This window comes from Canis lupus, chromosome 2 (genome assembly GCF_048164855.1).
Source record: "Canis lupus baileyi chromosome 2, mCanLup2.hap1, whole genome shotgun sequence".
NCBI lineage: Eukaryota > Metazoa > Chordata > Mammalia > Carnivora > Canidae > Canis > Canis lupus.
Window position 1 is genome coordinate 9,689,444 of NC_132839.1, and position 288,358 is coordinate 9,977,801.

Here is a 288,358-nt window from a genome sequence, read left to right on the forward strand (position 1 = left end):
CTCATGAATAAATAAATAAAATCTTTAAAGTAAAACCTACCAGAATTGTTTAGTGTTCATAATCATAATTGCCTTCTCATGGGTATTTTTTGTATGTCAAGTTAATTGAGTATTAAAACATTTAATAAGAAGAAAATAAAAATTGGACAAAGGATATGAAGGCTAAAAGTCAGCATTTTTAGGTACATGTTCAGCGATTTTTCACAAATGTCCATAATCATATAATCACTGCCAAAAACAAGATAAGTAGTACTTTAATCTCTCCAAAAGATTTATTAATGCTCATTTACATTTAGTCCTTTTAACCCTCTCCCAGCCCTGGCAACTACTGATCCCATTTCTGTTCCTGTAGTTTTTCTTTTTCAGGAATGTCATATGAAAGCAAGCCTACTGTATGTAGCATTTTGTGCCTGGGAACTCTCACTCAGCTTCTTTCACTTTTGAGATTCATCTATGTGGTTGTATGTATGGGCACTTCATTCCTTCCTTCCAGACGCTATTCCATCGTACAGGTATATCACAGCTAATTCAGCCATTCTCCAATTGCTGGGTTTTCTTCAGTTTTGGTAAATGTAAATAAAGCTGCTGTGAACATTTATACACTGACCTTGGTGCGGGCATATGTTTTCATTTATCTTGGATAAATGGAAAGATGTGAGCTGCTGGATAGTAACGTAAAGAACTCTCACAGCTTAACACTACCACAACCAACGAGGGACCCAATAAACATTGGGTAAAAGATTTGTGAATGGACACTTCAGTGAAGAAATTATGAACCAGTAAAATAAGCACATTAGAAAGTGCTCAACATGTCAGTCATCAAGGAAAGGCAAATTGAAGCTACAGTGAGATACCACTGTACAGCCACTAGAGTGGCTAAAATAGTGTCTAGGGCCTGATAATACAAAACAACTAACTGAACTTTAATATTTTATCGGAGGGGATGCAAAATGGTATAGTTACTTTGGAAAAGCGTTTTGGCACTTTCTTATAAAATTAAACATAAATTCTCCCAATTTTCCTACAACCAGTTTAAGTAAATGGCTCCACCTAGTGTATACGTAGAGAAAAACACTTATAAAATCGACATTTAATTTGGAAGAATTACAGCATGACAATTTTTGCCCAATTTTTTATTTAGACATTCTTATTATTTTTTTCATTCTTATTATTTTGAATCTGATTTCTGTGTGGTAGTTTGTGAAATCAAGGGAAGGAAATTCTGAAAAAAATTTAATATATAAAATAAAATTTTTTGGCATACTATTTTCTTCTTTAAAAAATACCACAAGTACATTTTTTATTGTGTAAAATACACATAACATGAAATTTACCATTTTAACTCTTTGTAAGTGTACAGTTCAGCTGCATTAAGTACATTCACACTGTTGTAAAGCCATCACCACTATCCGTCTCCAGAACTCTTCTTCATTCCACACTGAAACCCATACAAATTAAACATGAACTCCCCACCTCCTCCTCTCCCCAACTCCTGGTTACCTCTATTCTAATTTCTACTTCTATACATTTGAAAAGTGATATTTTATTCTTTTTCCAGATTTATTGAGATATTGACATATAACATTGGGTAAGTTTAAGGTGTATTGATTTGATGCACTTTTATATTGTGAAATGATGATCATATTAGTATTAGCTAACACCTCCATCATGTCTATAGTTAGTACTTCTCTTTTGGGGCCACACACTATTAAAAGAAGAAAGGGGGGAAGTGCTATATAATCTTGTATAAATTCCAGACACTGTATAATAAAAAAAACCTTGTTTTCTCGAAGATAAAATGATAAGTTGGAATAGAATAGTGAGAAAGCAAGGACATCCTAGGCTTCTAAATAAAAACTTTTGTTTTCATTTTGTATATTAGTAGTAGTATGAATATGTAAAATGAATATATGGGGAGATGGTTATGTAGGGCTCTGATTTTACTAGTTTGTTTATTTATCCTTCAAATTTTAATTCAGCATTTAACATGTGCCAGACCAATATGAAGCCCAACAGATGCAAATATGAATATGAAGCATAGTTCTATCTTCTAGGAGTTCACATATATTCTGGGAATGACAGGAACTGTACATAAAAATAAAAATAACAAAAAGCATGAAAGAAGAAATTGTACAAACAGCAGTACATTTGTAGCTACATTGGTCCTCAAAAATTAACTACCTGATAAAAATTTATTTACATAAAATCTGTGTTTCATCTCAACTGTGTAATTACAGGAGAGCCCTGTGTAAATTTAGAAGAGGGATAAAGTTTCCATATGCACATTATAATAAAGATTCTTAAATTATCTTGAAAACTCAGTATTTTCAATTAACTTTGTAGAACAAGTTTGAATACAAACATTTGCTACAGCATGCAAGGTGCTACATACTTTTAGTACTTATAAGAAGTTGAATGGAATTTGAGAGTAAAAGAATATGCTTTTAAAAATTATTTTAAAAAAGGTTTTAAGTTATTCTTAACTAGCAATGTTAAGAACGAGAGAGACGTTTATTTCAAGGTACTTCTTTAATTCATTTAACATAAAGCTCTCTGATTCAGTGAACAGAATATTTTCTTAAATGGACACATACACTCAATTATGCATATAAGGCAGAAACATTTGGGTAGTAGCAGATATCAGGGAGTTTGGTCCTTTAGGAGCATATCATTGTTTTTCTTCTATGTGCTAGGAAAATTACATTTTAGAAGACATCTTTGAAGAATAAAAGCATTTGTAATTCTATACACCAGAAGATTTAAAAAATATTCAATGGGTTTCATAAATTGAGTTAAAAACTTTGTAAGAGGGATACACACAAAATTCCCACATTTAAATACTGGATTTGAGAGAGAAGAACATTAATATAAGTCCTTGGAAAGCTGTTCTTGGGTCTGGACCTGTTCTTATCAGTGACCAGCTGTTCTGTTGTTTTTCTAAGGCTTGCTGCAACCAGGAACTGGTTTTATGCCTAATTTAGAATAGTCATGACAAATGGTTGGAAAGCTTTAGGTTTCTCATATCGCCTAGCAGCGTGGGTCCCCAAAGAGCAGTGCGGGCCAAGATCATGATGTCATTCCCACTGTGGCCATGAGTAGTATTCAAAGGCTAAATTGTTTCTCACCTTGTTTAAAATATCTCGTTTAATCTATTGAGTATATTGCCTATGCTTAATTTTGCAGAACTATATCAAATATCTAGAGCATATTAAGAAACTTAACTTTAATTAATTTTTGGAATATTTTTTTCTACAGCATGTCAGTTTACGTAAAAACTACTTAGCACAGTTTTGGTTCAACTCGTAATATAGCTAAATATAAAAATGCAATTTTCAGCTTTTAGAGAATAATTTCTATGACCTATTAACAGAAGAAACTTTCCATTAAGCATACATTAGGCATGGTTAGCACAAAGTATAGGAGATTTAGCCATAAGCCTTTACCCTATTTTTTAAATAAGTTTGAGTCCATTTAGTAGTAAAAATTCTGTATAAAAACAAATGGCTTCTAATAGGCTATAGACCCATGGTTCCTATGTGGCTACTTTGGTAATCTCTGTTCTTAGGAACTGTGGCTTGGTCCCATCTATATCCTATTTCAGCTCTTCTAATGGAAAGGAGTTTGTAGCCATGTGAATTTGTGTTTTACAAATTTCTTCACCCAGAGGAACTCGGTGTACATTTCATTACGACACCCTTACAACATTCTGATAACGTAAGAGGCAAAACTTGCTTTCTACAGCTTAAACATGAAGAAACTGATGTATGTTGAAGTTAAGTGGTTTAACGAAAGTCATTCAGAGGTTCAGGTCTGACTCTTACTTCCACCTCCTTTAACTTAAACCACATTCTTGACACAAAGCAGGATCATAGCAATCCCTGTTTTGCTTCCTTAGCTCCAGAGTTTCTGATTATTTAAATTCTTCAAATCAATATGCAAATAAATGTGACACTGTTGAAGAGATTGAGTTTTCTGCACATGTTTTATAGGGCAGTGTTTTGGAGGTAATCAGCATGTTCCTAAAGTTTTATGTTTAAATTTATCTTGCTAAATATGACTTTTCCTTTTATTGACATCTGCTTGGTCATCAGAATCATCATCTGCTTTTTCCTGCTGGTGACAGAGGAAGGGCATCAGCTTCAATGGGTTGAGTAGGATCGTTTTTATCTAAAGAAAACGTCTTAATTGCACAGATTTGTGTAATAGGGGCAGAAACCGATAAAGAAGTTCTTGGACAATTGATAAACACTTTGTGGTGGAAGCAAATAACCTAAACTCTGATATCTGAGAGAGATTGGAATTTCTCTGAATTGATGGGAAGAAAATGGCTCAGCTGTTATGATCCAGTTAGGGTTCTCCAGAAGAGGGCACTATGTTTCAAAGGTAGAACGAAAGATAAAAGGAACCCAGAACCAGACAAAGTCATTTCTCTAACCTTTCATGACTGAAGCTTTTTTTTTTTTTTTTTTTTTTTTGAGGAAAGATAGGAAATTAACACAAAGCTATAAACTATACAGCTATAATTTACTTCAAATTTATTAGAGAAATATATGGTAAAATTTAAGATGTTAAGGTTTCTTGCTATAAATACCTTTTTCTTATTTTCAAAAGTCACCAATGAAAGTGCTAAAAACATTTAAATAGTCTAAACCAGGCAGGCTAGACAATAAGGCTGTGCAGCACTGTCTCAAGCACTAGCCTAGCGTGAGCTCATTGTGAACAGAATCATCTCCTGAGTGATTCCTATTAGGCCTGACGTATACATACTCATTTTAAAGGGGCTCCTGGTCTCCTTACTGAAAGTGCCCTGTAATAATTTCTCTCTCATTCTTAATGACTTGATAATAATGAAAAACTAAGTGATTGCTATTTTGAAACTATTTGGATATTATAAGTATGACACTGTAATTAAATATGGTCTATCATATTGCAGGACTTAAAATACGTTTTGATGTTTTTATTCCTCACTAATATTTGGAATGGGTCATGTTACTGGCCAGGCACTGTTTGATGAAATATGAAGTCTCTGTGCTGATACTGAACAAGGGTTTATGGGGACCCACCCATTTTAGCCATTGTCCTAGGAGCATGGGTGAAGTGCTTGGATTATAAAGCAGTTCAAACAACAACTTGGTACATATAGTTTTAATTTGATCATTTTAAACCAAAATAGTTCAGCCAAACAAGCAATTAGTTCAACCTTAAAATGGAGAAATCTCTCTTTTAAAAGCAAATTAACTGTTTGGCCAACTGGAGAGACAGGTTATTTTCAAGAAAGTAGCTAAACTGTGTCTTGTAGGTGGGCACAATCTCAGTTGTTAAAACTCTGATTCTCATTCATTCAACTGAATCAGATATATAGTCACAGACAGTTGTTTTTTTTCTTTTCCTTTACATTATGTCTATCACCTATTTCTTTTTTCTTCAAGGGTTGTGCATTTTAGTTTTCCAGTGGCCTAGCAACTATCATCTGTACAAAGAATGCAGGTTCTAAGTGGTGAGTGCCATCCTAAAAAATACAGTGACAAGTGGAAGATAAGAAAATCCTATATCATAACTTCAGGAACATCTAGGTGAAAATCTCCAGGCTGAATTTGAATTTAAGGGTGTATTGAACGTATACATTTGTAGTGGTTTTATTTTTGCTTTCTCTTGGGATATTCTAGGCCGTCTTCTCTGTTTTTTTCCTAGTTGGTGATCCAGGATTGTTACTTCAGTTAGGCCAAACTGAATATGTCGAGTTCAGAAGGCTTCATCTGTGTATCTGACTTCAACGTCCTACAAGTCTTCTTAGTCCCTGTTCCATAGACTTGGGCTTTGAAAAAACAAAACGGTAAAATGTAAACAGAAATAGCCTCATCCAAAGGTATCCCCTTGAGGCACAATTTGCAGTGTAATGAAAATTACGAAATGCAAGGGACTTGGTAAAAATCTCCTCTTATTCTCTGCTCAGTCCTCGAGAGGAACATTAACCATCCCATAAATTTACTTTGCTTGCATCAGCATTCCTGTGGCAGGTTAAAGAAGAGCTACGTTAATATTGAAGTTTCATGATTTTCCCAAATAATTTGTCACAAGGTACAACATTACTTGGTTTAGGGCATAATATGGAGACTCTAAAATAACGCATCCTGGCCATTCAGTAAACATTCTTAATGATCTTGTTTTGAAAAGAAGAGCTGGGTAGCCCCTGTTGGCCTGTTGTTTTCCTTGCCCAGGAGATACAGCCCGGCAGACTCAGTGCAGTTAATCAGGAGTTTTGCTTAGCCCTTTGTCCTTTCTTCTGGGAGATCATTCACACGCCATCTCTCCACAGTGCTTGCCCATGTAGCAATGCATACCAACTATAACCAGGTAGGGAGGTTTAAGTGTGTCAAATCTGGCTGTGAACATTTGTACCCACCAGAGGGCCCAAGAGGGGCAACCAGCCAGCAACTCTCTTTTCATCCTTCCTCAGATTGGGCTTTAGGGAGCTTAAATCCTCCCCTGCCAATGACCCAGACCCACTGGTTCCTGCCACGTCTTCCCTGCTTGGTATACTATATTTCTGCCCAGCCTGGTTTAAGGGTTCCATGGAGATGAAGGGACCCAGATAAAGGACTGGAAGTGATGCTTGGAAGGAGACAAGCAGCAGAAGAAAGTTTTTCAATAGTCCTGCATTTGTTCCGCATCGTGAGGATCTGGGTACAAAAACATAGATAAAAATCTAACAATGGAGAAGTTGTGACAGAGGATTCAGAATAACAAAAACAAATAGTAAGATGGTAACTGGTTACTTTATTCAGAAGAAAATAAATTTCGTCCACACTAGGGATGAAATTAAGAGCAATAACAAACTAGTTAAACATTAAGGATAATATATATATTTTTTTCTTTAAAATTTGCAATAGTTTGGATGTAAAGCTTTTCCAACATAGTTACCCCACAATGTTAGTAGCACATGAATTTTAAAAATACTCAAATATAAAAAGGAGTGGGATTTACAAAGGAAGCTCACATGTAATTAAGGACTGCGCTGGAGAACTGGAATCCATACTGTGTTTAAAGGATTCAAAGCTATGTTAGTCATGAATCATGAAGTTGTAAGTGTTAAAAGCACACGTCAAACTAGTTAAAGAAAACAACAAGATTCGTTGGCACACATTCCTGGGATTGAAGAGAGATGGTTCAGATATAAGAAATTAAAATAATCAGAATGCTTTTTGTCTCCATTCTTGTTTCTACTTGTGCGTAGGTTTTATTGTAGAAATAGATTTTTTTTTTTTTTCTCTTATGGCCGGGAAGAAGATTGCTGCTAGCTCAAACTTAACATCCAGCCAGATAGACTCTCAGTGGGGAAAGTCTTAATATCTCTAGATGAGTGCCAAATTCTTAACACTCCTGCTCGAGTCTTATGAAACACCCTGGGCCCGCCTCGGTTATGTGGCCACTCTGAAGTAAGGAAGAGTGCTGTGGAACAGTCCAAACCAGAACACATGGGCAAAAACTTTGTGCTGTTACCACGGAAGGGAGAAGAAATACTAAGCAGGCAAACCAAAAAATTCCCTATCACAGTGATATTTTTATTTTTATTTTTTTCATAGTGATATTTTTAATTTTAATTTTTAATTTTTAATATTTAATTTAATTAAATATTTTTAATTGGGTGTGATGGAAAAGATAATTTATGAACATGGTTTGGTTTAGTTTTTGGTTTTGTTTTTGTAATTAAGTGAGGCCACTTTACTGGCAAAATACCATAGAAAATATATTTTATAATTACAGGTAAAATGGAAAGAGGGTGTAGCCTACTTGTTAATGATCTTCGTGTTCAATCTTCTTTATAAATTGTTGAGTAGTTGGCATGCCTGGGTGGCTCATTCGGTTTCGTCTGACTCTTGATTTTGGCTCAGGTCATGATCTCAGGGTTGTGTTAGGGCTCCCTGGGAGTGGAGCCTGCTTAATTAAGATTCTTTCTCTCTCCCTCCTCTCCTCCTTGCTTCCTTACTCACCTGCATTCTCTCTCTCTCAAAACAAAACAAAACAAATTTTGAGTAGTTAAAAAATAAAAACTATTTGAATGTGACTACACTTGCAACTCTTAAAGACAAATGGCATTGAAGGAAAAGTATGGCAATTTCAATTAACTGACTCAAGTGGCAGCAATATGTATATGTAAATAAAGTTTTCATAACAGAAGCTTATTGATTCTGATTTGTGGTTACAGCACACTGATGTTCAACATCCAAAATGATAGGGCTGTCCCGATAACGGTCAGGGTACATAAAATGAAGGTAAGTCCTCGGAGCAGCTGCTCTCCTTTAAAATTTGCATCTACTTAATAATTATTATTAAAAACAGATTTTGAAACCTGTGCTTCTATCTGTATATAGAGAGATTTGACATATCTTCGAGGTATATATTTTCTAACCCTTAATTATGTAATATTTAAGAAAAAGTTGATTAAGTCTTTACAGAGAAGATTTTTAATTTAATTTAATTTAATTTTTTATTTTACAGAGAAGGTTTTATACCTAGGTCATAGACAACAGGTAATATTACCGGTTCACATATTTGTTATTCTCAGTAGCTGTTACCAATCTTCAGCTGTTGAAAAAGGTGATTTCTAGAAGTGTCTATCTAGAAGTTAACAATTTTAACAAATTCAGGGCCAACTTTGCACCAAGTTTGTTGATATTAAAAGACATACACATTAGTGAACTGGAGGGAAATACATATTAAGATTCACCAGAGATTTTAAAAAAATAATAGTTAAAAAATACAACTTATTTTGAAAGTCTAGGAAGAAGAATATTCTTCCTCCTTGGGATAGCTAATTCTTTTTTTTTTTTTTTAATTTTTATTTATTTATGATAGAGAGAGAGAGAGAGAGGCAGAGACACAGGCTCCATGCACCGGGAGCCCGATGTGGGATTCGATCCCAGGTCTCCAGGATCGCGCCCTGGGCCAAAGGCAGGCGCCAAACCGCTGCGCCACCCAGGGATCCCCAGGATGGCTAATTCTAATTTAAAAACTAATTTGTGAATTAAGAGAAAAAGTTCAGTATAGTTACTACCTGTCACCATACAAAATTATTACAGACCTTGTACAGTGTATAGAATTGTTGAATCACTGCGTTGTACACCTGAGACTAACATAACATTATATGTCAATGTATACTTCAATTTAAAAAAGAGAAAGTGACAGAAAGGAAAGCTTGCTTTCTTTTTATTCTCCTTAGTCCATGAAAAAAAAATTAAGTGAAAACTGACAGCTGCATAGCCTCATATTTTGTTTCTCTTTTGATGTAGAATTTCACATTTATAATAAATAATATTTCTATTAAAGTATATATATTTCCTAATGAAGAAACTCTTCAGAATATATAAATGGACTTTTGTAGTCACATGAACCTCTAATTATTTTATTTTGGTGATGCTGCTAGATCCATCTAACTTTAATATATTTCTCATGATTAATCTATTGAACCAGAAATTATTTTTTGCCCCAATAACTTCATGAGATCTTATCAAATTACTCTGGTTCTTTTGTAGCTACAAAAAAAGGAAAATAAAAATTTTTAGGAAGGATATTCCATATACTTTTCAATAATACTGACAATGTAGCTTCCTAAAAACTATTTAAAGATAATATAAAATGTATATTTAGATTGTCTATTAACTCCCTGAAATAAGTCTGTTTAATAAATGATCAGGTTACATGAATATTGTATTCATTTAACAAATATTTATTGGGCACCAATTTTGTGGTAAGTCCTATTGATGCCCTGGGATCACAGTCATAGTCATGAGCATCTGTTGTGTGGATCTTAGGTTTCCAGATGACAGGTAAATGAATAAATGAGATACTTTCAAATGATGATAAATGCTGTATAGACAATAAAGTTGAGTAATGGGATAGTGTGTGCTCACGTTTGAACCTCAGATCCTTGGTTTAGGAAATGAGACTACTTTAGATTAGTCAGGAAAGGCCTTTCTGAAGCATTAATACCATCAGGAATCACTTAATTTACTCTTTCATCAATGTTTTGGAAAGTACAACGTCTATATCCAAAGGGGAGATCAGAAATGTAATTAAAGATTTACCATTGAAAAATCATCAGGCCTCGACTAGATGGTTATAAGGCTCTGATCTGTTTATAGTGAAAATGACCCTGCTGACAGCTAGTTTGTGATAGTGGAACTGAGAATTGAAACAGAAACCACAACTTCTCGAAGGATACTGCATCATGCCTTGCAAAACAGATAAGTTTGCTTCTGAGTGAAACTATGAGGTCTGTTATGGATATAACACCAGTTTGTTCAGACCCATTACATTTAAGGGTAAGACCACAGGCAATCTGATCCAATAGCAACTCCTCAGGAATTCTCTAAAGAAGAACCACTGACTACTCTAGTAATTCCCTAGTTTATGAATTGACCAATCTTGCCTACACCATCCTATTTCTAATGCCAGTCTCCCAAACTTTGCAAAATTCTTTCCCAGCTTCCTACTTTTGATAGACCCATTTCCCTAAGGTATGCAGTCTTGCAGGTCATTAGTGAAGCACCTACTTGTGCTGAATGCAGGTGTATTCTAGGTGATTTTTGACTGCTGGGAATTGACAAAAGGTAATTCCTATACTATTTTAAACTATTCCAGATCATTTACCACCTTCCTTTAGAAAGCAGAAATTCAATAGGTGGATAGCAGTTAGAATATCTAAAAAGAACTTCCTTCTGTTAACCAGCTCCCGGAAGAAATTAGAAAGGATATATTTTTTCATTTCAGCTTTCTGAAACAATATACAAGTACACATGATAGCAGAAATGCTGAATTGTCATCATGTATTTGAAATGTTCCAAGGTTCTGAAGCAATGTCATTAAAACTTGAGTATACCATGAATATCTTCTGTCATAGGGCTATTGGTTACCAGGTTAACAACTCTTGGATTCAATGAATGTGCATTAGATAATTACAAAGATGTGGAATTTCAACTTTTAGAACATATCTCTTGGCTTTGAGAAACCCAGGTGTTTGGAGCTAACGAGCTCTGCTGTAGCATGACCCTTGTATTTAGGAGACTCATCCCTAGTATCCAATTTATTCTGAGGAAAACCAGCTGACTCCTTTAGTTGGCATTGTAAATTGGAAGAGTGCTCGTTTGGTGAGCAGAGCAATGTCGCAAGCAATTCCATCTCGTGTAAGTAAAGCAGTGCACGTCTCTGTGAAGCCCCTCTGGGACCAAGGCCAAGTAACCAGCAGGTGTGTTGCACAGAGCAGCAAAAAGGGCAGGAGCTCTGCAGAGTGCATAGCTCCTCGCATCTACTTGGAGAGTAAAGCTGAGTCAACCAGAATGTTATTTTCCTTAGGGAAAGCCAACCTATACAAAGGTAAGTGGAATGTAACAGGCTTTAGGACGATGCTTCTCAACGTTGGCTGCACAGTGCACACATCTGGAAGCTTCAAAAAAATTCCTGATGCCCACGGGCACCTGAGTGGCTCTTCCATTAAGCCTCCAACTCTTGATTTTGCTCTGGTAGTGACCTCGGGGTGGTGAGATCCAGTCTTGTGTCAGGCTCTGTGCTGAGCGTGGAGTCTGCTAAAGATTCTCTCTCTCTCCTCTGCCCCTCTCCCCCCACCCTCTGCTCACACACACACACACACACACACACACACACACACACATGTTCTCTCTCTTTCAAAAAAAAAAAATTCCCAATGCCCCAATCACACTCCACACCAATTAAATCGCAGTCTCCAAGGATGAGACCCAGGCATTTATTAAAGTTCCCCAGAGAATTACAGTATGTGGTCACAGCTGAGAACCACTCTTTAGGAATAAACTGACTTCAGTGCAGTAGGATGTCACTTAGAAAAACAATAGAATATTTCAGAATGGGTAAAACATACCAATAGAACCTCCCCTTTTCCACCCTACCCACCCACCCCCTGCCCCGCAACAAACAGGCAAGCAGCTTCTTACAGCTTTGTGTTAAAAAGGGTATTTCTGGGTGGTGGTGCTAAAGGGTATAGGAACACATTTGAAACCATCCTATTAGTCAACATCACGCTCAATGCCCTACCAGTCAGTTCTACATTTGCCCCTTTTCTCTACCAGACATAATTAATTTCGAGCTTGAAATTTTGTGAACTTTCTAACATATGAAACATCTGTATTGATTAAGCATGTTGAGTAATCAGTATTTATCCATTTTAAATTTTTTCCTTTTTGAGTATAATTGACACACTATGTTACATTAGCTTCAAGTGTACAACTTAGTGACTTGGCCGTTCATACACCGTGCTGTGTTCACCACGAGGGTAGCTGCCCTCTGTCTTGTTAAATTGCTATTCTGATATCATTGACTGCATTCTTTATAGGCTGTACCATTTACTTCTGTGACTTATTCAGTCCAGAACTGGAAGACTGCTTCCTCTTCTATTTCCCTTTCTCCTATTTTGCCAAACCTCCCACCACCCTCCCCTCTGGCAACCATCAGTTTGTTCTCTGTATTTATACCTTTAGTGCTGCTTTTTTGTTTATTCATTCTTTTTCTTTTTGATTCCACTTATGAGTGAAATATAGGGTATTTGTCTTTCTCAGTCCGACTTATTTTGCTTAGTATAATCCTCTCTAGGTCCATCTATGTGTCTCAAATGGCATGATCCCATCCTTTTTTATGGCTGCATAATATTCCATTGCATGTGTGTACATGTATGTGTGTGTATCACATTTTCCTTATCCATTCACTTATAGGTTGGCACTTAGGTTGCCCACATCTTGGCTGTTGTAAAGAATTCTACAATAAACATAGGGGTGTATATACCTTCTCAAATTAGTGTTTTCTTTTTCTTTGGGTAAATACCCAGTAGTGAAATTACTGGATTTTACGGTATTTCTAGTTCTTTTTTTTTTTTTTTAGGAAACTTGATACTATTTATACAGTGGCTGTACCAGTTTACATTCCTACCAACGGGTTTCACTTGTTAATCAGTATCTATGAAAGAACAGAATTTCTAATTAATTTGACAGGATTTTCAGCTTGTATTATTAGAATGCTCTTCTAGTGGTTATCACTGGGTTATTTTTCGTTGGAAGTTGTGTTAAGTCTTTAACCAACTGGTAATTTAGTGATATTTATAAGTATCCGCTTGGTTAGTAGTTTGGGTTTTTGTGTTAGATCTGCTTGAATTCTGGTTAGCTGTGCGTTCTTTGTAAATTAAGTACATCTCTTGCCTCCTTTTCTCTATATCTGCAAAAGTGGGATATGTATGTCTAATGCACGGAGTATAGAGTTAAATGACAAAGCACATGAAAAGTGCTTTGCAAAGTGCCTGACAAATAATAAGTACAAGTGATAGCCATTGTTATTCAATTTTAGTAATACTATGCACATTGCTAGAATCAGGAGTAACAAAAGGCTCTCATTTCTGTATATCAAGGAGAGGATTGAATATTTATTACATACTTTGAACAATGAGAATATATCAAACTTTGGGCCAAGAGTCTTATATAGATTTCTCATTTCATCTTGCGTGAAGTAGATCTTATCATCCCAGCTTTATAAATGGAACCCTCATGACAGGGAGATTAACAGCACATCCTAATTTTATGCCAGTGAGCACTTTTATTGATAGTTTAGCAGCAACCACCTTAATAATGAATCCCCACAAACTCTTGCCTTCATAAGAATTTAAACAATAGGAGATAGTAGTGCATCATGTGGAATATTTCATATGGTTCTCCTTGTGATTTTTTAATGTTAGAGCCTAAGATAAGGGAAGTCCAGCAAATGTGGGAATATTTCCATGAGCAGCAGTAAGGCTCTCTCCTTATTCAGAAAGCAGAGGAGAAAGTGACGTGGAGATGTTCAGAATGGTGGCCCCCAAACCTACGAGAGACCTGAGGGAAGGACCACTGTGCTGGCCAGAATGACCCCATCACAGACACAATTTGATTTCTAACTTTGGTCAAACTTTTTCCTAAGAAAAGTAATCCGAATGGACCAACTGGATCTTAAATGAGCAAAGAGAAACAATCGTCCCTTTGTACTTTGGCTCCATTTCTCTCTGCTTTGTCGACTTCGGAGGAGATGCATCACAAGCAGGCCTATTTTAATTAATAGGAGCTGGGAGCCTGAACACGTGCAAGGGAGGCACTTACGTGAGTGTAGAGGTGTTGAGAATATTTTGTTTGATCTAATTATGCTTTGAGGCCCTACTTGTCTGCTAGTATTCTCTGTAAAAATAAGATAAATCATTAATAAGGAAGCCCGGTGGAGATGGAGTTTTGCCTAAGAGGCTCATGATTGTAATATTCATCACTATCCCATCCACCCTGAGTAAGAATATCCAGATGGCGAAATCCATTCTCCTGTGACCAGAACTGTGAGTCCTTTCTGCCAAGTCTGTCTTTCTTTGTTTTATGTACTACACCTAAAATAATAAGGCTCATTTTTTATATTATTATTAGTGCCTGGTATTAGTGTTCTTAATTTGGTTGAAATTTGATCTATAATTCCTCAGTTAATCCATATCTTAATTTGACATCTCCTAAAAAAGCAGAGTCTGAGGAAAGGGTTTGTGTGTCCGTGGTTGTTTGGGAGGCAGAATGATAGCAGTGAGGGTGACACCAAACAGGGAGGCAGGGAAGGCTGAGACAAAGCTGAGTTACTGAGATGGCCATTGGCTGAGGTCCCAAGGGCTCCATCCTTCCCAGGAAGTGTAGACTATCCCAGCACTGTCTACCTGAGGGTGCACAGGACAAAGCCTTTGCCCTTTGCTCTCATACTGCACTGATGGAGGGTAATTGGGGGTTAACTACTCCCCAGTTGCACTTGGGTGTGTGCTGATCCTGCAGGACTCTAAGGGCACAGAATTGGAAGGCTCTGGGGGGGGGGGGGGTGTTGCTTGAGGCAAGGTGTTGTCAACATGAGTGAGTCAAATAAATCCTTAACTGATCACCAGAGCCATGGCTGGAATTAGTGGTGAGGCCTGAAGAAAACGAGAGAAGGCATCTGGGTTAGGCAAACAACACTTTTTTTTTTTTTTTTTTTTTGGCAAACAACATTTTTATGACAGTTCAAACTGGATTTGAATCTGGACTCCTAACTTGCTCTGTGAGTCATTTTGGAACCATTCTTTATCATTGTTATGTCTCAGTTTACTCATTGTGAAATGGAAATAGTTCTGTGTGTGTGTCAGAGCAACGGAGCTGCTTATTAGCACCGCTAAAATTGCCTGGAAGATTCTAAGTCACGTAGAAGAGCTGGTTTGCAATCGCATCACGTAGCTTTAAAAAAGCTGATCAAAATTATTTCTGTTGAACCATACAGCAGTCATTGCTTTGACTACGGGTGAGGATTGTATTTATTTCATAAGGACCTTGAGACACAGTGAGATTATATGATTTGACTAAAGTCTCTTACCTAGTAAGTGACAATGCTGGTTTTCTGCCTCTTTAAGTGTTTAGTTTTGTGTTGCTTTTTAAAAAGTTTTTAGTAAATATTAAAACTGCTAAATTGGCCTATAATTTGCCAATTATAATTTACTTACAAATACAATTTATAGCTCAAGGCTTAACTACAGTGGACTAATATCTGTTTACTTACTGAACTTGGTGAGTAGCTCCTTCCCTGTCCAGTGTTGAGAATAGGGCAGGGCCTTGCCAAGTGATTTTCCCATGCCAGAGTTCACTATGGAAGGACCAGTGTAATTACTTCCACTGACTTTTGGATCTTAATTGAGTTAACGATTCCTATAGTCTGCCTTAAATTAAGTTCTTAGGAAGCAATTTAGTTGTTAAATGATTCAGATTAAGTACGCAAATTTAGATGTTAATTTTTGGACTACCTCAGTAACAAAAAAGTATACAAAACAGGTAATAATTGAAAGAGAAACAGAGATATATAAACTTCATTAATCTAAAATTCACCATTCAACAGGAATGTTAGTGAATATATTAATTTTATGAAGACTATTCTTTGTATTCATTTAAAAAGTGCTTTGCAGTTCTATACCACAGCTTAACAAGTAGCATCATCTTCTTTTTAAACATTTTGTTTATTATATGCCCAGCCCTGCTCTAAGAATCTTATGTATACTAACTTGTTTAATCTTTATAATAGCCTTCTGAAAAAGGAATGATTATTATTTGTTTGTTTTGAGAGAGAGAGAGACAGAGAGAGAGACAGAGAGAGAGACAGAGAGAGAATTTCAAGCAGACTTCCCACTGAGTTCAGAGCCTGACATGGGGCTTGATCTCACAACCCTGAGGTCATGACCTGAGCTGAAATCAAGAGTCAGATGCTTAACTTACTGAGACACCCAGGTGCCCTGAGATAGGAACAATTATTATACCCATTTTATGAAAGAGGAAACCGAGGTACAAAGAGGTTAATTGACTTGGTGAGGGTCACATAGCTAGTAAGTGGCAAAACTTTGTGGTAGGGCTTTAAAATCTTTACCCTTAATCACCTTGCCTTAGGTGAATTCTGAAAGAAAAATATCAGAGTTCCTATTGAGTTTACTAAGCACAGGTGATTCCAATTAGGGATGGGCTTTTCTTTGTTGGATTCTCCCAAGACTCCTTTAAGTAAGTGTATATAGTAGAACTTTTTATTGATATGTTTAATAAGATACATGAAATGGGCTACTACAGATAAAATATTCTGAGATGCCTGTTTTATTTTATCTATTCAGTTGTCCTGATAAAAATTTTCATATTTTAGATCATCTATATTGTCTTTGGGTTGCTAGGGTCAGAAGTTCGATTAAATTGTTTTTTTGCTAGGGTCAGAAGTTTGATTAATTTTTTTTTAAAAAAGATTTATTTATTTATGTATGAGAGACACACAGAGAAAGAGAGTGTTGCAGAAACATAGGCAGAGGGAGAAGCAGGCTCCATGCAGGGAGCCCAACGTGGGACTCGATCCTGGGTCTCCAGGATCAGGCCCTGGGCTTAAGGCGGCGCTAAACCTGCTGAGCCACCAGGGCTGCCCAGATTAAATTGGTTTAACAAAAAGTAAGTTTATTGGCAAATATAACTGATAATCCGAATGATTGGTGCTGGTTTAGGACTTGATTCTATGCTGGACATTTTTTTTTTCTCCATCTCTTGTCTCTGCTCTTCTCTATTTTTCCCTTCAGGCAGGCTTTCTATATGTGGTGTCAATGTTGACCTTGGAGACAGCAGAGTTGTATAATTGGAAGGAGAGCTCCTATCATCCAGGGTTCATATTAATTGCCAGAAAAGAACTAAGTGCTCTGCTTGGGTCGAGTGTCTGCTCCTGGAATAATCATTAATTCCAGAGGACTGTGGTGCTTGCTTGACCAACCTGGGTTGGTTGGGATTTACACGTGGTTGGAATCACATCAAGTGGGTGACCATGCAATTCCCCCAAGAAACAGAGGATTCAGCTGCCAGAGGAGGAAAAGCAATGTGTGTCCCTCATAAGTCACAGTTGTTTGAAATTCCAAAATCTTCAGGTACTTTCAGGTATTTCATGACAATGGTAACTGCAATAGATATTGCTGGACCCTATTTTCTTATTTTTCCAGAAAGCAAGATAGTGAAGAGGAACAGTAGTTAACCTGTTCATTATCATCTTCATTAAAGGAGCAAAATAAAAACATGTTTTTTTGGTTATTTATGATGAGTCTTAATTTGTTTCAGGTGATCAATATAAGTAAGCTGTTTAAAGTTAAAATAGTATAATATAACCTTATTGCAACATATATTATACTGTATATAAAACATGCCTAAAGATAAGTGAGCTCACCCCTTCTCCATGCTTATTTTTTTTTTCACTCTTTCTTTAGACTCACTTTTATTCTAGCCAGGAAAATGTATTGAATTTCCCCAAATGTGCTCTCATTTTATATATTGGCATGCATTTATGTGCTGTTCTCTTACTGCAGTGTCAGTCCTTATCTGCCAAACATACTCTTGATTCTAAGGAAATCTACTCCGTCTGCAGTCCTTAGAGCCTTGCATTGACCTAACTCCTTATTCCCACCCCACTGCTCCAGCAATAGCTTTTTAGACTAGGGAATATGCATGTCTCAATTAATACAGCAACCTCTCTATGAGAGAGGTAGTATTGTTATTCTTAAATTACATTTGAGGAAACCAAGGCACTGAAACATTTCAGAGTTGGATCATGATGGAGTCAAGATTAGTGTCCAAACGCATATTTTTAATCACTCTATTTTCTCTCACTCAGGATGCTTATTGAGCGAATGGATTAATGGTTATTGAAAACTAGCCCTAATACTATGCCACAACTGACTAGAAAAAATGAGTTAAAATTTAAAAAAATAAGAAAAACAAAACTGTTATTAGATTCACTGAAAAAGAAACAGAGAAGCCAATCCTTCCACATTGTGTGAACGCAATGTTGATTGATCAGAGCTTTTAGAATAATGTGAGGTATTTTTGTGGAGCAAGATTTGTTTCTTGGAGAAAAATTCGATCTATTAGAATCAAAGCATTTGATTTAACATACAAGTGCAGACACATGTGCACACACACAACCACTTTTCTAGGATGACCTGTAAATTCAGTATATGCATTTAATATTTAATTTTTTCCTTGAGGCAAGAGTCAAGCTTATGTAACATACATGCATTTATTTTTTTCTTTCACAAAATGTCACTTCATATGTGTCCTTTGACATGTCAGGGCAAAGGCTTCTGATAGTGCTGCTGAATCAGTAACTGCTTTGATTGGAAATTCAGCCGTGTTTAGTGAGGTGTGATATATAGCTAACTACTGACAACTGGCCACGTGTACTTTTGCCTAAATAGCCCTAACTTTGAAGGCAACCACTTTGAATGTATTGGATAATGATAAGATGGGGAGGGGAAATAAAGAAGAGTTGATGGAACCATGCAAAGCCAAACCAAACCTACAATGCCAAACAATTCTTAAGAGCAATCCAATGGTCTCTGCAGGAGCAGAATTTGTTTCTGAAAATTAATAGGTTTTAGACTCCAAATAGCAAAGTAGTCTCACTATATTCCATATCCAGGAGAACCTTCTCGGATACCCATGTAACAAGTATCTTTATAGAATGTCAAATTTAATCTCCTCATTTAAAAGGTCATTATTCATTCCAATTTATTGGTCTCTCCCAAGATAATACTAAATGTTTCTATTTTTATCTGAACTCTGCCAATTACCTGATGAATCTTTGTCCCTTCAATTCCATTATTCACTACCAAGCACTTCATCGCCTGTCCTTTATTCTTTAGGCAAATCACTATTTTTGACTTTCCATATTATATATTTGGGGATCAATTGCAAATAAATAGTCATGGAAAAATAATTTTACCTTTGTCTTGGGTACTTTTTTCACCATCTTCATAAAATACTTAACATCAGGTCTTCAGAATCATGTTTCTAAATCCTTAACACGTTAAAACTCCTCAACATTTACGCCCTCTTCAGTTTGTTCACTTTACATAAGATACAGAGTAATGAGAAAGACTCATGAATAATTGTCTCCTAACCCTCGCGACTCTTTTCTCCAATGAATCCCTTATTATTTTGACTAGTTCACCCCACGGAAAAATAAACTGGTGCTGGCTGTCTGCAGTGTACTCACATATTCCTATTTCAGTGGCCTTTCACTCCTTTCTCTATAATGACACGGGTTTGTCTAGGAGACTACAGCTACAGATGATAATTAAAAGGATCCTATTGAGGGCTGAATTTTACACCCTCAAAATTTATATGTTCAAGTCCTGACCCTTGGCGCCTCAGAATGTAACCTTAGAGGGAATAGAGTCATTGTGCATGTAATTAGTTTAGATAAGTTCATACTGAAGTAGTGTGGCCGCTAATCTATGATTGGAGCCCTTTTAAAAATGGGAGATTTAGACACAGATATGCACACAGAACAATGCCATGTGAAAGTGAAGGCAGAGATAGGGTTGAGGCTTCTGGTACAATTCAGAAAAGGCCATAGATTGTCAGCAAACCATCAGAAGCTAGGAGAGACTGGTAGCATCGATTCTTTCCCACAACCTTCAGAAGGGATCAAGTCTGCTGACAAACTTCTAGTGTTAGATTTCTAGTCTTCAGCACTGTGAGACAATAAATCTCTGTTGCTTAAGCCATCCAGTTTGTGGCACTTTGTTACAACAGCCCTAGAAAATTAACACAGACTTGGAAGACCTGATCCTAATGCACGCAGACATTGATGGGAATCTTAAAGTCCTCCAACTTGAGCTCATATCAACCCTCCAAAATTACAATATTACCATTTGACAAATTCCCCAAACTCAACAGAGCCTGTATCTAGAAGCCAATGGTCAGAAAGATCACTAATGTCAAGTGGTATTTTTAGTGCTAGGTTTTAGAGCTGAAGCAACTCTTCAGACCTGAACTGTTAATATTATTGATAGGCCTTTCCTACACTCCCAACCAAGTTTCCTTTGAGGGAAGAAATCGTCACAATTCTGTTCACCACCTACCTTTCCTGGTTTATATTTACAGGACTCCTCCTAAACCTTGCCTTAATCACACCATTACTCCTGTCTTCATGGTGAGAGATGTAGGCCTGGTTCTGGTGATCTGCCCATGTGTAGGAATGTGAGTAGTAGAGGACTGGCAAGGTGGGAGAGTAGAATTGCCTTTTTTCCCCTCACAAAAGAACAATGCTAAACAACAACAACAACAACAACAACGAACAATGCTTACCTACACATGGGTTCATGTGTAGCTTATGCGTTCAACTGAAATAACTTGAACAAGAAGTACTCTGCCCGGGGATAATAACTCCTTATGAATTCCAACTTTTTGTGTTATGTACTGCATGAGGGATTTTGCCTACGAATTTCTAGTTGACCCTAATAATGACCATTGTTTTCATCAATTACCAAACACCTACAGTGTGTTTGGGCTGTAGTAGGTTTTAATACCCATAATTTTAATTTTTACCTTGTACCGAATTAGGCATTAATCTCCATATTTTACAAATAAAGAAATGGAAGTTCAGAGATGTTAAATATTTATATTGTCAGGGCAGGAATTTTTACTGACAAGATTAATGCTGTAACAAGCTAGGACAAAGGTATAAATATAAAAAGACAAAAAAGAAATTCAATGAATAGAAGTTTCTATTTACATTGTCTGTAGACAAAGAGACTTATTGCCCTTTTGGACACATCAATGACCAACAGTACCTCAAATCTTAAAGTAACACAATAATGCGCCTAATTCTTTCTTCATGTAAATCACTAAACTTTTTTTTTTTTTTTTTTTTTTTAAGATTTTATTTACTTGAGAGAGTGTGTGAGCAAGCAGATGCAGGTGCAGGGGAGGGGCAGAGGAAGACACAGACTCCCTGCAGAGCAGGGAGCCTGAGGCAGGACTGGATCCTGAGACTCTAGGATCATGACCTGAGCCAAAGGTAGACACCTAACTGCTTAACTGACTGAACCACCCAGGCACCCCTTAACTCACTAAACTTTTAACATTTCCCCACTTCCCGCTCAAAATGTTTCTGTCTCTTTCCCACCTACCGGTACTCTCTCCCTCCCTTTGTCCAGGCATGGCCATGGCCTGAAATGCCAAGAAGACAGGCTGATTGTACCAGCAATACCTCCCTCTTTGTGGCTCATACCACCATGACTGTACATTTTTTCCCCATTATTTTGGACAAGTGGGTCTTTACTGCAACTCTGAGAACTGATTTCTAGCAAAATTTTGCAATACCCCTTTGAATTACTATGACATGCAATAGACGGTGGTTAAACCTGCTGTCCTCAAGACTGTAGAAAATGGCGTTTCCTGAAGGTTAATATTATTTGTAGTAAGAAGATTTCCCCAGAGGTGCTGTTTCACTGTGGAATACCCTAGATTTATGGCATGGTTTCAGGCAAGGTTCTGGTTTCTTTCTCTCAACACCCTCTTAAAAATTCATGAATCAAAACACAGATTCAGAAATTAATGGAAGCATGAACCGAAAGAGCACAATTCCAAAAGCCAAAAGCCAGCTTGTCTTTTACTATAAAATAGACAAAAAAATACTCTCAGTGGAAACTTAGTTTAGTTTAACTACTCAAATATTCTAAGGATTATTGACACTTTTAATGGATTCTTTCTGAAGTAGTTAATAAAAACTTCTGTTGCAAGATTAAGAAAAAGCAATAAATTAGAGCTGATGAAGTGTAAGTAAAGTGGTCATTCCTTATTTGAGGGAAATTCTCCAGTGCCAAATAAAGTGACTATCTAAAACAGGGTTGTCAGTGTTGAGATGATGAGTGACACTAACGAGTTAAATTATGTTTTTCTGCAAGTCTGGTAATTTCTCATTCTTTACTTTCAACAGAATTGAAGGAGGACTTAATTAAGTTTTCAGCTGATCGATCATTAGAAATAATTAAGGATGATGAGAGGATTGATTCTGCATCCCTATCTACCTCTATATGTGAACAAGTTCTTTAGCTTGTTATGTGTACCTGGTCAACATTTAAAAATTATTTTAATGTATTTATATATTTATTTTGTACATATATATATTTATATGATATAGATGTATATTTGTTTTGTTTTGTTTTTGTATTGGGGATGGTAGGTATCAAGTTGCTTTAGGATCCAGTCTCAGAAGGTAGCAGGCTTCACTCTGGATGTAGTCCAAAGCCCACTCACATTCAAGGGGGAAGATACATAGATCCCACCTCTCGGTGAAGAGCTGCCAATGACACATTGTGATAGAGTTTGTTGGGTGGTATGTATTATTGCAACCATCTTTGAAAAATATAAAATACTACATATTGTGAGAAGGGAAAATCCTACAATTTTAAATTTACAAGCAGTTTTTTTTTTTGTTGTTGTTGTTTCTATAAATGGGGAAGATTTGAGATCAGCTATTTCTTTTGTTTTAGGGGAGAAATCTAAACAGTTTAGTAGGGCTTTTCCTATGGTAAGCCAATATTCCATCCTGAAATGAAGGAATATAGTATAGTGAGGAGGGAAATTACTCTGCATTATAAATAAAGGTTTTTCCTACTAAGAAATGGAGCCACATCTCTGAAGTTTGTTCCCTTTCAAAATGAAAAACTCTCCATTTTAACTTCTTATGGAGTCCTTGGGGGAGTCCTGGTCCTGAATTCTGAGCAGGACAGTCATGCTGAAGGAGACTCATATGAGTAGGAGCTAAATATAATATGGCAGGATGCTGGGAACTAAGGGTAGAGAAGTTCACAGGCAGTTATGTTGGAATAGTTTGGTGGGGATTCTTGGAACGGTTATTTGTAATGTCTAGTTTTGAGAATTTTTTGTTGTTTTGTTTTACTAACTCTGTCTTCTAATACGCTGAAGACTACAGTAGAATTTTGGTTTATATTATCTTTTTTTTTTTTTTTTTTTTTTTTTTTTTTTTTTTTGTGGAATTGGGAATGGGCTTTTGTGAGGATATGTGAGGATAACCAACTTGTCCTGGTTTGCCCAGAATTTTCTGGTTCTACTCCTGAGGTTCCCATATTTCAGGAAATCTTTCAGACCCAGGAGAATCTGGATGATTGGTCACTGTAGCTGGAATCAACATTGGAGGTTAACTTGTTGGGAGAGAAGTGTGACAGCTTGGGGAAAGCTGGCTTCAGGTCAGTCAGTGGCAACCTTCGTAAGAGATGGGCCATACTCGAATCAGAGGTCAGTTCAGGTTTCAAGCAAATGTTCAGAAGAGGTATCCAAATCTTTGAAATAGGCAAAAGAGATTACTGGGCTTCACTTCAGTGTCATGGTAGGTACTGAAGTTCACAGAAATATTATCTAATTCTCTAGAGGTGAGTACTTTGGCTTGACTTGTTATTTTAAGAATGATAATGATAACTCATGTCTCTATAAAGGTTGTTATTAACTTGTAGAAGCTGATATGCATAATTATTTTCTGATAGCAGTACAAATGAATTTTGTTCAAGAGATGAAATGATTTCTGTCTGATAGAAAGAGATGAACCCCAGGGGTTGCAGTTTTAGTGCCCTGCAGAATATTAACAAGTTTTATATTTTAATTACTATTCTTATTCTACTCTCCTACCTTTAAGCCACTATAAACACTTTGATTTTTTGCAATTCGTTTTTTGAACCAGTGTCACCATCTTGCTGGTTCCCTTATTAATGAGATAACTAAATATTTGATACTGCTAACTTCATTTGGGTGAGCAATATTTTCAACATTTTCACTTTATATTTCATCATAAAAATCATACTTTGACAGTAGAGATTTGTAGAATGTGCTAAGAAATATCCCAAAAAATTCTTGGAAGGAGAGAACCTCCAAGTAAAAAAGTCTGGGTTTCCCACATCCTCTCTCTCAATCCCAGGGCTGAGGAGACAATGAACATGAGATTATAGATAAGAGATCAGTTGTTCCTAGAGTGAGGAGACCTTCCTGTCTCCCCATCCTCCCTGCCAGCCCCCTCAGGACTTCATCTTTCTCCCCACCTACAAGTCTCCCCTCTTAGAGACTTCTATTAGTGATGCTATGGTGCTATCTAGGTAGGGCAGGTCTTCAGAGCACTCAAACCAAAGCAACCGTAAGTCAACACTTTCTCTTACTAATATAGACCTCTTCTTAAAGCTCAATTATATCACATAACATAGTGCTCCTAAAAGAGTCTGCGTCACTTCCCTCTGTCTTGCCAAAGACGCTTTCCTAGGAAGGAGTTGGAGATGGAATCAGAATCAGAATCGAACTATATGTACACATATATATGTATTTTGTATATATTGTCAGGGTCCTAAGAGGAAAACAAAACCAGAGACCACTGTACATGGTTTTACAAAAAGAAGTTAATACCAGGAATTGGTAATAGATAATGGAAAGATTGAAAAACCAAGTAGGGAACAGTGAGGCCCTCCAGAAATTAGCAAGAGCAAGAAACTGCTCCACCATTCCTGCTGGATGGACACAGAAAGAGAAGGCAGTGTTCCTGAAGCTCACTGGCTGGTGTTGAATGGCAGGAAATGGATCCATGTGGAAGATGGATCTGTTGGTAGAGAAGCTGCCATGACAAAAAGAGGGAGAGAAACACCCTGATTTCTTCCACCTTTCCACCTTCCCACTGGCCAATCTAACAGGGAGCTGTTGCTTACAAAGCCTGGGAACTGCAGCCTGCAGGGCCAGCCCCTTTGAGAGGAGAAAAGAACAGCAGAAGAGTGAAGGAGGATAAGAGGTGCACCAAATATACATGCATTATTTAGTGGGACCCACAGTAGATCAATAAATGTTAAATTCCCACTTCTTCCAGTTTTCAATTTCATTGGTCATTTAGATTCTTTATCTGATTACTAGAGATGTAAAGAAAGGTAGGCTTTTCCACCCACAGATTGATTTATTTGAGAGAGAGTGTGCATGCTTGCGCGCTTGCACATACAATTGAACACCTGCAAGTGGGTGCCCATATGTGGGGAGGGGCAGAGGGAGAGCATCTCTAGCAAATTGCTCTTTGGAGACCAACTAGGGCTGGATCTCACAACCCAGGAGATCATGACCTGAGCCAAAACCAAGAGTAGGACGCTTAACCGCCTGAGCCACCCAAGCACTCCACAAAGTGCTTTTATAATATGCCCCAGGACCTGAATTACGTAGAAACATCTATGAATACAAACAGGTGTCCTGCTCTGAGTTTCTTGAAACTACCCCACTTTGAAGAAAATCAACTTGGTCAAGCTAAGTAAGCAGTCACTCCCTCAGCCCCTGTATTTACTTCGATACCTTTTTAGTATCTCTCTCTTTTGCCTGACCCTCCAACACGTTCATTCTCCATTTATTTTATTTATTTATTTATTTATTCGTTCTCCATTTATGATACATCCCCAAGTCCCACAAAGCACCCCCCCCCCCGGACCTTTCACTGTTTATTTTACTTCTAATTCAATTGTCCTTTTCACGTATCCATATGCAAAAATACTGGGGTCCATGGTGATACTAATTAAACCCCCTTTGTGCCTTTGAGTTCTGAAAACATTTAAGGTGAGGAGTAAAATATCGGCTGTACTGCTGGCAAGGCTAGATGGAAGAGCACAGCTGGCGCTTGGAGCTGAAATAATACATTTCCTCCCACTGAATCAGACTTACCACGTTGTCATAGGTAAAGAGCACAGATAACTTGTGGGCCTGGGGTCCACATGCTCGATCCTGACCACTTTCACCAATTTGATAAATCAATCCCTCCTGGGGATGAGGTAGATGGGGTGACCAGAAAGAGTCCCCAGTGTGCCTTTCTGGGTAACATAGGAGAAGGCCTCTTGCCTTGCAGAAATGAGAGAAGTAGATGTCCCTCTCCGTCAAATTACTACCTACATAAAATGTCAGTCAATCTGCTAAAACTGTCTATGGGCCAGTTTAACCACCCCCTCCTGGTTCCCGATTTGTGTGTAATCAATCCCAGCCTCAAAAGCTTGGAAATCAGGCATTCCTGATGCCTAGTTAAGAAAATTTTACCATCTGATTTAAAGTTTAACATTTTTCCTTAAAACTTCTGTGTTGGGGGGGATCCCTCGGCTAATAGTTGCCCATGGTTTAACATCATCAATACTATTCTGCTTAGCTAACTCTAATTACGAACGAATCCATAGCTGTACTAGGCAGCGATAGCAGAAGTAGAACTGCTGTAATTAGTACTGATCACACAAATAGGGTGGCTCAGCGGTTTAGTGCCTGACATTAGCTCAGGGCATGATCCTGGAGTCCCAGGATCTAGTTCCACATCAGGCTCCCTGCATGGAGCTGCTTCTCCCTCTGCCTGTGTCTCTGCCTCTCTGTCTCTGTCTCTCATGAATAAAAAAAGAAAAAAAAAACACACAAAAAAAAACCCTTCTGTGTTGGAACTTGTTTTATAAATATATTATGCACTGCTGTGAAAGTAAGCACAACATAAACCAAAGCACAAACAAAAACTACTGCACACCGAATATAGTAACTCCAACTCTCACAGAGTCCTGGAAACATAAATAATTCTGTAGCTGATAACCGAGAATATTTTCCTGAAGGAAAATGTAAGTACCAAATGTAACAGCCTGTGAACTCTATTTTATTTATTTTATTTTTTATTTTTTATTTTTTTAATTTATTTTTTATTGGTGTTCAATTTACTAACATACAGAATAACCCCCAGTGCCCGTCACCCATTCACTCCCACCCCCCGCCCTCCTCCCCTTCCACCACCCCTAGTTCGTTTCCCAGAGTTAGCAGTCTTTACGTTCTGTCTCCCTTTCTGATACTTCCCACACATTTCTTCTCCCTTCCCTTATATTCCCTTTCACTATTATTTATATTCCCCAAATGAATGAGAACATATAATGTTTGTCCTTCTCCGACTGACTTACTTCACTCAGCATACTCAAAGACAACCTACAGAATGGGAGAAGATATTTGCAAATGACATATCAGATAAAGGGCTAGTTTCCAAGATCTATAAAGAACTTATTAAACTCAACACCAAAGAAACAAACAATCCAATCATGAAATGGGCAAAAGACATGAACAGAAATCTCACAGAGGAAGACATAGATATGGCCAACATGCATATGAGAAGATGCTCTGCATCACTTGCCATCAGGGAAATACAAATCAAAACCACACTGTGAACTCTATTTTAAAATGTCTAAATCCATTTCTTTTAGATTTAATAGAAAAATGAAAGGATACCCCCACTAGATGGCGGCAAATTAAATCTTTTAAAACCACCGGTTTTAAGGAGCTGATCATTAAGTTGGCAGACGGGAACTGGGAACTGGGAATTTAGGCAGAAACCATGACTTGCAAAATACACTAGCAAATCATAAAAACTATCAAGCAAATTGTGATTATAGACTATCTACATTGGCCTCCTACAGTCAAGCTCTTTCAATATCAATTCCTTTGGACGCATAGATAATGTCCTAAGATCACACCACAGACAAACTAATTCCCTCCAGTCTGACGAGTTCTGAAAATGCAATCATCGACTGTGACAGACACTCACCTAATTTACAAATTCTGACCAGTCTTGTGACTAATCTAGCATCCAACCCTTTCCGTACCTTTCCTTTCCTGCCTCCTTCCTTCGCTATTCAGTCTTGCTAGAGGGGTTAGATGCACAAAGGTGTGAGGTTTGTAGAGGTGTTCCTGGTTGTGTTGATTATGAGCTTTAATACAACAATGATACATGCTATTTTCAAACTTGTTAAGGGATAATCTTTAAAATACCCCTCATATTAAAATAGATTTATGTTACGGGCCGCCTGGGTGGCTCAGTCAGTTAAACATCCAACTCTCGGATCTCAGCTCAGGTCTTGATCTCAGGGTTGCGAGTTCAAGCTCTGTGTTGGGCCTCCATGCCTAGCATGGAGCCTACTTAACAAGTAAAATAGATGTGTTTTAGGTAGCAGAAATTGAGTCTTATCCACATAGCAGAAGCAAAGCACCAAATATCCTTCCAAAGACTTTCTCCTTGACCAAACTTTAGACAGATTCCCCTGAGCCTTCTTTTCAACTAGTCTAAACCAGTCTTATCAAAGAATCCTGCTAAGACATCATCTTCCTACCCTTGATATCAGATCACCCTCCATATCTGATCAAGTTCTCTGTCCCCATCTTTGATATAGAAGTCCTTGGCTTGCTTTTAGCAAGAGTCCTGTTAGCAAGAATCCCGTCATGCTTTAAGTCTCTTTCCTCTTAATTATTTTCTATCTACTGACCCCTGCAGTCTGCTCTTTAGCTGTAAATTCCCACTTGCTTTGCTGTATTTGGAGTTGAGCACAATTTCTCACCGTTATTGCAAAGCCTTTTTTTTTTTAAATCAAGATCTTCTTATTCGAGAGATAGAGAGACAGAGACAGAGAAAGAGAGCATGAGTGGGAGGGGAAGAGAGAGAGGGATAATCCCAAGCAGAACCCTCTCCAAGTGTGGAGCCCATTACAGAGCTCGACATTACGACCTGAGCCAAAACCAGGAGTCGAATGCCCAACCAACTGTGCCACCCAGGCATCCTGCCAAGTCTTCCTTTATGTTTTAACAAGTGTCAGAATCACTTCTCTTTAATAATTTGTTTGTTTTTTTAATGTTTTATTTGTTTTTAAAACTTTAACGTGTAATCTAGCAATCATTCTGAATGATTTTAAATCTGGGGTTACTTACAAAGTGCATTATCTCCGACATGAATTCATTTCCAAAGATCTTCACCATCTATCTTCTCATTCAGCTGCTTCTTACTTCATTGATTGACCTCCTAAATAATCTTCTACTGTCTCCAACTTCAATCCTCTCAGCCATTTGCACACTGAATTCCTAGGCTTCATTAGCTAATGAGTAAAAATTACTTTATGTTTATTTCAACATCACACATTCTAAATCGTAGAACTCAGCTCTCCCAGATACTTCTGAGTGCCCCCTCTTTCTACAAAGATGTCAGTCAGGAAGTCGTTCCTGGATGACAACTTCTTCTTTCTTCTTTCTCCTCTACCTCCTTTCTTCTCAGCTCATTCCCTTTCTGAGTCATTTATTGTTGGAAAGTTGCCTCAGGAAGCCTAAAAACTCTTTGTTACTGCTTTTAAATTTATCTCTAAGTGTTTTCAGCCTCATGTCTAATGTACTTCATAGTAAACATTGATTTTGGATGTTATATTTCTTACAAACCATCACTTATTCAAGTTTATTAAGGATGCTCTCAAGTGTTGTCCTCTCACTGTGGCCTTTGGTGAGGTCATACACTGATATATTTTGCCCTCAAGTGCTACCCATTGCTTGAGGGTCTGACTTATAGAGGGCTATGCATAGTAGGTACTTTTTAATATACAGTTTATAATTGTAACAATTTGATAAATAATCATCATTGTTTAAGTATCTACTATATACCAGGAGCCATGCTAGATACTTTTAGCATATTGCTTCTAACCCTCACAATTCTCTTACAAATGAGTTAACTATTATTTTCATTTTACAAATGAAGAGTTAAGGGTAAGAATGTTTTAAAAAATTCTCCAACATGACATAGTAACTAAGCAGAAGATCTGGGTCTAAAGTCTAGGTTTAATTCTCCATTTATAATGCTTCCTTCATGCCCCCATGTTTGTTTTCCTCTGAGTTTAAAAATCACTCAGCATTTCATTTATCTAGCAGTTAGACTTTTAACCTCAGAAACTGGAGGCTCACGGGAAGCCAAAAAATAAATAGATAAAATAAAGTAAAATATTTGTAATCGTTGAGAGAACTACTACTTTCGGTACCCATATACTTAATATTTTTAGCAATCGATTGCAGTCCCTTTCAGCCTACCGCCTGTAGATCTTATAGTTAGTGCAGAATATGTAATAAGTTTGTGTAATTATGGGAAGCAACATTAGAAACTGTCACTACATTCAATCAGAGAGGAATCTAGAATCATTCACCAGGGCAACTAAGCAAACCAGAGCCATTTACTAAAGGGAAGTTCTACATTCCTTAATATAGGATTCACTTCTGAAAAGTCTTCTGTATTTATTAATAGGAAAGTCACCCCTGTATTCAGCTACGTTATAGTAATTTGTACCATCATGGTTTTTTTTTTTTTTTGCTTTATTGACTCACTTGCCAGAAAGAGTTCAATGAAATACCCTCAATAGGTTACTTTAGTGATTTGTTCTTTCTACATATATGTTTAGAGGTTTTAGCTGAAATAGATATTATATGGAGGATATTTCACAGTATCTCATAAACATTCATTGCTTAATTAAAACTCATCTCTTGAAATATCTTAAGCCCTTGAATTGGTTAATTTCTCAGGGACTGCTTTAGTTGGTAGATATATTTCACTGCCCATATTGAAATTTTATGTGACAGTCACTTGTTAACTTCCAGAAACCATGCAAAATTATTTTTTTGTTTACAAATTTGTTTGCAAATTCAAAGACAGTTTTTCCTACACTTGGTATTTCCAAAATTGGGATGTGTCTTATAACTTTGTTTACATTTTCTTTTTTTTTTAATTTATTTTTTATTGGTGTTCAATTTACTAACATACAGAATAACCCCCAGTGCCCGTCACCCATTCACTCCCACCCCCTGCCCTCCTCCCCTTCTACCACCCCTAGTTCGTTTCCCAGAGTTAGCAGTCTTTACGTTCTGTCTCCCTTTCTGATATTTCCCACCCATTTCTTCTCCCTTCCCTTATTTTCCCTTTCACTATTATTTATATTCCCCAAATGAATGAGAACATATAATGTTTGTCCTTCTCCGACTGACTTACTTCACTCAGCATACTCAAAGACAACCTACAGAATGGGAGAAGATATTTGCAAATGACATATCAGATAAAGGGCTAGTTTCCAAGATCTATAAAGAACTTATTAAACTCAACACCAAAGAAACAAACAATCCAATCATGAAATGGGCAAAAGACATGAACAGAAATCTCACAGAGGAAGACATAGATATGGCCAACATGCATATGAGAAGATGCTCTGCATCACTTGCCATCAGGGAAATACAAATCAAAACCACACTGTGAACTCTATTTTAAAATGTCTAAATCCATTTCTTTTAGATTTAATAGAAAAATGAAAGGATACCCCCACTAGATGGCGGCAAATTAAATCTTTTAAAACCACCGGTTTTAAGGAGCTGATCATTAAGTTGGCAGACGGGAACTGGGAACTGGGAATTTAGGCAGAAACCATGACTTGCAAAATACACTAGCAAATCATAAAAACTATCAAGCAAATTGTGATTATAGACTATCTACATTGGCCTCCTACAGTCAAGCTCTTTCAATATCAATTCCTTTGGACGCATAGATAATGTCCTAAGATCACACCACAGACAAACTAATTCCCTCCAGTCTGACGAGTTCTGAAAATGCAATCATCGACTGTGACAGACACTCACCTAATTTACAAATTCTGACCAGTCTTGTGACTAATCTAGCATCCAACCCTTTCCGTACCTTTCCTTTCCTGCCTCCTTCCTTCGCTATTCAGTCTTGCTAGAGGGGTTAGATGCACAAAGGTGTGAGGTTTGTAGAGGTGTTCCTGGTTGTGTTGATTATGAGCTTTAATACAACAATGATACATGCTATTTTCAAACTTGTTAAGGGATAATCTTTAAAATACCCCTCATATTAAAATAGATTTATGTTACGGGCCGCCTGGGTGGCTCAGTCAGTTAAACATCCAACTCTCGGATCTCAGCTCAGGTCTTGATCTCAGGGTTGCGAGTTCAAGCTCTGTGTTGGGCCTCCATGCCTAGCATGGAGCCTACTTAACAAGTAAAATAGATGTGTTTTAGGTAGCAGAAATTGAGTCTTATCCACATAGCAGAAGCAAAGCACCAAATATCCTTCCAAAGACTTTCTCCTTGACCAAACTTTAGACAGATTCCCCTGAGCCTTCTTTTCAACTAGTCTAAACCAGTCTTATCAAAGAATCCTGCTAAGACATCATCTTCCTACCCTTGATATCAGATCACCCTCCATATCTGATCAAGTTCTCTGTCCCCATCTTTGATATAGAAGTCCTTGGCTTGCTTTTAGCAAGAGTCCTGTTAGCAAGAATCCCGTCATGCTTTAAGTCTCTTTCCTCTTAATTATTTTCTATCTACTGACCCCTGCAGTCTGCTCTTTAGCTGTAAATTCCCACTTGCTTTGCTGTATTTGGAGTTGAGCACAATTTCTCACCGTTATTGCAAAGCCTTTTTTTTTTTAAATCAAGATCTTCTTATTCGAGAGATAGAGAGACAGAGACAGAGAAAGAGAGCATGAGTGGGAGGGGAAGAGAGAGAGGGATAATCCCAAGCAGAACCCTCTCCAAGTGTGGAGCCCATTACAGAGCTCGACATTACGACCTGAGCCAAAACCAGGAGTCGAATGCCCAACCAACTGTGCCACCCAGGCATCCTGCCAAGTCTTCCTTTATGTTTTAACAAGTGTCAGAATCACTTCTCTTTAATAATTTGTTTGTTTTTTTAATGTTTTATTTGTTTTTAAAACTTTAACGTGTAATCTAGCAATCATTCTGAATGATTTTAAATCTGGGGTTACTTACAAAGTGCATTATCTCCGACATGAATTCATTTCCAAAGATCTTCACCATCTATCTTCTCATTCAGCTGCTTCTTACTTCATTGATTGACCTCCTAAATAATCTTCTACTGTCTCCAACTTCAATCCTCTCAGCCATTTGCACACTGAATTCCTAGGCTTCATTAGCTAATGAGTAAAAATTACTTTATGTTTATTTCAACATCACACATTCTAAATCGTAGAACTCAGCTCTCCCAGATACTTCTGAGTGCCCCCTCTTTCTACAAAGATGTCAGTCAGGAAGTCGTTCCTGGATGACAACTTCTTCTTTCTTCTTTCTCCTCTACCTCCTTTCTTCTCAGCTCATTCCCTTTCTGAGTCATTTATTGTTGGAAAGTTGCCTCAGGAAGCCTAAAAACTCTTTGTTACTGCTTTTAAATTTATCTCTAAGTGTTTTCAGCCTCATGTCTAATGTACTTCATAGTAAACATTGATTTTGGATGTTATATTTCTTACAAACCATCACTTATTCAAGTTTATTAAGGATGCTCTCAAGTGTTGTCCTCTCACTGTGGCCTTTGGTGAGGTCATACACTGATATATTTTGCCCTCAAGTGCTACCCATTGCTTGAGGGTCTGACTTATAGAGGGCTATGCATAGTAGGTACTTTTTAATATACAGTTTATAATTGTAACAATTTGATAAATAATCATCATTGTTTAAGTATCTACTATATACCAGGAGCCATGCTAGATACTTTTAGCATATTGCTTCTAACCCTCACAATTCTCTTACAAATGAGTTAACTATTATTTTCATTTTACAAATGAAGAGTTAAGGGTAAGAATGTTTTAAAAAATTCTCCAACATGACATAGTAACTAAGCAGAAGATCTGGGTCTAAAGTCTAGGTTTAATTCTCCATTTATAATGCTTCCTTCATGCCCCCATGTTTGTTTTCCTCTGAGTTTAAAAATCACTCAGCATTTCATTTATCTAGCAGTTAGACTTTTAACCTCAGAAACTGGAGGCTCACGGGAAGCCAAAAAATAAATAGATAAAATAAAGTAAAATATTTGTAATCGTTGAGAGAACTACTACTTTCGGTACCCATATACTTAATATTTTTAGCAATCGATTGCAGTCCCTTTCAGCCTACCGCCTGTAGATCTTATAGTTAGTGCAGAATATGTAATAAGTTTGTGTAATTATGGGAAGCAACATTAGAAACTGTCACTACATTCAATCAGAGAGGAATCTAGAATCATTCACCAGGGCAACTAAGCAAACCAGAGCCATTTACTAAAGGGAAGTTCTACATTCCTTAATATAGGATTCACTTCTGAAAAGTCTTCTGTATTTATTAATAGGAAAGTCACCCCTGTATTCAGCTACGTTATAGTAATTTGTACCATCATGGTTTTTTTTTTTTTTTTGCTTTATTGACTCACTTGCCAGAAAGAGTTCAATGAAATACCCTCAATAGGTTACTTTAGTGATTTGTTCTTTCTACATATATGTTTAGAGGTTTTAGCTGAAATAGATATTATATGGAGGATATTTCACAGTATCTCATAAACATTCATTGCTTAATTAAAACTCATCTCTTGAAATATCTTAAGCCCTTGAATTGGTTAATTTCTCAGGGACTGCTTTAGTTGGTAGATATATTTCACTGCCCATATTGAAATTTTATGTGACAGTCACTTGTTAACTTCCAGAAACCATGCAAAATTATTTTTTTGTTTACAAATTTGTTTGCAAATTCAAAGACAGTTTTTCCTACACTTGGTATTTCCAAAATTGGGATGTGTCTTATAACTTTGTTTACATTTTCTTTTTTTTTTAATTTATTTTTTATTGGTGTTCAATTTACTAACATACAGAATAACCCCCAGTGCCCGTCACCCATTCACTCCCACCCCCTGCCCTCCTCCCCTTCTACCACCCCTAGTTCGTTTCCCAGAGTTAGCAGTCTTTACGTTCTGTCTCCCTTTCTGATATTTCCCACCCATTTCTTCTCCCTTCCCTTATTTTCCCTTTCACTATTATTTATATTCCCCAAATGAATGAGAACATATAATGTTTGTCCTTCTCCGACTGACTTACTTCACTCAGCATACTCAAAGACAACCTACAGAATGGGAGAAGATATTTGCAAATGACATATCAGATAAAGGGCTAGTTTCCAAGATCTATAAAGAACTTATTAAACTCAACACCAAAGAAACAAACAATCCAATCATGAAATGGGCAAAAGACATGAACAGAAATCTCACAGAGGAAGACATAGATATGGCCAACATGCATATGAGAAGATGCTCTGCATCACTTGCCATCAGGGAAATACAAATCAAAACCACACTGTGAACTCTATTTTAAAATGTCTAAATCCATTTCTTTTAGATTTAATAGAAAAATGAAAGGATACCCCCACTAGATGGCGGCAAATTAAATCTTTTAAAACCACCGGTTTTAAGGAGCTGATCATTAAGTTGGCAGACGGGAACTGGGAACTGGGAATTTAGGCAGAAACCATGACTTGCAAAATACACTAGCAAATCATAAAAACTATCAAGCAAATTGTGATTATAGACTATCTACATTGGCCTCCTACAGTCAAGCTCTTTCAATATCAATTCCTTTGGACGCATAGATAATGTCCTAAGATCACACCACAGACAAACTAATTCCCTCCAGTCTGACGAGTTCTGAAAATGCAATCATCGACTGTGACAGACACTCACCTAATTTACAAATTCTGACCAGTCTTGTGACTAATCTAGCATCCAACCCTTTCCGTACCTTTCCTTTCCTGCCTCCTTCCTTCGCTATTCAGTCTTGCTAGAGGGGTTAGATGCACAAAGGTGTGAGGTTTGTAGAGGTGTTCCTGGTTGTGTTGATTATGAGCTTTAATACAACAATGATACATGCTATTTTCAAACTTGTTAAGGGATAATCTTTAAAATACCCCTCATATTAAAATAGATTTATGTTACGGGCCGCCTGGGTGGCTCAGTCAGTTAAACATCCAACTCTCGGATCTCAGCTCAGGTCTTGATCTCAGGGTTGCGAGTTCAAGCTCTGTGTTGGGCCTCCATGCCTAGCATGGAGCCTACTTAACAAGTAAAATAGATGTGTTTTAGGTAGCAGAAATTGAGTCTTATCCACATAGCAGAAGCAAAGCACCAAATATCCTTCCAAAGACTTTCTCCTTGACCAAACTTTAGACAGATTCCCCTGAGCCTTCTTTTCAACTAGTCTAAACCAGTCTTATCAAAGAATCCTGCTAAGACATCATCTTCCTACCCTTGATATCAGATCACCCTCCATATCTGATCAAGTTCTCTGTCCCCATCTTTGATATAGAAGTCCTTGGCTTGCTTTTAGCAAGAGTCCTGTTAGCAAGAATCCCGTCATGCTTTAAGTCTCTTTCCTCTTAATTATTTTCTATCTACTGACCCCTGCAGTCTGCTCTTTAGCTGTAAATTCCCACTTGCTTTGCTGTATTTGGAGTTGAGCACAATTTCTCACCGTTATTGCAAAGCCTTTTTTTTTTAAATCAAGATCTTCTTATTCGAGAGATAGAGAGACAGAGACAGAGAAAGAGAGCATGAGTGGGAGGGGAAGAGAGAGAGGGATAATCCCAAGCAGAACCCTCTCCAAGTGTGGAGCCCATTACAGAGCTCGACATTACGACCTGAGCCAAAACCAGGAGTCGAATGCCCAACCAACTGTGCCACCCAGGCATCCTGCCAAGTCTTCCTTTATGTTTTAACAAGTGTCAGAATCACTTCTCTTTAATAATTTGTTTGTTTTTTTAATGTTTTATTTGTTTTTAAAACTTTAACGTGTAATCTAGCAATCATTCTGAATGATTTTAAATCTGGGGTTACTTACAAAGTGCATTATCTCCGACATGAATTCATTTCCAAAGATCTTCACCATCTATCTTCTCATTCAGCTGCTTCTTACTTCATTGATTGACCTCCTAAATAATCTTCTACTGTCTCCAACTTCAATCCTCTCAGCCATTTGCACACTGAATTCCTAGGCTTCATTAGCTAATGAGTAAAAATTACTTTATGTTTATTTCAACATCACACATTCTAAATTGTAGAACTCAGCTCTCCCAGATACTTCTGAGTGCCCCCTCTTTCTACAAAGATGTCAGTCAGGAAGTCGTTCCTGGATGACAACTTCTTCTTTCTTCTTTCTCCTCTACCTCCTTTCTTCTCAGCTCATTCCCTTTCTGAGTCATTTATTGTTGGAAAGTTGCCTCAGGAAGCCTAAAAACTCTTTGTTACTGCTTTTAAATTTATCTCTAAGTGTTTTCAGCCTCATGTCTAATGTACTTCATAGTAAACATTGATTTTGGATGTTATATTTCTTACAAACCATCACTTATTCAAGTTTATTAAGGATGCTCTCAAGTGTTGTCCTCTCACTGTGGCCTTTGGTGAGGTCATACACTGATATATTTTGCCCTCAAGTGCTACCCATTGCTTGAGGGTCTGACTTATAGAGGGCTATGCATAGTAGGTACTTTTTAATATACAGTTTATAATTGTAACAATTTGATAAATAATCATCATTGTTTAAGTATCTACTATATACCAGGAGCCATGCTAGATACTTTTAGCATATTGCTTCTAACCCTCACAATTCTCTTACAAATGAGTTAACTATTATTTTCATTTTACAAATGAAGAGTTAAGGGTAAGAATGTTTTAAAAAATTCTCCAACATGACATAGTAACTAAGCAGAAGATCTGGGTCTAAAGTCTAGGTTTAATTCTCCATTTATAATGCTTCCTTCATGCCCCCATGTTTGTTTTCCTCTGAGTTTAAAAATCACTCAGCATTTCATTTATCTAGCAGTTAGACTTTTAACCTCAGAAACTGGAGGCTCACGGGAAGCCAAAAAATAAATAGATAAAATAAAGTAAAATATTTGTAATCGTTGAGAGAACTACTACTTTCGGTACCCATATACTTAATATTTTTAGCAATCGATTGCAGTCCCTTTCAGCCTACCGCCTGTAGATCTTATAGTTAGTGCAGAATATGTAATAAGTTTGTGTAATTATGGGAAGCAACATTAGAAACTGTCACTACATTCAATCAGAGAGGAATCTAGAATCATTCACCAGGGCAACTAAGCAAACCAGAGCCATTTACTAAAGGGAAGTTCTACATTCCTTAATATAGGATTCACTTCTGAAAAGTCTTCTGTATTTATTAATAGGAAAGTCACCCCTGTATTCAGCTACGTTATAGTAATTTGTACCATCATGGTTTTTTTTTTTTTTTTGCTTTATTGACTCACTTGCCAGAAAGAGTTCAATGAAATACCCTCAATAGGTTACTTTAGTGATTTGTTCTTTCTACATATATGTTTAGAGGTTTTAGCTGAAATAGATATTATATGGAGGATATTTCACAGTATCTCATAAACATTCATTGCTTAATTAAAACTCATCTCTTGAAATATCTTAAGCCCTTGAATTGGTTAATTTCTCAGGGACTGCTTTAGTTGGTAGATATATTTCACTGCCCATATTGAAATTTTATGTGACAGTCACTTGTTAACTTCCAGAAACCATGCAAAATTATTTTTTTGTTTACAAATTTGTTTGCAAATTCAAAGACAGTTTTTCCTACACTTGGTATTTCCAAAATTGGGATGTGTCTTATAACTTTGTTTACATTTTCTTTTTTTTTTAATTTATTTTTTATTGGTGTTCAATTTACTAACATACAGAATAACCCCCAGTGCCCGTCACCCATTCACTCCCACCCCCTGCCCTCCTCCCCTTCTACCACCCCTAGTTCGTTTCCCAGAGTTAGCAGTCTTTACGTTCTGTCTCCCTTTCTGATATTTCCCACACATTTCTTCTCCCTTCCCTTATATTCCCTTTCACTATTATTTATATTCCCCAAATGAATGAGAACATATAATGTTTGTCCTTCTCCGACTGACTTACTTCACTTAGCATAATACCCTCCAGTTCCATCCACGTTGAAGCAAATGGTGGTCTACATTTTCTATGAAAAGTTTTACATCTGACTTTCAGAAAAATACTCTACATGTGAAGATGTCCGTTTCAGTATTGTCAAAGCAAAAATTAGAAATAATCCATACTATCAATATGGGAGTGGCTAACTTGTAGTAAATCTATACAATGGGATTCTGTGCAAACATTGCACCATCATATAAATATAGCCACCATGGATTGTTTGGTGTGATGTTTACTAAGGTTAAATGTACAAGGCGAACAACGATCTGTTATTTCTTCTTAAATACTTAGGCTACAATCCTTGTAGCTGGATGGCAGTGCCCTCTATATACAATAAAAACCTTGTGATGAGACATTTCTCCACTCAAATAAATGCTGTTATTAAAAAAAGACAGAATGAAAAAAAAAAAAAAAAAAAAAAAAAAAAAAAAAAAAAAGACAGAATGAAATCATTTAGCTAGCTTTAAAATAATTGCTATTAATTCTGTGATTTAAACAAATTTTAGCCCCCACATAACTTATATGCTTAACTTCTACGAACTGAAAACGATCCTCTATGATCACATTCTCCATTGTGGTAGCCCCTGGCCGTATATGGCTATTGAGCATTTGCCATGTGGCCAGTCCAAACTGAGATGTCTTGTAAGTATGAAATACAAACTAAATACTAAAGATTTAGCGGAAATAAAAGAATAGAAAATATTCCATCAATAATTGATGATTTCAAAAATATTAATTACAGGGATCCCTGGGTGGCGCAGCGGTTTGGCGCCTGCCTTTGGCCCAGGGCGCGATCCTGGAGACCCGGGATCGAATCCCACGTCGGGCTCCCGGTGCATGGAGCCTGCTTCTCCCTCTGCCTGTGTCTCTGCCTCTCTCTCTCTCTCTCTCTATGTGACTATCATAAATAAATAAAATAAAAAAAAATTAAAAAAATATTAATTATTTGTTGAAATGCTAATATCTAGGACATATTAGGTTAAAAAATATTACTCAATTCAATTTTGCCTGTCTCTTTTTATTTTTTATTTTTTTGTGGTCGGGACTAGAAATTATATATGTGCTGACATTTTATTTCTATTGTATAGTACTCTTCTGTTGCTTTGGTCTCTTAAAGACTCAAAAACTTCAAGGGCCTCATTTCTGGCTGAAACTAAAACGAAATTAGTAAGGCACCACTTAGTATTTCATTTTCACACTCCTTTGGACTTTAAAAATTTTGGGATCAAAACAACCACCATAAAAAAGCCAAATGGCCATGGGCAGAACTGCTTCTAGAACCTTGTCTTTCTATTAGCTTGCAATTATGTTAGTAAACATCACTACAGGTGTGGCTGCCCTGACCTTCCAGCGCATGCTCTCTGTTAAAGTGAAAAGGACATATCTTTTTAGGACTGTCATCTGATGCTTCCAGTAGTGATTTCCAGACTTACTTTCTTAAAGGGCCAAATCATATTTTTCTCGATGGGTATTTTAAATGCTATTGAAAATATGGCTACACATTCACACAGTTGTTTCTTGCACAGAGGATTCCTCAACTAACCCTGGCAACAAGTTAAAGGTCAATGGGTCTGATGCCGTTTATCAGTTCGGGGTGGTTCCCTTGTTTCCTAAATTTCTTGTGATTTGTATCATGAAAGGGTGATGAGTATTTTCAAATGCTTTTTCTGCATCTATTAAAATGAGCAGATCGATTTTCCTTTTGTTAATCTGGTGAATTGCATTAAATGATCTTCAAATGTTAAACCAACCTTGTATTCCTGGAATAAATTCCACTTGATCATGGAATATACTTCTTTTTATATGTTGTTGGATTTGATTTGCTAACATTTTGAGGATTTCTTTTCTTTTTTTTTTTTTTTTTTTTTACAATTCCTGACATCTTTTTGAAAGACATTTTGATGGACAAAGAGTTCTTGGTCGGAGACTTTTATACTTTAAAGATATAGTTTTATTATATTCTGGACTGCATAGTTTCTCATAGTATAATTCACTTTTATTTATTTATTTATTTATTTATTTATTTATTTATTTATAGATTTTATTTATTTATTCATGAGAAATACAGAGAGAGAGGCAGAGATACAGGCAGAGGGAGAAGCAGGCTCCTTGCAGGGAGCCCGATGTGGGACTCGATCCCGAGACCCCAGGATCATGGCCCGAGCCGAAGGCAGATGCTCAACCGCTGAGCCATCCAGGCACCCCTGATTTATTTTTTAAAGTATTTTTAGTGTAATTTACTTTAAAAATTTGTTTTTCCATAAATTATATTTCTTTTTTCTCTCATTTCCTTCAAACTTCTCTAATAGGGCTTGATTTTTAGCAACTTGACTGGGATATGTTTAAGTGTATTTTTCTTTGTATTTATCTTGCTTGGCATTTTCTGAGATTGTTGCTTATGTGTTTCTACATTTTTCATTAGTTTTGTAAAATTTGTGACCCTTCTATCTTCAAATAATTCTTCTACCTCATTGTCTCTCTCCGGTACCTCAGTTATACATGTGTCAGACCACTCAATGCTAATGTTCAGATGTTGTATATGAAAATATATTTCATACCAATGTATTTATACCTGGGATTGATGATTCTTCTATCTGACTGTTAGGGTAGATGTGTCAGTGTCAATAGGAATAGAGATGGATTTGGATATTGTTTTTGCTCTATTTCTCTTTAGTGCACCACAGGCTTAAAATTCTTCTAATGGGGATTGAAACTTCCTTATGCTTTGTCTGAAACCTTGAGAGTCTTTTGTCAGTGTAACTACTCCACTCTCAGCTTTCAGCAGGTCTAGTATGCCTGTAACTACAGAGGGGGTCTCTCTCTGCTCTCTTGAACCACTTATATTGGTGTGGTGCCATTGACTTTGTATTCATGCAAAGCTCAAAATGGAAACAGAGGAGAGGTTCTCCTGGACAGCCCTAGCCTTACTTAGGCCCTGAGGATCTGAGCCTCAATGGTTGGACTTTGCCTTGTTTTGGTGGCAAGTCTTGGAAAGATGCTGCTCCTGCCCCTCTCGCTTTGTCAGATGATTTGTATTTCTACCCTTCCCTCTGGTGGTAGCCAACCTTCAGGTGGGCCACAGAACAGAATGTTTTCCCACCTCTTAATGATACATGGCTTTTGTTCTGTTCATCTTGCTTTGCAGTGATTAGGGGGCAGGAGAGTTTCCTGCCTCAATGCCAGGGAAGAACTACTTTGGCTTTGCTTGTTCAAAGGCCCAGGAACATAACACTTTGGAGTAGGAAGGTAAGCAAGGATCCCTGCTTCTCTCTCAGCATCAGTTTATCATCACCCAATGTGTTCCTCGTTAAGGAGGGTTCTCTTGCTCTGTCAAATGGCAGAGATCTGATACGTGGGTATGGATTCCCCTTGTCTCTGAGGTTCCTAGGATTTCTAAACTATTATGCTAGCCCTCACTTGTCCTTTAAGAATTAATATTTCAAATGTTTTCTTTTAATCTTATTTTATTGTTGCTATCTCTTCCTTCTGTGTTCAACAAAAGATGAAAGAGTCTGTGTCCTATCCTTCTTCCTAGGAGTTTGGAAGCAATTCACCTGGCTGCTTTGCAAATGTAGCTCTCCAATGGGCTTAAAAAGTGATTCTTTTTTATATTATCCAGGTTTTCTTTTTTTTTTTTTTTTTTTTGGTTATAGTTGTTAGAGCCAGGTAACATTCTGTTTGGCTTTCTATATTCTGAGTAGAAGCAAAAGTCTTAGAATAATTTCTTTTGAATAGACCCATATTTTTCCCTTTGCTCTCATGTAGTGCCCAGTTGGGTACCATGGCACAAGAATCAGAGTCCTTCTACTTTCCTTCCTCCTAGGCATCCTATTTCATTTATGCTTATTAATGTCATGAAGCCCTGTGAATGGGTATCCTAGTTGAGTATGATGAATATGGAAAAACTAGGGCATTTTTTCTATTTACGTAGTGACCATATATTTGGCAAACTAGGTCTCTTAATAGAGGCAAATGACTTTTCCACTCCCTGATGGGCATATAGTAAGGCAAGCTAAAGGCTCAGGTTGAAGGTGGAGTCTGTGATATCCTTCTCCCCAGCTCTTCTCAGTGGTTTTTCTCCTGGTCTACCAGGCCTAGCACTTGCTGGCTGCACAAAATTTTGTTGAAGATCTGGATTGTTTGTGGAAACACAATGTCTCATCCACTGGAAGGAAGATAGTTTCATTTCTCCTGTAAAAACATCTAGCCTGTATATAGGGCCTGAATAACTTATATTTCTGTCTGAGAAAAAAAAGCCGAAAGGAAGGTGAGTTTTTACCATAAAAATATACACATTTCATGTTCTCTTATTGTTCTCCTAAATTCTTTATGTTCAGTAAACTTTTTTTGTACCTGAGAAAGTAAATCACACCCTAGGTCCCATCCCCCTCTTTAGAGAGAAAAAGAATAATCCTTTCTATTTTTGGTCTAGGATAGTTTCTCTGATAATAATTTCTTTTTGGGAAACACTTCACATAAGAGCATTCATTGGGATATTGGTTTTACCATCTTTTTGTTTGATTTTTCTCCAAATATGGCAGAAATGTCTTCTTTTCATGTCTCTGATTTCTCCCGGGTCCTTCAGCAATTTTCGGGTTGTTTACAGTGAGATCATCCAGGTCAAAAAAAAAAATTAGGATAAGTGTGGGGAAACTGGGGGACAGTTCCACTGTCGCCTCGCTGCACAGTTGTCTTTCGTTGCGTCCTAGCAAAAACTATTAAATCTAGCATCTTCTGACTTCCATTAGGGTTACTCCAGCTAGAATCCAGTAGTATTAGCTTCCCTCCCTCCCCACCCCCACTCCTCTTCCCCACGTGGAAGCAGAGAAGGAAGCAGCCTTGGAAGTTCTCTTTGGGCAACTGTCAACCTTGCAGGGACGTTTGCTTTCTGCTCAAGGAGAAAGGCTCGCTCTGGAGGCTTGGGCCTCTGGTGGCCACCGGTTGGCTGACGTCCGGGCCTGCTGGCTCTTCGGTGGAGCGGGGGGAGCGGGAGGCCCCTGGGAGCAGCAGGGCCCACCTCCCTCGGCCGCCGCCCCCGTGTGACCCCAGCCCCCCACCATGCAGGACGCCCTAGCAGAAGTGGAGCCCGAGGTGGCGCCGGCCCAGCTTGCTGAGAATGCTCAGGGCGAGGAGGACAGGAAGGACCAGAAGCGAGTCTGGCGTATAAGGACAGTTCCCACTAGCCTGATCAAGTTCCATGCTTTCCAAAAAGGGAGAGGTCAGCCTGAGGCCAATCTGAAGAAGAATCGAGAACGGAATGAAAGTTTGGAGGGACGCTGCGGCTTGGGTTGCATGGTTATTCCCTGCTGCCAGCGTTTAAACAACATCTATTGTTTCATGATTTTCTACTGCCTCCTGGTCACCTCTCAAGGTGAGCCTGAGTGGGAGTGGCTGTCATTCTGGTGAGGGCAGCCCTCAGGGACCCTTGGGGTTGCTACCTGGTGGAGGAGGAGGCCAGGAGAGGGATGAGGCCTGAGTGGAGGACTCCTTGGGGTGCCCCAGCTTGAAGCAGCTGTACTCTCACGTTCTCAAGGTTCTCAAGGTCTACCTGGAATCAAAACAGATTAAAAATGGGCCATTACCTCGGGTTTGTGCACCTGTCATCGCTTCACTTCAGCAGGTGCCTGAGGGAGCCAGTCCACCCTAGGGAGTGTGAGGCCATAGATGGGCTTGGCCTCCAGAGAGCAGCCGGAGGGAGGGTGGTGTTGAGTCATTTAACATTGTTTGGTCACCAACCCTGGGAAGTTCAAGGTTAAATTATTCGGGGGATTAAAATAAAATTGAATATGGTGTCTGTGACCACCCATTTGTTTCTACTTCTGCTCACAAATTGGAGACATGCTGGCCAAGCTGCTCCCCGCCTGGATTTGGCATCCTTGTGTATGAGTTGAGGAGGTGAAGTGGAACCTCAAACAACCCATGTTAGAGACGTCAAACTGGAAGGTGTTTATCCTTGTCCACACAGTTAAACAAAGATTGTGAATTTGAATGCCTTTAGAGAGGGTATTCATTCTTTACTTGGCCACAGCCCTTACCACTCCCATTACACGTAGAATCCTTTACTATGCTGTTTACACTGATGGTATTGAAGTTTGCCAAGCATGATCTGGTTTTGCTCTAAAATGTTATTTCTAAATAAGTACAAAAAAAAAAAAAAGGCTGTATGTGATAAGAACCATATGAGAAGAATGCATAAATAATGATCAGTTTATCTTGATTTTAAAGAGGAACTTTCTTGGGGAAGGGGCATCTTAATTATACCCTAATTAATAGGGTACAATTGTAATAGCTGGAATGTAGATAAGGAGTATTTACTGTAAAAGGAAATGAATGAATGAATGAATGAATGAATGTTTGGATAAAAAACCACTCAGTTACAGGAAAGCCTTGTTTCAGAATGGTGAGTGATGACTTTGGCTTGGATGATGGTTTCACCTAAGCACCAAAAAGAGTAATTATATCTGTTTTGTTCATCGTGTCTCTCCAATTACAGTGACTAAGACACTCAATTAAGTATGTATTGAATGCATAAGTGAATACAAAAGAAGGAAAAGACAAATTTTCAGCATATTATGAAGGTCTATAAATAAATACCAGTCCGAAAATTTTGAGAGGATACTAAAAGGTGTTCACCTCACTAATGTACTGGGTGATGAGTAAGGTGCTTTACAGGTATTATCTCACTAAATATAATCCCTTCACTAGGTTGGTAATGAGGAGCCATTGAAGGTTTTTGAAGAAGTGGTTTGCAGTGAATGTTTTTAGCTCCACTACTTATTAACGGACTTCATATAGATCATTAGCTCAGTTTGGGTATGACGTTGAGCCTTCTATTCATAAAAACAATATATCTCTTCATGTATACTTATCCTATCCGTTGATCTATTTATTATTTATTGTTACTTTTTAAACAATTTTGAAGTAATTTCAAACATACAGAAAGGGTGCAAAGGTGATACAAAGAATACAGGTGGCCCCTCACCCGCATCCTCCAGTTGTCTGCATTTTACCACATTTGTTCCTTCACCATAATACGTACAGACTTTTTCAGACATGGTGCCCATTGCTGCTAAAGATTCCAGGGTGTGTTCTCCCAAAGTGAGGACACTTTTCTCACTAACCACTTTTCAGACAGGAATATCAGTGCAACACTACCATCAAATTAGGAATTGGTGGCCCCACTCAGATACTGCCAGCTGCCTCACTATTATCTCATTTTCCTTTCTGGTCCCAAGTTCTATCCAGGAACACACATTGGATTTAGCTGTAATATTTTAGACTTTAATCTGTAGCAGTTCCTCGCTTTCCCCCCTGTTTCTTATGCCCATGCAAATCTTAAGGTATATGGGTCTTTCATTCTGTATGTTGAATTTCAACCTGGGTATAGTTTGATGTGTCCTTATGACCAGACTCGGGGCATGCCTGCCTGATTGCATCCAGACTATAATGAAATTGGTGTCGGGCATAATGCCAGAAGATATAGCCATAAAGGTGGGATTTTAGGATTGGTTTTATTATGCCTTTAGTCTTGAGGTTCTGAGCCGTTTGGGCCGTGGGAGAGATGGGTAGTCATTTTTGGCATGTAGTAGCATTGTAACGAATCAAGCTACCACTTGTGTTTGATTGCGATGAGGTACAGGTGGAAACATGTATCTTAGAAGCCCAATTGGCTCTACCCTTTACCTTCTGGTAGTGGTAATGACTGTAAGTAAGGGTGCTGGTGATGGATGGAATCTTTTGAATGTTCTTATGAGGAGAAAATGACAAATTCAGTTCTGCTAACTCTCAGCTCAAGTCTGAGAATGCTGGAGCCCCCCTCACAGCCCTAAAAGAAGTTCTCATTTCTTTTAACCATAGAGCTTATATTTTTGGAAATCAAACACAAATTTAAGCGTATGGGTTGATGAGTTATAATGGCATTTGAATGCACAATCTAGTCAAGTTTGTCTTGCATCTTGTCTTCTGTTAAGTATCCAAAAAGAGTTATTAATTTTTTTTTAGTCCATTAAGTTTGTTGTGTATTAGGCCAGGGTGGTGACTTCTGAGCTCCTTACATGTAGAACTGGAACAGTATATAAGTGTTTGTGTGGACACATATTTTCATTTAGAGAAGTGATTTTTATACCCAGGAGTGGAATTGCTGGGTCCTATGGTGACTATGATTCACTTTTTAAGTATGTAAATTTTTCATATATGTGTTTTATTAGTGTGAGGAAGTTGCCTTCCATTTCTACTGAGTATTTTTATTAAGAAAATGTGGTGGGTTTTGTTAATTGCTTTTTTGTTGTTGTTGTTGTTTTGGCATTCCTTTATTGTATTAATATAATGAATTACATTGATTTGTTTTCATATTTTGGTATGAAATTAAGAAGCCCCATGGCTTTTGCACTTTTAAATTTGGTGAAACATTCAAAATAATTGTAAACAGAGGCAACTTATTTGAAGAGTTTTGTCTTTCAACAAGGTACTTGTCAAAAATTCTCTGAGAGTATTTTGGCAGAAATATTTCAATACAAAAAAACTTATTTAGTAGTGTTTCCTTAAGCTTACTAGATATTTATAAACCCCTAGAGAGTGATTTCTCAATTAAAATGTGACCTACAGTGAAGAGTCATTTGGGGCTTCACATTTATTAACTATATAATTGGAGATCCGTACCACTTCCTCATTCTGGCTGAATGATTAACTAGAAGGATATGGGACTCAGGAAGATGTTATACTCATGGCTATGACTTATTACAACAAAAGGATACAGATTAAAATAAGTAAAGAGAAAAGGCCCATGGGACAAAATCCAGAAGAAATCAGGCACACACTTCCATGTATCCTTTCTCAGTGGAATTGCATGGACATGCTTGATTTTTCCAGCAGCAACGTGTGTTAACAGATGCAAACAGTTACCAAACAAGGAAGACTATGTGAGTCTTGGTGTCTAGGGCTTTTTTTTTTTTTTTTTGATCAGTCACTTAAGCATGTAGCATCTGTGTGATTGACCTCAGCTATTCAGACACCATTACCCCACTCTTGCACGCACAACAAAGAATACATTCACCAGAAATCATATTATTAGCATAAATTATGTGATCACACTGATACGTGGCCCAAGGCCTCAGTCATACAACAACACATGTTCACCTTGAATCACTTGTTTAATATAAACGGTTAGATCAGAGGGTTCTGTGTGGTCCAAGGCCTCAAGCAGAATATTCCAAGGGCTCAGAGTTATCTTCCAGGAACCAACCAAAGGCCAGTCTTGAAGATAGGGATTCTTTGAGCATCAAGGCCTGCTGAAGTAATGCTTTGCTGCAAAACTACACAAAGCCACTTGGATGACTTGCAGCTAATATGATGAGAACAATTAGAAAAAAGCTCATATTAAAAGTATACTTTTAGAATGTATTTCAGAAAAAAGTATGAATAACATTTTATTAGCAATAAATATGGCTAAGAAATTAAGATATGTGAGTACATATCAAGAATCATATTTTTAAAAAGTTATATAATATAAAGGTGTTTGAAAAGTTTTTGAATAAACTTAGCTTCATTAATGTAATATAACTAATTTGCCTATAAATTACAAAAATTATATGATTTTTAAATATACTACTACATAACAGGCATTGAACCAGGAAAAGAACAAACCATCAAAGATAGAATCTAAAGTTGGTTATCTGGTGTGATTAGGCTTGAAAGCAATGAAAAAAAGCAGTATTTGTGCCCGTGAAAAAGGTATACTTGAGGTTTATGTCATGTAGTAATAAGAGTTATTTAAAATGTTGCCTAGAATGAAGTTCTTATTGAAGGCAATACTATGGGAGATGAATAGCTTCTTCAACTGACTTCTTTGGTAGGATTTTTGACTAGAAGGGTTCGGGGGTTGATTGACTGCTTCCAACTTCCCTGGGAAGTTTACAGAAAGATAATAAGAAGGTTAGGGCATGGTCAGGGAAATGTGTGAGCTTCTCTGATGGTTCTATGAGATTCTCATCATTTTTAGCCACACACTGCATGTCTTGAACAGTTCCAACCCAGAATTACAACCTAAGCTCAATGCACAGATTCACCAGACCAGTTTTGCTAGAGTTGAGATATTGACTGGAGAAGAGTGGAACTGTAAGAATTGGGGTAAGGGCATTTGGCTGGAATTCAATGAATCTGAGGACCATAAGTCCCCAAATCCTAAACCTCCTCTCTCGGTAGGAGCAACTATTTCTAAAGAGAGCAATTCCTTTCTTGAAGACACCAAACTGACCTCACCCAAGTTAAGGGAGTGCTGATTGCCCTTATGATGCACCCCACCAACCCTTATTGCCGCTAGACTTATAACTATAATTAGATCCCAGCCTTCCCAGAATGACTAACATAAAATCTATCCTGGGAGATACTCTACACCACAAATTTGCCTGCCACTTCAGTGATATTTCTAGGAACAATTGGCTTCGAGTATGAGGGCTATCTCTTCTAAAATGAAGGAAAAGTTTCTTGTTTTACTCACTGTTAAGCATAATCTTCAGTGAAGTTGTGGGTTTTTGAAAGTAGAAGTGTGTTATGGTAGCACTATAGCTTCACTGAGGAGCAGCTCTGAAAAAATAGAGGTAAAGGAAATCTTCCTAGTGGGCAGACCATCGAGCAATACGTCTGATGGTCCAGATTGCCTCAATACCATGTTGCAACTGCCCAATGGTTTGACCATTTGATGACTAGGAGAACTGGGTGAGTGGCATGTTCCTTTCAATAGGCAGAGTTATCCTATGTGGATATTCACTAAAAGAAAAACATCACAGTGGAAGCTTTCGATGAGATAAGTAGTCATCCTGTGAAATTAGCATCTTCCCCCAGTCATTGTATGTCTTGTTCAGCGAGCTCATATTTACAGTGACAATCCCATCAGGAACGGAGGTTAGGCAAGAACTGAAGGCCTGGATTTATTTTTACCACTGCTGGTGTGGCTATTGTACTTATTAAATACCTTATACACACACCATCATGGTTGTCTTATTTATTATCACATTGCTTTAAATGAAGGAGTTCATTTTATTAGAGAAAAAGTGTCATCCGGAAGTTCATATTCATCATGGTCTTACCACATATCTCAATAACCAGAAACTCTTGGCTTTATAGAAAATTATGATGTCCTGCTGAAGACTCAGGTAAGGCCCAGTTAGGAGAGAACAATTAAAAAAATTGTGAATGCTTTTCTGTAAGGTGAGGCATATGCTTTGAGATAGAAACCTGCATATGTCATGTGTGATCAAGAAGTAGAAGAGGGGTTGAACAGTGAAAGAAGGCTGTAAATAGCAATTGTGTTTCCATAACCATTTAAAACTGCAGCAACTATGAATTTTTCTAGCATTTGTTTCATGTGTACACACACACACACATATACACATTTGTGTGTGTGTATTTAATTTTTTTCTTTCTCCCTTACTGTTTGATAAAAGAATATTGTGGGATATATTGTTACAAATCCACCTCTGGGTTACAAAATGACCCTGAGAAGAGGAATTTAATATCCCAACCCCAGAGATAGACATAGTTACTGACAGGAGATTTATTATTTTTTTTGTTAAACATTTTTTAAAATTTAAATTCAATTTGCCAACATACAACATAACACCCTCAAGTGCCCTCCTCAGTGTGCATCACCCAGTTATCCCATCCTCCCATCCACCTCCTGTTCTGCCACCCTTTGTTCGTTTCCCAGAGTTAGGAATATCTCATGGTTTGTCTCCCTCTTTAATTTTTCCCACTCAGTTTCCCTCCTTTCCCTTATAATCCCTTTCATGGTTTCTTATATTCCCCATATGAGTGAAACCATGTGATGATTGTCCTTCTCCAATTGACTTACTTCACTCAGCATAATACCTTCCAGTTCCATCCATGTCAAAGCAAATGGTGAGTATTCATCTCTTCTGATGGCTGAGGAATATTCCATTGTATACATAGACCACATCTTCTTTATCCATTCATCTGTCAATGGACACTGAGGCTCCTTCCACAGTTTGGCTATTGTGGACATTGCTGCTAGAAACATCGGGGTGCAGGTGTCCTGCCATTTCACTGCATCTTATCTTTGGGGTAAATCCCTGGCAGGGCAATTGCTGGGTCGTAGGGCAGGTCTATTTTTAACTCTTTGAGGAACCTCCACCCTGTTTTCTAGAGTGGCTGCACCAGTTCCCATTCGCACCAACAGTGCAGGAGGGTTCCCCTTTCTCCACACCCTCTCCAACATTTGTTGTTTCCCATCTTGCTAATTTTCCCCATTCTCACTGGTGTGAGGTGGTATCTCATTGTGGTTTTGGTTTGTATTTCCCTGATGGCAAGTGATGCGGAGCATTTTCTCATGTGCTTGTTGGCCATGTGTAGGTCTTCTTTGGTGAAATGTCTGTTCATATCTTTTGCCCATTTCATGACTGGATTGTTTGTTTCTTGGGTGTTGAGTTTAATAAGTTCTTTATAGATCTTGGAGACTAGGCCTTTATCTGATATGTCGTTTGCAAATATCTTCTCCCATTCTGTAGGTTGTCTTGTAGTTTTGTTGACTGTTTCCCTCGCTGTGCAGAAGCTTTTTATCCTGATTAAGTCCCAATAGTTGATTTTTGCTTTTGTTTCCCTTGCCTTCATAGATGTGTCTTGCAAGAAGTTGCTGTGGCCAAGTTCAAAAAGGGTGTTGCCTGTGTTCTCCCCTAGGATTTTTGATGGATTCTTGTCTCACATTTAGATCTTTCATCCATTTTGAGTTTATCTTTGTGTCTGGTGTAAGAGAATGGTCCAGTTTCATTCTTCTGCACATGGCTGTCCAATTTTCCCAGCACCATTTATTGAAGAGACCGTCCTTTTTCCAGTGGATAGTCTTTCCTACTTTGTCGAATATTAGTTGATCATAGAGTTCAGGGCCCATTTCTGGGTTCTGTATTCTGTTCCATGGATCTATGTGTCTGTTTTTGTGCCAGTACCACACCGTCTTGATGATCACAGCTTTGTAGTACAACTTGAAATCCAGCATTGTGATGCCCCCGGTTCTGGTTATCTTTTTCAATATTCCCCTGACTATTCAGGATCATTACTGATTTCATGCAAATCTTAAGATGATTTGTTCCAACTCTGTGAAGAAAGTTCATGGTATTTTGATAGAGATTGCATTGAGTGTGTAAATTGCCCTGGGTAGCATAGACATTTTCACAATATTTATTCTTCCAGTGTTTTTCCATCTCTATGTTTTCCTCAATTTCTTTCAGAAGTGTTCTGTAGTTTTTAGGGTATAGATCCTTTACCTCTTTGGTTAGGTTTATTCCTAGGTATTTTATGTTTATGGTGCAATTGTAAATGGGATTGACACATTAACTTCTCTTTCTTCAGTCTTATTGTTAGTGTATAGAAATGCCACTGATTTCTGGGCATTGATTATCCTGCCACACTGCCGCATTGCTGTATGAGTTCTAGCAGTCTTGGGGTGGAGTCTTTCGGGTTTTCTATGTACAGTATCATGTCATCTGTGAAGAGGGAGAGTTTGACTTCTTCTTTGCCAATGTGAATGCCTTTTATTTCTTTTTGTTGTCTGATTGCTGAGGCTAGGACTTCTAGTACTATGTTGAATAGCAGTGGTGAGAGTGGACATCCCTGTCCTGTTCCTGATCTTAGGGGAAAGGCTCCCAGTATTTCCCCGTTGAGAATGATATTTGCTGTGGGGTTTTCGTAGATGGCTTTCAAGATGCTGAGGAATGTTCCCTCTATCCCTACACTCTGAAGAGTTTTGATCAGGAATGGATGCTGTATTTTGTCAAATGCTTCTTCTGCATCTGTTGAGAGGATCACATGGTTCTTGTTTTTTCTATTGTTGATGTGGTCTATCACATTGATTGTTTTATGACTGTTGAACCAACCTTGCATCCCGGGGATCAATCCCACTTGTCATGGTGAATAATCTTCTTAATGTACTGTTGGATCCTATTGGCTAGTATCTTGGTGAGAATTTTTGCACCCGTATTCATTCAGGGATATTGGTCTATAATTTTCCTTTTTGGTGGAGTCTTTGGTTTTGAGATCAAGTAATGCTGGCCTCATAAAAGGAGTTTGGAAGTGTTCCCTCCCTTTGTATCCTTCGAAACAGGTTTAGTAGAATATGTATTATTCTTTCATTAAACATTTGGTAGAATTCTCCTGGGAAGCCATCTGGCCCTCGACTTTTGTGTCTTGGGAGATTTTTGATGACTGCTTCAATTTTCTCACTGGTTATTGGCCTATTCAGGTTTTCTATTTCTTCCTGTTCCATTTTGGTAATTTGTGGTTTTCCAGAAGTGTGTCCATTTCTTCTAGATTGCCTAATTTGTTGACATATGGTTGCTCATAATATGTTTTTATGTTTTTAAAATCATTTTTATTTCCTTGGTATTTGTTGTGATCTCTCCTCTTTCATTCATGATTTTATTAATTTGAGTCTTTTCTCTTTTGTTTTTAATAAGACTGGCTAATGGCTTATCTATCTTATTAATTCTTTCAAAGAACCAGCTCCTGGTTTTGTTGATCTGTTCTACAGTTCTTCTGGTCTCTATTTCATTGAGTTTTGCTCTAATCTTTATTATCTCTCTTCTTCTGCTTGGTTTAGGTTTTATTTTCTGTTCTTTCTCCAGTTCCTTTAGGTGCAAAGTTAGCTTGTGTTGAATTTTTCCAATTTTTTGAGGGAGGCTTGTATTGTGATGTATTTCCCTCTTAGGACTGCTTTAGCTGTATCCCCAAGATTCTGATTGGTTGTATATTCATTTTCATTAGTTTCCATGAATCTTTTAAATTCTTTTCTAATTTCCTGGTTGACTCATTCATCTTTTAGTAGGATGGTCTTTAAGCTCCATGTGCTTGAGTTTCTTCCAGATTTCATTTTGTGATTGATTTCTAGTTTCAAAGAATTGTAGTTTGAGGCAGATGACAATCCCAATCTTTTGGTCTCAGTTGAGACCTGATTTGTGACCCAGTATGTGGTCTCTTCTGGAGACCGTGTGCACTTGAGAAGAATGTGTATTCAGTTGCATTGGGATGGAATATTCTGTTTATGTCTGTGAAATCTTTTTGGTCCAGTGTATCATTCAAGGCCCTTCATTGTTGATGTTCTGCTTAGAAGATATGTCTTTTGCTGAGAGTGCTGTGTTGAAGTCTTATACTATTAGTGTATTATTATCTATGTCTTTACTTTGGCTATTATTAATTGATTGATATATTTGACAGCTCTCACATCAGAGGCATAAATATTCATAATTGTTAGATAGACCCTTTAAGTATTATATAGTATCCCTCGTCATCTCTTATTACAGTCTTTGGTAGACTCTAATTTATCTGATATGAGGATAACTACCCCAGCTTTCTTTAGAGGACCATTTAAATGGTAAATAGTTCTCCACCCTTTCATTTTCAGGCTGGAGGTGTTCTTAGGTATAAAATGAGTCTCTTGTAGACACCATATAGATGGCTTTTGCTTTTTTATCCAGTCTGACACCCTGAGTCTTTTGATGGGATCACTTAGCCCATTCACATTCAGAGTAACTATTGAAGGATTTGAATTTAGCTGACAGGACGTTTCTTGCTTTGGCCATTGTTCTTCTTGGCCACATCTAAAATGAGAGTTGAAGAAAATTCTTCTTTTTGATGCAGCAAAGTTTTTATATGTTGTTTCCTGCTGGTCTTGATCTGTCAGACTGTTGTTGCTCCAAGTCTGACTTACAGTTTCTTTTTCAGTAAAATTCCCTTACCAATTTGGTTAGGTCTATGATATGTTTGAGAAGTTATTTGTTTTTACCTTTTATACTTTTTATACAATTTATACCTGTGCAATTTACTTTTTATATTAAGAAAATCCATTCAGATTTATGATTAACCTAGATGATGGGTTAATATTACGTTGAGATGGTTATGATGACTGGACTCTGTGTCCTTGTTTTTATTCTTTTTTTGAAAGAGTAAGAATATTTTTATAAGAATGAGAATCATGCAATGTTAGAAGCATGACAATGTTGCTATTAGTTTGGTATGCTAGTTGATGAAATAGAGGAAGAAGGGTGAAAATGAGTCCTGAGTAGTCTAAAGGCTGAACTCAGCAATTTACTTTTTTTTTTGGCCATAAACTTCATTATTCATGATCTGGACTTATTCTTCTTTACAAGGGGCCAAGGGGCCTATAAACTACATTTCCCAGTCTTTCTCACTGGCTTCCACTTAGGCGTTGCCATTGAGAGGCTATGGCAATAGATTTGAAAAAGGGGCAAAGGAAAGCCTCTTTTTTGTTTTTTCCTGTCTCTGGTGATGTTTTTGGCAATAGCCCAATGCAGGTGAATAAGAACTCCTGGATTTATGCTCAGGCATCACTGTAACAGCTCCATCAGCAGCAGCAGTGGGTGCTTCAGCAGCCAAGGCTTATGGCTCTGGCTCTGCAAATGTGTAAGTTTTGATGAGTAACTCTTTTCCCTTTTCACTCCAACAAACGTACTACTTTTGTAACCAATGTCTATATTAAATTCTTTATGTTTCAAATATTTAGTGTGATTATTTTTTTTCCTAGTTGGTTAGAGAGGGATAGAGATACAGGTATATGATATCATTTACTTAATGTTTAGAACATGAAAACTCTCTATATTGTTCAAGGATATACACATTGTCCAAAAAAAGCATTTAAAAGGGTCAGAAATGATAAACTTCAAATATAGGATATGGGTTACAGAGAGAGAGGGGAATGTGTTTGGGGAACACATGATAGGCTTCAAATATTTTGATGTTTTATTTCCTGTTCTGGTTTGTAGATAAATATTCATTAGATTGCTATTTATTCATTTTTATGATTGAAATATAATACATTAAAATAAAGATGAATACTAAGTAAGATGACTAAAAAAGATCAGTATTTTTCAATAAATAAATACAAAATTGGTACAAAAATTCAATTAGCAAATATTATTATTGATTAAGGCCTATTAGTGTTTTAGAAGTCAAATTGTGTGCTTATAGATCTTAAACAGTCAGAATACTGTAAAATAAACTTAAATCAATGCAAATTGTTTTGGTTTGTAATGAGTATCATTGTGTTCTGTTTTGTTTCTTAAAATGCATATTGCTTTCTTTTTATTTTCTTTTTATATTTTAGGTATTGTGTTTGGTCTCATAGATCTAAGCATTGATACTTTTCAGAAGGCCTATCATCTGAGCAATGTTGAGAATTTATTGTTATCTTTGACTTATGATATTTCATCTTGCCTGATAGTAGTGTTTATATCATACTATGGAGGAAAAGGAAACATACCAAGATGGATTACGTTTTCCTCCTTTTTGGTAGGATTTGGATCACTTTTATTTGCTTTTCCATACTTTAGTGATGGAAATTATCAATCAAGTATAAACATTGAAGGTAAGATTATAAAAGGTACATCTTATTATTCATTTAAACCATTGGCTTAGGAACTTAAACTAATTTATAATATCGGTCTGTACATCTACCCATCTGTACCTATGTATGTTACCAAGTTTATTAAGATAATTAATTGTAGCTCCCTACTAACATATGTATGCCCTTCTCTCATCTTCTCATGATCATATATACTTTCAAGTAAGAGATAGGCATAGGAAGAAGAAAGAATATTTTGGGATAATTGTTTTATAAAATTGTTTTTCTTTTGTCAGTTTTCATATGTATTATAAACCTCTTGAGAACTTTGGTAATTCCTTATATCTCCCACAGTATATTTTCCCTAATCCTTTATTTTGACCTCAACACACATACATAAAAGCACAAATAAATACGTAAACAAACACACAGAAAAAGAAAGATCAGACTCCTACCATTTCAAAATGGGAGCTGCACTTTGGCATAGGGCTTGGAATTTAAAAATATTAGTGGCTTCTTCACTTTGTTCATTTAAAAAAAATTATTCCACACTCTTTTTGCTATTGCTTGTAGTTAAAGGCTATTTTGAAGTTTCACAGAACTATTTCTGACTCTGGTTGTGTTGGCTTCTTTCTTGCTATGTATAGGTCATAACAATGTTAAAATGTATTTAACCATTTTGGCAACTTTAAACTGGACTTTAGCAAGACATGGTGGAAAAAGTCAATGTGTGTATATATGTGTATATACATGCTTATGATATTTAAAAGTATGCTTATGATGTGTGCTCACAATATAAGTAAATAGTTCATATTAAATGCATTTATATATTTGTGTGCTATATAATTCATATATTAAACAGTATGTTGATATATCATCAAAATATGAACTATATTATATTCACATACATTTATAATGTTTTGTTCCCTTGGTGGAAAACATTTGTTTTCAGATGTTGGACAGCAGGGGATTTCAGGACTTTGATCGCTAGGAGAAGGGAAACACACAAATTGAATTTTATAGGAGAAGTCAAGAGTAGCACACTAGGGACATATTTGATTATCAGAAGGCTGAATGACACCCTTGAGTTTCATAATTATGAATTGAAAGTGAGATTTGCATCGTTGTTTATTTTCCTCCAGCCACATTCAGCTTTATAAGTGTAATAGTGAAGCTGGGAGAAGAATTTAATTTGATGAAGGTTGCAATTTTACCAAGGGATTGCATGATAAGAGGGCAAAGGATTTAAAAGTGCTAAGATGTCAATGGGAGAAATTAAGGACATGAGAGGACATTAGTTAGGATGGTGAAAAGGAGCAGGATCAAAACCCTAGTGGGTTGTAAGGATTGTTGGAATTGGTTACTAGAAGTGATCCAGAAAGATAGGGGTGTTTTGAATGTGGAATGCTTGAAATTGCAATTAAGAAGGGTTTGTAGTTGTTGGTTTTGAAAGTTTAGAATTAAGTGGAACACATATATTTGGGAGGAGAAGAATTCAAGGGACTAAGAGATCAGGGAATTTAAACTATCACATTTATACTGATGTCACCACAAGTTTAATGTATCTGTGTAAAATTGAATCCTCAGTATTTTGAATCACAATTCTAAAACCTCCTCCCACTTGACATAGCGTCAACTAGCATTCGATATGGATACTGAACCAGACGAAAATTTCCATTAGCATACTATTTTGCTGTGTGCATTCTAGCCAGTTTTCCATGAAAATATTTTAAGAGCATTTGTTAAATTCCAATCAAAATGAACACATTCAGAATGATCTAAAAGCATTGCCTGGATCTACCAATCTAATAACAAATGCAATTCTAAGAAATAGTCATTTACTACTGTTTTACAAGCATGTGAATAGGAAAAGCATAAGAAATAGACTGCCACCTAAACGAATTTAAAATCTCGTGAATTACTATGTAATGACTAACAGAAATAAATTTTTGTTGTATAATGCCTTCTCCTTATGAACCCATGTTCAAGAAGTTAGTGGGTCTGAAAAGGTAAATTATTTAAACAGAGTGACACAAAGTTAATGTGAAGATGGCTGAAAAAGTAGATATAGAACTAAACTGATAATGCAGAATTTGATAATCTGATAATACATATAATATAGAACATTAGAAATATTTTTTCCCTGGGTGTCAAAAGTCAGGGGTGCCAGATGCCAAATTTAAGAGAAACGTGTGTGTGTATATACACAATATATGTGTATATATATATATGTATGCATAGGTATGCACACATCATTGTGTATATACGTTATTGTGCATACACTTATATTTGGTTTATAATATGTTCATATTTTCCAGTATTCCCACAAATTTCCTTTCATAACTTTTTTTTCTGAGAATGTGATGGTTGATTTTAGAACTGCTACATTGAGTATAAATGAAATGTTAACTTAAAAAAAAATAAGGTGGAAATAGCTTTGTAAAAGGTAAAATATTTCATGAGAGATATTGCATATTTCTTGTATGTTTGACTTTTGACTCATTTAACAAAAAAGTAATTATCTTTTCAAAAGATATTTGCCAAGAAATGAAGACTTCCAAGATTTGCAAGAAATCCTCATCATTCTCAACAAAATATATAGCTTCCTTCATCCTGGGGCAGACTGTGCAGGGAATAGCAGGAATGCCTCTTTATGTCCTTGGAGTAGTCTTTATTGGCAATAGTGTTGCCACACACTCAGCTGGTATTTATATAGGTAAGTTTATTTTCCTCTCTAATATGATTGGCCTATTTTGATTTTTTATTGAGCTTTTATACCTTGGTGCACCTATCTAAACTGATACGCAAATGCTAATTGCTGGCCCTATAAGGGCCCTATAATAATTATAATAAATGATAACTGGTATGTTTGACTTCAGAATCACATTGGACTACCTAATTCTGAGGAACTTCTTGAAGTTTTGGAATTGTAGACAAGTCATCTGAAAGTCATTAAAGAGATAAAGGGAAATAGGAAAAATAAATATTTTTTTATTAAAGATTTTTCATTTATTCATGAGAGACACACACAGAGAAGCAGAGACATAGGCAGAGAGAGAAGCAGGGTCCAGGCAGGGAGACCAATGCAGGACTTGATCCCGGGACTCCAGGATCACGCCCTGGGCAGAAAGCAGGCGCTCAACCACTGAGCCACCGAGGCATCCCAAATACATACTTTCTTAAGTAATAAAAACTATAGTCTTTCTCTCTCTCTATATGTGTCTAGTATATAATACACATAACATTTATACATATGTTTTCATATCAAACTGTACACGCCACATTTCATTTCTCTAGGAAAAAGTCTCAAATTGTTTGAATTGCCTGAATAGTCATATGTTTAAAGTGGGAACATAGTTGGGAAGTTGCTGCCATCATGTTCATAAGGGGATAGAAGTATTGTTTCATGCCTCCTCAGTACTTGATTCAGTGTGGTATTGAAATCATCATCATCCTTGTACTAAGCCCTTTATGTACATTAACTCGCTTCATCTTTTTGAGGAGCTCAGATATTTTGAAGTTAATGAAAGTATAATCTTGTTCATCCTATCAAGTAGAGAAGTGATAGGCTGTTTAATTAACTGCAGTGTAGTACCCTCTGTTTCCAGTGTTTTATGCCATGATATCCTACAGTAAGTTAGCCAGGGGCGTATCTCACAATGATCTGTATTTCTTTATGTTACAATAGCCCTGGTCTTGGTAGATCATTTATCTGTACAGAGTTATCTATCATGTTTTTATAATTAAATTTTTTAAAGTATTGTGAAGATGACAAGAGTAAATAGCATGTGGCCCCAAAATAATATTTTTTCCACCAGAAATAAGGAAAGTTATGTCAATAAATTAAAATAGATGATATTCATATTTATGTCTGCTTTTAGAAAAAAATTTGTAGTGATTTATTAGTGTTAGCTGAGGGTGGCAACAAATCTGTTTTTCTTTTGGTTCTACTGCATGGTAATTAAAATGCACATCTACACACTGCAAAAAGAAATCTACTTTATTGCCTCCCCCTGCCACTATGGCAGCTAAGGTGAAGTAAACAAAGCTTCCACAAATTAAAGTGAAATTGGGTATATTGAATTTATATTTATATTAAATGAAAATATATTTATATTACATTAAATATACAGATTAAATGAGATACAGTGATTTGTATAGTTGCCTTATCTAAGTTTCTTTAATACGTGCATTGGATGATACATATGATGGTTGATTTTATGTGTTAACTTCTTTAGATTTGTTTGGTCAAACATCAGTTTAGATGTTTCTGCTATACTTTTTTTAGATCTGAGTAACACAATTAGTAGATTTTGTTTAAAGCAGATTACAGGGGATCCCTGGGTGGCGCAGCGTTTTAGCGCCTGCCTTTGGCGCAGGGCGTGATCCTGGAGACCCGAGATCGAATCCCACGTCGGGCTCCCGGTGCATGGAGCCTGCTTCTCCCTCTGCCTGTGTCTCTGACTCTCTCTCTCTCTCTCTCTCCTTTTCTCTCTCTGTGTGACTATCATAAATAAATAAAAATTAAAAAAAATCTTTAGAAAAAAAAGCAGATTACATTATGTGAGTGAGCCTTATCTAATCAGCTGAAGGCTTTCATAGCAAAAATTGAGGTTTCCCAAAAGAGAAGCAATTCTTTCTCCAGACTGCTACATAGAAACTCTGCCTCAGTTTTCCCATCCTTCTGGGTGACCTTGTGGATTTTAAGCTTCATTATGGACTCAATATTGTAACTTTAACTCTTACCTGGATTTCAAGCCTGCCAGCCTGCCCTACAAATTTGGACTTGCCAATAAATTGCATGAGACAATTCCTTAACAATCTCTCTCAATATCCTATTGGTTCTGTTTCTCAGGAGGACCCTGACTCATATGATAAAGTATGCTATGAGGCTTTCAGAAGTAATCTATTTCAGTGATATAATTTTTATCGTGACAAAACTAGCTTATGTAGTTGTTTTATAATCAGTATTCATTTTACAGGCTTAATTGAATCTTCAGTAGTGCTTGGATATTCTTTGAGTTATATGATAGTAGCACTCCTTATTAAGGACACTGAGAACAGTACTTTTGCATTTAGGTAAGCCATTTTATTTCCTTATCTGTTGTTGTTCACATTGTATAAAATATTTATTGGATAGATACTGTACCTATAAACACATATATTTAATTTTTAATAACCATATTTATAGGAAAAATATGTAATGTAACTGATATGCACATGTGGGTACATGTAAATCTAGAATGTACACTTTGATTTTTACTGTTTGAAATATAATTTTAAAAACACTATAATGACAACCTTATTACTAATTCTGCATATATGTTTTTGAAAAATTGTGGAGAAAACACATGACTTAAAATTTACACCTTAATCACTTTTAAGTGTATAGCACAGGAGTGTTAACCATGTGTACATTGTTGTGCAACAGATCGCTAGAAATTTTTCATCTTGCAAAACTAAGCTCTATATTCATCACACAGTAAATTCCATTTATCTGCTTCTCCTCAATCTCTGAAAGCCACCATTCTGCTTTCTATGACTCTATTTTATACATCATATAAGCAGAATCATGCAGTTTGTCTTTTTATAACTGTCTTATTTCATTTAGCATAATGTCCTTAAGGTTAACCCATGTTGTAGCATATGCTAGTATTTTCTTCCTTTTTAAGGCTAAATAATATTCCATTGTATGTATATACTTCTTTATTCATTTATCTGTCTATGTGGATTTAACTTATTTTGTCCACCCCTTGGACATAACATGTCTACCCCTTGTCTAGTGTGAATAATAATACAATTAACATGGGTGAGCAAATATTTTTTTTTGAAATTCTATTTTCAGGGGTGCCAGGGTGGCTCAGTTGGTTAAGCATCTGCCTTTGACTCAGGTCATGATCCCTGTGTCCTGGGATCTAGTTGCACATCGGGCTCCCTGCTTGGTGTGGAGCCTGCTTCTCCCTCTCCCTCTTGCTTGTGCTCTCTTTTCAAATAAATAACAAATATCTATCTATCTATCATCTATCTATCTATTGAAATAAACAAATATTGAAATAATATATTTTTAAATATGTTTATAAATAAATACATAAATAAATATTTCCAATAAATAAATAATCTAAAAAAATTCTATTTTAACTTCTTTTGGATATATATACCCAGAAGTGGGATTGTTAAATCATCTATTTTTGATACTTTTGAGGAAGTTCCATGCTACTTTCCATATATGGTTGTACCGTTTACATTCCTACTAGTAGTACACAAGGGTTCTAATTTCTCAACATCTTTGCTAACACTTGTTATTTTCTTTCTTCTTCTTCCTCTTCCCCACCTCTTCTATCTTCTTTCTTCTTCTTTCTCTTTCTCCTTTTTTTAAAAATAGGCATCCTGACAGTTATAAAGTGAAAGCTTCATTGCGGTTTTGATTTTCATTTCACTGATGATCAGTGATGTTGAGCACCTTTTCATTTACTTTTGCCTATTTGTATGTCTTCTTTGGGGAAATGTCTAAACATTTAGTTATCTACATATAGTGCTTCTTCTAGCAACAGCATTCAAAGACACAGATGCCATATTCATCCCTGTGGTTTCTCATACAGTATTGCCTCTGACTAGGGAACATCTGATAAGACAATAAAGAATGACAGTATGACAACTATAGATTTCTCTGTCCCCTATTATTCAGAAATAGCTGACTTGATAGAATGATGTCATGACTTGGTACCCTCAACAGTTCTTTATTTAGGGTCATATCGTCTTCAGAGATAATTTTACTCATTCCTTTCTGATTTGAATGTCTTTATTCTTTTTCTTGCCTAATTAATCAGGCTAGTATATCTAGCGCTGTGTCGACTAAAAGTAGGTATCTTTGCCTTGCTCCTGATCTTACTTTGTCATATATGGTCTTTATTATGTTGATGTATATTCCCTATAAACTTAATTTGTTGTAAGTTTTTATTCTTTTGGCAAATGATGTTTCTACATGATCAAAGGATTTTTATCTTTTATGCTTATGCGGTGTATCACATTAATTGATATGCAGATATTGAACCATCCTTGTGTGCTTGGAATAAATCCCTCTTGATTGTGGTTTATGATCCTTTTAATGTATTGTTAAAATTGGTTTCCTAATATTTTGTTGAGGATTTTTGCTCATCAGGGATATTGGCTTATAATTTTCTTATAATATCCTTGTCTGGTTTTAGTTGTGCACTTAAATGCAATGTCCAGTTTCCATTTATTTTTTTATATGACAAATGAATCAAGCTTACATTTTCCCCCTCAAAGGGATATCTCATTCTACTGATGACACTTATGGATCATTCCATTTTTTAAAATTAATTTATGTTTTACTGATATTATACATTATCTATATCATAAATTTCTTATATACGTGGATTTCCTTCTTATCTCTTGTCTCTCTAATCTGTTGTCTGATCTATCTCTCTATTCTCATTCCAATACTACAATTTTTAAATAAGTACACCTTTCCATATGATTGTAGCATTGATTGGATAAATCCTTCCTCAAAATGATTTACCAAAGAGCAGAGGTTATTTGTGCAACATTACTCGTTCAGATAAATATAATAATCTCAGGTTATAATTAAAACATTCTGATTTGAAATACTTGAACTTAATGTATCAAGTTGGGAATAATTGTCATCTTTCTATGCAAGAATATGGTATATGTTGCTCTGTGTTCGCTCTTCTTCTTTTATGCCCTTCAAAAAAAGTTTTATAATTTTCTTTATTGGGACTATTCCATTAAGCTTATTCCTAGTAATTTAAAGTTCTTTGTTAGTATTGTGCATGGAATCTTTATATTATTACACTTTCTAATTATTTCTAGTAGAAGGAGATTCTTTGCTTGCTCTTTGTTTTTTCTTTGTTCTTTGCTTACACTTTTAGTTTATTTTCCTCATTCTTCTTGGTTATCAATTATTTACACATATGTAACAATTGTATGTAGCATAATGCATATGGTTATAGTACTTAGCTGGATTAAAAAACAAAAAGAGAAAAGAAAATTTCTAAATATTATAATCAGTGAGGAAACACATAACCCTAGTGACAATCTAGAGTTGAAACTCCTTGTGCATAGCGTGTCCAGATATATATACCTATTGGATAATGGAACTCAAGATTGCAACCTTGTAGCATTGCAAGTTAGAACTAGTATCCCTGAATAATGTAGCAATGGATGAGGAGTTGTCTCATAAATGAATAAAACTGGGAATATTCTCCACCTTCTATGAAAGGCAAGGTCTATATGCAAGCTCCTCATCAGGTCTCTGTTGACAACAGAATTGCCTGTGAGAAACCAGTACCTTCAAAACTGTGGTTCTTGAGTATGTGGATATTTTCCCACAACAGGTGGTTGGACAAGGTCTTACATGCCTGTGGAACTAAAGACAGTGGTAACTATATGGTAATGAACTTCCTCAAATCTTCTCCCTAAATGATACAAAGTAACTTCACAACTATGGAAACTTTTCCAAGATAATGGCCTTAGCATGACTAAAGACAAAGAATGTTGAAACTGCAAAATGAACAGTGAGTAAAAAGAGAAAATCATCAAATCCAGCACAGGATCCTTCACATTCCTATCCCACCCCATTCACCGCAAAGTCTGCAAAGGCAGACCAAGGAAAACTACAGCGAAGATGGAAGACAAAGCCTAACAAAGGGTCCTATGGGTCATTAGGTGGTCACTAGAAGGGTAATTAATTACCCCTCCATCTGAGTTGAGTCAGAGAAGGAACTATAAGAAAGAGATATCCAAACATAGGTGATTTAAAGAGTCAGATGCCAGATAAAGGGTTGGTTGTGCATCTTAAATGACAAGAGTCACCCTAAAAGGTGTGCATGATTTAAAGGAGCAAAAATGATTGTAAAGAATAGGTGAGGTTTAAACAGGTAGTCTTCCAAATACATGACTTCTGCTGGAGAAAAAAAAATTAAGAAGAACAAAGAAAAAAAAAAAAGAAGAACAAAGAATTACTTTTGCTACCTGAGTAGACGTGGGAAAAGAAAGAAAAGGGAAAAATTTAGAATCCTGCAGGATAAAAGAAAACTACGTGATTGGAGGACTTACAATCAGCAAAACAAACAATAGGGACAAATTAACAGAAAAATGCTTCTCTCTGTTTTTCTCTCTGATTATGGCTTTATTTGTAATGGGATACACAAAGTTGAAATTTTTAATTTTTCTCTGTTTAAGTGGTGAAGACACTGATGGTGATCAAAGATGGATGCAGAAATGGTGGATTTATTTTGGTTTGGTCTCACTTATTGCATGGTCTACATTAATACCATTGTCATGCTTTCCACACAGTATACGAGGTGACTATAAAAATATAATTCATTAAATTAAAAGATGGTAGATTCCTTGTCCTCACCCCCATCTCCCATTGTCAGAATATGGCTGAACTACATTTATTTTTGTCATGGAGATATGGGGAGATATGCTAATGTTATTTGAATAAATGAAGCTGCATGTGGCCAAATATTTTATTTATGTGCCAGGCTTTCATTAGTATGTATCTTTGCTTCTTGTCATTTTTTAAGTGCTAGAGTTCATAAGTTTTCTTTAAAATGAAACATGTTTAAATCTATTTACCTAGCATTATTTAATACATGTACTTTCTGAAAGAATTATTGTAAGATAAATAATAACTATTAAAATTCTTTTGGAAACACTAAAAAATTAACATGCAACATTAGAGAAATCAAACACTCTCCTAATGGCAGTACATTTTACTGGCACAGCATATTTTTAGCAGTGTCAAAGATTAGTCTTTTACATTTTAGGGCTTTGCTGTCAAATACTAGTCACTTGCAGCATGTGGATATTTAAATTTCAAATTAAATGAAAATTAGAAACACTTAGTCATAGGAGCTACATTTCTAGTATTTAATAGCCACATATAACTCATGGTTACAATATGAGACAGTACAGATATGGACAATTTTCATTATCATGGAATGTTCTTTTTGACAGCACTGTTTTGGGAGAATGTGCTTTTTGCTTAATTAGACTGGCTTTAGTTTGTTCACAAATAGCTCACTTATCATTTAAAGAAAAATTGGGTTTATTAAGATATGTGCATATGTTTGTATATATGTTTTAATTATTTAAACATGTCATAAGATTTTTTTACTTGTTATCATATAGGTACAGCAAAGATAAAAGCTGAGAAGCGTAAACAGCCTAATCCATTCAAATTAAAAATTAAAGATCAGGAATTTGGAACCAGTCTCAAGGATTTATTTTCTACTATTTGGGTAAAGTAATATTTTACATGAACAAGCCAAATAAGTTGACCTGTATACTTTTCTAACAATGGATTTAAGAAAATAACCATAAAGTGTCCAACTTAAATCTGAGAGGGATTAAAAAAATCTGAGGGAGATTTTTGAAGTCTTAATTAACTTATTCATTTTATAGATAATGGAAAATAGGACCCATCCTTACCTAAGTGGCATTTACAGAAACAGGCTAATGTCAGAGGATGGTACTAGTGTTTTCCTTCTATTTCTTTTATTTTACTTTGTGTTTGTTCTTTCCCTGAAGAAATAAATAAGACATTTAATGAGAAGGCTTACAGGTGTTAACATCTTTTTATTTTTTATTTTTATTTTTTATTTTTTAATTTATTTTTTATTGGTGTTCAATTTACTAACATACAGAATAACATCTTTTTATTATGCTTAAATGACTTAGCAGAGAACTCTAGAAGTTAACAAATATTCTCTCAAACATCATATTTTATGGAAACTCTCTCAATATCAAATGGAAAAGAATTCTTTGCTCCTCTGAGAAACATGGCCTACAAAAAAGACATAGTGGGGTTAAAAAATTCAACTATTTAAATTTTTTTTAAGATTGTATTTATTTATTAGATAGAGAAAGTGGGGGTGGGATGGGAGCAGAGGGGGAGAAGTAGAAAGAGGAAAGGAGAAGGAAAGAATCTCAAACCTATTCCTTGCTTAGCATGGAACTAGACATGAGGTTCAATCCCATGACCCTAAGATCATGACCTAAGCTGAAAGCAAGAGTCAGAAGCTCAACCAACTGAGCCTTCCAGGTGCCCTAAAAATACCTCCAGCTCCTAAGTGATTCTATATTCAATTTGCTTTCTCTTCTCCTTTTCCTGTACATTGTGGGCAGAACTGTATTGAAGATATAATTCTAACACCTATGCCTTTATGGAGCTATATTCTTGCGTGGATCTCAGGTCTTAAAAAGTGCAGAGATTAAAAAAAAAACGGATTAACAATTGTGTAGAGAAAATTCCATGTAAAATGTAGTTTAGATATGGGGTAAAAGGAAGCATCACTGAACAGAGAGCATTTAAATGGAAAACCCTAAAGCAAAAGAAGGAATTATCCATTTGATGAATGGTCGTGAAGAAAATTCTGGGCATAAGAGACACATGCGGAAACATCTTGAGACAGTGAAGTTTTGGGTATGTTCAATTTAGAGAAGACTTGTGCGTTTCAAGCAAAGTTGCTTGGAGAGGAGAGTGAAAGAACACTTGGTTGGAAACACAAGCAAAGGCTAGCTCATGAAGGTCCTTGTGGGACATGGTGAGAACTTTAGAGTTTGTTTTGAATGCAATAGGAAGTCAATCTAAATAATAAAATGATGTTTTAAGAACTTTAAAACATGACTTTGTAAAAAATGGATTAGAGTAGGGTAAGAATTGAAAAGGCGGTATGATTTGGGTGTTATTACAGGGAATTTTCTCTGGGTATTATAAATAGTTATTTTTTTATTCAGCTGTAGTATATGAGACCAAGTTGCAAGAACCAATTAAAGAATTACTTGGCATTTATAAAGTTCAGAGCTATGAACAATGATTTTTCCAAGAAGGAAAAAGTAAACCTTTCACATGGCAACATTATTTGAGCTTCTGGAGCCTTAAAAAAGAAAGAAAATAAATTAAAACCTAAGATGTGGGGAAGCAAATGTTCTAAAGTCTATACACAGACATATAATATTAAGAACCACTAGAAAGCTTATGTATCTACACTCTTGACTTTAACAATTAGCAGGCTGAGTTCAGAAAGAAAAGAGAGGGATAGTGGGCCATACATTAGGGAACCTTCTAGATTAGAAAAATTCCCACTGTTTGCCTTGTTTCATGGCTTAGCACCTGCCAAAGCTGAATTTCTCAGTAAAGTATATCTACTGAGCCATGTTGGTGAAATTATTTTATTTTACTTTGTTTTATTTTTAATGTTGACAAAATTTAAGTTGAGCATGTCTTCTCCAATGATAAGGGAGTCAGCCCGTGTTTTCTACTACGTTGATGGTTACTTGTGAGTCAGTTTAGCAATGCTATTAAAGAATTCATGCAAGGAAGAATGGAGCTGAGCAGTGAGTAATGGTTATAATCCCTCATCAGGTAAGAGCTAGAGATGCTATGACTTTCTGGGAATGAGTAGAAAGTGGAACTAAGGGTAAGTTTATGCTTCTCTGTGGTAGATCTCACAGGCAGAAAAATTTTCTTTGTAAGGGTTTGTTACTTTTTGCCCAAGGCCAAAAGTGAGACTATGTGCTAGAGACTGGCCACCCAAGAGTAGCTTCCTTTTTTTCTTTGGTAAAAAGTTTTAAAGAGAGCAAGCTCTAGCCTTCTCTTTGTGCTCTGTGGTTATCCAAGGGGTAAAAGGCTAATGATGCATCAGCTCCCTCTCTCTATCCATAGATTCTGATCTGTTAGCAGGCCTAACTGTGAGTAGGCCTACCCATCAGGGACATTATATAGCCCTCCCTATAGGTGATACATTATGCAAACTTCCATATTTCTTTGATTCTGAGACATACTTTTTTTCTTCACATTTTAACATCCTTAAACTTGGGTTAGTATTAATTTGATGGAGTCTTGAAATAACTGTAAAGGAGGATGTAATTGTGACATAGTAGATAATGCCTGAGTATGGGTAAACTGGTCATGGCTGTTCATATTATCATTACTTTACATTACATACTTTAGTGGTGCTGTCCCTATTGAGTGCGATTGCTGGGTTAATTTTTCAAAAAAGATGAATGCAGTATTCAAGCATGGGATTATAAAGTTTTTATATATGTATTATACATAATATAAATACATATATGCAAATATTTGATGTTGAAGGAATGACCACTAGTTCACATTTTCTTGTAAAGTAACATCCAGGCATTTTATGAAACTTAAGTAAAGGAGTCCCACAAGTAGAGATAGCTTTATTGTTCTTTTATTGAGATACCTTTAAAAGGATACCTACCACATGTTAAGGTGTACAGCTGAGTCAGGAGAAATTGGCAAGTCCTTCTTAATAGATCTAATGTATTTCAAAAGCTGGTGAGACTAATACCTACATAGTATAGGACTTTCCTTAGAGCATTATCTCATTATGTCAGTTGCAGTGTTTTTTTTCTTAGTGGTACATAAAATGATGGTGTTTCTTACTGTTGATTGTATTTTATATTAAACGAAATAATGGTGTTTTAGCCTGTCTGCTCACTTTCTTCAAATAAGAAATTGGTACAGTAATGGTATCTTCCTCATGGGAATGTAGGGTGTATAGATTACTGCATATCCCATGGTAAAAACTCAATAAATACATAATTAATATGAATACCTACTTGAGAGATATTTCTACTTTTAGATTAGGGAGGGGAAGTATATAAAAAATAGGGGAAAAATTCATAAGATTTTCCTTTTATCTTGATAAGAAGAGTGGGTTATCAACTAGAAGATAAATTTAAAAGACTAGTGTGAAGAATTTGATTGAATAAAGAAAGATCTATTGTCTTCCTATACTACTAACTCTATAGTTCAGTACCTCCTGGTTCATGACACTTAATTGATATTGTTTGAGGTTCAATGTCTAGTTCACAAACTCCTGATGTAAGGACTGACATAAAATCATTCCAACAAGCAAATTATTCCAGTTGGTAAAATTATCACCGTCATTATAAGACTTGCTGACTAATAGCTAGTTAAAAAACACATCTGATCTTTTAAGCATAGATTTTTTTAAAGAGTCTTCTTGTCATCAATTTTTATTAAAAGGAGCCAGGGAAGTAGCTGTTTTTAGAATGTTATTCTCTCTACTGTTACCATATTTCTTTCTGGTCCTTATTTATATATTTTAGAAAATTCATCAATTAAGGAAAGAAAAGAGTTTTACCCAAATGTCAGTAAAGATAATTTTAATTCTAAAATAGGTAAGATGGAAATAAAGAAAAGATAAAAAGCCAAAACAGAAACAAAATATTTAACATATTTATAAAATTATACTATCATTTGCAAAAATTCTAACAAGATATTAGCAAATCCAATCCAATAGTACATTAAAAGAATTATTCATTGCAATTGAGTGGGATTTATTCCTGGGCTGCAAGAGTGGTTCAATATTTGTAAAACAATCAACATGATATACTACATTAATCAAAAAAATGATAAGAATCTATGATCCTCTCAATAGGTGCAGCAAAAACATTTGACAAAATATAGCATCTATTCTTGATAAAAACCCTCAACAAAGTAGGTATAGATAAAACTTATCTCAACATTATAAAGGCCATATATGAAAGATCCACAACTAATATCATCTTCAATGGGGAAAAACTGAGAGCTTTTCCTGTATGGTTGGGAACAAGACAAGGATGTCTATTCTCACCCTTACTATTTAACATAGTACTGCAAGTTTTAGCCTCAGCAATCAGACAACAAAAAGAAATGAAAAGTGTCCAAGTCAACAAGGAAGAAGTAAACTTTCACTATTTGTAGAGGATATGATACTTTATGCAGAAAACCCAAAAGACTCCACAAAAAATTGCTAGAACTGATACATGAATTCAGCAAATTTGCGGAATACAAAATTAGTGTACAGAAATCTGCTGCATTTCTATACACCAATAATGAAGCAGGAGAAAGAGAAATCAAGGAATCAGTCCCATTTACAATAGCATCAAAAACCATAAACTACCTGGAAATAAACCTAACCAAAGAGGTAAAAAATATAAACTATAAAACACTGATGTAAGAAATCAAATTATTTATTTCCACAAATAAGTAGAAAAGCATTCTATGCCTATGGATTGGAAGAAAAAACACTAAAATGTCTATACTACCCAAAGCAATCTACATATTTAACATAATCCCCATCAAAATGCCAGCATTTAAAAAAAAAACAGTATTTTTAACAGAACTAGAATATCCTAAAATATGTACAGAACAACAAAAGCCCCCAAATAACCAAAGCAAGTATTTTTCTTGAAAAAGAAAAAGCTAGAGATGTCACAGTTTTGGACTTCAAGCTATATTACAAAGCTGTAGTGATCAAGACAGTATGGTACTAGCACAAAAACAGACAACATAGGTCGGTGGAACAGAACAGAAAACCCCGAAATGGACCCACAACTATCTGGTCAACTAATCTTCAATAAAGCAGGAAAGAATATCCACTGGAAAAAGGACAGTCTCTTCAACAAATGGTGATGGGAAAACTGGACAGCAGCATGCAGAAGAATGAAACTGGACCGCTTTCTTACACCATACACAAAAATAAATTAAAAATGGATGAATGATTTAAAAATCTGAGACAGGAAACCGTCAAAATCCTAGAGGAGAACACAGGCAGCAACTCTTTGGCATTAACCGTAGCGACTTCTCACTGGACATATCACTAAAGGCAAGGAATACAAAAGCAGAAATGAACTATTGGGACTTCATCAAGATAAAAAGCTTCTGCACAGCAAAGGAAACAAAATTAGAAGGCAATCTATAGAATGGGAGAAGATATTTGCAAATGATATATCTAATAAAGGGTTAATATCCAAAAATCTATAAAGAACGTATCAAACTCAACAACCAAAACTCAAATAATCCAGTTAAGAAATGGGCAGAAGAAGTGAATAGATTTTTTTTTTCCCCAAAGAAGACATCCAGATGGCTAACAGACACATGAAAAGATGCTCAACATCTCTCATCATCAGGAAAATACTAATCAAAACCATGATGAGATACCACCTCACACCTGTCTGAGTGGCTGAAATTAAAAACACAAGAAATACCAGTTATTGGTGAGGATGCAGAGAAAGAGGAACCCTCTTGTACTGTTGGTGGGAATGCAAACTAGTGCAGCCACTGTGGAAGACAGTATGGAGGCTCCTCAAAAAGTTGAAAATAGAGGAACCTGGGTGGCTCATTTGGTTAAGCATCCAACTCTTGATTTCGGCTCAGGTCATGAGTCAAGTCCCTCTTCAGTCTCCCTGCTCAGCGGGGAGTCGCTTGTCTCCCTCTCCCTTTCCCTCTGCTCACACACTCTCTCCCTCAAATAAATAAGTAAATAAATCTTTTTTAAAAAGTTAAAAATATAACTACACTAAAATTCAGCAATTGCACTCTTGGGTATTACCCAAAGGGGACACAAAAATATAGATTCAATTTGGTGCATGCACCCCGGTGTTTTTAGCAGCATAATCACCAATAGCCAAAATATGGAAAAGAAGTCAAATGTCCATCTACTGGTGAATGGATAAAGAAGATGATGTGTATACACACACACACACTGAAATATTCTCAGCCATCAAAAACAACGTCTTGCCATTTGCAATGATGTGGATGGAGCTACAGTATATCATGCTAAGTGAAATAAGTCAGAGAAAGACAAAAACCATATGTGGAGTTTAAGAAACAAAATAGATGAACATATGGGAAGGGGGAAAAAGACAAGGAAACAAATCATAAGAGACTGTTAGTGATAAGAACAGGATTGATGAAGGAAGGTGGGTGGGCGATGGGCTAGATGGGTGATGGGGTTAAGGAGGGCACTTGTTACAATGAGCTCTGGGTGTTGTATATAAGTGATGAATCACCAAATTCTATTCCTGAACCAATATTGCACTATATTTTAACTAACTAGACTTTAAATAAAAATTTGAAGAAAAAAATAAACAAGTAAAAAATAAGTTATAAAATCCATGAGGCAAAAAGTTATAAATGTCTATGGGTTTAAGCTAAGAATAGAAAGTAGAACAATGAATAACTATAGCTATCAGAATATAATCAATTAGAAGTATATTTTAAAAGAGTAAAAATAGAAAGCTTGGGAGTTAGGGAAATAAATTAGGGAAAAGAAAAAACAATGAAATTAGCACTGGCGAGAAGCAGATAAGGAATAAAATTTTATAAGAGAAAACTGTTTTTAAATGTATGGATCAGAGAGATGAACACTTTTACCTCGTTTTTCTTCATCTCCTGCCTTAAGTCTCATACCTTATCAGTGGGGAAGACATTTATATACTAGAATTCCAGTGAACAAAGAAAAGAAATTTAAAATTTCAAATCAAAAGATCAAAGCTATTTTGATATGAAAGAACTTTTTGAACTACAGAACTTGGTTCTGTAGAACCAAATGAATATAAAGCATTATTCGTTGCCTGTGTGGCTAGAAATGGATGACAGAGTACATAAAAAAAGGCTAGTGTCCACATTATTTAGATATTACACTCTGAGTGGTCAAAATATTAATGTTCTTTGAAAGCAGGTAAATTGCTATCATAGAAACTAGAATCAATCAATGTACATTTGACACAAGTAACATGATTCTTTATTTTTTTATTTATTTATTTATTTTGGAACATGATTCTTTAAAAAATATATTTATCATTTGTATTTATATCAGGATGACGTGTACTAGTTTCGGTCTCTGAATTGTCTCCTAGGTTTGGTGGAATAAATTGATATTTGTAGAAGCAGAGTAAGTGAGGAGGTTTCAGGATATATGGCTGAAACATTTTTCAGCTTGAACAAGCAACATTTTCTCGGTGAGGTCTTTTATTCATCTTGACAGATTTAATGAAGATAACCATTACTTATTTTCTGTGGCTAATTATACATGTTCTTCATGAGGAACCAAGACCAGAGAAAGGGAGAAGTTAAATGATCAAGTAAAACACTTGGAATATTCAAAGGAGCTTATTGGTCTCCTCTTCAACTTATATTTTCCTCCTATTTGTCTATAGACACTAAGGCCTTTTACCTTTTACTGGCAAGGTCATTGTCTCCTGTTATGCTACCTTGCTTAGGGTAGGAAGTAGATGGATGCTTCTCCCACATAAAAGAAAAAGTTCTGCAATTAATTGGGACACTACACATCCCATATTCAATGAACCTTGGTTCATGCAATAGCTCCCTTATTAACATTTGTTTCCTGCTGCTACTCGAGACCTGTCCTGAATCTTAGTCTACTTGTCTGTGTTCACTAGATAATTTACTTTATATTTTGCTGATATTTGCTGATCCTGTTCTTATTTCACACTCATACTAAGTAAGTACCTGCAGGAGTACCTAGTCTGGCTTGAAACCATACCTCCCAGACCACCACGAGCCTCCTCTGGTGTGTCCAAAGATCTTGGTTTTAGACAAACCCTGTGATTGACTAGGGCTAAGAGCCACAGTGCTACACGCTGTTGCTTAAATTTATCTGCTACTGTGAAGACCTAATTTGATTTCTCCTTTGGTACATTTACACCTATCATAATTCAACCTACCATAATTCAGCCTGATTTCATTACATGAAATCCCTTTAAAAATAGATTTTTTTTTAAAGAAGAGAGCCTGGACATTCTATTAGAAAGGTCTGTTGTATTCTGAGTGTTATGGTTACAGTTTCTTTTTAAAAAATATTTATTTATTCACGAGAGACACACAGAGAGAGGCAGACACAGGCAGAGGGAGAAACAAGCTCCATATGGGGAGCCCAAAGCTGAACTCATTCCCGGGACCCCAGGGTCACACCCTGAGCCTCAACCACTGAGCCACCCAGGTGTCCCTACAGTTTCTTTCTGAATAAAGTGCCCAGAAGTGGTTCCTTATGCATTAGTTGCCATGCTCTATGGGATGTAGTTCAACTGTCCTACTTAAAACTAGGTCTGGGATCAGCACTTGAACCCAGATAGTAACTCTTAGATTTCCCAAAAACCTCTTAAATAGCTTGAGAAAATACCCAATAGGGACACTTGTTAAAAACTGACTTGATAATTTCTCTTTCTTGGGAGAGTATAAATAGGAGAAAGTCTGGGAAACTCAAACAACACAGCCTTAATAAACTGACATAGAACGAATGTGCAAAGGCTGTTGAGAAAGAGGAGCAAATGGAGAGACAATGTAGTCAGAGGCCGTAATAGACGTAGATATAGACACAACAAGCTGATAGAAAGAAGCCGAATATCTGGGCCTTTGAAACAGTTAAGAGAAAGCAGTGGAATGCTCACTAGGGAGCAGACACCAAAGCTGCCATTTGATTCTGAATCATGTTCTGTTTCTTTATGAGTGCTGAATTATTCAGCTACTTGGAAAATGTTTTTGGCTTTCTTACTTTACTGAGTAACATCAACTGGATTAACCTTTGAATCTATTCATTTTAATTCTAAAGAGTCCAAACACAAAAATTATCTAGTGCTGTGGTTCTCAGTGTGGCTCCCAGGCCATCATTATCATCATCATCATCATCATCATCATCATCATCATCACCTGGGAATTTGTTAAAAATTCAAATTCTCGGGCCCTACTCCAGACCTGCTAAATCAGAAACTCTGAAAGTAAGACCGGGCAGTCTGTGTTTTACACCGTTCAAATGATTCAAAGCACACTAGAGTTTGCAACCAACAAATCTGATAATCTAGCGTGACCCTCTTATTTTATAAATTATGAAAATGATGTGTATGCTTTCCTAGGTACCTTCTATATGCCAGAAACCAAATTATTGCATATATTGCATTTTCATGATCACCTGGAGATACAGATATTGTAATTTCTATCTTACAGATGATGAACCAGTAATTTAAAGAGGACGAGTAAAGAAATAAAATGAGTAATTTTTCCAAAGACACGTGTATCTTTGGATGTGCACACAGGCACACGCACACATACACATATAGGTGGCTTAATTGAGGTTAACAATATAAAAATATCTCATGTGACTGACTCTAACATAATTACCTTGTCTACTATTAATACTGCCTAAAAAATAGGATATGTAGAGATGTGATTTACTAGTTGTTGTTCCAAAAATCAGTTGCAGAAAGGAGGAAAAAGCTAGGTTTTCTGTTCCTCATTCTGCCTGTAGTATCTATTTTTTTTTAATTTTTATTTATTTATGATAGTCACAGAGAGAGAGAGAGAGAGAGAGAGTCAGAGACACAGGCAGAGGGAGAAGCAGGCTCCATGCACCGGGAGCCCGATGTGGGATTCAATCCCGGGTCTCCAGGATCGCGCCCTGGGCCAAAGGCAGGCGCCAAACCGCTGCGCCACCCAGGGATCCCTGCTGTATCTAATACAGACTGCCATTTCATATAAAATCATGGTATAGACCAATGGGACAAAAGCTACAGAGCTCAGCAACAGGTTAATGCATATAAAATCTTGCTATATGATAGAGAAGGCTCTGCAAGGATAGCTGCTCAGTAAGTGTGAGAACAAATTTGATTCTCTCTATGGTGAAATGAAGTTGGGCCTCTCATACAAAGGTGATTTCTAGGTTAATGTAATGTGATTAGAAAAATGCTAGCACAAAATATCAGAAAGGGAGACAGAACGTAAAGACTGCTAACTCTGGGAAGCGAACTAGGGGTGGTAGAAGGGGAGGAGGGCGGGGGGTGGGAGTGAATGGGTGACGGGCACTGGGGGTTATTCTGTATGTTAGCAAATTGAACACCAATAAAAAATAAATAAAAAAAAAATAAAAAAAAAAAAAAAGAAAAATGCTAGCACAGTTAATGCTAAACCAGGAAAGAAATATCTTGTGACATAAAGGTAGGAAAGGTTAAACAAGTTTGCAAATGTGAAAATATGAAGTAAAAATTAATGGGCTAGATTACAATCAAGATTTCTGTTCTGTGAAGGAAACTGCAGACTATGTTAAAAGAGGAGTAAGAGATCTCTTAGTCTAACAAGAGATTAGTATTTAGAATAAACAAGGAAGTCTTGAAAAATCTCTATAGGAATTTCAGGAAGCCTAATAAAAATACGAAAAGCAGTTCACACATAATAACTAACCTGAAATAGCTATGAGTGACGTGAAGAAGTGCTCAGTTGGATCTGAATTTAGAAAAGTGCCAAGCAAAGCATGTGTGGTATGATTGTACATCCATCAGCATGGCAAAATTTTAAAAGCCAGCTAATAATATCAAGGATTTGTGATTATGTGGGGGTTTACCACATATCTATTGCTATGTGACAAACCATCCCCAAACCTAGTAGCTTAAAATAATAGAACACAATTTTGCTCATTAATCTGCAGTTTTGTCAGGGCTTGCTCTGCTCAGCTCTACTTGTCAACTAAAGTGAAGTCTGGAGAATAAAATAACCTGAAGGCTTGTTTACTCAAATACTAGCTTTTGAAACTGTTTGCTGGAATACCCATGCATGGCCTGGACTTCCATATGGCCTGGACTTTCTTACAACATGCAGAAAGATTCTCAAAGCCAAAGTCCTGAGAGAGTGAGAATATACAGCAGGAGTCGTACTGTCGTTTTATGACCCAACGTCAGATGTCATGCAGCATCTCTTGCTTTGTTGCGACAGTCATAAAGGACTTTCCAAGGTCAATGCCTCCTGACGGGAGCATGGCAAAGTTCTGGAAGGGAATGTGGAATGGAAAATACTGCTTGTGATGAACTTTATAAAGTATAAGTTGCTCCATGAAGAATATGTAACTCTCCTACGTTATGGTCTGATTGTAAACTGATACATTTGGGGAAAAAAATCTAGAGAAATAGTGGAAGGAGGTATATAGTAGATCCTAATGGCCCAGCAATCCTTGTATGGATATATAGTTCCAAAGACAGTTGACCCTAGTCCGTAACGGTGCACATACAGGGATGTTTAAGATGGCCTTGTTTGTAACAATGGGAGTTGAAGTGAGTCTGAGCATTTAACCCTGTGGGAGTTAGACAACCCTCAGAAGATGAATTAGATCAATATAGAGAATTTGTTTAGAATTTTCAAAATGGTATTTAGGACTAGAAAAAAAATTAATTTAACAGTATATACAAACATAAAGCACCACTGAAATTTTCAAAGATATATAGGTATATAGAAAATAGAGAAAGCCGTTAAAAAGTTAATATTTTCATGTCAATTACTGTCATGTTAATTACTATGTATAGTGTAATAGTATAATAGGTAATAGTACAGCATCACTATACATCCTTGCTAAGGCTTCTGAATTAGTTAAAAAAAATTGACTAAAATGCAAAATGTAAATGACTTCACTCTATATGGAATTCCCAGGAGTAAAATGTTGTAGAATCTTAATAGTAATACTAGTGATTTTCCTTGAATGTTGCTTATCTTTGTTTTTTTATTTAGGTAAAAAGATTTATTAAGAAAAAAATAGATTAACTAAAGTAAAAGGACATTCTAGACACCTGGTTAATGATATCTTTTTTTTTCCTTAAGTTTTCCGGAAAACTGCCAGACTTACAAATAAAAATTATAGGTGGTATGGAGGTCAAATTACAAATAAAAATGGTTTTGTATTTTAAAGATTTTATGTATTTATTCATGAGAGACACAGAGGGAGAGAGAGGCAGAGACAGAGGCAGAGGGAGAAGCAGGCTCCATGCAGGGAGCCCGACGTGGGACTTGATCCCAGGACTCCAGGATCATGCCCTGAGCCGAAGGCGGTGCTAAACTGATGAGCCATCTGGGCTGCCCCTAAAAATGGTTCTAATACATGTCTTTAACAGTATTTATATATTGGTGAATTGCAAATTTTGGTTTTGATTTATATATCTATATCTATATCTATCATCTATCTATATATGTGCATTTTCAGTTTAGATTGGGAGAGGTAAAAGTTTTGCTGATTGGTCATTACTATGTGAATGAAAAAAAAAATCTCTTCTTTGCCTAACAAAATAATTTGAGTATAACTTATTTCTATTTCAGGTTCTGTTGAAGAGTCCACTATTTATATGCCTAGCTCTGACCAAAGCTTCAGAATCTTTAGTTTATATTGGAGCTTCTGAATTTTTGCCTATATATATAGAAAATCAGTTTATATTAACACACTCTACAGCTACTAAAATTGCAGGTAGACCTTTTCTGCTCATTGTACTTATTTTGAAGTTTTTATGTAAAATTTTCTTGTATGCATCTATGAAATATTTCAAATAAGCATAAAGTAGGAGTGAGAGCATTTACTCAACTTTTATTTTATCGTTATTTTAAAGTGATTCCATATATTACTCAGTACTCATCACAATAAAATATACTCTTAATCCCCTTTATTTTACCGACTTCCCCACCTACCTCGCCTCTGACAACCACCAGCTTATTATTTGTATTTAGAGTTGGGGTATTTGTCCCTTTTTTTCTTTGTTTGTTTTGTTTCTCATATTCCACATATGAGTGAAATCATATGGTATTTATTTTTTCTGACTTATTTCACTCAGCATTATACCCTCTAAGACCATCCACGCTGTTGTGAATGGCAAGATTAAGTTCTTTTTTATGGCTGAGTAATATTACATTGTTTATATATTCCACATTGTCTTTATCCATTCACCTATCAATGGACCCTTCAGCTACTTCTATAATTTGGCTTTGTAAATAATGCTGCAACAAACGTAGGGAGGCATATTTCTCCTCCAAGTTAGTGTTGTTGTATTCTTTGGATAAATTCCTAGTAGTGGAATTACTTGACCATAAAGTAATTTTATTTTAAATTTTTTTCTACACTGTTTTCCACAGTTGTTGTACCAGTTTCTATTCCCACCAGTGGGTGCACAAGCGTTCCTCTCTCTCCACATCTTTGCCAACCCTGTTTCTTCTGTTTTTGATTTTAGCCATTCTGACAGGCGTGGTGATACCTGATTGTGGTTTTGATTTGCATTTCCCTGGTAATGAGTGATGTTGAATATCTTTCCATGTGTCTAAAATGTGTTTCTTGTAGGCAGCATATAAATGCTATTTATTTATTTGAGAGAGAGAGAGAGAGAGGTGGGGAGAGGGACTGAGGCTGAGAGAGAAAGAGAGAGGGAGAAAGAGAGACAGGCAGAGAGAGAGAGAGAGAGAGAGAGAAAGAATATCTTTCAGGCTCCATGCCCTTCATGGAAACTGACATGGGGCTTGACAACATGACTCAGATCATGACCTGAGCCCAAATAAAGAGTTGGATGCTTAACCAAATGAACCATCCAAGTGACCCCCTTACCCTTGCTTTTTTTTTTTTAATTTTTATTTATTTATTTATTTTTTTAGAGAAAGACATACATGTTATTTTTAATTCATTCAGTCACCCTATGTCTTTTGACGGGAACATTTATACTATTGACATTTAAAGGAATTATCGACAGGTACATATTTATTGCCATGAAGTTTATTGTTTTCTGTCTATTTTTGTAATTCTTCTGTTTCTTCTTCTCTTGTAATTAATGACTTTCTTTAGTGTAAAAAATGACTTTTTTTTAATCTTTGGATTGCTTTCACTTTATCTTTTATATGTCATTATAGGTTTTTGGTTTGTGGTTACCATGAAGTTTATATATAATATCCTAAGTATGTGACAATCCATATTTGATTGATGGTTGCTTTAGTTTGAACGCATTTTAAAAGCTTTCTATTTTCATTCTCTACCCTCCAAGTTTTATATAGTGCTTTTGCATTTTTAAATTTTATGAAACCCTTAACTAATTTTTAGATGTAGTTGATTTTTACTACTTTTGTCCTTTAACCTTCATGCAAGCTTTATTAGTGATCTACTAGCTTTACTATATATTTGCTTTTACCAGTGGAAATTTTCCTTTTATAATTTCTTCTAGCTATGGCTTTTTATTTTCCACTTAAAGAAGTCTTTTTAACCTTTCTTATAAGGCTGGTTTAATGGTGATGAATTCTTAACTTCTGTCTGGGAAATTCTTTTTCTCGCATCAATTCTGAATGATAAGCTTTCTGGGTAGAGTATTCTTGGTTGTAGTTTTCTTCTTTCAGCACTTTGAATATTTAGGCTACTCCCTTAGGGCCTATAAATTTTCTACTGAAAAATCAGGAGATAACCTTACAGGGTTTCCCTTCTATGTAACTAGTTGCTTTATGTAACTATTTGGTTGGTGTTTCTTTAAGCACTTATGAATTATGAATATGAATATCCCTATGGCCTGAATATACCATTTTCACTTGACGAGTAAGTAAGACTGGTCAAATAGTTGTGAATCTGGTTTGGTGTATCCCAAAATGAGAATATCAGTCCACAGAGTCACAAAGCCTGCTTGCATCAGGGCTTCAGTTCTGACAAGAGGCTAGTAGTAAGCTAAGAGTTGTTTTTCCAACTTAGCTGTTTTAGGGAGTCAGTGAATCCCAGGGAATGCTTCTGAACTGAGGCTGGCTCCCTCTTCCAGAGGCTCTAGTACACTAAATCATCAGTTATAGAGACTTGGAGCTCAAATGGGTCATTAGGTTTGTGTACCTCAAAGCAAGAAGTATGCCATAGCCTGTTGCTTGGCTTTAAATGTAGGTCCGGATTACACCCATTGCAGGTTAGCTGAGAGAAAAGACCACTGAAATAGAGTATCCATATGAGTCATCTATTCTCTGTAATACTCAAGAGTCCAAAGTGATGCCCTGTGACCTTGTGGTTGAGGGGAAGAAGGACAATAATTTGTCCCTAATTGCCAGAGCGGTTGAGCATTTTGAATCTGTCTGCATTGGTCCCCCAAAACTTGATGAGCTGTCTTCTGGATTTTGTTGAGCTTTATCAGTCATCTTTGCTGATGAAGATATGGTTACACCAAAGTAATTAATGAATTAATTTGAGGCTGAGACTTCTGACCTTCCATCCAACCAGATATTTATCTATCATTGAAAACTTTTGGCATTGGTGGGTGATGTACTCACAATGAATCCTGACCTACCTCTTTGTAGTAGGAAATGTTAGGGGAGTTTAGGGAATACTGCAGATTTATTATTCGTGGCCTTATAGCGTGAATGAGAATTGGTCTTTGTCTTTGGTTGCTAATGGGATTCAAAAGAAGGTTTTGACAATGTCCAAGACAGCGTCTCAAAGTGCCATTCATGTGTGCCATAAATTTAGTTACTTCACAATATCTGGAACTTCAAGGGATATAGGAGTAACAACTAAATTGAATTGGTGGTTAATCTGTTAATCTCAATTCTCTGATAACCGTTTTCAGTGGCATAAGGTCTGTTGAATTGAGTTCTTGCCCAATTCTTACTCTCTTACTAGCCCTGCTTCCTTTAAGTCCATAAGTAAGCCTGGGATTTTTCTTTCCCATCCTAGGATTCTATGTTACTTTTGTTAGGCAAGAAGAGACAGGGGCACAGTTTTGGGTATTTCAATTTAATGTATTTCACCTTTACTTTTGAAGTTTAGGAGCATGTATAGTACAAGTTTTTAAGTGTAATTACCAATTATACCTTTTAGAATTGAACATACAATTGAAAGCCACATAATTAGTATATTGAAGCAACAGCAAAAGCACATTGAAATTGTCCAAATCCTCACATACAAGGTCACTTTGCCTCCTTTTCAGAGGCATTTTAAGAATCCAAAGTCTGTAGTGCCTCATCTATGATTTTACACAGGAAAATGTCTTTCTTAGAGTATCTTGCTGAGAGGGTGACAATGTTATAGCAAAACAACCCTGAGATGTTTTACTTTTGTCTTAGAATAGATCCAGGTTTGGCATAATAGACTGTAGGAGGAATTGAGCCCACAGGCAGTCCATCTATGACCGGTTTGTTACAATGGGCAGACCTGAGATTTTTATGGTTTCAGATCTCATATTTAAGCCCTTAATCCATTTTGAGTTTATTTTTGTATAGTATAAGGGAGTGGCCCAATTTCATATTTTTGCACATCCATGTCCAGTCTTCCCGACACCATTTGTTGAAGAGACTGTCATCTTTTTCCCATTGCATATTCTTTGCTACTTTGTTGAAGATTAATTAACCAAATAGTTTTGGGTTTATTTCTGGGTTTTCTATTCTCTTCTGGTCTATATATTGATTTTTGTGCCAGTGCCATACTGTTTACAGCTTTCTAATATAACTTGAAGTCTGGAATTGTGATACCTCCAACATTGCTTTTATTTTTTAAGGTCACTTTGGCTATTTGGGATCTTTTATGGTTCCATGCAAATTTTAGGATTGTTCATTCTAGCTCTGTGAAAAATGCTGTTGGTATTTTGACAGGGATCGCTTTAGATATGTAGTTTGCTTTGGGTAATATGGACATTTTGACCATATTTGTTCTTCCAATCCATGATCATGGAATGTCTTTCCATTTCTTTGTGTCATCTTCAATTTCTTTCATCAATGTTTTATAGTTTTTAGACTACAGGTCTTTTACCTCTTTATTTAAAATTATTCCTAGTATTTTATTATTTTTGGTGCAATTGGAATGGCAATTTATTTATTTATTTTATTTTATTAAGTTATTTTCTTAACTTCTCTTTATGCTGCTTTGTTATTTGTGTATTGAAATGCAACAGATTTCTGTAGATTGGTTTTATATATCACGACTACTGAATTTATCAGTTCCAATAATTTTTTGGTAGAGTCTTTAGGGTTTTCTATATATAGTATCATGTCATATGCACATAGGAAAAGTTTTACCTCTTCCTCACCAATTTGGATGCCTTTTATTTCTTTTTGTTGTCGATTACTATGACTGGGACTTCCAATACTATATTGAATAAAAGTGGTGAAAGTGGGTATCCATGTCTTATTCCTGACCTTGGGGGAAAAGCTCTCAGTTTTTCCCCATTGCAGGTGATGTTAGCCATGAGTTTTTCATTTAAGGCTGTTATTATGTTGAGATATGTTCACTCTAAATCTACATCGTTGAGGGCTTTTATCATGAATGGATGTTGTACTTTGTCAAATACTTTTTCCTCATTTATTGAAATGATCATATGGTTTTTTAATTTATTTTTTGATCATATGGTTTTTATCCTTTCTCATTGATGTGATTACCACCTTGATTGAATTGTGAGTATCAAATCATCTTTGCAGCCTGGCAGTAAATCCCACTGGATTGTGGTGAATAATTTTTTGATTTATTGTTGAATTCAGTTTGCCAATATTTTGTTTAGTATTTTTGCATCTATATTATCAGGGATGTTAGCCTTTTGTTCTCTTTTTTCATAGTTCTTTACCTGGTTTTAGTATCAGGGTAATTCTGGCTGCATAGAATGAATTTGGAAGTTTTCTTTCCTCTTCTATTTTTTTGGGAAAATTTTGAGAACAAGTATTCACTCTTTAAATGTTGGGTAGAATTCACCTGTGAAGTCATCCTGCCATGGACTTTTGTTTCTTGGGAGTATTTTGGTTACTGATTCAGATTCATTGCTGGTAATCAGTCTGTTCAAATTTTCTTTTTCTTCTTGTTTCAGTTTTGTTAGAGTATGTTTCTAGGAATTGGTCCTTCCTGTATAAGTTGTATGATTTGTTGGCATACAATTTTTCATAAGATTCTCTTACAATCCTTTGTATTTCTGTGGTGTTGGTTGTTATTTTTCCTCTTTTATTTGTGATTTTATTTGAGTCCTTTTTTTGTTGCATCTGACTAAAAGTTTGTCAATTTGGTTTATCTTTCCAAAAGACCAGCTTCTGGTTTCATTGATCTGTTCTCTTGTTTTTTTTTTTTTTTCTAGTTTCTGTATCATTTATTTCTGTTCTTATCTTTATTATTTCCCTCCTTCTGCTGGTTTGAGGTTTTGTTTGCTGTTCTTTTCTAGCTTCTTTAGGTGTAAGGTTAGGGAGTTAATTTGAGATTTTTCTTGCTACTTGATGTAGGCCTTTATTACTATGAACTCTTCTCTTAAATTTGCTTTTGCTGCCTCCCAAAGATTTTAGACTATTGTGTTTTCATTTTTGTTTTTCTCTATGTAATTTTTGATTTGTTTTTTGATGTCTTACTTGACCCATTAATTTTTGAGTAGTGTGTTATTTAGCCTCCATGTATTATGGTCTTTCCACATTTTTTTCTTGTAGTTGATTTCTAGTTTCATAGCATTATGGTCAGAAAAGATACATGGTATGACTTAAGTCTTTTTGAATTTGTTGAGATTGTTTCGTGGCCTAATATGTGATTTCTTTTGGAGAATGTTCCATGTGTACTTGAAAAAAAATTATAATTTGGTGTTTTAGGAGGGAATATTCTGAACATATCTGTTAACTCTACCTGGCCCAGCAGGTTATTCAAATCCATTGTTTCCTTGTTGGTTTTCTGTTTGTAGGATCTGTCCAGGGCTGTAAGTGGGGTGTTAAAGTGTCCTACTATTACCATATTACTATCGCTTATTTCCCGTATGTTTTTTATTAACCTTTTAGGTATTTATTTGACTGCTTTCATGTGGGATGCATAAATATTTACAATTGTTAGGTCTTGTTGGACTTTACTTTTTATTATTATAGAGTGTCCTTCTTTGTCTCTTGTTACAGGTTAAAGTCTATTTTGTCCAAAAAAAGTATTGCTACCCCAGCTTTCTTTTCACACCCATTTGCATGATAAATATTTCTCTATCCCCTGACATTCAATCTGTGAGTATCTTTACATCTGATACCCATCTGATACCTGAGTCTTTGTAAGCAGAATATAGATGAGTCTTTTGATTGGAGTATTTAGTCCATTTACATTTAAAGTAATTATTGATAGATATAAATTTATCACCATTTTATTACTTGTTTTGTGGTTTTTCTTGTATTTCTCATCTGATCAGTTCTCTTTTTTGCTCTCTCCTCTCACAGTTCGTACTTGGGTTCTTTTCTCTTTATTTTTTTGCATATTAATGGGTTTTGATTGTGGTTACCATTAGGTTTATATATAACGTCTTCTGCATATAGCAGTTTATATTAAGTTGATGGTCACATAAGTTTGAGCTTCTTCTTTACTCTTCATCCTCTCCTCCCCCCCATGTTTTTGGTAAGGTATCATAATTTACATCTCTATATTTTGTGTGTTCCTTGACTGATTTTTACAGATATGTTTATTTTCACTGCTTTTTACACTTCCTGTTTTTCTTACTCTTATTGTTTTTGTTTTTCTCTCACAAAATCTCCTTTACATTTCTTGTAGGGCTGGCTTAGTGATTATGAATTCTTTTAGCTTTGGTTTGTCTGGAAACTCTTTATCTCTCCTTTTTTTAAAAAAAGATTTTATTTATTTATTCATGAGAGAGACAGAGAGAGAGAGAGAGGTAGGGACACAGGCAGAGGGAAAAGCAGGCTCCATGCAGGAAACCTGATGGGGGACTTGGTCCCAGGACTCCAGGATCATGCCCTGGGCTGAAGGCAGGTGCTTAACTGCTGAGCCACCCAGCGATTCCCTTTATCTCTCCTTCTACTATGAATGTTAGCTTTGCTAGATGGAGTATTCTTGACTGTAGATTTTTTCCTTTCATGCCACTTTCTTCTGGCCTGCAAAGTTTATGCTGAAAAATCTGCTGATAGCCTTATGGTGCTTTCCTTGTGTGTAACTGTCTTCTTTTCTCCTACTGCTTCCCCTTGCCCCTTCTTACTGCTTTTAAAATACTCTTTTTATCACTGTTTCTTGCATTTTTAATTACTGTGTGTCTTGATGTGGCCATCTTGAGTAGTTTTTTTTTTTTTTTTTTTTTGGAATTTCTGTGCCTCCTGGATCTGGATAACTGACTCCTTTCCCAGATTAGGGAATATTCAACTATTCTTTATTCTTCTAGAATCACTATAATGTGAATGTTACTATGCCTGTTGGAGTAACTGAGTACCCTAAGTCTATTCTCGTTTTGCATGATTTCTTTTACCTCACCTGCTCAGCTTGATTACTTTCCATTATTCTGTTCTTCAAGTCTCTAATTTGTTCTGCCACTTCTTCTAGCCTGCTATTTATTCCATCTAGTGTATTTTTAATTTAATTTGTTGTGTTCTTCATCTCTAATTGGTTCTTTCTTTGTGTTTTCTATCACTTTTGAAGGGTGTCATTGATATTCTCCACTGTTTATTCAAATCCAGGGAGTATCTTTATGATCATTATTTTAAATTCTCTATCAGGCATATACTTGTATCTGTTTCACTTAGATATCTTGCTGTGGTTTTGTTTTTTCCTCTTCTTTCATTTGGGGCATATTTCTCTGTCTCCTCATTTTGTCTAACTCTCTGTGTCTGTTTCTCTATGTCTGCCCCCTAGTTTTGAAAGTAATGGCTTTATGAAGAAGAGGTCCTGTAGTGCTCTGCAGTGCACAGTCCTTTTATGTTGACCAGAACCTGGCACTTCAGGAGTGCTTCTTGTGTGTGTTGCATGTACCCAGCTATTGTGTCCTGGCTAATTTTCCCTTCAGTTTAGTCAAGTGCAGAGGCTCTCTTTGCCTGTTGTGTGCAGTGTACAGTCCCCAGTCGAGGTGGGGAACAGTTTTAACTAGGTACACCTCAGGCTTCCACAGGGCCTACTCCTCTTGCTAGAGCTGAGGCCCTTAAAACATATGAGTTAGAAGGTATGGTGTTGTCAAGATTTGTACCAGTCTTCTGGAGAAAGGGACCTGCAGCCCTGGGACTGAGGTAAATATGACTGGAAAGGGTGGATCCGCTGAAGTCTAGGGGTTCAAGGCATGGTGTAAGCAAGTTAGGTAATGAATGTGGGTACAACTCTGGGGGAACATAATCTTATAATAGACAGTAATCATGCTCACCTTTTGATCCAGAAGAAAACATTATCTTTGTTATACTTGACAGTAAATGTATCTTCTCTTAATTCTAGGAGGGACACGATAATCTGTTTTCCAAAACTATGAGCAAACTTGCCTTCTTCTCTTGAGGAGAACACTATCTCTATTATCCAAGGCTGTTTTTTCACTATACCCATATCCTTGAAAAGATAGAACAAAGATCGATCAGAGATTCTGCTTGCTAGATGTAGATAAACATGAGATACATGGAGAATTGCTGCCTGATAAATATAATAGTAATTATATTACATAGGAATAAAGATTTTCAGATTAGTCTGACAATTCAGTATGTTACCTGCAAGAGATACTCCTTAAATATGAGGAAATGAAAAGGTAGAAAGTCCAGGATAGAAAAAGTTCTAGTATGTGAATGCTAACCAGAAGGAAAGATGGTATAACTATAGAAATTTTAAATAACATATTCTCCAATGCAAGAGGCATTACTTGTTATGAAAAGATCATTTATAATGACAGGACAGTCAGCCAGTGAGGCAGATGAAACAGTTATACATGGGCATACCCTCAACAATGTAGATTTAAGATAAATAAAACAAATAGATCACTTAGATTTTGATGACATTGAGTCAATTAGGTATCCTTATGCAAAAGGTAAATCTTGACCTCTACCTCACTACAAACACAAGTATCAATTCTAGATGTATTGTAGATCTAAATGTATATGGTAAGACTATAAAGCTTTTTAGAATAAAATATAGGAAATTATTTAATGGCCTTAGAGAAGACAAAGAATTTTTATATAAAAAATTTTTTATATAGGACAGAAACCACATAATAACCATAAAGGGAAAAAATGGCATTAAATTAAAATTTAAGAATTGTGTTCATCAAATGTCAGCATAAGGAGTAAAAATGAAAGCAGACAATCTTTTCAATAGAAATATTCTACAAAGAACTTAAGTCTATAATATGTAAAAATATCTATCAGTAGTGAGTCAAGTAATCCAATAAAGATGGACAAAAGTATTCTATAGAAGATGATATCCACTGGACATTATTCATATGAAAGTGGGTTCACTTTCATTGGTTTTTAAGGAAACACATATTAAAACCACAAGGCAATACCATTATTCATTCACCACAATGGCTAAAATGAAAAAGAGAAATACACGTTGGTATGGATTTGGAGTGGTGGCATTTTATCCACTACTGGTAAAAGTGTAAATGGCTTAATCATTTTATAAATCTGTTTGGCAATATCACAAAAATCTGAACATATACATATTCCCTCATTCAGGAATTCCACTCCTAGTTATATACCAAACATAAGTTTGTCTCTTAAGAACATACCTAGAAGAAATGCATATTTTTAAAAAAGGACATGTACGTGAATTTTTAAAGTTGCATCACAATTCACAATATCACAGTGAGTAAATTGTGGTGTATATATATTCTAGAATGCTATTTAGCAATGAGAAGGTATCATCTATTGTCATATATAAAAATGTGGGTGAATTTTTCAAAGATCATACCAAATAAAAGAAGCTTTAATGTACTTAGACTTTACGATCCATATTTTATAAAATCCTCTAAGTGCATGAAAGAACCTCTAATCTTCTGGCAATGTTGGATTTTCTATATGGGTTGTGGTTTCATAGGAACATTCTCTTTGAAAACTCATAAGTATGTACAATTGTGATTTGTGTACTTTTCTATATACCAGTGAAATCTTTACGTAAAAAGTTGATTGGAGGTTCTGTGCATTGGTTGATTTTTCAACTGTTTAGTTTCCTTTTGGGAGAGGCTTCAAAGAGCTGGCCATTTAGTTGTTGAAATCTCTGCATCCGGATTTTCTTATTGCCCAGTGCAATTGGCCTGACAGCCAATATTTTCTTAGCTGAGTTACGTTCTCAGTTTTCTGCTCACAAATGTGCTTGGTTTCCCCAAATCTGATAGTTGTTTGGTTCAAGTTGAATAAACCAAAGGTCTTTTCCTGGGTCAGTTATATGGCGTAGAGATGGAGATAGGACTTGGAGCTAACATTTTATATAGACTGCCATCCATTCCCCTTGTTTTTACCTTTATCCCCCTTCTTTTTAGTGGTAGCTCATTGCCCTTAATTTCTGAGACTCTAGGGTAAAATGTGGTTTACTTCTTGATTTCCTTACCCACAGGCTTACTTCTCTGAAGTCTGCTGACTCAGTTCCAATTCCTACAATTTTCTTGATAAATACTGCCTCCACTCTATTTATTTGTACTTTTTTGCTTTCTAAAGAATTTGTTTGTAAATGTCTACCTTTTATCAAATACTCATATATTTGCTTTGTGGCCAGATACTTTTCTATGTTTAAATATTGACTCACTTAATTCTAATAACCTTATCATGGTTGTATAATTATTTACAGATTGTCCTTAGTAGCACCTCATCCACTTAGGTATAATTTTCATTATTTTTCTGTTCTAAGTATTTTTAAATTATAACTATCATATTTTCATTTAAGCCATATTTATTGAGAAAAGCTTTTAGTTTCTAAATATATGGTTTTGTTTCTCTTTTTAGATAACTGTTCACATTGAGTATTAGTTTCCATAGCTTGCTTTCTTCTTTCTTTCTTTCTTTCTTTCTTTCTTTCTTTCTTTCTTTCTTCTTTCTTTCTTTCTTTCTTTCTTTCTAAGATTTTATTTATTTATTCATGAGAGATTCAGAGACAGAGACACAGGCAGAGGGAGAAGCAAACTCCTTGCTTTCTTTCAAGATTTTATTTATTTATTCATGAGAGATTCAGAGACAGAGACACAGGCAGAGGGAGAAGCAAACTCCTTGCAGGGAGCCCAATGTTGGGCTGGATCTCCCAACCCATGATCCAGGATCATGCCCTGAGCCGAAGACAGATGCTCAACCATTGAGTCATGGTCTCCCCTTTTATTAACATCTTACATTAGTATAGTAGTTTTGTTATAATTAATGAACCAATATAATACTAAGTAAAGTCAATATTTTTATTTCCTTAGCTTTTACAAAATGTCCTTTTTTCTATTCGAGGATCTCACTCAGGATACATTATCTTTAGTTGTCATGTCACTTAGAATTCTATTGGGCTTGACAGCTTCTAAGTCTTCCATTGTTTTTTATGACATTGGCTGGTTTGAGGAATGCTGGTCCGGTATTTTTTAGAATGTTCCTTTTTTGGGAATTGCCTGATTTTTCCCCACCCTGTGATTAGACAGTGGTTATGGGTTTTATTTATTTTTTAAAATTTCCAGGCGCCCTGGTTATGGATTTTTTTTAAAAGATTTTATTTATTTATTCACGAGAGACAGAGAGAGAGAGAGAGAGAGAGAGGCAGAGGGAGAAGTAGGCTCCCTGCAGGGAGCCCGATGTGGGACTGGATCCTGGGTGTCCAGGATCAGGCCCTGGGCTGAAGGCAGGGCTAAACTGCTGAGCCACCAGGGCTGCCCCTGGTTATGGATTTTAGAAGGAAGATCACAGAAGTAAAATGACATTTTCACCAAATCTTTTCAAGGGTGCATATTATCACCATGGCTTATTACTTTGGAATTTGACCTTGTTCAACTGAGTCATGTTTACCATATTCTCCACTATATTCATTGTCTTTTAACTACTTGTTTTGGTTATTCTCTTTTGTTTCTCTCTCTCTCTCTCTCTTTTATTACATAGGGGATGAATAATGATGTTCTTATCCAATTTATAAGCTTTTCAAATGTCTCTGGTCTGGGACTTCCATTTTTATTTTAACAATTATATTTTTAAATGTCTAGATTTACTGTTTTTTGTTCATCTGCTCTTATTTAATTCCTTTGACTTTTTATTTATTTTTCATTTTTATGGAAGTTATACTGTCATTTATCTTTTTGAGCATCCTAAAATTAGTATTTACAAGTCTCCCATAGACTCTCAATGATATCAATTTAATCTGTTAATAGGACTCTTTTTTTTTGCCTTATATTTCTTTTGCTATTTTACTATGTAAATCTACCACTTTATGTTTAGAGCAAAGGAGATTACATTGATATATGCATTCACTGTGCTACCTTCATATGATTGAATATTTTCCAATTATATTTCTTTTTCCTCCACATCCTCCTCTTACTCCTCCTGCTTGCCTCTATCTAACCCTTTATGCTTGATTGAAAAGAAAACTATTTCTCATAATGACTATTCTGAAATCCCACTTTGTTGTGAGATTTCTAATATTGTACACCCATTCACAGAACCAGTGGGTGGCTTAGTTTAATTCTTTGTAATGAATCTGTTTCTGAACTCTTATCATGGGCCATGCCATGGAGACATGGGCATGTCTCTTGCTATAAACTATAAATCCAGGCAGCTATCCAATAATAGTTCTGAATAAGACAGTTCTTGTCTTCTGTTTTGCATGGATTAAGTTCTGGGTTTATCTTAGATGCCATTACCACAAAGGAGCAAAATTTCTCCATCATTCCATTAGGCCTCTAGCTTCAACCCTATTCCCAAATTAGTACCTCTTTTAAGGTTCAGGTTCATTGAGGTATTTATCATGCCTTTAAATTTTCATTGTCTTTTAATTTAAATCTATGTTGTTTAGAGCAGAGGGATTGCATCAACATATGAATTTTCTGTACTATCTTTAGCTGACTATTTTTTTTAACTGTTTTCTTCTCCTCCTCCTCCTTTCTTTTAGGATTTGTTTTACTTCTAGGAGGTGCACTTGGCCAACTTCTGGGAGGTATCATTGCTTCCATGTTACACATGTCTTGTAAAGCCCTTATGAGATTTGTAATGGTTACATCTGTTATATCACTTATATTCTTTGGGTTTGTAATTTTTGTACACTGTGATCCAGTACCACTTGCTGGGATCAATGAAGATTATGACGGGTAAATATTATTTTGTATATTTGATTTTTTACATTTAAACAAACAATGTATTTCTCAGTTAATAATTATTTATCTAGTAACCCAATATGTTTATACCATTCTTGGAATTATTCAACATGTAAAAGAAATATAAAGCATACTTTCACCTTTCATAATAACGGCAGAAATATCATGATGTTAGCTTGTGATATGGTTGCTTATGTATTCATAAAGTACTAATAAAAAAAAGCACTGAAATGGTTCAGAACCTAGAAATAATATTCTGTATTAAAGTGGCTAACAACTAGGAGACAATACTATCTATACAAAGCCTTACCTTGTGTTCCTGAATTGGTATGTCTGCCTTTTTATAGACATCAAAGAATAGAAATGAAGTACATCTGAAAGTATGGTATTAGTAATGTCTCCTTTAAGGTAACCATGCAAAAATTCAAAGAACTTGGCAGAGATTGATATTTAATACAGGGGAACAGAATTCAAATAGAAAACCTTAGGACTGAGCAAGTAAAATAAGTAAGGGGAATAAGATTTTCAGTTCTATCTTCAATGGAGTAGCTTGTGGCAGGTCTATAGGCCCACTGAGATCAACTATAAAAATACTGAGTCAAGTTTAAAGACCTGTCTAAAGGCATCAGAGGATTGTTTAGGCAAATAGGAATTCAAAGGCCAAAATTCTGGAATGAGGCAGACCCTTAAGAAGTATCTTTCTGCAGTTGGATACTTTTAAAGATATTTGCTAATTCTCAATACTAGCCAAGAAGCTGAGAATTTGGGCAAAGGTCTGGACAAAAATCACCTACTTAGATGACAAGAAATCAGCATACATTTGTGACTGATGTGTCAACCTAGAGTTGAAAACAGGGTCGAGCAGGATATCAGAAGAGAGAGAGAGACAAATGAGACAACGCTCTTGGGTTTTCACTCAATACATTTGTTGAGGCTGAATACATTTGTAAGAGGCTGAAATCAAGCAGAAATCTTAAAAAAAGTAGAGGAAAATTCTAGCACTATTGTGATACTCTGTAGATAAGAGTGAGTTTAGGATACAGTGAAGAGAGGAACCATGATGGACACTAGGTATTCTCAACTGATATCTCTTTAAGGCTAAGACATAAGGCTAAGACGTTGGAGGGCATTCCAAACATACTGTAACCTAGCCAGGAGTTAATTTGGCCACTAATTAGATGAATTTGGTCATCCAGCACTTTACCCAGCAGCAGAAAGACCCAACACTCTAAAAAAAAGATAATACCAAAAATTGTGAGACAAAACAAATAATAGAACAGACCTTGGGGGATCCAGATATCATCATTATCAAGTAAGAATGTTAAAACAATTTTGATATGAGCAATAACACAAATGACTGTGAATTTCTCTTCAGAAAGCATGTGTTCAGAAGAGAGTAAAACAATATCTTTACAATTCTGAAAGACAAAAATGAAACAAAACAAACTGATGACTCATAAGTTATTATCCAGTGAAAATATCCTTTAAGAATATAAATGAAGTAAAGATATTCTCAGGTGAAGGATAACTAATAATTTATTATTAGCACTAAAAGAAATTATTAAGTATTTTTTAAGTCTGAAGCAAAACAATCCTAGAGGAAAACTTGAAGGATAGAGGAAGAGTAAAAGAAGTAATAAATATACTAGTAAGTAGACTAATTTTTCATCTTAAGTTTAAAATATAAGTAACTATTGAAAGCAAAGAAATATAACATTGGTATAGTTTTTCAAAGATCTATATCTATATCTATATCTATATACAGGACCTCTGTGTTTATAAGACTTATACAATTTAAATAGAGTGGTAAAATATCAGCTCAAAGTAGAAAAGTAAGTATGTATATATACTTTAGGTACATATCTATCTATGTTTCCTGTGTTTATATGGTCTGCATACTAAGATTGTTTTTATATTATTAAGTATTGTGAAAAACAATAAAGAACAGTAGGACTTATAGTTACAATAAAGAACAGTAGGACTTATGGTTTCTACTCCAATATGTAAGAGCTTGTAAGTCATCACTCCTATCCTCACAATAAGAAAAGAGTTGAACAACAACAAAAAATTAAGAGCAGAGGCAGAGTAGGCAAAGTGCTGTCCCCCTAAATGGAGAGATAGGCAAATAGATAGAATTGTTTACTGGGAGCAGAAGCCATTGGAACTGAGTATTAAACAGTACTTGATTAATTACTGGAGGTGGAACATGGGATAACTTGAGAGTTGAAATCTCCTGGCGACCCAGTTGTAGGACTCCACACACTTTTATGTCGTTTACATCCAGGTGCTCTACTAGGTTTTCAGAGTGGAAGCAGGGGAAAAAATTGTCCTGTGTTTTGGGCAGGAGAGGGAAAATAACCATTTGAAATATGCCCAAGAGAAGTCTGCTGTCTGTAACAAAAGCCTATCCTGTAGGAAACTACTTTCCAGAATTTTCCCATCTAACTTTAAAAAGGAAGATAATCAGACAAGTCATTTCTTTTCTAACTTTCCTTTCTCACATAGGATAAAAAAGGCTAAGAAACTTCTGAAGTTGACAGCTTAGAGATCAGGCCCACTGGGGTGGAAGAGACACAAAATCTAAGATTTAATCATATGATTTTAGAGTGCTTTCCCTCAACAATATTTTACCACCACATCAATAGGTATTTAGTTTTATAACAGTGAAGCACAACTGAGAGAGCTGCAAGGCACACTCTATTTAGTAAAAAGATTCTAGGGAAACCCAAAGATAACTGGGAAGACGGAATGAGGATACCATGGGAAACTGAGGCCTTTGTCGCCTATAGCTACAACAATCTTTAAACACAGCCTAACTCCTAGACAGATAAACATAAAAACCTCATACATAAAAGCCTATTTACCTCTTTTTTTAAAACCTGATATATACTGTCTGATTTTCAACCACAAAGTACAGGGTATTCTAAGGGCAAGAAAATATGCGGACTGAAAAACACAGAAAGCATTAGAACCAAACTTAGATATAGCAGAGGTTTGGGAATGATCCGACTAGGAATATAAAAATAGCTATGATTAATACGCTAAGGGCTCCAATGGAAAAAAAGTAGACAACATGAAAGCAAAAATAGGTAAATGTAAGTAAGAGAAAAATTCTAAGAAAAAACAAACAAAAAAGTAAGTTTAAGGGAGCAAAAACTCTTTAAGAGAGATGAAGAATCCCTTTATGGGCCCATCAGTAGACTAGAGAGAACCGAGGAAAGCATCAGTGACTGTGAAGATAGATCAGCAGAAACTTCTCAAACTGAAAAATACAGAGAAAAAGAGGGAAAAAACAAAAAAACAAAATAAAACAAACAAACAAAAACCCGGCCTGGAATATAATATGCAAGAACTGTGCCGTAATTATAAAGGTATAACAAATATATGACATAAACACTAGAAGTAGAAGAAGAGAGAATAGAAGTGAGTAATAATGACAGAATTTTCTAAAATTTGCAAGCACCAAACTACAGATCCAGGAAGCTCTGAGAACACCAAGAAAGAGAAATACCCCCAAAATTACAACTAGGCATAGCATATTCAACCTATAGAATCAGAAAATAATGACAAAATCCTGAAAGAAGCCAGAAGAAAGAACCTCACTGGTAGAGGATTGAAGATTATTTATTGCAGACTTATCTTACAAACCATACAAACAAGAAGAGTGTGGAATGAAATATTTAAAGGACTGAAAAAAATCATTAACCTAGAATGCTGTATGCAATCAAACTGTCTTTCAAAACTGAAGTAGAAATAAAGATACTCTGAGATAAACAAAAATATATGGGGATTGTAAACCTGCTTTGCAAGAAATGTTTAAGAAAGTTCTTCAGAAAAAAGAAAAATTACATGAGTTAGAAATTTGAGTTATATAAAGAAAAAAGAACACCAGAGAATGAATAAATGAAGGTATAATTATTCATTTTTTATTTTTAGTTGGTGTAATAGAGAACTTGTGTTCAAAATAATAATGGTGATAAGATGTTAAATGTTTATAGTTGCTGTATAGTGAAATGGATAACAGAAACCTTATAAAAGATGAGAGAGAAATTGAAAATTCTCTCTTCTGAGGTACCTGCACTACCCATGATGTGGTATAGTGTTATTTGAAAGCAGACTTAACCTGCTTGTATTCTGGGAATTCTAGGGAAACTTAAAACATTAAAAAAGTATATTTTATTTATTTATTACTGAGAGGCACAGAGAGAAGCAGAGACACAGGCAGAGAGAGAAGCAGTTTCCATGCAAGGAGCCCGAAGTGGGACTCAATCCTTGAACTGGGATCATGCCCTGAGCCAAAGGAAGATGCTCAACCACTGAGCCACCCAGGTGTCCCCTAAAACATTTTTAAGAAATATAATTGCTGTGACACCTGGGTAGCTCAGTCGACTGAGTGTCTGACTCTTGACTTTGGCTTAGGTCATGATCTCGGAATCCTAGGATTGAGCCTCCTGTCGGGCTCTGTGTTTGGCAGACAGTCTGCTTGGAGGTTCTCTCTCTTCCTCTGCACAGCTCCTCTCCCCTGTGCATGCACATTCTCTCCCTCTCTGTCTCAAGTGAATAAATCTGTAAAAAATAATAAAAAGTATAATTGCTATGCTAACAGATGAGAGAAAATGGAATGTCATAAAATAAACCCAGAGGAAGCAAACAAAAAACAAAAAAACAAAAACAAAAAAAAAAAAAAGAGGAAAAGATGAAAGCAAGAAAGAACAACTCATTGGCATGTAATTGTTTATAGTCATGTTTTATGATTTGTATTTGTGTTGTGTCATTTGTGATGTCTCCTCTTCCATTCATAATTCATTTGTTTGACTCTTGTTTTTTCTTTTCTTGGCAAGTTTAGCTGAAAGTTTGTCTATTTCATTTATCTTAAAAAAAAAAAAAAAAAAAAAAACAAAAACAGCTCTTGGGATTCCTGGGTGGCTCAGTGGTTGAGCATCTGCCTTTGGCTCAGGGTGTGATCCCGGGATCTGGGATCGAGTCCTGAATCTGACTCTCTGCAAGGAGCCTACTTCTCCCTCTGCCTGTGCCTCTCTCTCTCTCTCTCTCTCTCTCTGTCTCTCAGGAATTAATAAATCTTAAAAAAACAGAACAAAACAAAAACAGCTCTTGGTTTCATTGATCTTTTCTATTGTTTTATTAGTCTTTATTTCATTTATTTCTCTTCTGATCTTTGTTATTTCCTTCCTCCTATTAACTTTGGGCTTAGTTTGTTGTTTTCCTAGTTCCTTGAAGTGTAAAGTTAGGTTATTTAGTTGAGATCTTTCCTTTTTCATAATGTAGGCATCTATCACTGTGAACTTCTCTCAGAATTTCCTTTGCTGCATCCCATAGATTTTGGTATGTTCAATATCCACCTTATTTATCTCAAAGTATTTTTAAAATCTCTTTTATGATTTCTTCTTTGATTTATTGGTTGTTCAGTAGCATGTTTTTAAATCTCCACGTATTTGTGAATTTTCTAGTTTTCTTGTTGACATTGATTTCTAGTTCCATACTATTGTTGAAAAAGATGCTTGATATGATTCCAGTCTTCTTACATGTAATAAGACTTATTTTGTAGACTTCTATATGATCTATTCTGGAAAATGTTCCCTATGTACTTGAGAAGAATATGTATTCTCCTGTTATGGACGCAATGTTCTGTAAATGTTGGTAGGTCCTGCTCCCTCTGCACTGAGCCCTGTGGGAATAGCTGATTTAGAACCATTTCTTTGTTTGTTTCAGTACTATGCAACTCTGCAAGCCCTGTTGGTTATGAGTCAGACCATCAAGGGGCTCTTTCCCTGGGAGGATTGTGATGAGTTCCTGGATATGTATTAAATTAGAAGTCTGACCCTCAGGTAGTGATTTTTAAAGTATGCAAATAGCCTCTTTCAGGCAAAGATACAGATGGACATGTTTTGCCTTCTCTTTCTGTGTTGAGCCTTGGGAGGATAGCCATGGTGAATCTGCAGAGCCCATTAAATGTTTCTTCTTTACTACAGTCCTGTTTTTGGATACAAGCCTGTTGGTTTTTTGAGCTAAGTGTTTTTGGGCACCCAACACTCAGGTGTGAGTCTTAAAAGTTGGCACACTAGATGTGGTGTCCATACTCTTTACTCCTTAGGGAGAAGTTGTTAGTTGGGAGGTCCTTCCTGATTATTAGGCACTGTGCCTAGGGTATGGTTTATGGTAAAATTGTGTTTCAAGCTTTCCTATCTATTTCAGTGTGGGTGATGGTATTTTCTCATTTGCCCAATGTGTAGGATTTACTCAGCTAGTTTTTGGATTTCTTTCAGAGGGAATTTCTCTGTGTGGCTGTAGATTTGGTGTGTCCTTGGGAGGAGATGAGTTCTGGAGGCACCTATGTCACCATCTTGGACTGCAACCAAGATAGTCTTTTCAAGAAATGGTGCTAGAAAAATGAATATGCACATGAAAAAACAAAACAAAAGAAAGAAAAGAAAAAAATCTACAGACAGAACAGACTTTCAGCCTTCACGAAAATTAAATCAAAATGAACTAAAAATGGATATAGACTTGAATATAAAACACAAAACTAAAAAACTTCGGAAAGATAACATAGGATAAAATTCAGGTAACCTTGGCTTTGTGATGACATTTCAGGTGCAAAAAAAAAAAAAATGACATGTTAAATGTTATTAAAATTAAAACCTTTCTCTGTGAAAGACACTGTTCATAGAATTAAAAGTCAATGCCCAAATTGGGAGAAAAATTCATATTTTAGTTTATATGCTGCCAAAGTGAGCATGAGAAAAATACATATTTGGTACAGTATATATCCAAAATATTTGAAGAACTCTTAAAAGTCATCAATTTATAGAGAAACAGCCCAATTAAAATGGCCAAAAGGTCTAAACAGACACCTCACTAAGGAAGCTGTACAGATACTGATAAGCATATGAAAATATGTTCAGTATTATAGGCCATCAAGGAGCAGCAACTTAAAACAACAATGAGATACCACAGAACATTTATTGAAATGTCTGAAATCCAAAAACCTGACAAAACCAAATGCTAGTGAGTATGTGGAGTAACAAAGACATTTGCGGCAATTAGTAATATAAAATGGTAAGTCACTTGGACATTTTGGCAGTTTCTTATATAGCTAAACATAGTTTTGCCATGCAATTCAGCAATTGTGGTTTTAGGTATTTAATCAAATGAACTGAATAACAAAACCTGTCAGTGAATGTTGACAGCACCTTCATTCATAATGGCTAAAATTTGAACCACTCAACACACCCTTCAGTAGGTGTATAGGTAAACTGTAGTATACCATACATAGACTATTATTAGTGATAAAAAGAAATCAGCCATCAAGCCACAAAAAGATGTGGAGGAAGCTTAAATGAATATATTGCTAAACGAAAGAAGCCATTTTGCAGGTTATATATTGTATGATTCCATCTATATGACATTCTGGATAAGGCAAAATTATTGGCAACATTGCATATTTGATTTGAATTTTTAGAAATATCTTCTGCTTAACCTTTTGAACATATGGAATACTGATGTAATAACTGATATGATAAGATCAATCGTAAAAAATATATCACACTAAGGAATTTACTAATAATAGCTGAAACTGTGTGTAGAGGGAGAAGAGGTATATGGTAACTCTCTTTATGTTCAATTATTCTGTAAACCTAAAGTTGCTCAAATATATAGTTTATAAATCAGAATATAATAATCTAAAATGATTTTGAACTATAGGTACTTTTCCAAATGATTAGTAATATAAAATAAGACCCTTTGGCTTCATTCTAAATTTATATTTGGAAATTGTTCTGGGCTTTCACTTCCAGCCAAGATGGAATAGCAGATTTCCTTTCCTACCAAAACAACCAAAAATTCAACAAAAATAGAAATGGTGGCTTTCAAGACATTGGAATCAGTCAGTGAAGGGCAGTGGTACATGAGAGAAGCATTCAAGGTGAGCCTGCAGTTCCTCCAGCTTACTGCTTCCACAGTTTTAAGATCAAAGCACAGGGAATGGGAATGAAACAGATTCTGGCTGGTTCTCTGAGTTGAGGGAATGGAGCTGAGAGTTCTGAGAGACCAATACAGCTAGAATTCACAAGATTGTGTACTAGAGGACAAATATACAGAAGACCTCAAGTATTCAGCAAAGTAGTAACTAGGATATGTGTGAAGAAAGTTATTGAGTCTAAATCCATCAAGAGAATTAGAATTATAGTATACACCATTCACACAGGATTGGGAATAATTTCCATTCTCGTCAAACTATGAAACCTCAAAAATCACAGTACATAAAGTATACAGAGGGATCTTGTCTCAACAGTGGTTAATGATTAATTCTAAACTCTGGCCCTTCCTATCAAATATGGCTATCAAACTAAAAAAGATTAGAGTGTTCCAAGTAAATTAGCTGCATTACAGAATAAAGCTTAAAAATACTCATGAAAATACAAAAATATTCGACATTCAGGCAGCCTGGGTGGCTCAGCGGTTTAGCACCGCCTTTGGCCCAGGGATGATCCTGGGATCGAGTCCCATGTTGGGATCCCTGCATGGAACCGGCTTCTCCTCTGCTTGTGTCTCTGTCTCTCTGTTTCTCATGAATAAATAAATAAAAAATTTAAAAAAAATATTCTACATCCAAGATTGAAACTTATAAAGTTCAATATCCAGTAAAATGTTTTAAGAAGCAGAAAAATACAACTCAGAGTAAGAAGCTAAATCAATTGATCAGTCTTAATGTTTGTAAACCTCATGAATGAGCTTTAGAATGTGTGAAGCAAAAGCTGCAAGTAGATGCTAATATTGCCAGAGTTAATAGTTATTATATAAGTATTCCATATGTTCAGAAAGTTAAGTAAAAGCTATTTTTAAAAACCCAAATTGAGCATATAGAAATGAAAGCCATGAAGTTTGAGAAAAATACTACGTATGAGATTAATGACAGACATTTGCAGAAGATTAAATAAACTTGAAATCGATAACAATAAACATCCAATGGAAAATACAGAGACAAGAAAATTAACAAAACAAAACATCAATATGTTGGACAACTTCAGGTGGCTGACCATATATATATAGTTGGAATCTCCAGAGGAGAGGCCTTGGAGAAAGAAAAATATTTGAAGAAATGTAAAAATTTTAAAAACTTCATGTAAACTGTAAACCTACAGACCTAGGAAACCTAGCAAACCCTCAGAACAAGAAACATGAAGAAAATTACACCATACTACATAATAAATCTCTCAAGTGTAAAGAAAAAAATCTTAAAAGTAGTGTGTGTGGGGTGATACTTTATATACAAATGACCAAAGATAAGACTAAGAGTATAGTTTATATCAGAAACAATGCAGATAAGAGGACAGTAGGAAAATATTTTAGAAGTATTGAAAGAAAAAAATTAACAACATTTTGTACCAAGTCAGAATGTCTATAAAAAATGAAAAAATAAAAAAAATGGAGAAATAATTTTACACATTAAAAATGTAAATAATATTTGAACAATAGACTTATACCTCATGAAATGTCTAAAAGTCTTTCTGGCTGAAATAAAATGATACCAGATAAGAACTACAAAAAGCAAAGAAGACCAAAGGAAATGGTAATTATCTAGGTATTTTTTTCTTATTTAAATCCCTTTAAAAATAATTGTTTAAAACAGATAAATATATAATATGGATTTACTTGAAGAGCCATTATATCACACATTGGTAGATTGTGTTAAGTTAAATATGTATAATATAAACTTTGAAGCACCACTAAAATAACAGTCACAGTTATTAATAAGCCCAACTGACACATGAATTAAAATAGAATTTTACAAAAACATTTGTTTAATCTCAAATTAGGCAAAAAAAAAAAAGAGAACAAAGAAGGGATAAAAAGAGAAAAACAGAAAGGATAGATTCAAACCTATTATAGTAATCACATAAAATGTAAATGTTGTAATATTTCAATTGAAAGGCAGAGATTGTATAATTTGATTTTTTAAAAAAAGCAAGACCCAGCTATCAATGTTGTATAAAAGAAATGTCTTCAACTATAGACACAAGTAGATTATATGTAAAAGGATGGGGAAAGATGTATCACATTAACAGAAATCTAAAGAAAGCTGGAGTATGATATTATACCAAGTAGATTTGAGAGCAAATACTATTAGGAATAAAAAAGGTGATTATGTTATGCTAGAATGGTCAATTCATTAAGAATTCAAGCAAGTCTTAATCTTTGTGAACCTCATGAATGAGCTTTAAAGTATGTGAAGCAAAAGCTGCAAGTAGAAATATAGAAATTCCTGAATGTGATCAGATATTTTGATTTTCTTAATAATAGAAGTAGGCCAAAAAAACTCAGTGATCATACAAAAGATTTGAATAACACAGCCAACTTGACATGATTGACATTTGTAGAAATTTTACCTGTCAAAGAAGAATACATTTCTTTTTAAAAGCACTGGAAACCCAAAGTAAACCATATTCTGTAAAGCAAGTATCAATAAATTTAAATGACTAAATCATATAATGGAATTTTCTGACCATGATCAAATTAAATTAGAACTACATGAATAAAAAAAGATTTCTGGAAAAGTCCCAAATATTTGGAAACTGAATAACAAACTTTTAAATAACTTGTGTTCAAATAATTTTTTCAAAAGAAAAATTGTAAAGTATTTTGAAGTGAATGAAAATGAAAATACATGTAACAAAATTTATGGAGTGTTGCTAAGACAGTACTTAGGAGAAAATGTATATTGCCTAATATCAGAAAAGAAAAAAGTATCAATCCAATGACACTTGCTTCTACCTTAAAAAACTAGAAACATCAAAGTATAATGATCCCAAAGTAAGTAAAAGGATGGAAACAACAGAAATTAGAATAGAAATTAATGAAATTGAGATGAAAAAACATGGAAGAATTATAATCAGGTCACATTTTGAGGAGATTGATAAAATTGTTCAACCTCTAGATAGAGAAAACTACTGATATCAAGAGTTAGAGATCTGATGTGATATTTTTATAGATTCCACCAGTATTAAAGAGATAGTAAGGTAATATTATGAACAATTTTATGCCCATAAATCTGACAGCTTCCATGAAATAGGGAAATCCCTCAAAAGACACAAACTCATTTAAGAAAAAAATAATATGTCTCTAATAAATAAATCAAATTTGTACTTAAACAGTTTCTGACAAAGAAAGTTCCAGGCCCAAATGGTTTTACTGAAGAACTAAACCAAATATTTAAACAATATCTGATTTTGCACAATTTCTAGAAAATTAAAAGGGAGTACATACTTTCCAACTTATTCTATGAAACTGGCATTATCTTTACATCAAACCTGGACAAAGACATTATAAGAAAAGAGAACTATAAACCTATTTCTCTCATGAACATAAATACAAGAACTCTTAAAATTCTGGCAAATTGAAACCTCCTCCATATTAAAATAAATTATGATCAAGCAATACTTATGAAAGGAATGCAAGGTGGCCGCCTGGGTGGCTCAGTCACTTAAGTGTCTGCCTTTGGCTCAGGTCATGGGATTGAGTTCTGCATTGGGCTCCTTGCTCTGTGGGGAGCCTGCTCCTCCCTCTCCCTCTGCCTGCCACTTCCCCTGTTTGTACTTTCTTTTTCGCTTTCTCTCTGTCAAATAAATAAAATTATAAAAAGAAAAAGAATGCAAGGTTGCTTTAATATTTGAAAATCAGTTGGTATAATCCACCATATTAATAAACTAAAAAAGCCCATTATCATAATAGATGCCAAAAAGGCCCATGATAAAGTACAACATCTATTCCTGATAAAGTAGGAAACTAGGAATGGAAAGGAACTATGAAAAATATAGTTAACACTATACTTAGTGATTATTATGGAATGAATATGTTTCCCCTCCTACCAAAATAGTATGTTGAAGTCTTAGTCTCCACTGTGGTAGGATTAGGATTAAGGAGATCATTAGGTGTAGATAAGGTCATGAAGGTAGACCAACCTCCCCATAATGATGGAGATTAGTGTCCTTGTAAGAGAGGGGAATAAACCAAAGACTTCCCTCAATTTGCCATGTGGGGATACACAGAGAAGGTGATGGTCTGCAATCTGGGAAGAGAGCTCACACAGACACTGTGGGAAATAAACGTTTGTTGTTTAATTCAATCTATGATGTTTTGCTACAGCAGCCTGAGCAAAGACAATGGTGAAACATTGAATGACCAGGAGTATAATAAGAATATCTACTTTCAGCACTTCTATATTAACACTATTGTGGATATTCTAACCGTTGTAATACTGTAAGCGAAAGAAAAGTCATCCCAATAAGAAAATTGGAAGTAAAATTGTATTTATTTGAAGGTGACACAATTGTCTATATGGAAAATCCAAACCCACTATAACTGAAAAAATGAGCTTAGCAAGTTTGTAGGACACAAGGTCAATATGCAAGAATTCAGAGTATTTCTACAGACAACCTAGAAATAAGCAGAAATTAGTGTCAAAAAAACCCCCCCAGTTCTAACAGTATTAGGCAAAAAGAAATACTGTAGAAGAAAAGATCATTATACAAGAATTTATGGTGTTTTTATATACTACCTACCAATAACTGGAAATTGATAATACATAAAAACGCCATTAGTAGTAGTATCAAGAAGCAGAAATACTTAATGATAAACATCAGATATGATAGTCCAATTCACAATTACTAAAAAATATTCCTGAGCTAAGTTAAAAGCCTAAATTTTTAGAGAGATATCCCATGTTTATGAGTTGGAAGACTCAATATATTAAGAAGTTAATCCTCCTCAAATTGATGTATGTATTCAATGTGATCACAGTAAAAAATCCCAACAGGCTTTCTCTTTTAGATATTATATAAGTAACTTAAACTCATATGATATACAAAGGACCTAGAAAAAAAAAAAAAGCAATTCTGATGAGTAGAAGTGGAGGGCCAACACAATTTGATTTCAAGAGTTTTAGCTAATATAATAAGGAAAATAGTATTTTTTGTAAATACAGACAAATATATCAGTGTAAAGAATAGAAAGTCCAGAAATAGGCCTATATATAAATGGATAATTGATTTTTGACAGGATGCATATACAATTTAGTAGAGAACATATGTCATTTTAACAAACTATGATGGAACAATTAGATATCTATATGTTAACATATGAACTTTGGTCTATATCATTTAGTACATTAAATAGTTAAAATGGATTGTAGATTGAATATAAAATATAAAATATCAAGAATATAGGAAAATGTTTTGTGAACTTGGGTTCAGCTGAGTTTTCTTAAATATGGTACCAAATACATGATCCATAAAGAAATATATTGATTAATTGGTCTACATCAAAGTAAAGTATTTCTGCTCTTTGAAAGTCTCTGTTAAAGGGAATGAAAAAAACAAGCCAGAGATTGTGAGAAGATATTTGAAAGTCATAAATCTAAAACAAAAGAAAATCATAAATCTGATGAAGGACTTGCTTCTAGAATATATAAAGAAATTTAAATGCTTAATAAAAGAAAATAATAAGAGCAGGCAAAAGGTTTGAACAGATATTTAACCAAATATATACAGATGAGAAACAAGCATATGGAAAGATGGCCAACATCTTTATTCATCAGGGAAGGTAATATTAAAAACCATAATATGAACTACTATATCCTTGTAAGAATGTCTAAATTTAAAAAGACTCATTATACTAAGTGTTGATGAGGAATGTTGAAAGTGACTGAAACCCTTATACACTGCTGGTGGAAATATAAAATAACACAACCAAATTGGAAAAGTGGCAGTTTCTCAAAAAGTTATATGAACACCTACTGTATGATTCCTCCACCTTAGTATTTACTGAGACATGGAGACATATCACCATACAAAGATCATATAAAGAATAACTATATGAAAGAAGCCAGACAGACAGTGTACATACTGTATGATTCCATTTCATAAAATGCTTTAAAATTCATATTAATGAATTATGACAGAAACCAGCAGATGCTGGGAGCAGGGGCAGAGGTATTACAAAGGGGCACAATGAAATTTTGGAGGTGATGATCATTTGTTAACATGATTGTGGTGATGGGTGGTGATGATTTCACAAGTGTATACATATATCAAAAAATTTCAGATTGTATATGTTCATTGTACATATCGAGTTAGTCCTTAATATACCTGTTAAAAAGAAATTATTTCAATAATCATATTTTTATGGATTTCATTGATATCCTGATATATACATTATAAGTATAATACTGTGGTATAATTACATTAATTCTTTTTTTTTTTTTTTTTTTTTTTTTTTTTTTTTTTTTACAGAACAGGACACTTGGGAAACCTGACAGCTCCTTGCAATTCTCATTGTAAATGCTCATCTTCATTTTATTCTGCTGTCTGTGGAAGAGATAATATTGCATATTTTTCTCCTTGCTTTGCAGGCTGTACACAATCCAAAACATTTAATTATCACAAGGTAATTATTATTTCACTATTATTCTCTCTCTCTAATAAGATGTTCAAATTGTAGATGCTGTTTACATTTTACTCCTAGCTCCCTATAAAAGCTTTTTTCCTCATAAAGTAAAAAAAAAAAAAAAAAAAAAGGAACAGAAAAAGAGTATTTGTCTTATGTGGCCATGATACTAAGGGCTTATGGGAATTGGCAGTGGAAAAAAATTCTTCTACATTAAAACATGCCTCAGTAAGTAAGAAAATTATGAAAGGAAAAAACTCATTGGTAAATAAAAACATAATAAAAGTATTAGATTAGTCACTTATAAAACCAGGATGGAGATTAAAGCACAAAAGCAGTGAAATACCACTTAGATCTATAACAATCAGTCAAGGGATTCACAAATAAAAGGGTATAAAATATGGTATCATATACATAAAATGGGGGAGGGGAAAAACAAATGTGATGCTTTTAGAACAGGTCAAACTTAGCCATCAACTTAATATTGATGAGTATATATATAGGATGTTATATATGAACCTAATCAAACAAATAAAAAAACTAAACAAAAGAGACAGGAATTAAAGGATATCACTAAAGATAGCCAAAAAACCACAGAAGAAAGAGAGCAAGAGAAGAAAGGAATGGAGAACTGCAAAAACAACTATTTAAAAAAAAGATAACAAAATGGCAGTAAGTAACAAAAGGCACACCTATCAATAATTGCTTTACCTGTAGGAAGACTAAATGCCAATTGAAAGACATAGGGTGACTGAATTAAGAAAGCAAGACCCATCAATATGTAGCCTACAAGAGACTCACCTCAGAGACACATGCAGATTGAAAGTGAAGAGATAGGAAAACATTTGTCATGCAAATGGAGCAAAAAGAAAGCTAGGATAGGAAGAGTTTATATCAGAAAAAATATACTTTAAAATATACTTTAAGACTATAGCAAGGAACAAAGAAGGACACTACATAATGATAAAACAATCCAACAAGAACATAAAAAATTGCGAATATTTATGCATTCAACATGTGAGAACCCAAATACATAAAGCAACTATTAACAGACATAAAAGCAGAAATCAATAGTAATACAATAATATTAGGGGGCTTTAACATCCACTTAAATCAATGGATAGACCTGACAAAAAATTAACAAAGGACACGGGCTAAAATGACACATTGGAACAGATAGACCTAACAGATATATTCAGAACATTCCATTATAAAACAGCAGAATATACATTCTTTTCATCCTGGAACATTCTCTAGAATAGAACATGTATTAGGCCACAAAACAATCTCGACAAATTCAAAAAGACCTAAGTCATACCATGCATCTTTTCTGACTACAACAGTGTAAAACTAGAAATCAATTACAAGAAAAAATCTGGAAAGAATACAAATACATGATGATTAAATAATATGCTACTGAACAATGAATGAGTCAACCAAGAAATCAAAGAGGAAATAAAAAATTACATGGAGGCAAATGAAAATGAAAACACAATGGTCCAAAATCTTTGGTATGCAGTAAAAACTGTTGTAAGAGGGAAGATCATAGCAACACAGGCCTACTTCAAGAAGCAAGAAAAATCCCAAGTAAACAACCTAACCTTACACCTAAAGGAGCTAGAAAAAGAATAAAACCCAAAGTCAGTAGAAGAAAGGAAATTATAAAGATTAGAAATAAATAAAATAGAGATTAAAGAAACCACAGAACAGATCAATGAAACTAGTTTTTTGAAAAGATCAAGAAAATTGATAAACCTTTATCCAGAGTCATCAAAAAAAAGAAGACTCAAAATCAGAAATGAAACAAAAGAAATAACAACTAACATCATAGAAATTGTAAGAAATTTTACACCACAAAGGGTTATAAGAGAATATTATAAAAATTATAGGCCAACAAATTGGATAACCTTGAAGAAATGGATAAATTCATAGAAACATATCACCTCTCAAAACCTTGTCAGGAAAAAATACAAAGTTAGAACAGACCAATTACTGGTAATACAATCTAATCAGTAATTATATGGAGAACAAACTGATGGTTACCAGAGGAGAGGTGGGCAGGGGGATGGGTTGGGTAGGTGATGGGGATAAGAAAGGCACTTGTAATCAGCACTGGGCATTGTATGTAAGTATTGAATCACTAAATTCTACACCTGAAACAAATATTACACTGTATGTTAACTAACTGCAACTTAAATAAAAACTAGGAAAAAAAAAGAAACTTCCAAGAAACAAAAGACCAGGACCAGATGACTCCATCAGTGAATTCTACTAATTTACAGAAGGGTGAATGCCCATTCTTCGCAAACTTTTCTGAAAAACAAGAGGAAGGAAATCTTCCAGATTCGTTCTATGTGTACAACATTACCCTGATACCAAAACCAGATAAAAATACTACCGAGAGAGAGAAAGAGAGAGACAGAGAGTGAGTCAGTCCAATAGGCTATTATCTCTGATGAACACAGAAGCAAAAATCCTGAACAAAATATTGGTAAATCAAACACAACAAAACATTACAAAAATCATTCACTACAATCAACTGGGATTTATTGCTGGGTTGCAAAGGTGATTCAGTATTCACACTTCAATGTGATACATCACATCAATAAGAGAAAGGTTAAAAACCATATGATCATCTCAATAGATGGAGAAAAACATTTGACAGAGTACAATGTCCATTCATGATAAAAAAAAAAAACCCTCAACAAAGTAGATTTAAAGTGAACATAGCTCAACATAATAAAGGCCATATATGAAAAACCCACAGCTAGCATCATATTCAAAGGGGAAAACTGAAAGCTTTCCCCCTAAGATCAAGAACAAGACAAAGATATCCACTTCCACCACTTGTATTCAGCATAGTACTGGAAGTTCAGCCACAGCAATCAGACAAGGAAAAGAAATAAAAGTCACCCAAATTGTTAAGGAGGAAGTAAAATTTTCACAATGTGCAGGTGACATGACACTACACATAGAAAACAGCAATACAAATGACTTACAATTGAATGACTTACCCCTCTTTGTCTTTTGTCGTTTGTATCTATGAGGACTCAGTTTAAAATTCCCATATTTGCTCATATGTTGGCCATAACCTTCAGAATTCTTTATTTCCCTTTTACCAACTTCCAGACAAATTTTCTTATTTTGTCAGATACAGTTGACTACTCTTATTTGACTTCATGTTAATTTTCTTATGTCTTAATCTGCTTTTGGCTAAATAAAGCACTATAACTTCAGCATCTTCCTTTTTTTTTTTTTTTTTTAATTTTAAGGATTTTATTTATTTGACAGGGAGAGCAAGAGAGCCCAAGCAGGGGGAAGGGAATAGTAGAGGGAGAGGGAGAAGCAGAATCTCTCCTGAGCAGTGAATCCGACAGAGGGCTCCAACACTGGGTTCCATCCCAGGATCCTGGGATCATGAGCTGAACCGAAGGCAGACACTTAACCGACTGAGCCACCCTAGCACTCCTAGCTTCTTCCTTTTAAGTGGCACCAAAATATTTTTTTCAATGAAAATATGTCAACTTGGAAACAATTCTGATTAAGAGGCAGCTGGGTGGCTCAGTAGGTTAACAGTCCCACTCTTAATCAAGCTCAGGTCTCTATCTCAGGATTGTGAGTTCATGCCCTGTGTTGAGCTTCACCCCGAAGGTAGAGCCTAGTTAAAAGAATTTTTTTGCTCTGAAATAATTCTAATTAAATGTTTATATTTAAAACATCAGAGTCAAAGGGATCAGAAATGGATGCTCTTCAATTACACTTAATGTGAAAGTTTGAGTGGTAGAAAATATTGTATCTCTGAAGATTTCTAAGTTTCTACTCTTAGAAACTCTCTACTCTTAGTTTCTATAGAAAATTAGAAAAAATAGTTTCTATAGAAAATTAGAGCTTTTTGAAAGCTGAAAATTGCTATCTGTTCTTTGTATTGATAATATTCCTGGGGAGTTTTGCCTCATTGAGACCCACATGCATTTTTCCTATCTGTGCTACCAGAGATCTTCCAATTTCCTTAATATAGATAACAAAGAAATCTTGGGCTTTTCTTCATGATTTTGTCATTGAGACTAATCCATTTCCAGCTGATAGAGACTTCATATAAAATCATAGGATCATGGTGATTTTCCAGAGGTTGCCCTATTACAATAGGAGACTCACTCTAATTATCTGTGGAAGGGGATATTAATCTCACATAACACATTAAGGATTGTAAGAAGCCAGGCTTCAAGGTCTCCTTCCATTGACACATCCTTAAAATATTTTAATTTCATGTACTCCTCACCTTTGTGTTGTTTTTACCATATGTTGTATTTCTTCATGTATTTTATTTTTTTTATTTATTTTATTTTTTATTTTTTTTAATTTTTTAAATTTTTATTTATTTATGATAGTCACAGAGAGAGAGAGAGAGAGAGAGAGAGAGAGGCAGAGACACAGGCAGAGGGAGAAGCAGGCTCCATGCACTGGGAGCCTGATGTGGGATTCGATCCCGGGTCCCCAGGATCGTGCCCTGGGCCAAAGGCAGGCGCCAAACCACTGCGCCACCCAGGGATCCCTCTTCATGTATTTTAAATGACATGTACTATTATTGTTTTTTAAAGGCAATACACACTTAGATTTCTTCATTTCCTTGCATTTCTATGTTTTCATATGACATTATTTTCTATTTTCCTGAAGAACCATATTTCACCTTCATTTTTGGAAAAAACTATGTCAGTGGGCCTGGAATTCTATATTGACAGTGACCTATCCACCCTCAACCCTGCCACCCCGGCATGTAAAAGACGCCATTTGATTGCCTTACATCTCTTACTGCTTGGTGGCTCTTAAGATTTTTCTCTTTGTTCTTAGTTTTCAGCAGTTTTACTTTGATAGGCCTAGATTGGATTTTCATTACATTTATTTTTCTTGGTTTTCACAGGACATCTTTAGTCTGTAGATTTTTGTGTATCTATTTGAAAATTCTCAGCTGTTGTTTCTCATTTACTCTTCTCTTTTTTGAAGGGGGGTGGGTAACCACATATTAGTTTACTATTGCTACCTAACAAATTACCACAGGATTAGTGTCTTTAAATAATTTTATGTATTTCACAGTTCTTTTTATTTTTAATTTTATTTATTTATAATAGTCACACAGAGAGAGAGAGAGAGAGGCAGAGACATAGGCAGAGGGAGAAGCAGGCTCCATGCACTGGGAGCCCGACATGGGATTCGATCCCGGGTCTCCAGGATCGCGCCCTGGGCCAAAGGCAGGCGCTAAACCGCTGCGCCACCCAGGGATCCCTGTATTTCACAGTTCTAAGGTCATGAGCCCAGACACCATGACTGGGTCCTCTGTTGAGTGTCACATGCTGAAGTCAGGGAGTTGGCTGCATTGTGCTTTTTTCTGGAGGCTCTGGGGAAGAATCTTCCAAGTTCATTGGGGTTATTTGGCCATTCAGTTGCTTTGGGCTGTAAAAAAATGAGATCTGTGTTTCCTAGCAAGGAACCTACCTGTCAGCCAAAGACCAATTTTAGCTCTTAAAGGCCACTCCCATTCTTTACTGCAGGGCTCCCTCTGTCTTCAAGGCTGGTAGCAGATAATCACTAGTAGGCCACATGCTTTGAATCTCTAATTTCAGAAAAAAATGAAATACCTTTTAAGGCTCACCTAGTTAGGTGACATTTAGCTTCTCTTTCTTTCTTTCTTTCTTTCTTTCTTTCTTTCTTTCTTTTTTTTTTTTTTTAAGATTTTATTTATTCATGAGAGACACAGAGAGGCAGAGACATAGGCAGAAAGAGAAGCAGGCTCCTCTGGATCCTGGAACTCCAGGATCACACACTGAGCCAAAGGCCATCATTGCTCAACCACTGAGCAACCCAGGTGTCCTCTTAGCTTCTCTTTTGTAAAGTCATCTGGATATAACATAATTTAGTAAGGGGAGAAAATTTCATCATTTCATAGTCCTCAGAATCATGCAGGCTTATGGAAGAGAGAGTGGAAATCTTAGGTGGCATCTTAGACTTCTGCCTCACAACAACTACAAAGAGGCTTTTCCACTGTCTATTCAACGTGTTTTTCAGTTCTAACATTTATATTTTTGTAGGATCCAAACCCATGGTGAAATTCCACATCATTTAAAATATTTTGTCCCTTTTCCCTTCTATTTCTTGGAAATTATTAATCATCACTATTTTAAAGTTCTTGCTTTTAGGTGCAATATGTGGATCATCTAGGAGTCTTACTTGGTTTTTTCTTAATCATAAGCCAATTATTTTATCTCCCAATAAAATTTTACAGTTGTCTATTTCTCTTCATTTCAGCTTCATGTATTTTTAGGCCATTATGTGTATACACATTGATAATTGTCATATCTTATTGCTGAGTTCCTTTTATCTTTATAAAGTGTCTTTTTCCATCTGTGCTAATAGTTTTGTCTTAACATCTATATTTTAAATAGTCACTTTAGCTTTCTCTTGCTGTTTCCATGTGTTATCTTATTTCTATCATTTTATGTTCCAACTATTTGTGACTAACATTTGAAGTGTTTCTTGTAGCCAGCATGTAATATGGTTTTGCTTTTTCTTCAATTCTATTGATCTCTCTTTTTAAACAGATGTACTTATTTATTGAGAGAGAGAAAAGAATTCAATTCAATTTCTTGTGAAAGAGAGCATGTGCAAGTGGGGGAAGGGGCACGGGAAGAGGGGGAGAAAATCTCAAGCAGCTCCCCACTGAGTGAGGAATCTGACAAGGTTTTCCATCTCATGACCCTGAGACCATAACCTGAGCCACCAATTTCAATTTCTTGTGAAATCAAGAGTTGGACGCTTAACCAACTGAGCCACCTAGGTGCCTATCTGCTAATCTCTTTTAATTGGAGTTTTTAGCTATATAAATTTATTGTACTTATTGATATAGTGAGTTAGATCTACCTTCTTGTTTATTATTTGAATTGAATATATTTTACTATTTCATATTAAGGTAATTTTTGGCATTTTGATTATATTATAGAGTATAACTCCACTGTCTTTCAACCCTTCCTGGGCCTTATATCTTGTAATTCTACCATTTGCTCACTAAACCTTCTTCATATTTTCATTTCCCCCTGGGTCAGCCTAGTTTCTATTGTCTGCAACCATTTATTGTGCATTTATCTTTTGTCTGACCTCCAGGTCCACTTGGCACTGTTCTCTACAGTCCTCATTGTTCAAGGAGACTGAACAAGGGGATGAGAGCTTCCTTAGCTTCTGGATGGATTAAGATAATAAGAAATCCTAGTAGAAAATCAGAAAAATGGGGAGCTTTTTTCTTTGAGCTTATCAAGCAACCTCTAATCCCATGGCTTTTCAATTTCTGTTTTTTTTTTTCCTACCTGGAATATACTTCTTTCAGATAACCACATGGCTCACTTCCTTGCCTTCTTCTAATCTCTGCTCAAATATCACTGTATCCCTGAGGCATTCCCAGATCATGCTAAAGTTACTTCTATAATCCCTCTATTTTTCATTAATTTTCTTCCCAAAGTATTTGTCACCATGTGTTTCATTATAAAGTGTTTTTCTTAAATTACCTGTTTTATCTGAGTTATTGACATGATGTCAGGGATTTCTATTGTATTGCTTACTGTGCTTTCCTAGCACTTAGAATGGTGTTTGGCACATAGATACTAAAAAGACTATGGTGGAATTAATTAAGTGCAATTCGGATATTTGAATATTTCCATTTGTTATTTAATAGATCCAGTAATCACATAACAACTACCTCAAAGAAGCAGACATGATTTTTGGATCACGATTTTATGAATCATTCAAATTCAAGTCATCTCCATTTCTTCTTATCCTTTAACTAGTAACCTAGTACCATATTTCTGTCGAGTTTATTATTTTTTTTAAAGTTAGAATAGTTTCAGTAGATTAATAAGTTGCTAACTGGTCTCTATATCTCTAAACTCTGTTTAGTTCTTCTTAGAAAATATTACTTATTCATCTTCTTTGATTTATCAACCCTACAAGAACAACCCAAAATTTTCATTTGGAGCTGCATTGTGACTGTAATTGGCTTTAGATTCTTTTGCCATTGTAAGCCCTTTTCCTCACTTAAAAAAAATTAGTATAGAACTTCTTTGTTATGAAAACAAGTTGATCCAGCTGGATTAATTATTATCATATTCATTTTTCCTTTAATTTTAGGAGACACTAAAACTAAAACATTTTAGGGGGCCCTTAAAGTATTATGAGCCCTATGCATTGTGCCTACTCTGCCTAATAGATAACAGCCCTGTCATCATCTCATGATTCTAACACCTTCTACAGTTGGGTAACTGTCCATTTTTCCAATCCCAGCTAAAAATCCACTTTATTCATTATCTTAATTGTCCTCAATTTATTCTACTCTCTAACAATTATTTGTGCAATTGAATGTAAATATTTTTGGTGAAATTTTTTTAATTAATAGAATTTATCCTAAGTCACTCTAGTAACACATAAACATATTTTGTTACATCAAAAACTTAGGGTTTATCATTAATATTTCATTTCTAAATAATGAATGGCGGATTTAATGTAAGAATATTGACTAATAAAGCTAGCTCGTGTCCCTGCAGTTGTTGATTTTGTTTTATTTTACAATAACGAGTTTTTGCTTTATATTTCTACAAGATTGTTTTCTTATCTTCATTTTCGTAGGCATACTACAATTGTTCTTGCATTCAAGAAGGATTAACAACCTCAGATGATCAAGGTGATTTTATTGATGCTAGACCTGGGACATGTGATACAAAGTGCTATAAATTACCTTTGTTTGTTGCTTTTATCTTCTCTACGATTTTATTTTCTATTTTTTCTCGGATACCAAGCACCCTGACCATCCTTCGGTATGTATACATTATTCAAAATCGTTGTTCATTTAATATATGAGAAAGTCAATTTAAGGAAGATTTTAGAATATTGCTATAAATGATTTTCTCTTTTGTTTCAAGGTAGCAACTATAAGATGGGAAATTGCTGTATTGTTAAAATTCATATATTTGTTTATTTCTATGATTTAACTAATTTTATTTGCTTAAAGTTTGTAACTATCACATTTAGTTTTAATTAAATTTAACTTACAATTTGGTACCTTCATATACAGGAAAATTGTTACGTTGTCAAAATTCATCTATATGTTTAATTTGCTCTCATTTAATTTATTTACATAAAACATATAGATATCACATTTAGCTTAACTTTAAAACTAAATTTTTAATTTAATACACCTGGAAAATTCATAAATATAGGAAAATTCTTAATTATAACACAAATGTGATTATCATGTTGATTCATTAGTTACAGATATTTATAGAATATTTGCTTGTATACTAACCAATTTGACTATGAAAAAACATGTGTCACTAATGAAGGAACATGAAAACTTAAAAACTATTAGAAAATCAGTACACAAGTTTACTCTAAATTAAGGCAACATTTGCTATTTATTTGTTCTTTCTGAATGTGTGAAATATATTTAATATTTCTTTTTTTGTAGTAGCAAAATAGTTGGTTATTGTTTTTTATTGTTTTTCAGGAGGCTAGCATAAAACTTTAAGTTGTGAGAAGTAATTTGTTGTCCCCTAGGAAAGCAGAGTGGAAAACATGAATACATATATATGCAAAAACAATTCTGAGAACTTGGGAACATGTAGTTTATGCTTTCAATTAATTTGCAATTCAGATGGGAGCAAAAGTTGCATATATCACTACAATGAAGCAGCTTTTTTTATTCATTCATCTGTGTCTGGACTAAAATTACAGGGACCAATAAGATATGTATATTGTCTTCAAGTTGCTTGGAGTATAAAAGGGTGAGAAAAACACATAAGAAGTAGAGTGGATACTTAGAAGTGCCTTAGTTAAAGCTTGGACATTGACCCAGGAAAAGGTGGAAGAAATGGTAATTTTTATCTAGATAGGATGATTTGGAAATGCTTATAGAAGGCATGGTTCTTGAACTGAGTTATGAAGATAAGTGATTTGTCATAATACAAGCAGGTTAGGGAAACATTCTTAACAGGAAAACTGAGCAGTAAAAGTAGAGGCCAAAATGTGTGAAATATCTTGGCAAAGAGTTTGTTATGACCAGAGTAGCATGATAGTAAAAGGGACAGGAAGATTTGGATTCCATCAGAGCCTGATCATGGCAAGATTTCTTTGCCATATTAACCTGAATGATTTTATAATGTGTGCACCTGGAGGCCGTTGAAAACAATAAACCTCAGAATTAAAAGTGGGGGGATCCCTGGGTGGCTCAGTGGTTTGGCTCCTGCCTTCGGTCCAGGGCGTGATCCTGGAGTCCCAGGATCAAGTCCCACGTTGGGTTCCCTGAACGGAGCCTGCTTCTCCCTCTGCCTGTGTCTCTGCCTGTGTCTCTGCCTCTCTCTCTCTCTGTCTCTGTCTCTCATGAATAAATAAAATCTTTAAAAAAAAGAATTAAAAGTGACCAGCTATGCATGTTAGATAGAGTACTTTGAAGATACTGTAAAAGATTAAGCTGGGGGGAAAACCAGAAAAAAGGTAGATATTTAGGATTCCATCTTTGAACTTAATAGTGGTATTTAGGGATAGAGGTGATAGAATATATTTGAGAAACATTTAGTTTGGATATAAGGGCAAGATTATTACTTTGATGTTCCTCATACAGAATATAAAAAGAATTAGGATTATGTGCAGGTTTCCAGTCTAGGGAACTAAATGCCTGACAGTCCATTAACTGAGATAAGAAATTCAAGAAGAGAATGCTTAGGTCAAAGATAATCAGTACAATGTTAAACATACCTTATGTAAAGTTCATGTAAAACACCCAAACAAATATTTCCAGCAGTGAGGTGAGACAGATAGTAATATTCCAGAAGTTTAGTTCTGAGTTTTCTCACTTCTAGTAACTATACAGAACAATAGGAAAATAAATAAAATAAATAAGAAAAGGAAAACACATGTGCATGTGTGCATGTATGTTTTAGTTTCCATGTAATTATGAAATAGATTTAAAAATCACAAAGTTGAAATTGCATGTAAATGTTCCCAAAATTGAAGCAGAACTGGAAGCTAGCTATCACAGAGATATTACAAAGACTGACATGAAATATGGAAAGGATTTCAGGATTGGCAGATCTCCTGTGTTGCCAGCATGTATTTCCGCTCAGAAGGTGGGGGCCCCACCTTATAATGGAAGTTTTGGGAACAAACATAGGTGGATAAGTCAGGGTAGACTCCCTCCAGAAAAAATGAGAGAAAAGACTTGGAAAATGCCCAGGAGGTCAAGACATGGCAGATCTCAAAAAGTGCCAGCAAAATATACATCTTATAATTGAATACATAACCATGAAAAGCAAGAAATGTAAAGAGATCTCAGAAGCCCATAGCTTGCTGAAGTTCTTTTAAAGCACACCAGAAAAAGAAAAAAAAAAAAAAAAGAAAAAAAAAAGAAAAAAAGAAAGCACACCGGAATTGGAGAGGCATAGGAGGTAGAACCACACATGGGAATTATAGTTACGTCCTCCTCTATATCAACAGAGGAGTTAACTTCAGTTTTGAAGCATGGAAATCCTGGTTTATGTTCCATTCTCATAACTTACCTCTAATTTAAGAAAGTTCATGTCATTAAAATATGAGTAAGTGAGAAAGGAAAAGGTTATGCCTACATACAAAATTACTATAGTAAAAGAAATGAAAGTTCTTGAGCATTACTTTATTACACACATTGAAAACTCAATAGAAAATTGTCACCATGAACCAGATAAAAATACAAATGTAGCTATATGTAAGTTTAAGCTAAAAAAAGTTAAATAATTATGGCCACAACATGAGAAAAATAGCTAGATGAAAGAGGCTATGGAATGTAAACTAACAAAACTCAGGAAAGAAATTAAAAGGAAAAAATTCAGAAATGAAAACTAAATTATAAAGCAAACAGAGAAGAAAAGACAACATAAAAACCAAGTGTGGGGCATAAAAGTAAGAGAAACAGAGAGGGATGGAGAAATAGAGAATATAGAATAAAAATGAGAAAAAAGTATTAGAGAAAAGGGACAAAAAAAGAAGATAAGTGAAGATCCAACATAAACATAATTGAAGTCCCCAAAGAACAAAACCAAAACATTCCCACTACAAATATCTAAATTTTGAGTAAAACTTTACTGAAATAATATTTAATAAACACTGAAATAATAAGCAATAATAATAAATAATGAATAAATACTGAAGTATGATTGATTTGTATTTACATATTGCAATGGCACATCGAGCACCTAAGGAAATTGACCCAAAACAATCAACAGTCAGATATGTAACAGTCAAATTGTTATATTTAAAGGTGAAGAAATTGTCTTTTTGTCATCTAAAAAAAGAGGAAAGCAAAAGCTTGGCACCAGATTTCTGAACAGCAACATTCCTCTGGAAAACTAGAGAGGCACTTAAAAGATTTCTGAGGAAGAAAATGTGAGCTAATGATTGTATCAACAAACTGCCCCACAATTATAAACAGTTTTGATGTAACAGAACCCAGGAGATGCTGTTATGAGATACTTCTTAAGAACTGGCAGCAAAACAGGTTGTAACTAGCCAGAATAAGATAGGGAAAATTTTGATAAAAGGTCTGTTGGTGAGCATTGGATAAGCTAAACGAAACTGATTTAACTACTTATATTTAACTATTATATTTTCTAAATATAATTAATTTTATGCTAGAACTAAGACAAATATGCTGAGCCTAAAGGTGACAAAGCAGAATGCAATGTGATACGCTTTGATGAAGTAGAAATTACACAACTAGCAAAAATGGGAGAAGACAACAGAGCAAAAGGACAAACTTGTTGGATGCCTAATAGATAATAAATGGGGAGTCAGGGAAATCATCTTTCTAGACAATTTACTGAAGTATAATATATATTCAGAAGAGTGTGCATCTCACTAGTGTACAGTATGATGGATTTTTATAAAGTGAAGACACCAGCATAACCACAGTCTAGTTAAAAAAAAAAATCAGTCATTACAAGTATTCCCAAAGTCCTTCCACAAACTCCTTTTTTGTTAAGCCCTTCATCCCTTAAGATTACCACTATCCTGACTTCTCTGCTGAATAGAAGTGGTAATTTGTTCTGGAAATTTGTACTGTTTGTACTTTATGTATTAGGAGATTATGGCATGTAGTCATTTGTGTTTGTGTTGTGTTGCTCAACAGTGTGCTTATAGGAGTCATTGTTGCATATAAAAGAAATTCATTTTCATTGCCCTATAGTAGCAGTGCTGTCCAATCATATTTTCTAAAATAATGAAATGTTTTATATATTTGCTGTCCAAAATGGTTGTCTCTCGCCACATGTGCATGTCAATATTTGAAATGCAGTTAAGTGTGAATGAGGCACTGAACTTTAATTTTTATTTAGTTTTAATTGACTTAAATTTAAGTAGGCACATATGGCTAATGGCTACCATATTGTATACCATAGTGTATAGTAGTCCATTGTATGAATATACTAAAATTTGTCCTTTTTTTCTACAGTTATTGTTTCCAGGTTAGAATTGCTGTTTCTATGAACATTTTTCTCTTTTGGGAAAGACATGGATAAAGAAATAGCAGAATTGCTGGGTCATAATGTTTACATACATTAAGCTTTTTAATTTTGAAAGTATTTGCACAAATTCATCTTTCTAGCAGTCTGTTATTGTTTTTTTAACTTGAGCAATTTTGATGGGTGTGCATGTTAATATTTATTTCATCCTGTTTTTAATTTCCTTATTCAGAGGACTGATGTTATTGGACATATTTTTCTTATTAGCTATATGAATATGCAATTTTGTCAAATATCTGTTTGATTCCTATGTCTATTTTTGCATCGGATTGTCTGTTTATTATTGATTTGCAGCAGGACTTCTTTCTATTTTGTTTACATACCCTAAGTCAGGAGTCACTTGTCATATATATTCATAACAAATATCTTCTTCAGCTCAGTGGCTTGCTTTTTCAGCTGTGATAATGTCATCTTTAGAGTGAAATAAATTTTTAGTTTTAATGTACTATTTAAGAAATATGGGATCCCTGGGTGGCGCAGCGGTTTGGCGCCTGCCTTTGGCCCAGGGCGCGATCCTGGAGACCCGGGATCGAATCCCACGTCGGGCTCCCAGTGCATGGAGCCTGCTTCTCCCTCTGCCTGTGTCTCTGCGCCCCTCTCTCTCTCTCTGTGACTATCATAAATAAAAAAAAAAAAAATTAAGAAATATTTCCCAAAGCAGAATCATGAGGACATTTACTACATAACTTTAATAAAAATTATAAAATCAGTAATTCAGCTGGAAATGCTTTTTTAATATAATGTAGGGATCCAGTTTTTTTTATATGAATACTAAGAGACTCCCCACAATTTACTTAAAGGCTACACTTGCTCTAGAGCAGTGCACAATAGACTATATAAGTGGATCTATTTCTGTACTCTTTTCTGTTCCATTGGTTTATTTATGCATCCTTGCAGGAGTATTACTCTGTCTTAATTGCTGTATAATTATTGTGAATATTTGTATCAGTCTTTTGTCATAAGTCCATCTTCGAGATTTTTCTTGGCCATTCTTCTATTTTGAGGTGATTGAAATCAAACTAATCAATGTTCATAGTAGCATGATGAGATTTTTTTTTTAAAGATTTATTTATTTGAGAGAGCAAGAAAGAGAGAGAGAGAGCTAGCAGGGGGAGGGGCAGAGGAAGAGAATCCTCAAGCAGACTTCCCGCTGAGCAGGAAGCCTGACCTGAGGGGGATCTCACCCCATGAGATCATGACCTGAGCCAAACCAACAATTGGATGCTTAGCCAACTGAGCCACCCAGATGCCCCTAACGTCCTGAGATCTTGATCAGAACACGTTTGAATCTATTTGAGAGAATTGCTATACCTATGTGCTGAATTTCTTGATCAATCAATGAGATATAATTCCTTCATTTATTTAAATCCTCATTTATTCAATAATTTTTCATAATTTGCACTTTCAAGATGGAGGTTTTATAGCTCCTTCATTAGATTCATTCCTAGGTAATTAATATTTTTGATACTTAGTATAACGTGTATAATATAGTTTTTGCTGGTATGAAGGATGCAATTTATTCTTTTTGTGCCTTGGGTTTGTATTTGTGACAATACCTAGATGAATTACTAGTGGTTGGTTGGTAATTTAACTTGAGATGTTCTATGTACATAATCATGATCTGCAAATAATGATTTTTATTCTTTTCTAAGCCTTAATCTTTTTTCCCTTGCTTAAGTTTTCCTTTACAATGCTGAATAGAAGTAGTGATAGTTACTCTCCTTGTTTTTTACGCTCATCATGATGATGGCTTTTGACGTTTCATTGTGAGATATGAAATTGATATCTGAAGGATACCATCTATCAGAATAAGCCAGTTTTCTTTCATTCCTCATTCACTAAGACTTTTGCTTTCACTTTTTTAATGAATACATTTTGAAATTTATCAAATACATTTGATGATGTATTGAGATCACAGTATCATATTTCTACTTTATAAATTGGACTTGGTTAGTTGCTTGATTCAGTAGGCTAATATTTTGTTTAGTATTTTTACATCTGTCTTCTTTGTATCTGGACTATTTTATGAAGGTGTGGTTATATTTTCTTAATTAAATCTTTGGAAGAAATTACTTGTGATGCCACCTGGCCTTGGAAATTTCTTTGTGAGGTTTTAAATTAAAAATGGAATACCTGTGTATGTGTGTGTGTGTGTGTGTGTGTGTGTGTTTGAGAGAGAGAGAGAAACAAAGAGAAAGAAGCTAATCTTTTTTATTTTAATTTATAATTTCCATTATTTTACTTTTATGTTCATTTTTTAATAATAAATTTATTTTTTATTGGTGTTCAATTTACCAACATACAGAATAACACCCAATGCTCATCCTGTCAAGTGCCCACCTCAGTGCCCACCACCCAGTCACCCCCACCCCCCGCCCTCGTCCCCTTCCACCACCCCTAGTTCGTTTCCCAGAGTTAGGAGTCTTCCATGTTCTGTCATTATATTTTTATTTTATTCACATATATCTTCTGTATATTGATATATATTCATTTTCTATCCAAATATGTATATAGCTATAATACAAAAGTATTAATATGTATTTTTCTCATTTTCAATTCAAATATGTCTTTCAATGTATTTTTTAAAATTTTAGCCATATATTTAGAGGTGTATAGTTTAATTTCTAAACATTTGGAAATTTTCTTTTTTATATCATATATAATATAAACATAATTAATATTCCACTTATTTTTAGATGGAGTCCACTGTATTCAGGGAACATGTTTTGATTTTTCCTTGAAAAATTATTTAGACTTACAAATTATTTAAAATCTTTATTATGGTGCATTTGTCCATTATTTCTGTCATTTTTGCTATATATATTTTAGGGCTATATTAGTTGAAAACAAATTTAGAATTGCTACAATTTGTTGCTTTATGACTCTTTATCCCTTGAAATCTTTTTTATCTTTAGTAACTACTTTTCTTATACTTTTTCTCACTTTAATATTTTTATCAGCTATATTTCTATTAGCATAATATATACTTTTCCATTCTATTACTTTCAATCATTCATTGATTATATATATTTAAAGTATATATACTCCAGTTTTTAAACTAGAGTACAGACTATTAAATTAAAAATAACTAAAAATTATATGGTCTCATTCATTTGGGGAATATAAAAATTAGTGAAAGGGAATAAAGGGAAAGGAGGGAAAATGAGTGAAAATATCAGTGAGGGTGACAAAACATGAGAGACACCTAACTCTGGGAAATGAACAAGGGGTAGTGGAAGGGGAGGTGGGCTGGGGATAGGGTGACTAGGTGATGGGCACTGAGGGGGGCACTTGGTGGGATGAGCACTGGGTGTTATGCTATATGTTGGCAGATTGAAATCCAATAAAAATATAAAAAATAAAAATAACTGTCGATATGTTTAGATTTTTGTCTCATTTTAGTATTTGCTTTAAAATATTTTCTAGGGATCCCTGGGTGGCGCAGCGGTTTAGCGCCTGCCTTTGGCCCAGGGCGCAATCCTGGAGACCCGGGATCGAATCCCACGTTGGGCTCCCGGTGCATGGAGCCTGCTTCTCCCTCTGCCTGTGTGTCTCTGCCTCTCTCTCTCTCTCTCTCTCTCTGTGACTATCATAAATAAATAAAAAAAAAAAAAAAAATGAAAAAAAAAACTTAAAAAAAATAAAATAAAATATTTTCTACTTGTTCTTTTAGTCCTTCTTCTGCATTGATTATTTTTAGTTTTGGAATTAACTTTTATTATTTTGCTAATTATTATTATTTTTTCTTCTTGTAGTAGTCAAGACATTATAAGAAAATATATGGTTCACTAGAGTCATATTAAATTAGTACTTTTGCCACTTTTGCCACTTCAATGGCCTGAGAATACTTTAACTCCATTAAAACTCTCCCATACTTTTGTTAGTGTTGCCATAGATTTTGATGTTAGACAAATTTTATAACCTAAGTGATATAATTTTATGTATATTTAATATCATATCATCAGATTCTCTTTATATCTTCCTGAACTTTTGTCTCCTTGCTTTCTTCAGAGATCATTTCCTCTTAAAAAAAAAATTGTTGGGGATCCCTGGGTGGCGCAGCAGTTTGGCGCCTGCCTTTGGCCCAGGGCGCGATCCTGGAGACCCGGGATCGAGTCCCACGTCGGGCTCCCGGTGCATGGAGCCTGCTTCTCCCTCTGCCTGTGTCTCTGCCTCTCTCTCTCTCTCTGTGTGACTATCATAAATAAATAAATAAATAAATAAATAAATAAATAAATAAATAAATAAATAAAAAATAAATAAACCATTCATTTAAAAAATTGTTATACTGTGGGTCTAATGGAAATGAATTTTGTTCTTTTTGCTTAAATATAGCTTTAAAAAATTTATAAATATATCTTTAATTCACCTTTTTTATAAAATTCTACTTTGGCTGTGTATGGAATTTCATTCAAGTTTGGTGGCAATTTTAGTATTTTACAAAAAAATATTTAACTGTTTTCCTGACCTCTATTGAGAACATTCTATTATTCCTTTGAATAATATGCCTTTTTCTCTAGATGCTTTTAAGATTTTTCTTGTCTTTGGTTGTCAGCAATTTTACTATGATATTTCTTCATATGATTTTGTTTGTGTTTATGTTGCAAGGAGATGTAATTTTTCTTGTAGCTTTTAAAGATAGGCTTATTGTCTTCTCCTGTTATCTTTTATGATGGTAAGTGTATTAGTTTGCTAGGCTGCCATGGACACAATTCAGCCCATAGCAGTAAAAAACAAAAACAAAAAAACCCCTAAATTTATCACACTTTATTTTCTTTCTCATAGCTCTGAGTTGGCTGAGCTCAATAGGATAGTTCTTAATTGGGGTTTCTCATGAGCTTGTGGTCAGATTCCACATGACACTCATAGTCTTCTGATAGCATGACTGGGCTGGATTTCCCAGACCACTGACAATTTAGGCTAACTTTTTGCTGGGAGCCTAGTTGAGGCTGATAGAACATAAGTAGCCTCCTTATGTGACTTGTACTTCTGCTAACAAAGTACAAGAGGTCTGAAAGGGAATGTCCCCAGTCCTAGTGTTCCAAGAGACAGAAGCATAAGCAGCCAGGCTTTATTTGACCTAGGCTAGAAGTCCAAGAATGTCACTTTTCTGTATTCTATTTGCTAAAAAAGTCATTATGTGTCAAGAAGAGGGTTATTAGGTTTTTGATGTCAGGAGCAACTAGCATGCACAGAAAAGAAAAAAAAAGTAATTGATGCTTGCCAATTTGGGTGATTACCTACCACAATACCTTTCATTGATTTAGGAAAAATTTTAAGTATTTCTTCAAATATTCCTTCTGCTCTATTCTTTCTTTACTCATCTTTGGGATATTAATTATACATATCATACCCTTTTTGCTGTGTCCATGTATCTATCATTGTCTTTTGCTTTCTATTTCTATTTGTTTTTATGCTCTGTGCTTTAGACTAAAGGTTTCTTCACTTTTCTAATTTTTGATGTATTTTTATCTCCATCTGCTTTTCTAGAGCTATATTCTAGTTTACTAATAATTTCTTCATCTGTGTCTACTTAGTTATTAAATTAATCTATTGAGTTCTTAATTCTAAGTAGTGTATTTTTTCAGTTACAGAATTTCATTTCTTTTTAATAGATTCTAGTTCTCTGATAAAGTTCTCTGTTTAATCATTTGCTTTCTTGGATATATTAATTCCCCATATTTAAAATCTATGTCAGGCATCTAGTATCTGAATATTCTGTAGAATTATTATATTGTATTTTTCCTTTGTCTCTGTCTTTTATAATTCCTGTAGTTATCTTTAATCATATGTGAGATTTTTGTATACCAACAATAGAGGCTATAGACCTTAATAACTCCAAAATTTTTTACAATAGCTTTATTAAGATGTACAGAATTGAGACAGTTCACTGTAATCCAGACAAAAACTTAGTTAGAGGATAAGTTTAAGCCTCTAAAAGACCTTATCAGTTTCCAAATTGCCCTTTATCCTAGGGCATAGTCTTTCAAGGAGTCTTGATTGGAAGAAAGGTATGTTAAACATAGGATCCTTCATTCTTGGTGAGATTTGAACTCCAGTGTTTATCTTTCAGTTAAAATATAACTTCCAAGAAAAATATTACCAGTTCTCTTTATGTTGTATTGGAAAATAATAGCTAACACATTTAGATAAAAATTCAGTATCCTCCAGGATATAAAAAATAACATACACCTAGAGCTACACACACTCATGGACACACACACACACACACACATACATATCCAGTTAAAAATATTTTTTTTAACCTGAATTAACTGAAAAATAAAAACCAGATTAAGTTCAGTAGTCTGGTCAATAGAAATAAATCAATGTCATATTCCTGGTTTTAATATTATGTAATAGTCATGTAAGATTTCATCATTGAAGGATGCTGGGCAAAGAAGCACATGGTATTTTTGTACTAGTTTTACAACCACCTGTGAGTTTCAAAAATAAATAATTTCAAAATAAAAAGTAAAAAACAAAATGAAACACACATATATGAATGTCACAAAAGCAGACTGACTTTCCCAAAAAAACATTTGGGAAAGATATATCCCATATTATAGATAGAAGACCTAACATCACCAATATATCAGTTCTCCTTAAGTTAATTGATAATTCTAACATGATGATGAAAATACCAATTATTGAAATTTAAAATCTGACTCTAAAGTTCTTAGGGAAGAATAACAAACAAGAGTAGTTTGGGAATCTTAAGCAAAGAAACACAATAATGGAGCCTTGGCCTTATAAGCTAAAATGTACCATACGTTTCAATTATTAAAACAATATAGTATTGATTTATAAATAGAATAGCAGTAAGTCTAGAAATAGATTTTAACTCATGTGGGAATTTAATATAAAATGAAGGTGAAATCTTAAATAGGTGAATCAAAGATCTTTTAGAAAGTGGTTTGAGTATAATGAAATATACTTCAGGGGGGAAAATATATCCAGAGCCCACACAACATACCAGGAAAACCTAAGATGGAACAAAGATATAAATGTAAAAAAATTAAACAAGTGCTAGAAAAACAAATTCACCAATTTCATTAAGATCTTTAAAAGAGCAAGGTATTTCCAACTATGACTCAAAATCTAAAAGTGGGAAACATTGATAAAATTTACTTCATAAAGTTAGAAATAATAACCAAAGTCAAAAGTCAAGCAACAGTAAATATAAGCAACTCATATCCTTTAAAAAGATTAATCCCTCTAATAAGTGAAACTCTCTTAACATTAATAGCCCTACAGAAAAGTAGAAAAGTATCAAAGAAAAAGCACAAATACAAATATGAAAGGGTGTTCAGTCTCATTCATAATAAGGGACATAGAAATTAGCATTTTAATGTGATAATATTTCTCATATGTCTGGTGACTGGAATAAAGCTTTAATTGTAGAATCTGCTTATGTGGCTGTGTAGGAACAAGTACTTTAATAATATTTCTTGAAAGAGCACAAAATAGTACATCTCCTATGGAAGGTACATATTGTTAAAACTTAAAAAATTGGCAGATGTGCTTATCCTTTATGCCAGCACTTAAACCTCTTGAAATACTTATTGTAGATATCCTGCAAGCAGATAAATTTACATCTGTATGATTACCTATATCGTATATATATAACATGAGGGTATATATACCCATCTCCATATCTATTTATCTATAACGAAACGCTGGTAAAAACCTAAGTGTGAAGGAGCAACAGACTGATTGAATAAATTATTGCATTTCTGTACAAAGAGATATAATGCAACTGAAAAAAATGAATAGGGAGGAGCTCTACATTCATGTAGGAAAGGATCTTAAGAGCATATGGTTACATGAAAAAAAAATCAGATACAGAACAGTGAACATAGTATACTACGTCCTATGAAGAAAGAAAGTAATAGAGGGATCCCTGGGTGGCGCAGCGGTTTAGCGCCTGCCTTTGGCCCAGGGCGTGATCCTGGAGATCCGGGATCGAATCCCACGTCGGGCTCCCGGTGCATGGAGCCTGCTTCTCTCTCTGCCTGTGTCTCTGCCTCTCTCTCTCTCACTGTGTGCCTATCATAAATAAATAAAAATTAAAAAAAAAAAAGAAAGTAATAGATATGCATTTACAGTTACTTGTATTTGTGTAAAGGAACACCAGGTATAACCAAGAAAGTAATTAAAATGGTAATCTAAAGGTAGCCTAAAGGAATGGGGTAGAAATAGAGGTAGATGAAGGCAGAAGTAGAAGCAAGCAAGTTTCTCCAGCATATTCTCATAATTTATTTTGTTTTGCTTTCCAAAGCATGATTTTATACTACAAATTCAACAAATAAAGTTTAATTTAAAAACTACGATAAGACTCAAGGCCAGAGACACAAATTGTGAAATCTTAGGCAAATAAATGATAAAGTCAAGGAAGAGGTGTGGGATGAAGTAATTTGTAGCAGGGCAATGGTCCCACACGAGGCAACTAGAAAAGCTGTGTTAAATGATAAAAAAACATTTATTTATTTATTTATTTATTTATTTATTTATTTATTTATTTATTTTTAAACCATGTATTTAAAGGCAGAAAATGACAAGAGGACTATAGGGATTAAAATTTCAGAGAGAGCAGATGTTTTTAGAGGTGATTTGGAGATCTCAAGGTGTCCCTGAGATTCTTGCCAATTCTTGATGAAGGCTAGGTACTGACAGTCTGGACTAGGTCAAAGTAGAGGATCACTACTGAGGGCAAGTAAACTGGCAGAGGTTTTGGTGATCACATAGGACTAAGTGAGACTGCGAGACTCACTAACAAAATTATTGTTTCTCTGGAGAAATTTGTTGAAATTTGATGCTGTGTGGGCTGAAGTCTGAACAGAAAGTATCATGACTTGTCTTTCTCTCTCCATCAAGGTGCTCATTAAGAAAGACTAGTTCTTTAGTTTCTTTCCTCCCAGCCATCATTTAGAAAAATGTTTATGTCTTCTCAATCGTGATAGTCATCATAGATTCAAGCAAGAAGTTAGATGAGCACTAGTGGAATAAAAGCTAAAAGTGTCAGTTTCCTCCTATACTGGTGGGTGTTGGAGAATGGCAAGAAAAACAGCAAAAAAAAAGTGTTTCTACTAATAAGTATTCAATTATAATATTAAAACACAGTACAAAGAAAATGCAGGCAAATACAACGAGAAAATTATAGGACAATCTAACTCAGTCCAAGGATTCAGAGAGGGCATTCTTGAAGAACTGACATTTAACCTGAGTCCTAAAGGTTGGGGGCTGAGTATTTCACACAGTGGGAGCAACATATGCAAAGATTCTGAGTAGGGGAAGCAGCTTCATAAGATTGTTGTGTTATAGAATGTCATGAACAAGGAGGATGATAAAGGCAAAAATGAGGTGTGAGATGGCATGCAAAGAGACTGATTGAATCAGGCTGACCCTTGTAAAGTTTTCTGCAATTCTAGATTTTATCATAAGAACAAGGGGACAGTGAAATAACCATAATTTTACAGTAAAAAAAAATCACTTTGTGGAGAGTGGATTGAAAGTATAAGGATAGATTTTGGGAGGTAAAATATGTAGTCATTTCATTTTTTTAAGGAGAAAGACACAACCTTGCAATAGGCCAGTGGAATTAGAGATAAACAATTAAAAAAAAAAAACAGAGAAAGAGATATGAAAAAGCTATACTTAAAAAAAAAATCACAGTCTTTGGTTATTAATTCCAGTCAAAGAGGAAAAGGATGGTATCAATGATGCCTCTTTTCACATTTTGGGCCTGAGCATTGCATGATGGTGCATGGCATTTCTACTTCTTGTGACAGGGAACACTAGGGAAAGAGCAGCTTTTGTGCAAAACAGGAACTTAAGTGTAGAAATGATGTCTTTTAAGAAATATTTGGAGTGAAAAACATAAATTTAGAAGTCATAAGACAGTAGAAGCTGCTTTTTTACAATTTGGAAGACTACTAACAAATTTTTTGTTTATTCCATGAAATTCTTAAATCAGCCTCTCATAGACTTATTAGGCAATATACAAAAATATTCACTTTGTTGTTAAAATACATTCATTTTTCATTAAATATTTTAATAAATATCTTTTTTTATTTTGTGCTGTTCATTTAACATTATGGAAAATCCTGGGAATCATTACTTTTTTCATCTTGTTTTGTATATCAGAAAGATGGTTATAATCAAACTGAAGATACATAAATACATCTTAAGGATTATACTTTTGAGTTATGGTCAGCTCTATTTATGCTTCAGAAAGCAATGATAATCCATGTAAGAAAACTACATGTACTAAATGAAGCAGAACGTTCAAATTATAGTTAGGTATATCATTACTATTTCCATATTATGCCAAGACCTATGCTAAAGTGTGGTTCTCAGATGTGATACTTCCTTTTTCTTACCTTAAGAATCTGGTCATTATAGAAGTGTAAATTGTTTTTTTATTTAAAGGTATCATTATCTTTTGAAGATTGGTTAATTTATTTTCATTTTCCTAGTAGTAAACATTTGAGGAAAGAATATATATTTTTATCAGGTTGATATGGGTAGAATTATCTCACTTTTTGCAAAATAGTCACAAAATATTGTACATATGCTACATTTTAGTAAATTGAGTCAGTTTGGATGAAAATATTGGTCATACTAGTTTATTGTTCAAATTCTAGAATAAGGAAACAAAGGCTAAGCCTAGAGTTTATTTAAAATAAAATAAAATGTAGCTCTTATTTTTTTACTTTCTAAAATGTTCAAAGCTTGATTATTTTTTATTGTATTTTTCAATTTATTTTCCAAACTACTAATATGTGGCATTATGCTTTTTTAAATGAATTTATTTTTTATTGGTGTTCAATTTACCAACATACAGAATAACACCCAGAGCTCATCCTGTCAAGTGCCCACCTTAGTGCCCGTCATCCAGTCACCCCCACCCCCCTCCCACCTCCCCTACCACCATCCCTAGTTTGTTTCCCAGAGTTAGGAGTCTTTCATGTTCTGTCTACCTTTCTGATATTTCCCACTTATTTTTTCTCTTTTCCTCTTTATTCCCTTTCACTATTTTTTATATTCCCCAAATGAATGAGACCATATAATGTTTATCCTTCTCTGATTGACTTATTTCACTCAGCATAATACCCTCCATTATGCATTTTTTTGAACAAATACTTGCTTTGACCAATAGGAAGTACAGAAAGGTTCATTTTTTTTTAATATTTGGGAAAGTTATTTTTTGTTTATTTTTCGTTTTGAATAGTGAGAGGAACAGTCAGAGGTCCAGTAAGAAAGAGAAGTCTTCTCCCCAGTTAGGACAATTTGAGCAAGGTTGAAGAAAATGGCTATTTAAAATGTGGGTGGAGTATAAGGAATCATGTGGTAGTGTATCTCCGTCTGTTTTTGACCAAAAGAAAAAGAAAAGAGAGGTAGGAAGGAGAGAGACCTGTAGAGGTAACTGCTTTGCCTAGGGGCCCAGGCAACCTGATATAACTCTGCAGGGAGAGTCTAGGCATGAACACCTTGACTTCACTTTTCTTCCTAACTCTGGAGCACCCAATTCACAAACCCTAACTAGAAGGCAGAAAGCAAGAGAGCCTATTAATGTACTACATTTAGGTCAGCCTCCCATGACAGAGATATATAGAGAAATGCAGGGAGTGGATCTCCCAAGGGCAAAAGGGAAAAATCTAAAACAGTGGGTATGCACGTCAAAATGGAAAAAGGTAGGTGTGAGAGTTAGTGCTAAGTCTTTTTCAGCAAAGGAAAAATAGGTTGGGCCAGAGGGTTTGGTCCCTAAATGCTTCCTCCTTGTGAAGAGCTAGAAGCTTTGGGATCAGTTGCCAAGGGGCAGGATATGAAGAAATTGAAATAGTTGTACTTCTTTTATTCACTCAGATTTAACTTTGTCAACTGTCTAAAGATTCTTAGTTTAATTGATGCATAGGAAAAAAATAACCTTGAACCTAACATAAATTCTCTATAGCTAATAATAATGATGTTTTGGTAATATCATTACTATTTGCTTGCAGGATTGTACCAGACAATCAGCGTTATTTGGCCTTGGGTCTGACCTATGTGATTTTGAGAATATTTGGTATGGAACTTTTGGCAATCTTTTATTACAATGAATTGTTCATTTTTTGATATGTGTGTCTACATGTATATTTGGAATTTCAGATAAATAATAATGGTTAACTGACACAAAACAAGCAAATGGGGGAGCTACTTTGCAGAATTTAGGAGACAATATTTATGTAAAAAGACAATACCTAATGCAAAGCCTATCCTAACTATCATATAAAATATGCACTAATATTAAATTTGATTAGATGGGACAATCTATTTGATTAGAGATATATTCATCAAGCTTACACAACTAGTTTCATAAGCTGAAACAAAACACATAACCATAGCATTGCTTGCACATTTGAGAAGTCACTAACTTAAACTAGTGCTTTTAAACATTTTCATTTTCAAAGACTCTAAATCTGTTTTTAAGAGTTTATACTCAAAGAACAAATTGGTCTTGCTGAGAATAATGCACTGTGTATTTCAGGCTTTCTTAAAATAGCAAAAATTAGCTTTCAAACCTACATTATATTAGCACCCCTGATTCAAAAGTTGATTAAAATATTGATGGAGCAAGAAACTAGATTGAACTGGATTGGAGATTGAAAGACATATGATAGAGTCAAGAATGTAGAAAAATTTAAGCGTGGCTTTGATGGGAATCAGAGAAATAATAATTCTATATCTAGATCAATATGTAGGTTGAAATTAGCTTTCTTAATAAGGAAAAATTAGAGCATATTTTTATGTGAATAATGACCCAATAGAAAGGAGAGATTTTTAAAAAATTGTTTATTTATTTGAGAGAGAGAGGGAGCATGAGCCGGGGGAGGGATAGAGGGAGAAGGAGAAGCAGGCTGTCTGCTGAGAGGGACTTCATGGGGGTTTGATGCTAGGGTCCCGGGATCATGACCTGAGGGAATGGCAGATGCTTAACTGAGCCAGTCTGGCATCCCCAAGAACAGATTTATAATGCAAGAAGGAACATAAGAAACAGCAAGTATTATTAACAGTATCTGCATCAGAAAGGAAGCCAGTGAGACTAATACATTTTTGATGGAAAAGGGTGGAATATGATATTTTAGATAGAGACTGGGTCTATATCCAACTGGATTTTGCCAACAGAGAATTTGAAGCAGAAGATAGAGATTATCTGATTTACATTTAAAAGATAACTCTGCTTCTGAGGGAGAAATGCTTATAGAAGATAAATGTGGGGAGGGAAAAAAGGCTTCTGTTGAAGTCTAAGTGGGAATTATATTAAATTGGATTCTGGAACTTGTAAAAGACACAGAGAAATCAACATATCCAAGATATGTTTGGAGTTAGTGTCACAAAGATTTATCATGGATTGGAAAAATATGATGGAAAACAGAAAAACATGAATAGTACATATAAATGTGTCACCTTGAGCAGTTATAAACAGAGTGCCAGCACTCAATGAAATTGGGGAAATCAGTAATGGATAGTGATCTTTGGCAGGAATCAAAAGTCGTAAAGCATGAGGGTCCTGACAGAAGGAAGGTGGTTAAGACATGTTAGTTCTAGGGCCTCTTTTCTAATGCCTTTGGGATTTTTTTTCCCTAAGATTTTATTTCTAAGTAAGCCCCATACCCAAAGTGGGGCTCAAACTCACAACCCTAAGATCAAGAGTCACATGCTCCAATGACTGAGCCAACCAGGCACCTGAGTGGCTTTTTTAAAAAAATCAGTTGTAATTCACTTTTAGCTGAAATTGTTGCTGAGTAGATGTTGTCTCTGGGAGTATATAAAGATTTCCCTCAGGCAGTGTACAACTGTTCCTCTAGATTTGAGGTCCTCTGAATCTAAGGGTGCTTACAAACATACCAAAGCATTTTCATTTTCAGGTATTTCTCTCAATATCTTGATAACAGATGTACACTGCAATACAAAACTATTCATTGATTGAAAATGACACAATTTGAAATCTTTGGAGGCACACTGAATTCACAAAAATAATATTTAATATCTGTTTTAAATACTTCCTCCTAAATTTTTATCTGAAAAATTAACAAAAGTTTTGAGATATCAAATAACATGTACACCATTCTAAAAATATGAAAGTAACTAATTTTTTATACCTACAGAGATAAGGATTTTTAAAAATACAGTCATTGCTTCGTTATTAATAATCCTATAAATAAATTCATAGCTAATTTTAAATGATATATTTAAATGTGATGATGACTAAATTTATGTTTAATTTTAGAATAAAAGCATTCTTATCCTTACTTGTAGTGTTTTTATGGAGAATTTACAATTAATGCATTTTTCACAGGGACTATACCTGGACCAATACTTTTTAGAATGGCAGGAGACACTTCTTGTATCTTTCGGGTGACTGAATACTGTGGAAACAAAGGAAATTGTTGGATCTATAATAAGTTAAAAATGGCCTACCTTATGGTAGGAATATGTAAGTGACACCTATTGAAGGAATATAGAAAAGTATAATTGTTTTAAAAATGTATAGTTGTTTACGGTAATGTGCAAGAATAATAAATTGTGGACAAATGGATACCTTGATGATTAAAGAAGCCTTATATAGAAAATATTTTAGAAATGTAAGTATTATAGTATTCACTTGAGTATTTGAGTCACTGCATTAAGTACACAATTGTTTCATGTTAGTCTTGAATAAAGGGTGGTAATTAGCAAAGTTTCAATTTAGAAATCAATTTTGTCCATATACAAACACAAACAAGTTGCTTGACCTTATGCCCGTTTCCATTTCATAGTAAAGGATTAGATAATTAAAAATATTTTTTCACACCCCTAAAAAGCATCAAGATATTCTTACCCTACTTTCATTAAGTTTCACTTATTTTATTTTATTTTATTTTTTTGCTTAATGATATAACAATCTACATAGCAAGCATTCATTATTTGTTGAATAAATAAGAGATACAGGGAATTAGGATATTATGGTGGTATGAGTTATGGTCAGTGTTGAGAAAGTCTAAATATTCTTGTATTACTTTGGAAAGTTCACTAGATTTTTCTGGATCTCAATTTATTCATCTGTAAGGTGAGGATGTTGGACTACACAATTTCTGAAATTTTAATCAGTACTAACATTTAATGATTTTATTGTATAGATGTTGGTGTGATAAATATTTAAGTGTTTATATGTTTTGTGACTTTAATGAGTGTGTTCATTCAAAGAAACACATAATAATAGATGCTAATATTTAATAGTAACAAACACCTCTGTGACATATCGTACAGTGGTTCCTTGTAATCCAAAAGTCAATTATCCAGCAAGTCTACTGACACTTGAATAAAGTAAAATTAAAAAAAAAACTATTAAAAAAGTAAAAAGATGACATTTAAGTAGTCAAAATTAATTTATCAGAGATAGTTCAACAAAACTAGGCTTGTTCATGACGAAGTCCTCTTAAGACACTGCTGAGTCTTTTAAATTTTATTTTAGATACAACTGTAACATGCTTATCTATTTTCAAACACAGCACGTAATTGAGAAAGCTGGTGAACTGCTGGGGATCCTGCTAAGGAGCTCCTAAAAGGAGATAGCAATAATAAAAAAAATAAGGAATTATGTCAGAAAAGGTAGAGGAAACTGCAATAGGAATATGCTTTTGTGGCAGTTAGTGTAAACTAGTCCATTTTAAAGTTCTAATCATCAAAAGAAATAATTGAAAGATAGCCACAGTGTAGAAGGTAAAATGTGAAAAAGAATCAATGTTCAAAATATATAAAGAACTCCCATAAATCAGTAATAGGGAAAGGATTGACAATGGAAAAATAGACCAAAGACTTGAAGGAACTCTTCACAAAAGTGGATAATGGAACAGTCAATAAACAATGGCTTGGATAAATTGTGATAAAATCAGCAATGGAAGAGTATACAACAATGAAAATGAAAGCTACACAGTTGCATAAATAATGAGCTAATCCTACAAACATAATGTTGAAGGAAAGCAAGAAGAAACAAATGATTATGCAGCGTGTGATTCCACTTACATAGTTTTGACCTGTTTTAAATATACTTCAGAAGCAAACAGAACTAACCCTTGGGTTAGTTACTGAGAAAACACGAAGGAAGGCTTTCTGGGTGTTGATGGTGTTTCATTCTTGATTCAGATGCTGGTCACACTGTGTTTAGTTGGTGAAAAATTTATCGAACAGTACCCTTTAAAAAATTGAGATGTAATTAAGATACAATTAGCATAGATCTCAGTGTTTGGTTTCATGGCCTTTCATAATTCAGTGCACCTGTGGAATCAGCACCTCGTCCAAGCAGAAATTTCCCCTGTGTCTCTTTTCAGTCAATTTCCAGATAAATCTCTTTCAGATTTCTATTATGTTGGTTCTGCATGTTCTAGCAATTTATGCAAATGGAATGCAGTATATACTGTTGTTATTGCTTTTTTTCTGTGTTGCTTACTATGCTTTGGGGGAGATTCAGCTGTATTATTCCATAGCAGTAGTTTGTGCTCTTAATAATTTCTGAATACTACTTCATTTTGTGAATATATTACAATTTATCCATTCTCAGTGTTGGGCTATTCTAAATGTGTGAAAATGGTGTTCTTATAAATGGCAGATTAATTAATGTTTCTTACTTTATCTTTTTTAACCATTATAATTGATATTGTCAGATAACTGATGTTCCCCTAAAATAATTTTTATTTTAATTTTCAGGGTTATTTTCATCCTAAGCTCAAGTACTTTTATATAATGCTTGTAATACATTAATTTTCTGAAACTTGAAAATGAATAAAAACCCTACGTAATCAACTACTTTTTCTAACATATTTGTTTGCATTTGGAAAATGGTATATATTTCAAAAAGACTACATGAAATGAATTATATAGGTTCCAGTCCCTATTGATATTTAAATTTTGAAAGCAGAAATATACTTTTAAGCTTTAGAATTAATTCATTCTATGAAATAATAACACACCTTGCATTTTCTTGGGATATATCTTCAAGAAATCTAAGTTTTTGTAAACATTAAAAATATCTCCTTTGAGTAATATAAATTTATGATACTAATTACATATTACAATTGGAAAATTGATATTTTATAGCAAGGAAATATACTTACCTTTTCTTTGGTATATGTCATTCTCTACAAACAATTTTGCTCTAAATAGATTGACACATCTGATGCTTGTATTTTTTTTTTTAATTCAGGTTCTATTTGCAAATTAATCACTATCTTCTTCACTGCTATTGCATTTTGCCTATATAAATGTTTATCAGAGGAAAACAGTGACACGCTGCATATACCTGTGAAGAATCTAAAAGTAAAAAGAAAGGGAAAGAACTAATTTATAACTGGATCGAAATGAAGAATTATACACTGTCAGTCCATCAATGGAATGCTATATTAATAAAATTTGAAATAATTACAATATAGTTACATGTTTAATAAATGAATGTGATTCATATGACCCCGTAAGTTTTATTATAATTTGAGTACAAGTATAATAATATGGTCTCTGTGTTTGGATTTTTAAAAGATATTGTAAAATACACATTTAATACTTTCTTTTTTTTTTTTTAAGATTTTATTTATTCATGAAAGACACAGAGAGAAAGAGAGAGGCAGAGACATAGGCAGAGGGAGAATGATGTGGGACTTGATTCCAGGACCCTGGGATCACAACCTGAGCCAAAGGCAGGCGCTCAACCACTGAGCCACCCAGTTGTCCCCACATTTAATACTTTAAATAGAAAGACAATACTATGAAAAAAAAAGATGAAGCAGAAGTGGGAAAATACACATAAGTTAATTATGACTACAAAAATATGTAATAATTATTAGCCTTTGTTTATATAGGACTACTTAGGTTTCATATAGTTTATTCGTACTACTTTTCATTTGGGCTGTGGATGTTTATTTATAAACTCAGTAATTTTTCAAGATAACATTAGATTTATCAATTCGATTCATATAAGGAGAAATTAATGTCCTATTTATTTCTCCAAAAGAAGACAGCTTTAAACCTTTTAAAAATTACCATTTTCTTTATCTTTTATTTCACCATGGAGAGGTTTCTTTGGAAACTTTCTCTGGTCAGCTGGCCAATGTGCAATACATATTTTTATGCTCCTTTAATTTTATCAGATGCAAGATTCAGTATGATCATATATTTTTACTATGACTTGAGTTTTATTGATAAAGACTATCTGATACCTGAACTGAGTTCCATTTTTGTGCTTTTATATTTCATTGTATGATAATTATAATTATTTCATGTGAAAAGATACTCAAATTTAAATGTAGAAACTGTCAACTATTTGTGGAATTTTTCTTAAGCTTAAATGTGTTTCTCTAGAGAGTTTTTATTACAATTATTTCATAAATCATTGTACATCCATCCAAATTATATAGCAATTTTCTAAATACTGGAATAAAAATCAGATTGTTATAAAACAAAAACTTCTCTACATTGTTTCTGTTGTTCTCTTGGGAGAAGAAACAACTGACAAAATTTCTCCTTTATTATGTACATTAGTCACTGACCCTGCATGTAAGGGTAGATAGACATTGCTCTATTCTTTTTTTTTTTTAATTTCTCCAAATTTTTAAATTAATTTCCAGTTAGTTAACATACAGTGTAATATTAGTTTCAGGTTATTTTGCTTACCATAATACTTTCAAGCCTCATCCATGTCACTACAAAGGGCCTATTCATGGTATTGGCTGTCAGAGAAAAGGTGAAGCAGTGAGTATTCGTATTTTACTATATATATTTCTTTCTTAACTTCAACGTGCACTTATGAAAACCTATAAACTAGTCTTTATGTGAAATTCTGCTTGGCTGCTTGACTCTTCTCTGTTGGGACCAGTATGATTGCAGGATATCTGTTGATCAGAGTGCGAAAACAGGAGTTTCTCCTTGAAAGATTCTCAAGGATCTACTGCTGTGCCCTACATTCAGAAAAAACCCCACACATGATGTTTACCTAAGTAGTAGAAATGTATCTATGGTGATCTGCATTTTCAGAATACCTTCTTAGGAAGCATTTCTCATGTTCTTAAAGTGTATAGGATTTCAAATATCAGTGAATAACAGTTTTTTCTAGGAAAATTAAAGTTTAATAATTTTGAGTTATTCATAAGCTTAATATTCTCTGTGTAAAGATTTTTTAAAATTTTTAAATTTTAATTGTTTTGTCTAAAGATACTGACTGAAAATTTATACAACCAGGAAAATAGGGTAAAACAATAATACTCAGATCCATTTTGCAAGTGCTTGTTGCACATGTGTGTGTATGTATATATTATCTATATATCTGTCTTTTTTCAAAAAACAAAGGTAAAACAAAAATCATAATAATTTGGGGAGTAGTGTTAAGACTTTAAATTTGATTATAGCTTCTTGATACTACAGAACATTTGTTTCTGTCACAAGCTAGTTTATAATGGATTGGTAAATAGAAAAATGATACAAGTTATAACCCAGAAGTTTCACTGGTTAACACCAAGTTAGCAGCGTTTTTTTTTTTTTTTTTTTTTAGATTTTATTTATTTATTCATGAGAGACACAGAAAGAGAGAGAGGCAGAGACACAGGCAGAGGGAGAAGCAGGCTCCATGCAGGGAGCCCGACGTGGGACCCGATCCCAGGTCTCCAGGATCACACCCTGGGCCGAAGGCAGGTGCCAAACTGCTGAGCCACCCAGGGATCCCCAGTTAGCAGCTTTTGAAACCATCAGGGGAATCTTTCTTACTATTAAAGAAAAGATCTTATCATTAAATAAAATCTTAAGAAAAAACAGCTAAAAATCATACAGGAGCAACTTCCTTTGAAATCAGTTTTGAATAGTTTAATGTTATCAAGAATCATTATGCTTTTTACAATGTTAACATATCCAGTGAGGCTGCAAGTTCAGGTGAAGATGCTGCAAAGATATTTCTATTTTTTTTTTTAAATGAGACTGATCTGTATTGGGAATTTTTGTCCTCAAAGAGCGATATCTTAATAGAAGAAGGTGAGCTCTGTGTTTAAATATAGGAAAGGTATCGCAGTACTGAGTGAAAATCTAGTGTGGATTTAATTGTGCTAAAATGTATTAGAATTGTGGTTGTTTTTGTTAGAACTCTGATTACAAAGTTGTAGTGGTTTACCTCTACATTGTTTTCTCCAGAAGACTAGTTATTTCTGGTGTTTGATTTTGCCTAAAGGGATGTTTTAAAGGAATATGCACGTGATATCATAGCAGAAATGCTAATATTTTTAGAATCGAGAGCTGCAAATTGCATGTTCTCCAAAATCTTAGGATAATTACCATGAAAATCCTAGTTCCTCAATCTTTTAAAAAATTAATTCTTATTAATATTGAAGATTTCCTGCTTTAACATCTAGCAATCTTCCATATGTAGTCTAGAAAAGTATCAAGTTTTGATTTATTAATGGCATATTTCCCTTCTCAGCACAAGAATTTACTCATTTTCCCCAATCTCTGTTAAGACATAATTGATATACAGCATTGTATAAGTTTACGGTATACAGCATGACTGGATTTATATATACTGTGAAATGATTACCAAAATAAGTTTAGTTAACATCCATCATCTCGTATAAATACAAAAAAAAAAAAAAAAAAAAAAGAAAGGAAAGCAATGTTTTTTGTCTCATGATGAGAACTCTTAGTATCTCCTAACTTTCAAATATCCTATGAGCAGTATTAACTGTAGTCATCGTGTTGTAGATTATTTCCCCAGTACTTCCTTATCTTACAGCTGGAAGTTTGTATATTTGACCATTTTTGTCAGATTTCCATACCCCTCCCCCATTTATGGTAAGCACAAACCTAATCTCTCCTCCTATGAGTATTGTGGGGGTTTTTTTGTTTGTTTTGTTTTTTAAAAAAATTTATTTAAGAGAGAGAGAAAGAGAGAGAGAGAGCGCACATGAGTTGGGCAGAGGCAGAGGAAGAGGAAGAAGCAGATGTCCCTTGGAACAAGGAGCCTGACATGAGGCTTGATCCTAGGGTCTCAGGATCCCATCTGAGCCTAAGGCTGAGGCTCAACCAACTGAGCTATTCCGGTGCCCAGGATGGTGGCTTTTGTTGTTGTTGTTTGTTTTATATTTCACACATAAATGAGATTATAAAGAATTTGTTTTTCTCAGAGGCGCCTGAGTGGCTCAGCTGGTCGAGTGCCCAACTCTTGGTTTCAGTCCAGGTCATGGTCTTGTGGTTATAGGACTGAGCCCCACGTTAGGCTCTGTGCTCAGTGTGGAGTCCGCCTGAGATTCTTTCTCCCTCGCTTTCCCTCTTCTGCCTTTCCCTTTCCCCCCCTCCTCTCTCTAAAAATTAATAAAATCTTAAAAAAAGAATTTGTCTTTCTCTGTCTTATTTCACTTAGCCTAATGCTCTCCAGGTCTACCCATGTTATCACAAATGAAAGGATTGCTATCCTTTTTTGTGGCTGAATAATATTCTATTGTGCATACACAGCCTCTGTATCATTGATGGACACTTGTTTCCATGCTTTGACTGTTAGAAATAATAATGCTATGAACACAGGAGAGCAGATACCTCTTTGAGAGTGTATTTACTTATTTTGGATATGTTTCCAGGAGTGGAATTATGGATCATCTGGTAGTTCTATTTTAAGTTTTGAGTGACCTTCATACTGTTTTCCATAGTAGGTGTACCAATTTATAATTGTACTAATGTGAACGAGGGTTTCTTTTCCCCACAAACTCATCAGCATTTGTTACCTCTTATCTTTTGACGATAGCCATTCCAAGAAGCATGAAGTGATACCTCAGTGTGGTTTCAATTTGCACTTCCCTGATAGTTAATGATGTTGCACATGTTTTCATGTATCTGTTTGCTATCCGTACATCTTCTTTGGAAAAATGTCTATTCAGATACTCCGCCCATTTTTAAATTGGAATGTTTGTTTGGCTATTGAGTTGTATGAGTTCTTTTTATATTTTGAATATTAATCCCTTATCAGTTAATTATATAATTTGCAAATATCTTTCCAAATGGTAAATTGTCTTTTCATTCTGTTGATCATTTCTTTTGCTGTGCAAAAGATTTCTAATTTGATGTAGTCCCACTTTTTAATTTTTAATATTGTTGCTTATGCTCTAGGTTACACATGCAATAAAATCATTGCCAAGACCTATCTCAAGGAACTTTTTTTCTATGTTTTCTTCTAAGGGTTTTATAGTTTCTGGATTTACATTCAACTCTTTTTTTTTTTTTTTTAATTTTTATTCATGATAGTCACAGAGAGAGAGAGAGAGAGGCAGAGACACAGGCAGAGGGAGAAGCAGGCTCCATGCACCGGGAGCCCGACGTGGGATTCGATCCTGGGTCTCCAGGATTGCGCCCTGGGCCAAAGGCAGGCGCCAAACCGCTGCGCCACCCAGGGATCCCTACATTCAAGTCTTTAACCCATTCTAAGTTAATTTTTAAAAGTGGTGTTAAGTAGGGATCTAGTTTCATTTTTTTATATGTGAATATCCAATTTTCTCAGCATCATTAAATGATGAAATGAGGAGAAATACTCATTTGTCCATTGCGTATTCTTGAACTCTTTGTCAAATATTAATTGATCATTTATGCATAGGTTTATTTCTGGGTGCTTGATTATGTTCCATTAGTCTATGTGTTTGTAGTTATAGCAGCACCATACTGTATGGATGGTTCTCCTGACCTCAGTGTGCATCTTTATGACCATTATTTTGAACTTTTTAATGATTTGGTAATAGAAACCATACTACTATGAAAATGAATGAAATTGATGTGTTGCTATCAAAATGAATAAGCCTTACAAAATTTTGTCAAAACTGCCAAATTGCAGACTATATATGTATATTTATAATATTCAGTATTACTTATGGGCATATACATCTGTAATAGACTTATAAAAAATTTAAAGGAATGATAAAACATCAGATTTAGCAGCAAAGTTAACATGCTGCATTGCTTATCTAGTGGGAGCAAAATAAACTTTTTCCTCAAATTTGAAAAATAATATAAAAAAAAGCTCAACCTGACTTGCTTTAGTCCGGTTGGACAGATTTTAGTTCTATGCCCACACCTGGAACAGTAACAGTTGCAAAGGTAATAATAACCAGACTGACTTAAATTTGAGCTCCTAAATTATTTTCCAAGGTGAATATAATTGCTATGATTATATGATATAATCACGCCCTAGCCCTGGAATTGAATGTGAAATCAGCTTCTCCAGGTCCACAGGAAATTTGGGAGAGGCATTAAGTGTTACAGTGACCAAGACTATAGTAGTAATGGATTATGGATACAAGGTGAATGGTGAGGGATGAGAGGTGAGGGAGTGAGAGAAGGGGAAGAAAGAAAGAATTGAGGTGGATGGGGAGATGGAGAGAGAGAGGGAGGGAGGGAGATTAAACTTGGTACCCTTGTAGTTAGCTTGTACGCTTTTATTTAGGGTGTTAACATTAATAAGTGAAGCATAGGAGGAATGGAGGATTTAGAAAAGGAGATGAGTTCAATTTTGAACATATTGATTTTGAGGTACCAATGAGACAGCCAAATGCCATTTGGCAGTTGAAGATAAAGATGTAAAGCTAAGGAGAGAGATCTCAATTGGAGTCATATTTAGGGATCATCAATACAACAATAATTATTTGATCCATGGGAAAAAAAAAGATAAATTTGCTCAAAAAGATAAATTTGCTCAAAAAATTTGCTCAAAAATTTGTCTACTACAAACTGAGGAATTTTGAAGAATATAACATGTAATAAATGTCTAGAGGAAGAGACTAAGAAGGAAACGCAAGAAGAAAACCAGAGCTGAAGTCAGTACAATAAAGGCAAGGATAGAGGGCATATGAAGATGATGGGAGCTGTCAAAATTGCCACATGTTGCTGAGAATTCAAGGGAAGTAATGATAATGTTTACTGGATTTAGCAACCAAGAGTTTGTTGGAAAGTACAATGAGAGAAATTTCAGAGAATTATAGGAGCAGAAGTCAGATGGCAATAGGGTAAGAAATGTGTTGGAGATGAGCAATTGGACACATCAAATGTAAATAAGATCTGTAAGTTTAGCTGTGAAAAAAAAAGTATAGCTGTGAACAGAAGATACAAGCCTGTAGTTGGCTGCAGTGCTCAGGTTTGTTGAGGGTGGCCGATGAAGTAATTGTTGCTATAAGCGTTGTGACGGATGGCTGGAGCATGTTCAAAAGCTGATAGGAAGAGATTGGGGTCTAAGAACAAGAATTTAGTTAGTAGAGCAAGATCACTAAGGAGGGGGTGGGATGGGTTACAAAGCACAGGACAAAGGATTAGCTTTAGTAAAGAGAAAAGAATTCTTCCTTTGCGACAGAGGGCACAAAGGAAGGGATGGGTGCAACTGTGGGTAATTTTGTAGATTTGATGGCTGGAACTTGAGCTCGTGCAATCTTCTGAATGTGTCTCCTCTCCTTACAATCATTTCCTCATGATCTAACCTTTGCAACCTATGTTCTGTTACATAAACAGCATGATACCTCTCTAACTAGTCTCTTGTTTTTTTTTCTTCTTCCAACACACTCTCTTCCCTGTTGTGAAAGGAGTCTTTTTAAAATGTCAGTCTGATCATGTTATGCAATGAGTTGTAATTGTTTACGTGCCTGGCTCTTTTCTAGATAAGGAGACTATGAAGGGAAGTATTGTGTCGTTCATTACTCTGTTCTCAGACTTTTTTTATGTAATGAATGTTCAAAAGATATTAGTTGGGTGAATAAATGGCTGGTGACTTTATCTCTAATGCCATTGGCACTAAAGTGTTTGTCTTTTATTGAGATTATCAGAAAGATAGATTGCTGAATACAAGTATAAAATCTTCTGTGGGTGGGACACCTGGGTGGCTCAGGGGTTGGGCGTCTGCCTTCAGCTGGAGTTTTGGGTGTGATTCTGGAATTTTGGGATCAAGTCCCACATCGGGCTCCCTGAGTGGAGCCTGCTTATTTTCTGCCTATGTCTCTACTTCTCTTGGTGTGTCTCACGAATAAATAAATAAAATCTTAAAAAAAATCTGCAGGACTTTGAGAATTCACAGTTAAGATATGAAGGACTTCATTTCAAAGCCACTTCCCCACTTGCTCAAGTCTCCCTCACTTTCTATTTAAAAGCCTATTTCAGCAAAGTTTATTGAGTTTTAGGTTGAATTGTGCCTCCACAAAAGGTATATTTGAGTCCCAACCTGTAGTACCTGTAAATCTGACCTTCCTGGGAAAGAAGACCTTTTTAAAAATTTTTTTGTTTTATTTAAGTAATCTCTACACCCAATGTGGGACTCTAACTTATGTTATGATCTTGAGATCAAGAGTTACATGCTCTTCTTTTTTTTTTTTTTTTAAGATTTTATTTATTTATTAATGAGAGACACAGAGAGGGGGCAGAGACACAAGCAGAGGGACAAGCAGATTCCATGCAGGGAGCTCCATGTGGGACTCTATCTTTGGACTCCAGGACCACGCCCTGAGTCGAAGGCAGATGCTGAGCCACTCAGGCATCCCAAGAGTCACATGCTCTTCTGACTGAGCCCACCAGGCATCCTGGGAAATAGAGTCTTCGAAGATGGAATCAAGTTAAAATGAAATTGTTGAAATTGTACTGGATTAAGGTGGGCCCCAATCCAATGACTGGCATCCTTCTAAGAAAAGGGAGATTTGGGCACAGAACACACAGGGGAGAACACTCTATGAATAAGGGAGAGATTGGAGTGATACATCCAAAAGCCAAGGAACACCAAGCGTAGGTAGGAAAACTTCTTCCCTACCGCCTCCAGAGGGACATGGCCTTCCTGATACCTTGATTTTGAACTTCTAGCCTTTAGAATTGTGAGAGAAATTATGTTGTTTTAGCTACCCAGTTTGTGGTACATTGTTATGACAGCCCTAGGAATCTAATATACTATATATATATATATATATATATATATAATTTTTCTATTTTTCTTGATTAGATTTATTTCAGGAATCTTATGAAACTTCCAACTTAGGTAAGTCTTTGCACTTCTTGAATGAAAGTTTCTCACTCATCCATCCAGGGAGATATTCTTTCCTATTACAACATAAAGTTCAAACAACAACACTGCAATAACTTTATTATCTTTAGAACAAAAATGCACTAATCCCAAGGCTCTGGGCTTTTTTTAATTTTTAAAATTTTCCTCTATGACTTTCTTTTTTATTTCAATGTTGTTGTTCCAATTAATCTGTTTAAATTGCTATGTTTAAAACTCAGGAAACTACAACTAAGTACGTGGTGGGAAAGATCTGCCACCAGTCATGGACCTCACAAAGAAATTTTACAATGTAGTCTCCATGTTATATGATTTCATTAGAGTCATAAGATAATAAAACTGTGAAACCTCTGACCTTCAAACTACTTCACTATGGAAGCTTACAAAAAAACAAAAACAAAAACAAAACAAAACAAAAGAACCCTTCCATGAGAGTTTGTTTTCAAACTACAAAGGTATGTCTGTCTTACTTTTATTGAACCTAAAGACAATAAAAGGGCACGTTAGTATTTCTTTAAAGATATTTTATCAATTTAAAATATGTAAAAATGTAATCCTTTTTTCAGTAGTAAACATTTGGGATTGTATTAGAACAAACACCTAACTTTTTAACTAAGTTTTAATGGGTATATTTCAATGTATGCAAAATCGTTTCAAAAGAATGAATATAAATTGAACTTTTATGTCATGAGCTGGCAAATGAAATCACTGTTAAATTTAGTCATGTGATATGAACCAAGGCAATTAAGGATAATAAAGACCAACAAGAGATATGGTTTCTGGTTTTTCACTTACTATAAAGTATTACAAGTTAATTCATCTTACAATATATGGTGCTGAATTATCTAAAGTGATTATTGTCATATACTATTTTTAATATATAATTTTGCTTTTTAAATATTTTTTTTATTTATTCATGAGAGAGAGAGAGAGAGAGAGAGGCAGAGACACAGGCAGAGGGAGAAGCAGGCTCCATGCAGGAAGCCCGATGTGGGACCCGATCCCGGGACTCCAGGACCACACCCTGGACTGAAGGTGGTGCTAAACCACTGAGCCACCTGGGCTGCTCATATTTTATCATTTTAAAGTAGGTAAAAATGTAATCTGTTCTCTGCATCTCTGAGTTGTATTATTTTAGATTCCACATGTAAGTGAGATCATACAGTATTGGTCTTTGACTTTTTTCACTTAGCATATTCCCTGACAGAATTTCCTTCATTTTTGCGAGTAAATTAAAATTCCATTATATATAAAAATATGTATGAGTTAATATATATGCATATAAATATATAAAATAATAATACAAATATATCACATTTTCTTTATTTTTTCTTCCATTGGTGAATAGTTGTTTTCATATCTTGGCTATGGTAAGTAATGATGCAATAAACATAGAAATGCAGATACCTCTTGAATATACAGTCTCTGACTTGCAATGGTTTGACTTTTTCTGCTTTGTTATGGTGCAAAATATACATTCAATAAAAACTACACTTCAAAGATTTAAGATACTAACCCTTTATCAGATATGTCATTTGCAAATATCTTCTCCCATTCTGAAGGCTGACTTTCAGTTGTGTTGATTGTTTCCTTCACTGTGGAGAATCACTAGATTCTATTCCTAAATCTAATATCACACTATATGTTCACTCACTGGAATTCAAATAAAAACTTGAAACTACAATAAAATAAAATAAAATAAATACCATACTTTGGATTTTTATCTTTCCTGGCTAGTGATATGTAGTATCACTCTCTTATGCTGCTGGGCTGTGGCAGTGAGCTATAGCTCCCAGTAAGCCATGCCATCATAAAGTTGAACAACCCATACAGTGACAACCATTGTTTTTTACTTTCAGTACAGTATTCAATACATTATATGAGATATTCAGCACATAATTATAAAATAAGCTTTGCATTAGATAATTTTGCCCAAATGTAGTTCTAATGTAACAAATATAGGTTTCTAAGCATGTTTAAGGTAGGCTAGATAAATTATGATGTAAACTAGGTGTCATAAACAGAGTTTTGACTTAGGATATTTCTAACTTATAATGAGTTTATGCGGAGGTAACCTCATCATAAATTGCGGAAGACCTGTAGTGGTTTCATTTCCTTTGGATATATACATATACCCAGAAGTGGGATTGCTAGTTCATAAAGTAGTTTTATTTTTAATTTTTTGAGGAAGCTCCATACTGTTTTCCATCGTAGTTGTGTCAATTTACATACATTCCTGTCTGCAACGCACAAGGGTTCTCCACATCCTCATATTTCTTATCTCTTTAATAATAACTATTCTAACAAGTTTGAGATGACTCATTGTGGTTTTGATTTGCATTTCCTGATGGTTAGTAACGTTGAGCACCTTTTCATGTACCTGTTCGTCACTTAAATATCCTCTTTGGAAAAATAACTATTTAGGTCATCTTGCTCATTTTAAAATCAGATTATTTGCTTTTTTTGCTATTAAGTTGTATGAATTTCTTATCTATCTTGTATATTAATCTCTTATCAGATGTATGGATTGCAAATTTTTTTGTTCATTTGTAGGCGGCCTTTTCATTTTTTTTTGATTACTTTCACTGTGCAGAAGCTTTTTAGTTTGATGTAGTTGCACTCTTGTTGCTTAAGGTTTTGGTGTCATATCCATAAAATCATTGCTAAGATCACTGTCAAAGAGCTTTCTCCCTATGTTTTCTTGTGGGAGTTTTATGGTTTCTCATTTTTTTTTTTTTTTGGTTTCTCATTTTATATTTAAGACAATTAATGGCTAATTTTATCCTAGGGATTTGAATCAAGAAAGTTAGATAAGAGTTTGAACTGGAAAAGAATAGGTAAGAGAAACAGCACCACAGTTTAACAGACATTTCTTAAAACCTTTTGTAATGTCTTAAGGGTTATGGATGTCCTTGGGAGTATCAATCTCAAACAAGAATTTGGGAACAGTGAATTTAGAAACCTGATTTAGGACAACTACTTACTATATATAGGCTCTTCTGTGAAATAACTGAAAACATCTGGTCTAGCTGGAAGTAAAGCCTGGAGCCCATTTTCTGTAAGTGGAATTTCACTACAGAGAACATAGGATGTATATGATCATGAAATGAAAGAGTCAGGGAATCGTGACTATAACAACAACAATGCCAATTAGGGATGTATTTTTCTTGCAAAGTGGAAAGGCTCACCACTGCTTTTCAACATTATACTGCAAGTTCTAGCTAATACAATAAGACAAGAAAAAGAAGTAAAAAGTATACAGATTGGGAAGGAAGAAATAAAGGTGTCTTTATTCACAGATGATGTACTCATTTATGTAGACAATCCAAAAGAATTGACAAGCTCTCAGAACTAATAAGCAATTATAGCAAGGTTACAGAATATAGTTAATATGCAAAAGTTTATCAGTTTTCTATATACCAACAATGAACAAGTGGTATCTGAAGTTAAAAACACAATACTATGTATGTTACCAAGAAAAAGAAAAGAAACTCTATGGTATAAAGCTAACAAGATATGTATAATGTCCATATGAGGAAAACTGCAAAACTCTGATGAAAGAACAAACTGAGATATATCCCATGTACATGGATAAGGAGACTCAACATTATCAATATTGCAGTTCCTCCCAAGTTAATCCTTAGATTAAATATAATTTCAACAAACTATTTTATGGATCTTACAGACAGAATCTAAAGTTTACATGGAGAGCAAAAAGACTCAGACTTGCCAATGAATCTTTGAAGGAGAAGAACAAAGTTGCAGGACTGATGCTATCTGATTTCAAGACAATATAAAACTAAAGTAATCAAGATAGTGTGGTATTGGTGAAAGAATAGACAAAAGATTAGTGGAACATAATAGCCCAGAAGTAGAGCTACATAAATTTATTTTTGACAAAGGAGCGAATGTAGTATAATGGAGCAAAGATAATCTCTTCAAATAACGGTGCTAGAACAACTGAACATCCTCATGCAAAGAAATTAATCTAGACACAGACTAAATAACCTTTATGAAAATTAACTTTAAATGAATCACAGACCTAAATGTAAAATGCAAACCTACAAAACTCATAAAGGATACCTAGATTATCTTGGGTATATTGTTGACTTTTAAGATTAGATTAAATATCAAAGGTACAATCCGTGAAGGCAATAATTGATAAGCTGGATTTAATTAAAATTAAAACTTTCTGCTCTGTAAAAGACGATGAAAAGATGAACCACAGACTGGAAGAAGATATTTGCAAAAGGACTGATAAAGTACTGATATCCAAAATATAAAAGAACCCTTAAAACTCAACAATAAGGAAACAACCTGGTTTAATGAGCCAAAACTTTGACAGATATCTCACCAAAAAAGATATACAATGGTAAATAAGCCTATGAAAAGATGTTCCACATCATTTGTCATCAGGAAAATACAAATTAAAATGAGAAACCACTATATACCTATTAGAAGGTCAAAAATTTGTAGTACTGACAAACCAAATTCTGAGAGAATGAAAGCAACAGGAATTCTCATTAAATACTGGTGGGGGCAGCCCCGGTGGCTCAGCGGTTTAGCGCCGCCTTCAACCTAGGGCCGTGATCCTGGAGTCCCAGGATGAGTCCCACATTGAGCTCCCTGCAGGGAGCCTGCTTCTCCCTCTGCCTGTGTCTCTGCCTCTCTCTCTCTGTGTCTCTCATGAATACATAAATAAAGTCTTTAAAAGAAATTACTGGTGGGAATTCCAAATTGCACAGCCAGGTTGGAAGATAGTTTGGCAGTTTCTTAGAAGAGTAATCATACTCTTATAAGATTCAGCAATCATACTCATCGGTTTTTACTCAAAGGAGTCAAAAATTTGTATCTGCACAAAAGCCTGTACACGTAAGTTTACAGCAGATTATCCAGAGTTAATTATCTTGGAAGCAAACAAGCTTATGGATAAATAAACTGGTACATCCAGACAACGGAATATTATTCAGTGCCAAAAAAAAAATGAGCTATCATGCCATGAAAAGATATATGGAGGAAATTAAATATATATTATTAAATATATTTATATATTTATATTTTATATTTATAGGTATATTCAAATATACATTAGTAAGTGAAAGAAGCCAATGTGAAAAGGCTATAAACCATATGGTTTCAACTATATGACATCCCAGGAAAGGTAAAACTGTGGAAATATTACTAGTGTGAATAGTTGCCAGAGGCTAACGGGGAGGGAAGTGTGCATAGGCAGAGCACAGATAATTCTTAGGGCAATGACACTGTATGACATTATAATGGTGGATACATATCATTAGAAATTTGTCCAAATCCATGAAATATACATCAAGAGTAAACCTAAAGTAATTTATGGTCTTTGAGTGATAATAATTTGTCAGTGTAGTTTCATCACTTGTAACAAATGTGCTAATCTGCTGAGGGATGTTGATAATGGAGGAGGCTACGCATGTGAATGTAGGACAGGGGCTAGGGTTTACATGGAAAATCTTGTGCTTCCTCTCATTTTTTTGTGATAAACCTAAAACACAGCCCTAAAAAATAAAATCTATTATAAAGAATTTACTCCTGACATATAAGACTATTTTTTCCCATATAATTACTCATTTCCCCCTCCTTTTCTTCCTGACTCATTTCATGCTGGGTGTAGCTAGTTTTGTCTTCATGTGTATGACTTTGCCACTCTAAGTAAATGTCATACTCCTTAAGGGAAGGGGTTCTCTTTTATTCCTTTAAATTTTCTTTCTTCCAAGTACATAGATGCCTTGCTCTCTCTCTGTTTGTAAATAAAATATAAGAAAATGTTTACTCTTCAGAATAAGGTTCAATATTATTTTCCCTTTCACTTGTATTCTGTATTCTATAATTTTTCTTCAGCAATGCTGACATCATTACTATTTTTTGATTAATGTGATTTTTAGCACTTCTTGCTTCTAAAAGCATTGGAGACAGCCAGTAGCATTTTCTCTTTTAAGGAGAAAAAACTTATAGGACTCCTTAGGAAAACAGGATTTACTTGTTCTGGAAACTGATACTGAAATGAGTATTACTGAGTTATTTCTTCCTTGTCTCTAAGACTAAAAAGAAAACATCTTATGTTACTTCATTCTCATGAACTAATAAAAGAAAGTATGTTCTTAAAGTTTTCAAATGTGAATTTTATATAAAAGTCATTGCATAATATAATAAGCATTATTTTAAATAGCAGGTATGTTAAAGCTGCACAAGTGTTTTTCATATCCTATTGTGTAGGCAAAATGATGGCTCCTCCAAAACATCTATCTCCTGATCTCTGGAGGCTGAAGATGGAATTACGGTTCTAATTAGGTGACCTTAACATAGAGGGATTATCCTGGATTTTCTAAGATAAATGTAATCACAAGGATCCTGAAATGTGGAAGAGAGAAGCAGGAGAATCAGTCAGAATGATGTGATGTGATAAACACCGAACTGCCTATTTCTTGCTTTGAAGATAGGAGGGAGGGGGGGCTATGAGACAAAGATTGCCAACACCTTAATTATAATCCAGCAAGGCCTCTTTTGCATTTCTGACCTTCACATTGTAAAATAATCGATTTTTATTGTCTTAAAGTCACTAGTTGTGGTAATTTGTTAAAGCAGCTATAGGAAACTAATCACACCTATCCATATCAGCCTTCAAAAACACTTAAAGGAATGACACTATCATAGATATAATGTTCGTCAAATATTGTATTTCCTCCCCTCGCTGACATTTTCCGGTCACCTCGAAGTTAGATGTTACTCATTCTGGCCAATGAAATGTGAGAAAAAGTGCAATGGGTCTCTTTCAGATCAGATTATTTTCTTCTGCTTGTATGGTTCAGATGGTACAACTAAAGTGGTAGGTTCTTGATCACCCCGGGGCCACAGAGTGTATACGTAGAGCAACCACTCTCAAATCCTTATTGAACATATAGTGAAGCTACACAAAAACTTTTTATTATGTTAAGCCCCCACAATTGGAGTGGCAATTTGTTTCTGCAATAGGACATAGTTCATCCTTTAAAAAAATACAGATACCAAGTTATAGCTTAGTAAAGATCAGGGACTAAGTTTCTCTGATTTCTACAATTCTGGCTTAAAGATAGAGTTTACAGTATTTAAAAGATGGTCTTTTAAATCCTATCTACATGGTCTATTACATCCTATCTACAGTTTTAGCACAAGATTTCCAATTCCAAATTGTGCTCTCTGGCTACAGACTAAAAGGAAGACCGGGTATCTTCCTGAAAAAACTTAAAAAAAAAAAAAAAAAAAAGCCATACCTTCTTTATGAATGGTGGTCGTGGTCAGTAGCAGAATAAGATGCAGTTATTCACATTAAAGATGGTGTTTTATTTTTGCTTAGAGGTAATCCCATCTTTTCATGAAAGTGCCTGAACCAGGGTCTATTGTAATGCCTGGCGATGACCCAGCATTTTTCTTAAAGAGCTTTAAGCCTCTCATATGCCTGAACAACTATTTCTTTAGAAGTTAAGAGTTCTCTAAAAACCAAGAGTTATGACTTTATCTTAGCCTGGAAGTTTTTAAAGGCAAGTTGTTGCTGTTTGATCCAGTTAATTATAGAAGAACTTCAGTGTGAATTTGTTATGTAAATTAACTGAAGGTGGACCATAGGTTGTATATTTCTTCACAGAGCCCGGGAGCTTATCAACCCAAAGACCACTAGGTGCCAAACTAAAATTTTTACACATCCAATGTTTTTAGCATAGCCCAAGTAAACATATTTTTATTCATTCTGAGCTGGTTTGCTTTGCATATCATGGAAAACTACGTCTTGCCATAATTACACTCTGTAGGTATAAAACATTGCAAGCTACTGCTGCCCTGTGGAGCTCTGTGATCCAGACTTCCTGCTCAGCTGTTGAGTGATATCACCTATCTATCATATGGTTGTCGTTAGGATTCAGTTTTTTGAGGGAGGTTTGACCAAGGGCCTCAGTGACTCACTAACTTTTGACTAGATGCAACTCTCAGTTCCTTGTCATGTGGGCCTGTCCGTGTGGGCTCACATTATAGACCTTGCTTCATTAGAGCAGCAAGCTAAAAGAGCCACAGAGTAAGTACAAGCAAAATAGTTTTCTATAGCCTAGTCTCAGAATGGACATCACATCAGGGTTGTTTTTTTTTTTTTTTTTTGTAGTCTTGAAGTCTTAATTTTTACACTTATTTTGCCATTAATTCATAGGAAATGGATTCCATCAGCTCAGGCTCCTTTCCATTGGTTCTCACCAAGTATGCGGCTCTGGGTGGAGCAGGTTGGCACTTCAGTTGAACCCAAATACTTTTTTTGCTTCCTTCTTTTTCTGGTCACTTTCCTTCACACACTTCAAGAAGCAATCTTGGCTCTTTGAGTGCTTAATACACTTGATATGTACGTTAATTCCCTTGACAAGAATCTCGCCTTTAACTTGTTTACAACAATGCCAAAATCATGCTGGGTAACACTGTACATGGTAACGTTTGCCATGGTAACACTGTGGAGTGTTCCTTTTTGAACAGTGTCTACTCCCTTGATGTCTACAATATCACCTTTCTCGTGGATTCATATATATGAAGCCAAAGGAACAACTAAGTGTTTCCTAAAAGGGCTAGAGAACATACAATGGGTACCTCTCCTCTTTCCCTTTATGTTAGTCATCTTGGTGACTTACTGGAAGATGGTGTTTCTGGCTGAAAGGCAACATCATTTAAAAAAATTTAAACATTTTAAATTTATTTTAGAGAGAGAGAGAGAGAGCGAACAGAAGGTGAAGGGCAGAGAGAGGGAGAGGGAGAGAATCTCAAGCAGACTCCCTGCTGAGTTTGGAACCCACATGAGGGTGATCTCAGGACCCTGAGATCATGACTCTGAGATCATGACCCAGAGTCAGATGCTTAACTGACTGAACCACCCAGGCACCCCATATCTCAATACTTTTTTAAAAAGTTAAACTATAACTTCATTCTGATATCACAAGTTTTCCCACCCATATGCTTCTATTTTAGGACCTAATTCGATATGTCACATTGTGTTTTGTCATGCCTCCTTAGTCTCCTTGATCTGTGATCATTCTATCCTTGCGTTTCATGAACTTGACATTTTTTTTAGAATAACTGGTGGTTTTTGGTAGAATGTCCCTCAATTTGGGTTTAATTGATATTGTTTCATGATTATGCTGAAGTTTTACATTATGGGAAAGATTTCACACAGAGGTGATCTTCCCTTTGCTTTGGATCATATCATGGATACATGATGTCATTATACATCACTAGTATTGTTAACCTTGATGATTTGGTCAAGTTTGTATAAACCAGGTTTCAGTCCAGCAAAGTTCCTTTTTTTATCATTTCACCCCTGCCATTTTTGGAATATTTTGTATGTTGGAGACAAGTTGTTACTTTTAGCCAGTACACACAAGGGAAGGGGATGACATAATGGCCTAAGTACCAGAAGACAGGGTTCATTGAGAGCAATTTCAGAAACCGCACATCATACTATGAAAGGAAATGCAGGCATACAGTTGTAGGTAAGGTAAGGATGTAGTGGGTAAGGTAAGGATGCAATAATGTACATAAATGACGCAACATGTTTCTGTCAAGATGAAAGGTAGCTATTATGATAATTATTACAATAATTGTTTTGTGGCTCTCAAGTTGACTCATTCAACAAATGTTCGTGGAACTCTTACTAGGCTAGAACTGGAAATACAAAACTCTGGTTTTGGAGGATAATAATAAACAGGTTAAAGGGAATATTTGTGAATGATAACAAATGATATAAGGAAAGCAATCAGGACAAGGCAACACAGAATGTGTATCTGTGTGCATGCCTGATGACTACTTCAGTCAAACAGAAAAAGCCTTCCTGAGATGACATTTATGCTGAGATTGAATGCTCAGAAAACATCAGCTTTACAAGATCCTGGAAAGTAACATCCCAGGAAGAGAGAAAAGCAAGTTCGAGAGCCACAAGGTGGAGAAGAGTTTGCTATGTGAAGGAAATAGGAGAACCTCATGACTAAAGCATATTTAGCAAGGGATAAAGTGCCGTGGACTAATGTTGGAGGTAGGCAGGGGCTAAAATAAATAGGACCTTGTAGGCCATGCGAAGAACATCATTTTACTCTAAGTATGATGGAAAGTATTGGAGAGTTTTATGAAAGGTAATAAAAAGATCTTATTTTTACAAATTTTGGTCTAACTGCAAAATTATAGAAACCTTGCAAGAGTAGTGCAAGGAAATTCCATACACCCTTCACATGAGGTGAAAATTATATGACAATGCCAGCTTTGTATTTTTCTGATCAAATCTATTTTATTCAAAACATCTAACATGGTATACTGGCCTTTACTTTTCTAGGATTCAAAAAAAAAAAGAGACAGTATTTCTATCCTATTATATAAGAACCAGAAATAATAATAATAATTAGATCCCATTCTCTTTAAATTTTTAGATAATAACTGAAAAAAATGTTGGGGGAGAACTATTAAAATTGTCTGTAGTGTTTATGTTTAGGACAGCCACAGATTGGTACCTATTGGCCAATGGGAAACTATTTTCCTGATCGTCTTCTATTGTCTTGTGTCACTCCAAGTGTCCCACAAGCAATTTTATTTGCTGGTTGAGTTTTAGCTTAGGATGTTTGCCTTTACTCTTGACTTTTTAATTCTTTTTTGACAAGGAAATACAGGTATAATTTTCAGAACCATGGACATTATAAAAGAATGCGTAAATGATTCCAAAGCTTTGATACCAACTATGATGCTTGGATGTCATAACACATGCATTATAGTAACCAAATAATGTTTATGCTTACAGTATCTTCATGTTTTTAGCATACCACACTTACTGTTTTATTATCCTTTGGTAAATGTTGCGCGGCATTTGTTCAATCTACCTTTTATATTCAGGTACATTATTTGGGAGAGTATTTGTTGGTGTACAATTGTGTATGCCTTACTGTTTTATGATTCATCCCACTCCCTGAATGACCTCAAAAGCAGGTAGTCTCCTCATCTGGCTACATTCTTGTTTTCTCACTTTCCACCCACATCCCAGAACTGAATCTTTCTTTCTTTGCAAACATGTACTTTCAATGCCTTAGACACTTGTGGAGAACAAGAGTTTAGCCAAACAGTATATCAGAAGCCTGAGAAATCTTTAGTCTATTCAGTCAAGGAGTTTTAAGAAAGGAAAGTAGTTCTAACCAACAAACATCTTAGTCAGTGAACTCATGAATGTTCCAGTTAAAATACAACACGGTCCAATCATTTGCTTGGCCAAAGCAAACCTTCTTTATTTCAGATAATAATCTTTGCTCTGACGTCCACTTGGAGTGCTATTAATGCAGTAATTCCAGCTTTCTTTTGATTAGCGTAAACATATCATTTTCAATTTTTTACTTTCAGCCTATTAGCATTTACATTTGAAGTGTATTTCTTGTAGACAGTATGTAATTGGCTCTTGCTTTTTATGTGACATCTGATCATCTTTTCCTTTGAAGTAGAACATTTATCCTATTTCCATTTAATGTAATTATTAATATAGTTTGGCCTAAATCATCACCTTGTTCCATGTTTTCTTTCTGTCTTATCCATTTTTGTTCCCTTTGTTCCACTTTTCAGCCTTCTTTTGGATTAATGGAATATTTTTTATCACTCCACTTTATCCCCTTATCGGCTCTTTTATTGTTGCTATTTTAGAAGTTGCTCTAGGACTTACAAGTCATTTTAATATTCTACCTTTGACATATTAGTGCACATATAAATGTATAAATATGTCATTTCAGATATAAAATATTTATAATAATATCCTTCCATATATGTATGTATGTATGTATGTATTTCCATTTCTCTTTACCTGGCCTTTGAACCCCTGTCATACATTTTAGCTTTACATAACTTAAGAATACCACAATGCTTTAAATTTTTTGTTTAAGCAATTTATCTTTTAAAGAGACAGAGATAATTTTAAAAATCACATATGTTATCGATCTTGAACTACATTTCGTTTCTGGTGCTCTTTATTCCTTTGTATGATTTATAAATCATTATTTACACAGAGTATCATTTTCCATCTGCCTGAAGGACTTCTTTTAACGTGTGTGTATGTATGTGGGGGGTCTGGGTATTACATTATTACAGTTTGCTTTTCTTTTTTTGCTTTTAATGTCTGAAAACTTCATTATTTTACCTTCTTTTCTGAACATTGGCCACTGTCTCGCTAACCCCTTCATATGAATCTCTCCGTGGTCTAGGATGCTTTCTACATATGAAGATGCTATCTGTACTGTGCTGAATATTTGAGGGAACACTCTGCATAGCAACTCTGCAACTTTCTCCTCTCTAGTATTGTTTTGCACATTTTAGCCATCTTGGTGACTCTGAACCTTCAATTTTGTCTCCTCAACTCAGAATCTGCTGGGTTTTCTGCGCATTTCACGTCCAGCCCCACCCTTCCCACACTGTCACTTGAAAACTTGCTCAAGGCAGTAAATTGCTCACTTAGTTCACTTCCTGTCTCTTAAAGACTACTTTTTCTATTACTTGAAATCTAAGTGTCTTGAAACTTTTTTTCCTTCATCTACTTTTTTCTTCTTTTAAGTATTTCAAATAGAAGTTAAATCTGGTCTCTGCTATTATTCTATCTTGTCTGGAAATGGAAGTCCCTCCCCTGGCTGTACTTTTAATGCCCATTTAAATTTTTTTTCTTGCAAATATGCCTTTGTTTCACCACTGCCTCAGAAGTTTTACTTCCTGCAGTTCTTTAGTATTCTTTTCTCTTTCTAGTCTAGCAAAATTTCCTCTCCTCTGATAAGTTGAAGTATGGAGATCTTTGTGTCTTCTCTTCAATCAAAGAAGACACTTTGATTCTGGGAATTTTCTCTGATGCCCACTTAAGAAATTTTCTATATTCTTATCTCTTGTGTAGGGTATAAAATCTTTGTCCTTGTCCTTTAGGAACATGCTCTGAGAGCTTTCACAAGCTATAAAGTAGAAATGTAAAGGTTTTTAAATAAGGTTTTGCTTTGTTTTATTCATGTCTACAACTTGAGCTCTGTTCATTAAAGCTCTTATTTGTATTTACATTATTTTATCAATTAACAGTAGCCTGCTAACTCTCTCAACCTCATACTAGACCTCTACCAACTACCAACAAATTGTAAAAAGACTACTATGAAAGAATATCTTCACTCAGCACTATCACTCCACCTGTTAATGGCCTTTTTCCTGCTTCTGATTGCATTGAGCTTTTAGGCGCATTTAACATTAATCTGCCTAGAAATAGGCTGCTGGAACAAACAACATCTTGATGTCCCTTGTAGTTCCATAAATCTAAATTCTAATAACCACCATCATCTACTTTGTTAAGAAACAGTAGTGGTAAAATTATAGGAATGATGGGATTAGAGAGGCAGCATGGCTGTTTTTCTATTTGGTAAAGCTGGTATTTTGTCATGATCATGACATTGTGATTATGCAAATTATATAAAATGATAATATTGAAGACTGTTTTCCTGGCATCAAAATCAGATCTTGGGTAGCAAAGAAATATAATTTATAATATTACCCTAATTGTTCATTTGCTATAGGATAATTTCTTCAGTTTAAAGCATTTCTTGATTTATATATAAACCCAACTATGCCATTATCACTATACCGAATGTGATATTTGTATCACAAATATCCTCCTATAAAATTCCCAGTGTTTTGAGTAAATTATAATAATAATCACTTATCAGTAAAAAGCTTAACGATACTGTACAGTAAAGTTTACACTAGTATGCGTTTTTCACTGCCTACTGGGTTATCTTTCTTATGGGATTATAGTATAAAATGTTTACATGTTTTCCTTTTTAAAATTATAATCATACATGTTTACGGATATTCATCTTTCCATAGATTTATGATTACTATTACTAAAGAAAATATAATTGTAATATTTTTGAAACATAAATGTATCTTTCTGTGTGACTGCAATCAGAAAGTCTTAAAAATAATCTAGTTCAGCATTAAATTTTTTCTTAGATATGATTTATTTTAATTATGCATTTTACAGGGCATTTAAAATAAAAAAGACAAATGAATAATACTAAGAAGATCTCTTAGATTGTGCAATTTCTTTTATTTAATAAATATAAGATCCAGTGGTATTAATAAGTCCTTAATAGTGGGATTTTTAATCACCTCAGTAAAATCTGCACTTGACCATCTTTGTATTCAGGCTCTCTCAAGGTCCTATAATTTTAATATTCTGTGAGCATCATAGTGTTTTACTACTAAAGGATTTACATCCAGTTTACAATTGGAAGGGAACTAATAGACTATTAAAAGCACACAGAAAGAAAAATGGTAAAGTGCTCAAGATAGGCATATTAGTATATTTCCATCCTATAGGTATATCTACCTGGAAGGCCAACATATAATGATAAGATTTCTTTTAGGCATGGAATCAGGGCAAGGGGAGTTAGTGAATAATCTTGATAGCTTCTGTCATGAAGCCACTTTATCTTGTTGTTATCCAATTCCTGAAGGGAAAGACCTATGGCACATTCCAGAGAATGGTCCCTAGGCAAGGACATCTGCTCTTGTGTACAGTGTTGAAGCTTTACCATAAAATTTGGATACTATTCTTTATTCCATTCTCTACCCTTTAAGAATTCAGCAAATGAAATCCAGTAAAAGAATAGAAATTTATTAATTACCTTCTGAAATTTAACATGGTGTATTTTGACTTTACCCTATATTGACCAAAGAATTAAAAAACAACTATCCACAGAATTATAAGGAAAAAAATCAATACAAACTTATTTTGCTTCGTTTTGTCTTTGTGGCAAACATGAACCCCCTTCCTTCCATCATTGCAGCACAAAAGATGTAAGGGAACAGGAAAGTGGTGTTGATAACACTTTCAGTAAGAGCAAGAAGTATTTAAGATGAAGCAACAGCACTTTCACTAATCTTTAAATAAAGTTCTACTCTCTAGCGCTGCAAGAGTGCAGATTTCTCCTTACTCAGGATGAATTTAAGTGCACGATGATTATACTACTTTGATTTTGGTAGTGTATTTGAATTTGTTAATTCAAAGCTGCAAAAGAGTTCTTAAGCCATGGCTGTGTTTAATCATATTTCGTCAAAGCAAAATTTGCTGGTTGTTTAAATTACTTCATAGATGAAATGGTGATAATACATATATTTACACATTTAGGCATCACTCTAAGTCCATTTCTGTGGAAACTTTTTACAATAGAAGGCTATGGAGATTCCATATCAAGCCTAATTTGCATATCTGCAAAATCTGAATATCTGCAGTTCAGAGCAGACTTAGTCTTCCAATCCTTATCAACATCAGATCACATGACTGTTGATCTCTTAGAACTGTTAGAAAAAAATCTACCAGACAGTGATAGGCTATAGCAATTCAAAGAGAGAAAATGCAAGGTTGAGGGAGGATATCTGACTGAGAGAACTGCACAAGTGTCAGGCCATTTACTAGCTGTATAACTTTAGGAGAGTTACCAATCCTCTCTGGAAGTATAGATTCTTTAATATGTAACATGTTGATAATAGGTATTGCTCTAGTAAGGATTAATAATGGAATATAGAGGGGATCTCTGGGTGGCTCAGTGGTTTAGCGCCTGCCTTTGGCCCAGGGCGTGATCCTGGAGTCCCGGAATCAAGTCCCACATCGGGCTCCAGGCATGGAGCCTGCTTCTCCCTCTACCTGGGTCTCTTCCTCTCTCTGTCTCTCTGTCTATTATGAATAAATAAATAAATAAATCTTTAAAAACATAATGGAATATAGAGAAGAAATTTAAAAAATAATAGTTCCTACTTCTACTCCATCTCTATGTTCTTGGCCAGTCTAGACTGTCAGGGATCTAGGGGACAGGATGTATGTCTGTTCAAAGTAAGATACATGTAATTTTTATCTTGATCCCTGAGCTCAGTAAATAAAACAGATATAATTGAAATACAATTTTCACAAAATAGTAGATATCATGTATCATGCACTGTGTATTTTCTTCTGAATTCTAGTCTATCTCATAACTAAGTGATGGTGCTTGAAAGCCTTCCTCTAGACTATTTTAAACAAGGTTAGGGACTAAAGTAAAAAGAAATAAGCACATCCTGGTTTAGGATGAGGGGTAGCCTCATTCCATCTTTTAATGAAGGGACCCTTATAAATGAATAATAGTATTATGTATTGAAAACAATATAATTCAGCATGTAAAGTATCTAGGAGCATCTGAGACCTCTCCACTTTGCTAAAGGTAGTCCAGACACATTGTTTTGAAGTTCCTTTTATAATCAATAATTAGGTTTGAGGAAGTAGCTTCCTTAATACTCTGCAGTCTTATGAAACATAAGAGCTTTGCGTGTGTAGCCCTGATTACCCAGCAAAAAGGAGATTTATGTGACTTTATATTATGTCCCTTATTGCAATCAACATTTCATTTAGGGTAAGATCAACATCTTGAGATATTGATGCAGTTTTAAAAATGTCTTCGTTTAAAATATATTACTTTAGTATTTAATATATTTAAATATATTGGTATATCTTTAGAAAACAAAGAGCGTGGGTCCTTTGAAAGCCTGATCATGTCATGATCATGTCAGTCCTTGGTTTCAAACCTTCCTGTTCCACTGGCCATGGAAGCCAAAGTCCTTATGACGGCCTCCGAGGTTTACCCCCAGTCACTTCTTCACCAACAGCATGCCTCCCCCTGCCTCAACTGCTATTGCTCTCCAACCATTTCATTCACCCCAGCCACTCTGTTCTGCACATGGGACTCCCCCCTTTATCCCCTTGAGGTTTTTGCTCAAACTCAATGAGGCTTTTCCTGACCATCATCTAAAAAATTTATTTATTTTTTTATTAGAGAGAGCCGGAGAGCACAAGAGGGAGAGGGAGGAGCGGACTTCCCGCCGGGCAGGGAGGGAGCCCGACCTGAGGCTTGATTCCAGGACCCTGACATCATGACCTGAGTCCAAAGGCCCACCCCAGGACTGAGCCACCCAGGCGCCCCTCCCTGATCTACCATTTTTTGATGAATGAATGAGTGAAAGAACGAATGAATTGTAACTACTGCCTAACGGTGTTAGGTTGTTCCCAGCGTGTGTTTTTAAATATAGTCCACAGGTAGCCATGATCACATGAACATCAGCTTTGCTGACCTTAAGCTATGCAGTCTACATCCGAAAGCATACCCTGTACGTGGGGCTTTTGGAGATTCAGAATTTCTGGATCTTCAGTTTCGGGGTAGTCACGTCAGACCGGCCGACGCTGCGAGGTCCGGGACCCCGGGAATGCGAGGCGGCGGGTGGGGATTTCTGTTTCCAGGGAGGATGACGGGGGAGCTCCCTCCCAGTCCCCAGCACTGCAGCCGGGGCGCGGGATTCCGGGCGGCGCAGCGCCAGTCCGGCTCGGTGGCCCGCCAAGAGGACCCGCGGGACAGCTTCTGGAAGGACCTCCCGGGGCAACGGCGGCACCGGAGGGGGCTCTGGAGGCCCGCGGACTGCGGGCGGGGGACGGGGGCGGGGCCGAGCTCGGGGCGGGGGCGGGGCCTAGGTCGGGGGCGGGGCCTGGGGCGGGGCCTAGCTCGGGGGGCGGGGCCTGGGGGCGGGGCGGGGCCCGCAGGGGGGCGCTGCCACCTGCGCGGGGGCGGAGCCAGCGGCCCGGTGTCTCGGGCGCCCCGACGCGCGGGGCCGCGGAGAGCGCGGCGCGACCATGCAGGGCGGCGGAGGCATCGAGAACCCGGCTTTCGTCGCCTCCAGCCCGGAGCCCCCGCGCCGCCCGCTGGCGTCGCCCTCCCACGTGGAGGTGTCGGACCTGTCGCCCACCGCCCGGCCGCCGACCGCGCCGCCCCCGGGGCCCCCGTCGCCGGCCGCCGGCCCCCGTGCCTCCCGAGAGGCGCCCGGGCCCGAGCCGCCGGCCGAGTTTGAGGAGGGGCCGTGCGGGTGCGGGGACTTGCAGCCGCGGAGCCTCCAGCGCTGCAACACGCCTCCGGGCTTCCTGCTCTACTACTGCCTCCTGGCCCTCACGCAAGGTGGTGCGGGCGCCGGCGGGGCGAGGGGCGCGGCGGGGCGAGGGGGCGCGCGGGGCGCAGGTCCGCGAGGGCAGGAGCGCGGGGCAGGTGCGGGGCGCGCGGCAGGTGCGCGGGGGCGGGGGGCAGGTGCACGGGGGGCAGGTGCGCGGGGAGGGGGCAGGTGCGCGGCAGCCCCGACTGGGGACCTGCGGCCGCCGGCCACCGAAGTGCAGCGGGCGGGGCGCCAGCGGGGCAGCTCTTCCTCAGTAGCGACTTTTCACACTGGCCGTACGACTTTTTTTTTTTTTTTTTTCCCCTTTTTGCGTTTCTGTTCTACCTCAGTTTCCCCGATTCGATTCCTTCCAGGAAGGTCGAAATTACCGGAGCCTCGGCTTGGGAATGGTCGGTTTACACTTGGGGTAACCGTTCTGTGCGACGGCCGCCTATCGATTTAGCTAAAACTCCTCGCTAAAGGGATATTCGTTTATTTACTTATTTTGGGTGTGTGTGTAAATCTATTGTTTCTGGAAAGGAAGGGTCAATTTGCAGGGGGCGTAGGGTAGTTGGGGAAGGGGCTCGGGGGCAGCGTTCGTGCTTCGCGAGTGTGTTTAGGTTGAGGCGTGAGCGTAGGTGCAGGTGCAGGTGCAGGTGCAGGTGCAGCCCCGGGATGTTCAAGCAGAGGCTGCAGACCTCGCGAAAGGCGAGGCTTCTGAAACGCGGAGGAGCCGGGCAGGATCTGTTTTGTTCCGGGAGCTCCTTAGGGTCCCTTGGGAGTGACGGATAAAGTCCACGTTTATACCCTTGGGAGTTTGCGGTCTACACCTGGGTTTGGAGGAGTGAGTGGTAGAGGAGGAGCGGCTCCCGGGAAAGAAAGCCTGGAGAAGGTGCAGGTGTTGCTGAGTTGCCTGATGCACGGGATCAAAGAAAGAAATGGGCAGTTGGCCTAAGGTGACAGACCCGAGGAGAGGGGGTACCAGATGGAGCACCCTGAAGGAAATAAATGCTGCAACTCAGAATCTGATGGCCTGTAGGTTTTCTTGGGTCAGTGGAATCCTAGTTTCAAAGTATTTGGTTAAAGAGGCTACCCAGAGCCGATTGGAAGAAAAGTCATCCGGGAAATAGTTTTGGGGAGAGGGAGGAGTTGGAGATGCCCATTTTATTTTATTTTTTTATTTTATTTTATTTTATTTTATTTTATTTTATTTTATTTTATTTTATTATTTTATTTTATTTTATATTTTATTATTTTATTTTATTTTACTTTATATTTTATTTCATTATTTTATTTTATTTTATTTTATTATTTTTTGGAGACGCTCTTTTTAAAAGATTAACAGAAGAGTAAATCTAAATACATTCTCTCTCTTCTTATTCCTGCTCCCCTTACTCAGGGCCCCTCGCTATTGCACATATAGGTGTTAAGGAAGTTAACGTTGGTTGCAAGTCAACTGCAGCTCTTCTGCCAACAATTGCTTTGAGCCAAGAAGTTATTTCCCTTTCCACCTCTTTGGTCCCCACGCAAGTTCGCCTTCTCTCAATGCCTTGGTCTTAGTTGTCCAAAATCTGTGGTGAGACATTTCAGTGCCAAAGGAATGCAAAGTTCAAAGAAGTTGGACACAAGTAAACTTTGTCTTACCTTAAAACATATTCTGAAATTTCTGTGTTCCAGAATACATGATTTGTTCCAGAGCACTTCCATGTAATATAAAATAAGATTATTAGCAAAGGTTATTGGCACTCCTAGAAAACTGTGCCCCTTAGCCACTAGCTGCATCTACCCAGAGGCTCCCAATTTAAGAAGCATAATCCTAGATGAAGGTGACCCAATAAGTTCTTGTTTCAGTTTAAAGTTGAATTATTACCATTTAAGTTTGGATCATTACCACGTTTCTCAGACATGATCCTTGGGAGGTCCATTTCCATGGTATATTAAGAAGCATTTGATTGGGGAAAAACAAAAACCCCAAACGTGTCAGGGTAGTTTACTTAACTCAGAATTTCTCAAAGATAAACAGGATTTCTCTTAGCACCTTACCTTCTAACGTGCGTCCTATTTTCATATATGTACAATAGAGACATGTAGTATGCAATATTTCATGAAATTCCTTTTTAAAAGGGAGAGTTCTTAGAACTTCTGTAACATAGAATTCAGAGTGGTATGCTTAGGCTTATAATGCTATCCCCCCCCCCCCACCAAGAGTTTATAAGTTTACTTAGAGAAGTTTTATCATAACTGAGTTTTTCATGACGGACCTTTAATCAGTATAGCAAGTGTGTTGGAGAGTTGATTTTTTTTTGGGGGGGAGGAGGTGATTTTTGGATGGGAAAATTTTCATAATCTTAGGTAAATTTATCTCATAAGCATGCCATTCCCAGGTACATTAGACACTTTTAAATCTCAAGAATTGCAAATTGGCTTTTGACTTATTAAACTGGCATACAAGTAAAATCATGAAAAAAAAAGTAAAATCATGTTAGGACTTTTAGAATTTATTATATCAATTTTCTTGACATATATTTCCAGTTACAATCTTGATAAAGCAAAGTTTAAAGAGGATGTAGAAATCATGGCTTGTGTGTACTCTGTTAAGGAATGAATGAAAATGCATGATATCTTCTTAAGTAAATGGGTAACTAGTTAAAAACTGTATTTTGATCCAATGCTTTTTATTTTCAATTTATAATGATGTTTAAACTCCTGTAAATTTAATGGAGGAGATATTTTTGTTAAGCCATTCACAATTAGATTTCCAGCTTTTTCTTGTGTACCTTGTATTTTCCATCAGAGTTGTAATTAGCAATGAAGTGTATATTTTTAAATTTTTTTTGCATATGATTTAGACTGCCAGTGGTTGAAATGACTCTTAGATAGCGTGTGTTTATTTTTGCTCTCAGATCTTTTAAACTATAATTTTCATGTCTATAAAAGTGTTAGAGGAAAAGAGGTGTGAGAGCTCAATTTCACCTTTCATAAGACTAAGTGAAGCATTTCTAGTTATATATAAACATGTTTAATAATTGAACAACCTGGGATCCCTGGGTGGCGCAGTGGTTTGGCGCCTGCCTTTGGCCCAGGGCGCGATCCTGGAGACCCGGGATCGAATCCCACGTCAGGCTCCCAGTGCATGGAGCCTGCTTCTCTCTCTGCCTCTCTCTCTCTCTCTCTCTGCGTGACTATCATAAATAAATAAAAAATTAAAAAAAAATTGTTTAAAATAATTGAACAACCTGGGACACAATTGGGCATTACTTTAATGACCTCTTGAGTCCCTTGAACTTTTTATACTCTTCTGGGTGAGGTCTATGAGAGTATGCTACTCTTGGAGTCTCTCTAGTGAACTGGCTTCATGATTTTTTATTTGTCATATAGAGAAAAAATGAACTTAGCTACAATTTAGTATGTGGTAAGCGTCGATTTTATGGACACTTGAAAATTCACAAGTATACCATTTAAAAGCAAACTGATTTTTAAGGAAGTATGTTTGCATTGCTAGCCTTGAAACTTTGAGACTTTCAGAATTGGTACATTAACAACAAAAAAAGTCAAAATAAATTCATAGCCAAACTTCAGTCGCAACCAAACGTTAGTATGCTGTGTTAAAAATTGTAACCCATATGATAAAGTTAATAAAAATCACCCACTTATGTTTTCTTTTCTCTCTTTTTAGGTGTTGTAGTAAACGGCCTCGTAAATATTAGCATTTCCACTATTGAGAAGCGCTATGAAATGAAGAGTTCTCTGACGGGCCTGATATCATCAAGCTATGATATCTCGTTCTGTTTGTTATCTTTATTTGTGTCATTCTTTGGTGAAAGAGGACACAAACCAAGATGGCTTGCATTTGCATCCTTTATGATAGGACTGGGAGCCCTTGTATTTTCAATGCCAAAATTTTTTAGTGGAAGATACCAATTGGGGTCCTTTTTTGAAGGTAAGTTCCTGTTGTGTTTTTGTTTTAATTTAAGAAGTATTGTAAAATAAGGCTTTTAACTCTGTATTCCAACTACTTTGTACAGGTAAGTAGGGTACGGATTTCGTCTCCTCCACTGCTTACTGTTTTGTTTTGATGTGAATTGTGTAAAATAGGAGATTACAGAGAATTCATTATTCAGAATTTATTCGCATTATTAATCCTTTGATACTCACTCCCCAAATTACGCAGTCCTCCTCAAAAAGCAATGATCGATTTTGTTTGTGCTTGTAACCTCATTGGGGTTCTAAGACCTATAGACTTCCCCTTTGTGGTTTTATTTGCTGAGCTTACAGGTCTGCCCCTGGACATGTTGATTCCTGATTCCTGAGTTAAAGAGAGGTGAAATTTATAGGAGAACTGAAGCTTTCTCTAGGAACTGAAGCTAGCTGTACTTATGACTGTAGTTTAGAGACTCAGAACTTCATGAGTTATCTAATGTGTTGCTCTGGTTAGTTGAGAAGTACATTATTCAAAGGCTCAAAAGGAAATTTGACTGTATTTCTACTCCTCCTCCCTGCCAAAGAATCATTTTTAATGGGAAAACAATTACATAGAGCCAGAGAGATATGCTAATGAAGTCCTTAACATTTTTATTGTCTTTCCTGGGACTATTAATAGCAAATATTGAGAAAAAGAGAGCTATAAAATGAACTTTTCAGGAGTTAGGTAAGTGAAGAAAAAGGCTTAGGGTAAGAAGAAAGGAGAATTGAGGCCTGCCGCAATATAGGCATTCTTTTTAAAAGGTTAAGGTTGTTACATTTGTGAGTTTTAATATTGAAAATTAATATTTGTTGTGCCCAAGATCGCAAATCCGAGAAACCACCAAGGAGCCGACACCGATGCAAACACACGAGGGTTTATTTACAAGCTCGAGCTTGGGTCCAAGTATATCCGACACAGCGGAGCAGGGACTTGGACCCCGAAGTGGGTTACAGCTGGGTTTTTTATAGCCTGGTCTAGGGGATTTCCAGAAGGGATGGAAGAATTCTAAGATGGGACTTTCTACCATGGGCCTGGGCTCTGTTGTCTTTCTGATAAGGGATTACCTGCCGAGGACATTGAGGACATTCTGCACTTTTTCCCCTTAAAGTTCAGCTCTTATTCACAGGGGCCTAAGATGGCTGTACTTGTGTTAATGCTAAACTTTAGGTGGGATGGCCTTAATTTTTCTTGGCCTCCACATATTAATGTGTTAACATTCCTTTTTATTTAAAGATTTTATTTATTTACTCATGAGAGAGACAGAAAGAGTGGCAGAGACATGGGCAGAGGGAAAAGCAGGTTCCCTGGGAGGAGCCTGATGTGGGACTTGATCCCAGGACCCTGGGATCATGGGATCACGACCTGAGCCAAAGGCAGATGCCCAGGTGCCCCTAAAGTGTTAACATTCCTAAGACCAACTTCCAAATTATAGAATGACAACAAATAGGAAAATATTTTTAACAACTTAACAATAATATTTTTAACAATTATGCAGCGTGGTTTTGGGAGTATGCTTATTAGGTAAGCTGACTTTATTTTGGAAATAGAAATAGAATATGCAAGCAAATAGGACCAATAGAGGTTTATTTATTTATTTATTTATTTACTTATTTATTTATTTATTTTCCAATAGAGGGTGTTTTCAAAGTGTGGTAGACTTTGGAGTACATGAGATAAGGAAAGTATGTTATCAGTGGAAAGATCACTTCTATAGATTCTAGTACATTATCTAAGATCTGACAAGATCTTAGATAAGGCCAGTGTCAGGCCAATGTCACATAATTTCACTGGAGGTAGTTTTAGGAACAAGGCACACTAGGTTTTAGTAAGACACCTCTGGAATTCAACAGTAAAGTAAAATCTAAACTTGAGTCTGTCACATAAGAAACATGATACCAATTCCATAATAGCGAAAATACCGTGTTTGTAGCATTTACGTGGTAATCTTTGTACTAAATCAAAGTCCTCACTCTTGCAGTTGATCAGATGCCCTACTTGTTCTTTAACTATATGAGCTTTGATAAAATCTCTGACTCTCTAACCAAGAACATAACACCTGTTCGAGTACTAAAGCTGATCTTCCTTCAGCAATCTTCCTAGCTTCATGTCTTTGCTGTACACACTTTGAATTGCAGCTAATCTGAACAATTTCTATTTCCCAATGGGAAATGACCACAAATTAAGGTGTGTGGGAGGGGGCTAGAGATAAAGCCAAGAAGATTGCTAAAACCATGTCACAAACTTTTAGTACATTATGGTGTACTCTGCAAGTTTTCATCAAGTTCCATTTGATATGTCTTAGTGATATTTTTTATTATTTTACTTGAAGTAGATTAGATAGAGGGATTGGCTAATATGTGAGGTTTTTAGTCTACATTAGACTCATAATTTAAATAATAGCTTATCATCGGCAAATGGAAATCAAAACTCATGCAATGAATATTTATTGATACAGACCGTACATGTGTAATAAAACAAATTAATAAAACAGTTCCATGCCATTAGGATTTTATGCAGTAGTGGGAAGAAATACAAAGTTGATAAGCAAATAAACAAGATATTTGAAGATTAAGGGAACAAATAATATGGAGTAATAGGGTATAAAAGGGAAGATACATAGACAAAGGAAGGCTGTTGTGATAATAACTAGATAACGAGGACCCACTTTTCAAAGATGCTTTCCAGGCTGGAGAAAAACATAATATAGGGCCTTGGAGGAGGAAAGAGCTTGGTAGGTTTTAGGAATCATCACTTTGGCCAGCATGACCAAAGCAAGGGGAGGACACGGCATGAGATGAATTTAGAGAGATAGGTAGACACCAGCATGAGGGATTAAGATTTTCAAGTGCAGTGGGAAGTCATGAGAAAGTTTTCCTTTTATTTTTTAAAAAAGATTTTTTTTATTTGAGAGAGGGCAGGAAGCACATGATCGGCGGTGGGTGTGTGTGTGTGTGTGGAGAGTGGGCCGAGGGAGAGGGAGAAGCAGACTCCCCACTGAACAGGGAGCTCAACTACTGACTACTACTATGCAGGGCTCTTCCCAGGACCCCAAGATCATGACCTGAGCAGAAGGCAGATACTTAATGAACTGAGCCGCCCAGGAGCCCAGAGAAAGAGAAAGTTTTCCATAGGAAAGTGCATGATCTTATGTTTCAGAATGATCATTTTAGCTTCTTTTGTTCTGAAGAATGAGAGTAAATGGAAGAAAATCAGCTAGGAGGTTTTTTTTTTTTTTTTTTTTTTACTAGAGTCCAGGTGAGAGATAAAGGTGGTTAGACTGGGTTGGTATCAGTATGGATCTAAAGGAGTGACTGATTCTCAATGTATTTTCAAGGACAAAGAGATAGGACTTTTTGGTAGATTGATTACAGAAGAGGAGTGATTAATGACTCCTTGGTCTTTGGCTTGACCAGCTGGGGCCATTCACTAGAATGTAGAAGAATGGCATTAGTGGTGGAAGTTGAGAAATCAGGTTTGGAATTAGTGTGAACTGCGTATTATATATATGTTATAATATATGTTTTTGAACATAACATGTTTATATAAGTGTGCGAGTTACTCTTTAGTTTTCATTCCTAGAAGCGCTCAAATTGGGTTTGAAGGGCTTCCTCATTCTAATTTTTGGTAGATAATGCCACATTGACTTTTAGGAAGCGATGGTACTCTCAGAGTCAATATGTAAAAATGCCTTGTTGCTGTTTTGAATTTTTGCATTTTTTTCCCTTGAAGGTTTTCTTTAATATGTAGGTATTTACAATGTAGTAGATACAAAACTCAGGACTGAAACCACATTACATATCTAAAGGAAAGGAACCCAGGTATTTGGAAACAGAAGGAATCCTAAATATCATAAATACCTGCTTTTACAATGTAGAACCTTAGGACAAGCGGTGAAGTGAATGATTCATACTGATTTCATAGAGAGTTCAATAATAGCTAAAACTAACTGTAGTTTTTATGCTTTGTTTAATGTTTTTAAATTTTTATTTCTCATAGGTTTATTAACTACATTGAACAGTTTCAATATTTTTATGAATTTATTCATTTTGAAGTGTTTACATATTGCATGATTTTTTTATGAATTTAAACCATTTCCCCCAATTTTAAATAGCCATTATAATAATCTGTACTTTTCTTAAAAACATAATTACATGGGATGCCTGCGTGGCTCAGTCGGTTAAGCGTCTGCCTTCAGCTCAGGTCATGATCCCAGAATCCTGAGATCTAGCCCCACATCCAACTCCTTGCTCAGTAGAGAGTGTACTTCTTCCTCTGCCCCTCTCCCTCTCTACTCCCTCCCCCTCAACTCTCTTTCTCAAATACATAAATAAAATCTTTAAAAATAATAATAACTTGTCTGTTCAAAAACTTAATCCACCTTTGCATATTTTAGACTCTATAACTAAAATTCTTAGTGATTTGTTCAAGTCTAAGAAGAGTGTGTAAGAAAACTGGAGATCAGTGGGAAAAGGAAACAAAGGAGTTGAAAACTTTCTGTAAATAAATTAGAAACAAGGGCATGTACAATCTTGTTAGGTAATATAAAATAAATAACCCAAAGAGCCTCACACTAACAAATCATTTTATTAGTTGAAATCGTACATGTAATTTAATTTGAAAAGGACATTGAGAGAGTGTTTTCCTTTATGTGCTTTTTTGTTGTTGTTTAAACTTGAGAAAAGTCAGGGCTCAGTTTGTATGAAATCTCTGTAAGAGGAGATCAAGGTAATATAATATAGTTGGTAAGTAGAGGAAAACAAAATGTGAAATATGATAAGCATGTATAACTTCCACAGGTGTGAGAAAAACACAAAAGGAGGTCAAGAGTCAGCAAAAGGTAGAAAAGTGTGTTTGAAATAGCTTGAATTTTCTATTCTGTAAAAAATAAATTTAAGTAGGTTCAGGAAAGTATTGTTTTAAGGGAAACTTTTATGATGACCTAAGGGTTGGGGTGATTAACTTTGGAGATAATAACAGTTATCAAAGGAAGTTTTGGTGGTTATTGGTTACAAAAAAGAGGAAGAATTAAAATTGAGAGAAATGCTTCTCAGGACTAATTTTTATATATGGTAGCCTGAAAATAGAATAGTGTCATAAAATATTTTCAAGTAAATAATATTTGACATTCACTTTTGATATATCAATTTGTTATAACATGTTTTAATATAACTTTCAGGTATTGTAAACATGTAAAAGTAGATCTTTACCACATAACATTTTGTTTTCATCCAACCACTTTTTAATTCCTTGTAAATGAGTGTTAATTTAATGGTGTTATGGACAATAATCTTTTTGTCTCTTTGAGACTTTGAGAGGGTGGGGATCATTAGTAAATACTTAGAAATTATGGAGAAGTAATTACTAAGTCCAGTGAAACTCTTTTTCCCTATTGACCAATAATTGGATAACTTTTCCTAAGTTGTATTATTTTCACGTTTCTCTTTTCCATTCCTTCCCCTTAGGAAAAGATAGCTCTCAACACTTTCCATTTGCTTCAACATTAAATTTCTAATGTTTTAGATTGGTATTTCAGGAAGAATTCTGTACCAAAGGATGTTTGCTAAGCAAGGTGACTATTAAAATGTTGAGCTAGGAAAATAATTAGCTTGGGATTCAATATGTGATTTAATTTTAGTTACTATTTTGTATTTTATCTTCTTTCATAAGGATTTTTTTTAATATGGAATACATGCCTAGATTGGAGAAGACATAGGGCCAAGAATCTTCTAATTTTACAATCGCTAACTTAATACAGTGCACTTTAATTTCACTGAGCCTCTGAGTGTTCTTCTTGCTTAATATTACTTCTTCCTTATAAAAAATCAGTTTTATTTTTCTTATATTTCAATTTTATTATAACAAATGAATAAAAAGCAAAAAGATATCTTAGAGATACAATGATGTAATAAAACAAATGATTCAAAAGAGTTATAAATTCTGTACATACAATAAAAGAGCTAGAATTAAGTTTTAGGGGTAGTCAGTGCTCCAGATGAAACTAGCACAGTTTTTAATATTCAAGGCACTTTCGTCTTCCCCAAATTTCCTGGATTATATGAGTTACCCTGGATGCTTGCTACCATCATTTAATGCCCCTTGGGGATCCTGATTCAGCAAATCTGGAGGACTCAGGATTTTATTATTTTTTTTAAAGCTACCCAGGTTATCTTATCAGTCCATTTGAGGAAACATATGTCCAAATTGGTGCTTAATTATTTTTGTAAAGTCTCAGCTGTGGACACATAAGAGGTTACTTTTCATTTTAAGATTATTGCTTTATAAATTCCTTTAAAATAGAAGTCTCACAACTGTCATGGAATACTAGATACTTTAATGTAGCCAGTTTTGTTGGACTTCAAATGACCACGCTTCTAAAATAGAGGAAACTAAGAGAGAAAATTAAGTAGGAAAGCATGTGTCAGTGACTTGTTAGCACAAACTCATTTCTGCTCAGAGCTATAATTTGTAGATAGAGATTTATAAGTGCATGCCCTTGAGCAAAGGAATATAATGTCTCAGCATTTCCCAAGTATGATCTGCAGAGCACATTTTCTGAAGCTATTAAACATATATTAAAAATATGTTCCATGGTTCAATGAGTTTGGGAAAATGGAAGTTAAGTGTCTCTGATGCATCTCTGTAAAAGTTGATGCAGTTTGTGAATCTTTAGCTAGAGGATGTGATATGTACCAAAAGACCCCACTGTTAACACTTGCCTCTTTTACTCTGCTTCTACTGCTCACTTTATGTTTTCTGCTCCAAAGAAGTGTTTTGGAGAACAGGCTTTGGGAATTCTGTTCCATGCTGTCTTATGTCGTTTGAAAGGCTGTGTTGAATTTAGAAACTTCATTATGGCCAGCATTAGCACAGCCTGTGATTGATGGCAGGTGTTCAACAAAGGTTTGTTGAGTTGTCAAATATATTAATGAATGAATGGATCCTTTCAGCGAAAGCATAGTAGGAGTCTAATGACTTCCCTTCCACAGAAGGCAGTAGAGTAGTTAATGTCAGATAGAGGCAGTTTGGATGCTCTGTTCACATTTTAATATAAACTGGGCCTAAAGAGTAATGGGGAGTTTTTTTTTTTTTTTTCTTTTTCTTTTTCCTTCTTTTTTTTCTTTTTCTTTTTCTTTCTTTCTTTTCTTCTTTCTTTTTTTCTTTCTTTCATTGGCCACTGAATTGGGGGGAATTGTGTTATCAGAGGTATCAGAGGCAAAGCATTGACGGTCTTTATGGGTGAGATTTGGGATCTGAAAAATTTGCAGTGTGGAAAAAGGAAGCTAAAACGAGAAGCATATTCAGAAATAGTAACACAATGCTTTGATACTCTACTTTTGTTTTTTGTCTTAATTGCTTGCTAAACTGTTGATTTCGCTGTGTAGCTACCATGCTTCTAAGGTGATGCTAAAATGGCAGAGTGATAGTGATTACCTTTATTTGCTTTCATGTATAAAATAAAAGGAAATGCTCTGATAAGGCATTCAAGTCGACCAGAGGCATAGTTGTGTCTTACTGGTATACTGTATGGGAGGTAATTATTAAGCAATGCTTTTTGTCGCTTCCTCAGAAAGGTTGGTAAGAATGTGGTTTGTGGCAAGAAAGAAATGAGGAAATTCTATTTTCTAAGTCACTGTTCTTAAAAATGCATCAGTTAGCCATTGTGTGTTTTAATGTATTTTTCCCTTTATTTTAATACTATGAGCACATCACATTGAGTAAAAGTATGCAGCAGTTGAGCAGGGATATTAGGGTCAGACAAAGCTGAATTTAAATTTTTACTTGAATGCGGTGTGATAGAGCTATGTGGCCCTGGACAAGCTTTACTATAAATTATGATGATGATAATAACCCCTACCTCATAGGAGACTGTACACATACAGTGATAAAGTAGTGCCTGGTGCATGGTAAATGCTCATTAAATGGTAGCAATGAATAATAATAATCTCATGATTATTAAGTAATGGCTATTTAAGTAATGGAGATTTTTGTGTGAACATAGTTCTCATTTCTCTACGTTGGATGCACAGGAGTAAAACAACTGGGTCATGTAATGGTTCAAATTTTTTTTTTTTTTGAGAACTGTTTAAGATAGCAAAAAACTATCTTGGTTTTGTTTAGTTATTAGCAGTGATAGTTACAAAATCATATGAACAACTAAAAATTTTTCAAAATGATACTTTTTTTTTTTTTGGTCAGTTTCACTTGATATTGGTAAATCTCTAAAGTTTGGCTCAACACTTCCAAAATAATATATTTAGGGAGTGTTTTAGCTATATTCTTAGGTGGTAAGAAAATTTGGTATAGCTCAGCTTAAATGAATCTACTCAAAATACTATACTAAAATATTATTTTTTAAGTAGTCAAAGTGCTTCTTTATCCTTAATTTCTTATCTATTTTTAAACATGGCACATCCTTTGCAAGCCCTTCAGAAGATTAAAACCAAACAAAACCAAAAAGAAATGGGATAAAAGGGGAAAAATGGCATAAATGCAACTAGAAAGGAAGGAAGTAAATTTTCCTAACACAAGTTAGGATTACCCACTGCTGATATTGTTTAGCCTTCTTAATGTATATATATGTTTATACACATATTCATAGTCACATATTATACACACACTTAAATTACACAGTCATTAACACATACTCATGCACACTCACATCCACATACTCTTACCAACATTTATACATCTTACATCACATTTATACATTATGCATTTATTTATTTTTTTACATTATGCATTTAAATGTACATTCTAAGGAAACATCATTTTGAATTTTTAGATACCTACTTTTTGTTTAAGAATATATATTGGACATGGTTATATGTTAAAAAACAGTTTCAAAATATTTATGCTTTTATATTCATTTTATACATAGCCTATTTAATCAGCCCTCTTTTGTTGTGTTTTTATTAACACATTTTTCTGGTTGGAGAAGACATATGGATCATTGCGGACAATTTGGATAATACTAAGAAATAGAGAAAAAAGCAATTCATTATTTTTTCTCAAGGAAAGCAATGTTGAGACTGTTAATGTTTTTAGTATGCCTATTTCTTATAGAGTTAATATAATATTTTGTATAATTTGTAACCTTTAAGCATTCTTATTCTTGCATAACATTCCATTTTAAACTTTAACCATTCTCATAAAGTTGAGTATTTATATTTAAAAAGTTTTTTATTGTAAATTACCTCATGCTAACATTGTTACATTTAAAGATTTTACTATATTTTGGTAATTGGGCAGTATATAACATTTTGTAATTGGCTTTTTCACTCAGAATAATTCTCTAAAAACTCATCGGAGTTGTATTTATCAATTATTCATTCCTTTTTATTGCTAATTACTAAGTAGTTCATTTTATGGATGTATTATGCATGGTTTGTTTAACAATTCACCTATGAAAGGACATCTTAGCTGATCCGTTGTTTGGCTGTTACAAATAAAGTTATGCACATTTGTACAGATTTTTGTGTGAACATAGTTCTCATTTCTCTAGGTTGGATGCTCAGGAGTAAAACAACTGGGTCATGTAATAGTTCAGTTTTTTTTGTTTTTGTTTTTGTTTTTGTTTTGAGAACAGTTAAACTATTTTCCAGAGGGACTATACCATTTTATAGCCCACCAGCAAAGTATGAGTGATCCCATCCTTGCCATCCTTTGGTGCTGTCATTATTTTTTATTTTAGCCATTCTGATAGATTGCAAAGAAATCTCACTGTGGCTTCAACTTGCATTTTCCTGATATCTGATGATGTTGAGCATCTTTGCTCGTGTTCATTTGCCATCTGTTTAACCTTGATGTAATGTCTGTTCATGTTTTTTGCCCATTTCCTAACCAGATTGTTTAATTTTTACTGTTGAATTTCGAAAGCTGCTTGTGTATTCTAAGTCCTAGATCTTTGTCAGATAGATGATTTGCAAATATTTTCATCTAATATGTAGCTTATCTTACTTTTAACAGGGTTTTTTCACAAGACCAAAAGTTTTAATTTTGAAGTTCAGTTTATCAATTTTTCCTTTGATGGATTTCATTTTTGTTGTCAAGTCTGAGAATTCTATACCTAGTACTAGATCCTAATGGGTTTCTATTTTTTTAAATGTTAATAAGTTTTTCATCTGTGATATATTTTGAATTTTGACTCTCTTTATATTCCTGTTAGTACTAGCACTAATTTTTTTCCTTTAATAATCCAAACACATAAGAAATGTATTTGTCACAATAATCAGACTGATTGGAAAGGGGAAAATACATAGCAGTCACTAGTTCAGAGAAATCCTGAGATCCCACTAGGAAGATGTTATGCTTGTTCCTTGAGTAAACCTGCTTCTTGGGAGGGTCTCAGTGTTCTCTGTTGGTACTTTTTTATCGGCTTTGGCTATATTTGAAGAGGGCAAATGGAGAATATACTCCTTGGATGGTTAGAATCTGTAGTAGCCTATTTCTTACCTATAGAAATTTGGGAGCTAATGGTCATTTTCATACTCATTCAGTCATATTCTCCTGAGAAGAGGCTAGTGGTTCATTTGGTAGTATAACTGTTTTAAAAACCAGCTTGTTATCTAATTGTTTCAGGTATATGTGCCAATTACCACACTCCTAGTTTTGTTGTATGTCTTATCTTTCTTAACCTCATGACTCTCTCTGGACTTAATTAAGCATATTGGACTAATGGGAGAGCCATACCCTTAGGTACTTCTCTCTAAGCTACATTTTCCAATTAAAAGTATTTGCTTGGTACCGTCTTAATTCATTTAATGGGTATTAACAATGAGTATGGCCAGAGCCTTGTTTTTCTCCATGCCACAGTATGTTTTAATTGACCTTTGTTGCTCAGAGAAGACTTCTGAATTTTATCTTTTATATGATTTGGATGAGAAGCAGTTGTCTCTTCCACCTCTAAAGTTCTAATCATCCTATCCCCTTTCATTCCATCCAGAATACTTTGCACAGACCCACTGGCCACTCACAATGTCATTACTGTCTGTTATTTGAGTTATTGGAAGAGGTCAGAAAGGCAATGTCCCATAAAGCTCTGTAGCATGTTAAAATGTATTATTTAAAAAAAGAGTTTCAGCGTTGAGATAATGCATCATTGTTCAGCATATTATCTGGCATTGGGTAGACAGTTGGTAGATACTTGTTGAATAGAGAGGGACACTCTCTAAGGCACAGAAGAGCCCATCACATAAAAGAGGGCAGATGGGAAGAAGGAACTGTTTCAAAAAGTTAATAAAAAAACAAACTTACAGGATTTCTTCATTGAAATAATTCTGAGGATCTTGAGTAATACTGAATTGCTCATGGAGTCTCTGGGAATAATGTGAAAAACATTTATTTCTTGAACAATTATCTGTAGCCATGCCATTTTTTTTTTTGTAGATTATATTTCCTATTATCTCCGTTTTGTTATCAAGCTGGTCATGTTTCCAATTTCAGTGTTGTAAAAGCAGTTAATTGTTATAATAAAAAGTATTTTACCTGCTTGAGTTTTTAAGAGACTCCGTGGTATTAAGAAGAGGACATAATAACTAAATATATTACATTTGCTAAATATGAAATTTTCCAGGATACAGTTTTTTGTGACAGAGTTCTGGTTACTGCAAACTGAAACATATTTTGTAGACCTCATGTAGCATTTAAATTTCATTTATTACTGTTTTTAGTCTATGATTTCTGTCCATTGTTTTTCATATTAATCTGTTATATTCTGACATTTCAAATTCATTTTTGGCACTTATTCTTAATTTCTTTAAAAATTTTTATTACTATAATATTTAGTGCATATATATTTTGTATTTGTCAGGTTTTAATTTTAATTTTTATATTATGTACTACTATTACTACATGAGACTGATTTTTGGGGGAGGAATGCAGGGTTATAATTTGTTCATCATTTTCAGTAGCTACTTTTTCAGTTTTTTTTTTTTATGAATTGAATTAACATCCAGGATATTTTGCTATGAAATTTAATTCATCATATACTCTTAAAAAAAAGATTTTATGTATTTATTTATATATTTATTTGAAAGTAATACACGGAGAGTGAGGTGGGGAGGGGGCAAAGGGAGAGGAAGAGGGAAAGAATCGCCAGCAGACTCTGCGTGGAGTATGGAGCCTGGTACGGGGCTTGATCTCATAATCCCAAGATCATGACCTGAGCCCAAACCAAGAATTGGACGCTTAACGGACTGAGTCACACGCATGTGCCGAATCTTACATTCTTATGGTAACCCTTATTTTTTGCAAATTCAAAAAGACTTGTAGGATATAATTTGTACTGGATAGAAACTACGTGGCTGTGCTACCCTTCAGAGGCAAGGTTGCCAAGTAAGTTTCAGAGACCGAGTTGACATGTTATAAATGGGGAAATTCTAAGTCCCATGGACAGAAACCAAAGCCCCCCACAAGTAGGTTTGGAAAGCACAAGTAATTAGGTAGGCAAGCATCTCAGATTTGCATGCTCCTTGTTCTGCTTGCCTTGTATATGAATGTAAAGATGTTTTTGCAACTTGTTAATGCTCACTTGAGTATATCCTTTGTGGAAGAAGTTCTCAGGAAGAAAAGATGGTCTGGATAGTGAATGTCACTCAGTGTCTTGTGGAATTGTACCATGTCAAAAGTGGCCATAATGACATAAGCATGGATTCAAAAACATGCCTTTCCCTCCTCAAGACTACGCTAGCTATTCCCACTACAGATTGACTGATTTATTTTTTAACCATAGGGGCCAGTTCTGAGAGCTTCTGATATGCCAGTATTCTCCAGGGCAACAAATATTCCCAAAGGCAGTTAAAATGTATCTTTCCTGGTTGCAAATTATCCTCCTGACTCAATTGTATATTCCAGATGTGAATTTCTTTTCATTGCCCCCAAAGCCTCTACCAACACTCAACACTGTTTGCCTTACAAAATGCTCTATTCATCATTATTATATCCTATACAACATCACTTCTGACCAAGAAACTTACATGCAGCAAAAGAAGTATAGTAAGAAAGTCCTTTTTTATGAAATTCATCTGTGTGTCTTACTGTGTGCCCTAAACCCAGAAACTACTGACTTGTTGGAATGATGTCCATTGTATTATAATTTGCAGCATAAAATTCTCTTCCCTATAGAACATGGTATATATGTTAAATAAGACAGAAACCACTCTGCATCCTTTATAGTTATAATGCATAGAGTAAGGAGCTAGGAAGTGGCAAGGGACTAGTGCCTCTTCCTTCTGTATTGAAATTTTTAGAAATTTATAGAATTTTGGCTTTCTGCCTTGATCTTGTTGAGTCCTAGTCCCCACAGGATGAAAGCTTCCATCAGATAACTCAGTCATTATTCCCTTAAAGCTGAGACGACTCTAATTATATTTTTAAAGAACTATTTAAATACTCAACAGGAAGAGAAGATGGTCACTGAACTGGCTGAAATTAGATTACTAAAGGGATATTGCGTTCTTTCTTTCTATACAGTATCCAAAAAAAAAAAAAATGTGTTTTGGACTGAGGGAATTCATTTGGGTGCTTCTTAACACTCTCACACCCAATAGTACTTGTTAAAAGGATAACTATGGCAACCAGAGAGAGATAAAGCAGCTGAAGACTTGCAGATGCTGTGTAAAGTCCCAGATCAGTTGAGGTACAGGCAGGTACTAAAGGGTACACAACCTGGATGATGGGAAACAAGCGATGTTTGTCAACTCAGGCTTTCTGACCAGCTACGGAAGGAAGCACTGCAGAGCTTGTTAATTGTCCCATTGTTCTTGTCTTCCTCTGCCCATTATATGAAGACCACTGGTGATGACCAACATTTCAGCGTTGGGTTCAGGTGGCAGAGTAACTGGATTGACATTACCCCAGGGTGATGTTTTGGTGATAGGTTCTTGTGGATTTCTTGTGTTGGAGATGTTTTCAATCTGGACAAAGATTAAAAATGAATGCTAAGCTACCAGAAAAACAAAAAAATGGACAATGCTGGATATGATCTGTTTGTCCTTTCAGGTCTGTCAATCATTTTATCATCTTGTTTTATCAACCTGTTTAATAGAATAAACCCCATGGACTGTATTGCCTTGGCACTTTTGCCACCTGGCTTCTAGTTGGGTTTAGCCAATGAGAGTTTGCCTATTGGAAAGAAAGAGGTTGTGAAGCTTATTTCCCTGCTCTGTTCCCCACTAGAGTTGGTGCAGAAGTCGCTGTGCCTTTACCTACACTACAGTTTTTGCACTGTTTTGGTAATTGCCTAGGGATACTGGCACCTACTGTTTGTTCCTTTAACTCTCTTTTAGAAAAAAAAAAATGTTAAATTTCCGTCAGTTATCCCTTTTGTCTGTCTTCTACTGTAATCTTAGCTGATACATAAAAAATAGTCCATATATATTTTCTAGCATTTGTCTTTAAAAAATATTTTGACTTAAAGTTTTTCCTTATAACTGACTGCTATTTTTTTTAAAGGTTTTATTTATTTGAGAGAGAGAGAGAGAGAGAGAGAGGGAGAGAACAGGGGGAGGGGCACAGGGAGAGAATCCCAAGCGGACCTTCATGGCCAAGCACTCAGTCTCACCACTTTGAGACCAAAACACAAGCTGAAACCAAGAGTTTGACCCCAACCGAGTCACCCAGGTGCCCCCAAATGACTGCTGTTTTGAAATGAATTAGTGCTAGTACTTTATAACAACTGGGGAAGCTTTATATTTTCCTCTCTATATTGAAACCGTTTAACACACAGGGTTGATTATTTTTGATTGAGTTTTGATGTCAATTCTCCAGAAAAGACATTTAGAAGTAGACTTTTGCTTTCCATTTCAATTTATTTCAGTCATGGATTCATACAAATTTTATATATAAGTTTAAATCAATATTTTTATTTTAAGACATTTTCTAATTTCTTGGTATGAGATTATACATAGGATATTCTAATGTTTTAAAAAAGGTTTTATGCATTTGTGGTCATTCCTATTACTTCCACAGTATGTTGGATTCTACTTTTCTTATCTTGTGAGTTGTGGCCACTTAGGTTAGGGGTTTGTATCCTAGATACAATCTTAGATGCAATCTACTTATCTTAGATAAGATAAGTAGACTGTTAGAAATTATATTAAAAGTTTTTGTCTTTTTATTTCATCTTAATAGAATCCCTTATAGAAATCTTTTGAATTTTCATTCCAAAGATCTAAGTAACCAATTCGCTTTATGTCACCATTAACCATGTGATGAATCTGTTAAAAGATTAGGCTCTTTAGTCTTAGAGATTTTGGAAGCAGTTAATCTAATCCTGATTTTGCTCATTTGTAAAATGTGAAAAGTAATGGTACTTCCTTCATAGGTCGTTTCTAGGGATTAGATTATACATGATAGGGAAGGATCTTGCATAAGATGATCACTCAGTAAATATTACTGTTATTGCTATTAACATAAATGAGGATCAAATATAAGTAAGGCATGATTAGTGAGAACCTGGTGAGTCATTGAGGCAGTTAGAACTTCAGAGTACATAGTCACAGACTGGAGAAGGATAGTAGTAAGTGAAGAAAGCTTTTCCCTTGAGCGTCTCAGGGGAAGTGGAATTTGAGCTGGACTTGAACAGTGGGTATGATTAGGAAAAGCATATGATGTGGCCATATTCCTTTTAGGCAAGGAATACAATGTTGAATGATTCTTATGTTATAAGCTTGATGACTAGAAAACAGATGGTATAAACAGATATTGGGAAATCAAAGAAGGTGGTGTTTTGAGAATGATGATGAGTTTTATTTTAGACATTTGAGGTAGAAGTTTGACATCAGAAATATAGTTCTGTAGCGTGAGAGACACTGGAAGTTAAAAATTGATAATGGGAGTCATCTTCCCAGTTTCTTCTTCTTTTTTTTTTTTTTAAAGATTTTATTTATTTATTCATGAGAGACATACAGAGAGAGACAGAAATATAGGTAGAGGGAAAAGCAGGCTCCATGTGGGGAGCCCGATGTGGGATTCAATGCCAGGACCCTGGGATCACACCCTGAGCTAAAGGCAGATGCTCAACCACTGAGCCACCCAGGCATCTCATCTTCTCAGTTTCTACATTTGTGATAGTGGATGTTCATCCCAAAGGTGAGAAGAAATGAGAGAGGGTGAAAGGCAAAATCCTAAATCTTGGCAATAGGAATCATTAAGAGATCACTGATAAAACTGACTCTGTAAGTTTTAAGTCTATCCATGCCAGGGTTAAATTAAAGACATTTTAATTACTTAAGGTTTTTTTGTTTCCCTTGGCCCCTTTACCATACTTGATTTTTTTTTTTTAACTTTCATTCATTTATGATAGTCACAGAGAGAGAGAGAGAGGCAGAGACACAGGCAGAGGGAGAAGCAGGCTCCACGCACCGGGAGCCCGACGTGGGATTCGATCCCGGGTCCCCAGGATCGCGCCCTGGGCCAAAGCCAGGCGCCAAACCGCTGCGCCACCCAGGGATCCCCCTTTACCATACTTGAAACCAGTATTCTTCCAAAGTGTGTTTTATAAGCCTGTTCTACTAGATATTGCACATTGATGGAGAAAAAAAAAGGTAACTTAAATATATGATATGTTGTGAAAACTCTATCATATTATGTATAAATGTATGCTTATTACTTTCTAAGAGGAGGGAATAATAAAGAGTATAGGTATTTATTGCCTTCGCTAATTTGACATAGAAGCCCAGAGTTCACGGAGATGCTCAAAAGCCTAGGGTTCCATAAAATATACTTGGGGAAATCTTGCTTTATAGCTCCCTGGGTGATAGTTCAGCTCCTTGAATTGTGGCTCAGAGATCATGGAGCGTACACTGGGGGATTAGAAGACTAGGAATCGGATTATTGGGTTACGTTAGAAAAACCTACCTGTGCACAGCAGTGACTTTGAGCTTCAGTTTCCTCATTTAAAAATGATTAAAGAAAGTTGTTGTGAAGATTAGGTTAGGAAATGATTGTGAAAGCCTTGAGTGTTGAGAAGCACCAGAAAGTATAACGGTATTTGTTTATATAGTTTTTTTTCTCTCCTGAACAATACAGTCTGAATAAATAAGGATATATTTAGTGAAAGGTTAGCATATTGTCAGAAGGTGTTATTCATATTTGTAACTCCAGTTGTTTCCCTTTTGTGTATTCATAAGTTGCTCACTAACATTTTTGGAATTTCGTATCCATCCCATAGTACACAGGTAACCTCTGGCCACCTGTGTATTCTGAAGTCATTTCCAAGTCCTTGTAACACTTTGTATATTATAGTGTTGGAATTCTCTACAAAGAATATTGCCAAAAGTCCATAGGTCTGTGCAATTTGGAGTGTCTCTTCGAAGTCCAGTCCAAGTTATATGTTGGTGACAACTGTTGATGCCATGCTTTCTTGGCACCCAGTTATGGAGATTGAAGTATATAGATTTCCATACATATTTTTCGATGTTAGGGGCATTTTCTAAATTATTATTATTTTTAGAAGATTTTATTTATTTATTCATGAGAGACACAGGCAGAGGGAGAAGCAGGCTCCCTGCGGGGAGCCCGATGGGGGACTCGATCCCGAGGCTCCAGGATCACGCCCTGAGCCGGAGGCAGACATTCAGCCGCTGAGCCACCCAGGTATCCCCATTTTTAAAAATTAAATCTTTGAGTATTTTATTCCATGATGTTAGAGTCTTTTCTTTAGAAACTTAAATTATCTCCTTCAACCACCTTATGTGATTAAAATTTCCTGTGTTTATCATTTACTTCTCTCACTTTCCTCATTTCTATACTATATGCCTGGTTGCTCTTTTCGCTTCCAGCATCTTTACATAGATGCTGTTACAGCTCTTTTAGAGAATCATTGTCTTGACTCCGGTTCCCCATAGGAGGTGAGTGAGCAGGCTAGCATCCTAGGCAGGTTGATCTTTTCATCTCCCACAAAGATAGAGTCCTGAATTGTCTGGGATTCCTTGGGCAACATCTTGCTACCCCCTCAACCCTCAATTTTTATGAACAGCAGCAGCCCAAGAAGTCCCTCTATCACCTGGCTCACATCCTGTTCCTATATCACTTGTGGCAGGCAAGGTAAATGTGCACCTGAGAGAGTGGCTCCTCACGTTCAGGAAGAGTATTTGTCTTGCTCCTTTCTCTGATCTTCTGTTACCAGCTGCCCTTAGCCCTGGGCAAGAAGGCCCTGCCCTGAGCCACGTGCAGAGAGAGAACCCCCCCCCCCCCCCCCGCCACAGACACCGAAACTCAAACATAACTTGATTTTCTCTTTAAAGAAACTTAAAAAAAAGGGTTGTGGAAAGTTTGGTAACAAGATTAGTGAAGAGAAGTTGTAGGAGGGGGATGTGGGGATGAACTATATACTCTCTAGGCCAAAAGATGCTGCTTAGACTCGGGCCTGGCCAAGTTGAAAGAAAAGCAACTTCCCTTTCTCCTTCAGGGCAGTCACTAGGGGATGAGGTGGGGGGCATGGGGGGAAGAAAATTAGTCATTCCCTGGGAAGGGAGGTAGAGAAGCTGTTTTTGTTTCATGTTAGCCACCTCAGAGTACCTGGCGCAGGTACTTATGCAGACTGGGTTCCTTAGAAAATCATGCTGCTTCTCAGGAGATGTGGGTACCTCCTAGAAATTCAAAAAGAAAAAAAAAGTGTGACTGGGGGAGTGAAATCTCGTTGCAGACTACAGCCTTCTGACCTGCCCTTGGCAGAGGATGGGCCCAGAGGAAACCATGGTCTCTTAACTTGTAGGTTTTGAAGGTAAAAGCCTGGGAAGGAGTAGGCGCTGGGCCTCTGAAGGGGGAAGGTGGGTTGGGCTGAGCTTTATCTTTAACTTATAAATAGCTAGGTATAGAGATTTTTCATTTTCCCTTTTGCCTTTAGTCTCTGCACATGGTAGTGGGTAGGTCTGGACCCTGGTTGTCCTTTACGTCAAGTTCTGAGCATTAGTTTTAGTGGAAACACTCCGTTTACGAACAGCGTAGGCGCTCCCTCTTGTGGTGTATTGTCAAATCACATGCTTTTAAATCAGTGTGGGAAGTATTTTGTCCAGAATTTTTAGATTTCTCATTAGATGTTGAAATTCTAGGTTCACTTACTTTCCTCAACTAATGATACTGCAGAATGCACGTAATAGGTAAGCCTAGCTGTTTAAAAATCTGTTTTATGACAGGTGCAAATTAATAAATTATAATTTAACATTACTTACGATGAATGGTCTCCTTCAGGTCTCCGTGGCATCTCAGAAGGAAGTATTTCTTGATAGGCTGAAATGAACCCTCTAGTAGTTTTTGTCTTCAGGAAAGGTTAATTCCATGAGATTTGTAATATGTTTAAATATTTGTCGTCTGTCTAAATACTTGAATGATAGTTTGAGTATAAGATTTATGAGTCACCTTATCTTTCATTGATTCCTTTCTTTAAATCATTCCTTTGCTTTATAAGATTAATGTTGTTCTAGAGAAGTCTGACGCCGCCTGTTTTTTTTTTTTACTTCCTCTAATAAGTGATTGTCTTTTTTCTAGAACATACAAATAAGTCTTCTTCATCTTTAAAATCCAATAACCTTATAAGAGAATAGTCTTGAAAGTTCTGCATCAAATTTTTTCCTGAGATGCTCTTTGCCTTTTTTTTCTTTGCCTTTTTAAATTATTGATCAGCCTTCATTTCTTTCTCTTTTAAAGATTTTATTTATTTATGCATGAGAGACCGAGAAAGAGAGAGAGAGAGAGAGAGAGAGAGTCAGAGACACAGGCAGAGGGAGAAGCAGGCCCCATGTAGGGAGCCCGACGTGGGACTCGATCCCGGGTCCCCAGGATCACCGCCTGGGCTGAAGGCAGGCGCTCAACCCCTGAGTCACCCAAGGATCCCCTGTTTTCAGTCTTTGATTTTAAGAAGCGATTGTTGTCATCACTTTTAAACTATGGCAATATGGTAATTTTTAAATCAACATCATAGTGTCATTTTTCTGGAGACCGCGCTGCCATGTGTTTTGCTTTTCCTTTTTGGTTATTATTCACCTTCGAATGAGGCAGCTTTTTGTAAGATGTCTTGGTTAACTTTTTGTAAGATGCTTTATTAGTTTTCTATTGCTGCATAACATATTATGCGAACTTAACTTGAAACAGCGCAGGTATCTTACTGTGTCCGTGGGTCAGGAGGCAGGCATAGCTCAGCTGAGCTTTCTGCTCGGAGTCTGCAACTTGGGGTGTCACTGGCTACATTCCCATTTGCGGCTCTCTCTAGAGAAGAATCCTTTTGCCAGGCTCATTAAACTGTTGGAAGTGATGGTTTTCTGGGGTTGTTTAACTGGGATCTCCGTTTCCTTGATGATCATCATTGAGTGTGGCTGTCAGCTTCTAGAAGCTCCTCACATTCCTTGGCACGTGGTCTTCTCCATGTTTAAAACCAGCAACAGCTCACAGAATCCCTCCTTGGCTTCAGACTTTAATGACTGATGCTCCTGCGAGAGCAAGAAAACCTCCACGCCTTAAGGGGCTCGTAGGATTGGATTGAACACAACCAGATAATCTCCCTTCTCATTAAGTTACCTGATTACTGATCTGATTAAGTTACCTGATTACCTGATTACTTTCCGTGTGGAAACTCTTCGCCACAGTAACAGAATCAAAAGTGAATTAGGATGGGGGATCTCGGGGACCACCTTGGAGTTCTCATATAATATTAATGCAGCATAGGGACTGGCACCCTGTTCTGGACAAGTCGGGATTCTCTCTGCTGCAGATGGATGTTCATCATGATGTAGTTTTTAATTTCTTCCCACACCCAGAGCTTGCTGTTCAAATGTAGGTAGACTCTTTCCCTGGTACTTCACCTCTGTGACAAGCTGTATTTTTTGTTCAGCCTCACTGCACTTGCTTCGCTGTGATACTAGGTAGACCGTAAGCTTCCCATCGGATGTTCACATTTATGTCTAAGTGTCTTCAATTTATTTTTCCTATTGTAAGTTGTTTTCTTTCCTTCCATCTCATCATCTAACTTGTATATGTGATGCCTACTGATCTTTTATTTATTAATTTTATATTTATAAATTATTACTTGTTTTCTTACCGTTTTAATAGTGTTTCCATTGATTTTTTTCATTGTCCCAGAGACAGTTGCGATTTCTGCATATAGAGATGGTTTTACCTCTTGATTCTGATTTGTGGGCCTTAAGTTTCTTTCCCCCTCTCTAAAACAATGCTGAAAAGTTGCAAAGACGGTGAGCATCCTTATCTTACTTCTGACTTTAGCAGTATGTTTGTGTGCATATTTGTACACATGTACACTTTATACATACATGCCCATATATTTATGGCCATATGCCCATATATTTGATCATGTTAGAGAAATATCTATTACAATCTTATGTTGATTATATGATTTGTTGTTGACATTTGTCATATGTCTACTTAAAATCTGTGAAAGTGATTGTTTGACTTTTCTAGTTAGATCAAATATGTTAAATTTTCTGAATAGATTTCCTACCATGCATCTTTAAAAAGTTGTCCTATATTTCATAAATATGTTGCTGGATTTTGTCACTATATTATTTTTTTGCATTGATATTCAGATATGAGATTGGTCTATGAGTTTGTTTCGTGGTGGTATCCATTTGTACTCAATTTATAGAAATATTATAATTTCTAATCATTTTTCTATATTCTGGAATATTTTAAGTAGCATTAGATACATTATTATTATAGCTATTGTCATTATTATAATTATTTAATATTTCAAGTTTTGGTAAAATTCATCTCTGAAATTATCTGGTTTTGAGAATGAATCATTTTTGATTTTCAAATTTATTTGCTAGAAATCTGCCCTAAATTAGTCTCTTGTGAATTTTAAAAAATAGTCATCACTTTATAGTTCATTTCCTTTTTTTTTTCATTTATTATTTATGCTGATGGGATTTCTACTTTTTCAATATGTTAGTGGTTTATTTTACTGATTATTTCAAGGTATTTACATTTTATTCACTTTATTTTTTATTTCATTAATCAGATTTCTATTCATTAATTCTTTATTGTTATAATTAAAGAGGCCTCTTCATTGTTTACTCTCTTCAGTGTTTTTTTCTAGATTTTTTACATGTTATTTCCTATCCTTAGAATATCCAGATATTCTATCCTAAGTTCATCTTACTCCAGTTATGTGAGTGTTGGGGTAACTAATGCGTGATTTATTTTTATATATTTTTAATTTTTATTTCCTTTCTGTTTAAATGAGATACTTTCCTATAAGTACTACTTTAATTATAGCTTATGACTTTTGATGCGTATTCTTTCGAGTGTCATCATTTCTGAAAATTTTCATAATTCCAAAATTTTTTATCCAAAATGACTTAATAGTTTCAGTGTTTTGAATTCCATTTTTTTCTAGGTTGTGTTGTGTTCATTTTCATTTTCTGTTGTGTTATTAAGTTCCAGTTTTATTTAATTTTGGTCATAGAATGTTATTAATATTTAGTCTTTGGACTATGTTGTAGATATTTTAGAAGCATAATATATGGTCAAGTTTTTAAAAAAAATTTTCCTTGGTTCTTAAAAATGGAAGGCATAGTTTAATCAGAGAATAAAATTTGACATATTTTCCTAAACACAAATCTCTTTAATAATACTGTGTAGGTCTTATTTATCCTTGTTTACTTTTAATAATTTGCTCTTTTGGAGTGAGAAAGATGAAAATTGAAGTCTCATGTTCTAAGTTTTTCTGTTTATTTTTTTAAGATTTATTTATTCATTCTGAGAGAGGGAGAGAGAGAGAGAGAGAGAAATAGAGGAGGGAGAAGGAGGGACACAGGGAGAAGGAGGGGCACAGGGAAAGGGAGAATCTTGAGCAGACTCCCTGGTGAACCTGGACCTACTCGAGGTTTGATCCCAAGACCCCAAGATCATGCATGATCTGAGCTGAAATCAAGAGTTGGATGCTCAACCGACTGAACCACCCAGGTGCCCCTTTCTGTCTGTTCTTATGTCTCGAGTAGTATCACTTAATTAAAATTGTTGCTATACATTTTTATTTTTAATTTATTTTTAATTTTTATGAAAGTTTAAGGCTTTAGTTGTTTGTTTTATTCTGTAGTTAAGTTTTTTTTTTTACTAAACCTGATATTTAGAACAATTTTATATTTACAGAAAAATTGTGAAGGTTTTAGAGAGTTTAGAGAGTTTCCATATATACTACAACCATATCCCCCTATTATTAAGATCTTACTTTGTATGCTACATTTTTTATAATTAATGAACTAATATTGGTATATCATCTATTTTTTCTTATATTTATTAGTTGAAATGCATGCTTCACTTAGATGCCTTAACTTTTTTCTAACGCCCTTTTTCTGTTCCAGTATCTGATCCAGAATGTCCCATTACATTTAGTTGTCATGCTGCCTTGGCTCCTGTTGGCTACGACAATGTCTCGACTTCTTTCTTTCTCTCTCTTTATGACTGGAAGTTTTGAGGAGTACTGGTGAAATATTTTGTAGAATATGCCTCAACTGAATTTAACTAATGCTTTTCCTATGATTAGGCTGGGCTTATTGGTGTTTGGGAGGGAAGACCACACAGGAAAAATGCCGTTTTCATCACAGCATATCAAGGTACACACTATCAACATCACGTACCACTTGCGATGATGACCTTGATTACCTTGAGGTAGTGTTTGTCGGGTTAACCCAATGTGTACTCACTCTTTTTATTCCAACTTTCCATCCTGTACTCTTTGGGGGAAGTCATGATGCACCCCACACTTCAGAAGAGGGTTGTGATGCCCCACCTCTGAAGGTGCACTATCTATATAAATTCCTTGGAATTTTGCAATAGAAACTTGTCTCTTCTCCCACATTTACTTACTTAATAATTTTTTTTCAGTGCAAATGGATAAGCATGCCTTTTATAGTTGAGGTTATAATCCAGTGCTACTTAATTTTGGTGCTCAAATTATTCCAGCTTTTGTTACCTGGAGTTCTTTCATTTGGCTCCTATATCCCTTTGACAAACTTCCATTATTGTGGGGTTTTTTTGTTTGTTTGTTTGTTTTGAGCAGTTTAATACTTTCTGACATTATGAAATGCTCCAGGCTTATTCTGTATATTTCCTGCTCCAGTTCTAGAATCAACCATTTCTCCAAGGGTCCTTGGTTTCTTTCATTAGAAAATGGGAAAAAAAACCTTATCATCTAGAATACAGTGATTATGTTCAGTTTCTATTGCCTTCAGTCTTGCAGTCTCCACTCATTTCAATAGTACATAGGTCAGCATCTTTCCCTCTGCCTTCTTTAGTGAGGTGGTTTCATACGTTTGTATTGTAGTCAGATCTTTTTGTCACACTCTCCATTTCATTCTGGACAGTTTTGATTTTCTTGAATTATTCAAAAAATTGTATATATTCAACCTTTGTGCTGCAAAGTTCATTGGATTTTGACAAATGCTTCATGTCATATATCAGCAATTAAACTATCATCTAGAATAATTTCACCACCCTAAAAATATCCTCTGTGCTTCTTCTATTCAGCTTCATCCCCTCCGTCTGAACCCCTTGTCTCTACTATGCGTATGGTTTTGCGTTTCCAGATTGGCATATACTTGAAGTCATAAAGTATGCATCCTTTTCAGGCAGGATTTTTTTTTAATGTTTCAAGTTTTTATTTAAATTATGTTTAATGTATGATGTAATTTTAGTTTCAGTACTAGAAATCAGTGATTCATCACTTATCATAAAACACCCAGTGCTCACCACAAGAGCCCTCCTTAATACCCATCACCCTTTTACCCCATCCCTCCACCCACCACCCCTCCAGCAGCCCTCAGTTTGTTCTCTATAGTTACAAGTTTCTTATGGTTTGTCTCTCTATTTTTTCTCCATGTTCATCTGTTTTGTTTCTTAAATTTCACAGATGAGTGAAATCACACAATATTTCTTTCTCTGATTTAGCATAGCATAAGCTAAGCATTTCTCTTTTGCTTAGCATAATACATGTAGCTACACCCACAACACTGCAAATGATAAAATTTCATTCTTTTTGATGGCTGAGTAATATCTCATTGTATATGTATACAACATCTTCTTTCTCCATTTGTCAATCAATGGACATTTGGGCTCTTTCCATAATTTGGCTGTTGTTGAAACTGCTGCTGTAAATATCAGAGGGCATGTGTGCCTTCAAATCAGTATCTCTACATCCTTTGGGTAAATACCTAGGAGAGCAATTGTGAGATTTTAGGGTAGTTCTGTTCTTAACTTTTTGAGAAACCTCCATACTGTTTTCCAGAGTGACTGCACCAGTTTGCATTCCCACCAACAGTGTAAGAGGGTTCCCCTTTTCTGCATACTCGCCAACATCTGTTTTTTCTGGTGTTGTTTACTTCAGCCATTCTAACAAGTATGAGGTCATTGTAGTTTTTTTTTTTTGTCATTGTAGTTTTGATATGTATTTCTCTGATGATGACTGATGTTGAGCATCTTTTCATGTGTCTCTCAGGCATCTAGATGTCTTCTTTGGAAAAATGTCTATTCATGTCTTCTGCCCATTTCTTAGCTGGATTATTTGTTTTTTTGGGGTGTTGATTTTGATAAGTTCTTTGTAAATTTTGGATACTAACCCTTTATCAGATATGTCATTTGCAAATATCTTCTCCCATTTTGTAGACTTTTAGTTTCGTTGATTGTTTCCTTTGCTGTGCTGACGCTTTTTATCTTGATGAAGCCCCAATAGTTCATTGATACTTTTGTGTCCCTTGCCTCTGGAGATGTGTTTAGTAAGAAGTTGCTGTGGCCGAGGTCAAAGAGGTTGCCACCCTATGTTCTCCTCTAGAATTTTGATGGTTTCCTGTGTCACATTTAGATCTTTGACCCATTTGAATATATTTTTGTGTATGATGTAAGAAGATGGTCCAGTTTCATTCTTCTGCATGTTGTCCTCCAGTTTTCCCAACAGTATTTTTGAAGAGACTTTTTTTTCCCACTTAATATTCTTTCCTGCTTTATCGAAGATGAGTTGACGCTGTAGTTGTGGGTCCATTTCAGGTTTTCTGTTCTGTTCCATTGATCTACATGTCTGTTTCTGTGCCAGTGTCATACTGTCTTGATGACTACAGCTTTGTAATAGAGTTTGAAATCCAGAATTGTGATGCCACCAGCTTTGCTTTTCTTTTTCAAGATTGCTTTGGCTATTCAGGGTCTTTTGTGGTTCCATATAAATGTTAGGGTTGTTCCAGCTCTGTGAAAAATGCTGCTGGCATTTTGATACGGATTGCATTAAATTTGTAGATTGCCTTGAGTAGTATAGATGTTTTAATAATGTTTGTTCTTCCAATTCATTGGCGTGGAATGTTTTTCCATTTCTTTGTGTCCTCTTAAATTTCTTTCACAACTGTTCTATAGTTTTTAGAGTATAGATCTTTTACCTCTTTGGTTAGGTTTATTCCTAGATATCTTATGGTTTTTGGTATAGTTGTAAATGGGATCAATTCCTTGATTACTTTTTCTTCTGCTTCATTATAGGTGTCTAGAAATGCAGCAGATTTCTGTATGTTGATTTTCTATCCTGTGACTTTGCTAAATTTGTTTATCAGTTCTAGCAATTTTTTGGGGGAGACTCTGGGTTTTCTACATATAATATCATGTCATCTGCAAAGAGTGAACATTTTATTCCTTCCTTGTCGATTTGAATTGATTTTCACTCCTTCCTTGTCGATTTATTTCTTTTTGTTGTCTGATTGCTAAGGCAAGGACTTCTAGTACTATGTTAACTAACAGTGGTGAGAGTGGGCATCCCTGTCTTCTTCCTGACCTTAGAGGAAAAGCTTTCAGTTTTTCCCCATTGAGGGTGATATTTGCTATGGGTCTTTTATATATGGCCTTTATTATGTTGAGGTATGTTCCTTCTATCTCTGATTTGTGGAGTGTTTTTTATCAATGGATGCTGTACTTTGTCGAATGCTTTTTCTGTATCCATTGAGAGGATCATATGGTTCTTATCCTTTCATTTTATTAATTTGGTATGTCATGTTGATTGATTTGTGAATATTGATCCACCCTTGCAGCCCAAGAATAAATCCCACTTGATCATGGTTGAATAGTTATTTTTATGTTAAAACTTGGATTCAGTTTTCTGGGATCTTATTCAGAATTTTTGCATCCATGTTCATCAGGGATACTGGCCTGTAATTCCCTTTTTAAAAAGTGGGGTCTTTGTCTGGTTTTGGAATCAAGGTAATGCTGGCCTCATAGAATGAGTTTGGAAGTTTTGCTTCCATTTCCGGTTTTTTTTTTTTTTTTTTTGAACAGTTTCAGAAGGATAGGTATTAACTCTTCTTCTTTAAGTGTTTGGTAGAACTCCCCTGAGAAGACATCTGGCCCTGGACTTTTGTTTGTTGGAAAAATTTTTGATTAGTAATTCAGTTTTGTTGCTGGTTATAGATCTATTCAAAATTTTTTATTTCTTCCTGTTTTGATTTTGGTAGTTTATGTTTCTGGAATTGGTCCATTTATTCCAGATTGCTCCATTTGTTGGCATTTATTTTTCATGATATTCTCTTATTATTGTTTGTATTTCTGTAGTGTTAGTTTTGATCTCTCCTCTCTCATTTGTGATTGTATTTACTTGGGTTCTTTCTCTTTTCTTTTTGATAAGTCTGGCTAGCAGTTTATCAATTTTATTAATTCCTTCAAAGAGCCAGCTCCTAGTTGCATTGATCTACTATTCTTTTTTTGTTTGTTTGTTTCTGTATTATTTATTTCTGCTATAATCTTTATTATTTCCCTTCTGCTGGCTTTGGATTCATTTGCTGTTCACTTTGTAGCTCCTTTACATGTAAGGTTAGGTTGTGTATTTGAGATTTTTCTGGCTTCCTGAGGTAGGCCTGTATTGCTGTACACTTCCTTCTTAGGACTGCTTTTGCTGCATCCCGAAGGTTTTGAAAGAGACCAGATCCTATTTCCACTAGAGCTGAGGCCTTGTGGCACTCTTTGATCAGTAGACTTTGTGCCTATGGGAGGTTCTTGGTGGTCTTCTCGGGGAGAGGTGCTAGGTTCACGTGGCTCTGGTTCTCAGGCACACTTGCTTTAGTAAAGAAGCACCTGCAGAGCACAGGGGGGTAGGGCTTGGTGTAAGGGGCTGAGACCTTCACTGTTGGATCTGTTCTGCTCACTGAGGTCAGTCTGAGCTGACAGAGGTGGGGTGGAGGTAGGGGAACGGAGCCAGCCCCCTCCCTGGTCTCCGGAGGAGAGTTTGTGCCCAGTGCTGTTCAGGAAGTCCTCACAAAAGAGTGAACAATCTCCCCTCATGTGTCCCAGGCATCTCTCAGATCCCTGCCTCCATCCTGCCTGTGTCCAGACTGTCTGCCCTCCCAGCAGCACAGTGCACTTGTGTTTTATCTCAGGCATGCCAGCTGCATTTCAAAAGTCCAAACTTTAGGGACCTGACTCAGCACAGACCATGCTGGGCTTCTGAGCGAGGGTCTTACCATCCTGTGGCTGGTGTCAGTTTGTCCCAGAAGGGCGGTCACACCAATTCACAGGAACTTGGAGTTCAGAGTAAAGCACAGCAAAAGGCTGGTATTCAGGTTAGCTGCTTTCAGCAGGCATGTCTCTGCCCCTATGCTAAGGAACTGGGCAGCACAATGGTGCCCACCAGCTCCTTTGTCCCCTGAGAGGGGGACTGTGTCCACTGTGTCCCAGGGGATCCCCATTTCATGCTGTCTGCTCCCAGGCCCCTGCCCTCTCCCACAGGAGCACCACTATGCCTGCCCCAGTCTACACTGACCATAGCAAGGATTTCTAAAATTCCAGTTTTTGAGTTCCACTCATTGTAAAAACTCACAATGATTAGCCCCTCTCATTTTCTCAGTTATTGTTTTTGGGGAAGTGTGATCCCCCGAATGCTGTGTGCACTTGCACTGTCTCTCCCCCCCACCCTTCATTCTCCATGATCAGGGCTCCCTCCCCTGTGCAACACCTGTGATCCTTTTCATCCCCAGCTCAGGTCTCATCTCTGAACCTCCTATCTTCCACCTTGTGGCCTCTTCTCTCCCTTTAGTTGTACAGTTCATTCTCTCAGTCCTCAGATTGATTTCTTGGGTATTCAGAATTGATATTTATCTAGCTGTGTCCCAGGGAGGAGGCAAGCATAGGGTCCTCCTCCTACTATGTGGTCTTAACCCCACCTCCCCAGGCTGGATTCTTTCACTTAGTAATATATATTTAAGGTTCACCCGAGCCTTTCTGTGGCTTGATATGTTATTTCTTTTGATCAATTCTAAGAAAAGCAATAGAAAGAAATTACTCAGAAATAATACACAGAGTAATATATTGGATACAGTAGTTTTCATAAGTAGATCTTAGGCCTTGTTTACTTGGGAAAAATGATATGGTGTTAACTGTTATAAGTAATTACAAGAGATTTGAGCCAGAGAAGGACTATAAAGATCAATGACATATGACTGAATACCCAAAAATAAACTCATGCTCAAGAAATTTAATAAAAGATGCTCTTTGGTTAATCCAACAGAAGGCTGCATCCCAGTGTTTTCCCACTAAACTATATTACATATGAATTAAACATACAGTTGAAAAACAAAAACATGAGTTTGAGTTGTGTGGGTCAACTTATATATACAGATTTTTTCCCCGATATAGTACAGTACTGCAAATATATTTTCTTTGTGACTTTAACATTTTCTTTTCTCTAGCTTACTTTATTGTAAAAATGTATTATATAATACACGTAACATACAAAAAAACCAGCTGTTAACCAGCTGTTTATCAGTAAGGATTCTTGTCAAAAGCAGGTTATAAGTAGTTCAGTTTTAGGGGAGACAAAAGTTATACATGTATTTTCGACTGTGCAGGGATTGGCACCCCAACTCTTTCATTGTTCTAGGAGCATTTGTAAAGTAAGAAAAATGTTTTTATAAAATCATGTTAATTTATATGTAATCTTGGAGAAGGGAAGACTTTTGTAAGTCAGATATCAAAATCAGAACCTATGAAGTAAATCTGAAAAATTAACAGAAAGTATATGTAAGTGGCAATAAACACATAAGAAATGCTTAATTGTATTCATGACCCTAAAAACTTGAATTAAAAAAAATGCTCATATGAATGTACACATGAGTGTGCCTATATTTTGAACCAGAGTGATTAGAAGTAATTTAATTTAATTATGCAGAGTTCTGTGTTCCTGGTGTGATTGCATAGTTGTTTAGCTTATTAATAAGGCAGTCTGGCAGGAACAAAATATAAATATTTATACACTTTGACCCATTGGTTCCACTTTTTAGAAATTGTACCATAGATAAGCTTGCATAAATATACTAAGGAAATTTTAAAAGTTCTTATCACAACATGTTTGTAATGACCTAAATATATGTACATATGATAATGATAAACCTTATGATATTAATGATCAAATATAAGTTGTGTATTAATAAGTAAATCATAAGACATTTTTGCTGTGAAATGTATGGCGGTGCCAAGAAAGAAATTGAAATACAGTGAAATTCCAACATCAAAGATGTTCAGGACACAGTGAAAACTGGAAGTTGTTGGGTTTAAGGATAGTATGTTTAGTATTGATATGGGAGAGCTTGGTTCTTGTCTCACGGAGTCGAAGAATGAATCTCGTAGACAACAGAGAGTGAGCAAAGCGATAGAAGTTTATTAAGCAGAGATACAGAGAAAGGTCTCAGGCGTGAGAGGGGTCCCGACAGGGTGGCCACTGAGGGCTTTTATGGTCTTTTGTAGGAAAGTGACCAAGGAACTTGGTAAATTTCTGTTAATATCAGGATGGATATCTAGAACAAACTTGGTGGACTGGTAACTCTCAGAATAACAAGATGTCCTTCTGAATATCATGAGCCCAAACAAGGTGCTCCCTTTTCTCTGGGTAACATCTCCTCCATAATATTTCTCTACATCTAGGATTTTTGTGATTACTTAGGAGCCACTAAAGGGGGATACTTCCTAACACTTTGGAGCTATGGAGCCAGGTTTATTTTTTCTGTTTTTACTGTCTTATCTCTGTTTTCCTGGGATGGGTAGGAGCCTGACTGTGGGACCTTTCCCTTATCTTTCCCTGCTTAGCCCCATCTACCCCTAACTCCTTCCTACATTATTCCTCCCCCTGGAATAGTAACCCTCACTGTCCTTAGGGAATGGGATGATGACCGCTCTGGCCGCTTCAGGCTGAAAAGGGGTGGCATAGACGGGAGTTATTCTCAGGGGTTGGTCAAGAGGTCCACAGAATGGCTCTTGAGAGATGTTAGAAGGCATGAAGTGACATAGGCACCAACAAACACAGAGGAAAAGATAAAATCCAACAATTCACCACTTGCAAAAGGATAAACATAAAACAAGTTATGATTACGTTACTTAAGATCTTCAATTACCAATTTTGTTGAAGAGATCAACAAAAAAGTAGATACTTTTTATCCTTTTAATGTATCACAAATGTCCCCCAATTAATTGGAACACCTTGGAAGAGTTATCTGTAATTTTAAAACAACATGTGAGGAAACTCCTCACACCCCAAATGGTGTAGCGATAGACAGTCAATAGTAGTGTGGTCCTTGAGAAGTCCTTCACTGACTTCATTTAATTTTTGGTTGAGTGTATCCAGTGCCTGGCAAGTATTATTTAGAGCCCTGCTTAGCAAGCAAAATAAGTTTTGCTTATTTTATATTGCAGTCCTCCTATTTAAAGTCCTGCAAGTCCCATAGTGAGCTTTGAGGTTCTTTTTACCAGGAGGGCCATTGTATGCTTGGCTATATCCCTTGTTTGCAGTTGTATCTCAGTAGAGGTGGCTTCTAGGATAAATATGACTAAAGGAGAAAACCATCAAAAAGCCCTCTTGATTTGAGGTCTAGCCTGAACAGTATTATAATTACAACGAATCACTTGCAAGTAGGAGAACACTTGTCAAGAAATAAAGGCATCCCCAAGTACATCATCCAATCCAGTCATAAAGTGAGATCATCCATTATCTTCACAAGTCCATAGTTAACCCCATGCAGTGCAGTATGTTCTGGCTTTAAAGGAACGATTTTGTCATCCCAGCCATATATAATTGGTCAAAGTGCTAGCTGTATATACAATTGCTGAGAGATTCCATTTTTTTTAAAGATTTTTTAAAAGATTTTATTTATTCATGAGCGACAGAGAGAGAGAGAGGCAGAGACACAGGCAGAGGGAGAAGCAGGCTCCATGCAGGAAGCCCCACGTGGGACTCGATCCTGGGTCTCCAGGATCACACCCCGGGCTGCAGGCGGCACTAAATCACTGCGTCACCAGGGCCGCCCCAGGGATTCCATTTTTGTTTAATCATAAACCCATGGGATCCTAGTATTCCCATAGAATAAAAGCCATAAAGATTATCTACACCTGAGCTATTGTGCAGAAATAGAAAAGCTATTTCTCTGAAGTTTACCTCAAGTAGTCTAGCTTTGGCAAACATTCACTTAAAATGATCAGAGTTATAATTGAACATCCAGAGATGTGTTATTGAGACAGTTTCTCTCTCTAATAACCTTCATTTTTAATCAGAAGTAGCCATGTCAGGACTGACCTGTCTGCAAAACAAGAGCAGTTTTAACAGACTTGCTTAATTATTTACATAAGCTCAGCAGAATAATGATTGATCGTACCGATCTTTTAGAATCTGCTTTGCTGGAATTTTTTATAAGGAATCTTTAGGTTGAATTTTTAGTAGTCCTCCAAGGCCAGAAGCCAAGCCAAGTACTTGCCATCAGACCTACCTACAATACCTGTAGATTTGGGCAGATTCCTCTTCGTGAGGTCCCCAAAGTATCCTGAGGTTCCTGCACCTTCCAGGGAGTGACATTCTTTACTCACCTGGTGAGGCTGCTGGTAACTCCGTAAGCAAGGTACCCGGCCAACATTTCCAAGTAGTTTTATGGCTTCAGGTTTCATGAAGTCAACCTCAGTTCCCTAGAGCTGTTTAGTCATATTTGAGTCTATGTTTGTCTCTCAAATATGACATTCCAGTCAAAGCCTTGGTAAAATAACCAATACTTCCAAAGGTGTCCTGTTACAAAAACAGATTCTTATTGAACTTAAAATGACTATGTTGCCATGGAAGAAAGAATACTTACGGAGACCTTTTGGATTTCAGAGGGTTCACGTAGAGAGAAAAGTTAACACTTGAATGTTTACAAATAAATACTTTCTCATATTTATGTAAATCAGATATCTTAAGGGAAAGTTTTAAACTAGGAGAGCAAACATTAGAGAACCAGTAGTGTTTCAAACAAGAGTCACAAAACTATAATCATCCTTTTGGTTTATTTAGTCCCATGTTACTATTCTTGTTTAATTTGAGTGCAATTTTAGTTCTGGAAATCCTTAGCCATTTCAGCTTTGATCTTAAAGGTATTAAAATGTATATTCATCCTAAAGATCCTTTATATGAACCTCCTTGAAGATGAAATTCATTTTCCAAGAGCATGAGAACAATGATAAATGACAAAAACTTAGAAATGGACATAGTTAATAGTCATGATGCACTTGACAAGGAAACTCAAGTTAATTGTAACATATAACACTTCAATGGTCTAAATATCATGGGATGACCTTATATTAAAACATATTAAAACTGTAGGAATTGCATCTCTGGAATAGTTAGAGCATTTGCCCAAATATAACCTAAGGCTTATGATTGGTTTAACAGTTACTTTCAGAGTAACTTAACATATCAAATAAAAGGCCTAATGAGTAAAAGATTCCATTTCCAATTTAAATCTTGGGACATTTGTTAAAACCTTAGAAAGTTTTAAAGCACATGCCTGAATAGGATTAGGGATGTTAAAGTGCTGATAGAGGCAAAACATAGAAACTGGTGTTTCTGGGTTGGCAAAGAGAAAACAACTGCTTACATTTTCTTATCAAGAGCTGAGCAATTTAAGAAAACTTGTCTTTTTAACAGAGAGAAAGCACTTTATCTTATACCTGTGTACTTTTAAAACCATTCATTTCAATCTTATCCACACTTAAAATTCAATTCAATTTCAATCTTATCCGCACTTAAAATTCCTTTCCAAAGATTACCCTTCATAAACCTACAACTTTCTTGTGCATACAGATTTTGTCCCAAGTTATTTCTTCTCAAACAACCAGTCTTATTTAGGACAAAATTACCTTCCTTTACCTTTCTCAAAAACGCGTTCCCATCTCTTATATGTTTCTTACATTTCTCCAACCTTTCTACATACAGAGATTTTCCTTTATTTTCCATCAGTCTTAATTACATTTAGCAGAAACCTTAGTTTCCAGTGAAAACTAAGTAGTAACCACTTGAACTGTTATACCAAAACTAAGACAAACTAATGAACTTATCAAGCACAAAGCACATTTACCAACAGATTCAAATATCCTTAATTTCTCTGCAATAAGTCAAAAGCACAAACCTGTGTTTAGTAACTAAAGTGTTAGCACTATATCCTATTTTGAAAAGACCTAAATGTCCAATGAATTCAATCTCATTTACCATAAAAGCAAAACTTTAAAGTAGTAGGTTACCAAAACCTTTGAAAGCTATCTTAACAATTACCCATGAAAACCATCATTTTAAGTTATCTTTTGCTGACAAATTGCAACACATAACCCGAGCTTATGTGACCTTTATCAAACCTTGATAGAATAAAAGTTTCATACTTAATACTGATAACTTTAAAGATGCCTATTTTAAACCCAACGAACTTTAGCTTTAAAAACTGAATATGTTTCACCAGGGCCCACACTTAAAGTCAGTGCGACCCCATGGGCAGGTTTTACCTGTGACACTGGTGGGGAAATCTGAAGTGAGTGGTGTATGCAGGCCAGGAGCATAGAAACAGGAGCAGAGGGAGGGGGGACAGAAGAGGCAAAGTGCAGCTAGAAGGCTGAGCTGAGGAAAAGGATTCCCAGTTCTAAAGCTCATCCATTTGGATAGATGAGCCAACGCCATGATTTTCCACCAAGTGGAATGAGGTGGTCCATGTGAGGCCAGAGAAGACCGGGAATTTCCCCAAAACAGAGAGAGTTTTGGCATCTGCTTGGGAATATTCCTTAAAGTCCCCGTCCTGAGGTAGACTAACCACAGGTAGCTCCTGTTATCACCATTAACCTGGGAAATGTATGAGGGAGGAGCTCCCCATGTACCCCTAAGAGTAGCCTATATTGGGAGGAGCAGTGAGGGAGTCAGCATCCCCTCTGGAGGGAGGGCCTGTGTTTCCTCCAGTGGCCTGGGTTTATTCGGGGACCTATTTAGATAATTATCCAACATGTCAGGAGGCAGTTTGCTAGCCACATGCCCAGGCAAACACATTCTGCTAGAGGCCCTTAGGTGGGGGTCCTGGTGCCTGCCCGAAGATCTAGCTGATGGGTACCACTGAGGCCATGCAAGTGCAACAGGAGATCAGTCCTTCCTTAAATTTTGCAATCCAAATTGTTTCTAGTGAGTTAAAAGGCAAGGACCCAAGGGAGAGAGTCCTTGGGAACTGAAGAAGAGACCATGCCTTGCTGTGAAGGTCACACCTTATTTTAGCTTGCGTTGAGGAACCTGCCGACTTTAACCCGTGGAAAACATTAGAACACTTTTACAAGGGGAAAACAATCAATTTTGCAATACCGATCTACAGAAGTCCCTGCGGAGGATGGTTTGTTTCCCATCTTGCGATCCTGGCAGGAGTCTTTTACCCCATACCTCTCGTTTTCAGCGTCAGGTGAAAATCGTTCCTGATTTTTCAGAGCACAATCCAGAGGCGTCTCTGCTGAGGATGGGTTGTTTCCCATCTTGGAATCCTGGTTGGAATCTCTTACCCTGAATCTGTTACAGAGAGGTGACCACTGAAGCCGTCCATACAAGTCAGCTCTTACCTAAACCAACGTGTCCCTTGTTTGCTGCCTACCCAAGGCGATAGAGTGGCCTAATGGCTTGGGATAAAGAGGGATCAGGCCAGCAGGAGTGACCACTTTTACCCACCTGCCACCTAATCCTCCTGCCTTCTCTGGATCTTCTGGGAAAAAAACCTGACCTAATCATAGAACTTAGCGAGGTAAATCATTTAAATGATGATATTCTTTTTATTTTATTTATTTTTTTGAGAGGGACAGGGATGACTATATATATATATATATATATATATATATATATATATATATATATATAAATAACAGGATCATATGGATTTAAAATATTTTCACTTGAAATTTTAAAATATTTTTATTTTTTAAATTTGTTTTTATTGAGGTTCGATTTGCCAGCATATAGTACAACACCCAGTGCTCATCCCATCAAGTACCCTCCTCAGTACCCGTCACCCAGTCATCCCATCTCCCCACCCACCTCCCCTCTGCAACCCTTTGTTCATTTCCCAGAGTTAGGAGTCTCTCATGGTTTGTCTCCCTCTCTAATTTTTCCCCACTCACTTTCCCTCCTTTCCCTTATAATCCCTTTCACTATTTCTTATATTCCCCATATAAGTGAAACCATATGATGATTGGTTATATTCCTTTTAGAAGGCTGAGGAAGCAAGCAAAACACTGAGAGTCTGTCAGTGGGACACGTGTGTTGCTTGTGAATGAGGCTTCCCTCGGGGTGTGACCCCCCCCCAGGGCCGGTCTCCATCCTTTTACCTGTCTCAGCGACTCCAAGGCCACCAGTGGTAACCGAAGGGCAGCTCCGTTTGCTGGATTGCCAGTCCTTATGTGTGCCGTTGGGATGAACATCAGGCTAGCAGGGAATCCTATAGATGACCTTACTCTTCAGACCTCTGTTGCATGAGCCCTCATCCATAGGTCATGTAGATTCCTTTGCATCTCTAGCCCCAGGGTGCCTCATCAGTCAGGCTGATCATTGGCCAATTTCAGTTTTCCTTGTCTCACCTTTGCTACATTTCTATTCCAATACCTGAGATCCCATTGGTAAGCATGGCCCCACAGTAAGCAAAGTCCTTGAGGTGGGGAAAAGCCGATTCAGAAAGCCAGAAAATGAAAAGTGGAACTGATTAGGGTTAGGCCAACATTCCCTTCCTTTGGGGAAGGAGGATTGACCAAACCTTTCTCCAGAAGCCTCTCACCTGAGTCTTAAGACTGCAGCCCTGCTGTTCACCTTTAAGCTGACCAACAGGTGTCGTCGGGTTTTGCTGTGTGTTACTAAAAGAGTTTGATGGGAGTGGTCCTGGGTTTGGGAAACAAAATGATACTGGAGAGCTTGGTTCTTGTCTCATGGAGTCGAAGAATGAATCTCATGGACAACAGAGAGCAAAGTGATAGAAGTTTATTAAGCAGAGATACAGAGAAAGGTCTCAGGTGTGAGAGGGGTCCCGACAGGGTGGCCATTGAGGGCTTTTATGGTCTGTCTTTTATAGGAAACTGTTCGGGGAACTTGGTAAATTTCTGTCAATATCAGGGTGGATATTTAGAACAAACATGGTGGACTGGTAACTCTCATAGTAACATACAAGATGTCCTTCTACATATCATGAACCCAAACAAGGTGCTCCCTTCTCTCTGAGTTAATATCTCCTCCATAATATTTCCCATATCTGGGATTTCTGTGATTACTTAGGAGCCACTAAAGGAGGATACTCCCTAACATTTTGGAGCTAGGGAGCCAGTTTATTTATTTATTTATTTTTTCTGTTTTTATTGTCTTATCTCTGTTTTCCTGGGATGGGTAGGAGCCTGACTCTGGGGCCTTTCCCTTATCTTTCCCTGTCTAGCCCTGCCCACCCCTAACTCATTCCTACATCAGTATGACCATGCTTGTGTAAAAAAAGTAAATGGATATAAAACATGTAAATGCGTGACATGTCTGAAAAAAAATAAAAGGAAGTGTTAACAGTGGTCATTACCCCCATCTGAGTTACATGGAGAACATGTAGAGAAGACAAGAAGGAGGAAAGTTGAGTTTTATATTTCTCTTGTTCTGTGCTATTTAAAATTTACTCCATGGATTACTTCCCTTGGGAAACAATAAACATCAAAACCCCACAGAATATTCACATGGTCAAGATATTTCCTGGATTACTACAAAAAGATATTAATCTTTTATTAAAAAAAAAGAAATAAAAAAAGAAATGCATGTAAGTATGTTTAATTTTGCAACATATCAAATAATAAGAGATAATTCTTAATCTAATCTACTACCTCCAAAAAAGTGAATATTGAAGCTAAAAATTGCAATTCAAATGTCTGACATGGCTGGGTGTGTAAGACAAATAATACAGACTTAGCCCAGTTATAAATACAAATTATCTGCTAAAATATTCATCAACCTCTTTTAATATGAATATGTACAAAATTAGAGGGCATATTTTAAGTTTTTAAATAAAAAAATATGCATAAAATTTGCATCTAAAAATTGCATGACCAATGGACCAGTTAAGAGTCTTCAGGATTTGTGCTTTGAGGTCTTACTCGTCTCATCATTCAGGAAGTAATAAATCTTGATCTGATATTAAGGAAATGAAAATTGAATCAGCTAAAGCTATTGTTAAAATTCAGTTTCCTGGAAACTCTAGCTTCAAAGGGAAAGGTCTGTGAATATATATTTTACAAGCATCTTTATTCATTAATATTATCAGGTGAATTGAGGCAATATGGGTTTACTATAATATTTAGCCTTCGGGTGTGGTTTTTAAAAAGATTTTAATAAAAACCTAAAAATTACCATTTTTCTTTTGATGATATTCGGAAGAATATAGAGTCAAAGGTTGCTTCAAAAATAAACTTAATAAAATAATTTGACTTCAAAAAATAACTAGACAGAACTTCAAGTATGATGGCTTTGTAGTGAATATTAAGAAATTACTGTTTTAACCAAAATATCCTATAACCTAAGTAAACTTTTCACATGTGTTCAAGGTATTGGTTGATAAATTTGGTATGGTAGTCATGCTATATTTATGACTTGGAAAGAAAAATAAAGGCTACTTTTTGGATTTTTTCCCCTCAATCTGAAAACTCCTTCCCTAGCAAATCGTGTTTGTGTTAGTTTATCCTCAAAACTTGTTAATTTTGATTGTTAAAGTAATGTTTCTCAATTTTGTTCTCCATTGTCTAAATTTTAACATGGTAATATTTCTAAAATTTTCTTTAGTAATGTCTATGTTTTAAGAATAGTTTAATCAAAGAGAAATGATTGAAGGAAATATAAGGTTCTGTTAGGCAAGTATAATTCATAAAAATAGATATTTCAATTGTTACCTAAATTTCTGTAAATTCACAATTTACTTTTTTTCCCCCCCAAAGATACTTGCATAACAACAAGGGATAGAAGCAGTTGTACCTCTTCAAATTCTTCGCTTTCTAACTACTTGTATGTCTTCATCTTGGGTCAACTGTTGCTGGGAACTGGGGGAACTCCTCTCTATACTCTGGGAACAGCTTTTATTGATGATTCTGTGCCCACACACAAGTCTTCGCTCTACATAGGTAAGTTTTCTCTTTCCTAACGTATCAATGTTTCAGGATCATTTCATTTTATTGCTTTTTAATTTATACGTAAAAGCATAGCATAATGCATGCTTATTGAAAAGTTAGTTGTAATTTCCTAGGTATTTCCATTAGATTCCCAGTAAATATTCGGTCTAGCAATATTCTTCATTGTGTTTCATTATTTACTGACACATGTCCTTCAGTTGAATGTGGTTATGAGTTTGGTTGACACCCTGCTCTGTTTCCTGTTCTGGGCATGCTAGCCTTCTTGGCAGTGCCATCCAAGCAGTAGGCTGTCCAGATTACTTGAATTCTAGGCTAATTTACACAGGGTGGGGAGATCGAGCTGTGCCACTCCGCCTGATTTACCACATCCTACATGGACCTGACTAGAGTCAACAAAATAAACCACCCAGAAATTCTGTGGAGTTTTTCATTTCAGATGAATTCTTTTTATATATGGCTCAATTCTTGTGGTGGGGAGGGAATCTAATGTTTGGTAACCTAAGTTTCTAGTTTCTCTTAAATTCCTTCTCTAATACTCTTGCGAGGTAGAGCTCACTAGGTTATGCATGGCCTTCCGTTAAATCAATGTGTTTCACATTTCATTTTATCAGTTTTCATTTTAATAGTTTATTATTCTAATGTAGAGGACTGTCTTAGTTCCTCCAGTCTTCTCTAACAGAATATTGTAGACCGCTTGGCTTATAAACAACAGACATTTATTTCTCACAGCTCTGGAGACTGAGAAGTCCAAGATCAGGGTATCTACCCACAGATCATTGTCTGGTGAGGCCCACTTACTACTTCATAATCATTCATCTTTTTTCCTGTGTCCTCATATGACAGATGGGAAGAGAGGACTTTCTGGGGCATCTTCTTATAAGGACACTAATCTCATTTAATGAAGTCTCCACTCTCATGATGTCATCAGTTCCAAAGGTCCCACCTCCTACCATCAATTAGGGATTAGGTTTCAACAATGGAATTTTGGGAGGACACAAGCATTCAGTCTGTAGTAAGGATTATTGCCATAGTCTCTGGAAGTCAAATATGTTCAATGTAGCCCTAATAGAGACCACTAGATCTACCTAGACTCTTCTGTAATGTGAAAACCACTACACTTCTACTTGTTTTCTCTACTCGTTTTGCCTTAGTCTCTCTGCAAGGTCTGATTCCCTCTCCCTGTAAGTTACAGCTAATCTGTACAATTTTTCTTGTATTTACTAATTTAAGAGTGCTTTTTTTTTCCAATTCTAAAATTGTCTAATTGTCTAAAACATAGTAGCACAAAAATAGGAAGTTTCTCAAAAATTATTTAAACACAGTTGGTGGGGTAGAGGCCCATAGGACCATCCCAGATTCCATAAATCTGTAGGAGGACTGACTTAGATATTATCTTGGTCATAGCTATGATTTATTATAGCAAAATGATACCAAGCAAAATCAGCCAGGGGATAAGGTGCATTAGGCAAAGTACAGCCAAAAACTGGGTGCAAGCTTCCAAGATTTAGCTCCTCCTAGTGGAGCCATACAGCTAGCAATTGATCCTGCCAGCAATGAGTTTGGAATATTTTCTACAAGTTCATTAGAGATTCAGTGACCAAGGATTTCACTGGAGGTTGATCATATAGGGACCCTGTGCCTTGCATATATCAAAGTTCTAGATTCTTAAAAGGAATACAAGGGGTCAGCAAAAGCACATTGTACAGTGTAGGCACCCTAACCTTATTAGTTATGGAATGGTGGCCTCCCTCTGGGCAGTTCAATAAATCCCAAATGCCAGCTAAGGGCCAACCTTGCCAACAGGTCTTTCTGAAGTTAGCAGTCACAGGCCTGTGTTAACTCTTTCCCATCCTGTAGGAAGTCATCAAATGGTAGTTTTTGAGAGTAAAGGGCAAAAAAAGTAACAAAACTGGGAAACTTATCTTAATTTTATTTTTCTGTTAAGGAAGATACAAACAGAGTATCTTATATACGTTTATTTTTTTCACTTTCAGATAACTACTGTTTTTCACCAGATATTTAGGTTTTATTGCACAAAATCCTTCCTTTTTATATATTTTTATTTCCCTCACTTTCAAAATGTTTCCTCCATTCTTTCTTTCTTTTAAAACAGTGTCTATTACTGGTGGCATACATTCTTCTATGAGATACACTGTATTCATAACAATGCAAAAATGGGCAAAATGAAAAAGGTCAAAATTTGCTACCTTTTAGAATAAATTTTAAAAAGTGGTTAATGCAACATCTCTATCCTCACAAATGTTTCCAGGCAGTCACTCTTTATTCCTCTACTTCTTTGATGCTTTCCTTGGGTTAACAATCTTTTTTCTTTCATTGAACTTTTTAATTCATTTAATGTCATTTTGTGTTTAAATCTTTCATCTTAACATGTGCTTCCTATGCTTTCTATTTACTCTATGTCCTTATTTCTTGCTCTTTTTTTTCTTTCTTTTGGCTAATTTAATATTATTTCATTTCTTCTCTCTATTAACTTCCTGGGTATATACTCTTTTACTTCTCATCTGCTAATGACCTTATACGTAAACATGATTTTATGAAATTCTAATGTTAATCAGTACTTTTACCACATACTTGATCATCACAAATGTTCTAGGATCCTTTAACTAAAAATGTTCTTTTTAACCCCTTTCCCTGATGAATATTTTCACTAGGCATATGACTAGCTGGCCAGTGATTTTTTTTTTTCAGTACTTTAAAAATACTTTTCCTTTGTCTTTTCACTTCCACTGTTTCTTATATGTTTGCCATTTTAAGATTTTTCTCTTTGCATTTGATTTTCATCAGTTTAGTTTGTATCACGTGTATAGGTGCAAAATTCCTTTTATTTAACCTTTTGTGGATTTTATATGACTTCATAAATATATTTTTTGACATTTTTATTGACTTTAGGATATTTCCTATGATTATTTATTCAAATATAACATCTTCCTATTATCTCCTCTCTTAGGACTCCCATTGCATGTATGCTAAGCCTTTTTTTGAAAAATGTATTCTTCATATATTACTCTTTTCTGTATTTTTTTATCCTTTGTTTTTATTTTTTTGTGCTTCTCGGTAAATATATACTGACTTAATTGATTTTCCAGTTTGGTAATCCTCAATTTAGTCCTGAGTAATCTGCTATGTATCTTTCATGTTAACTTTGACAAAGGTGTTTTATTTGACAGTATTTCTCCAAACCCTCCTTTTTGTTTTTTCATAAATTCCCTATCTCTGATGTATTTGGGGAACCCTGGAATCTGAGATTCCCTTTATCTAACTTCACAGATTGAGTTTATTTGAAGCAAAGCTGTACGTACTCTGTGGGCAAGTCTAACTTCTAACTCACTGTTACTTTTAGAGTATGGCCTCCTGGTACCAACATAAAATGTAAGGTGGGCAAAGTCTATAAGGTATAACTTCCAAGTTAGAGACCCTGGGCTGTAACTTTGGTTTCCCTACTTTCCTGGAGACTAGCAAGGATTGCTAACCTTCCCAGTGTATTTTGTAGAATCAGCAAATACACTCAGGAAAAATACCAGTCCCAGTTCTTTAGATCTTTCTCCTCAGAATTTTGACTCCGTGGTCCTTCAAAAGTTCTTATGTTTTCAGATCATTTTGCATGAGCTCTACATTGGAGACTTAGTCAAGGACATAAATCATTTCTGCCGTTGACATATGCTTAGCTTTGGATATGATATTCATTCTTTTGTGTATGTGAATGAAAATCTTAGTAGTTAATAAAAAATTCAGAAGGTGGTAATATATGAAGATACTAACATATGCATAATTTTTTGCAAAAATTTGAATGTTACAACGCATGGCAAAATTTTAAATATCTGAGAGAAATAAGGTCAATTTAATTCTGCTGCAAGTGGAAATGGAAGATTCACTAAGTATGGGACTTTAAATTAATGGCTTACTTTTATGAAACAGGCTAATCATCACATCCAGGTTTTAAAATCAGCTGCTGTAGTGCAAAATACATATTGCATTTGGAATGTGTACAGAGTAGAAAAGACTTCTCATTTCACATTATTTTCTTACATAACAATTGTAAAAAGTAATTATTATCATCATCCCTGAAGGGTAATAGCAGATGTACTACTTCTGTTGCTATTTAACATATGTAACTTTCCATGAATATGTAATTGTTGGATTTATTGCAATTATTATTATAGTCTAACAACTTTTACATTGAATTACATATATATTTACATTTAAAATATATTTTATAGTTATATTTGTTTTTAAAAATATTTTTAAGCTCCTTACTTAACAAATGGTACCAAATTGTATTTTTTATTGAAAATATGTGTAATTTTGTTGTAATTCTAATCATTTCAATTTTTCTACAGTAAAATATTTCTTCACTACTGTAAGACATTCATAACGAAGTTGTACAGTTGACCATTTTCAATGTCTTTGTTCTTCTAGGAATTGGCTATTCTATGTCAATATTAGGCCCTGCTATTGGCTATGTGTTGGGAGGACAGCTGCTAACCTTGTATATTGATGTGGATATGGGAAAAAGGCAAGGCAATATCTTTTTCTTTTATTTAAATTTATTTTATTTTAATAATGTTAATATCATAGAACATTTTCAAAGTATTTCTTCAGATAGAATGAGGGTTTTTCAGGAAACAAAACTGAACACACACAATTTTTACATAATGTTTCAGCTGCACTACTTCATGAATTAATGCCATACCACCCCCTAGTATAATGCATTTATTCATAAATAAGAATGATTAAAAGTCACCTGTGAAATTTTTCAAAATACACATCTAGGATCCCATGCATTTTTCAGAAAGAAGAATTTAATTAAAATTAGTTGTGCTAAACCGCTGCGCCACCCAGGGATCCCAGGGTGGTGCAGCGGTTTAGCGCCTGCCTTTGGCCCAGGGCGCGATCCTGGAGACCCGGGATCGAATCCCATATCGGGCTCCTGGTGCATGGAGCCTGCTTCTCCCTCTGCCTCTGTCTCTGCGCCTCTCTCTCTCTGTGTGACTATCATAAATAAATAAAAATTAAAAAAAAAAATAAATAAAATTAGTTGTGCTTTTAGTAGATTAACTGGGTATGGCTAGTCTGAAAAGTCTCAAGAGTCTATGATTCTCAGATTAAGTTCTGTAGTAGTTCTGATATGGTCATAGGAATCACAGGTGTATGGTTTTAACTGTAGCCATAGAGGATAATAATAGGTAATGTTTACTTATCCCATGCTATTTTCTAGATAACATAGGTTTTGTATGTTACGTAATTTACATACCCCTTAACTTAATCCTTTTAATAATCCAATAAGGTAATTGATACACAGAGGTTAGTAAGTCGCCTAAGACATGAATTCAAGCAGGTCTTTTTGACTACAAAATCCTCCTTTTAACCACTAAGTTACCTTCTCTTTTTCCTGAATATAGAGAAGTTAGTAACTTTTGGTGAAACCATATTTTTTCATTTTACCACTAGGAATTAAAACTGTACACTCCTATGTGATTGGGCATAATGAATAAGAAAATGTGGTTATACTTTATTTTTTAAAAATATTTTATTTATTTGAGAGAGAGAGCCTAGGAATGAGGGGGACAGAGGGAAAGGGAGAAGCAGACTCCCCATGGAGCAGGGAGCCCCCTGTGGAGCTCCGTCTCGAGACTATGGGACCATGACCTGAGCCAAAGTCAGACGCTTAACCTACTGAGCCACCCAGGCACCCTGAAAATGTGTTTATAGATATGTGATTTGTTCTTTGAGCTGTTAGTCCCAGTTTACTATTTTAGATAGTATATAAAAGATGTATGAAGGAAGTCCTTGAAACAGAGAGCTGGGTTTTTAAGAAAAGTTTTTAATTTCAGTGGAGAATTACATGAGTTTTAGGGTTGGTGTGTTTGGGGAGAAACCGGTTGATATACAAATATGGGAATCATTGTACAACACTGTTAATAAATTATTTTAAGAAGAACTTTATAGTCAGAGAAAGACAAATACTATATGATTTCATGTGTATGTGGAATCTAAAAAAGCATGTGAACAACAACAAAAAACAAGCTCATTGATACAGAGAATAAATTTGTGGTTACCGTAGGTAGGGGAATGGGTGAAATGAGTAATGGGAGTCAAAAGTTACGAATTTCTAATTTTAAAATAATTAAGTCATGGGGTATAATATACAACATGGAAACTATAGTTAGTAATATCGGACTGCATTTTTGAAAGTTGTTTAGAGTAAATCTTACAAATTCTCAAAACAAGAAAAACAGTTCTATAAATACAGTGACAGGTAATGTGTTGGTCATTTTGTAATATATAGAAATACATAACGTGATATATAGAAATAATGCATCATTGTATTACATACCTGAGACTAATATAATATTGTATGTCAGTTATACTTTAATAAATACATTAATTAAATAAAGAAATTTTACGCTTAAATGAATGCCTTAATTGAAGCACAGTGTACGGACTTTTAACACAGATCAGTGATTTGCTATAAGATGTATTCAGTATAGTAGAGAAGAAAAACTTAGCCAAAGTTAGGTAAAGAATGTTCAGAAATTCTATGTATGCTTCCAGATATTTAGCATACTTATATTTACTATTAAATATTTTATATTTCTATGTCACATTGCCATTTGAAATGCTTTGTAAGCCATTATAGCTCTCATTTATGCCTGCTGTCTGTTGTCTGATTCATTGCAATGACTCAGTTTAAATGTCGGATATTATAATACTATTCCCCTATATATATGCTGAATTGCAAAGTATATACTTATCATAACTGCATTTTAATGAACAAGGTAGAGTTAACTTTTATATTTTGTTTTTCTTTTTTTTTATATATTTTGTTTTTCTATCACATAGCATAGGTATCTCTGAAGATGATCCACGATGGCTGGGGGCATGGTGGATCGGATTTCTTCTGTGTTGGATCTTTGCTTGGTCTTTGATAATACCTTTTTTATGTTTTCCAAAACATTTACCAGGTAAACATATCTTCTTTAAAACCAATTGTTAGGCCAAGGGTTGCTTATAATTTGTAAGATACCTAGAAAATTCATTGTTTTATAGAATTTCATTTGTCTGCCTATGCAAACTTTTGGATATTTTTGTCTTTAGGAAATACTGGGTAGCTATCGAAATACTCATGGTTTTCCTTTATTTCCAATTAATAAAAGCAATAAAACTATATGTATTCACTTTCTTATTATATTTATATACTTAATAATATATATTAATAACATAGTAATAACATATATAATACTATAATAATATGTAATATGAGTAATAATATATCATTATAAATATACTTAATAATAAATTTGTTTCCTGTGTGTTTTCTGGAATCTTGCTTTATGTATATGCAAGATACGAGATCTTTCAAACTATTAGTTTGCGTTCAGTTCCTCACTCACCAATAGTCAATCTGCCTTAAATCATTGATATTTGTTGATGAGAGTACCAGTACCTTTTTTTTCATTTGTCATCAAAGTAATACTGTAGTATACTCATTATCACCATATTTCAATATTAGTTTCCTAAAAAGAAAAGGTTAATAGAAAAGAATATCCATTCCTTTCTTTGTAAAATTTTGCTTCTATATAATCATATAGTTCAAATACATTATCTGTTGAAATATTTTTCTCTAGGCAGAAGGTTAAATAGTTCTTTCTGTTGTCATATGCAGAAGGATAGATGATTAATTTTTCGGAATGGGCAAAAGAAAAGTTAGCAGAGTAGAAGTAGGTGAATTCATTGATTTTTTTTTTCTACCCTAGACCATCCAACTTATAATTCCATATATTGGCTTTTTTCTCAGATTTATTCAGGGTGCCATTATTAAAAATCAAAGGGATATGGTAATACATGGTAAATGTTTCATCTGCAAAGTATATTAAAGAGAGTAAAGGGAAAAAGCCTCAAACATACTTTGTTTCATATATAATGGATGAAAAAAAGAGATCCATTCTAGAGGAAGAAGAGAATTTAAGAGATATTTTTAAATAAAGGGAATGAATATGTCATTGGAACAAAAATGTCTCATCTTAATATTTAGACTTGCTGGAACCTCCTTAGCCAATAGGAATAATACTAGCTCTCAGGACAGACAAATTACATACATAGATATTTGTGCAATTTTGTTGACAGAGAAACTGGCTTCTTACGTTACAGAATTTGTATATTTGTAGAAATACGTGTCAGTTAAAAAGTAAGCATTTAAAAAATGAGAATGAAAAAAATTTAAAAGATAATGAAAAAATAAAAAGTGAAAAATGAAGTGATAGAACAAGTACATTTACTTTTTTTTTAGGTACAGCAAAACTTCATAGTGAAAGAACTTGCCAGACTCATAAGGAAAAGAGTAGTTCCTTAAAAGACACAGAGGAGAATTTTGGAACAAGTTTGAAAGATTTTCCAACTGCTCTAAAGGTAAAATAACACTGTGTATGCATAGACACACGCACACCCTCCACATTTAAATAGGTAGATATATATATGTATTACATAAACACGAGTAAATATATACATATTCACAGACAAATATTTCACAATTCATTTTCATTTGCCTATTTACTATGGTTCTAGCTTTTATAAATAAATAACTCTTCAGATTTAATTTTATTATGCTTGGAGTAAATGAGAGCTATTCCAGGGTAAAATGGTTGAAAGAACATGAGTTATCTTCTTGGCAATATCAATATTCAGTGGTTCCTCCTTAGGACTGCAGCCAATCATTATTCTATGCCATTTCCCTAATGTAGTGGAATCAATTGGTTATCACTGAATTGTTAATACCTATTTGAGAATGTCAAACCGATATTTTTCCCTTGTGAAAGAAGTGGCAGTTAGTGGTTACTTGGTTTGAATTTGAGGTTAAAGAAACAATGGTATGGTCTATTCTGTCGTACTCCTAAGAATGACATTCTTCCCATATAGCATCATAAAAATTTTGTACATACAGGAGTCTCTAATTTCACCTTTTCAAGATTTGAAAATTATTTACCTTTCAATTATTTTCATTTTCCTCCTCAAATGAAAGCCTGAAATGTTCTTATTTCCATTTATCCTACTTTTCAACTCTCTGTTTTCTCCCAGGTAGGCACAATCTTGTGTTTTGCTGAGATTGTTCATGATTTTTAATTCCAACTTCTGTTTTCTTTTATAAATTCTTGTGTGTATTACTATCAAGGGTTAACTCACCACTGCTTTTTAAAATTCCTGCTTCAAGGTTTCATGCTTCATGGTCTTGATTCCGATTCAGAACCCTCTGGGTAGAGTATTATATTGCTAGTTTTCCTCAGACAAGATGCCATCTAAGTATCCTTGAATACTGAATGATACTTCTGACTGGATGGACACTTTTGGATCACATTCTTTTAGTCCCAGAAATCTGTGGGTGTTACCTTGCTCTTTTCTGGTTAATTGTATTGTAGTTAAGAAGTTCCATGTTAGTGTGATTCTTTTTCATCTCCATCTGCAAATTTATACATTTTTTTTCATTTATTTGCAATTTCAGTCAATTTGTTAGGTTATGCCTCTATGTATGTGTTTTTTCATTAATCCTTGTCAGGTGATTTTTTTCATTAATCCTTTCTAGGAATCCATTATTTTTTTAATCTGATGATTTAAATACTTTCTGCTATTATCCTTTTTAAAAAGTATTGAATGTTTTCATTTGGGTACTTTTTCTCCTTTTGTCATTATTGTTATTCTTATGTTAGATCATCTGAATCTGATTTAAAACTCTCTTATCTTGCCCTTTTGTGACTCATCTATGTGGGTCTGTGCATGTGTGTATTTTGTTTGATTTAATGAAATTTCTTTTGCACTTAATATTCCAGCACTATAATTTGATTTTCACTTTATGGTTAGATTAAATTGACCTAATTAATCTCTATTCTCTCCCCCAATAGATTAAAAAAGATTCTGAGAATCTTTTCTCAAAGACCAAGCAATGTGGACCTCTCTTTAAAATTATTACTACCTAAGGTTCTTAACTATTGAGTCCTTTACCCATGGAACACTACAGATTTGATACTTAGAGACCATTCTCATCTGTACTTGTAATTGAGTTCTTCGCTTACTAGACATGGAGATTCAGAGCACACTAAAACAAATCAGGCAAGGGATAGATTTAATGTATGGAGATTTATAATCGACTGGGAAAGGGAAACTTTCCAAGCTGGCTTTTACCTTCTTTACCCAGTCGCTGCATATGATAAGGCACAGTCACCCTCTTGATGAATCACCTATCAATTCTCTGGGTGCTGCATGTATAAATGTTCTCGTTGTAGTATATATAAAGCTATTAGTATTCTGTACTTATGCTTTGGTACTGGAGAAAATGCTGAAATTTATAATTATATTGTATTTATTAAAAATTTGCCATTTCATCATGCTGCTGATTCTAATGCTACATTTTGTAATATAAGCATAGTTATTCATTTGGTGAACTATATTTTTTCTTTAGAATTTGATGGGGAATACTGTCTTTATGTGTTTAGTTCTTTCAACTTCTTCAGAAGCCTTAATTACTACTGGGTTTGCTACATTTTTACCTAAATTTATAGAAAATCAGTTTGGATTGTCTTCCAGCTTTGCAGCCACCCTTGCAGGTAAACCATTTTCTTCTTTGTTCGAATTTAATCTAATAATTTTACTTTACCACATTAAATGCTTATCAGAATAGTGTATCATTTTTGATAGCCCTCTTTTTAAAATTTACTATATTAGTTTGATACAAGTTTCTAATTTTCTGACATTTGACAGTCTGTTTTATGAATGAGAAATACAGAAGCTGTAGAGCTAAAGAGCATATTTGTCAATCTTAATATTCAAAACATTAATTTTATTAACCTCTTGATATAACCATTATATCATTTATTCAGGTGTTTCTAAATGGCTAAATAATATTCATATGTTAATACTGTGCTTGTTTTTGATGTTTTCCAATTCTCATATGAGTAATTGAGTACGCATGTATGTTTTCTCACTCTCTGTGTCTTCTTTCTCATCAGGGGCTGTTTTAATTCCTGGAGCTGCTCTTGGTCAGATTTTAGGTGGTGTCCTTGTTTCAAAACTCAAAATGACATGTAAAAACACAATGAAGTTTGCTTTGCTTACATCTTTAGTTGCATTTGCTCTGAGTTTTGTATTTGTTTATGCCAACTGTGAAAATGAGCCATTTGCTGGTGTGTCTGAATCATATAATGGGTAAATATATTTCAGTGCTTTTGATATTAATGTAAGGGTAATAAACTATGTGTATATTTCAGAGTACACGCTTTCTTGAGTAAATTAATGAAAGATTGGCTTTTTTTTTTTTTAAATTGGAAGGCTTTCTCCTATGTAAGGATATATAGGTTGTTTTTTTTATTTTAGTTAGTTTGCTTGTTTATTTATTTTTAAAGATTTTATTTATCTATGAGAGACACACAGAGAGAGGTGGAAACATAGGCAGAGGGAGAAGCAGGCTTCCCACAGGGAATCTGACGTAGGACTCAATCCCAGGACCCGGGATCACACCCTTAGCCGAAGACAGAGGCTCAACCAATGAGCCACCCAGGTGTCCCTTGTTTTGTAGTTTAAATAACTGACATCTTATTAAATGTTGGATATTTATTCAGAGAGTAATTAAGGGACATCTGTTCTATCCTGGATACCGTGTTGAGGGATACAAAGATTAGTATAACGGAATCTTTGTGCTGAAGGGATTCACATCCTAGGGGGGAATTTCTTATCTGATGTTGCTATTGAAAGTCTTGAAAAATAGAGGTGATTCCCTATGGTGAAATTCATGTATTAGGTGGGTTGAAAATAATCTAGGAGAGAAATTAAATGAAACTAGTCCTAGGTTATACTAATTATTATTGTTTCTACTCTATTTTTTTGTTTATTATTTTTTTTCTATTTTAGAAGCTCATGTTTATTGGAGAGAAAGAAATGCCTTCTTGTTGTTCTGACCCATAAGCATATTTTTACCTGTAACTGATGTGATCATTTTATCTTTCTTTGCCTTGTTTGGTTTTGAAATCCCAAACTGTGAGTTAGGTGATCAGGCAGGTTGGCATTGCACTGAGATGCATTTATAGCCTGTATTGCTGCTTTCATTGTTTCATTGCATGTGTTTGAGGCAGATGAGGGAGCTAGTACTCCATCCAGGTCAAGGACTCCACGGTTTTTTAGAATATGACATTCAGGTAACCTAAATAGAATGTACTTTGTTTGCATGAGTTTGCCAGTAACAATTATGATTTGCAATTGCTGTTCATTTCTGTCATTCTTTTACATTAATGAGATGCTGAGCATTCTGAAGCAATGCTAAGTTCATTTCTATTACATTTATTCAACATTTGTTGACTACATCTTCTGGCTGACTTTTATGACAAAATCCCTGCTCTAAAGGAGTTTACAATGTAGCAGGAGAGATGGGGGAAACAAAAAGGTAAATGAACAATGCATTAGGTAATGAGAGACATTCAAAAGGCTATGAAATTCAAAAGGAGGGCTTTTCAGTTTCCTTTAATTAGATTCAGAAGAGTATGGGCTTACATATCCTTTAAGGATACAAAGAGTTTTGGGAAGAGAGAAAGGCTGAGGGGGAATATGTTAGCCATAAATGCTAGAAAGTAAAGGCTAGGTTCAGGAACCAGTTTGAATGAGACTTAGGTTATGTAACTGTAAATCAGAGTTTCTGGAGATGCTGAAAAGTAGGTAGAGGTAAGCTCTGCAGACCTAACTTTAATATCTACAAACTTCACCCAAACATATCCCGAGGAACTACTTTTTTTTTTTTTTTTTTTATGTTCCTTTTAGAAGAACAGAAAGTTCTGGATAGGTTAACACTTGTTAATCTTCGTGAAAAATGAATAATGTAGATGTGAATCTATTTTTTTGTTTTGTTTTGTTTTACCTTAAACAAGAGTTACTACCAGATAAATTGTCCTTAGTCTATGGACAGGAAGGAAGACAAGTGAGAAGGTGTTAGTTTGAGCGGTATGTGGCCCCAAATTTTCAGTTTTAGCTCTGTGTGCTGCATATTAAAATGTACATATTATGGGTAGCCTCATTCAAGAAACGTGTATTGGGATGCCTAGGTGGCTCAGCGGTTGAGCATCTGCCTTTGACTCAGAGCCTGATCCCAGGGTCCTGGGATCGAGTCCCACATCGGGCTCCCTGCATGGAGCCTGCTTCTCCCTCTGCCTGTGTCTCTGCTTCTCTCTGTGTGTCTCTCATGAATAAATAAATAAAATCTTAAAAAAAAAAACGTGTATAAGAAAAAGTAGTATATGGAATAAAGAATAGACTAAGAAGCTCAAGAAATATGGGGCTCCTGGCTGGCTCAGTGATTGAGCATCTGCTTTTGGCTCAGATGATGATCCCAGGGTTCTGGGATCAAGCCCCATATCGGGCTCCCTGTGGGGAGCCTGCTTCTCCCTCTACCTGTGTCCCTGCCTCTCTCTCTGTGTCTCTCATGAATAAATAAATAAAATCTTAAAAAAAAGAAGCTCAAGAAATAACTTGTTAGTGAAAGAAGTTATGAAAATGGAACATTTTTAGTAGATTGCTGTAGGCTTTCCCCATGCCATGTAATCACAGGTGGTTAGAAACAGCTTTTTTGACTATGAATTATTTAGTGAGGCTTATTGATAAGTTTAATTAAAACCCTGTTAAACGATATACATAAAAAACTTAAGAACAACAATACTGATTATTTTAGTGGATATTAATAATATTTATAATATGTTACATGAATTAATTCTTAAATGTTTAATGTGGGCACAACAATTGAAAGGAGACTGTCATTTCTAAAAGTCTATTAGTTATTAAAAATCCCTATGGTTCTTTTACTGCCTTGACAATATAGGCAATTTGAGTCTGTTTTGTTAATCAGTGCTAATAATGGTGATTTGTGTTTTACTTTATACTTAGCATCTCATAAAATATGAAATACTGTACCAAGTACACACAATATTTTTTCTCTATCTGGTCTATAGCTAGAATTTCTTTTCTTATCTGAAACAGCACCTTAAAGAAGCATACCTATTAGGATGTTGTAATACATTTAGGGAAATCTTTGCTTATGGTAGAGGCATAATTATAGAGTAGTTTGGATTCAAATAAGAAATCAGCATTTAAATTCTATTTGTCATACACATGTTGCTCATATAGACAGATGTGTGCATATATCTATTTTTTAAATATTCAAAAATTTTAAAATTTAAAATACTTATTCATTTTTAAAATACTATATATTAAGTCCATTTAATATACTTTGCAAGCTTTGGCTATTTTCCTAATAATAGTTTCCTTTACCTTTTGCAGTAAAGGTTTATAAAATATATAGGCTTAAGTGGCATATATGGGCTTGATAATAAGGGATATATGCTATATTTCTTTGTTTCTTTGTTTCTTGAAGAGAAGTTTGTATCATAATGTTTTCATGTTTTAAAATGAAATAGTCACTTATTGAGAGTATGAGAATTATATATTGGAAAATTTAAATTAAAAACCGTGTAGAGGCTGTTTCTGGAATTGAAGGGGTAGTATTTTTCTAGTCACTGTACTCCTATATCTATATTGTAAGCTAGGTATAGGTAGTTCAGAATGCTTTCTTTTGCGAGTAAAACAGTGCTTGATAAAGAAATTGAGCAGCAGCCTATGGAATAGATTAGAAGAGACTCCAGGCAGAGTGACAAATTACTTACATTTTACACTCTGATCACCTTTCCTTCAAACTTGGACTGATTTGTTTCCATTTTTTTTTCTATCCTTCAGTCTATTTCTTTCATGAATGAGCTCCTGATTCTCCACCAACCCCTTAAATATCATCATTTTCCAACATAGTGGTTATTATCTTCTAATCTTTAGATAAATCACTCATTTACTGATTTTGACCTCCCAGTGCAGGAGTGTTAGCTTCATGGTTACTATGAGGAGGGGTTTTATTATCCCTTTCGCTCTGCTCCCCCTGCCCCCACCTTTTCTTCTTCCTCCCTTTCCCTCCTTCCCTCCCTTCCTTTCTCTATGTCTTTGTCTCTATCTCTTTATTTCTTTTCTCTTTTAAAAGATTTTATTTATTTGTTCATGAGAGACACAGAGAGAAAAGCAGAGACACAGGCAGAGGGAGAAGCAAGCCCCTGCAGGGAGCCTGATGCAGGACTCGATCCCTGGACCCCGGGATCACACCCTGAGCCAAAGGCAGATGCTCAACCCTGAGCCACCCAGGTGCCTTGCTCCTAAAGAGTCTCACTCAAATTTTGCCTTTCTTTCTTCCATGCTTCTAAAGTGTATTTTGCAAAAGCTTTTAATCACTCACCATATTAGTGTATAATTATCTGTGTCCATCTCTACTCCTAGACTGTGAAATCTTTGAGGACAGCAACTGCCTTACTCAGCTTTGTATTCCTGATACCTAGCATACAGTCTAGCATTTGCTCAGTTTATTGGTTGAATGAATGAATAAATAGGGACTCGAGAAGTATCTTTGATTAGGGTAACCCTTTATATTAACAAACATATTGCATCCTAATAAGAGGCAGTCTGGAACACAACTGAGCCTGGGAACCAGGAATATTTGGCAAAGACAGGAAAAGTGATTTAATCTCTCTGGGCCCTAGTTTTCCCACTGATAAAATGAGTATGCTGAATACCATTATTTTATTCATCCTTCTAGACTTAAAATTTTGCCTACACCCCAGGGAAATTAGGCAACGTCTGTAGAAATTTTGGTTGTCATAACTGAGGGAGTGTTACTGGCATCTAGTGGGTAGAGACCAGGGATGCTGCTAAGCATCCTACAATCCACAAAATCAGCACTCTCCTCCCTACCACCCCTTGAAAGAGTAATGTACAAAAAAAAAAAAAAAAAAAAAAAAAGAGTAATGTACCAAATGAGAAACCTTGCTTTATTTGCTTTCTCTGCCTGTTTTTCTAATCACTGGCACGCATTATACAAGTATTGCTCATACTTCCTCTCTCTCCCATAAGAAATTAAATTCTGTGTGAAAAGACAGACATTTTATTTGTTTTACTCATTCAGTAATTAAATATGTGTTAAGTGAGTAAATAAATGACTGAATGGAAGATGTAGCAAGGCTTCTGAACTGTTCATTAAAAGTTACAATACAGATAATTTGCCCTCATTTAATTTCTTGTTAACAGGACAGGAAATCTGGGAAACTTGACCGCTCCTTGTAATAGCAATTGTCACTGCTTGAGATCATATTATTATCCTATCTGCGGAGGAGATGGAATCCAGTATTTTTCTCCCTGCTTTGCAGGTTGTGCAAATTCTACTTCAAAAAGACATCCAAAGGTAACTCGTGTCTTCTGCTTTACTTTAATGAGGCAGTGTCTTTGTATATTTATGGACGACCATCTTTATCCCTCTAGTGGAATTTAGTGGTTCTAGTTCTTCCTTGCTGCCCAGGAGGGGCCATTCAGAAGCCAGACATAAAGTTTCAGTCAAGTTAGATGAATAAACTCTAGAGATCTGCTGTACAACATTGTGCCTATTGTCAACAATAATGTATTGAATGCTTTAAATTGGTTAAGAGGGTAGAGCTCAGGCAAAGTGGAGTGAAATAAGAGTGAAATATTATTTACCTTTTTATATTTTATTTTTTCTCAGCCAAATTAATTAATTCTCAAATACAAATTTACTTTTAATTCTAGATTAGAATGCATATTAGTTTACCTACATAGGATTTTTTAAAAAATGAAATGGTTTAAGAGAGTCCAATAGAATTTTATTGTACTACATCTACAATCTAAAGATTTCATGTTAGCTAAATTTAAGAATTTTGGGGAAAAATGGCATTCAAATTATCGGTAGCACATAATGTTATACATTAATAGATAATGTGTTAACTTTGAGAAGGCCTGAGGGAAATACATACATGCTATAGTGTAAGGGATCACAATGAATAAGATAAATAAGAAATACATGACAAAAGAGCACAATCTTGACTATTTGAAATGTAGAATCATGAAACCGCATTCCTTTTCCCATACAAAGAGAAGTTTGAGATTGCAGGAAAAGATTTCTATGTAAATAAGTATAAATAGATAATTGGAATGATCCATAAAATTAGATTTCTTCTAAAACCAACATGGATATATTTGTGGGTTACAACGTGTGGTTATACACGTTTGCATGTTCATACATACACACATAAATCTATGTGTGTATGTGTGTACACATATACACATATCTTTAATGATTTTATGTGCAATAAATACAGTTAGGTACTCCTACTATATTCGTCACTCCTTCCTGCAGGTGTGAGAATATGAGAAACAATGTACATTTTTTCATATTACTTAACTTACAGATTTTTATTATTTTTACAAGATTTTATTTATTTATTCATGAGAGACACAGAGAGAGAAAGAGGGGCAGATCTCTCTCTCTGTGTCTCTATGAATAAATAAATAAAATCTTAAAAAAAAAAAAAAAAAAAAAAAAAAAAAAAAAAAAGAAAGAGGGGCAGAGACACAGGCAGAGGGAGAAGCAGGCTCCACGCAGGGAGCCTGATGCGGGACTCGATCCCAGGACCCTAGACTGACTTTAGCACTAAAAAAAAAAAAAAAAAAGATTTCTGGCCTTCAGAATAATAAAGGAATGATTTCCTTTGACTTCTTTGGCTTTAGTATGACTTTTATTGAGGAGTTAGACTTGTAAAAATATTTATAGTAAGGATAGAATTGAGATATAAAAAATCTTTAAAAAATAGTTATGCCTAATGAACTTAAACTCTCAGTTCTTTTCCTTTGAAAGTTATACTTGTGATCTTTTTACATGTTTCCTTCTAACACTTTATATTATTAATTAAATATGTATGTATTAAATAGTTAATATTTTATGCTTATATATAAAATAACCTTTTGGATAATGAAGTAATAACTTCAAGTTTTTGATTGTCATAAGTGTCATCCTAGAAGACATACAGTTTGCTTTTAGTAAAGCAGTTACAAAAAGTTCAGAAAGTTATAGTGATTTAGTTGAAAGTAGGACTTTTTTCCCCCCAGAGAATTATGATGTATTAGTCTATTTTACTGTGCACTTGTTAAAATTACAGTGTTTGTCCTTTGAAACTAGTGTAGATAGATTGTCACTCTCCCTGCTTCTTTGTCTTCTATAATGGAAAACTATTTGAACAATTATGATCCATTAAAAGTAGTTTAGAATGTGAGACCTGATAATTTTTTATTCTTGTCAATTTATTTCATAAGTCAAGAGTCAATAATAGGTTACAACTTGAGACAATGAACACAAAACTCAAATACGGGCCATAAAATATGACCCCTTATTTTCACTTGCTTAATTTTTAAGTGTTAATTATTCCTTCCCAGCATTATTTATTATGTATAGATCAAGACTATGTAAAGTGTTTGCCATGTATAGAGATCACTTAAAATGATAAAATATATTTTCAAGAGGGGCACCTAGATGGCTCAATCTGTTAAATTACTGACTCTGGATTTCACCTCAGGTCATGATCCCAGGGTTCTGGGATTAAGCCCCATGTTGGGCTTTGTGCTCAGTGAGGAGTCTGCTTGAGGATTCTCTCTCTCCTTCTCACTCTTTCCCTTCCCCCTTTCACACTCTCTTTCTCTAACATAAATAAATATTTTAAAAATATATGTTTTCAAGATAAGTACTTTCAATATTTTCTTGTCTACTATTTCTAGGTATATCACAACTGTTCCTGTATTGAGAGGAATGTAGAAATAACACCTACTTTGGCAAGTTTTGATTTTGAAGCTAAAGCTGGAAAATGTGAAAATCGCTGTGCAAACTTGCCTATATTCCTTGGCATTTTGTTTGCTACAATTGTTTTTACATTTATGGCTGGTACTCCTATAACTGTGTCCATCCTAAGGTATATATTATATTGTGAAAATTGCCATTCCTAAGACATGTTGGGTGAATAGAAAATGGACTCAAGGATTCATTTGGGGTTTATTACTGACCATTGGTTCCAATCGTAATTTGGTTCTTATAAGGTCACTAGTTCTATGGCATTGGACTCTACCCTAATGAAGTTCTACTTCATTGAACCCTAGGTGAATGAGGTTTAAATATGATCATATGAAAATGTCTTAATATTGCCTACATGGAATATGCCTGATTTTAGTTTCTCTGCCACTTTCATGAGGCTTCAGTTTAAGCTGTTTGACTGTATTTAAGCATGATGGAAATAAAGTGCATTCCACATGTGTCAGAGTCAGAATGACAGAATTTTATTCAGCCTTCCTGTAAACAGTGATCTACTAGATGAGAAGCTAACTGCCTCCTGGCTCTGAGCAGTGTTTTAAGCTTTCAAATTGCTCTTTCTCCTTCTACATCACTTGATAAAAATATTTTGTCTGCCTTTTCGTAAGGTCATCAGCCTATCTGTCTTTCCTAACAAACTCTAGCTTTTTTATTCTTCAGTTTTCGTTCCCTTACACTACCTTTTCACATACTTTTTTGTCAAATAGAAATTATAGAAATTCTGTCCAAAAGTATTAAATAGTCTGTTAATATTATCCTACATGGACATACAAGTTATTTAGAGAATTGAGAAAATGCTTTTTTAAAACTTTGTTTATGAAAAATTATCTACATCACCTTTCAACTGCATGTTGATCTCTTTTATCTCCTAACTCTTGTGTGCCAGCATCATGTAGCATTCATCTTTGATAATCATTACTTAAAGAATCCTTGTTGAATCAGATTAAGCCTCAGCAACTGTTTTGCACTGACCCAAATTTGTACCTTATATCATAGATATGATCTCTGTCTCAAAGTCAGTAAGTTAGAATAGGAATTATTTGCTTGTGACTTAAAGGATAGTAAAAAATAAGTCTTATTAATAAATGTCTTTTCTTTTTTACATATTACAATTCATACATGTTCAATATATTTGTTAAACTTTATCTGACTATTTTTCGGTATTATTTGTAGTGTGTTAGGTCACATAACATTTTTCTTCTTTTACAATTCCAGAAAGGTTGAACTGTATATAAGCTGTTACAAATAGTTTATTTAATGGACATAACATTTACTTTAATGTAGAAATGCTAAGCTGTCATAGAAATAAATTTGCTCAAAGAGCAAATATACTATACGGCCGCTTTTGGTTTAATATGTATTTGATATCTCCAGGTGTGTTCATCACAAGCAACGGTCCCTAGCATTGGGAATACAGTTTATGCTGCTTCGATTATTAGGTATGCCATTTTTCTTAATTCGTTGGTGAATGTTGGTTATTTTTGTCCATTAGTGTTATTGGTTTACTCATTTATGGTGTATGCCAAGAAAATAATTAATTTAAATGTCATGGAAAACTACATAATTGTCACTGAAGAAAGCTGTTTTCTAATATTCAAGATGTATTATTTATGTATCACATAAGAAAATAATGACTTTACTTTTCACCTACCTGATTGGTTAACTATTGTTTTCAATTATGTTACAAACATAACTTTAAAGAGTATATCATATTTATTTAAAATACAACATAAGATCATGAACATTTGTTTAATAGAGCATAGTAAAATACATAAATCTTTTCTATTCATGTAAAACCTATTACCAACATAAATTATGATGAAATCTTATTTATAACTATGGTAATTCCTTTTCTCCCAGCATTTATCTCCATTTGGGACATAATTATATTGTAACAATGAAAATTAGTGAGTTGAAATATTTTAATGAAAATTTGGTATAGATATTATGGCTAGTTGAGAATTGATGGAAGATTTTTATGGAAAAAAATTATAAGGTTCCAGATGTAGGAAGAAATAGAAGGACAGAAATACTGTATTATACATAAAATTATATAATTATACCTACAATATTATACACATAATATTGAGATCATTTATAAAAACGAAAACCAAAAGCAGGAGCATTAGAGATCATCTGGACCAACTTCTCCATTTTCAGATGAATAAATTAAGGCTCTGAGAGATTTAGAGATTTCCCCATAGGTACACAATTCTTGGTGAAAATGAGACTAGGAAATGATATCCTTAATCTCACCAGTGCTCTTTTGACACTATCATGCTGCAGGTCATGCTGGAGGTAGTTGAAACCCTTTTTTTTTTTTTTTTTAAGATTTTCTTTATTTATTTGACAGAGAGCATGAGAGCAAGTACACAAGCAGAGGGGATAACAAGGGGAGAGGGAGAAACAGGCTCTCCACTGAGCAGGGAGCCGGATGTGGGGCTAGTTCCCAGGATCCTGGGATCATGACCTGAGCAAAAGGCAGACGCTTAATCAACTGAGCTACCCAGGTGCTCCAGTAGTTAAAATCTTTGTCTAAGAAATATATTTGACTTGTAACAGTTGGAAACTCTTTAAATATGTTAAAGTTTAGTGCCTCATGACTTCATGTGAGGGAAAGGATGTGTGATTTAAGATATATTCCCAGATATGTTAGTATGATTGTGTGTACATGTGTGCATACACATGTACACTCTCATGCATTCACATGCACATACACATATATGCTGTAGTTCAGCACTTATATTATACATCAATACTTTTGATATTTTAAAAGTAGAATAGTTAGTGCCCCTGAGTGGCTCAGTCAGCTAAGCATCCAACTCTTGTTTTTGGCTCAGGTCCTAATCTCAGGGTCATGAGGTCAAGCCCCATGTCAGGCTCTGAGCTCAATGAAGAGTCTGCTAAAGTTTCTCTCTCCCTCTCCCCATCCCTGCATTCACTCTCTTTCTCTTTTTTAAAATAAATAAATCTCAAAAAAAAAGGAGAATAGCTAATTTCAAAGGCACATTCATTAAATTAGAAAAACAGCGGATTAAAATATTTACTTAGCTAAGTGTTAACCCAATATATGCCAATTTTTTTATTAAAATAACTTTGAATTGATTAGAAGTATATAGTAATTATATAATTATTTAGAGTGTTTTATCTGTATTTCTTCTTATCTCTTTTATTTGTATATAACCTGATCGATTTGTATATGGGCAGATTAATTCCTAGTCTTATTTTTATAAGATATATGTATAACTATGTGTATAACAACCTGTTAACTATAGACTATAATCTTTACTGATTGTTTATGTCACATATAATTCTTCTAGGCACAATACCTGGACCAATTATATTTGGTGTCACAATAGACAGCACATGTATTCTGTGGGATATTAATGAATGTGGAGCTAAAGGAGCTTGCTGGATTTATAATAACATCAAGATGGCCCATATGCTAGTAGCTATAAGTAAGTGGTGATTTCTTGATAAATTTAGATTGATGAAATACTTAAGTACTTTTAAGTTTTGTAATGTTGAGTCCATGCTATCCTATAATTCTGAAGCAGAAATCAGTTATCACAACAAGTTATGAAAGGCTTTAATGAGTTATAAGGCTCAGTCTAAAGTAGAAGAGAATAACATTTTAGCTTTCATTAAATCACATACACTTTTTTTAACAACCTCTTTCAAAAATTTTTTTGAACTTCTACAAAAATTTAAAAGACAATCCTGAGAAACTCTCTGGAATGATTGTCATCTAGTTACCTGGGCTTTGGAAGGCACTTAGAGCTGAGGTAGAGAAGTACCCTTTGGCTCTAAAGTGTGTTGTAAGAAATTATTTTATATCTTAACAGGTTAGCTGTGATGTTTAACCCTTTTTGCCTTCGTGGTCTGTCTTGGATAGTCTTGGTTAAGCAATAAATGACAATGAAAATTGAGGAAGTAGACCAATGTATCTATTTTGTAAAAGTTAATATCTAAAAATTTAAAACAACCTAAAGAATTAATATATTTCAATTGAAATATAAGTAGAGGTTTCAAGACAGTGGCACAGGAGAACCCAGAACTCATCTCCTCTCATGGGCAACATATTTATAACTATATATAGAATAATTTCTAAAGAAAAGGATCTCAACATTGGACACAGCACCCCATAACCAAGGACAAAAAAACCCCACACTGAAGTAGGAAAGGCAGAGACATGGCTTTGTGTACCATTTTGCCCTAGACATAACTCCACAATTGAGAGGGATCCCAAAAATAAAGAGCACTTCCTCAGTGAATGAAAGGTTTGAGTCCCACAACAGGCACCCTGACCCAAAGGACTGACACTAGAAATACAAGATCTCCAAACATCTGGGTTTGAAAATCAATAGGAATTAATACCAAGAGAAACGCAGAACTATAGGGAACAGAGGTCCCGCTCTTAAAGGGTTCATGTGCAAACCCACTTATCCTGAGATCCAGCACAAAAGTAATAGAATGAAAAACATCCAGATCATGAGACAGAAGACCCATTTACTAATTTTAAAGTGACTACTAGAGAGGCAGGAGCCTACAGGGACTCTATCCAGAGACAGAAGCCCTGATTTGCACCATTTTTACAGTCTCATCCTAACTTATGGTGTCAGAATCAATGACTGCCATTTTCCATGCACTTCTTTTGCCTGATAGCACCAGAGGGCATCCTCTGTCTACCCTATACTATAAGTAGGCTGGGCAAATAATCTGTAGCTCACCTACCTCACAACTAGTATGGGGAAGCTTCCTGAGCCCCATCCTCATTCAGCAGCCAAGATGCAAACAGATGGGTAGGTTCCCTGAGCTCCACCCTCCCAATGTAGCAGACAAGCTGCAACTGGGTCAGGTGAACACCCCAACCCCACCAAGCTGAAACTGAGTACCCTGGGGGCTGGCTGAGCACCCTGAGCCCCACCTACCCCACACAGCAGCTGTGTCCCTATTATAGGTAGCTAGGACATGCAGACTACATGAGGGATATCATCCATAGAGAGCCTGGCTCTGTAACCAGGGGATCTTGCGGTTTTGGGCAACATGAAATGGGTCTTACAAAAGTCCACTATCTCAAGACTGAAAGAGGTAGTCATTATACCTAATACATATAGACAGAGAGGACAGGCAAAATGAGAAGGCAGATTCCAAACCAAAGAACAAAGCAAATCTCAGAAAAAAAAAAAAAACCTTAAGGAAATGGTGATAAGCAATCTACTTGATAAAGAGTTCAACAATGGTCATAAATATGCTTACCAATTTTGGGAAAAGAATGGATGAACACAGTGAGACCTTAAAAAAAAAGGTAGAAAATATAAGAAAGTACCAAACAGGGATCCCTGGGTGGCACAGCGGTTTAGTGCCTGTCTTTGGCCCAGGGCGCGATCCTGGAGATCCAGGATTGAATCCCACATTGGGTTTCCGGTGCATGGAGCCTGCTTCTCCCTCTGCCTGTGTCTCTGCCTCTCTCTCTCTCTCTGTGGGTGACTATCATAAATAAATAAAAATTAAAAAAAAAAGAAAGTACCAAACATAAGTTATAACTGAACTAAAAAACAATCTAGGGGGTTCAATGGTAGAATAGATGAATTAGAGGCATGAATTAGTGAGCTATAAGACAGTAATGAAAAACAACAGCAAAATGAAAATAGAATTAAAAGATGAGATACCTTAAGGAACTTCTGGAACAGCATCAGGTGGAATAACATTTGCATTCTAGGGGCCCCATAAGGAGAAGTGGGAGAAAAGGGCTACAAAAATTATTTGAAGAAATAATGACTGAAAACTTCCCTAATCTGGAGAAGGAAACAGACATCCAGGTCCAGAAATCCCAGAGAGTTCTAAATAAGATGAACCCAAAGAGAAATATACCAAGACCAATCATAATTAAAATGATAAAGAGAGAATCTAAAAAGCAGCAAGCAGAAAAAATTACATATATGGGAAACCCAATAAGGCTATCAGAAGATTTTTCAGCAGAAACTGCATAGGCCAGAAAGAAGTGGAATAGCACATTCAGAACACTGAAAGGAAAAAAAAATTAACAAGAATACTCTACCCAGCAAGGTTATCATTCAGAATTGAAAGAGAGATGAAAGAGTCTTCCATGTAAGCAAAAGCTAAGGAGAAAGTTTATCACCCCTGACCTTATAAGAAACGAAGGGACTTCTCTAAGCTAAAAAAGAAAGGCATCTAATAACACATGAAAATAAAAATCTCAGCAGTTAAGGTAAATAAATAATAAAGGTAGTAGATCAGCCTCTTATAAAGCAAATTATAAGGGTAAAAGACAAAATTAGTAAAGTTAGTTTAAAATACAATAATTAGTTAAGGGAACTTAAAAAATATATAAAATGTGTCATCAAAAATCTAAAACATGGGGGGTACAAGTGAAAGTATCAGACTTTTGTGTTCAAAATTATCAGCTTAAAAGAGATTGTTAAATACATGTTGTATGTGAACTTCATAATAACCACACACATAAAATAATTATAGTAAATTCAAGAAGAAAATGAAAAGGAAATGTAAACATAACAATAAAGAAAATAAACCACAGGAGAAGAGAGAAAGAGAATAAGAAAAGGATCATAGAGGAACTACAAAACAGCCAGAAAACAGTTAACAAAATGGCAATAAGTACATACCTATCAATAATTGCTTTAAATATAAATGAACTAAATTCTATAATCAGAAGACAGAGTGGCTGAATGGATTAAAAAACAAGACCCTTGTATATGCTACCTGGAAGAGACTCACAGTCTAAAGCTGGTGAAAGACTGAAAGTGAAGGGATAGAAAAAGACATTCCATGAAAATGAAAATGAAAACAAAGCTGGAATAGTAATACTTACTCAGATAAAATAGACTTTAAAACAAAGATGGTAAGAAAAGACAAAAAAGGGCATTACATAATGATAAAGGGATCAACGTAACAGCACTTATAAACCCAACATAGTAATACATAAATACATAAAGCAAAACAGTAGTCAGCGGAGATCTAGGCAGTAATACAATAATAGTAGGGCCTTTAATACCTCACTTATATCAATGGATAGATCATCCAAATAAAAAAAAATCAATAAGATAACTATAGCCTTATCTGGATCAGATGGACCTAATAAATATATAGAGAATATTCCATTCCAAAACAGCACAATACACATTCTTTTCAAGTGCACATGGGACAGTCTCCAGAATAGATCATATGCAAGGTCACAAATGAGTCTTAATAAATTTGAGAAGATTCAAATTATATCAGGCATATTTTCTGACAAAAAATATAGAACTAGAAATCAGTTACAAGAAGAAAACTAGAAAATACACTAATATGTGAAGATTTAAAAACATGCTACCGAACAACCAGCGGATCAAAGAAAAAAATCAAAAGAAAAATTTAAAAAATAGCTGGAGAAAAATAAAAATGGAAATACAATGTTCCAGAATATTTGGAATGCAACACAGTTATAAAGGGGAAGTTTGTAGTCATACAGATACAGGCCTACATTAAGAAACAATAAAAATCTCAAACAATCTAATTTTACATTTAAGGGAACTAGAAAAAGAAGAAAAAACAAAGCCCAAAGTTTGGCTTTCTTCCTAGAAGGAAGAAAATAATAAAGATCAAGACAAAAATAAATGAAATAAAGACTAAAAAAGCAATATAAATGATCAGTGAAATTAAGAGCTGGTTCTTAGAAAAAATCAACAAAATCAACAGGCTTTTAACTAGACTCATCAGAAAAAAGAGAGAGAGCCCAACAGAGAAAATCAGAAATGATAGAAGAAAAATTACAATGGACACCACAGAAATACAAAGGATCGTAAGAGAATATTATGAATGATTATACACTATCAAATTAGTCAACCCAGAAGTAATGGATAAATTCCTAGAAACATATAATCTTCAAGGCTGAATCTTGAAGAAGTAGAAAATCTGAATAGAAAATAGGCCAGTTGCTGGTGATGAAATTAAATCAATAATCAAAAAACTGCCAAACAAAGGTCCAGTTCCAGATGGCTTCACAGGTGAATTTTACCAAGGATTTAAATAATTAATGTGGATCCTTATCAAATTATTCCAAGGAAATTGAAGAGGAAGGAACACTTCCAAACTTATTTGGTGAGCCCAGCATTACCCTTATATTAAAACCAGACAAAGATACTACAAAAGAGAAAATAGAGGCCAGTATCCCAATGAATGCAGATGCAAAAGTCCTCAACAAAATATCAAAATTAATTCAGCAACGTATTATAAGGATCTTACAATGTGACTAAGTGGGATTCATTCCAGGGATGCAAGGTTTGTTCAACACTCACAAACCAGTCAACGTGACACATGACATTAACAAAATGAAGGATAAAAAATACATATGTTTTTTCTCAGAATTCAAAGGAAAAACATCTTTAAAAACTCAACATTTTAAAGAATTCAATCTTAGAAATTGAAGGAAAAACATTGTTAAAAAGTCAACATCCATTTGTAATAAAAACTCTTACTGAAGTAGGTATAGAGAGAATATACCTCAACATAATAAAGACCATATATGACAAACCTATAGCTAACATAATACTCAACAGTAAAAATCTAAAGGCTTTTCTTCCAAGATTAGGAACATGACAGGGATGTTCCCTCTCGCTACTTTTATTCAACATAAAGTTTGAAATCCACCAAAAAAAATTGTTGCAACTAAAAAATTAATTCAGTAAGGTTGCAGGATACAAAATTAATATGCAGAAATGTTTGCATTTCTCTACATTAACAGCACAATATGAGAAAGAGAGATTAAGACAATTCCTTTTACAATTGCACCAAAGAGAGCCCAGTAGTAAACCCACATTTATATGCTCAGTTAATCCACAGTAAAGGAGGCAAGAACATTCAATGGAGCAAAGACAGTCTCTTCAATAAATGGGGTGCTGGGAAAACTGGGCAGCTACATGCAAAAGAATGAAATTGGACCCCTTTCTTACACCGTACACAACAATAAACTTGACATATGTTAAAAACTTAACTGCAAGACCTGAAACCATAAAACTCCTAGAAGAAAACATAGACAGTAAGCTCTTTGACAGTGACCTTAACAATATTTCTTTGTATATGTCTCTTCAGGCAAGGGAAACCAAAGCAAAAATAGACAAAGGGTCCACATCAAACTAAAAAGCTTTTTTGTACAGTGAAGGAAATCATCAACAAATGAAAAGGCAAACTTGGAAATGAGATGGCCAATAAAGGGTTAATATCCACACTCTATTAAGAACTTACACAACTCAATAACAACAACAACAAAAGTGAACAACCTGATTAAAAGTAGGGCAGAGGATCTGATAGACATTTTTCCAAAGAAGACCTCCAGAGGGCCAACAGTCGCATGAAAAGATGCTCCCCACCCCTCATCATCAGGGAGATGCAAATCAAAACCACAATGAGGTGCCACCTCACACCAGTCAGAATGGCTATTATCAAAAAGAACAAATGAGTATTGGCAAAGATTTGGAGAAAAAGAATCTCTCTCATCCACTGTAGGAATGGAAAACAGTGTGGAGGTTCCTCAAAAAATTAAAAATAGAACTACCATACGATCTAGTAATTCTACATCTGGATGTTTCTGGGAATTTATCTGATAAAAACAAAAACACTAATCCAAAAATATATGTATGTACCCCTGTGTTCACTGCTGCATTATTTATAATAATATCTGAAAGTAATCTAAGTGTCCACTGGTAGATGGATGGATAAAGAAAATGTGGTTTATATATACAGTGGAACATTACTCAGCAATAAAAAGAATGAAATCTTACTATTTGTGATTCCATAAATGGACCTAGATGGTATTATGCTAAGTGACATAAGTCAAGTAGAGAAAGACAAGTCATATATGATTTCATTTATAAATGGAATTTAAAAAAAGCCAAAGAAATGAAACAAAACAAAACAGACTGATGGATACAGAGAACAACCTGGTGGTTGACAGAGGGGCATGATTGAGCCGACGGGCAAAATAGATGAAAGGGAACAAAAGGTGCAAATTTCCAGTCATAAAATAGGTCACAGTGATGTAACCTATAGCATAAGATGTATAGTCAGTAAAATTGTAGGGGCGCCTCCATCAGTTAAGCATCTAACTCTTGATTTTGGCACAAGTCATGATCTCAAGGTTATGAAATCGAACTCCCTGTTGGGCTCTGCACTGATTCTGAAACTTGCTGGAGTTTCCCTCTCTCCCTCTCTCTCAGTCCCACCCCCATGCTCTCTCTTTAAAAAAATAAGATAAAATTTAGATGAAAAATGGTAATATTGTAAGGACTTTGAATGGAGACAGGTGGTCACTAGACCTATTATGGTGATCATTTCATAATGTTTAAAAATATCAAAATACTCTTGTACATCTGAAACTAATATAAATTATACACCAATTATAATTCAAGAAAAAAAACAGATGTTCTAAATAAACATACACACAAACATACATGTATGTATTATTACTTAATGTGTGATTTTCATGGTGATTATGATTGTATTTTGGCATATGTATCAAGATAGCTTATTAATCTTAATGTGTTTCAACCCAGAGAATGATGTCGGAATTTTTGATGATAGAATAATGAAATACCCACTGAAGAAATAAATATGTAAATCCAAAAATATAATTGGAGGGAAAAAATTGACTAGAATAGGCAAAATTAATCTTTCTAACGCTTTTACATATGAAACACTCTTTATTCACTGTGTTTTTGAATTTAAAAATTAATTGGTTTTGTGTATACTTTTTGACCAAAAGATAGAGATAATGAATTGTTCCTTTTCCTACTCTGTGATGAATGTGAGATTTTTTTCCCCTAAATCATATATGCCTTTAAATTTTCTAAAAACATTGTCATGATAGTACCTATGTAACTAATTTTCCTGTAAATCTATAGATGCCTTAGTTCAATGAGAATTCCTGTTTTTTCAAATACACATTTTGAGTAAAATACTAATGGTAACACAAATTAGGTACTGCAGAAACTATACTGCAAGGCCATTTAGTTTATTCAGCTGTCACTTAAATGCTTATACTCTGGCCAGATTTCATAAAGCCAAGCTCAAAATCACAGTCCTTTGAAAACAAAGCTTGTGAAGTGAATCTCATTGGTTCACATTTTTAGTCAATATTTAAATTTGGTTGAGTACTCAATGTGATACATTTTGTGGAGGCTTTCTCCTAAGAACCCCAAAGCCTTTTAATTTTTAGAATTATTTTCCATCATGGACTTGATCATTCCACAACTAATTTTTTAGGTTCAAGGATATTATAAGCTATTTTATTTTGTCATTGACTTCATTTCTTACAACTTTTATACATATGATGTGTTAATAAAATTAGAAGTGGAACATAGATTTATTTAATTGTATGCAATACTTATTTTATTAGAATGTACAATCATAACCAAGAAAAGAGTAATTATTGTACATTTTTAATGTTTGGAAAGAAAATTAAAGCCTGCTTCATTGGGTTGTATAGAAATGTTTTACTGAAGAATACCACCTTTCTAAAATTTTAAAAATTTAAAACATAGATCTATAATGCCTATCTACTACTGCTCTTTAAAGTGGGTTTCTGCGAAGAATTTCTCAGAATTAATTTTTGTGATACTTAAAGGCCTAAATGCATGATTAATTTTTGTTTTTATATTTAGGTGTTACTTGTAAAACTATCACCATTTTCTTCAATGGGTTTGCAGTCTTTTTGTATAAGCCTCCACCATTAGACACAGATGTATCATTTCAAAATCAGAATACAGTTGTGAGTACTGTTTCAGTAGAATGTGATCTCAACAATGCAGGAAATGAAGGATGAAATAGAAAAAGGAGATTGTTTTACAGCTGGGAAATTGGCCATCATTTCCAAGAGTGCACATTGCCATTGCAGCATTATCTACCCAATATGGACAATCATATTTTAAAAGTTGTCATTTTATAATTAAATGTGTTTTCTGTACATTTATGGACTTGTTTTGTTTTAATGTAAGAAACAGACTTGTGCCTTCAGAGCCCACCGAAAACCTCAGAATACACATGCATTCATGCATGTGCATGCATGTGCACACATACACACACGTTTCCCATTGTCCAAGTATGAAATAACAAACTAATAAACTAAATTAGAAAAAAAGCCAATTATTAGTTAAAAGTTTACATTTTAAAAATAATCATATTTCTATTCTTCTTGCAACTTGTTTTATTTTACTTATCATTGCCAGTAGTTTGAGCTTATTTAGAAAATATCTGGTATAAAAATGTAAACTAATTAAATTTACGTGATGATTTTTGAGAACTATTACTGAAAACTCATGACTTTAAAACTAGACATTTTGTTTTTAAATTTATATACACTTAGTCTGTCCTTTATTACAAAAGGTTTACAGAACAATTAAAATATAATCATCTTCTTTGTGTCCCAATCTATAGTGAATTCAGAAATAGCGTTGTATATGCGTATTTTCACTTTACTCAAGAATTCCAGGAGGTAATTTGCTGATCTTGCTTATTTTTAACACTTTCTTTTAATGATTCCAAGACAGTATTATTCAATTATACATCCTCCAGGACAAAGTACCAGATTCAGTAAAGTGCCAATTACATATGAAAAGATTTTTTTTTAATGGCTTAGGTGCATTTTATTGGTTTTCTTTGAAAGATTTCTTAATGAACTGTTGATCAGTGTTTATATACTCAGTAATTTAGTTTTTCTCATTTTAAAAATTTGCCACCTAGTATGTTATTAATAGTATCTAAAAGAGTGCTTTGCTCATGATAGGCATGTATTAGTGTTACGGAACTCTTTAATTGATCCATTTATTTGAAAGATAAAGTATTTCTCATATCGGATAACATAACACTCCTGTTTCTTTAGCTCAGATTTAAGCCAATGTTGTTGACTCAGAATGTGGAAGAAATAGATCAGTGAACAACAACAAAAAGCTTCTACTTGGTCAAGAATTTTACTGAATAAGAGAAGTGTTAAGTTCATATTTAATTTAGAGGAAAGAAAAAAAATCACCCTATATATACAAATAGTTTAATGAGCAAGTTGCTTAATAATTGGCATTCATTTCATAATGTTTTTTAGTTATGAAAAGTTTCATTGTAGTCAGTGTACTCAATTTTATAAGATGATACATTTTTACAAACTTAATGAAAATAGGTAAAGTGAAAATAATTTCAACACTTGAAGGAAGTCAGACTCATACATATTTACAAAGAATACCTCCTTTCATGACAGGGCAGTGTAGACACTACTATAATTTATAAACATTATTTATACTTTTGGATCAACTAGGTTATATGTATTGATATCCTACTTTAAGAACAAAATTTTTCATAGTATATTTTTTCACGATTTATATGATTTTTAAAGTAAGCTTGAATCTATAAATTGCAGTGATTTTTGTACATAATTGGATATATGTCTTAAAACTTATTTTTAAGATTTAGATTTTCTTAATTGTAGGACATACAAATGTAAAATTCTTATACATGGAAATAACTGTATACAATTGATTTGATTCTGTAAATTGAAAAATATAAGGAAAATTTTAGCTGTATTGTCCTTTAGTATTTAATTTAAACAATTGTATAAAATGCATATGTGTATCTTTTTAAAAATGAGAATATTTGTACTAGATTGTTAAATGTTTAACCTTATTAAATGGCACAGATTTTCAATAGGATTTGTATCTGTTTATGAATACACACACACACTTGGTGGTTGGGAAAGGGAAAATCAGTGTACTTTTGAACTTGGTGAATGTAATTTAATTCAGTGATTTCTGGTATCTCAACATATGTGTTTAATTCAATATAAACCACCTTCACTATGAAATATATACTAAAATTGTTCCGTACAATAGTTATCATGTATGACTGAAGGATAGACAAGATTTATATGAGTAGGATACAGTTATAGATAGTTGGTTGTCAAAAATATGATACTGTGAAAGTAATGTGTTTTGGAAAGGTTATATTTAAGTCCTTGGGTTATCAAAACACTTATGACAATATTTTTAAGGAAATCAGTTTGTACATTAATTTTAGAGGCAATTCCCCTTACCCCCAGTACAACATATTTTAAGCTTCTTCAGCTGTTTTTGTACCCAAAGCAATAAACATTAACTTACACATTATATGAAAGTGACCAGACATAAAAGACAATCTGTTTTTAAAAACTGCATGGGTAAATTGGACCAAAACATTTTAGTGTTTTTTACTGAAATTCACAGCTTATAAAAATCATCCTCAAAGAAATGGCATTTTAATTTTTTCTTTCTAGCTTTAGTTTGACTTTCTTTTTAAAACTCTATAATGATTTTAGACTTAATAAAAAGTTGTAAGAATAGTACACACAATACTTCTGTAAGCTTTACCCACTTCTCTAATGTTAACATATCAAACATCCATAGAAAAATGATCTAAACCGGCAAATTAGCATTAAAGAAATAGTTAATACCACCTCTGCAAAAGGGCATCACATTTTCTGTGATGTCAGCCTACCTTTGTTTTAATTGTTGAATTGTATATTTTAAAATGGTGCATTTTACTATATGTAACTTAGGCCCTGGGATAGTTGATTTGTAAAAAGAAATGGTATTAGAAACAGCGTTTGAAGGCGACTGTTGCTGGGTCCTTCCAAGTCTAATGAGAATGCCCTAAGAGGATCTTGCTAGTGTTGAGGATGTTGCTAAGAAAGTAGGCTGGTGTTTCCTCCCTAATTGAATGTTTTCTCAGTTCCGTCCCAACAGAATGGAGTATGTACCCCCATTACGGTGAGGGGGGAAAGGAACCAGAATTAGATTTCTGGCTTAAGCCCAGGGTCCAAAATACAGAGCAAGGACGCCTCCGAGGAATAGCTTCAATCATAACATCTGAAGATGAGAATTTCTGTGCCACAAAACGTGACATTCTAGAGCAGTGTTGGTGGGACTCTGTCCATGCATCTGCCTTCTGTGAGGTCCTGCTAGATAGTGTCAGCAACCAAGGTGGGTAGGTCAGTAAGAAACCAACTCAAGAGAGCATCAATCTTTCTGGGAATTGATCAGTTAAGAAGTCAATATGAACCCACAATTGCACCCCATGATTAAGCCAGCTTTTGGAGTCCTGCTGTAATGGATGGCATGGAGGTCAGTATCAGTCAAGAAAAAAATATGTAGGTCCAGGTGGTGAAGGGTTTTTACCTGTCTTCCTCTTCCTTTACTCCATGGGCACGCGTGGGAGCATGAGAAATGAGACCTTTGTGATCAACAATGTTCAACCTCATCCAGGACCAATGAAATTTGCTTTGTTAAAAATTTCCTAGGTTTTTCTAAAGTGAAATCAGGACTGGAAACTGCTGATATAAACTAACACATTGAAGAAGGTGGGTGAAGGACGTGAAATCACATTTTGTTGTCAGTGATTCAGTTATGTTTCCTGATTTCCAATTTTGATCTCTTAGAGAAGGAGATTTTGGCTTGAAAACGAATAATGGGGTAATTTTGAGGGTTGAGCCCATACTACTGGGGCTTCTTCTAGAAGTATGTCTCTGGATGGAGTAAAGTGAGTTGGGAGAGTGGGGGGGGGGGCAGAAAGCAATGGTAAGAAATTTACTTGTTCTTAAATTTTTCGTACGGCTCTTAATTTCAGATGCAAAACATCAGAGAACACTCCTAGATTCTTTTCCTGCATGGGTCAGCTATGTCAGTAATGATGTCCATGTAATACCCACTACAGGGTTATTGCATGGAGAGAGCCAACAGTAGTTGCGCTGAATGCACGGCATCTTGTGTTACTGTAACGTGAGAAATTCTAATAAGGAAAATAGAGCAGAATTGACATAGCTTAGTGGAGATGCTGAAGACACAGACATAAAACAAAGACATCCTGGTACATGCTCCTCAGCCATGTTCTTGAGGTCTTCCAAAGAACGTGGAAACAGCTCACCCATCTGGCTTCCCAATGATAGAATAGCTTGTCTCTGCTAATTGTCAGCAAAGCAGAAGCTTGCGGAAGGAAAGGAACAAATGAATCACTGTATCAAACATGTCTGCTCTTTTTTCCACTTCTCTCTCTCTCTTTTTCTGTCTTATAAAATCATCCTGCTTCTGCATTGGTTAGATTAGATCAATCTATTGTTGGCTTTCCTTTTACATGAGTAAATGCTGTGAAGACAGTACCATATGTCTTTGACAGGCAATTTGGAAGTCTGAAAATCATAAACAGCAAAACCAGTTGGGTAATCCTGCTTGCAAAACGCTTCAGAATTAAAAAAAAAAAAAGCAAAGACCAGGTAATTCTAGTGAAAATACTGCTTTTTGCTAATCTGCTTGGTATGAGGAAATGTGCTAGATGATATTACATGTTCATGCTCATTACAATCCTACCAGTTGTTTCTTACATGAGACGACTAAAGCCAAGGGAAATAAGTTTTCAAGGCCAGAAGGAGAGTAGTGTCAGAACTGGAACTTGAATCTGGGTGTCCGTGGCTCCCAAAACTCATGCTTATTCTTGTTTTTACTGGAATTTGCTGAGCTTAACTATATAGGTATATTTTTTAAACCCAAAACACAATTTTTGTTTATAGGGATTATACTATCTCTTTCAATTCTAAAAATTATCTTTTCTGGAGTTATAGCTAATGGGTAGTAAATTTGAGGCGCACTAGACAAAAATGTGCTCTTCTCTGTTAAGAAAAAGTGTTACAATTACTTTCCAGGGTTACAATTTATATTTTTACCAGCAGGTGGCGGTATTGGTTTTACTACCAATGTGAAAGTGTTGCTTTAGGAGCCTTTTCACTTTTTTTTTTTGTTGTTGGAGGAGGATTTCTGGCTCTTTGGTAAAAATTTCATTTGCATTTTTTTCATTATCGTTTTTCATATCCTTTACGTATTTTTTCCAGAATTATTTTCTCATTGCAGATCATTGGAAAGATCTCCTGTTAGAAGAGAAACTGGTAACTAATGAGAATCATTTGGTGGATTCAGCCTTTGCTATTTTGATGTCTTTTCTCGTTTAGAAACAGGGTGATACATATTTCTGATTCCATGGGTTTCCTCTCTAGATATTGACCAAGAGTGGATTTTTCATATTAACCTATATTTTATTTTTAAAGAGCAAGCAGCTATTAAAGTTACCTTTCAAAAAAGTATTGATCCTTCAAAAAGAAAAGAAATGTGAAAAAATAAATTTCAAAATTTTGACCAGGTTTCTCTTTCCATTGTTAAGCATGAATTTTTTGCATATTAAAACGATTAACATTGTTCACTCTTATATTAGTTTCCTCCCATCCGTCTCCCTAAGACCAAAATAGATTAAAATTATTAAAAATCTATTAAAAGGAGACCTCAACTGTATAATTCCCAAACCCATTTGCTAGTTTTCTTACAAAACTGCCTTTCTTAGAGTTTTCTTTTTAAGTCATTTGGGGCTTTAATATGCCCTGTTGTGACTAGAATTACTCTCCTCAAAAACTTAGTATCTAATTGACAAAGTAGAGCATAAGTATATGAAAAGTTAATGAATAAAGCAATTCAATATTTAAACAAAATGTCAAAACATTCAGCCTTCAGAAACATGTATTGATCCTTTACTTAATGCCAGGCGTTTGAGGTCCAAAAATTGGGTGACAATGAGGAGACAAAAGAGATAGGGAGACACAGAGGACACAGAGTGAGCGGCACTCTGTATTCTTCAGAGACTCATGGACTTTTGTAAATAGAACTGTATTTAATCAGTTTTATTAAAATACAGTTTGATTTTATCCTCAGACATTTTATTTTTCTTTCGTAGAGGAGCTGGCGTCAAGCATAGCACTGATCATTATTATGGAAATATAGTCCCTCCCCTCCTGTCCACTTCTCAGACCAGCGCTTACAGTTAGTAAATCTACAAAGAAATATAATATGGAGGGTTCAAATTGTTCCCAGAACACACAATGGAAGTGACTCAACAACTCTATCTGGGATTTTACTGCAGGAGGGTGACAGCTGTGTTAGTGGTTCAGAAAGTGATGAATTGACGTGATGTTACAAAGCAATGCTGGATCACAAATGACTTGCACAGCTCACACTCAAACTGGTTTAGTCAGAGCTCCCTCTGTAATGGAACAGACGTTTAGAAGCCCTGATTATGCACCTAACCTCATTTTCCACAGGTAATACTGCTTTCATACTTTACAGAGAAGAGGGAGATTATTGAATAAGACTATTCTCAGCTTCTATTCACATCTCTTTACATCCTGCTTACAAATTAACTCGTGTCTGTCTTTCATCTCAACTCAGTGGGAAAGACATCTTCATTCTTCAAGGTGAACTACCAACCTGGTTCCTTCATCCATTCCCAACCCCCCTGATCTTTCTCAGGATCTTGCTCAATCAATTTCCTTCTGTTCTGTAGAATATATTAATCTCTGCTCTCTTTCATGCCTTTCACATCTAAAGAGTTCACGGTTCTTCCTTCTGTAGAAAATTCTTTCTGTTCCCTCATGCATTCCAAATGCCCAGCACCAGCCCTGATCGGCCTCGCCATATTCAGGTTCACGGTGGACATCTTTCTTGGGCTAAATCACAGGCGTCAAAACTCAATTTGTCAGTAATTGAACTCACCACGTACCCTTCTGCCCCAGCCCTCTTCCACTTCTTTTCTTCCCACTCTTGTTTCTCCATTTTGATGAATGTCTGTACCCAGCTGACCAGCCTCCCCTGCCTTTGTGTTCCAAGCCCATCAGCTATCCTACTCCAAACCCATGAACAATCCCCTTGTTGATGATTGACTATAAACCAGCAACAAATATTATATACAATGGCTATAATTTCAACGAAAAGGTAACATGTAAGCATAGTTTTAAATTTCTTCAGTAAATATGTATTGGGTTGTATTACATGAGAGCAGAATCAACATAACGTCATGTCTAGATCTAGATGACCTTTTTATTTCTCCATTACCATTGTTTATTGTCAAGAAGCAATTGAATTGAGGAAAAAAATCAAGAGTGATAAAATATTACATTTCATTTCCTGGCTTAATTTTTATTTTCAAACATTCTTTCATGAGTCTATGGTAATTTAATAATCCGAGGTGAGTAACTTGCTGATACAAACTGGAAAAGGAAAATGCTTATTTTCTTGAATTCTTCTTTTCCAGTTTTAGAATACCAATTCATTGACCAGAACAAGCCCTAGGAAAACCTGTGAGATTAGATTGATGGTTTTGTATATTTTATTTTTTTAAGATTTTTAATTTATTTGTCCATGAGAGACAGACAGAGAGAGAGAGAGAGAGAGAGAGGCAGGCAGAGACACAGGCAGAGGGAGAAGCAGGCTCCATGCAGGAAGCCCGACGTGGGACTCAATCCCAGGTCTCCAGGATCAGGCCCTGGGCTGAAGGCGGCGCTAAACTCCTGAGCCACCTGGGCTGCCTGGTTTTGTATATTTTAAAAAATAATTCTATCAAGCATTAGTGTGGCAAAGCAAAAATTGCACTGGGCAAAGTTTCACAGAAAAGGAAGACTTTGTTCAGGTTGTTCTAATAAGGAAGAGAGACCAGAGCTCAGTCTGAACTCAACTCTGTAGAAACAAAAGACAGTATGGTTTTTAAAAGGTGGGGGGGAGAGAAAGCTCATAGGCCATCTGTGTTTGCCACCCGGTTTTCACCAAAGGAAAAGTAAACTTTCTCTCTCTTTTTTTAAGTTGAAGTATAGTTGACAGTGTCAGACTAGTTTCATATTTACAACATAGTGATTGGACAGTTCTATATATTAAGTTATATTCACTAGGATAAGTAGTCATCATCTGTCAGCACACAATGTTATTACAGTATTATTCACTATATTCCCTGTGCTCTACTTTTCATCCCTGTAATTTATTTACTTTATAACTCAAAATTTGTACTCTTAATCCCCTTCACCTTTTTGCCATGCTCCCCTACCCTCACCTCTGGCAACCTCTGGTTTATCCTCTGTATTTATGACTCTGTTTCTAGGTTTTTGTTGTTTGTTCATTTGTTTTTGTTTTTTAGATTCCACATATAAGTGAAATCATATGTTCACAACAGGAGGAAGTTTTACAACTCAGATCAGGGAGCCTACTTCCATCCTTCCACAGAAATGGTGGGGATAGGGGTGCTATCTTTCTAGATAACTATATTTCAAAGGGATGGCTCCCAAGTCTTGAGAAAGACACTCTTAGGTTGTGAAATAGGCAAGCTTCTAAAACTATTTACATTTCATAGGGGCCAGGAGAAAGTTTAATGACCAGTATTCTCAATGTTCTCAGTAACGTAAAGGCAGGGGCCCAGAGTCAGGAAGATTTCCTAATGTTTAGTTAAGCTGAGAAAAATGTTAAGGCTGTCGTGGTCAAGGGAATGCAAATTCTTTGATTTCATTTCAATTTGCCCTGGAGCCTCTCTGAGCACATTTATTATATTGCATATCTTTGTGGTTGCTTGGTATTTGATTTTGGATTTAGAGACTTTGTAATAAAGTAGCCCTTCTTAAATTTGATCTGACTTATCCTATTATTTTTTTTAATTAAACAGTGCATCTGTCAATGATTTGTGTTCTTACTCAAAAGAGTATAACAGAACAATTAGTTGTTAGAAACTGTGAAAAAGTAAGCCACAGTGTCCTCAATAGTCATTGATCCTATTTTGACTCTTTTAAATTCTGATATAAGAAGAATACTCATAAAAGGCTGCTGTGAACGGAACAGGCAGAGATAACACAGGCTCAGACACACTAAAGCTAATTACCTACAGTAAATGGTTTGAATGTGGGCCAATAAGAGACTGGGGAGTAAGCATATTAAAGCCACTATAATAGAAGACATGAAATGAGACAAAAGAAATGAGGGATGGAAATGTAATGCATGGAAGGAAAGTCATACAGGAGATTAAGGAAATTACATTGCTATTGTGTTTCATTCCAGTTAAAGTGAATGACCTTCATTGGCAATGGTTCATGAATCCAGTATTTATAAGAGAACACAGACGCATACAATGGCATACAGGTTAACTCCTTTTGGCCTTTTTCTCCCTTTCTCTTTAATGCCTAGATAATGAGCTACACTGCAAATACACAATCTATATATATGGAAACTAAAAGAATGGAGATGCAATAGGCTGTGCTTATCTAGTTGAAGACAAGGCTTTTCCAATGTCATCTTCTTTGCCAGTCACACACCTGCTTGGACTTATACATTAATAATTGTTTAAATGAAGGAGGTATTGCCAGCATTTTCCCAATTTTCAGTGAATTCGAAGTCCAGGAAGTCTGGCCCTTTATGGAGCAGATGCTTCCATTTTGGTGGCAAATTCATTCTCATGCTCTCATAACTGAACAAAATGCTTATTCCCATTATAATAATGATTCCTATTATTCCTATGACAAGACATCATTGGATTCTGAAGATAGGGAGAGGAAAGAAAACCGGGATCCCTGGGTGGCGCAGCGGTTTGGCGCCTGCCTTTGGCCCAGGGCGCGATCCTAGAGACCTGGGATCAAATCCCACGTCGGGCTCCCGGTGCATGGAGCCTGCTTCTCCCTCTGCCTGTGTCTCTGCCTCTCTCTCTCTCTCTGTGACCATCATAAATAAATAAAAATTAAAATAAAAAAAAAAAAGAAAACCTAAATCTGGTGCAATCCCAGATAAAAAGTATTGGAATCATTCTCATTCTAATGAGTATCCACTTAAGTGGTGGGAGGGAGCAAATATCTTTCTATCATTAAGGTAATGAAGATAAGAGGCACAGGCTGAAGTGAGTTTACTGCATTCCTATATTGCACAGTAGTTTTGCAGAAATTAAGTATTGGTCCAGGGGAGGGGTTCCCAAACTTTCTTAGTTCACAATGAACTTAGTGTCTCAGTAATTTTTTCATGGCACATCTAGACTCAAAGAAGTGGCCAGCAATGTTAGTTAAATGGCCCAAAAATTTAATAAATATTTATTCTGAAAAGTTTAATAGTTACTTGAAAGAAACAGCACATATATTGAAGGAAAACTTTTATTTTTATTTCATTGTTAATCACATTAACATAATTATGCACCTTTTGGACATTGCACAACTTCTCAAACCTTTGAATCAGATTGGACAGTCATCCTTTTCTTTCTCATCTCAAAATGATTTTCATAGGTATTTACTTTTTATTGTAGTGATTGCTGAAAACTTACCATTGCAAATATATGACATCATCTCAAGGAATATAGTGTAGTCAAATGTTAAGATTTTGAGTTCCTCAAGTTAGCAGTTTATATAGAATACGATACTGAGTATTGCTATGTTTGACTCTTGATCTTGGGGATGCGAGTTCGAGGCCCACATTGTAGAGATTGTTAAAAGATAAACTTAAAATTTTTTTAAAATATTCCACAGGACCTTTGTGAATTTGTTATGGCCTACTGAGATATATATAAAGGCAAATACAAGTTGAAAATAAAAGGCTTAATGCTTCCTGTGGAAAACAAGGGAAATAATTTCTTTTCTCTGTTTTCTTTGAGCAGTTACTTTAGAAAATTTGTAATTGTAGTTTCTTTCTGTCTCCTCCTATTGAGAGGAGATTCTGTTTTTAATTATATTTCCTGAAGCTTTGACCTTTGTTTTAGAGTATGATCCCAGACACAAGTTTCCTCCAAATTTTGACCTATTCAAATATTATAAATTATGATCATTATAGATTTACACTTAAAGACATTTTCACTTTTTTATAGGTTGAATAAATGATTTGTATTCCATAACATTACCATAACCTTCTAAAAGTCAGACTGCAGGTATCACACTCATTTTTAAAAATTTATTTTAGAGATGAAGAACAATCTAACAGGGATTATGTGGCATGCCAGGAAAATGCCAATGTTAGTACCTAGGGTAGGTATGATACTTTTTTTTTTTTTACATTACTTAACAAACATAGAGTATGTGATTTCCCAGAGAGTCAAATTCACCTAAATTTCAATATCTCATTGTACTTTCCATAGCCTTACAAAAGAAGAAAAAAAATGTAAATGATTGATAAAAAAGAAATATGGTTAAATTATGAGAAAAAACTCATAATTAAGTGTTAAAAGTTGTAATACTTAAAAAATTATGTTCAAGTAATGTTCTGGAAGTTTCCTTTCAGGAGATTATAGTTTATTGATATTTTTTCATATTAGTTAAAAGTATAACATTGTTATATGACTTTTGAAACAAATCAAATAATCCTACCATCCCTTTAGTCCTTTCTCAATCTTTGCTTATTTCATTTTCTAAAACTAGGAAACACAATTGTGTTACACAGAATTTTATACCACTTCTTTTTCTCCCCTTTCATTTATTATGTCATGGGCATAGTCACTGTCTCTCTAGGTATATCTAACCCAGCATTTAGACATCCTCATAGATTTCCAATGTATGACTATGATGATTGATTTACCATTCCTTATGGCAGGCCAATACCTTTAATTAGGTTTGAATGTAGTTCTAGTCATATAGGATATGAATTTGATGAGTCTATCAGTTACCTGAAGACTAAACAATTTTACACGGTGGTATATAACATGATCTTCCTGATAGATTTGATACTTTAGGACATAAAGTGATTTTAGAAAGAAATTGAAAGAATAGATAAACAGTTTTCTTTGTCAATATTTTTAAAACCATGTCATTCACCTTCATAGATCTGAGATTGGTATCTTAGAAAAATTTCAAAGGAATAACGCATTTTGAGCATAACACGAAGAGAATAAGATTGTGTTTATATGGTCAGAAAAAAACAACAACAGTAGAACAGATCAATAAAAATAGGAGTGGGTTCTTTGAGAAAATTAACAAAATTGATAAACTCCTAGCCAGTTTTATCAAAAAAGAAAAAAGAAGGGATCCCCAAAATAAAATTAGGAATGAAAGAAGAGAGATCATGACCAACACCGCAGAAATACAATGATAGAAGAATATTACAAAAATTTATATACCAACAAATTGGGCAATCTGAAAGGAATGGGCAAATTCCTAGAAACATGCAAACTACCAAAACAGAAACAGAAAGAAACAGATAATTTAAAAAGACTCATAACCAGTAAAGAAATGGAATCAGGAATCAAAAATCTCTCAACAAAGTCCAGGGCCAGATGGCTTCCCAGGGGGATCCTACCAAACATTTAAAGAGTTAATACCTAGTCTTTTCAAACTGTTCCAAGAAATAGAAATTGAATAAAAACTTCCAAACTCATTCTACAAGGCCAGTATTATCCTGATTGCAGATAAAAACCAAAGACCCCACTGACTCTCGGCATGCTCACCCTAGTGAAGAAGCACCTGTGGAGCACAGGAGGGTGGGACTTGGTGTAAGCAGGTGAGGCCTCCACTGTTGGTGCTGTTCTGCTCTCTGAACTCAGTCTGTGCTGATGTGGTGGAGAAAAATGGTGCCAGCCCCTCCCTCATCCCTGGAGAGGGGAGTTCATGCCGGCCCCTGTCCGGGAATCCCTTGTAGAAGAGCGAACAATCTCCCCTCATGTATCCCAGGTGTTTATCAGATCCCTGCCTTCACCCTGTCTGTGTCAACAAAATACACCACATTAGTACAAGAAATGATAAAAATCATATGATCCTCTCAATAGATTAAAAAAAAAAAGTATTTGATGAAGTCCAGCATCCGTTCTTGATAAAAATCCTAAACAAACTAGGGATAGAGGGAGATATCTCAACATTATAAAGACCATATATACAAGACTCAGAACCAATATCAGCTTCAGTGGGGAAAAACTGAGAGTTGTTCCTCTAAGGTCAGGAACAAGACAGGGATGTTTACTCTCACCATTGCTACTTAATATAGTACTAGAAGTCCTAGCCTCAGTGACCAGAAAACAAAAAGAAATAAAAGGCATACAAATCGACAAAGAAGTAAAACTTTCACTAAATGCAGACAACATGATACTCTATGTAGAAAACCCAAAGACTCTCCCAAAAAAAATTGCTGGAACTGATAAACGAATTCAGCCAAGTTGCAGGATGCAAAATCAACATACAGAAATCTGCTGCATTTCTATACACCAATAATGAAGTAGAAGAAAGAGAAATCAAGACTCAATCCCATTGACGACTTTACCCAAACCCATAATATACCTAGGGATAAATCTAACAAAAGAGGTAAAAGATCTATACTCTGAAAGCTATAAGATGGTTATGAAAGAAATTGAAGACGACCCAAAGAAATGGGAATACATTCCATGCTCATGGATTGGAAGAAAAAATATTATTAAAATGTCTATGATACCCAAAGGAATCTACACATTTAATGCAATACCTATCAAAACACCACCAGCACTTTCCACGAAACTAGAACAAACTATCCTAAAATGCGTATGGAACCACAAAAGCTCCCGAATAACCAAAGCAATTTTGAAAAAGAAAAGCAAAGCTGAAGGTGTCACAATTCCAGACTTCAAGCTGTATTACAAAGCTGTGATCATCAAGACAGTATGACACTGGCACAGAAACAGACACATAGATCAATGGAACAGAACAGAAAACTCTGAAATGAATGCACAACTATAGGGTCAACTCATCTTCAACAAAGCAGGAAAGGATATCCGCTGGAAAAAAGACAGTCTCTTCAACAAATGGTGTTGGAAAAACTGGACAGCTACAAGCAAAAGAATGAAACTGGACCACTTTCTTACACCATACACAAAAAAATAAATTCAAAATGGATGAAAAAGCTAAATGTGAGACAGGAAATCATCAAAATTGTAAAGGCAGTAACCTCTTTGACATAGGGAATAGCAACTTCTTATTAGACATGTCTCCTGAGGGAACAGAACAAAAGCAAAAATGAACTATTGGAACCTTGTCAAGATAAAAAGCTTCTGCACAGTAAAGGAAACTATCAACAAGACTAAAAGGCAGCCTATGGAATGGAAGAAGATACTTGCAAATGACATATCTGATAAAGAACTTAAAAAAAACGGGAAACCTGGGTGGCTCAGCAGTTCAGCGTCTGCCTTCAGCTTGGGGCGTGATCCTGGAGTCCCAGGATGGAGTCCCACATCGGGCTCCCTGCATGGAGCCTGCTTCTCCCTCTGTCTGTGTCTCTGCCTCTCTCTCTCTGTGTCTCTCATGAATGAATAAATAAAGATTAAAAACTTACAAAACTCAACACCTAAAAAACATATAATACAGTTAAGACATGGGCAGAGGACTTAAATAGACAAATTTCCAAAAAAGACATTCAGATGGCTAACAGACACAAGAAAAGTTGTTCAACATTACTCATCATCAAGGTAATATAGATCAAACCATGATGAGAAACTGCCTCACAACCTGTCAGAATGGCTAAAATTAACAATACAGGAAACACAGATGTTGGCAAGGGTGTGGATAAAGGGGAACCCTCTTATATCGCTGGTGGGAATGCAAACTGGTGCAGCCACTCCGGAAAACAGTATGGAGGTTCCTCAAAAAGTTAAAAATAGACCTATACCCTATGATCCAGCAATTACACTGATAGGTATTTATACAAAGGATAGAAAAATACAGATTTGAAGGGCCACATGCACCTTGATGTTTATAGCAACATTATCAACTATATGGAAACAGTCAAATTATGGGAAGAGTTCAAAATGTTCATGTATATATATATATATATATATATTATGGAATATTAGTCATCAAAATGAAATCTTGCCATTTGCAATGCCATGGATGAAGCTAGAATATATAATGCTAAGTGAAATAAGTCAGAGAAAGACAAATACCATATGATTTCACTCATTTGTGGAATTTAAGAAGCAAAACAAATGAACATAGAGGAAAGGAAAAAAGAGGAAGCAAACTATAACAGATTCTTAACTATAGAGAACAAACAGCATTGATTGAGGAAGGTGGGTGGGGGATGGGCTAAATGAGTGATGAACATTAAGAAGAGTACTCGTGATGAGCATTAGATCAATCTCCAAATTCTATTCCCAAAACCAGTATTACATTATATATAACTAACTAGAATTTAAATAACTTGAAAAATAAATAATAAAAAATAACATATAGATAGAATACCAAGAGACACATGAGTTTAAGGTAGTCAGTAAATAGGAAAAGATCTCTTAGACAAATTTTGAAAGAAATTGTATAATTGTATAATTTCGAAAGAAATTGTATAAAGTAATTGTATAACTTTCAAAATTGTATAATTTTTTTTTAAGATTTATTGACTTACGATAGACATAGAGAGAGAGAGGCAGAGACACAGGCAGATGGAGAAGCAGGCTCCATGCACCGGGAGCCCGACGTGGGATTCGATCCCGGGTCTCCAGGATCACGCCCTGGGCCAAAGGCAGGCGCTAAACCACTGCGCCACCCAGGGATCCCCCTAATTTTGAAAGAAATTGTATAACTTGAATCATGTATCTTTACAAAACTGAAAATAAAACAAATTGTTTGAAATGTTAAACTACATCCAAATATGACACAGAAAATTTTAAGTTTTTAAAAAAGTGCACATGATTTTCATGTCTTTTAAAAGTTATGGGAGAAAAAAAAAGTTATGTGAGAAAAAAACTTCTGGGTTTTTAAAGTTTGTAATATGCAGGAATTCATTTACAAGGTAGGTTCTGGAACAAAGAGATACTATTAACTTTTCTTATTGAATAAATATTGTAATAGTTCCTTAGGAATAACCAATTCATTTCCATATTCCATTTTTATTGAAATACAATGTAAAACTTCAGTTATAAGCAGGTATGGCATAGTAATCAGAACACAAAAATTTGTGGGTTTTTTCATTTTGGGTTACTCTTGAATTGAACTACTCCAAAATAATGTATTTTTTAACCTCAGATGTCTTACATCCCAATTGATTCTAGAATTAAAATAATGTCAAATTGTTTATCATCACTTGGATATATGGTGGTTTTATTTTGCAGGTGTGATTTAAATTTTTAGCTATGAAAAAAAAGTTATGAAATTGTTTTTCATTTAGAACTTTCTTCTTTCAATCACTTGTCTATGACAAATTATTTCGTGCAGTATAAAAGTTAAAGATATTTTTAAATTGCACTGAAGAACAGTGAAATAATATAAGTGTATGACTCAGTCTATTACGAAGTGCATCAACCTGAGGGTAGATAAGTCAATGTTATGCCCCAATGCATCAATTGAACGCCAACACGTAGGCGCCAAGGGATCTCTGATCCAACTTCTACACTTTCTGTGAGGCATACTTTTTTTTTTTTTTTAAGTAAGACAAAAGAAAATATACAAATGATAGAAAATCATGCAACTTGATGGAGATTTTGTGTAAGTAAAATCGTTTAGGCAAACCTTATTTTAAAATTTTCTTTTAAATTCGGGCTCCGAGAGTTTAGATGACTTGCTCCATTAGGAGTGATTCAGATCACTTCTAGTGCTTTACATTTAAGAACTTGACTGAGGAACTGGTCATTCTGAAGCTTAACAGTAAGGATAATCCAATCTTAGCCAGAAGCTTCAATAGTTGGCAGGGGAGTCCTCTGGGGGACACACTGCTAGTGTAACAGGAGGTCCCTTTATTTTTTTGGAATAGAGGACGTTTCCAGGGCGTTCTCTTTCTAGGAGGGTGACAAATTAGCCGAAGATCCCAATAATCCAATTAACTTCTTTAAATAAAATAAAAATAGCCAGTACTTATTTAGTGCCTATTACCGCCAATGTAGTACCTAAGAATTTAAGTTCTACAGTGATAAGAGCAGTGTTTGGAGACTATTTCTCAAAATACTATTTGTGTGATCTTGGGTCACACCTTCAACATCTCTAAACTTCTATTTTTTAAATTTGAATCAGATAGATATCTGCCATTTACTGTTGGGATGTATATTAAAAGCTAAATGTAAAACTACTTAGTTCAGTGCCTGGCACATGTTTATCCTCAATAAATAGTAATCATTATTTTGTATTTCAGATATGATTCTTAAATTACTCAAAGATGTAATTAATATAATTTTCTAATGGATGAAAGAACTAAAACAATTTAAGCACGTCATACAGCAATTAAGTCATAGAACTGATATCCACATCCAGGTTCTTGTGGTCTCAAATTCCATACCTGGTTCGTACATTAGATTTTCCTGATGATATATAAAATGCTGTGTCTGAGATTTATTCCTAGACCTGTTAATTTAAATGAGGACCCTAATGTTTATTCAGAACAGATGGCTTTTTAACCCAATTCTACTTCATGAAAAGTGCTTACCATGGTGTTTGGTAGTACATTTTAGAACTAAAGAGAAAGATACTATCATTGTTATTATTTATACAGCTGAGCATGTCCAACAAATTCCTTCCATTCTCTCCCACAGAATATCAAGCAGGCTTTTGAGAAATTGACTCCTCTAAATTGATTAACTGAATTGTTTACATTTCCTGACTTGTTTCAAAATTCTGTTACAGTAGGTTCTAATAGCCTCAACTAGGTATTTCAAAAATAATCAGAATAAGGGAGGTATATTCTCCAGAGAAATTTAACCAGAGAAGATCCTAACTAGTCAAAGAGGAAGGCAGAGATGAGGAGCTGAGCTGAAGATAAGGAAACAAACATACAAAATTCAGCGTAGTTAACTTGTGAGACTGGAACTGAAAAATATGAGCCTGGCATATAAAATCTAATAATGTGTTTTAGACCCTGATGGACACAGTGATGGATAAAACAGCCCAAGATTGAGAAATAAGCAACATACAAATAAAAAGAAAAGGAAAGAAGAGGAGATAACTGCCAGAAAAATACCACCATCACAAGTATTGATATAGATAGAAACATAATTATAAAACTTGATTTAGAAACATGTGATAATACAAATAATAAATGACTGAATAGAGGCCGAAGAAAAATTATTACAGTGGGTAATGAGTGTAGGGCAAGACACATTATAAGAAATATAATATTTAAAAAAAATAAATATAATACTTTGGGGTGGGGTGGGCAAAATGAGTGAGGGGGAGTGGGAGGTACACAGTTATGGAATGAATTAAGTCATGAAGGTGAAAGGCACAGCATAGAGAACATAGGCAATGGTGTTGTCACATTGTGGTGACAGATGGTAGCCACACTTATGGGGAGCACGGCACAACATATGGATTTGTGGAATCACTATGCTGTACCCCTGAAACCAATGTAACCCTGGTTTCAATGTCACTGCAACAAAAGTCATGTGATATTTCCATCTGCCTACATAAGAAGTTAATCGATACAGTCTAAAATTGACAACGAATTTACAACAAATAGTATTATTTAGTAACAAAGAAGTAAATAAATAAGAAAGAACAGAAAACAGACTTGAAGATAGTTACCTCTGGTCAGTAGATTGGCATACGGGTCTGGGGAGTAGGGGAAGGAGGTCAGTGTTAGCATAAACTAGTGTGTTTATTAAGCTCTCAGAACTATTTGACATTTCAAACTGTGTGTGTTTGTGTGTGTGCATGTGTGTGTGTGGTTCAATTAAAGTTAAAACTTTCTTGATTTATGCAGGGAAACTTTTTACTTTCAGGAAAAAAAAAACACTGACTTACAAAAGGTTTTGTGGGTATTTTAGTGGAATGCCTAAAATTCTCCTTCAGTTACAATTTCTTAAATTTTGAAACAGCTTTGATAGCATATCCTGTTTCACGCAACTCCAACCATGTGCTTATGAAAAGGATGCCCAGGAATTGATACATCTCAAGAGGAAGCACACTGCTGGAGAACTTTGTTCAAAGTCCTGACTTCTGAGATTTGGGATTTGTCTGTAAATATGGAATATATACTGACTCTATGTCTGTGCATGTTGCCAGAATAATTAGCTAAAAAGTGAAGAAGGCAGTCAGGGCAATGCAAAAAGTCTTTTTTGATTCATCGCCAAGTTTTTCTCATCTTGTGTGGATACAAACTCAGTGGTTTCCAGAGTTTATAGAAAAGTATTTTAGATACATTTGCTATGGAATGGTTATATATAACTCCAAGTTTTTGTGTGGGTGCACACACACTCATTCTTTTTTTTTTTTCTAGGAAACATCAAATCTTGAATTTTAAGAAAAGTTTTTTGACCACAGCAATAGAAGTATTCTTGTTGAAAAGTGAATATTGGCAGCTGCCGGCATACAAGCAATTAGACTCGGTCAGAAAGGCAAGACTCTATGATTTGTTCACGTGGAACACATCTCAGGTTAATGTGTGTCTTAAGCGTTATGCAAATGAGCACCTTTTTCAAAAACTTTAAAGAAAAAGGAAAAGAGTTTAATTCAAGCCCAAGTTAGGACAGCTGCCCAGGGTATACAGTCTTCGCAAAGTATTTCTGGGAAGGACCATTTAGGACAGGGTCACACACCCTTTTTACATGAAGAGTTACAAATCATCATGACAAAAGACCTTGCAGAAAGTTACAGACCTTATCTTAAGCTTGTAGCAGGTACCCAACGGTTTGATTCCAATCTTAGGGGAACTACGGAGTCTTTACTCTGATCTTTATGTTCTGAATGTCTCTTTTTAGGTTATTTGTTACTGAAGCAGATGCTTCACCTTCAGTGAGGTTTTGCGGACTCTGGTAAATGTAAAAGTGTGGTTTCTCTGGGACCCCATAGTCAGGGCCCACACACATTAAAAGTTGAAAATCTCCTTCATTTTATCAAGTCTTAAGCTTTAAGATGGAGAAAATGAGAAATCACCTGCTGAATTCATTTAATATCTAGATATCAAAGCTTTAACATTCAACTAAAAGAAAAATGGTTCATTTTGTTGCTAAGGAACAACCACGAGAGATGACAAGCCTGAAGAATCTCCCAAAAAAGACCTCACAGTCTTTTTTCTCTTTCCTCCTGCTAGGACATTTCTGACATGCCTTTACTACATCATATTTTCTTTACTCACAAAATACAAGGCTCCCGGACCTGAAGTATGACACTGCTTAGAAGAGCAACACTTGCAATCCCAACAATGGCAAACTTTGTAGTGGCAGTGTTATTCCGGGTTACTTCTGAATTAGTGACTATTGAAATAGCTTTTCTATTAAACAAAGGCAAGGGAAAGTCATTTGGACCAAAGGACTAGAGTGGGGTATATGATAGTGGATACAAATAACTGAGGTTACAAACTAGTTTTCAATGAAATCTTGTTTTCAATCACTAGGAATTAACTGAAATAAAACCTAGTTTTGACTTAAGCTTTTTGACATTTGTTCTCAGGCTTTTCTGAGGGTATTTTGTCTGAAAGCCAAAGAATTTATTCAGCAATATTTGATAACTAAGGTCTTGGAATATATATCTATTTTTGTGAATATTAGTTTGTAAATTTCCTCATACAGCCACCCCTAAAGCATTGATGGATGAAACTTAATATCGGAAAACCAAATATTCCATAAACTTTTGGCAAATTAATGTGAGAGGAAAATTATCTTGGATAAAAAAATTCTAATATTGCAAAGCTAGCACAATGCCAATAAAAATAACATTCCATTAAACATCTGGTTCTTCCTCAAACTTTTAAGTTTATTTTTATTATTATTATTGTTTTTTATTTTTTGGCTTTTCTTCTTGATTCCTGGATGTCACTTCTTCTCTGTTCCCAACCTGTCTTCTTGTTTATGTTGCATACAAGTTGCCTGAATCAGTTCTCAAGTCCCAGACACACATTTCTGATTCTCCTACTAAAATCACATACTCAGTGCTACCAAAACTGGATTTACAGTCTACACATTGCTCTTCTTGTTGACTATACTTATTCTGTTCCTTGCCTGTAAATCACACAAATTCAAATCATCTTAAGTCTTTTGGACTCTAGCATTTCTTACTGTGCGAAGATATGCTGATGCCCAGCTACATCCCTTCAGCACATTCTAGGTTTCTGATTCACAGGCTTTTGCCCTACTTGCTGGCATCATGAGGGAAGTCTCTGATCATGGGAGCAGGTTTGGTCCATATATGGAGCAGGCTGAAAGTACCAGGAAGTTGACTGCTCATAATTTTTTTTTGACTGCTCATAATTTAAACCAACATTTTAAACTAACATTTAAAATGTATAAAACAAAGACTTTGAAAATATTGAAGTTAGTCGCCTAAAGAAGGTTTTCTGTGGTTTTATGGAGACCGCATAATTTTATATACTCGGCTACTGATTTATGGAAGTATTATAGAGAAACTTGCAAAAACAGCTGTCAGAAAATGGAAAGAAATGTCAACGTGTCCTCATAGTGCTAGCATAAAACATACATTTCTTTTATCATATTGCCTATTCTTTTAAAGAAGATGTGGAAATCTCTGCCTTAAACAAATCATAAAAATTGCATTCCTTGTCACACAAATCTAGTGAATGTGTCCCCTATCCACCTAGTTCCCATACCAGGGCATTATATGCCAGTCATTTTGCTCCATGATATATTTATTATGAGCCTGCTACTTTCCCTGAGGCTTATGTGTGACCTGTTACTAATTTTTCCCTAAGCAACAGAGCAAGGTCATGACTAAGTGATGACAGAGCAGCATGGCTGGGGAGAAGAGAGCATGGGGGATTGGATCCACGGTGCCGACGCAGACTTCTAGCCCAGTGACCCCCGGTCCTTCCTGTATTACCAACAGTGCTGGTGTGCTGACCAGAAAGTGCTGAAAGAATTCCGTGCTCCTGGTAGAAAGGCTGCCGATGGCCCAGACAGGAAGAACAAGAACGTAAGGCACCTCTCCTAAGTCATTGTCAGGGACAGAATCCTAATATGTAAAAAGCTTATTGGTTGTGCTGTATTGGTCTGCTACTGACCTAAGCTTCAATGTGCCTCAGAAATTTAGAGTCCAGGACAGGCACGAATTCAAATCACTTAATCTCCTAGTTGGCACTTAATGAAATCAATACATTTCAGATGTATTCAGAACCCGCTATGTTCCTAAAACCAGTCCAAATGTCTTCACATATGTTAAATTCTTGAGGCCACATAACCTTTTCAGGTGGGTTTAATAGATGAGGAAATGGAGATTTGAGAAGATTAAGTGACTGTTTGTTATTCAAATTAACCACTAAAAAATGATGAAGGATACACTTTAGGGACAGTAACATGAAAGCGCACCCTCTCTTCCCTGCACAAAGCAGATGCAGAAAGTATCTTTATGAGGCAGCCTTGGATCCGGTAAATAATTGTTCTGAACAGCCTGTAAGTAAACATGGTCCAGGAAATGAGTTTCAATACTTAGAAATAATAGAATGAATCTTAAATTTTCTGAATGCTAACAGAAACCCTGGGTAAGTGGAGGACCATAGGAAATCATCTAGCTCGTTTGACATTTGACCTTTTTGCCCCTGATAAATCAAATGAAAGAAACAGCTGTATAAATAAATCAATTCTAATCACTATTTACCTTTTATGACTTTTACTTCTCTTCACAAAATAAATCAGAAACGAAGTTATATCACATCAAGGATTACCAGGCCAGGGCTGCCACTGGCAAGGAATTTCGAATGGAAATAGAAACGCTCCTTTCCCCCCTAGATGCCTCTTTATCTTCCTCTAATCTCCAATTGACCTTCTTACCACCCTCTCAATCCATTCTCTTGGCTTTTATCACTACTGGCAAATATGAAGAGGTGGGAAATGTTGAAAAATGCTTAAAATACTCTTCAGGATTTCTGTCCTCTGAGGAGGAAGAAAATTGCATTATTTTGATTCCTTTTACCTTTGGTTTACTTCCCTGTATGGAGGGTTGTAACCTCTGGAAGATTTGGCTTTTCCAACCCACCCCCCCAACCCCATCACACTTAAAATAATCTTTCTACTAGACTAATGATCTTCAAAGGATAGAACAAAGACTTGGCTTCAAGAAGATTTCGTTTTCCTGCCGTGCAAAACTCTTTTAGTGAGAAAATACTGAAGAGCTGGGTAAAGCCTTGAAATTGAAAAGGGTAAACTATAGACAACACAAATATTCTCACCTGTGTTTCCTTATGTATGAGAACAAAGTTGCTTGAAAATACAAATTCAAACTGAAAAATAAAGTTCTGCTGATTTCTCTTTTTTCCCCTCATGATTAGACACATTATGCTCTGTGGAATTAGGTAGGAATAAATGTTAGGAAATGGAATCCTCAATTAATGCACCCTTTTATTTTTAATTAACTATGTCCATAAATAAAAGGAGCTCTTAAGTGTAGTTATCATCCTTTATTTAATGGTGAGATTTAAAGGATTTGTTAAGAGTATCTGAAGATGAGAACCTGGATGCTTGCACACTGCTTGCCTTCCCTTCAATTAGAAATTGTGAGAAAAAATATGGATTTATGTTATTAAATATGGTATTAATTACCATAATCATATGATATTCTTTGTAATAATAATAATAATAATATGGCATTCATTCTTTGTTTTGACTATTTGTCCCTATCCTTTCATACACTATTAGTTACCCATAACTTTGGGGATCCAGGGATCCTTTCTTTTCATTTTACACAATATTCTAATTATCTAAGCTTAGAGAAATCAAGTCAGCGTTTCCTTTCTGTAATGATATTTGCCCTGCTTCTTTTCTCTTACGGTGGTAGGTAGAGATTGGGAGGAGAAGAAAGCTTATGAAGAGAAGAATAGAAATCAGGAGATATTCAATAAATGTGGTACTTGTTACACATGGCCTGCTTTTATTTTCCTACTTGTATAAATAAATGCCAATAAATAGGCCCTTGAAAAAAGAGTAGATTGGCATTTTGTTTTTCCTAGTAATGCTAAAATATTCACATGAATATTCTTTCTCCCTTTCTCAAATAAATTAAGTAAAACATCATGAGTCTGAATGATCTAGATAAGTGAAAAACAAGAAAGACACTTTAAGAATTAACACTGTGATATGGGCAACCGTGTGGAATGCTAAAACTGTGTGTCTGCCACACATGGAGTTCCTTCAGCTCTTCTCTTTCCATTCTTCACACTTTCGGATATATATCTATTTTATCTCTATTTCTATCTCTCAACTCTAAATTGTATAGTACCACACAATTTGGGAGTAGACATTCAATTACATTTCGGGTGATTTATATAGAATACTATAACAGACTTCAGTGCTGAGAGGGTAGTAAATATCTTTATTCATGCCTGTTTGTGACTCAGATCATTTAGGAAAGATCTGAATGAGGTTTTTCCAGTAGCCACAATATGTACTTATTTTTCACTGTAATTTATAATTTGATGCTATAGTGAGGATCAAAACCACTATCTACAGATACTGAGTCTCTTTTTTTATACTCATTCTCTCTGTTTACTCATTTCCTAGTCTCTCTTCAACCCACTCTAATCAGCTTCATTTCTACTGCTTCACTGAAATTATTCTTGTATAAAGATATCATAAGATATCTATCTCCAAAGCCCAACGGACAATCCACAGAGTGCTCTTCTAGAGCTAATGTTTAACACCATTGATTTATCTTACCTTTTTGAAATACTTTCTGTACTTGACTTCTGGAGTACAACTCTTCAGAACCCTGCACACTTTTCCTCTTACTTCATGGATTGCTCCTTTTCAGACTTCTCTGGTTTCTTCTCCTTTTTTTTTTTTTTTTTTTTTTAAACTTGTAGCAAGTACTACTGTTAAACTCTACTTATCAGGCCAGAGACCCATGGTGATTTGAAAGACTTGCCACTCGTGTAGTATACTGCATACACTTTATGCTTCTCTTTTGAATCACTAAATCTTGGAGCACTTGGTGCTTCTCTGCACAACTTTCTTTTTCTTTTTCTATTCAGACTCACATCCTGGGCGATTTGATCTAATCTCAGAGCTATACCTGTAATCCCCCACTTTGTATCTCAAATACTGATTGTGTTCTTGAACTCAGGTTTCAGTAATCAAATGCTTGCTTGACTTTTATACTTGAATGTGTAATAGATCTCTTTATTAAATTCCATTATTCTAACCCTTTCCCCCCACCACAAACCTGAGAATCCCTCAGTCACCATCAGTGATACCTTGTATTTCACAACCAAACTATGAGCGATGAAGTCATCTCGATCTTCAAAATGATACCCTGAACTTGATTAACTCCCAATTTTTCTTCCACTGTTGCCATGTTGGCCTAAGCCACATAGCCTCTCACCTGAGTACTGTAGCAGCTTCAGCCAAAGTCAGTTAATGTGCCACAAGAACTTTAGGTAACTCAGCTAACTAGGAGAAGATGTATGAGTAAGGCAAAGCGGAAAAATAAACATGGAGGGGACAGGGTCATTTGTGACGATACTTATTAACTTCTGATGTTATATATATGAGAACTCAGGATGAAAGTTTATTTTTTATGACTTGAATAACTTTAGATTTAGGGTATTACACACCCTCCTACAAACCCTAGTAGGATTTAAGACAGAAATTCCATTCAATAATAATTTTCAGTGTTCCAAGTGATTTAAGTTATAGAGTTGAGGGGAAAAATACTACATTGTTTATGCTACATTTAGGAAGAAAAGGTTTCTGGACTTAAATATGACAAGTAAGATGTGAAGGTGGGGCATCACTTTAAAGTTTATGTGAAGTGTGAGCAATTAATATATATATTTAATCAATACATTTTTACTTCTCTAGGATAACTTTCCCACTATAAGGACAAATGCTTCACGCAATTACTCCCAGGATGCTGTGTCTACATTTCATGAAAAGCTCTGATACACCAGGCTCCCTTCTGATGGCAATAGTGATTCTGATCCAATCTACTTACTTTGGGTAAGTATTTTCTTGTACTTTCACACATTCTTGTACTTTCACACATTCCGATTTATCCTGAATGATCTGTTTTTCCACTAGAAACAAGTTAGGATAATCCATCTCTGATGAGGTTTTGAATCATTGAGGTGAATCATCCTGATATCTGGCCCCAGGCAGTGGTGAAGAAATCCATGAAAGAGAGCTTCTGAAGATGTCTCCACTACTCTCAATTCCTTCCAGGCATATGGTCCTCTTTGAGAGCTCTGTGCTAAGAACTTTGACTTTCTTTATTCCTATAATTTTAAATGATACATCTCACTTAAAACTCCTTCATTTCTCAAGTATTTCTCCTTGACCTCCTTAGGTTAGAAACTGAGAAGCAACCAGACAGGAAAGAAAGAAAACTGAGAAACAGGGTATAGGATAAGCACTGAATCCCGGGCAGCAAGATAGTATCTCAAACATTATAGAAAACGAGGAGAAGGGTGCCTGGGTGGTTTGGTTGGTTAAGTGCCTGCCTTCAGCTCAGATCACAATCCAAGAGTTCTGGGATAGAGCCCTGCATAGGGCTCCCTGCTCAGCAGAGAGTCTGCTTCTTCCTTTCCCTCCACCCCTGCCCCCTGCTCATGCTTTCTCTCTCTCTCAAAAAATAAATAAAATCTCTTTAAAAAGGAGGACATATTTTGCTTTAAAAACTAAAGAGGAGGAAGTTTTAGTATTGAAATAGCTTGTCCTCATAGCTGTTACCATTTATAGAGTCGTTATCTTAACCTCGTATCTTATTTCCAACTAAGAAACTGCTTATAATCACTCTGTGTGTAGTAAAGTATTGTACTCTTCAATTGTCCAGTGGGTACTTATTTAAAAATTATTTCATTTTACTTATTTTGTTTGATATTCCATACACAAGAAAATTTCATTATTAAAGTATTCATAATAATTTATTATGGAAAGTGAAGAAGTCATTAGGAAAATATAAATAAGCCTATTTGGTGAATTCAGATTTTTTTTATTTTTTTAAATATTTATTCATGAGAGACAGGGAGAGAGAGACAGAGACAGAGACAGAGACACAGGCAGAAGGAGAAGCAAGCTCCATTCAGGGAGCCGGATGTGGGACTCAATCCTGGGTCACTAGGAATAGGCCCTGGGCTGAAGGTGGCGCTAAACCACTGAGCCACCCAGGCTGCCCAAATTCAGATTTTATTATTCTGAATTTAACATAATGGTAAAGACCATGAAAGGTTAACAATTATTAAATTATCCATAAACTGGAAGAATAGTGTTCATTTTTCTTTAGTGATCTTTTTCTTTAGTTTTTTTACTGTGTCCTCATAATTTGCATTTTAATCCTTTAGCTCATATAGACCCTCTGATGTTTCCTTTTGCAGTTTGTCAGTCTTGGCTTGTCCCTACCCAGAACTGTGCAACATTGAAGCTTATTGATTGTGAGGGGGCCATACTCACATTTCTATACCACAGTTCAACTAAAACAAGACTCAAGAAGGATTAAATCTTAAAATGGAAAAAAAATACCATGATAACATTGTCAACTAGTCTTAAATACTTCAAAAATTGTCAGTTTCTTACCTGAGCTATTGTCAGTTTTAGAACTGATTTTAGCAGTTGTTTTCATGTCCTGTTTCTAACATCTCATTCTAACTTTCCAGCTGGTTAAGCGTTTTTCCTTCTTCAATTTCCTGAAAGACCTTCCTGTAGCAGTTAGGATGCAGTCAGCAGCCAGAGCAGCAATCCATTTAAAGTGGCTTCAATAAGGGGAAGGTTTATTTCTTTCTTTATGTATAAGAAATTAGAGGTGGGCAGTCACAGAATAGTATGTTGGTGTCAAGAACAACAGGGCCCCTGGTTACTTCTGTCTTTCTATTTTGCCACCCTTAACATGTAGCTTTCATCCTATGCTTGACTTGTAGAACAGTATGGCTGTTGAGGTTGTAGCCTTTTTCTAAGCTATAGAAAAGAGGAAGGGCAAAGGGCAAAATATTTCCCAGAAGCCATACCCAATCTCTGCTTTTACCTCATTGGTCATTTCTAACTGCAAAGAATGTATCTCCTATGTTATCTTTAGCATATGGCTTTCATTGATCAAAATTTACTCTTTGGAAAATATCTACTAGTTTTGTTAACATTATTTTTTAAAGATTTTATTTAGTTATTCAAGAGAGACAGAAAGAGAGAGAGAGAGAAGCAGAGGCATAGGCAGAGGGAAAAGCAGGCTCCCCACAGGGAGCCTGATGAGGGACTTGATCCTAGGACCCTGATATCACAACTTGAGCCAAAGGCAGACGCTCAACCACTGAGCCACTCAGTCTTCCCAAGTTTTATTAACATTAAAGGATATTTTCATCTGTAATGGTACCAGGTCTTCTTAGGCCAGGATTTTCCAAACTTCAGTCATTTTAGTCCTACCTTCAAATTTTTGATGCATGCAACTTGTACTATTACTTAATAAATACATTTATTTTTACTTTAAATAACCTTGGAATTATTCTTTGTGATAATATGTTTAATATCATGGATTTAGTATTTCAGTTATGCTTCTTTAAGTCACATTAAAACATGATACAAATAGCTATTTCAGAAAGTTTATCAATGTCTTAACTAAAATCATCTGTAAACAGTTGTTCACATCCTTTTGCAATGGTTAATATTATATGTCAACTGGACAATGCAATGATGCCCAATTTTGTGGTTATACCTTAGTCCAGATGTTGCCAGGAAAGTATTTTTAAAATATGATTAATATTTACAACCAGTAGGCTTTAATGAAAGCAGAACACTCATCATCATGTAAATGAGCCTCATCCAATCAGGTGAAGACTTTAAGAGCCTCAAGACTTCATGGTCCTGAGTATCTCTGGAGTTTTGTCTAGTGAACATCCTGAGAGAGGTATAAGGTCTTTTCCATTAACAGCAACATAAAAATCACCAGATTCCACATAGTCTGGTCCACGTACCTTGTCCAACACTTGGCCCTGTTTGAACTGCAGAGTGAGACGTTCTTATGGGCCCAGCCATGTGCATATTAGCCCATATCTGCTCACCACAAATTATCTGGATAATAAGAACTGCTGTTGCTGCAAAATTATCATTATTTGTTCGTGAGTAGCTTCCTTTTGCTCCCAACATCTCACTGTATCAGTGGAACAACCATCCTGAAGAATGGCTCTGGGGAAGAGAAATGAGGGAAATAACACTTGTGGCTATATGTGAAGAAGAGAGGGAGTAGAGAGAAGGACAAGAAGGAAGGCAGAGAGAAAAGATAGTAAGGCAATACCAATAAAAGAAGAGAGAAGGAGAAACTAAAAAAAAAAAAAAAAAAAAAAGCAAAGCAACAAAGATATCTATGAGAGCAATGCAAAATGAGAAGACAGAAAGAATACAAATTGTTGATAAATTGAGGATACAGGCCTGCCTCAGAGTTCTGTGCCTTGGCAAAAGCTCATATGTTCATGGACAGTTTTGACTCCACTTTGAAAAACATGGCTTTAGAAGGAAAGAGTTGCTTATTTGGAAGAATAGAAATGAGATTTTACTAAAATAATTTTTGAGTATTATTCCTTGACTGGATATAATTGAAATGGTTATTATCCCATAAGTGCTTTATAATCTGTAGTGAAATGTGCCCTGAACTTAACCCTTTCAGCACAGATTGCACCTCTCTTCATTATGAAAAGCAAAATACCAAGTATATTTTATACTCTTGGCTTTAAAACCACACACAAAAGAGGGATAAATGGCCTGCAGATTCTAATTCTTTGCCTAAGGCCACCCAGAAACACAACAACATACAAACATACAAACTCTCAAATTTAAAACAATTATAAAATCAACAAAGCCATCCAAAGGGGTTGAGATCAGGAATCTCTGCATTGACTTCATTTCTTTCTGTCAATGGGTTTCTTAAAAAGCTAGTAGATACATGCTTATTTAGTGCTTAATGTGAATTCAGTTTCCATAACTAAAAATGAGTTGTCTCATAGAAGGGAGACTGAGAATATGTGTGTCATTTGGCTTTATTGACATATTGACAATGAAATATTTCAGTACGATTTCCATCAAAAGACCTGCCTGGATTCTGATTGGTATGACATTGAATCTACAAATCAACGAATAGAGACATAATATATTCACAGCATCGAGTTTTCTGATTCACAAGTGTTTTATCTCTCCACTTATTTATGTCTTAATTCTACTCAGTGATGGTTTGTAACTTTATGCATAGAGGCGTTATAGATCTTTCATTGTTTAATTCATAGATATTTGATATTTTTGATTGGATTATAAGTTACACCATTTTCCATTCATACAAATACTCACTTCTAGTTTACGCTACTCAACCTAAGGTCAGCTAAATCATAATATGGGATAACTACTCTTGAGCTTCTATGGTTAAGGCAAAAATTAATGTTACATTGTAAAAAAAAGTAGTTTTTTTTCCTAATTAAATGGATTTGGATAAATTGTAAGCCTAAAATCTAGAAACTCTTTTCATGATTTTATTTGTTGGGAGTAACCTTTAAAATTTATAGCTGCCATTTTTTTTTAAGCCTACAGAATTAGAAGTATGAAATGGGCAGGAGGAAGTTAATAGTGTGGTCATAGAAATGGTCAACGTGTATCTAATTATATTTATTTATTTATTTTTTAAAGATTATATTTTTTTAATTTTTATTTATTTACGATAGAGAGAGAGAGAGAGAGAGAGGCAGAGACACAGGCAGAGGGAGAAGCAGGCTCCATGCACCTGGAGCCCGACGTGGGATTCGATCCCGGGTCTCCAGGATCGCGCCCTGGGCCAAAGGCAGGCGCCAAACCGCTGCGCCACCCAGGGATCCCTCTAATTATATTTATTAAGCAAAAAGAGATAAAGGGGGGCAAGTTCTTTTGAGAAGAAATTAAATGTGTTTAAAGAGGAAGAAAACTACACTAATCGCTTGTTTATTTTCCTGAATGGAAGAAGAGGATAATGGAATTGAGGAGAATGGGAGGGAAAGTGTCCATTAAATAGACACCTATCATTTGTGAAGCAGTTCTAGCTTCACCTCTGGACCTTTGGTTTCTCTTTGGCAGTGATCTTATGTTTGATGTGTCTAGAGTGGGATTCTTTAGCTGGGTCATGGGTCATGGGTCAAAATCAGGTTTTAATTTCGATTCACAGCAAATGACCATGATCACAATTTAGCAACTTACTTTGTACTTCCCCAGTACTTGATTCATCTACGGCTGTGAGACCTGAGCTTTAGATGAGAAAGCAACATCCTTAGATATCTTCCCTGAGATTGCTCTAGGACTGCAGTTAGCGCCAACCTACGGTATATTTTCTCATTAGAGAAAGTGAAGTATTCAGTGTGAAATATGGGACTGAAGCCTTGAAGCCATTTTACAGTGGTGACAGGTGTTTTGGTTCAGGAGTAGTCTGTTTACTAAGCCCAATGCATATTATTCCCTCTTAGGTATTATTATTATTATTATTATTATTATTATTATTATTATTATTTGGCAACAGAATTCTATATTTTTTGGCTTGAAAATTTTTTTTCATTTATGTTTGATTCCTGTTTCCTCAGTAGATGTTGCTATCTCCAATATTTCTTCAAAACTTTCCCCTTTCTCAGAGTTTTCCTTAGAGGCCAACTGCAATGCTCTGCATCTCCAGCTGGTACAACTTCTTGAGGTCCATGGGGCAGAGAGGTCCTCGAGCCCCTGCAGCTGCCCCTCGTTGATGCAGATGATCTTATACGGGAGGCGGCTCGCAGTGCAGGCTAGGCCCAGCCAGAGGACCAAACTGCAGGGGGGCCACAGAGGCACATTGCCGGGGGACAGGGCCTGCGAGCAGAAGCTACTCGCTGGCATCCGGGAGGACAGGAGAGAGGCAACTCTGGTCACCTTGACGGGGGAGGCCATGGTGCACAGGTAACCCAGGCTCTTGATGCGGAGGGCCTGGGGTGGGCATGCGGTGGCAGCTGGAGTGCAAGCAGAGGACAGGTGCACCTAGCCATTCTTCAACGGTAGGTCTAGCGACAAATTCTTTTGATCTTCCTTTGTTTGAGAATGTCTTTATTCCTCCTTTATTTGTTGAGGGATGGAGTCACTGGATCTGAGTTTGTGGTACTTTTCTTTCTTGGGATATTTTAGCCCCTTGTGTAAAGCAAGCCACTCTGCAAATGAGCAGCATCGAATAACAAACATTTATGTAACTTTGATTTTGTAGATTTGTACATTAGTCTGGATGCTGCGGAGGACTTCTTTTGTTTCAGTTGGGTTTCTTCATTTATCTTAAACCAAGAACAAGTAACTAAATGGTTCTCTTCCTGAAGTTTGGTTGGCTCTAAATCTGGGTGTCTCATTCACTAGCCCTGTTCACTTGGCATTGGTAGGGATCCATGAGGGAAAAGAGAAAAAGTTGAAGCCTGGAACAACCTATTATGTACATTCTATTGGCTAAAAGCAAGTCACAGATCCACCTGTATGCGGGGACACCATCTTTGGAAGAGATCCCATCTTTGATCTATTAACTCAAATTGCAAAGAGGGTGGGCGCCCAAGGGAGGGAGGAGTGGAGAACTGAGGACATGTTGGAAATTCATCTACCACAAATACCTTAAAGCTTTTGTAGGTCCTTCATGTCGTCAAATAGACTAAATTTTTTTTTCTTCATAGTTTTGACTTGTTTTTATTAGGAAGGTTGGTTTGGTACAATCCAATTCTCCTTCTCTAGATGTAGATATCCTATAGTGATATTTTTAAAACCTGAATTTTTGAAGGAGGTGGTATCACAAGTTCAAGAAAAAAAAAAAAGAATAAGTGAAGTCATAATCGTAAGAATTTATTGTGCGGATGACAAGAAAATAGTTCACAACCAGAAGCCCTGAAACCAAAACATGGAATGAGGCTCAGGTGTATATTGTTATAAAGCAGGTTATATGGTGAGAAAGCAGTGGTGATACTCCAGTGATTGGATCTAATATTAGAATTTTCTTAAATGATAGAAAATTGGTTCGTGGTTACCTCGTTTCAGTCTTGGGAAACAGTCTGAGTTTTGCTTATAATTTCTAGAGGCATAAACAAGCAATGATGTAGGTCAAAGTTGATCTTGTAAAATAAGCTAAATAAAGCTTTGTGTGACTAAATTGGTTTTGTCTGCTCAGGGACTTTGTAAGGCTGATCATCATTTTTAAAATTTTAATAGTGGAAAGATTATTTGCACTTTTGGAAAAGATAGACTCCTCAACCATAGGACTATACATGGTATCAGCCATTTGAAATGAAGTTCAAAAGACTTTTGATTTCCTTTGTGTAGGATGAATGTGAGAATTAGGATAATTTAGCAACAGCTGCCTAATCAAATAGAAACGGAGCAGTAAAGTGAACATGGCAATCATTGTTGTATGAGAGAAATAGGATATAATTGGGGAATGAAGATAAAATGATCTATTTCCAATAGCATGACTAGATAGATGAATTTATATTTAAAAAACTATGGTAAACACCAAGAAAGACAGAAGGTAGAGTTCTCTATCATACTAATGCTAATGGTTTTTTCTATGAATATGAAATTATTTTCCAAAGATGGAGATCAACAATAAGGCAAATCAGTCTTAAATTTAGCTAGCCTGAGTTCAACACATTATTTCTGTTGATCTTTTTTTTCTGTTGATCTATTATAATATGTGCCAGAGCAGTTTCTTTTTAATTTAGATTCAATTAGCCAACATATAGTACATTATTAGCTTCAGATGTAGTGTTCAATAATTTATCAGTTGCATAGAACACCCAGTGTTCATTTCAAGTTTAATTCTTGATAGTAGCCATTAATAAAAGTAAATTACAAGTAACTTTTCTTAGACTATAAATATGCATCACTTATTAAAAATATTTGTGAACTATGTTTTAAAATCTTAGCAAAGCAATCTAGGATATTTTCTTTTTAAAGAATGATAGAAATATGTTCTAGTGCATCATTCAGGACAAAGTGTGACACTGTCTTGAGTATGTGAAGTAGAAAGTAATAAATAGGAAACTGACATCAATTCTAATCTAATTATGGAGATAAGAGTAGTCTAAATATTTGTGCTTAATGATGAAGAGTTCCAGATTTGATTATATGAAACCAGTGTGACTCAACAACATGGCGTTTGCCATCAAGAGATTTTGAAAAAGTAGTGGGTAACAATGACAGATGTAGTTAACTGAATTCAATTAAAATAAAAGCATGGATATAAAATAAACATGGATAACAAAATGCAGTAAGAATCATTGTGAAATGATAGTTTTAATTATGTTCAGGAGCTACAGATGTCTTCAAAACTACTTGTTATTCTTAATAACCAGGGGAAATGTATTATCAAAAAAGATAAGGAAAATCTAATTGGGGAAAAAAAAGTATATTCTTTATATTAGATGTAAATGAGAAAGTGTTTCTGCTTTTTTTTGTTGTAATCATGGAAACCAAATCGGCTTTTTTGTTGTAATTCAGTTTATATTTCTTTCAGTCTATATGTTTAGACAGTCTGAGATAATTTCCAGGCTTAGATTTTTTCCCCTACTTCCTTGAACTATTTGGTTGGATGGTTCTTACTGAAATACAGTATATCTTGAGTGAAATTTGGAGGAAAAAAAAAAGTGTTGGGCTAGCTCATGTGGAATTTGGAAAGCATGAGGTGGCCTACTAAGCCTTGTGGAGAGGATAGAGGGGAAGAGACTGTTCTTTCAGACCAGAGTGGAGAGACTGAGAGTTTCATAGGTTTCTGTAGCTTTCCTGGGATACGTGAATCACTCTTAATCTTCAATCACACATGCCTTTGCATGTTAGTTTAGTGGTTCCCTGAAGTAAAGGCCAAATTTCTTTGACTCTATTGTCTTCCTGACAAATCTTGTCTTCATTATTCTTCCTGTATTTACTGTTTCACGTGCCAGGCCAATTCAGGCTGCTGCTGAAGGAAAGGCAACATGAGAGTACAAGAGAGTACAAGCAAGATGCTAGAGTTAGAGCTAGAAATTGATGAGGCTTTAGGATTTTCTCGGAGCTGTCAGAGTGACCTTATTTCTGATCTGGTTCTCTTAAGGCTTCAAGAATGTTGGCCTTGAGGAACAATACCCCCCATGCTCATTGTTGTCCAGGACACTTGTGGGTGTATATTCTCCTGTTATTCTGAGGTTTGTTCCAGTTAATGTGCATATTTTCCTATTGTGGTAAATGGAAGTTAAAAATGAAAAGGAGTATGTGATAGTAAACATAATTGAAGGAAACCCATGAAGGTAGTCAGAAAAATGAATATTATCCAAGTGTTCTGTATTCATTAACCAATTATAATTTTCACATCAATTGTGCTGTCACATTAAATGCATATTCTTTTTTTCGGAGCCTGTACTTTGAGATCAACTGATTATCACAAAATCAAGCTGCATGCTTTCAAATTAATACATATCACCAACAATAAAAATCCTGAAGTCTGAATAAGTTTTCAATTATGCTGATACATAAAGATTAGAACACAAAAGGCTAGTCTGGCTTGGCGATACTCCATCTTCTCTCGGTAAAGACTTGAGGTGAACAACTTGCACACAACTGCTCTATACCTTTATAAGGCAGTTAAGAGGGAACAGACTATGGGTTGGTAGTAAGGGGATTTCTCTGGCCTGGATTTTTACCTTAACAGATAACCAAAGGCTACTGCTATATGTTAGAAGCCTTGCTCTTCGTTATGGTGCTCATGCCAACCCTTCAGAAGAGGAAGAGAGGGCAGAAAAGGTAGCGGGCTCATCTCTCTCCAATTACCTTGTGAAGATCTGCTGTATTCTTCCTCAGTGGCTCTGGCCCTTTCTGTGGTGGCTGTTGGTTGTGAAAAGCATGGGTATGTGTCTATCACTAGAGCTGATGCCCCCCCTTGACAATGCCAGTGTCTATGCCAGAGCCTGGATTCTGATCCTTTCCAAAATGGGACCCAGGTGGCAGGTGCTACAGCCTGCAGAGCTTTGATGAGTATTTAGCAGAGCGGCCGAGAATGTTCATCTTCTCATTCAAGCTTCTGTTTTCTTAGGACTAGTACCAAGTCTAGTATGTCGTGACAATAGCTCAATTACACATGCCTGCAGCCTTGCCTACCATTTGGCCCAGTTTCCAGTCTCAGAATAGACTAAGACTTCATGCATCTGTGTCTCTTAAAGATTTGTGCAGGGTGCAAAAGTTAACCTGCTTGCACACCTCCTTCAGGAAACTTCTATCAGGCCTGGTTAACTCTGATTTCTAGCAAAAGACTCAAGCTGGGTCCTCTGCAACACAATAACAGAAATGTGCACAAATGCTTCTTAAACTTTGACCCAAGCTGGCATTTTGTAGATTTTTTTTTATACTGCAAGTTTTACAGTGACCCAGTAGTCTCACCAGAGTTTGTTGCTTTCATCAATCCTTGCACCTGAGTAAAGGTGTCAATTAAAATTGAAACCAAGGTTTTGACTTGCCACGTAGCTCTTCTTTATAAATTATTTTCTATTTCCTTGAGTTAAAAATTCCTGAAATGATATTTGTCTCTACAAGGATTCCTTAAAATCAGTATTCAGAGGATTGATAATTGAGTACAATCTTGATTCCTATGAAAATGATTTCTCTTTATTGTTTCCTTCTATTTCAAGAGCAAGGCAATTTTGTAAGTGCATTTCCAAATGTCCGTAGAGATCTGCTGACCACTCTGCAATTACAGATGATTCAAATGTAGACCATTATCTGAGATGGAGTGATGGCTCTGCTAGCATCTAAAGTGAGCATCCATGTGTATAAGGACAGTGCATTTTCCCCAAATAGTAATCTTGAATACCTACCCGTTAACAGGCAATAAAATAAATACAGGGGGGTAGATATCTTTTATTGAAGTGGAGCTAGACCTACATTTCGGCTGTTTATAAAAATCCACATATCTCAAGCCAGTGGGAGATTGTAGTAAGAAAATATGTAGCATTTTTAAGATCTATAGACATTTAGGGATTTAAAGGAAGTGGAAAATGGTACTTTGAAGCTAATAAGCAATTCAGGTGTTTTCCACAGTTTGGTTGGGACTAGCTGAAGGGAGCAAGAACTATTTCATCAGTAGCATTTTTCCATGATGAACAGAATTTTGGAAATAAATACCATATATGTGGAGCAGCTAATAGGTAGTAGTTGCCTTGATGCAGGCCTTAGTGGAGCTCTCAAATCAGCCACACAGGGACCCTTTGCTCACAGTGGTTTCTGCTTAAAGTTGATATCTAACTGCATGAATTGGATGTTCAATCTGTTACGCTATTGAAAGCATTCATTCTGAAATTGCTCAAGTTAGAGAAAACAGTAGAGGCTCCTGAGCAAATGTGACTTCCTTGTCTTCTATGGAGCACTGCATGATCCTTCATATCAAGACCCTTTCAGATTTTCACTTGGTTTCTACTTTTACCCTTAATTTAGGAGATGCTTTTTTTTTTTTTTTTTTTTTTCCTGTTCAGCAGTCACATCCCCAGTTTATATTTCTGTCCTCTATCAGGTCCAATGGTTGCCAGTCAGCAACAGAGCCCTTTCATCCTCACATAAGTCAGGGGGTTGGTTATAACCCAAGTTCCAAGCAGAGGGAGAGGCTCCCAGGGATCATCAATTTCTTCTTCTGCAGGTACAAGAGGGCAATGCAACAATTTAAACTAAAAAATTATTGAGGTTTATTTTACTGAGTTCAGAGAATTTTAGAGATCCCAGAATCCACTTTAAGCAAATGCTTAAGTTGAACTAGAAACTATATCCCTCAACATATTAATATTTGTGCCATGGTTCAGGAGATGGATGACTTCCGACCAGAGTGATGAAAGCTAGGGCAATATAGGATTCTGTAACCACACATTTTGTCTCTTCTCCTCTGACATACTTTAGTGTAATGGTTGATGCAACCCCATGCATTTGGCCTTTACACAATAATGAGGAGGTTTCAAATGACATTGACAGGTACTGAAGGACAATAGCAGACACTTTGATTTTATTTTTCTTTCTGTGAAATGAAGACAGAGTAAATTCCATCAAGGAGTTAGCTTTTGTAGGGCAATGAATCTTGTTCTTTTATAGCTAAGTCATTTAACAATTCATCAAAAGCTCATTGTTTTTCTCAGTGAGAGAATACATGGTGAGCTTTACTTTATGAAAAATTTATTTTTTAGGTGCTTGAATCTGCATTGTAGAACGTGGGATTCATTACAGAGAAATATTGAATATATTTAGGACCATGCAGTTTGAGATATGCAGGTATGTTTTTTATTTTTTGAAAGATTTTATTGATTTATTCATGAAAGACACAGAGGCAGAGACCTAGGCAGAGAGAGAAGCAGGATCCCTGTGAGGAGCCTGATTTGGGACTCGATTCTGGGACCCTGGATCATGATCTGAGCCAAAGGTAGACACTCAACCACTGAGCCACCCAACCCCATGACTAAAATTTTAAAATGTGTTTTATATGCATAATGTCTTCTCCCTCCCTCATTCTCACTTAGGATGCCCAAAGTACCTTTGTGCAAATCAGAATTGTGCTCAACCCTTTATCCTCCTGTCACTCGTCACTGAGTACAGTCTGTTTTCACCACTTTAACCAATGCTTAGCTATGTTTATTTTTGACAGAAACAAAGAGCAGAAGCAGGAGTGATCTCAGTTACTGTTACTCATAATTACCTGAGTGAGGCTGGGTGCTTCCTACCCGTGCAACTCTAGACTTCAGGGCTGGATATCCTTGTCCCCTTGGTGAGCAGTAATTGCCTGGTTCCAAATGGATTGCAATCTACATCAGGCAGCTGGGCACTTTGGACTTTTATGTCCAGAGACTAATAGATAAGAGGTGGAGATAACATCTTGGCAGGAATAATCCTGACCATCAGAAGGAAGTAGGGCTTTTGATACACAATTGGGCTGGGCAATGTAAAGTCTTTAGGTACTCCTTGGGTCTTCCTCCTTATGGATTGAATTGTATTCCTTCCCCCGAGGCTTATGTTGAAGCCCTAATGCTCAATATGACTACACTTGGAGAAAGAGTACTCAGAGGCAATTAAGGTTAAGTGAGCCCCTAAGAAGAGCCCTGACCCAACAAGACTGGTATCCTTAGAAGAGGAAGAGCTGTGCTACCAGAGTATGTATTGTCTCTGTACATGTAAAGAGGAAAGGCCATGTGAAGCCCTGGTGAGGAGGTGGCTGTCTGCAAGCCAGGAAGAAAGGCCTCACCATCAATCAACCCTACTGGACTTTGATCTTAGGTTTCCAGCCTTCAGAACTATAGGAAATGAAATCTATTGTTCAAACCTGGTCTGTGACAGTCTTTTAGGAAGGCCTGAACAGATTAATATATTCCTGTTGCCTTGCCTTGTGTGGTGTTTTTGTTGTTGTTTATTGTTTTTGTTTTAACTGTAAATGAACAGTTACAGTAATTCTAGTTTGAAAACAGCATGCCAATTTGGGGCCTAATCTGCTTTGGAATGAGAGTTTGGGTCCTGTCTCCAGATAAGCCCTGGAGACCAGCAGAGGTAGGAGCTGTGAGGGGGAATCTAGCATAGGTTGAGTCTCAGCTGTAGAGGTGTCTCACCCAAAGGCATATCCTTTCAGGGTCCATTTACATGCAGTAAGTGATGGAGACAGAGGTATAAAGGCTCACTTGTTTTGTTCCCAAAGCAGGGTTACTCTGAAGAATCCCTTTAGCTCTAGTTGACTCTTGGGTCTGGTGAGCCTCTAAAACCTGTATGGCAATCTGATCTCTTCCTCTGCTCAATTCTGATTCTTCATCTGGCTTCCACATTTGGAGATCCTGGCAGTGATCTTTTCTAAATACCTTGTGTGCTGAACTCTGTCTCAGAATCTACTTTCTGGGAGAACTGAACCTCTAACATTGACGAATAATTGGGTCAATTGTAGGAAAATGGGGAATGTTTAAAGCATCTGATTTTCATTTGGGGTCCTAGTCAACGATTTGATGGCAAAATGCAAAGTCATGCTCAACATTCTTACAGTGAGCAATTGCCTTTTGACTTGAGATTGTGTGAATTGGCTTATAGTCAAGAAGATCCTAAGTACAACCAATAGATGAGGAGCTTATACATGGAAGTGTGCAGCTGTCTTATTGTGGTATTCACTGACAGGACCTTATCAATTTGGCACCTCCTTTCCTTAGCTATAAATGTTGAAGGCGGATGGAAAAAGGCTAGTATAATGGAGATGAGAAACATTGCATTTTCCTTCTGTGGGTGATAGATAACCAGGTATAATCTTATAATCTTTGTTCTAAAATTGTGTCAAACTGACAGTCATTGTAATGGATATGAAAGGGGAGCAAAACAAATGGGACAAGATGTATGTGATCTGTTGGAGATTAGACCTCCATCCTGAGTAGATAGTCTATAATTCTATAATTATGTTCTGCAAGATATGTGAAATAGCAACAAAAAGCACAGTGTTTAGCTTGAACATCACGATAAGAACAACACAATAAGTGTGTCCTACTCTGTTGATTAATTGCTTTTCTAAACAGTTCCTTTAATAACTTTTTTTTTTTTTTTTTGGTATATCAAATTCATGCCATTGGGCTTCCCCTTGGATTAGCTGGGTTCCTCCACTGAAATAGGTAACTACAGAGGGGGGAGAAGAAAAGTAATTTTAAAATATTTAAATGAAAAAATAATCCCCTAAAATTGGAACTGTATTTTATACTATAAAAATTTAAGCATGCAAGGAAATTTTAGTTTTGGTATGTAACTTGTATCTGGAATAATGGGATTTTGTGATCCAAAAGACATTCTTAAATTATTCTTTTAGTCCTTCTTCAACCTCAGCTTATTTCTATGGCCCACATTTTAAAGTCCCTAATCTTTCTTACTAGTATATGTACTTTTTGTTTGTTTGGACTTCCTGTTTAAGAAAAATGACTAAATAGGGATCCCTGGGTGGCGCAGCGGTTTGGCGCCTGCCTTTGGCCCAGGGCGCGATCCTGGAGACCCAGGATCGAATCCCACGTCGGGCTCCCGGTGCATGGAGCCTGCTTCTCCCTCTGCCTGTGTCTCTGCCTCTCTCTCTCTCTCTGTGACTATCATAAATAAATAAAAATTTAAAAAAAAAAAAAAAAAAAAAAAAAAAAAAAAAAAAAAGAAAAATGACTAAATATAATTTCAGTGGACATTTGCTGTTTCATGTGGTATCTTTTGTATCCTGGAACAAGGTTTGAGGGTTGACAATAATTTGATAAATCTAAGGTGGATGGTAGGAACTAGAGAGAGCAAATTTTATGTGGCACATTCAAGAGTTTAGACTTGACCTACAAGCCTTGGAGTAGCTTGAAAGCTGCAGGGGTAAAGTATGCATTTTTAGGGAAACCAACCCAATTGCTATACAGAGAATGAATTGTAGATCTAAAGTCAAAAAGGAGAAAGCAGTCAAAGCTATCTTAAGAGTCCAGGTGAGATATTGGAGGAAAGATTTAAGACAGAGACTCACTAAATTAGTCTGGATGCTCTTCCCAGGTAATAACTAAAAGAGGGAACATAAAAGCAGGTAAGTCTTTCCATTGTTAATCTTAAATGTAAACGTAAATCCAGGTTTCTTCTTTCTTCTCTCTCTAGTTCCTTTTCTTCCTTCTTTCCTTTCTTGATTTAGACAATTCCTATGTGCCCTTGTCATGCATTGTTCCTACAACTTAGCGTATGATGGAGAATGAAGCAGCTATAATGATTACCCGCATGTCTGGCAGCCAGGGTTCCAGCAGGAAACCGTGACACATCCCAAATTGGATGATTCAATAATGGCTTAATAAAAGGAATATTTTTAAAAGTGGTTGAAGGTTGTATCCTGGAGTAACAGATGTTGTCACTCTTGACTTAGAGAAACAAGGAAAGGGAATGGTTTCTACAACCTGGAAGAAGACCACCTTGTGGAGGGGAGCCACCTTGAGTGAAGCTGTGACCTTCAGTGGGGAGTGGAAGATCTTGCCAATCTGTGGTGATTTCTCAGAGAGCGAGCTGAAGAATAAATATCCTGACTACACTTCTACCTCTCTGCTCTATCCTTCCCTTCAGTGTCCCACTGGGTTCTCAGTTAGCCCAACCAAACAAAAGGGCAGAAGGCATGGGGGGCAGTGTTTATGATGCTTTCTATTCAGATGCTCATCCTGGACCAAAAAGACCTAGTACAGAAGTTTGGAGAGTTAACTGGCAGGAGCATACAAGAGGTATAGAGAATGCCAGGAAACCCCCAGGCACTTCTCTCTATGTGTGTGCATGTGTTTATCCTTTCCAAAACGTATCTAGTGTTTGTTTCAACTTGGGTAGTGTGGATGGGGAGAAGAACTACTATATTGGGATTTTGTTTTTCCACCCTTTGTCATTTCTGCCTTAGAAGCAGCCCTGGACCACATCCTCCTTTTTTTCTTTTTTTTTTTTTTAAGACCTTCTTTTCTTTGAAGTAAGCATTTTACAAACAAATAGAATAACACAAAGCTAAATATTGGTTAACTGTATTCAATCTAGTATACAAATTGCATTTATATATTTACCTGGTGTTGTGGAGTCTGGCACTTCAGGCAAACTCCAGCATGTGCAAAGAAGCATTTAAGTAGAAAATGGTTGCATGAATAGATTTTGTTTTCTCTTATTGCGGCGTATATTTGCCCATGTGTGAATTATTTGGCATTTTTGCTTTGTACGATGCTGTGAGTCTGCAATAAAAAAAAAGCTTCCGTGTCAGGTCTGTAAAATTCACCACCCTCTATTTTTTTGGTATGTAAATAGAAGTTGACAGTGGGAACTTTTGTCACTGGCAATTTCAAATTCATTATTCTGAATACAATTGACATTCAAGGTCTCGGCTGGTAAGTTACAAAGTAAAATATATAAAAATTACAAGGAGGGTAAATTTAGGTAAGGGGAATTTGTGATTGTGTATTTACATTTAATACTGTCAAAGAAGACTCTCCTTGACATTGGTAGTGTTTTCAGTATCCTGGAAGGATAGATCTAGATTGTAAAGAGCTGAAGACTTCAATCTTTCTAGATGTTTTACAGATGAACATTAATAAAATACTTTCAAAGAAAAGAAAAGGGGGCGGACTCTGTTCAATGATGCATTTATTTACTACAGTGGTATATTTGAGAATAACCAATTTTTGCGTCTTTAGAATATGCCAGTATCAATCCTTTTTTATCATCGTACTTTCTTTACATGAGCAAATCTTTTTTTTTTTCCCCCAAAGATTTTTGAGAGAGAAGGTGAGAGAAAGAGAGGGAGAACACAAGCAGGGGAAGGGAAAGGGAGAAGCAGACTCCCTCTGAGCAGGGAATCTGATGCTGCACTCATCCCAGGGCCCTGGGAACATGACCTGAGCTGAAGGCAGATGCTTAACCAACTGAGCTACCCAGGAGCCCAACATGAGAGAATCTTTAATAACCAGATTCACATAAGAGAATCTTTAATAAACAAATTTATTCAAGACCTACCATGAAGCTTAAAAACCAGGAATCCACTTGAATTGAGTGGCATAATGGAAAAGGACTGCCTCATCCTTTAATCTTTCTGGCAAAGATAGTCCTTTAAAAGCCATAGATGGTAACCTGCAGGGTCACAGACAGTCCAAAAGTAGTTTGTATCACATGCTTCTGCAAGTGTCAAACAGGGATGGATCATAAGACTTCACGTCAAGTGTGATAGCCTATACCTAGAAAAAGTGAAAGGCCCAAGTCCTCATGGAACTTTTAAGGAACTTTATCCATCCTGCACAAAAAAGACTAAGTTCTTTATCTACCATTTGGAATATTGGAGGTCATCCAGTAGGAGTCAGAGAAGTGTAAATATAAAATTGTATCTGGTTTCTCAAGTTTCTCATTGGCGCTAGAAAAGCCAGAAAAAGGGGAAAGGAGTGCAGTGGAAGTGAAAGATGATTGTATGTCTCCCACTACGGATATGAACAATAGTTCAGGTTTGTGCTGGAGGAGGAAAGTTTCGGATTGAATGGGAGGTTAAAGTTTTCATTTAGACCAGATGAAGATTTTTAGTACCTGAAGGTGAATCTTAGTTGCTGAATGTGGATTTTGATTCCCTAAAATGACTCAGAAGTCCTGGAAGAGATGCAATGAAATGCAGGGACACCTGCACCCCGATGTTTCTAGCAGCAATATCCGCAATAGCCAAACTGTGGAAGGAGCCTCGGTGTCCATCGAAAGATGAAGGGATAAAGAAGATGTGGTTTATGTATACAATGGAATATTCCTCAGCCATTAGAAACGACAAATACCCACCATTTGCTTCAACGTGGATGGAACTGGAGGGTATTATGCTGAGTGAAATAAGTCAATCGGAGAAGGACAAACATTGTATGTTCCCATTCATTTGGGGAATATAAATAATAGTGAAAGGGAATATAAGGGAAGGGAGAAGAAATGTGTGGGAAATATCAGAAAGGGAGACAGAACATAAAGACTGCTAACTCTGGGAAACGAACTAGGGGTGGTAGAAGGGGAGGAGAGTGGGGGGTGGGAGTGGCTGGGTGACGGGCACTGGGGGTTATTCTGTATGTTGGTAAATTGAACACCAATAAAAAATAAATTTATTATTTAAAAAAAAAGTCCTGGAAGATATATGAAACGGGATAGGGGTTAAACAGTGTGTTTGAAGGCAGGGTTTGCAGGAAAATAAGGCGACTTCTTAGTGTCTGTAAACTTGCTATAATAGTAATACAGGATTTTTCTCTGGGTTGAATTTAAAGCTACAATAGCCTAATTGGTGAATACTACAATTTATGAATAATTTTATTTGATTAGCAATGTAATAAGATTGAAGTCCTCTGGTTTGAGAAAAATAGATTAAATATCCATCATTGAACCAAAGTAAACTCAATCCCTGAGTCTAAGGTCTCCATAAGGGCTGCCTTTCCATCCTAGTCCTCAACTCTTTAACTTTCATGAAAATTTTTCTTTCCTATTTATTCAGCAGTGATCTAGGCTACACTTCATTCCAGTTTCAAACATCAGCATCTTTGGATAGATAGGCAAAAGAGGCAGACAATAGAGAATCTAGGGAGTTAAGAGGAAAACAAAAGTTTGATTCTAAGAAAGGGAACATCTAAAGAAGACAGCAGCCCAACGGGGAGAAGATGCACGTCTGATGAGAAAGGATTAACTCAGTGAATGACGATGACGAGTCTACTGATAGACTCTAAAAAGTTTGAAAATTGAGACCGTTTAAAAGATAGAGTTGGAATAAAAAAGATAGAGTTGGACAAAAGGTGTTCTTTTTGAAAGAAACAGGATTGATAGGAACTAAACTGGAAAAATAAAGGTTAAATTTCATGAATTCTATGTAACTTAAGAGAGTTGAAGAATGAAGCTCTCCTTCAGTGGGTTTTGTATATGGATCTTTGTCACCCTGGATAAACTGTTGTATAATCCTAAATCCACATACTTTTCCATACTTAAAAGTTCTTTGTGATGAGGTAAGATGCTGGTTTTTCTCTCATGACTTAAACTGGCGTTTTATGGAGGGGTCACAATGAAGAGTTGTTAGCTATGAAATAGATCTGATGAACAACTTATTTTAGCCGATGGAATGTGTTATACAGCTGTCACTGGAAGTCAGGCTGGAATCCCACTGATCTGTGTGAGGAATGATTCAAGACCCCAAAGCATGCCTTTACTATATTGTATTCTTCACGTAGGAAGTTTGAGTGCTCATGTTACTCTTTATTTTACCTTTCAATCTATTCTGATGGTTAGGTCTTTCTCACTGGGTTTTCTACTTGGCATATGAGCAGTGGGCAGTCCCATTGCTGGTCTGCCATCTATAGCCAATGCTGTGTTGACGTTATCATTGACTGCATTTTCAAGGAGATGACACCATAATTTTTATTTTTTTTTAATTTCTTTATGGGTTTTTGGTGTGTTTTTAAAAGAATTTTGTTTCTGGAGGGAGGTTCTATTTCAGTAGTTGGCTTAGGTAAAGCTATAAAATTTATGCTATGAGGCAAAATACTGAAAGCACAATGAAGAGCAAAATTCATTAAGTATTGCTATTTGTTCATTTAGTATATAGAGCAAGCAGAGATGGGATCCCCAGACTATATTTTTCTGAGGTTATGCTTGAAAACGTTAATCTTTAATAGCCCAGGGTAAAGGACAGGTAATCAGCAATTCCTTGAACAGTAACTTATATTTGATATATATTCCTGTCCTCTTCACAAGCTTTATGCAGTCTCGTAATTTTATATCTCATTATGCTCACTGGCATCTAATATAAAATGCCAATGTATAAATCAACTATGAAATTAGCTTAAATTGTGTAATAAATTGCATTACACTTTAGAGTTTTTGAAGATCTTCATTAACCTTTTTGTAACTTACTGTAAGAATAAAATGGAAACTTTTCTCGTTTTCATGTATACATATGTATACATATACAAACACCTATATAGCACACTTGGTCCTTTGAGGACTTTATTGCTGGATTTTTAATGAAAAGACAAGTCAAACTCTCCCTCTTCGCCGATGACATGATACTCTACATAGAAAACCCAAAAGTCTCCACCCCAAGATTGCTAGAACTCATACAGCAATTCGGTAGCGTGGCAGGATACAAAATCAATGCCCAGAAGTCAGTGGCATTTCTATACACTAACAATGAGACTGAAGAAAGAGAAATTAAGGAGTCAATCCCATTTACAATTGCACCCAAAAGCATAAGATACCTAGGAATAAACCTAACCAAAGATGTAAAGGATCTATATCCTCAAAACTATAGAACACTTCTGAAAGAAATTGAGGAAGACACAAAGAGATGGAAAAATATTCCATGCTCATGGATTGGCAGAATTAATATTGTGAAAATGTCAATGTTACCCAGGGCAATATACACGTTTAATGCAATCCCTATCAAAATACCATGGACTTTCTTCAGAGAGTTAGAACAAATTATTTTAAGATTTGTGTGGAATCAGAAAAGACCCCGAATAGCCAGGGGAATTTTAAAAAAGAAAACCATATCTGGGGGGATCACAATGCCAGATTTCAGGTTGTACTACAAAGCTGTGGTCATCAAGACAGTGTGGTACTGGTACAAAACAGACACATAGATCAGTGGAACAGAATAGAGAATCCAGAAGTGGACCCTGAACTTTATGGGCAACTAATATTCGATAAAGGAGGAAAGACTATCCATTGGAAGAAAGACAGTCTTTTCAATAAATGGTGCTGGGAAAATTGGACATCCACATGCAGAAGAATGAAACTAGACCACTCTCTTGCACCATACACAAAGATAAACTCAAAATGGATGAAAGATCTAAATGTGAGACAAGATTCCATCAAAATCCTAGAGAAGAACACAGGCAACACCCTTTTTGAACTCGGCCATAGTAACTTCTTGCAAGATACATCCACGAAGGCAAAAGAAACAAAAGCAAAAATGAACTATTGGGACTTCATCAAGATAAGAAGCTTTTGCACAGCAAAGGATACAGTCAACAAAACTCAAAGACAACCTACAGAATGGGAGAAGATATTTGCAAATGACATATCAGATAAAGGGCTAGTTTCCAAGATCTATAAAGAACTTATCAAACTCAACACCAAAGAAACAAACAATCCAATCATGAAATGGGCAAAAGACATGAACAGAAATCTCACAGAGGAAGACATAGACATGGCCAACATGCACATGGGAAAATTCTCTGCATCACTTGCCATCAGGGAAATACAAATCAAAACCACAATGAGATACCACCTCACACCAGTGAGAATGGGGAAAATTAACAAGGCAGGAAACCACAAATGTTGGAGAGGATGCGGAGAAAAGGGAACCCTCATACACTGTTGGTGGGAATGTGAACTGGTGCAGCCACTCTGGAAAACTGTGTGGAGGTTCCTCAAACAGTTAAAAATATACCTGCCCTACGACCCAGCAATTGCACTGTTGGGGATTTACCCCAAAGATACAAATGCAATGAAACGCCGGGACACCTGCACCCCGATGTTTATAGCAGCAATGGCCACGATAGCCAAACTGTGGAAGGAGCCTCGGTGTCCAAGGAAAGATGAATGGATAAAGAAGATGTGGTTTATGTATACAATGGAATATTACTCAGCTATTAGAAATGACAAATACCCACCATTTGCTTCAACGTGGATGGAACTGGAGGGTATTATGCTGAGTGAAGTAAGTCAGTCGGAGAAGGACAAACATTATATGTTCTCATTCATTTGGGGAATATAAATAATAGTGAAAGGGAATATAAGGGAAGGGGGAAGAAATGTGTGGGAAATATCAGAAAGGGAGACAGAACGTAAAGACTCCTAACTCTGGGAAACGAACTAGGGGTGGTGGAAGGGGAGGAGGGCGGGGGGTGGGAGTGACGGGCACTGGGGGTTATTCTGTATGTTAGTAAATTGAACACCAATAAAAAATAAATTAAAAAAAATAATAAATAAAAATAAAAATCCAAAAAAAAAAATAAAAGATTCAGAGTTTTGCTACTGCTTGGGGTATAGAAAGTTTGAAACAGTGGGTTACTTTCAACAAAATATAAGAACAAGCTAAAAAGAAACCTAAAAAGTCACAACTTTTTTTGTCACAGGAAAAATTACCTGATACCAAAACCCCACAATAAACAAAAACAAACAAAAATCCCACGTCCCTCTAGAGATATAGGATCCAAGAATAGTCTTAACTGTACACAGTATGGGAGGGGGAGATCCTGGACACTTTAAAGTTATGTAAGAATCCACTTAAACTTTGAAACAAATTGCTAGAGGCTAAATGTAGACAACCAGTGAGAAGATAACCCATTCTCATACTGAAAACAAAAGGAATATTTGTACCCACTCTCAGGATCTTACCTATGGGCTCCAACAGGTACGCCTAAGAATGGTTGCAGGTAGGAGGGCAGACTAAGGAAAGCCCGCCTCTGTGATGAAGTCCTGAAAAGAACAACCAGCACTGTGTGAAAGGCTTTAGGGGCTTCCACTCCCTCGTGAAATGAAAGCTTTAGTTTCTGAGAGAAAAGCAGACATGCAACCCTCAAGGGCACAAGTAAAGATCAATTTTAGACCTCAAATTAAAATGTGTTGTCAGAGAGAGAGAGAGAGAGAAAGGTAATTGGACTTTATCAAATAAAAAAAATGCTGTGAAAAAAACAACTGTTGCAAGCATGACATGACAAGAGTAGGAGCAGTATTTGTAAATCACCTGTTAAAAGATTCATAACCACAACATGTAAAGAACTCTTAAAACTCAAGAAAATGACCTAATTTTTAGAAAATGAGCAAAAGGCTTGAACACAATAGAAGATATATGAATGGCAAGTGTGCATATGAAAAGATGTTCAACAGTATCATTTGAAAAATTTGAAATTAAAGTGGCAGTGAGATCTTATGTGCTTATTGGTATGACAAAAAAAAAAAATCTGACCATACTGCCTGCTGGCAATGAGGCAGAGATAAAAGAACAAGTAATGTCCTTGTTCTTAATTGCTATAAAAAGTAAATGAGTA

At 35.6% G+C, this 288,358-nt stretch overlaps 2 protein-coding genes and 2 long non-coding RNA genes across 14 annotated transcripts; 2 read left to right on the top strand and 2 right to left on the bottom strand.

Annotated features, from left to right (window-relative positions):
• Window positions 1-4,989: 4,989 nt before the first annotated feature.
• LOC140612259 (uncharacterized) lies at window positions 4,990-44,676 on the bottom strand. Of its 6 annotated transcripts, none has more exons than XR_012013540.1 (6): window positions 44,573-44,676; window positions 36,871-37,034; window positions 32,993-33,156; window positions 29,115-29,278; window positions 6,404-6,680; window positions 4,990-5,815 (listed from the first exon to the last, which is right to left on the bottom strand). It is a non-coding gene; the product is annotated as an uncharacterized lncRNA (long non-coding RNA). The 6 variants fall into 6 exon arrangements; XR_012013541.1 differs by lacking the exons at window positions 4,990-5,815; window positions 6,404-6,680 and adding exons at window positions 13,567-14,977; window positions 15,595-15,678; XR_012013546.1 differs by lacking the exon at window positions 6,404-6,680.
• Window positions 43,832-138,445, top strand: SLCO6A1 (solute carrier organic anion transporter family member 6A1). 4 transcript variants are annotated; one of them, XM_072789411.1, is made up of 13 exons: window positions 43,832-44,361; window positions 56,116-56,376; window positions 58,886-59,068; window positions 61,335-61,431; window positions 65,575-65,696; window positions 66,529-66,638; window positions 79,304-79,448; window positions 92,718-92,762; window positions 107,345-107,379; window positions 116,044-116,231; window positions 132,965-133,029; window positions 135,304-135,441; window positions 138,187-138,445. In XM_072789411.1, exons 1-13 carry the CDS (start codon window positions 44,049-44,051, stop codon window positions 138,321-138,323), a joined length of 1,839 nt encoding a protein of 612 aa, XP_072645512.1. In that variant the 5' UTR covers window positions 43,832-44,048; the 3' UTR covers window positions 138,324-138,445. The 4 variants fall into 4 exon arrangements, with proteins under 4 accessions (XP_072645512.1, XP_072645521.1, XP_072645502.1 ...); XM_072789391.1 differs by having other exon boundaries at window positions 43,833-44,361; window positions 92,718-92,913; window positions 107,226-107,379; XM_072789420.1 differs by lacking the exon at window positions 92,718-92,762.
• On the bottom strand, window positions 135,989-164,527 carry LOC140612265 (uncharacterized). Of its 3 annotated transcripts, XR_012013551.1 has the most exons (4): window positions 139,647-139,704; window positions 138,098-138,293; window positions 137,010-137,178; window positions 135,989-136,545 (listed from the first exon to the last, which is right to left on the bottom strand). It is a non-coding gene; the product is annotated as an uncharacterized lncRNA (long non-coding RNA). The 3 variants fall into 3 exon arrangements; XR_012013552.1 differs by lacking the exon at window positions 139,647-139,704 and adding an exon at window positions 164,197-164,527 and having other exon boundaries at window positions 135,989-137,178; XR_012013548.1 differs by having other exon boundaries at window positions 135,989-137,178.
• Window positions 164,528-164,749: 222 nt separating this feature from the next.
• SLCO4C1 (solute carrier organic anion transporter family member 4C1) lies at window positions 164,750-240,901 on the top strand. Its single transcript, XM_072789474.1, has 13 exons — window positions 164,750-165,068; window positions 168,716-168,979; window positions 208,220-208,402; window positions 212,849-212,945; window positions 215,273-215,394; window positions 216,720-216,838; window positions 218,880-219,024; window positions 219,427-219,622; window positions 224,573-224,726; window positions 227,105-227,295; window positions 228,564-228,628; window positions 230,510-230,647; window positions 238,868-240,901. The coding sequence occupies exons 1-13, from the start codon at window positions 164,750-164,752 to the stop codon at window positions 239,026-239,028; spliced, it is 2,154 nt and encodes a 717-aa protein (XP_072645575.1). The 3' UTR covers window positions 239,029-240,901.
• The last annotated feature ends 47,457 nt before the right edge of the window (window positions 240,902-288,358 follow it).

Bases quoted from the DNA above. Each gene is read 5' to 3' on its own strand.
- SLCO6A1 (XM_072789391.1), top strand. From the start codon at position 44,049: ATGCAGGACGCCCTAGCAGAAGTGGAGCCCGAGGTGGCGCCGGCCCAG. The intron at 59,069-61,334 runs GTAAGTTTATTT...TTCATTTTACAG, and splicing joins CTCAGCTGGTATTTATATAG to GCTTAATTGAATCTTCAGTA. The intron at 135,442-138,186 runs GTAAGTGACACC...TTTTTAATTCAG, and splicing joins CTACCTTATGGTAGGAATAT to GTTCTATTTGCAAATTAATC.
- SLCO4C1 (XM_072789474.1), top strand. From the start codon at position 164,750: ATGCAGGGCGGCGGAGGCATCGAGAACCCGGCTTTCGTCGCCTCCAGC. The intron at 219,025-219,426 runs GTAAACCATTTT...CTTTCTCATCAG, and splicing joins CTTTGCAGCCACCCTTGCAG to GGGCTGTTTTAATTCCTGGA. The intron at 230,648-238,867 runs GTAAGTGGTGAT...TTTTATATTTAG, and splicing joins CCATATGCTAGTAGCTATAA to GTGTTACTTGTAAAACTATC.